General features: G+C 32.1%; 9 protein-coding genes, 1 long non-coding RNA gene and 6 other non-coding genes across 16 annotated transcripts in view; 6 read left to right on the forward strand and 10 right to left on the reverse strand.

Annotated features, from left to right (window-relative positions):
* The first annotated feature begins 5,813 nt into the window (after nucleotides 1-5,813).
* LOC133196981 (sericin-1-like) lies at nucleotides 5,814-7,438 on the forward strand. The gene is made up of 2 exons (XM_061332823.1): nucleotides 5,814-5,961; nucleotides 6,969-7,438. The coding sequence occupies exons 1-2, from the start codon at nucleotides 5,814-5,816 to the stop codon at nucleotides 7,436-7,438; spliced, it is 618 nt and encodes a 205-aa protein (XP_061188807.1).
* Nucleotides 7,439-66,810: 59,372 nt separating this feature from the next.
* LOC133196982 (microtubule-associated protein futsch-like) lies at nucleotides 66,811-85,053 on the forward strand. The gene is made up of 3 exons (XM_061332824.1): nucleotides 66,811-66,972; nucleotides 76,485-81,904; nucleotides 82,278-85,053. Exons 1-3 carry the CDS (start codon nucleotides 66,961-66,963, stop codon nucleotides 84,328-84,330), a joined length of 7,485 nt encoding a protein of 2,494 aa, XP_061188808.1. The 5' UTR covers nucleotides 66,811-66,960; the 3' UTR covers nucleotides 84,331-85,053.
* Nucleotides 85,054-99,001: 13,948 nt separating this feature from the next.
* Trnam-cau (transfer RNA methionine (anticodon CAU)) lies at nucleotides 99,002-99,073 on the reverse strand. The gene has a single exon. It is a non-coding gene; the product is annotated as a tRNA-Met (tRNA).
* A 2,438-nt stretch (nucleotides 99,074-101,511) lies between these two features.
* Trnam-cau (transfer RNA methionine (anticodon CAU)) lies at nucleotides 101,512-101,583 on the reverse strand. The gene has a single exon. It is a non-coding gene; the product is annotated as a tRNA-Met (tRNA).
* A 4,845-nt stretch (nucleotides 101,584-106,428) lies between these two features.
* Trnam-cau (transfer RNA methionine (anticodon CAU)) lies at nucleotides 106,429-106,500 on the reverse strand. The gene has a single exon. It is a non-coding gene; the product is annotated as a tRNA-Met (tRNA).
* Nucleotides 106,501-110,978: 4,478 nt separating this feature from the next.
* Trnam-cau (transfer RNA methionine (anticodon CAU)) lies at nucleotides 110,979-111,050 on the reverse strand. The gene has a single exon. It is a non-coding gene; the product is annotated as a tRNA-Met (tRNA).
* Nucleotides 111,051-128,636: 17,586 nt separating this feature from the next.
* Trnam-cau (transfer RNA methionine (anticodon CAU)) lies at nucleotides 128,637-128,708 on the reverse strand. Its single transcript has one exon. It is a non-coding gene; the product is annotated as a tRNA-Met (tRNA).
* Nucleotides 128,709-131,813: 3,105 nt separating this feature from the next.
* Trnam-cau (transfer RNA methionine (anticodon CAU)) lies at nucleotides 131,814-131,885 on the reverse strand. Its single transcript has one exon. It is a non-coding gene; the product is annotated as a tRNA-Met (tRNA).
* Nucleotides 131,886-134,601: 2,716 nt separating this feature from the next.
* Nucleotides 134,602-138,658, reverse strand: LOC133196628 (mediator of RNA polymerase II transcription subunit 31-like). The gene is made up of 5 exons (XM_061332492.1): nucleotides 138,576-138,658; nucleotides 138,300-138,380; nucleotides 136,246-136,342; nucleotides 135,198-135,913; nucleotides 134,602-134,983 (listed from the first exon to the last, which is right to left on the reverse strand). Exons 1-4 carry the CDS (start codon nucleotides 138,613-138,615, stop codon nucleotides 135,712-135,714), a joined length of 420 nt encoding a protein of 139 aa, XP_061188476.1. The 5' UTR covers nucleotides 138,616-138,658; the 3' UTR covers nucleotides 134,602-134,983; nucleotides 135,198-135,711.
* An 81-nt stretch (nucleotides 138,659-138,739) lies between these two features.
* Nucleotides 138,740-173,206, forward strand: LOC133196983 (integrator complex subunit 2-like). Its single transcript, XM_061332825.1, has 22 exons — nucleotides 138,740-138,765; nucleotides 138,922-139,230; nucleotides 142,454-142,592; nucleotides 143,429-143,645; nucleotides 148,049-148,179; nucleotides 148,398-148,583; nucleotides 149,651-149,820; nucleotides 150,009-150,134; nucleotides 153,459-153,530; nucleotides 154,289-154,403; nucleotides 154,546-154,614; nucleotides 160,899-161,033; nucleotides 161,587-161,887; nucleotides 162,047-162,173; nucleotides 162,317-162,450; nucleotides 162,629-162,830; nucleotides 163,142-163,270; nucleotides 164,093-164,318; nucleotides 164,633-164,743; nucleotides 164,896-165,003; nucleotides 168,831-168,936; nucleotides 172,872-173,206. The coding sequence occupies exons 1-22, from the start codon at nucleotides 138,740-138,742 to the stop codon at nucleotides 173,204-173,206; spliced, it is 3,474 nt and encodes a 1,157-aa protein (XP_061188809.1).
* Nucleotides 173,207-191,371: 18,165 nt separating this feature from the next.
* On the forward strand, nucleotides 191,372-212,215 carry LOC133196984 (apoptosis-inducing factor 3-like). Its single transcript, XM_061332826.1, has 18 exons — nucleotides 191,372-191,404; nucleotides 198,488-198,575; nucleotides 199,157-199,890; nucleotides 200,503-200,651; nucleotides 201,179-201,398; nucleotides 201,753-201,879; nucleotides 202,807-202,919; nucleotides 203,193-203,279; nucleotides 203,880-203,971; nucleotides 204,353-204,483; nucleotides 205,027-205,142; nucleotides 208,752-208,887; nucleotides 208,999-209,075; nucleotides 209,251-209,368; nucleotides 209,509-209,607; nucleotides 210,213-210,288; nucleotides 210,433-210,537; nucleotides 211,766-212,215. Exons 1-18 carry the CDS (start codon nucleotides 191,372-191,374, stop codon nucleotides 211,818-211,820), a joined length of 2,556 nt encoding a protein of 851 aa, XP_061188810.1. The 3' UTR covers nucleotides 211,821-212,215.
* Nucleotides 212,216-213,336: 1,121 nt separating this feature from the next.
* LOC133196629 (probable 18S rRNA (guanine-N(7))-methyltransferase) lies at nucleotides 213,337-225,058 on the reverse strand. Its single transcript, XM_061332493.1, has 11 exons — nucleotides 224,954-225,058; nucleotides 223,339-223,376; nucleotides 222,604-222,696; nucleotides 222,428-222,510; nucleotides 222,174-222,270; nucleotides 220,905-221,001; nucleotides 219,942-219,992; nucleotides 217,197-217,282; nucleotides 216,465-216,566; nucleotides 214,362-214,451; nucleotides 213,337-213,893 (listed from the first exon to the last, which is right to left on the reverse strand). The coding sequence occupies exons 1-11, from the start codon at nucleotides 224,996-224,998 to the stop codon at nucleotides 213,839-213,841; spliced, it is 837 nt and encodes a 278-aa protein (XP_061188477.1). The 5' UTR covers nucleotides 224,999-225,058; the 3' UTR covers nucleotides 213,337-213,838.
* A 120-nt stretch (nucleotides 225,059-225,178) lies between these two features.
* On the forward strand, nucleotides 225,179-226,360 carry LOC133196630 (dnaJ homolog subfamily C member 30, mitochondrial-like). The gene has a single exon (XM_061332494.1). It carries the CDS (start codon nucleotides 225,302-225,304, stop codon nucleotides 225,974-225,976), a length of 675 nt encoding a protein of 224 aa, XP_061188478.1. The 5' UTR covers nucleotides 225,179-225,301; the 3' UTR covers nucleotides 225,977-226,360.
* A 1,359-nt stretch (nucleotides 226,361-227,719) lies between these two features.
* LOC133197610 (sigma intracellular receptor 2-like) lies at nucleotides 227,720-232,066 on the reverse strand. Its single transcript, XM_061333719.1, has 3 exons — nucleotides 231,939-232,066; nucleotides 230,225-230,369; nucleotides 227,720-227,975 (listed from the first exon to the last, which is right to left on the reverse strand). Exons 1-3 carry the CDS (start codon nucleotides 232,047-232,049, stop codon nucleotides 227,725-227,727), a joined length of 507 nt encoding a protein of 168 aa, XP_061189703.1. The 5' UTR covers nucleotides 232,050-232,066; the 3' UTR covers nucleotides 227,720-227,724.
* Nucleotides 232,067-256,308: 24,242 nt separating this feature from the next.
* Nucleotides 256,309-271,013, reverse strand: part of LOC133197611 (uncharacterized) — a 24,460-nt gene continuing 9,755 nt past the window's right edge. Inside the window, exon 2 of the long non-coding RNA XR_009722435.1 lies at nucleotides 256,309-256,467. This is a non-coding gene — a long non-coding RNA (uncharacterized LOC133197611). The remainder of the gene's footprint in view (nucleotides 256,468-271,013) is intronic.
* LOC133196072 (uncharacterized) lies at nucleotides 257,755-269,842 on the forward strand. Its single transcript, XM_061332019.1, has 5 exons — nucleotides 257,755-257,818; nucleotides 260,389-260,517; nucleotides 260,877-260,988; nucleotides 261,195-261,589; nucleotides 269,592-269,842. Exons 1-5 carry the CDS (start codon nucleotides 257,755-257,757, stop codon nucleotides 269,840-269,842), a joined length of 951 nt encoding a protein of 316 aa, XP_061188003.1.

Consider the following 271,013-nt stretch of genomic DNA (forward strand, 5'->3'; position numbering starts at 1 on the left):
GGTAGATTTTTTAGCATAGGACGAAGTGAAAGAATTTGTAATCTGTGCAATTTAGGAGAACTGGGTGATGATTTCCATTATTTGTTCAATTGTGACTACTTTAAACAAGAAAGGTATAAAATTTTACCCCATGATTTATGCAAAAACAGAAATATTATTAGTTTTTCTGATCTCATGAATAGCCATGATAAATATGTTCTTATTGGACTGAGTAAATACTGTAAAATTGTCATGCCAGTTTTTAAACAATGAATACATCCATTATAAAATTATCTTCCAACACTTGTAACTCTTGGACATATGTTTGTTCCTATTTTGTTGACTAGTTTTAGATGTTAAAAAAATTGTATTATGTTTGTACTCTTATGCCTCATGTGAGGTCTTGAGTGAATAAAAAGTTTCAAGTTTCAAATTTCAAGGAATGCTTTAGTGAGCAGTGTTTGGAGCTACCTTAAAAGAATGTGATCTTTTTACTGACCAAAGAGACACGAAATTTGAGACAGGAAAACGTTTTATAAAATCAAAGTAATCTAACTGAAAACAGGTACAATTGTCTAAATATATCTCCTTATGATTCAAAACAAAAATAGCTGTGTTTTCAAATTTCTAAACATTTCAAATTTGATAGATTGGTTGATTGTGTGTTGTTTCACGTCCAATTCGAGAATTTTTCACCTCACCACATACCACTGAAGAGCTTCAAATTTAGACCTTTACTCGTCACTTGGGGCCATTGAGCAGTGAGGTTTCCTTATCGTGCTATCGGCAACCTTGACATAGGGCCTCGGTTTTTAAGGTCTTACCGCAACTCCAAAGTGCCGAGCACTTGGCGAAGGAACAGTTGCTACATATTTTTTATGGACTTAAGCACACCACCTTTTGATTACGGTCAACTTTGATAGAAGGTGATAAAAGAAAATTATGACATAAAAAGATTAGTATACAGATTAATGATGCAATGTCATCGGAGGAAACTGACAACTAGAAATGTTCTGGTTATAAAATATATTTCTATCACTTATCCATCACTGCTTAACTTGAAAGTGCTTTGAAATTCCACTTAAGTTGGATACGACATGTTATGAAAATGAGAGCTCAGTTAATATTGTAGAATTTATATTTTTGAATTAATAATACTTCAAAACTACCAAATATTACGTTAAACAGAAGACTCGTACGAAATGTTGAATGTTTTTGACAGCCTATTCAGAAATCTTCTCCACTTGTTTCTTCGCTAATGACAAACTTTTGTTTACAGTCCTATAAAATTTGTGCGCATTCGTTTCACTCTGGATACAAACAAACGCCATGTGTAAAGCCAGCATTTCGTAAATTCTATGGCTGTTATAATGACCTTGTTAGCAGGTATAACCTATCACTGAGTCGCATATTGATTGACATATTTCATACCAAAATTGTTTGGCCTTTCATTTTACACTATATATTTGACTATGGAATATTCCGTCTACCTGCCTGATCAATACATAGGGGTGTGACCGGGGATGATACCAACATGCAAGTTAATGCTGATAAGAAGCACCTTATGCTAGCAACTTGCAATTTGTTTATTTCAATTTGCTACTTAATTATGTTGTTATGAAACTTAAGGACATAGGATACTCAAAATGTCATAAAAATCTGTAAAGCAGGTTGTTTAATTATTGATGAAACATATAATTATCAAGAATTTTCCTTATTAACCCAGCATTATTTTATCATTCTCCCTAAATCTTTACTTTTAAGTCTGTATACATTATAATGTATAACCCTTCGGAAAAAATCTGACATTTATTTTGCAAAATGCAACTAAATTAGGAAACATGCAAGATAACTTAAATTTAATTAACATGCAAGTATGATGATATGCAAACTAACTTTGTTGGGATGCAGCTGAATATGGCGACATGTAACTTGACTTTTTATGATATGCAAGAAAGTTATCTGACATTGCAAATGCTTTAGAGCTTTAATTTCTTAACGACAGAACAAAGCTCATTTGTAAAATTGTACATATTTTTTGTAAACTTTAATACTATGTTTTCTTGAAATGATTGATTGTTAATTGTTTAACGCCGAGTCGGCAATATTTCAGCCATGTTTGGGCGGAGTTTTCTTGAAATATGCATATTACTAATTAATTGGATTTCCTTATGCTTAACACGGATATGAAATGTAGAAACCAATTTCACTTATATAAATATGTATTCTTTGATTCCTATTTTGATGAATTGTAGAGAGAGCGAACAGTAATCTTGCTCAAAAGTACATTTAAACAACATGAATTGTACACAGTTCCAACAAAGAGGAGTGATATGTTATTTAATGATTTCAAAATAGTACATTAATTCAAAAATCTAGAAAAAATAAAGCATGCATTTTCTTTCATAAGAAGTTTTTAATAAGTTGCATGTTGATATACTTATCTCCATATAAGTCAACATAAATAACTTTAATGTCAACATATATCAGTTACATATCTTTTTGGCACAGAATGCATTTTTTAACGAATTACGTTTTACAATAGTTGCATTTTAACAAATAAATCTTGTTTGCTGGCTTAAACAAGTTACATGGTGACATATTGAAATTGCCTGTCAACATAATCCGTAGAAAATAGATGAACGTGTTTGTTCTGCTCCCAATTTGTATTGTTTCAATGGACTTCTAAGCTTTATTATGGTTCTCTATTTCCATATTTCATGAAAAAGTTGAAGATGATCTTATCCAATACCAGTACGCATCGTTATGAAGGCAAAGGCAGGATGAAGAGCCTGGAAAGGGTTTAAGCATTCTCTTTCGACAGGTCAAGCTCGTCACAAGGCTTTGTATCTATCAGGTTATCAGAGAAGTCCATAGTCAAAATTAGTGTTACGTCAATGGCTTAAAAAAATGGAATAAAATATTCAGTCATAATTCATTCCAACGATAGGCTGTCTTTGCAAACAAGATTATTATTAAGAAGATAAAATTTGACTTTAAACGAGACTGCTGAAAGCCTTGTATCATCAACTTAATTTTTCAGCCTGCATATGTATAAATATTGATCCTACTCAGAACATGATCGATTGGGGACATAAACCCCATATTCAGGTGATAGTGGAATATAAAGGCATAAAAGGGAAAGTTCTTGATGGAAAATGAAGTCTTAATTATGCCATATACATTGTGTTTTTGTTTGTTTGTATGTTGTTTAACGTCCCTCTCGAGAATTTTTCACTCATATGGAGACGCCACCACTTGCCGGTAGAGAGCTGCAAATTTTGTCCTATACTCGGCACTTACGGCCATTGAGCAGTGAGGGATCTTTTTCGTGCCAGCACCTACTGCGACACGGGACCTCGGTTTATACGGTCTCATCCGAAGGACCGGTCTCCATGTCCCACAGTGGGATTCGAACCCGCGACGTAAGGATCAATTCCTTACTTCGCGACTCTAGAGCAGACGCTCTAACCACTGCGCCACGCGGGCGACCTATACATTGTGTAGTTAAGTTGTTAGTTTTCCATGTCTCTATAGTCAGACAAACATCCAGATATAAAACAGATTCTCATTTTAAACTTCAATTTTTATTTGAGTCCATGTCTCTATAGTCAGACAAACATCCAGATATAAAACAGATTCTCATTTTAAACTTCAATTTTTATTTGAGTTCTTGCTAATAGGGTACAGAAACATGGCAACAACATAATAATTAAGGATATTTTCTGTAATTTATAATTTGTCATAGACACTAATTCTCTCTCTCTTTCTTTATCTCACAAAATTCCAATATTACGAACTTAAAGAGGACTGGAGAAAAGAAGCTTTCTAAACCTTTCGGTTACAAAGCATTCATAGAGCGATTTAGAATAAACAAAGTTATACATTTTCAAAAAATTCTTCTTAACTGGCAGCGTAATAAACTATCAATGAATTCTTCATTAAAATTACCAAAGCACCGTTCTTTAAAAATCAGCGATAATTGATTTCAACTCACTTTTAAGTTAGAAAAGGAAAGTTTATTGAAAAGGGCATATTTTTCACAAATTCTGTTCTATGGTATGTACTCTTTTATGAGTCATTTTAGATGCCCCAACCACATACTTATTCCCCCCCCCCCAAAAAAAAAATACTCAAAATGTTATAAATTCCTTAATTGCAAGATTACTCCTACTTTATCAAATGTTATAATGGTTCTACAGACCGTATATAAAATCATTTTAAATATGGTTAAACACGTAGTAGAAAAAATATGATAAAAAAAGAAAAATTATCCGAGGAAATCCTGTTTAATTATAATCCATTTTAAATTTCTTAATGATGTGATGCTCTTTTGATACAACTGATAAACAAATATAATATTAAGTAGTTTGATTTACATATGTATTGTACCGATACACTCCATCATAGTGAAAGTTTGGGGGGAAAATTACAATGTTTTTTTATTATGCCAAAATAATCTGTACTAATTATCTAGACACACAGTGAATTACTCAACAAAGTTTCTCAGAAAGAAAATTTTAAACTTGAACTTATCAGAAAAATCCATTCAAAATTTATCAGTACTCAGATATATCAGGAAGATTAAGAATGATGTGATTTGAATAAGAAATTCTTATGCTTTTTGTGAAATTGTTCCTTTCAGACAAACGAACGGGTATACATACAGACAACCTGTCGGAATATGGATTTAATAAACATTTATAAATATTGTCGATGGTAATTATTACATTATCTATCACCGAGATTATACATATTATTATGCATAGATATTCAGCACCTTTCAATAAAAACAAACTAATGAGGATGAAAAGAAAAACAAAGAAAATCCAATAAACAGAAAATTCATTCATCTTTTTAGTTGTATATGGTATTTATTTCACGTGTTGGACAGGATTTCTCAATAATGCTTCGCGCGCGTAAAAATTTGAAAATTACTCCCATCACACTCGTGATGTGAATTCCACATACAACCAGAGAAGATTGAAAATTCTCTATTTATTCCATGTCTCAACAATCAGATAATATTTTGACAATTTCTGTAAACTATGAAAAAAAAATATTTCTGTACATTTTTGTATTTGTACTATTTTGTCTTGAATGAAAAAAACAATGAAACTCTAACGTTTTTAAGCATTTTGTGAACAAGTCAAAGCTTTTACATCCCTTTTGAAGCTGCAAGGTTCAGAAGTCCAGAAGTCGACAATAGTAGCCAAAATTACCTGCACAACCAGTAGAACAAAAATTCCAATTATTGCACTTCTTTAAAAAAAATCAGTTGTCAATGTATGTACGAATTCCATTTTCAAAACCCCCAATGAAATTAGCTGAAACGTCATCCTATCACGTAGAACGTATTTCCGTAATGAGCAACTAATGACTAATATGTACATGCAACATAGGATGCCATTATCCTTGTTTCTACCTCGATTTTGAATGAAATGCAGGTTCAACCATTTAGTCATTACACGCAATGTCCTATAGTTCTTAATATATCATGTTTATGCTAATACTGAAGTCACTGTGGTTATCTATTGCATAACCTGTTTAATGTTACGATATAAATTCTAATTCAAATTTAACCATTAGAGTCTGTTTCATCTACACCTATTATCATATGTACTGTCTTTGGAAGCAACTAGGAGGTATGTTTGGAAGAGAGAGAGAGAGAGAGAGAGAGAGAGAGAGAGAGAGAGAGAGCTTTATGTCTTGCAATGATTCTGATTTCCCGTTAGTAAATAAAAAAACTTCATTTTATTGCCAACAAATCATTTTTTTCTTTAGGTATATTATCACTTTAATGTGCCTTTTCATTCTCTCAGCTGTGTTACACCATGAAGACCTGGCTGATAGCAACTCTGGTTATCTGTGGATTGCCACCTATCTTGGGGTACTTTGTCAGCAATAGGGATATTAGGAAATATAATTCACTGAAAACGAAATTCGATGGACTTACTGATGAGGCGTTAAATTTACTTAAAGGTAATATAAGATGAACTAAAAGCTACGATAGAAGTAACCTATTCAACTTTGATTTGATTTAGTCTTTTTATCAAAATAATGGTAAATGGAAATGAACTATTTGCTGTTAAAGATTTGCTGAAAAAAATAATTTGAAGGTTAAAGTTTTAAAGGATTAAAAAATGTTTATATCCAATTATTCACCTGCTTAAATCGATTATTGTTTATTTGTTTGTTTAACGTCCCTTCGAGAATTTTTCATTCTTATTGAGACGCCACCACTTGTCGGTGGAGGACTGTACTCAGCACTTACGGCCTTAGAGCAGTGAGGGATCTTTTTCGTGCCAGCACCTATTGCGACACGGGACTTTGGTTCATACAGTCTCATCCGAAGGACCTGTCTCCATGTCCCGCAATGGGATTGGAACTCCTTACTCCGCGACTCTAGTGCGACATATTGTAAATTTAATTTCAAGTCAATTCTAAAATTCGGATTACAAGAATATTCAACGACAATAATTATCCTGATTTCATTCATAATAGAAATGTAATATCAAATAATTCAATTAAGTCTTTTGATAAATATATAATGAATAATTTTCTCTATCCTGATTGTTTGAATTCCCCTTTTTCTGAAGAGTAATGCTCATCTTACCATTATTATAATGTGTTATCGTAAATTCCAATAAAGAATTGATAGGGCCTGTCACCTATATAGGTACTGACATTTAAAAACGATTTGTTTTATTTGTGTGAATGTGAATGCACTTGGAAATAGTTTTCAAATTTACTATGTTTATAGGATGAAACTTTTTTTTTTTTAATTTTTACATGGTCAATATAAATACTTATCTATCTTTAAAGAACAAGATTTATTTTTACTTTGAATTCTTTTTCTTGTTCAGTTATCATAAGAAACTCATAAATGTCAATCGTTGTGTTATAAAGCAAAAAGCTTAATATATATTTAAATTTCTATACAAATTAGGCACATTGCAAGGAATTACATTAAGGTATATTTTATGCAGGTCTAAAGGGTGAACAAGGCGAAGCAGGACAAAAAGGTATAAAGGGAGACCAAGGCTCTGTAGGTGACAACGGGGCCCAGGGCTCTGCTGGGGCTAACGGGGAAAAAGGATTTAAAGGAGACCAGGGTGATACAGGGAGTAAAGGAAATAAAGGGGAAACAGGAACAACAGGAAGCAAAGGGGGAAAGGGGGACCAAGGACAGGCTGGGGAAACCGGTAGTGGAGGTACCCAAGGTAGCAAAGGTCAAAAAGGGGAGCCAGCAGCCAAAGGAGCTAAAGGCGAGGCGGGAAGCAAAGGAGATCAGGGAGCAACAGGAAGTGCAGGGGCTGCTGGAGCTAAGGGGAGCAAGGGGGAACCAGGGACACTGAAGGGCCAAAAGGGCGAGAAGGGTGTAAAAGGCGATCAAAACGTCAAAGGAAGCATGGGTGACATTGGAGAAAAGGGACAGAAGGGGGAACCGAGAAGTTAGAAATTTTGTTTAAAATTAATTTTCAAAATATATATGTATTTCATTACAGATTATCTTTCTGTAGAAAAAGAGGGACAAATAAAACAATTAAAGTTTTATCGTCATTAATGATTTTTTTTCCCTTGAAAATATTTGAATTAAAACGAAATAACTATACTGTGAGACTTGTGACGTTTGAGGCTTTGGCTTTATGTGATCTAAGTAACTTTATGTTTCAAACTTGTTGTTCTGAAATTTGTACACTGTTCCAAATGTTTGTCAAAGCGTTCAAAGCTAAGAATATTCCTCTTTGTTATAGATTTACTTATGCTTTCACTGACTAATGTATGTTTAATAGGGAATTAATTCTGGAACAAACGTAATAATAAAAATTAACAACAAATAGATTCTTTTTTCAATTTTGCCTCACCAGAGATGAGAATTTCCTGAAAAGTGACATTCGCAGAGACCTGGTCAAATCGAAAAAAATGTGGTTGCATTTTTCTTGTTAACCAACAATTGCGCAATACAAATTATAAACCCTTCAGAATTCGTTAGAAACAAAGTTTCTTCTGGTATAAAACTCTGAAGCTGCTTAACATCAATCGATCACATGTCCAAACATCTAACGTCAAATTTCAGTCATCTATCTATATTTCAGGAAATTTACACACGATCATTTCCTTTTCTCTTTGAACCCGGGCTTCCCGATCACAAAGCGAACGTCCTACCAGTAAACTACCGTGACAACTCTTATTTCTTTGATATTTCATCTTTGTTGCTAATTTTATTACACACAGTACATAAAATCCGGATAACATGATATACTGTACCATTTCTCACACAATGTACACAGGACGCACTGGCGAATCATTGATAGAATAAGTCATGACACAATTTATTTTACACGACATCAGTTACTTTGTAATCAGAAGAATGCCTTTTTAAAAGACTAATTTTTTTTGGTCTAAATTTAGTTAATAGAGGGAAAAATCTCTCTGGGTACACTCGAGAATCAGAAATGTTTTACAAAAGTTATATAAGGGGAAAAAATCATAACTGTGTTTAAGTAGTAGTTACCCAGTATGATATTGTTCGTTATGTGCAGATACCCAGTGGGATGGTCATAATTACACGAGGGAGCGTAAATCCTGAGTTGTCATTATCACCACGTCTATCGAGCATCTTCACATAATGAGCAAGATTATATGGGGGAAGTTACCTGTACCATAGTTGATAAAGATAAATTGAATATACGCGTTGGTAGGTCAACTTTATTCCATATTCAACAATAATTTCAAACATTTACTACTGTTAAGGAGTATGCACAATAGATTCAGTACGAAACTTTAAGTTCATGTATGTTTTTCATTCTATGTTCCAGTTTTTTGGTTTGTTATAAATAGAACATTTTAGAATCATTTAGAGAAACCAAAGATGTCATTACCAGACAATACTCTCAATAACAAAATTATGTCTTTATGAATGAGAAAACAATGAAAATAGTCTTAAAAATGAATTTAAAAATAATTTGGCTATTTATGCTCTTGTTTATCAATTGTTAACAAAAGTCAATGTCTAAAATTAAGTTTTCAATGTCCATCTGAAATTGGATATTAATGGGAATTTTATTAAAAAGCTGAATATTGCACATAAATGAACTATTAATTTGCCATGATATTTGGTTGTTGTCATTCTTCTTAACATACGACTTTGCTAACTAATTAATAACGATCGTCCAATATCTTTTTCTTCTTTCTTTAGATTGGTAAGTCTAGTGCGGATTAAAAATATGTGACTTGGTTCTTTGCAATGTTCTATGGATGGAGTTCTAATTAAAGGAAAGTGTGAATACTATTTAGATAACCCACATTTTCAAGAAAAATATATAACTGTGGTACAAGTAAATATTACAAAAATATCAATAAAAAATATTTTATGTACGAGAACATTTACTTTTCTTGTCAAAGACATGTAAATTTCAAATCTTCACTAAAGTAAGTCTATCTATGATACACGGTCAAGACAGGTGAAGACAGGTGAAGACAGGTGAAATGTTTGGTGTATCTTAAGTCAGTCACGTTTTATAACCGTCTTCAACCGACATCCAGACACATGAATCTTTGTAGGCTTTTTTATGTCAGGCATTTACCCTTGAATATCATGACATTTGCTTGCATGAATATGTGTAAAAAGGATAATAGAAAATAGAAACACACGAAAATAAAATTTTAATAAAGTAATTATACACATTTGTAGGTAAAAAATAATATGGGAAAAATTATAATACAATTAATTATTGGAAACCACTGTACAACGACCTTGAAGATACAATTTATACTTCAAGTTTTGAAAGGAGGCACATTTTTCCTCATATAAATAATACACTTGCACGAGGGTTATTTAAGATTGTGAGGATATGATCACTCATTGTGATATCATTTTTTTTTAGAAATTGAAGATCAACACACTATCAAATGTAAAAGCATTTATTTTGCTGGTGTGTTAAGTTTCATTCCATTTAAACAAATAAAACTCATGTTACTGAATGTTTTCTCACTACTGAGCATTGTAAACAACACTTTAACGTCAAAACATGACTTCCTTACAATTTCTTCCCTCTATACAAACACAATCTGTACGGCTTTTAGCATTTTTACACCACTTGATACATAGTCTGCTTACTATTGTTTATGTAACATAAGTTAGTTCGTCGATGTTTTCAAACTTTTAAACTGTAATTTTGTTTTCTCAAGTTCACCAAAAGTGATATTAAGTTTAAGAATTAATTTTTAAACTGATAGGTAAATGGACGTCCTTATATATAGTGTTTATGTCGTTATGAAAAACAGACGTTCTTTAAGAGAGGGTCATGAAATGTGTTATATAGAGAAAAGTATAAACATTTCTTGAATTTTTAAATACAGGAATTTCAAAGCGTCACAATATTTTGTTATTTTCTGTGCACATTCTTATTATCTGTGATATTATGTACCACTCCGTAAAAGGCATGAAAAAATCGTAAATTTTGACATTTTGAAATGTCCCCATTGGAAACAAGACTGTAGAATTTTGTGTTTCTTGCATATACTGTACTCAACAATTTTTCTCATGTAACTGTGCTTTGAGATGGTCCCTAAAACTACCTAAATGATAGATTTTCTTGAAACTTTGGTTTTAAAAAATGGCCTCTCAATTAGCACGAAACATGTCACTCAGAATATGACACGGACTGTGAACAAGGTTATTACAACGGCCATATAATTTACGAAATGATGAACTAAAAGGAAATTGTTAAAAGCTTATAACATCAACTTATTTGTCAGTTGTAGCCTTGATAAAGAACTTAATCTTTCCCAGAGTGTGCTCTTGCAAACCAACATAAACACTGTATGCAGCTGATATTTGATTATTAATGCATAGATATAGGAAGAAGACGATGGAAAAACTGAAGACATCTTTTTTTCTTAAGTCATTAATTTGCCACTAGCCAATAAAACATGTAAAATATGAGGCAAACTCTTTGGAATCTTTATGTTCAGTTCAAGGTCAAAATATCGTGTTGACATAATATTGCTAATGGATAAGAGATCGTCGATATATCTTGATGTCCAATTGAAAGCAACACTAAGTTTTCTTTTTCTCCTTTAGAACTTTTTTTTAGATAATTTCCTTCATAAATTTATAAACACAGTTCAGCTTATATAGGGACCAGTTAGTATACACCAGAATTCCAAAAGATCGTTGTCCAAATACTTCTTTAATTGTGTAGACTCAGACTGATTTTTAACAAAGTAATTTGGTAGATGTGAAAAAAAAAGATACGAACATTTTCGAATTCCATTTCTATTAAAGAAACAGTTGTGTGTGGTGCAGAAAAAATCTAGTTTTTTATATTTATTGTTGAAAAAAAAACGGTTGCATTAAGTGTTGAAAAATCATAGTTTTAATGTAATAGTTTTTTTTAAAAAAGGGATTTCAATTTGTTTTTGAGAATCTACATTTTATTTACACCACTTCTTGAATATTTTGAAGCACAGTACATCTGAAGTTCCTTCATCACAGCAGTTAATATTTTGTTAAAGAGTAAAAATAAGGGGTTGGTAGAACATTTATGTAATTTTTATGAAGTTTGGAAACCAACATAGGTTTGGTGAATTGAATTCACTTCCGCTGACTAGAATGTTTAAAGTATTTAAAACTGAATTGAAGCATTTCATCATTTGAAAGGAAACTGTGAATATATGTTTGGTTACCAAATGTAGAATTAAAGCCAAATTTTTTTTTAAATGCAGCTATGAAATTAAGTTTTAGAAACACAATCTCGAGCTATATTGTGTAAACCATGACATACTGTTTATGAAGTCTTTCTTACCCATTTTATCACTGCCAATAAAAATTATAATCTTTTCCCCATCTTTAATGGCCAATCCAACTATATATCATTCTCCAAGCTAGTAGGAAAAGGCATAACGATAATATTCTGAAATCAATATTATAATGAATATTTTGAAAATAATTTCCCAGAATGGTTGTTAAGCATAAATATTTATTGGTAATTAAACTCTTTGCTTCCCTTTTCAAACCAAAATTATCTGTATACGTGGGAGAAGAGAAATCAATGATAATATTCTACAACAGTGCAAAAGTTTGTACACTTCAAAAGAGGACGATCTCCCACAAAATACACGCAAATAGTTTGAAGAGACCATCTGAAGTTTCTCCTTTACAGCAGATTATATTTTTCTGAGGAGTAAAGATAAGGGCTTGGTAGAGCATTTGCTAGTCCCGGCAATGTATCCAGTATATGTAGGGTAGATCAAACTCACCTTCGTTGTCTGAAATTTTAGCAGAATTATAGACTGAAATGTGATTGTGAAGACTTTCATTCTTAAAGAGTGAACTGTTAGTAAAAGTTGGATTTCTAGATGTACACTGTAGAATTAAAACCAAGTTCTTTAAAAATACAGTCATAGTAATGAGTCTAACAAACAAAGACAGTAATTGTTACAAAGTTTGTATGCTGGAATTATAACATATTGTTCATGTACTCTTTCTAATTTTTTTTTATCCCTCCCGAATTAGTGCAAACCTAAGGATGGATTGTCTTTTAACCTTCTAACAAGATTCTTTAATATATTTCAAAAACACTTAATCCATTCAGACAAAGCATTTAGGCCTTTATATATCAACCAACGTCTGGCATAATCTTACTGGCAGAATTCTTAAAAGAAATGAAGTTCTATTGCCAACTGAAGGATCGGGGTTCCTGTATTTAGGACCTTTTATAAAATGATTGCTTTTAGTTCGTCATTGTAACCTATACTGACATCATATTGTTATTAAATCAACATCTTACAATGAACAAAATGGCTACCTGTCTATCTGATAGTTTTATTGATGAGAAAGAAATAGCAAAATCTATAATTTAAACATATTTTATTGAATAAATCAATAAGGATTGGGAAACAGGCAAAGCCTATACATACCCTCTCCTTGTATAATAGGTCAAGTCAAAGCCTATACATACCCTCTCCTTGTATAATAGGTCAAGTCAAAGCCTATACATACCCTCTCCTTGTATAATAGGTCAAGTCAAAGCCTATACATACCCTCTCCTTGTATAATAGGTCAAGTCAAAGCCTATACATACCCTCTCCTTGTATAATAGGTCAAGTCAAAGCCTATACATACCCTCTCCTTGATAGCAAAATCTATTTCTTTACCTCTGCTATAATGGTCAAGGTTATTTAAACAGGAAATCTTTTTTGCAATTTAATTAAGATGCCTTTATAATTATTGCTTATTTCTTAATTTGACTTTGAAAGAAGCAGGTAAATTCATAAATTCCGACCAAAACCATATATGAGATGTTGATTTCAATCATGAAGTTGAAATATTGGTAAATAAATAGAAATGAGTACACTAAGAATTCCATGAAACGTATTTATTAAAGTTAACTTCATGATTTTTCATGAATGATACGTTATATGTGTATGATATATATAATGCTGGATGGCATAATAAATTACTTATTTTATAGTTAATATAAATAAATGTAGAAAATTACTTAATTTTAATAGTAGATCTTTAAATACAAAAGGCAAACGATTTTTTTCAGTGTCTGTAGTAAATGTTCTTTGAGGTCCCTCTCTTTATTCTGCAAGAAAATATTTAGAACAATAAAGAACACGTTTAACAGCACCGGGCTACAGACATATTAGATAAGTGGTGTTATTCAGATTGGGATACTGAAAAACTCCAACGGACATTTTGCATATTTGAAAACACAAAGTTTATCCGAAAACACCCAAATCAAAACATTCTTCTTCACAGTCTATATAACCATTCCACATGAAAGAATTTTTAAAAAGAGACTATTTGATAGAGTAGAAACTGTTTCTTCACTCAAAATGACACTCGAAAAAGAGATATCTTGTGATTATCTCGTGATCTTGTGACTAGTCAAACAAAAAATTATTTTATTATTCAACAATTCTGCTTTTCGCACAAGTATTCAGAAGATTATGTTAAAAAGATGCTGAATTTTTTTAAATTTAATATCATTGTTGTCTTTGGAGACCTGCAGGCATGCCTATGAACATTTCCTGAGATGTACCTTATGAAATGTTTTAGGATATTTCTTAGGACATATCGTAGGACTTTCTTTAGATACGTCTTAGTTTGTAAAACGAAAGCATCTTATTCCTAAGATGTTGTAAAAAGCATTTTCCCTCTCTTGTTTTACTTTTTGGCGAGACAAATTTACATGTAATGTTACTATTTTCATATTCTTTCATATTCATGCGCGGATGTAGAGGAAGAAGGGGAGGTAGTCATGAGGTCCGCCCCATGGATATTAAGAAAATTATTTAGTAAACATTTCCCCTGTTTTTGTATGCTAAAGAAGCAGAATTTATCAAAAACTTCTACATGAAAAGGAGTTTCTAGCTGTGGTTTTTCAATTTGGTCATTTAAATATATTATTAAGGTGTTTAAATGGACAATATACATTCATTTTCATTTAATAACATATATTGATTCCGTACATTCCTCTGAATTCGAAATAAAAGACACTACAGAGTCTGAAACATCTGTATCATATTTGTTTATTTGACTAGATATAGACTTCCATGGCAATCTTACAACTAAAGAGCTAGAGCCACTTAGGGCCTTTTTTGGCCTTGTGAATTTCTGAAAATTCAAAACTGTATAGTTTCAGGCAACAAGGCAGTATATAATACTTAAGCACTTGGTGAATGAATATCTACTGAAAATGACGTAATTTTCTTTCTAGTTATTGCATTATGACGTCATGAATAGCGTCATTATTCACATATCCTGAATATTTCTTCAAAAATTGCTAAAATGTGATACCAATATTTCGTATACAGCACAACCTCCGATCCAAAATTTGTAAATATATTATAAAAGAACTGCTAATGAAGATTATAAAACATATTTTAATTTTTGGATCGGGGGTGTTCTCATATTTTTATTCTTTGCTGAAGGTTCTCAAAAACACCTGTTTTCTGCAAAATTCAATAACATTGGAGTTTCACACAACCTGTTTTCAATGCCTGGACTCTTCAAAGGAAATTCTGTTGAATAAACTGAAAGCACTAAGTCTCTACTTTATAATAATGTTGAAAATGGTACACGGGGTATTAGTCAATAAATTGGTATATCTACAGGGCCATTTTATGCATAAAGTGAACCTAGCTCTTTATTGATAAATTGGAGGACATTTTTTTCAACCGTCACCTTCCCTTATTTATGAAGTAATATACTATCTGATACAATTACTTTGTAAAAACAACGTACGTACATTGTATGTCGTACGTTGACTGATGTATTATACCCATTGTTTACTGATTTGTTTACTGGTTACTTTTTCTTAACATATAAGGACAAAGGGGGCCTACAGCGGGTTTGACCAGTCAGCGATGGCACATGATTTCACTACTGATCTTACCAGAGATCAGTGTATACCTTGCTTTCATTTTGCATTTTTTAAAATTAAATTCTGAACTTGATGACTGTTTGTTATCTTCTCCTTTCCATATGCTACACCATTCAGCAACTGGTGTTTCCAGAGATATGTATTTACCCTGCTTCCATTTTGTATTCTATTGAATTCTTAACTTTTTTAAAAATATTATTTTTATATATTGCATTACATACAAAAATTAATTTAATTTTAAAGCAAATTTACAACGGATTTTTTTTGGCACTCACAGACTATGTATAATTGCATTTTAAATTAATATGGAGGTTGCTTTTAAGGAACTATTTTCATCAGCTTATCATCAGTTCAATGGCTTGACAACCGTTGCTGTTAAGTTTTAAAAGGGTACTTCTCGAGTTTATTTGTCGAGGGAAAAAAATATATCGTATTGAACATACACCGACAAAATATTACACTAGCAGTCTTTTTGGACAGAGCTGTAGAGGAAATTTGAGAAAAATATGTATAATTTATTGAGTGAGTATCGTTTTTCCATTTGGCTTTTAAGTAACAATAAATTTATCATTTGTTTGGTAAGTCGTTATTAATATGTCAAGATAAGATGTTCTAAGATAAATTACTAATGTAATGATGTCTTTATTACGGCTGTGTGTTTTTAATACAGTAAGTGGAATATTGAAACGAGCTATAACTCTGGAAAAGAACATTGCGAATTGCCAAACATTCATTCGTTGAGTAGGGAGAATAAAGACTTTTTATAAAATATTTCAATCAAATGTAAAAGCAATGCCATTTCATATTAAAAAATGATCAAACAAATCCAGTGTTTAGTGTTTAAAGGTTCATTTGGCTAAGAATATAGGCAGCTGTGATTAGTTTAAATTGTACATTTAAGTTAAATAATGCCTCCAGCAGTGTAGAAATACGCCGCCATTTTAAGAGGATCTTGACCTACTTACGCGATCGCTGGATGTATTAGGTCCCGCGATCAATTCACCAAGCTATGTTATACGTGTGTACACGCAGGTTCTGAAAAGGTCGCAATCCACTCGTGAAATTCTTTTTGTGCGTCATTAAGTAAACCTAGCTTTAAGCAATTTTACGAAAAGGACCAAAATGTAAATAATTAGAGACGTGTTTATGAAGGAAAGAATATATATAACCACCTGATACATGTACATAATTTTCAGTGTCCTTAGATAACTGCTTATTTATTAAATTATTACCAACATAACAATTACGCAGGTAAATAAATTACGAGGAAGGAATTTTTAATGTTTTAATTGTCAGGTTTTTCTTAATTTCCTTTATCGAAATTATGTATTACAATGTTAACATAAACAACCTCATTAAATAACAGTTTATGTTGTTCATATACCTTTGAGTTCGTTAGTAGATTCTGATAGAGAAATCATGTTACAGCAAAGAAAGTCTGCAACCATATTTTATCTAGTTTGATTATTTTCTTCTTAAGATCTAGTTTTTATGGATTTTCAGAATTATTCAAAATATCACAACACACGCTTGGCTTTATTATCAGCAGATGTCTATATTATATTGTAATTTATAAGTACAAAGGGATCTGGCACTTTCCTAAACCTAATTTGCTCTTTAATGGTTTATTTATTTAATTACATTGTAACTTTAATCGAACTTTAAACTATTTTAGGTATCAAAATCATGCAGATTTGTTGAGAAAATTTCCAGGAAAAACGTCTTACAAATTGTTTTCTGAGCTGTACATCATTTTATAAGCAGAACAGGAAGGTTTTACTGTATATATAGAGTATAAACTAGAACAAAAATCCTCTGGTATTCCTTTTTCTTGTCAATTGTCCCAATTTATTCTGCTAGATTAAATATGTATGTTTATTATAAATAAGAAGACTTCCCTTTTCATTGAATCAAAATTGCAGACGAACTGGCAGAATGTCCAAGGAAGAAACGCTACAACAAACAAACCACCACCAGCCCTTGACAGCTTGTGAAATCCTTATTGTCTGGTGCTTTTTAAAGGTTATATTTTACATCACTGCATTCTGGTAAAGATCTCTTTCACTTGATTAAAAAAAATGTCACAGAATGTTAATTTTTCTGGATATGAAAATAATGTGCCTAAAACAATGTGACTTGATTTACCTTTAAATACTAATCTTTCACATAAGTTTGCGTTTCGTACCGCTGTATCTTATCGTCCTAGTTTGGTTTCACCCCTTTATTCTTCAGTACTGCTTATTGAATGAAGTTCTAAAATTCATGTATTATGACATTATATTATTATGATATTATTGAAACTTGAAATAACCCTCTTTTTTACCTCTCCTCGAATAAGTAAGTACATCATAAGTAAAAACTAGAAACTTTCTTATTGGAAGCAACAGCATATATATCAGACCAAACTGAACCCAATAGTGCAGTTTTGCTGCAGACAAAATTATGTGGAAACATAACAATATATCCCCCGACTTCATTTGGGGTAACGTAAAAAACAGCAAATGTTTTGTCAATATTATTAAGCAATTTCGCCGGAACTAGTATGGAATTAAGCAGTGGTATTTTCCCCACTTTTTATATATATATAATTTGAATTCATCCAATCTCTAACTCAAACATAGACACAGTGAAAGTATAACGGTCAAATGGAAACCGGGTTAATTTTTACTTCTCAGCATCATTTCGAGACTTTCTAAGAAAATGATTATTTCTTATCCTCAAATTTTATAAATCATGTCTTATTTTTTTCCTGAATTATACTAATTCTAAAAAAATCATATGTCTCTCGTTTATATAGGCAATTTTAACAGCATAAGTGATGGAATTTTCCTTAATTCTGAAATAAAAAAAACAAATACAAAATATGTATACAAGTTTACCCAAAAAGTAATCAGTAATACGACCGTAATGAAAATTAAACTGTTTTGGTTACGTCAGGACAATCAATTACGCATCATTCAATATTTATAATCCTGAAATGTTTTTAAAAGTGCGGCAAATTAAACTAAACTCGCAGAAACACTGGCACAGAATTTGTAAAACACATTATTGTTTACTGAGCGTTGTAAAAGACCAAAAAAATAAATAAATAAATAAATAAAATAAAATAAAATAAAATAAAATTTAAAATAAATAAATGAATAAAATGAAAATAGTTCTCTTTAATATCTTTAACCAACTAGCCTATGATATTTAGATAGTATGGACTTTTTAAGAATATTATGGACAAATCGATTTGTATTGCATACACATATCGAGGTGAACCATAAAAAATTGGAAAAATGTGCTGTAAAGTTTTGTAATTTGTTTCATGGGTTGTAATTATGAATGTTTTAAGTTCACGCTACAGGCGCCTGCCTTGTGACAGATTCTTTATGGCGTGATCTGATAAACTAAATCACTATGGGTTCAATTTCGCGGAAAAATGAAAAACCGTGAACATAGTGAAATTAAAACAATCGTGTTTATTTCTCGAAGTACAGTTAGTATATTAAAAACTTTATTGTTTAATGCGTTTACTTAGTTTACTTCTTTTTGTGATAACGTTTTCAAAACTTCATCCTCATGAAATCTCTTCTAGCCTGGAAAGGTTTGCGTTTATCTGGAAAGAGAGAGATAAACAGCGTTTTGAAAGCATTGGAAAAAAGTGGTATGTATTTGTGTAGTTTCCACGTTCAGTGGTATTTTACAAATCTAGATGTCCCTTAGGATTAAATACCAACCATCAAACTAAGTTTGAAACTAAATTTTAAAAGTTGTTCTTTATTGGCATATACGCTTTGCATTTTGATAAATGAAATATTAAGAATTCTGATATGTATATATATTGTATTAATCTATCATAAAGTCAAACACACACACACACACACACACACACACACACACACACACACACACAAACCCACCAAGAAGACTTTCCGAACTCTTATCACACACTAGTTAAATCGTGTTGCAAATTGATTCCAAATGCACAGGAATGCTTTTAAAAATTCTTTGAAAAACTCAGACCTTCGTCAAGAGTGAAACTGATAGCCTGATGTGTTTGTTCTAACAATTTTCAGTACATATAATTGAAGAAAATTTACAATTTTGACAAACATTTTCAATTATTTGTTTTCATTCTTAAAGATAATTTAAGTTAGGAGTGTATCCTATTACAATGTTATTCTGCCAAAACAATTGATGTTAATATCCTTAACCTTGAAGAGTACATTTTCAGCTTTAAAACTGTAAATATGTAGTAGGAAACACAGCTGAAGGCAAAGGTAATTTGTATATAGAAAATGAATTTTTTGAAGTGTTTGAGACGAACATGAACTTTAAATTTTTGAAAAAATTATTAAATGAAATATGTAAATTACAAAAACTTAACTACCGAAAAAATTATTGAGAAATAAAGTTGATTAATCTTTTCAAAGAATCAGACTTGTCATTAAGTAGCATTATGTTGTTTCCACAATGTGAATTTATATATTTCTATCTAGTTCATACTAAAATTCGTAAATTAGAAGCTCCATGTGTTTGTGTTTTAATGTAACCTGACCTTGGTATTCACGTGATCTCAGTGTGTGATTGATTTATTGCTTAGAGGAAAATTACAGAAATTCGTGCGATTCAAGGTATGGATATTTGTTGTTTTGAATAAAAGTGAAAGATAAAACATCACATTTTTGTCTTCAGTCTATGTCGTTCGAATGTTATAATCATTTTTTTTTCTTCAGAAAGGTGATATGAACTCCTAACCTAAGTAAACAAGTATTGCTTATCTGAATAGTGTGCCTTTGCTTAAATATCCTGAAGTATTTTTTATCCTGCTGTGATAGTCAGAATATACATTTCAAGTAAGTTTATTGAGAAATGTAGAATCTAGAAAGGAACTGAAAATAAAGACTACCATTTCTAAAACCATTTAAACAAATTCGAAATTAAGCATTTGCGATGAGGATTGATAAAATGTGACGAGAGCAAAGTAAAATTTTACAACATTCCAATGTGTCTACTACGACAGGTGCTATTTAAAGAGCTCAGTGTAAGTGGTCTTTGTATGTAAAGGTCGAGGTTTAAAGCGAAAACAAACTAGAATTAATATAACAGCCCCATTTCAATCAGTGACCACGATGCCTTTACATCCCCCAAAATTACGAAGTCAATAGCAATAAACAATGTACTTTCACTTGGAAAGTATTGTAGAATGCATTTCATGGGCAATTTTCTATCAATATCTAATAGGACAAAGAACTCTTCGCTCTATGCCTGTTGTAGCAATATAATGTTCCTTTTCCCTTTTATAATCTAAGAATCGAAGAAAGTACGTATAGAGAAAATTCTAGCAAGAAAATACATCCATCTTTATTTTTTAAGTGAATGCATTGAATATTAATTTTTTTTTCTTTTCTACGTTTTGACATAAGAACTTTGTTGACATTTAGATTATTTATACTTGATTTTATTTGACATGTGTTTTGACCTAGGAAATATCAGAGTTATTCCAAACATATTTGGGAAAGCAAATCCGACCCAACAGTGCATTAGCAAATTTTAATGTTTTAAATTCCTTTTACAATGATAATAAAAAAAGAAATCACAAAGATTGGTAAAATTAAAACTAAAAGGCAAGCAGAAACACAAACGTCACGAAACAAGCCTAGAACTCAGTCAGACTAATGTGCCGAACGAGATTGTCAAAATAAAAGAAAACGCTTTTTAAAGGTTATTCTTATTAAAGCATTGACAATCTCTTTTTTAAGTTTCAGTTTATTGTCAATTTGTATTTATTTTTCATGTGATTGAAATTTTGGCTTAATTCTATACCTGCTACGTGATCATGGAGTCTAATGAGTGACAAGAGCCAAGCAGTACAGACATACGGTGTTACTTAGTGCATAATGTAAATGGTTATGACTATGCTGGTAATCCTGTATGTATGATGAAATGTGTTTACATGGTTATTGGTCTTTATGATTAAGCTATATAACATTTGTGCAGAATTATTTCTGCGAAAGTTAGAAATATCTGAATGAAGTCCTAAAATAGCACTCTTTGTTTTTCTGGAAAATTTGATAGATATAATTGACAATAATCTTTCAAAAATGATATAATGAAAACAGTCATTAATTAACAGAATTAACAAAGCACTTATCATTAGAAATTCATGATGCTGTTCTGCTCGTGTATATTGGATGCTTTTGTGACATTTCATTACGTAAACGAGAAAGAAAAACTCGATTGGTACTCCGAAAACCATACATATCTTTACTGATATTGACAATATAATCATACATACTGAATTTTGATGAACTACCTCTAGGTTTTATTCATCGATCTTAAGTTTTGTTCTCTATTAAAAAAAAATAATAATTATATGATAATAAACGCCAACCCTATTATTAAGTGCATATAATTACATAAAATTTAGTTTGGAGCTTTAATATTCGCTATTATGTTCCATCAGATCAGCTGAAAACAATACTGTTGTTTCATATTCTATAAGAGAAATTGATTTTCTTATAAAAGTGAACATTGTTTGCTTCAGGGATTGCGTTGCAGTACATATTACCATGGTAACATCGACTTGAACATCGATTCCTTATTATATAACATTTGGAAAGCGCAATTTTTGGTGAATTAGCCTGATGAAATCGTAAATAGACTTTTTCTGCGTAGGGCAATTGCACGCAAACTCAATAAAAGACCGGACGATTAGTTTTACGTGAATATATTTCTAACATATCCTTTTCTATTTCTTTATGACTATCTAGGTGCAGACAATTAGCTCTGCAAAAATGAATTAGATAGGCAGATTAAAAGCTTCTTTTTTCTCTCCCAAGAACGACTTCCTTTTGTGCAATATTTCTAAAGAGAATGGATTATCAAAACCTTCGTTCATTATTCTATGTACTAGTATCAGTTCTTTACTTTTGATATGGATAAATTCTCATATCTTTTTTCTGAGAATAGTCAACTGAGTTTTACTGAAAATATTTCTTCCCCACTTCAATCAATTTAGATGAAAGCTTTATTTTGATTCAATAGAATTTGATAGCTTTATTTAAATATATTTGTAAAATAGCTGATGTCAATGAAATTAAATTCTTGATAGGATAGAAAAAAAATCAAAGAACGTCGCCCTAGCTTGCAGTGCTCATTTTTCTTCCTGTTGTATTTCCATGGTCATTAATTTTCACGAGGCCAGCAAAATCAATTAAACTGAGGTGCTGAAACACTTACAGCATAAAGACTGGATGCAGCAGGATTCAACCACAAATTATGCAATAGATAAAGGCTGAAATTTCTATTGACTCTAAAAACAAAAGAATGGAGTTTCATTTCAGAAATGTTGAATTATCTGTGTCCTTTTAAAAAAAATTGTACTGAATTTCGTCGGACACAAACATAATATGTTACTGTAAATCATTTTTGCTTCCTGAAAATTTATTTTCACGATGTAACAACATTGAATTTATTTGCTGGATTTAATTTAGGCGTATCCCACGCGCAGTTAGTAATTTTCCAGAACGACGGTTTATCAATAAACAATAGTTACGTTCATTTATATATCAAATCGGTGTATCCCAATGAACTCAAAAATAAAAACTCAACAGAGTCTGCCACATATTTTACATATATTAAGTGTTTTTTTTCTGACTTTCTGAGTTTAGACGTTGATGAAAAGCTAATTACTAAATGTAATGACAACCTGGACGACCACAATTTTCCATAGTAGAACTACCGTCCTTCTTTGCTGTTCACCTACAGTTGGTTTTTGTGTCTGCCAAATAATTCAGTATACAAGAGCATGCTCTGAATACGATTAATAATAAACCGAGGCAGGCAACCGAGAAATAAGTTGAGGTTGCAAAGTTTTCTACAATCTTGTTTAAAGACAGCATTTCGGAAATCCTAATGTCGTTATATTGACCTTATTTGCAAATATAACCTTCCCTGGGTGGTAGTTTGACTGACATATTTCATACCAAATGTTATGCTATTGTTTTATATTAATTCTGACTACATTCATTTCACCTGATCAATACAAGGGGCTAACCGCGGGTGAGGGATGCTCAGTCCTCCTAGGCACCTGTTACACCTCTGGTGTCTCCAGAGGTCAGTGTTCTTGTCCTTTTCGCCATTTGTATTGTTTATGAGATTGATCATAATTCGTTATCACTTTTTTTCATTCTTGTCAGTAATACCACAAATCTGTCGCTTAAAGCTGATTGCAATATAACGGGAAAAAATTCTTATAGGTGTATACATTTGAAATGGGCGAAGACAACGAACAGTGAGCGATCTCAAAAAAATCTATAAACAATACAAATCTGTGAAGAGGGCATAAAACAGGACCCCTGGAAATTTCAGTGATGGGATTAGATGCCTAAGAGGAGTAAGCAACCCCTGATGACCGGTCACACTCTCAAAGAGTCCTATGTACCTATGTATTGATTGGGTAGACTTAATATCCCGTGGTCAAATTCAGTATAAAAACAAAGGCCTAACTCCTGGTATGAAACACGTTCGCCAAATCACGATGCAATGATATGTTTTATTTGCTAATAAGGCCATTATAACGAACATAGAATTTACGAAATGCTGACTTTAAACGAGGTTGTTGAAATCTCTGAAACATTAACTTATCTGTGGCCTACTTTGGCTTAAAAATTGATCGTACGCGGAGCATGCTCTTGAGCATCGAAAAAGTTTGAAAAAAAATATGATTAACAATATACAATGCTTTCATTTTATAGGACATGTGTGTTAAAAGTAACTTTTATTTACGCATGTCACCTATATAATGAATTCTCATATTTGTATTTAACTATATCAATATAATATCTCAGTTTAATTGTTCTTTGGAACCATCAATCTTTTTTCTTCTGTTTCTTACATTATTAACATATAAAAAGGTATATGTTTCAGGTCTGGTGATCTTTGAGAGAAGTAAAGATAATTTCATGTTGGAACAATGTCTTATTGTTAACAGTGCTTTATATAGTAATGTATATTTAAATTTTCTGCTTCGTTGGTCATTCACGAGGACTTAAACCATGAAAGTGTCCTTCTCTTTTGTGTTTCTCATAATTTAATAAGCTTAATTTATTTTGAATCTGTAAACAATCCAATGTTACCTGAAGGTGCACAGTCAGTTAGTAAAACTAACTGTCTATTCTTGAAAAGAATACACGGTTTAATGCACAGGTTTTTTTTTTTTTTTTACAAAATGAAAAGCACTAGGCAAAGATGGCAATGCAATGAAAACTAAATTATAAATCATGTAAAAACATATTTGATACTGTTTTACCCAGTAAACATGTTAGAGACTGCTGTCTTTTTCATGTTGCCAGAATGGAAAGAATTATAATCCAAATCAAATAGTATAAGTGAAGAACTGAAATTTTTAAATAATATATTCAAATGAGCTTTGAGTAATGTAATCAATTTTTCATAGAACAATAGACAAAGCCCAACAATGTACTTGTATTTAAATATAAACTTTGATATTTACTCTCATCTTACACTGTACGTTATGTAAACAAAAGAAAATCTGTTGCATGAATGGTTTTTGTGATTTTCTTTTAATTTACAAGTACATGCCACTGTCCTCTTGTTACACTATACTATCCATGAAGCAAATCATGCCCAAATCTTTTTAAAGATTCAGCTATTGTAAGCAGAAATTGTTGTTCAGTATCATTATCGTAGAATGAATTGCGTCCAAGTAACTCCAATATTCAAGACTTTATTCCAAAACCTTGATTTTTCTTTAAATCTGCTTGCAAAATTTGAAACTTGTTTGATTTGATACATGGCGTCTTAAGTAAATGAACTGTTTCTTGCTCACATTTGTTTCGGAAAGATTAATCCTGGAATGAGAACTTGACTTGAGATGAGTGAAAATTATTAATTGTTATTATGTTTCCCTTGTATTTATTTCTTTTCTTTTACCAAAGAATCCACAAAAATATACAAACTACATTGTTATCTTCCACCCCCTTTATCGTTATACTTTCAAAAAATCTCTTCTTTTTTATTTCCAAGATATATATGAAGGTTGACTACAATTTTCTATTTTCATGATTATGGGCTGCTTTTGCACTCTACAATTTCAAAAGCTTGTCGTCGATAACTAATCACTCTTTGCAAACAATCCTGAAAAAAGGTATGACCATCTTGAATCAAAATCAATAAGGTGTATGAACCAAATATTCTCAAAATCAGACTTGTTCACTGGAAGCCACTTTTATTTCAATCTTTATTTTATTTTAAGAGAATATAGAGGTTTACATGATTATGAACCAAATGTTCTCAAAGTGAAACGTGTTAATTTCGTTCTCAATTCTTCTGTAAGAGAATAAAGATGTTTACAGGATTACAATCACAATCAAAGTTTCTGATGTTCAATTAATAAAGAACTTTATATTGTTTATAATACAATAATTTATTTTCTCATTAACTAAGAAGTCATTTGTCAACAAAAATTTAAAACTAAATCTCCAAACTGTCAAAATCTCACAGATTCTGAACTAATATCGCATTAAATGAAAAAAAAATTAAAGATAATGAACAGTGATCGACCTAACAAAATCTACAAACCATACAAATCTGTAAATACAGACCCTCGGAAATTCCAGAGGTGAAAACTTGTGCATAGGAGGAGTGAGCATGCTCTGTCGACCGGTCACAACGGCCGAAAGTCCTATGGATTGATCAATAAGACGGAGTACTCCGTAGTTACATTTTGTATCAAAACAAACACCTAACAATTGGTATGAAACACATCAAAAATCAAAAACATGACACGATAATAGGTTATATTTGATAACAAGATCATTGTATCGACCATAGAATTTACGAAATGCTGACTTTAAACAAGGTTGATGAAATCCCTGTAACGTCAACTATCTGTCAGTAGCCTGCTTTTGTTCAAAATCTTGATCACACTTGGAGCATGTTCTTGAGTATCGAATAAGTTGGGAGACGTAAACATCTTTTGCAGGTGATAGCGGGATATTACTACACAAATAAGGAAAGTTGATGATAGAAAAGCTGAAATCTCGTTTGTCGAGCAATTTAATTGTTACTTGGAACTTATCGTCTATAGTCAGTAAAACATCGAAATATGAAACAGATATGACTTTTTGGTAGCTTTTATTTCGAGTTTATTGATATATATCGAATCGACATATGAATGAAAGTAACTATTGTGAAGTGATAGAAACGTCGTCGATACATCTGAATGTCGAATTGAGCACCACAGTAAGTGTTTTCTTCTTCTCGGGTAGAAGTTTTTGAATAAATTCTGCTTCATAGGAATGTATAGGAATGTATAAACAAATAAATTATTCATCAGAGTTAATCATGGGAATATTTCACAATTCTTATCGAAAAAGTATTCCACATACTTTTTGTGGTATTAGTATATAAACAAGAAATTAAAAAAATATATAATAATGTCCCAGGATCAAAATTTTATTTTTTAACAAAATACCCTACATGTTAATTTTGTATCGGTTGCAATATTATTTGATACCCCACCTCTGATAAATTTGATGGAAGTAAATTGTCCAAACTTATCACATGTGTAATGTTCCGTACCGGGTTTCTTATTTTTTTAATGTCGGTATGAAATTGAGTTACCGGAAGGACTGTAAACAAATATTTTGCACACTACATGTAGTTATATTTAGGCGGAAGGTTCACGCATCTATCGTTTTATGAATTGTAGTTATTTAGAATCATGGATCCTGACATAAAAATGGTATTTTTACGTGTTATCCGCAGTATCAGTGGGTAGTTTCATTTCAAATTCTAACGCGAATTGACAATACTTATTCAAAATCTCGAAGAAATGATATGTGAAGATATTAAACGGTTATCATGCTCATAAGTCCATTTCAACAATTCAGATTTAAACAATAAAATGTGAACAGAGCCAACACAGTCCTCTTAAGACAGAGGATTATCAGGTACCATGGAGGAGTACGCATCCTCAGTCGACCGGTCACACTCGCTGTTAGTCCTTTTCTTGATTGGGTAAGCAAAAAAAAAAAAACTAGACAATTCAGTGTAAAAATAATGGCCTTGCGATTTGTATTTAAAACGTCAGTCAACATTTGTAATAACATATTGTTTTTGAAAAGGAGGACATTGCATCGACCAAAGAATTTTCTAAAAGTTGACTTTAAACGAGATTGTTGATATCCTTGTATCAATAACGTATTTATCAATAGCCTGCCCAATTTTCGAAATTGTACATATGTAGAAATGCTCTTGTGTATCGAATCAACTAGGAGACATAAACTCCATATGCAGCTGATAATGGTTAACTGTTACATAAATGAGGGAAATAGACTAAGACAAGCTGAAGTCATCACGTTTATCACAAAGTTCAGATGTAAATTTCTATTTATTTTTTGTCAGACCTAATGAGCTACACATGATGAAACTCTGCCATTCAGTTAACTGAAAGTGACAGAAAGTCTTCTGAAATGTGACTGAATGGCAGAGATCTGCCATTCAATGGCCTTTCCAGACCTTTCAGTGACCATTCAGTTGACTGAATGGTGTAGGTTCATCCTGTGCTAACGGAAATATTTTGCTATGTATTGTTCAAATATATTATTTCACTTTAAATCATGTTCATTTACGTATTTGCATGTTCGACATATATTCTACTATAACATATTGCTTCTGAGCATGGTGGATAAATTTTATGAATGAAACATTTCTAGAAGACAGAAAAAAAGAAAAAGCGTTGACATGTTTTACTGTGGAATAATCACGAATATAGACCAGCAATAAACACACTAAATACTTTGAAAGCTTATTCTTTAATTGCAAATGTATTTCTTTAATTGCTATTTTTATATTGAACATTCAATATAACGGTAACAGGCTTTCAATATTGCATTGTCGCAGCTTTCGCATGGGCTTCGGGTTGACATAAGACGACCATGATGATAAACTTATGTTTACACGGAGTGCTGTATTACAGTTTAATACACAATTCATAGCAAGGAGTACAAAGTACAGCCAAAGTGATGTGAAATATGTTTGGATGGTAATATAATTATGCTACGTTCAAGTGTTGGTTGACCTATATTCATTCATTTAGACAAGTTATATTTTTTAAACAAAAAAGGAAAACAAATCACAATATTTTTTTTTTTGAATAATAGATGATAAAGTAGATGGGGAAATGAACGATATAACCTTGTTTTCTAGCAGCATGATTCGGGAAGAGCCCCCTACATTTTCTTGTTTACGGTTCTTTCCGCTTGTTTTCGTGTAACTATACAGGTACACAAGATAGTAAGTACTTGAGTAGTTGATGTTTCCGGTAAGAAAGATAATTTTTCAGAATTATGACCTTTATTATTTACAATTTATGTAAAGTTATTGTCAATTAGTACATCGATCTTAGACTAGGCCTCTACTATAAAAATCGACTTCCAATTGCATGGAAAAGACAAATTTTGTACCAACAGATGTGCATTAATAGCTGTGACATAATACATCCCACACATTTTATGCTAGATTTGATCATGTACCAACCCGTATTTACATCCTGATAAATTTTTAAATGTACTATTAGTCCGATGTTTAGTGCGTGACTCATGGGTGTGTTAGACAATCAACTATCACAATTTAGTGTCTAATGATGTGTTCTTTAAAAGACGGCTGAATAGAACTTTATAAGATTAAATATTAAATATAGGGACCTGGAAATAAAGTGTTGGGGATTTTGATGAAAATTTATATCTTTGGCTAGTTTGGACTTAAATCCAAGAAGTCGGGTCTTAAACATTTTCAAGCTAGATTTCCTAGGGAAAATGGAAATTTCACAATTAGTGATATGATTGAAATTGGATCTTAATAAGTATTAACTTTTTTTAAGGCGTTGTTTAGCTATTACAACTGAATAAGAGCAACAATGTCTTTGCTTTTATTTAAATAATGTCTATGATAGGTTTTTGTATATATTTCAAAAAAGCCTTAATTTTCTCCATTTTGAGGATCAGCGGGTGAAAGTTTGGTCAAAAGCCACCACGTTTTGTGAAAATGGAAATATCTACGACTCTGAAAATTCTAAAATCTTAACCAAGGCGAATGACACTTTTGTTATCGATGTCACGCACTGAAGCTTTAGATACAATAAAATATTTACATTTCCAAATATTTTTCCCTAATATTTTTTGCAAATTAGAAAAAGTTCACGTTCTTATGAACTACCGTGGGATGAGTAAGAATCTTTCCATTGTGATGTATTTGAAGTCAGAAAAATAGTGCAAACTTTTTTTTACTTCAAAAATGATCGTTGAATGACAAAATATGTGGCAAGTCATCAGGAAAATATTGTAAATATGATATGAATCTAATTTTTGAGAATTCGTGAGGACATGAACTACAACGCTTCACGCCTGCATATTTATCATGAAGCGCTAACGCTGAAGCGTCGTAGTTCATGTCCTCATGAATTCTCAAAAATTAAATTCATCTCTTAAATAAAGAAGTTTATACAGAAAACTGGCAAACTCCCTGAGTGGGTGGATTTAAATATGTTTTATAAACATAATTGCAATGTATTAAAATAGTTCAATATTAAAATTGTTTTACTTTAATTCTTAATCATGCAATTAACTCAATATCTACAGTGTTTCATACATGGACACCAACAACGTCGTCGTATTTTTGTAGTTGGGGGAAAATATCTGCCTTGTGCAATTTTAGTAGCAGTCAGTAGGTTGATGGCCATGCAGTTTCTAAATGCAGTTTCTAAATTTTCCCTATTTTGAAGATTTTGTAGCAATCATTGCTAAAAAATTCAATATAGTGACTTGCATATCCTTTTTTGCCTTGGGCAAAAATATCAACCATGAAAGCTCAAATATATGTTTTAAACTCTACTCTTCTATGAACTTCTGTATAGGAGTCAAATATAGGTCGAAAGCCACAGTTTGATGAATAAATGAAATAGTAATATTACTTGAGAGAATTTGGGGAATCAATAGGTCCTTGGTTAATGGTGTCTTACTCATGAGTTCGTATACTAAGAAGCAAGGAGAGAGAGAAAAAAAGAGAAGTATTTTTGTAAGTTTTGCAAGTTTCCAGTTACACTTACAATTCTATATACATTACTCATTAGTTTTTTTGTTAAGTCAATCATCTAGAAAAAAAAATGCTTGATGTTGAATTTGTAAAATGAACATATTCTACTTTTACCAAATATTAAAATATAGACTCATCACATTAGGGGCTGATAGGGGCCGAAAGTCTTTAATCGATATGCTCCCTGAACTTTCTCATGTTATTTTAATTCTGGCTCTAAGGAGAGGCCATTTTAAGATGGACAGATGAAATAAGTTTTTTATTATTCAATGTATATTTTATGTATACAACAAAATATATTTGCATTTCTCAAATATTGTTTTAAATAATGTATTTCAATTAAGTTGCTAAGGGTCTTCCAATACATTTTTAACCATTAATATATTAATAATGTAGTTTTCATGCTTTGTAAGTTATGACCTTTGTCATTCATTCCATGTATATGCTCTGGTATCTCGATTGATTCTAAGTGTATTAATTCAGTCCTTGAATTTTTAAATAGTAATATGTTCACATTTTAAGATTTATTCTATTTGTTTGTATATTAGTTTGTTTGTAATGTTTTACGTCCCTTTCGAGAATTTCTCACTCCTATTGAGAGCCCACCAATTGCTGGTAGAGGGCTGCAAATGTAGACCTGTACTAGGCACTTTAGGCCTTTAACCGTGAGGGATCTTCTTCCTGCCAGTACCAACTATGGTACGGGATCTCGATTTAGATGGTATCATCCGAAGGACCGGTTTCCAAGTCCTGCAGTGAGATTCGAATAGGCGACTCTAGAGCAAAAACGCTCTTACCACCTATTTTACACGGGCCAATTCTTTATTTAGAATCATTAAAAAAATTCTACAATACCTTTTTTAGGACATACATTTTTAAATACTATGTTACGAATTTGCAAGAGAAAAAAATGATTTGTCTACAGTTCTGTTATCCGTTTCAAAACAGTATTTTCTTATTTTGTTTTAATTTGGCATTTAATCTGTATTTGGCCGAATTTTTTAAATATTACAGAGCTACATTTAAACATTGCGTTCTTTTTTTTGTATGTCGTCGGTCGTATAACAACACTGGCAAATTGAATATCGTGCGTTAGTGCGGTAGGATCATTTGAGAAAATGAGAAATCAGTGCTTATATTTACATTCTCTTTTTTTCTCTCTTCATAAATGTTAATTTCATTCATCTTTATTATCAATTTAAGGATACCGTATAACAGTATATTTTTGTAAAGATTCGATTTTCCCTTTCTTTGCGAGAATTTATAGATCGCAAATTTTAAAATTGTCTTTAATTGTGTATCTTATATATAACATTAATAACTCCATTAGACCTCTGGGACATTCGCACAGATAAATTTAAAATTAAAAAAAAATTAATAATAAAAAATAATTAATTAAAAATGCCGAAAATAAATGATGCTATTCGTTTCCCCCAAACTTTAATCTATAAAACAGATTCATCCTAAAGGTTAAAAGTCTTGGAGGTTTTTTTTTTTTGGGGGGGGGGAGGGGGGTTAATAAATAAAACGAAATAATTGACTGATAAAAATCATTAAAAAAGTTTATATATATGTTGATTTGTATCAAAATATATAACGAAAAACTTTAGTCATTAGAAGTGATACAGACAAATTAATTTTAAGCACTAACAACAACACTATTTTCTTGTATCAAAAGTCGATTGAGAAACAGATTTCAATTGTGTTTCCAACCAGTATACCACGTCCAATTGAAATGGAGCAAATCTAACAAAAATAGGTTATAGTTAACTATAGTAAATACTTTAATACTTTGATTTATTATGAAACTTAATTCTAGAAAGTTTTTTGCGATTCCGAATCTTGATATCTCTAAAATTTAATATTTATGATGTAAAATTAAGAAATAAAATCTGAATATACATGTAATACTTCCTCTTGATATAAAAAATTTGCATGTAAGAAATGGAAACATGTAAGAAAACCACTAGTTTTTGAAATTCATGGTAGAAAAACTTTTTTGCTTTACACAGAAAAATGTCGACTTACTACAGTAAAAAACTTTGACACTGTATCTAATTTTAGTTATAGATTTTTTTTGTTAGGGAAAATCTTTTGGCGGATTATAACTTTTCCGGTTACAGCGAGATCATTTCATTTATATTTAGAAAAATCAATAGGAAAAATCCTCAATCTGAAAGTAGTGGTCAACTGTTCTGTACGACGTTTAAGTCAAATTTTGCAGAAAATGCAACATTAGTCAAACTCGAAGATATTTATTAGGTATATATGCTTAATTTATTAATGCACAGAGGAATTAAGATGAATGAAAAAGATAAAAATGAAAATAACAGTGATAGATCTAAAATAAATCTGTAACCAATACAAATATTTGAACAAAGCATAAACACGGACCCCTGGAAACAACAGAGGTTGGATCAGTTTCCTAGGAGGAGTAAGCATCCCCTGTCGACCGGCCACAACCCTTATGAGCCCTATGTATTGATCAGGTAGACAGAATATCCCGTAGTCAAATTTAGAATAACAACAATTTGTATGAAATATGTCAGTCAAAGAATGACCCAGTGCTAGGTTATATATGCTAACACGTTCATTATAGCGACCACAGAATTTACGAAATGCTGATTTTTATTGCTGAGAACGTAACATCAACTTGTCTATCAGTAACCTGTCCCGGTTTAAACATTAATCGTACTCAAAGGATGTTCATGAATATCGAATAAGTTGTAAAACATGAAATGTTTAGTAAGGTATAAAATTACAGTTTTTACACCATTTATGTAAAGTTTAATCAAAAAAGTATTCTTTTCGAAAAGATCAAAATAAGAATGACTGGAACGAAATTTCAAGCTGTGCTATCAAATTATGCCACGAAGGACAATTTCATTGACTTAACTAGAAAAAAGCCATGTTTGAAGTCCAAAAATTTTTCGTGATAGGAAAAAGATTTTAAAATGTTGTAAATGTAAACGTGACAAATCTCAGACCTGAGAAGGGAAGCATATGATGATTTCTTTGGATTAACAGTATTTTCATTTGCCAAGTCTTGGTGGCTTGGACATTGCTGTTGTTACTAAAATGGTGCCGCAAAGGATAGACAATTATCCTTAATTACCATACATTGAAAATTAATTAATATACATCCAAAATGTGTTGAAAGTAAATTTATTTATGTTAATAGAGAATAATTCAGATTTGGTGACGATGGTAAATGACATACAATTAATGACAATGCTTATATCACTTTCTGATCAATTTTTATATTACTTGTGTACTTTCTACTTTTTGCATTGAAAAAATTAAAATTTTACTAAAGCAAACCTTATAACCCTTGTATTTTCAAATATTGGTTCTTGATTTTGAAATATATGTACATGTTCTATGTTGTCAAAGTTAAAAATGGAATAAAATAAATCATATATATCAATAAAAATCATATAGTTATAAATTGATATGAATATGATATAAAATTGCGATGAATTAGTAAACATTAAACATTTATTGACTGGGATCGAGGGCATCATGCGATTTGCCAGACCCAAGTACCAAACTGTCCGTCTGAGGCCGAAGGCACACAGTTTGGTTCTGGGTCGAGGGGTTGACAAAACGCATTTTGCCCTAGAAGACAGTCAATAAATGCTTTGTTTTATCTACAGTTAACTAGAGTAAATCTAAGTTTCAAAATTATCACTATAGTAAATCAAAGTTAAAGTTTTATCACAACTGTATATAGTGTTCTGTGATAGAAGTCTCAAATAATTTCACATAAATTGCTGGACATCGATAAAATCGAGTGTTACAAATTTCTTTATTTTACCAAAGCTATTTTTTGATTTCTTGTATTTCAAAGTATTTCAATTAAATAAATTCATTCACCTTGCATGCAGAACAGTTTATTTTAAATTTTATTTTTAGTGATTCTTTTTGAAACCTTATGTTTGCTACTGGCTATACATTTCTAACATAAATTTCATTTTACTTGGCCTTATTTATATTAGTATTTCACATTATATTAATATTATTATGAACATCAAACAAGATGTATAGATTATCATGTTATATACAACGATATAAAGTATATTAGATTGATAACTATAGTAAATCAAAGTTTCCATAGTGATCACTTAAGTATTTTAAAGTTTTCATAGTAATCTTTATAGTGTCATATTGATCACTATAGTAAATCAAAGTTTTCATTGACATCACTAAAATGTTATAGTTATCACTATAGTAAATTCAAAGCTTTCATAGTTTTCACCATTATAAATCAAAGTATCAAAGATATCACTATAGTTACCTATAGTTTTCATAGTGTAAAAATTATCACTATAGTAAACTACTGTTAACTACAGTATTTCTTGTAAGGGATATTCATATTCGAGCTTAAAAGTACAAATAAACAGTAAGGATTGAGAGCAAAGCAAACACAGACCACTGAAATCACCAGAGATGGGATCAGGTACAGTCTAGGAGTAAGAATCCTCTGTCGGCCGGTTAAATCCACCGTGAGCCCTTTGTTAACAAGAAAAAGTGGGATTCCGTTGACAATTCAGTATGAAAATAATGCCCTGACAATTTTAATGAAATACGTCTGTCAATATTAAACCTATCGATAAGTTGTACGTAACCATATTCAGGTGTACTGGAATGAAGAAGTGTACATGTAGAAACCTTTTAATTGAATTTATTTTTTAAAGGTCTTATATTATAATATAAATTTGATATAAGTGAAATAACATAGTATAATACCACTCACCACTAGATTCATTCTATTTTCAACTGTAATGCATTATTCATATGAGAGTATGATTTTCTCTACACTTGTTGGTAGAAAAATCTGCACATCTCCAAAAATAAAATCTTAAACTCACCGGCAAAAGAGGCTGACGGTCTAATATTATACCAAAAATTTACATTTATGTTTCTATCACTAATTACGAGGTCATACTGTTATATCAAATCAGTGTCATTTCTGTCTATTGATGTACGAATTAAAAAAAAATTTCTTTAACGACATGCTGTTGATATCATAAAACAATTATTGACTTTTATTTGGTTAACATGATCGAATCGCTTCCTCCGAAGAACAAAATTCACTCGAGATTTTTTGTGTGAATGATGTACATTTGTATATAGGCGGGGTATTACATGTATCTTACATGTCAATAAACATTGATTTCACATCTCCCTATGATTTTAGCATCAAATTGTAAATTGAATTTTATATCTTTTGATAACAAATGCACAGATGACAATTATTGATGCTGATTATAAAGATATCGATGAACAGAACATTCTGGAGATTACAGATAAATAGCGATTTTTATATACAATTACTATATTACTTACAGGTGTACCTTTTTACATAAACGAATACAACTCAAGTTTATGGGTAATTTCAAGTTAAATGTCGTAAGGAAAAGAACTAGAAGATCAGTCTAGAATGTTTTGGGTGCTTTATCCATTATAGCGGCATAATTAATTTAAGCTTACCTTTTTTCCATACCTTACGGTTCTAATTGAATTTGGTAGAAAATGAGGCATTTTTATAGCATTCAATTGAAAAGTATGTCAAAATAATTATTAATTAGGTTATCTCTTTTCATCCTTTTTTCTTTAATAATTCAGAAGTGAAAAAAAACTTAGATGGATTACACAATTAATATGTACTGGTCCCAGCTGATAAAGCAGGTAGCAACATTGTCTTTGTTTGCACGGCTCTTTGTTGTTATTGTACTTTAGAGGAAATTGGATTTAATTCTGCAAGCGGTAATCCGACGTATTCTCAAAATTCCATTTCTAAGGAGTAAATTCTTCAAATTCAAATATCAGTTTTAAATATTTTTAACATTCCTAACAATGAAATTGAATTCGAATTACCATACCTATACTGAACCCTAAACTGCAGAAAAATCGTTACAAACATAGCGGGTTTAAATATGTGTTCTACCAAGCCTCTTTCTTTATCCCTCACCAAAATATTAAAAGCAATGAAGGAGAAGCTTCAGGAATAATGTGCAACAAAATATTCGAGAAGTTGTGTGAATCATACGTGGATACCTAAAAACTCCTTGTCATTGGTTATCTGCAAAATAATTTTATACAGAAAATTCTAATTGTACACACAAGTGCTCCAAAGTTGATATTAAAAAGATGCTTAAGTTTCGGATCGACAATATCTATGTAGTTTTTGGAGTGCATGTTTTCCAACAATCTGTTGGAAATCCTATGGATACTAATTGCGCCCCGTTTTTAGCAGACCTATCTTTGTGTTCATATGAAGCAGAGTTTATTCAAAATTTCTATATGAAAAGTAGAAGTCTCTTGCTGTGGTTTTCAATTCACTATAAATTAAGATATTGCATCGATTTATCAATTAATAATATTCATTTTCATTTCGTATTTATGTAGCAAAATACCATTATCAATTGCATATGGAGTCTATGTCTCCTACTAGATTCGATTTGCAAGAACATATTCTACGTATGAACAATTTCTTAAATGAGGCAAGCTATTGACAAATATGTTGATGATACAAGAATATCAACAGCCTCGTTTAAAGTCAAATTTTGCATATTCTATGGTCCATATAATGACCTTGTTAGCAAATACAATCAATCGCTAAGTCGAGTGTCGACTGATGTTTTCATACAAATTGTTAGGCAGTTATTTTCACACTGATTTTTTTTCTGTTTGCCGGACAAGGAGAACACTGTGGGATTGACCGGTCGACAGGGGATGCTTATTCCTATATGGCACCTGATAAAACCTCTGATGTTTCTAGAGGTTCGTATTTGCTCTGCTCCCAAATCGTATTGTTTGTATTGTTTAAATGAACTCTTGAGTTTGATTACTGTTCGTTACCTTCATATTTAATTTTAAGAGGATGCCGATAACATGAAATAACCCTTTTCTGGGAGAATATATGAAAATGAAAAAAAAAAAAACCTCTCCTATTAGTAGCCGGTTTTTTTTTCATAGCATTTCGTAAATTCTATGGTCTTTATAATAACCTTGTTAGCAAACAAACCTGCCATTGGGTCGTATCTTAATTCAAATTTTCATACCAATTTTTTGGCCTTAATTCGACTACGGAATGTTCCGTCTAGCTGATTAATAGGTAAGGCTCACGGCAGGTGTGACCGGTCGACAGGAGAAGGTCACTCCTTCTAGGCACCTGACCTTACCTCTGAAATTTCCGGGGGTCCGTGTTTAATGCCCTATTCACAGATGTTTTGTAGTTTTATGCTTTTAGATCTATCATTGTTCGTTATCTTCAGCTTTTTGATTTCATTGAAAAATAACTCTAACTTAAATAACATTTTTTTCATTGTGTTAACATAAAAGTTATACCTTGATACATTTTTGTTCAAGCTAAAGTTATTTTAAAAGCATCATTTAAGGGATTCATTTCTCAAATATGAGAGCGATATTTCCCTTTCATTTATTAGGTCTTGACATGAAGCTTTTTCACTTCAATTATAAATATAATTGCTTTTAAATCGGATATTTAAGTTAGTCTCTTAAAAATTCAAACACAGAATAGTCTCTGTCATATGAAAAGAAAAAAAAATGAATCGATTGCTTTCGTTAATAATGCAACCCGGATATTTAGAAAACTCCAATCAATTGTTGCCCGTGGCAAGTCTGGTTAACGAAATGACTAAACAACAATTTCCTCCTTTTCGGATTTTAATATTTCTTTAAATATTACATCAACAATATAAATAAAACTAGAAATGCAGAGTAAAGGATTTCTTGTCGTGCGTGACATAAGCCTTCAAAAACTTTTATCTGGAATAATTTCTTCAACAAAAATACTGTAAGGTCAAAATAGGTAAATTACTCTATTATTGCTAATAGATGAACTTCCAATGTAATGATAGAGGAAATCATTATTTCATAATGAATTTGCTTGGGGTGAAAGATTCTTTACTGATATTTTTTAATGTAATCATGATTTTTTTTTCTGTTTTACTGATTGTAAATGCTGTATATTTCTTTTCCTCCCATTGTCTTTATATATACATAATAAAATGCCTTTGAGGTATATAAACGGAACATGACATATCAACATTTTTTATGTATGCGCACCTATCTTTTTATACTACTGCTTTTAATTTATTATAGAAAAATGCATCATTGTCAAATGTATTGAAATATTTTCTGTCAGACAATATACAATAGTGTTTTTTTTTAATTATAAGAGAAAATACTTGTATCCTATCTTTACATTACAGAGTGTGAATGATTAAAATGAAATAATAGGAATTGACTTTAAAATGCCTCATGTAGTAGAGATAAGCTGTAACGTTGACGACAATATGTAAGCAGACGAATTAGATATCCAACTTAATACAGAGCAGACGACTGTCTACATCGTTGAAAGCTCTCCTCGTTGTAATAAAACATGATAGGTTAATTTGACCAATATTTACATAGCCTACCATCTTACTTGATTGCGTGCCAAATAAAACCCACAGTATTTCTGAACGTTGGCTTCTTTTTTAATCACTGGTATTTTTCTTAATAAATGTCGAAGGCTTACTTAACAGTGTATTTAATGCAGGCATATTCTAATCTGCAAGTCACTGGATAGAATACTACGGAATCGGAATAAAGGAATAAATTTTTTTTTGGAATTTTGGTAATTGGCGCATGGTTGAAAATCAAATCAAGAATCCAATACAATTTATACAAGAAAAATTAACGGAGAGAAGGGCAAACTCGAACCTCTGGAAACACCAAAAGATGAAATCAGTGCCATAAAGTAAGCATCCCTCTTTGATACCAGCCGTGAGACCTTTGTTTTTATTTTTTTGTTTGTTGTTTAACGTCCCTCTCGAGAATGTTTCACTCATATGGAGATGCCACCACTTGCCGGTGAAGAGCTGCAAATTTTGACCTATGCTCGGCACTCAGGGCCTTTGAGCAGTGAGGGATTTTTTTTTTTTCGTGCCAGCACCTACTGCGACGCGGGACCTCGGTTTATACAGTCTCACAGGACCGGTCTCCACGTCCCACAGTGGGATTCGAACTTGCGACGTAAGAATCAACTCCTTTCTCCGTGATTCTATAGCAAACACTCTAACCACTGCGCCACGAGGGCGACACCGTGAGACCTTTGACCCGATCAGATACAACAAATCAATATGATAATAAAGGCTAACGATTTGTAAGCAAAATAACAGTCAACAATCTACCCGACAACAGGTGTTATCTTTGCAAACATAGACAATGTAACGACTATGAAATTTGCGAAATGTTGACTTTACATGAGATTGATACCCCAGTAATATCAACCAATTTTCAAGAAACCTGCCTCTACTTGGAAATTGATCATGATCAAATTGAAAGACATAGCAAAATAGTTTTTTCTCATGCTGATTGGAAACAAAGTTCGACTTATAAAGGTTCACAATTAAACCCATGTGAATTCCAACAGATTGTTTATCATTTTTATCCATGAGACATCATCAGCTTATATGCTCTACTTATTTAGAGATTAAAAAAAAATATGTAAAGTATGTTGGTAACACATTCCGCAACAAAATTTTATCTAATTCTGCATTATATTTTTAATTTCTTTTTACAGTTGAGATGATGATATAGTCAATGCCCATTCATGTGCATTTGAAAAAGTTTTACAAAGGTTTAATTGCATTTTTTTGAAACATTGATTAGATTACCATAGTACATTGCTCAAACAAAATTTAAAGAAATACTAAAGTGAAGTTTTATGAAGCTTTATTTATAAATGTCACTAATTCCAGTGATCCAGAAACACATAAGTATTTTTTTATTTGAAATATTTTTCAGATAATTTTTTAAGCAGAGTAATTGTAATTTCTTTCACTGAAAGCGCAAACAAGATAAAGGCGGGAATCAGGAGACTAAAACTTATTAAATCTATGAACAAAGCTCTTTTGAAACTATTGATCAAGTGACATGTATAGAATTAGGAAATTTTAAAAATTTAAGCACGGTTTTGTTGTGTGTACATATTAATTTTAAAAAGTATATCATTCTTTATTTTCAAAGAAATCCTCAGAATTACCTTTTTGGATAATCCTGCTTCAAATCAAGTAACTTGCTCTCTTGAAAAAGTTTTGAATTATATGAAATGTTCACTCTTGTAGGATTTTTGTACAGAACAGTGTTTTAAGGAATCGAATCTTGTATTTTACCCAAGTGTCAATGTTTGATAATCATATTTCATTTACAAATCAAAAGCTTTGTCACTTATAAAAATCATTCTGTGTACAAAGAGAACAAAAACAAAAATTTGAATGTAAACTATAATAGAGTTTTCCTCATTTTAATCGAAACTAGGACAATATTTAGAAATATTACAAAAAAGCTATAAAGAAATGGCAATGTTAATGTGCCTACAAATAATGGTTTATTAAGCAGGGTTATATGCTAATTACAATTGTCAACGGGAAAATTTTGTCTACGCATTTAAGAGTACAATGTAAAACGTTTCTGTACGTAAAGTTTTAAATAATGCTTATTTTTACATTTACTCGATTAAATTCATTGTACATTAGACATCTACTGTGATACAGTGTCTTCATGCTGAAAAAGAGCCAAGGAGTAAAAAAAAGGTTATTAACCCTTTTTCCCTGGTTTTGACATGAACCGTGTTAGAAGCTAATAAAACAATTAAAGCTAAAATATGTATTTATATAAAAACAAATCCGTAAAATTCATGATACTGGGATGCAACATTTAAGATTACAAGGTGTATAAACGTATGTTTTCTGTATGAAAAAAGTGGAAGATAGGAAACAGTGATCAATTTAATAAGCTCAAGAAAAAATAAGTATCGTTAAAAACGCAAGAACACCACACCCAGAAAACACAAGAAGTGGGATCAGATACCCAAGAGAGGAGTAAGCACCCACTGTCGACCTGTCATATAGTCAAAAAGTATAAAAACAGGGTTCTCCATCATTTCAAACTTGACCGTGAACTTACACGAAGTGCTTTTACTTAATGTCTTTTTGCGGCTGAATTCAGCCACTGAATAAATTGAAAAACACACAACTTCTCTGAGTCACTAGTTTGGTGCACATTTCGCAAATTGATAATAAATTTTAAAGAATTAAAGGATATCGACTAAACATAGTGGAGAACAAAACAAAATTAAAATGTGTCCAATATATATGTATACTATGACAAAAAACATTCAATTCCCCAAGGCACATTCGTTCTTATGAATAAATAAAGTTTATAGACTCTCAAAATAAGACTACAAGTAACTAGTTTTAAGTGTTCCGCTCTGATGTTTTGAAAAAAAGTTGTAAATCATGCACCTACAGTTTACATTAAATATGGTAGGTCACATGATTAAATTTTAATCAATGCATTTGCAATCATTGTTTTCAGTTGACTAAAGTATCAGAAAACTTGTATATAAAAAAAACACTTACGCAATTAAGTCATAAAATAAAGAAACTATTTTTATGGATCTATCGTTAATTTTCAACATTACGTCAATGAATTTGAGATGTTTGGCTCCCAGTGCCAACGCGATAAAATTCATTTGCAATTAGGGACGTTGGAAGTAAAAAGCTTGTCTAGCTCTTTTCATTTATGCGTACATGTAAAACCAAGCGGGGTCTGAAAAGCTGAAGCCATTCCCTTTGTCATATAGTTGAGTTGATGAATGACCATTAACGTATATAGTCAGTAAAATATCCAAATATGAAGCAGTTGTGGCAGACTCTATGACGTCTTTTATTTCGAGTTAATATGAATGAAAATAACTATTGTTAATTGAGAAAAAAACGTCATATGTATAAGTTCTCAATTGAAAGCCACAGCAAGAATTTTTTTCTTTTCATGTAGAATGTAGCAGTTTTTGAATAGATTCAGCTTCATGGGAATATACTAGTAAATTCTGCTTCATAAGAATATAAAAACACAACGGTTAATAAAGGAGTAGAATTAGTGTCCACTGGATTTGTAATAGATTGTTAGATGACGTGGATATGAGCAATAATACTATGTACTCCTGAAATGGAGGAACATATTTTCTTTTTATAGAGTAACGTAGCATGTAACACATGTTGTAAAAATGAATGCTTACGAAGAATTTAACAATCAATGGTAGATTAATTATGAATGTGAAGTGCAGGACACAAATTATAGATGTTCTCTACTGCGAGTTCCGATATATAAATGTAATAAGTAAAAGTTCTTCATATATCAGAAAATATAATTATTTATAACAAGTTGCTTCAACACCATCGATGTGACCAATAAAAGTATAAATCTTTACTGCAAGAAAGTGAGAACAGCAAGCAGTGATCGATATGATAAATCCTGTAAAGAAAATAAATGGTTCACAATGCAAAAACACAAACCCCTGCAAAGATCAGAGATGGGATCAAGTGCTCTGGAAATAACATTCACAAACCAAAGTAGGTAACGGGGCAATTTTCCAATCAAAATAATTCCTATTAGAGTTGATTTTCTCTACATTTAATTGAAGGAAAACCATCTGAGTTTAAAATAAAATAGATTTTCTATGAAGAATATGAAGCGATAACTATATGTAAAGTACAGTTTTATCTGAAAAAAATTTCTGAAAATATTTGAAATCTAGATGTTTGAGGATCATATCACAAAATTTGAATATCAATGACTGTTTTGATTTTCGCTTAGGGTTAACGTCTTACATCGGTATCACTGGTGAAACCTGATGTTCAAGGTTTTCATTTTCCAAACCCAAGGCTTTTTCTCTCCTCTTTTCTATATAATGTGTTTGTCGACAGAAGTATTTTTTGAACAATTTCTGACCATACGAATAACGAAAACGCATGAAACACTTCTTATATCATAATAAAAGCTTATATATCTTTTCTTATTGAAGCTTTAGGAATTTGCTACAATGCAAGTAGTTTACCATGTTGTAATATCCCTTCAAATTATACTTCATAAACAACAAGTAAGACTTCCTTGGCAAGATCCTTCTGGTACATTTTATTACTGCAGATCACTGTATTTTCGCGACACCTTATTTTCGCGAGACAGTGATCTGATATTTATAAGAGAGATAAAATGTTCGCAAGCTGTTGTGATTTTTGTATATAGTCCATTACACTACACATATATATGCGAGAAAAAAAAATCGAAAGCGGGCAGACTCGCGTGATTTCGCGAAAATTAAGTTCTAGCGAATAAAAAGTGAATTACAGTATACTTGTGGACTATTACTCATCTGGTCCAATTTAGCTTCATCTTTATAATTCTGTCGGCTGCAAAGCCGACATAACTTTTGGGTTATCTTCTACGTTGTCTCTCTTTCTAGAATACCTTTTTTTTTTATATCTCTTTTAATAGTAATAAAATTGGTCTCTAATTTGTATAGGCGTAGAACATGTTCCAAGACATTCTAAAAATAGCAGCTTTACCTATTGCTAGTCTTTGACCTATGAGCTCCTTATGTTTTTTAACGCCCCAAACTTGAATGATACAGCTTAAATATTTGATTTTTTTTATTTTTATCTTCATAATGCATACAAGTGACTCATTTCCTCCCTTCGCCTTGACCTTCGAGCTACTTTATCTTTTTCTTTATTTTTCGAACATACTAAGTTAATATTTTACTTTGAGAGGTAAAAGTTGATGTTTTTGATTTATTTATATATTTTATGCATAAACTTTAACGAAATTTATTTACCTTGCATTAGATATTTTACAAGTACAGTTTATCGTGGCCTTTCCAAAATAATTCAACAGAGTAGTTAAAATTGTTTTTAATATGTTCCTGTTAAAATTGATTTGTTTTCCTTTATATAGGGATTTATACCCCTCCTCCCCAAAAAAGTCGAATCACTTAAGTCACACATGTCTTCTGTCCTCGCACTTTAACTTATTTTAAACTGTAAGTACTGTCCTAACCGTTAATATAATCTATCGCAAAAGGGAGAACATGTATAGTTAGCTTGCTGTTCTTTGTTGTAATATCTTGAATGAAAGGGAGTTTACAGATTATTTTTTGACCTGAAGCTTTATCTAATTAATTCAAAGTATAAACTCCAAATACACAGAATAGGAATTTTATACAATTAAAATCCGAAATCGCGATAGTTTTATTGTTTTTATCGACCTATACCAGTGAATTATTAATTCTAATCACAATTATTAAAATTCGATCAAATAATGTGCAAACGTTTTCACAATGAAATTTGAACATATAAATTTACTATTTTTTTGCATTTTGCACTTTATTGCGAGGCGTATCTATCATTAATTCTAATTTGTAGGTTGATAATACAAACATCACAGACTCTGAAATATCTGTTTCAAATTTGAATGTGTAACTAGACGTTGATGGTAAAGTATAATGTAACAACATTATGATAATTTCGATTCCCCCCCCCCCCCCTCAACTTTCTTTATATTTGTAGCAATGTATCATTATCAACTGCATTGTTAATTATTTCTCCCAGTTGATTCGATGATCAAGCGTATGTTCTGCGATGACTTTGTATGCAAATTAAACCTTTCCTTGGGTCAAATATTGTCGTAGGTTTAAATTGAAATTGTTAGGTCAATTCTTTTTCATTGTTTTTTTTTAGATTACTCTGTGTACCCGATCATGATCAAGCCGAAGGGTTCAAGGCGGGTCGACAGAGGATGCTTACTTCTCCATGGCACCTTATCCCACAGAAATTCCCATGGATCTGTGTTTGCTCTGGTCTTATCATGGATGTTTAAAAGAAATGTTGAGCTTGATTACTCTTCTGTGTCTTAACATTCATTAAAATGACACAGTTTGACAATTCATAGCAATACAACAACCAAAATGAATTCGAATTACCATATTTATATTGGATTCCGAAACTTCATAAAAATCCTTACAAACAAAGATACATAGCGGGTTCCAGTAAATGTTCAACCAAGCCTCTTTCTTTACTCCTCACTAAGATATTAACAGTGGTGAAGGAGAAACTTCAAGAGTACTGTGCAACAATATATTCGAGAAGTGGTGTAAATCAGATGTGGATACTTAAAAATTCCAAGGAACTTTTGGAAAATTTGAAATCACAAGATTTTACCAAAATCAACAGCTTAAAAACTTACCACTTTTCAACTTTATACACAACCATTCCCCACGATAAATTAAAGTCCAGGCTTTTTGATATCATTGACAGCTGCTTTTTCAATAAAAATGGAACTCGTAAATATACTTACCTTGTCATTGGTCATTTGCAAAATTATTTTGTTAAAAAACATTCTGATTGTACACACAGGTACTCTGAAGTTGACATTAAAAAGATGCTTGAGTTTCTGATTGACAATATCTATGTGGTTTTTGGAGACCAGGTCTTCCAACAATCTACTGGAATTCCTATGGGTACCAATTGCGCCCTGTTATTAGCAGACCTTTTTTGTATTCATATGAAGCAGAATTTGTCCAAAATCTTATACGTGAAAAGAAGAAAACACTTGCTGTGGCGTTCAACTCGACATTTAGATATATCGACGACGTATTGTCAATTAACAATGGCTATTTTCATTCTTATGTCGATACGATATATCCTAGTGAACTTAAGATAAAAGATACCACAGAGTCTGACACATCTGTTTCATATTTGGATATTTTACTTGAAAAAGACGTTAATGGTAATCTAACAACCAAGCTTTATGATAAACGTGATGACTTTAACTTTTCAATCGTCAACTTCCCTTACTTATGCAGCAATATACCTTCATCACCTGCATACGGGGTATATATCTCTCAGTTGATTCGATACGCAAGAGCATGCTCTACGTATGTACAATTTCTAAAACGAGGTAAATTATTGACAAATAAGTTGATGAAACAAGAATATCAGCTGTCTCGTTTAAAGTCATCATTTCGTAAGTTCTATGGTCGATACAATGACCTTGTCAGCAAATACAATTTATCATTGAGTCAAATGCTGACTGACGTTTTTCATACTAATTGTTAGGCCATTATTTACACACTGAATTGTCGACGGATTTTTCCGTTATTTCCCGATCATGACAAGGAGCACACGGCGGGTGTGACCGGTCGGCAGGGGATGCTCACTCCTCCATGGCACCTGATCCCACCTCTGATCTTTGGAGGTCCGTGTTTGCTCTGTTCTTATTTTGTATTGTATAATGTACTTTTGAGCTTGAATACTGTTCGTTATCTCCATATATTTCATTCATGCAATACTATACATTTTGTAAAAAATTCGAAATTCCATATCACTGAAAAGTCACTGTATACCACTTATTTCTGAAAGGAAATAATCTAGTTACTTCTGCACAATAACATTCTTTTAATAATTGAATTTATCGAAAATTGCCAGTAACTCCAACCATAACTTATCTTACAGAAATGCAAAAGGATTGATAAAGAGATAATCTGATATAGAAGAAAGAAAGAAAGAAAACAAGCAAATCTCATTAACTAAATACATGTTTACATAAAATGAAGTACTTGATGATCAGCATGTTTCAAACATCGACTGCAAGACAGGCAGATTTAAAAATCATATTCTCCCTTAATTGTAAAAAGTGGCATGTACATTAAAAACGGAGAATAAATTCAATTTAATAGACAAAAATTCATAAGACACTGGCAAAATAAAAATATTACACGTGACTTATTTACTATAATTGTAAATGTTTTATTGTAAGATGAGGGATGTGAGTTTCCTGTCTCACCGATAATCTTTATATAGAAAATACAATCTATATATAGAAAATATACATGGCTGTTTTAATACATAAGTACAATTCAAATGTCTGAAATAATGGTTTTCTTCATGTAATGGACTCGTGCCTGTGTTGACAAAAATGCCACCACATTTAAGTCTTATCTTTCATATTGTTGGCAAATAGCGAATTCTCTCTCTCTCTCTCTCTCTCTAATGTCTTACGATGGCTCTACAAAGAATTTATTTTATTTTTTAAAAAATGCACACACTAGATGTAATTTGTAAGGGTTTAATTCTTCAGATTATTTTCCTTTATAACTTATTTTCAGGTATTTGGATTGGTGCAAACCTTATACCTACAGAGTTTCTAAAACGACATCTAAACTTTTAAACTACTGATTGTTTCCTGATTTCACGACTCCACTCAAAAGCGCGAAATAGAGGAAAATTTACTTTAATACAGGTGGTTAGAGCCTTACTTTATTTACTATTATTACATTTCTGCTCTCTCTATAGATATTTAGGTATAGTAATCACAGATGGCCGTGTTAATTAAATTAAAATGAAAAAGGCAAATGGCAACAATGTAAAAGGTAATGGTACAACAACAAACAGTGATCGATCTAAGAAAATCCATAAATAATACAAATATGTGAAGAGGGCATAAACACGGATTCCTGGAAATTACAGAGGTGGGATCAGGTGCCAAGGAGGAGTGAGCATCCCCTGTTGACCAAATAAATCAATGTTTACCATGGCGTTTCCTAAAATCTTGAATGATAATTACCATTAAAATAAAAAATATAAGACTCTTGTACTGACTTCAATTTACAAATCGCTAAAGAATGAATTCCTTAAAATCAATGAAGAAATGTTTTAATTTATTTTAAAACCCAATGGGCATTTCAATTCAAAAAGTATAATTTACCGATGAGAATAGTCATAATTTTTATTCACGGTAGTTTTAAAACATGCAAAAATAAATGTAAATCCATAGAGCATAAATTCAATCTTTAAGGTTGAAAAAAAGATTCTTTAAGGATGAAATCTGCTTTATTCTGATTTCATGACAAAAGAGTTCTTAATCTTTAAGTATTAAACAAAGCATTTAGTTCTTTGATATAATGGACAGAACAAGTATGGATATACAACTCACATTAGCGATTGTCTTAATTTTATAATCTTTTATTTATTTGCTATTAGTAAAATTTTCTTTTTTCTTTGATTATTTTCAAAACAATGATTCAAACGTCATATTTGCCTAGAAATGAAACTCAGACAGCTTAACAGTTTTGACAATTATTCATTTTATTACAGTAAAAACTCTTGTGACCATGTTCTTTCAGAACGGCTCAAATTGAATATTGTTAGATGATTTTCTTAATAAGCTTAAAATGTCCTGTTTCTCGCTAATGATAGCAATCTTTTAGCTATTCATAAAAATTTAAAATGTCTACTGTTTGGAAATCAATATTGATAGACGAAATAAAAGAAAAGAATCAAGTTCTCTTTCCTATAATCAGGTAAAAAATAGTTTAATTTTTTAGATATTGATTTATTGTCATATGTAGGTACATTGTGGCACAAATAAGAAAATCCTTCAGAAATCAGATCAGTTAAGGACCCCTACTTGCAAATTTCTAATGAGGATACAAACGGAAACATGATATACTTAATATGGTCATAAAGGATTTTGCGTTTTAGTGATACTTAAATGTTTGAACGAATACGTGATAGGAAAAAAAAGCATACACTATCTAAGCGATCTGAAAATCTATAACACAGTTGTAATTGATAGAACAGATTGCTTAGAAGCAATATTACCCCTGATCTCCTCCTACATTGTCTGTTTAATATATTGCCACCTTTGATCAAATTCTCGACTCGTTTTTACTTTTTGTATTGAGCTTTACATGATTTAGATTTAAAGTAATGCTCCATTGCAGTAAATATAATAAAATTGTTTCTTTGCCAAGCAGATAAAAGAACTTTTCCTATATTAGAAGAAACTTTAATCCATAAAAATTTTGTGTTCCATTCATTTTTTCAGTAAACTTCGTATGTATTCAAAACAAATATTTAAATATCTAAATTACAAAAGTAATCTGAAACGTCAATTTAAAATTCATCAGGTTTCAACCGAGAAAAAAACAGGTGTGTATGTATATATACTGATTGCTGTAATGATTAAGGGAAGCATATGTGTGTAAACATTCATGAACAAATATGCATTTACTTTGTCATGTCTAAAACCAAATTCTTAAAACCAGTATAGTATGCAAGATAGCCATGAATCTTCGATTAATAATGATTAATATAGAAAACTAGTATGTTTATTATAAAACATGTAATTACGCAACATTGCACATTTAGTATTTCGTCATAAAAGGTATACCATCCGTACACTTCACTCCAAATTCAAGTAAGGTAACCTCCGACATGACTCTGGTATTACATTAATGTAAGTGCAATAGTTAGTTTGCTTAAGCAGATTTAGTCTGTATACACCGTAATGTGGACTTTAAACCATGAATGGCAAAATATAGGACATCGATCATATCACAGTACACATAAACTTAATTCTTCCATATTTTTACAATATGAAGCCTATTCAAATTGAATTTAAGAATATCTGTATAATTAATTAAATGTAACTTACATAAACCAAACAAATAAACAAGTTGAAAGTTAAAAACATAATTCTTAGAAAAAAGGATTCTACAACAGTGCTTCAGATAAATTATTTAACAAATAAAGTGTCCATTGATCCTTTTTTTCATTATGGCAATGTTCTTTTTATGAAGATTTTGTATTCAACCATCGGTCACGCATGCTGCTACCTTTACAGATAGGACTATATTTAGTTCTAGAAGATTGATCACGCTCAATACAACGTGACGGAGATTTCTTTTGCAATATTAAAGAGATAAAGGGATATATACCGTCATAATGTATTAATTAATCATTCAATTTTAGTTAGTCACGCATAATTAAGAAAGGCAACGATTACAATATTTCGTAACAAATTTATTCTAGCATTGTAATAAAACACTATAAGGATTCTTATAAACAGGTACAAATATTACACCTGATAATTACCTGTAGTCATACAATTATTATTGATTTCGGATCTTTCAAAACGATTGAAATACTCAATTGAGGAATGTTGGAAATCTTCCAGGTATATAACTGACATTATTATAGTCTATTCGAAATTGATCAACAAATAAATGTAAACAGAAACATGTGGCGTCCAAAAACATATCACCATACAATATTGTCGGTTGAAATAGGCAAGAGATACAAGTATCATATACATGGAGTATAGGGTAACAATATGTGTTTTCCTCTACATTTTTAATATAACTGTTGTATTTATTCAAACAGGAAAATGTACAAAAAGTGTTGAATATATGGCCTCGTTCTTTCCAACACAATGCAAAAATTACTTTTTGATCTCTTTTTTTTTTTTTTTTACAATAGTTTTGCTTTCAATTATCCTACATGTACATGGAATATTTAAAAATATAATCCGTTGGAGACATTAATCATATGAAATATCTACATTATTTTATAAGAAAAATGTTCTTTAAGTAAAATAGGTGGGGGAGTTAACTGGAGAGTGGGCACCTGATTACTTCACCTTTTCGTAGAAAATGAGGCAAATCGTACAATGCATGGAGTTTTTGGATTGTCAAAAGACAACAAAATCGTCAGGGCATATATACTAAAACAAATTCATAGTTTATAGATAAAGTACATTACATGTATCTAGATTTTTATCTTCATCATCCTGAACATTGCCAACATTTAAATACACAAGTGACGGAGTATATTCAGAATATGAATGTAATCATCAAATTGCATATGTGGGTGTTACAATGGCTTAAAAACATTGGTTTGTCCACATAAGGGCTGTATATATCGTTAACGATATTCAATCAATGTTCTACCACAAAGAACGTTTTTCAGTCTTAGCTGAATTTTGAGTAGAGTTATAATGGAATTTAAAGAATGTATTTCAATTCTCAGTCATTTGAAAAGGGTATTGAATGATTGGTAATATGTATATTTAAGTCCTAAAAGTGCGGGGGGTTTTATGCTTATGTCATTATGCATTGCGATTTAAAAAAAACAAAAAAAAAAATTTTTTTTATACAGAAGGGATAACCAAGCACGAACACCAACTTCAGACAGGATTTCATTTCACGTTATTAATGTTAGCTATTTTTAGGGTTTCTGACCTTGTGCATCTAATGCACAACATTGATTTTTTTAAGTATCATACCAAGCAATGCCCAGTTTTAACAGTGTTTCATCAAAAATGGAAACAATCCTACCAAAGTCAGCTTTACCCTCACACATAGGATTAGTTACTATTGACTGATGGAGAGGATAACCAGAAAACATTTTGTACATAAGCAGATGTCTTTTCTGCTTTAATCAGTCCGTGGTAAACTTTTTTTTTCTTTTTTGAATAAAGACAAAATCAGATATTTGACCTTAACACTTAGGAAGACGTCCATAAAGTTTATATAAATCAACTAATGACTTCAAAATTATAGAAATAAATTAGAATGATTTGTAAAGGTTTTAGTACAGGTTATCAACAGACACTGTATAACCTTTATTGACCATTATGGTTACTATGTCTGTCGCATCATCTTCTGTTACCTTTTCACATTTTTCACCAAAGTCAAATTTACAGTGTTAACACAAACAAAAGCCATCCTTGGAATAAGGAGATTTCGCTGCAGAAAACGTGCTTTTTATGAAGGAGATTGTTGGTATCTGGTATCTCGATATAATAAATAGTTTATTTTGAGGAGAATACATTGGTTGTGGAAGGAATTATCGACAATTATCGATGCTAAAACAATGGATAATTTGTTTTGTACTATAAAGGAGACAAATTGAGGAAACTAATAAAAAAAAATAATAAAGCGTCCTCATGTTGCTTGTTTTCTTTATGTATGGTTTCAACCAGAATATTTTACATGGTTATATTATTGGTATAGAGGAATGATTTATTGTTTTTGAAAAAGTAAATATTTCTACGAAAAAAATTTAGCCCTTTTTTGCCAAAGCTTTGATGATTTAGTGATGATTCAAGCTTTATGGTCTTAAAAATTTAGGTATAGCATGGCATATCCACAGATATTGACACATGAATGTTAGGATGTGACAGTAGCTACTCCTGATTCCACGGATCTATACGGGACGTTTGTGTATTGTTTTCGAAAATCTGTCGTCTGTTTCTCTCACACAACTCATTATTTCAATATACAAAATAAATATCTTTCGAGGTTATGTGAGTAAACAAGAAACAGCGACAATGAGAATATCAAAGGGTCAATGAAACCCCTAAAAGCTTTTGAAAATAGTTTTAAGTTGATTTTAGTTCATTTAAATCGCATGATGGCCATTGGACAAGAGTAGGGTTGCAAAACGGGCATCATGTTTTTCAAATGCCTACAATTTTGGGAAATCCGTTATTTTTTCAAGAGATAAACGTTCCAATGTATAAAATAACATTCATATATCAGCGTGATTTTGTGGCATTGATCCAGTCTTGCGTACATACTTGAAATATTATAGGATACAGTAATGTGTAAAACTAAAGAAAAAGCGACCATTACTCAAAAAATCCTTTTGATGAAGATAAAAAGTTTGTTCCCGTTATTGACTCGCAATGCTACAGTTTCGTGGACTTATATGCAACATATAATGTTTTAATAAATATTTGGTATAGAACATTCATTGTCTCATAAATCTGAGTTTTGTCCTTTACCAATTAAGAATTTGAACAACACTATGAGATTTTACCATTTTTTTCATTGTTTCTTTTTTTCTGGAATTCCCCAAACTGAATTGCTTTAATCTGATACGCTGTGTCACAATTTCATACATTTATTCTTTCCTTCTTTTTTCCGCTATCCATAAGGTAAAAAGTAAAATTTTTAATGATTTGCACTTACGATAATAAAATAACAGGAAAGTAAAATGCCACCAGGAAATGAGATAAGAATAAAAGCAAGTGGTGTTAACAGTGTACATGTGTGATAAATTCTTCAAGCGCCTTGATGAGTCATATCTTCTACAACCAGAATTTAGAGTGGGGCATTTTATTTATGATATATGAGAACTCCACAGAAGTAAAAAGGAGATGCACTGTAATCATTATTTAAAATAACAGACATTCTGTTCAAAAGATTTTAAATCTTATTTGTTTTCTTGAAAAGAATTATAGTTGTAGTAATGTAAGCTACATGTTATAGAAAATTATAATGAAATTAAAAAATCGTTATGGAATGATGTGCTCTGAAAATATCTTGATTGATACGAGTAGTAGAAGGGAATCTTTTTCTCTATTTGAAAAATGGCATGATCTGAAAATGAGTTGTAGGGCGAACATCATTTAATTTTCATATTCGAATTCTCATTGTTTGCTCTTCTCGAGTAACAATTCGGAAAAAATATTAAATACTTAAGTAACTATTAAAATGACTTAAATGGCTTAGGGGAGAGTTATTCTTAAGGTTTTAATGTACACTGAATTATTTGCATTAAAAAATTCTATGGGTTATTTTAGCCAGAGACCTTCGTTCAAAAAGTACATATAGCAGTAATATGTAATATGTTCTACATATTTAATTTCAATTCTAAATAAAGTGTTGAGGAATAATGAAAATGCATATAAATTTTACATAATCTTTATAAAAATGATTAATATAAAATCGGCATTATGAATTAATCAGAATATTAAAATGCAATATACCGACAGCGGTGGTTCAGTCTACCACTTAGCACAGACTTAAGATAGAAAATAGTTGACTATTAGATGTAAATTTTGCAAACTCTGGAAGAGACTGCAAGATTAGTTAGTATGTTGCTTTTGTCTCCCAACATATTCGATACGCAAGAGCATGCCCTGAGTTCGATAAATTTTTAAAGCCAAGATAGGTTACTCTCAGATAAGTTGATGTAACAGGGATTTCAACAACCTCGTTTAAAGTCAGCATTTCAAAAATTCCATGGTCGTTGTAATGACTTTGTTTGCTAATATATCCTATCACTAAATCGTATTTTCGTTGTTAAATAACTTTTGTTAGTCCATTGTTTTTATACTAAATTTGACCATGGATTACTCCGTATACATGGGTTCACGGGGGTGTGACAGGTTGACAGGTGATGTTTACTCCTGGGCACCTGATCCCACCTCTGGAGTTTCCAGGGGTCCGTGTTTTATGCCCTTTTACTAATATGCATTGTTTTTAAGAATTTATGATATCGATCACTTCGTTATCATCACTTTTTCATTAACCTCACGTTACAGACGGAATACCCCTGTCGATGCATAGATTTAAATCTGGCACTTCATCCGTAGCTGATGACGTTTCGATATGAGGGAATATTTCTCTCTGGGACATTGAACGCCAAATCTATATATAACCGTTGAAAAATGTAATTTATGAGATTCCCAGATCTAAATATGAAAGAAATCCATCTTACATAATTATTGAATGCCGTTATTTTCTCAACAATTCCTGGGCAATTTATTTTTACAAGTATATACATGTCATCAAGTATGGTATTATGTGACTGACATGATACCCTTGATACCTTGTACGTATAATTATCCTTATTTATGTAGTAATATCCCGTTATCAACTGCATATGGTGTTACATCTCCCAGCTTATTCAATACTGAAGAGAATGCTCCGAGTAAGATCAATTTTGAAACCGGAGCAGAAAACTGACAGATAATTTGATGTTACGGGGATTTCAACATCCTCGTTTAAGGCCAGCATTTCGTAAATTCTACGGTCATTATAATGACCTTGTTACCATATGTAACCTTTCATTGGGTCATATATTGGCTGACATGTTCCGTTCCAATTGTTAGGCCTTTGTTTTAATAATAAATTTGACTACGGAATGTTCCGTCTATCTGACCAATACATAAGGCTCACGACAATTATGACCGGTCAACAAGGGATTCCAACTCCTCCTAGGTACCTGATCCCACCTCTGGAATTTTCAATTTCTTGTTCTATACCCTCTTCACAATTTGTATTATTTATAGATTTTGTTTAGATCAATCACTGTTCGTTATTTTCATCTTTTTCAACCTTTTTATTGTTCTAAGATTCAAATATGTCATTTTAAATTAAGGAGCCTGGGCACAGTTGCATTGCCATTTTTATTTACAGTTTTAAATTTCTATTTTTATTCAAAAATTACCTCAGTTAATGATTGGAACTTACATGAAAATTCTGAACATTCCTTATAACATCATGTCAAACACCTGTGCTTGTTATCACGGGTACAAGCTCTGTTATTGTTATTGTTTATTTTTTACCGAGTGTGTTCAATTTGTTTACTCTTCACACATTACTGAGCACGGACTGGCGATACTGGTGATTAGTTTTTATTTCTCACCTTTCTACTTTGAATTTTTTGGATTATAATTTTATTTTTTTTAATTAATGCACAACATATTTTCGCTTTTCTTAAATATTTGGGAAAAATGTACATAAAAACGTTTATAAACGCGAGGGCGTCCTAAAACTCTTAGTTTTAATAATTTCTAGATAAAAGAAGTTTCTGAAGTCGCTTTTATAATATTTTGTAATGAGATGCTCTCGCAACATTATACTGAAAATTTTAGAGAATATTAACTTCAAATCTGTGTCCAGGCATCTTTAAAACTAAAATCAAATTTTATTGATCACACAAAGCAAACTGAATATTTTCTGATAATCGCTAATTAATTTTTGTCCTTTCTCAGGGTACCTCTATTTCTGTTGATTGGTTTAAGGAAGAATATCCTTTTATTCATTTGTTTGAAAAGTGTCATGAATGCTACAACATGTATTTAAAGCAGTAGTAAAATTTAAATATTTAAGTCCGATCGAGCGAAAATATTCAGATCTAGACATTGAGTGCATATTTTGTATCCTTTGCCAAGCTTTAGAACCATTAAAATTAGTTTTTTTTTCTATCATACCAGTTGATGTTTATATCACATAAAATAGACCTTTAAAATTAACAAGAAAAACAACAACCAATTTTTGTTCAATTATTAGTTATGTGTATATATTTCCATTTTTTTTAACCTGTGTCACTACTGATTCAAAGTGTAAACAATAAAAATATTGAAGTATCATATTGAAGAACAAATTTTAAAATTTTACTGTCATGAACTAATTTTTATGGACTTTTTCGAATGAAACTTTCAATTAACATTTTTTTTTAATTTCATCATAATAGTATATGAGGAACACCTAGGGGATAACATGTACCTGTCAAAAATGACCCGAAAATCTACCGTTTTATATCAAAATCAGTTTACGAGAAGATGTCACGATATCATTCATAAAGTGCAATAAAAAAATAATGTTTTAAAAACGTGGAAAGAAGTCACCTAAGCAGAAAATGCTTCTTTTATTCTAAAAGTATAAAATATATGTCTTATACATATTGTGATACCATCTGCTCTAAAACTTTTACTGACAGATTTCATTTTTCAAGAAAAAGAGCCTAGGAAGAAATGAAAAGGTCTAGACAAATAAGATTAATTCAACCCCAGTTGTATGTTAAAAACTGACATTCAAAGTATTTTATTGTTTTTAACAACCTTAACACTTTGAAAGCAAAACTACATCGTCAAAGTGGAACAAGTCGTTATCTAAGTTGTGGATGTAAATGCCTGATGTGTCTGGAAAGCAATATGAGCTGCAACTTTGGTGTCGGAAACTTTTGTTGTAATATTGTAATTAACTATTTCAAAAAAGAACGTTTATAAACTTCTGTTGTTCATATTTGCGATGGAAGAACTATTTATAAGTTTTGATTTAAAAAACAACATTATTGTCGTCCTGTATAATATTGCTTTCTTATATAATACTATATATTCCATTGTACTTTCTTCTGAAACACTTCACTGCTTTCTTTTAGTGTAATTGATCATAAAGGTTTAGGTCACATGCAGATAAATCATACCAGCACATTTTAACAGCAAAATAAAATTCTCAAACACGCAGCTAATATTGCTTTAAATTACAAATAAATAAGATGATATTTCCATGTCGTGTGTAGCCTTTTTGTGATTATTGAAGAAAATATATTGGGCAAACTCCCAGTATTGTGAAAGTTACAGTTATAAAAGTGACAATAATAAAAGACAAAATAGTTACAAAATGCTGTAGATCAGCTGTTGAACTTTTATTGACAAAGTGATTTATCTGTCTGTTTGCGTTGTTTTATTCTTATCATTTTTTTGTGAATTTGCGTCTATTTTTATTCATGACAGACGTAATAAAACAATTGCCTTTGTTTTTTTCAAAGGCATTTTAATGACTTTAGCCTGTGAATTAAATTATCTAAATGTTTTATTAGGTTTGATAAAGTATGTCTCAAAAATGTTTATTTTCGATTTTTTCATAGTTTTTGTATTTTTACACTGCATAGATTTTCTCTATCTTTCTATTTGAATGTCTATAAGCAGTACCACAGTCGATGACCTTAATTAGATAACAAGAGTTCATGATCACTTGTGAAATATACTGTTTTATTGTTTAAGTTTTATCTATTAAATTATCAGATAATCATATTGACAATAATGCGTTAAAATGTTTTCAAATATTTTTAAAAGAGGAAAAACTGCCATACGGTTACATTGTAAAGGGATCTTAACTTGATTTAAAATTAGCGCTCAATGGAGGGAGAAAAACATTTTTTAACTCTCAAGTCTTGCTTTAAAAACAATCATTTGATTTCCATAGAGGATGATATTTTTTAAAGAATCGATCATAAATTAACTTTTTACACATTTTCCTGCTTTTAGTTTTCAATATGAAAGTAATTTATTGATGAATTGTTTCGATATCTGAACGTCAGTATATTGATAATCTATACTGTAATGGGTTTTATTTACTCTAAGAGGTGTAATTGAAACTTTGCTGATATTGTGAGCAAAGGAACGAAAGATATCTGAGCATGTAAATTATCATTTTCAATTGCATTTATTAAAATGCAAGAGAGGGTTTTGAGAAATAAAATATTTCTCAAGTAAGGCGGAAAATAGTTAATCTTCAAAGAAGTACTAGTATGTATTAAATCGGTAAAAGCTCAGTTGTATCTTTGAATTAAGACATACAAAATGATTGCAAGTACCGCATGGATATTAGATATACCCAGTCACTGTAAAAATGATTCTGATATAAAAGCTTAATGTAAGAGTGAAAAGAAAATACATAACTACGTTGAATGTGAATAACTTTACGAAATCCATCCAAATGTGATATTAACATTATGCACGTATTTCATGCGTATCTAAAACATATGATAATGTAGATAATACAGATTTATAATTGTGGTTTTAAAAAATGATGAGTAAGGTACACTTTATCCAGAAAATAAATATCTAGAATATTTTTGGCCAAATGCCAACTTCGTCATAGTGTTTATATTGCATACATGTATCTTACTAAGAGTGTATGAACGTAAGTTATCAAAGGTGCAGTAAAAACTGCATTGCATTCAACAAACATTATTTAAGTTTGAGTCTGTAATCAAGGAATATTATATACATTTCGAGGAATTATATACATTTTATATCACACTGCTGTAAAACAGTGCATTGGTAAAGCATATCCATGAACGTTCGCAACTTTTTTGAAAAGCTAAAAAAAAAAACAAACAATACAGAAACATTTCATTGACATGAATTATGTATTATTCTGTTTTGCTAACCATTTACGCTATCATTTTTCCTTGTTTCAAACATGGAGTGTATTGCATAATGAGGATGTAAATATTAAACACATTCTACGTTGCAAAATCTAACCCTTTTATAAATGACATTTGATATATCACATATGTTATATTTGCTTTATGCTCTCGATGATGTCTGATAAACACAATTCAACAGCTTGCTCTACACTACGGGAACATGCAGTCAGTCTTATTCCAAACGTGTGGGGAAAATTCGCGAATTCCAAAATATGAGAATTCCTTTCGCATTAAAAACAGAATCATCGAATACTAAGATCATTTATTTTAAGTTCAGAAATGAAAATGATTTATGTGTGTAGACAGCCTGACTGAAAGGTTTAAGAACTGGTCGAGCGAAGAGAACGTCGATAAGATACACATCGATAAGAGGCACGTGATCAATACTACAACCATGGCAACTGATAGTAAAGTTGTGTTTAGTCTTGTATGTGTGTGTATATTCTGCGCACATTGCTTTATCATAGCTGTACAAACAAGGAACATGTTAAGCGATGTTTTAATGCTTTAGGGTAAAACATATACAGGGAAAATATGTAGCAGGAAGGGAAGGAAAATTTACCGGGTCAACATTAATAAAGGCAAATGAGAATATACATGTATGTTAATCGATCGTCATTGTCAAAAACACAAGTAAACATGTTTCAAAACCAAAATGATGACAAGTCATGAAACAACAGGTATTTAAACTTGTTTAAACAACTGATTTTACGTGAACAAAAATCCATACTAACAAGTATAATCAAAGAGGAATTCTCTTTGTCTATACATTGTAAAAGTTTAGAAGGTTATTGTTCACCCGAAACAATGTTGGTGACATCTTCTTACTGTCTCGTTTCTATGTTGTTTTTTTTTCTTGGACCAAATTTTGTCTGGAATTAATCTTTGCAGATGGCTTGAATAATCCTAATAAAAATTCACATTAATGATAATTATGACGCCCCTAACGAATTCAGGAGGGGACATATTGTTATTGTCCCACCTAATTGGATTGGACAACATTCGTGAAACTTCAAGGTAATAATTATTATAACCAAATGTAATTGTACCTGCAACATTCACAATGGCCAATGTTTCTATGGAAACGGATGAAGGATTGGGGTGATATATGTTATTTTTTGCAATAGCAAAGTCTCTAGTAACCAATGTACTTATGCGTGTAACATTAAAAATTTTCAAATTGTTATGGAATAGTAAAAAATCTGAAAAAAATTAAGTTCAATCTTCTCAGTTATTGAGTAAAAATCCCCCTTATTTCTAAAGGGCCATTCCATGCTTCAGGCCAAAATATTCGAATTGGCTTGACTTTTTCACTTTTGCCATGGAAACAAAAAGGGGATTTTTGAAAATGTTCTACGGGTGTTTCAAACTGCATATCTAAATCTATAATTGACTACCCAGACTTCTAGTGTTTATCCAAATGGTTTGTCTTTGTTATGGAAACACAAACTGGAAATATTTTTTGAAAAAAAAAATTGCACCCAAATTTTTCAAACTTTGAAAAAGGACGTTTACCTGCGAATGTGGAATTGGGACTAAAAAAAGAATGATTTTTGTTGTTGTTGGGCTTTGAGAAAATTGTATAATTAAGGTGTTTATAAGTTTCCCTTTTTATTTTCAACATCTCCAGGGTAATTGCCATATTTCTACAGGAAGAAATGTTCAAAAACAAAGAAGTATTAGTGAACGAAAATAACTGTTGTTTACTTGACTGTACTGGAAAAATAATACTCTCATTTACTCAATCTTATAGTCTAATGTAATGCTCAGATTATATTAATCTATTTCAAATTTTGCCATTTACTGTAGATTTCATGTTATTCCATTTTATATCAAAGGGCAGATCAATCTAAGAGCAGAAAACTACCATGGAATTAGACCTCTTTAGCGAGCAGTGCTTAGGCTTCCTGGACTCCAATATGGCAACATTGGAATCAGTCTGGGGTGAAATATTCTATTGCTTACAAAAGTACTTCCTTTTGGACCAGATATTGACTACTTTTGTCTGTCTGATACGATTGTAAAACTCAACTGAACTAAGAAAAAGATTATTTACTCTTTAATATACCATCAGTATATAAAGTCACAAAAATATTAACAAAATATAAACAGAGTTACATGTATGAATAAATCATTTTTACAGAAGTATGAGAATGTACTGAATATCAAATAAATATAATACTGTCAACTGTTCTGTTCTCAGTTTCTAAGCTAAAGTAAAAATATGTCATAAATTACAGAGGAATACATTGCTATAAATGGAACGTAGAGTCGTGTAAAGAAAATTAACTGAGAACTGAAAATTGCAAAAGAATACTGGGATATGTTGATGAATTTTCTTATTAAGAGAAAACAAATATAATTCCTTCAAATGATAAAAAAAGATTTCAAAACAAACGATACATGCGAATGAAAAGTACAAACGTTTCAATTCTAGATTGATGAAGAGGAACCCAGATGAAGATATCTCTACACAAAGATCATATCTTGAAGAATTCGAGAGTCACAACTGTACCTTGTCTAACACCAGTGTCATTTACAATACCGTCAAAAATAATGCACCTAATAATGGTAAGGGTATAGGCAAACACTTCAAGATTATTGCTTCTTCACGGGTTTTCTATATGCCTTTTCCCAGATTTTTTTTTGTAATTTCAGAAGAATGTGAAACTACATCAACATTTAAAAAAATACCAGGAGACCCACGAAAGAGCGATTTGTATGAAAATAAGGGTTCAGAACTTAAATTTAAACATGAAATAAAATGGATTTGAAAAAGTTTTTTCTAATGAAATATGGTGATAAAAAACACTAATCAGATAACGAACAGTAATCAAACTCAAAAAAGTCCATTGAAGCAATACAAATCGGGAGCAGAGCAAACACAGACCTCTAAAAGCATCAGAGGTGGGATCAAGTGCCATGGAGGAGTAAGCGTCCCCTGTCGACCGGTCACACCTGTCTGTGCTCATTCTCATGATCGAGAAACGGAAAAATCTAGAAAATTCAGTGTTTAAATAATGGCCTAACAATTAATACGAAAAACGTCACTCAGCATTCGACTTAATGCTAGATTGCATTTGCTGACAAGGTCATTGAATCAGACTAAGAGTGATGTTATTGGATACAGATTTCATATCATGTTTTTATACCTACAAAACTTTGTTTGGAAAAATGAAAGTTTTTATGTTTGTTTTTTTTTTTTAACCTTAATGAATTTGTCGTGTTGTGGTGGAAATTACAATGACTTAAAGTGTTGAACGCTAAGACTCCCCTTGGCATTTTTGAAGAACTTGTGTTCATTTAAAACAATATGAGCTTTATTTTTGAGAATTTTGCTTTGCTGTTAAAATATGATAATTATACGCGTTACTTAAACCTTAATTATTAGTTAAGACTAAAACAAATCATTAAAAGATCTCCGTACCATGGAATATGATTAATTAACATTCCCGTCAAATTAACTATTGTTATTTATAAATTTAGAAAAAATATTAGATAGAATATTATTTTAGTGTTAAAGGAAAGCATTGTTGATAAAACTATTTTGTGCACAAAAATACTCTCACAAAGGAGTTTTACATTTTAATTGCAGCATTCATATGCATTTTCTTAGCTATTTCTCAAGTTTCAAAAAGGTTTCTACGCAAAATACTTTTCATGTTTAAAAAATCTTTAGAAGGTGAGAAAAATACAAACGGGATTGTTATCTAAAGGTTAGAAAGCTTTGTATTGTGAGTGTACATAAATTGCAAAACAATTCAAGAATACCCACATGAATAATAACCCGTTATGAAAAGAGCTTACTTCATGGATTACAATTTTACAATTTCGAGGTGTTCTTAAACTTTCAGAAAACATTAGTGAAACAAAAATACTTTACAAAGTACTTTTTCTCCCCGTTTCTATGCTACATAAGAGACAAAACACTCAGGAAGTTATTTGATTTAATTATGATAACACAGCTATAAAAAGATACATATGACAGAGAAAGAAGAAAAATAAAAGAACATAGATAGAGCAAATGTAAAATGAAGACACTTTAAGGTCTATCTGTTAAGGATGGACTATAATACACTCATTTTTGTCCTCCTTCCTTCATATATGAATTTTCGTACTGGTACTATTTATGGTATATTGTTCTTCCGTTGAATTCATTTTTTATCTACAGTGCAAGATGACACTCTGCAGAGATTTATCTTGCAGATACTAAAGCACACATGTATTTATAGTCATCCGTTCTTTGTTGCTATCATGGTAAAAGAAGAAGAACAATACAAATCATTCACTACATTAATAATTTCCTATATGAGTATGAAGCATAGCCTATCTACAATGGAAATATTCAACATGATTCACGCTATGTGGAGAACTTGAAAAATAATTACCAAAAACATGACCTTCAACTATTTCTTTTTTGCTGAACTTTTGTAACTTTGTTGTTTTGTAGAGATAATTAAAAGATATGTACTTAGCATTCAAAATTCAATATTTAATCAAATCTATCGGGTCTATCCTGTAATATTTACATCCACTAAATATTATTATGAAAACCATATGTTCGTTTATAGAGACTTTAATGCCGCTAAGCAAGCCACCTGTATAGATTTCTTGAGCAGTGGCTCTTCCATCAATGAAACATACAATGACGTACATATCAATAATACAATATTCAGCGTACTTAATCTTACTTTTAAAATATAATTACATGTATTTACACAGACATAAATATAAACAATAAAATGTGTTTGTTTGTTAGTATGGGAATTAACGTTGTAGCTATACGCGGGTTATATATTTTTTCCTGCAACAGCTGCAACATTAAGTCCCATACTAACAACCAAAGAAATCATTAATCTAAACTGACAAGGGGAATGTGAGGCTATGATCAAAAGTTGTTCTTGGTATTGATGTAAGAAAATGCAATTAAGAGTCTAGAAGTTTGTTTTTAAAAATGCATTTAGTATTTGTCAAATCATAACATTCTGTTCTACACATGTACACATGTATATGTTACACGTACAAGACTACATTAGATGATAATTGATTTGGTTTGAACATATTTTATTGTATAATACATACAAAAGAATTCGATACAAGTTCTTTCAACTTAATAGATCCTCTCCTTGTTATACAAACAATGAATACAATATGATTGTTATAACAAATAAATTGAGATAATTTACAAAAATTTATTTTATACAAGTAATATATATGAAAATTATAAAGACATATACTCTGAGTAATAATAGTTAATTTGTAATTGTACAATGTTTAATCAAAATGTACATAAATATTTTTGCGTTTTGTATGTCAATACGACCGGAATAGACACACTAGCATATATCTGATAAATTTGCTTCAATATAGCCTTGAAGTATCTCTCATTTCACTAGAGCGCCGTTTTATTATGTTATTATTCCTCCTATTAGACGTGTTCTTATCTCCATTTCTTAACTAGGACAGGATCTGATTTGTCTTGTGTAAAAATTAAATACTAGGTAATATATCTTGTTTAAAGCCCAGACAGAATTAAGTTCTGTTGAACTCTTTTTAAAGTTTTCTTGCCTTGACGACCACAAAATCAAACCCTTTAAAAGTTCGGCGATTGTTTTATATTCCATAATTATATGCGTTTTGGTTTTTGCAGGTGGTATATCTGGCGTCCATCTTTATTTTTAACAAAAATTCCAAGGAATGTTTCAGGATGCAGAAATGGGTCTTATATACCCCCGTTTATTTATCTTTCCATTATTTGTTACCTTTTTTAGTGATACCAAGCTTGATTTATCTGCAAACTCTTCTGTCATTTTTGATCATTTAGGTTTTTTTTAAGTATAAGTATCAGTTCTGATGTCGTGTGTAAAAAACATATTCTAACTCTCAAGCTTGTCAACCAAAATGAAAACAAAATAACACGAACATTATTCAAATTAAACAACTGAATTCTAGCATTTTCTTATCTTTTAAAGTGTTGCGATGAAATATAAAAAAAGAAGATTAATCTGTCTACATGTTGACGTCACTCAGCTATGATTTTGTGATATGAAAGGTATACGGCGTAAATTAATATAATCCTCTGTGTGTGTTTGGAAGGTTATATTTTTAACAGGACACACGTAGTTATGTCTGATGGGTTAATCCAGAGACAATAGTTGACTAATTTTTTAAAGTAATTTTGGGAGGGGTATATTAGCTTTGTGAGTGGGTGTGAGGGTATGTGTGTGCGCAGAACTTACTTTTTCAAATAAAAAAGCCTATTTTGATATATAAAATTTGATATGCCATATAAATATGTCTTTAAATATATAATTCTGATCGTAATAGCTTTACGTTTAATGTATATTTCTCTTTCATATCTGTTTTGTGTCCTGCCAAAAAAAAAAAAAAAAAAAAAAAAAACATTCCAGGAATATGAACCAGTTTTCAATTACGACTCACTATCTCATACATGTACGTTCTGCCATAATGAAAAATAATACTTTTAATGTCTATTATCACGAAAGAATTTGTAATCTATACGCCTTTTGGCATATCCCTTAGAAAGGAAATATTAAAAGGTGAACATGGGAACGGTGTTTTTCTTATAGTGGTTTTTATATGCACACGTATTACTTTTTCCTATACATGTAATGGATACTTTGGCGACATGATTTGAACGATGACAAGTACAAACAAGTTTTTTTTTTCAATTGCTAGAATGGACATGTCTATAGTTATATTAATTTTTTTAGTATATTTAACTTTAAGTTTTGCAAAATTATAAAACAGATTTATTAAAAAAAACTTTAAATGTTCATTTTGTAAATGTATTTCATATGTTTTAAAAGATTTTGTTAATTATTATTAATAAAAAAAAATAAATTTAAAAAAATTGATGTTCATATTTTAACGATGCATAGAAAGTTGTTGCAAAAATGAAATAAGTTTGAACGATAATTGAAATGATATAAATGAAAGAAAAATAAAATCGTAAAGCTGTAATTGATCTTTGAATGATTATTCATATACATCTACCTTTATTTCAATTTTAAGACTTAGATGTCAATATCATATAATGAATGTTTCTGCATATAAAGTATAATTTGTACAATTGTTATGGTCTCAGTAAAACGCCAGTATAACGATAGATAACATACACATGTTTATTACAATGTGAGCACTACTTTGTTGTCACTTGGTACGCTTCCAGATTACTTCACATACGGACAACAAAGCCATTGGTAACAACTATCGAATTGTTTTCTACAGTACAGTAATTCTGTATATACATATACATGTAGTCCGATACTTATAATTTAAATATCCGACCAAACGAAACCTTTTATAATCATCATTTCATCCTTGGTAAACTTGATAAAAGAGATAGATGTGGTTTAGGTATGATTATTTTTTGATATGGCAAAACTAGAAGCGACAGGTTAGATTATGGTTGAGCGTCGAGTTGAACGTTAGGCCAAATACACTTTATCACTCATGAATGTCGAACACAAGAATTTATTTATATCAGGACATGCGACCAAAATGCTCGCACAGAGTTAAATGTACGCGCTAGACTTGCACGAGGGAACCCAGCTGATAGATGGTGTTTTGTGATTGCATGCATATACATATATTAGGGGATCTGTGTTCAACCTCAGGTAAGACTGATTCTGGAAGGTTACAAACAATGTTGTGTTAAAGCGAGTCCCTGTCTATTGTATTTAGCATTTATATTTTTTCCCCTTAATTTGTTTGTCTCGTTTTGTCTCTTGGTTTTAAAAAGACCACATTCTTTGTTCCATTTCTGATCTAGAAAGCAATGTAAGGTACAAAAGATTAGAGTGACGTCACGCGCACCGACTCGCTTCGCTTGACAGAAGGCGACCGCCATTACATTGATTCCTAGCAAAGTGTGAGCGAGTGTCATGCTTTGAAAAAAAACTCTCATATCCTACATGGAATGTTTGCAGTAAATTATATTGAACGACTCAATAATACAAAAGGAAGCCATGGAAGATAAGGTTTGTTTATGATTTACCCTATATGCAGACTTTTCCCCATTTTTTGTTATTTTTGCGGGTGTGTTGTGATGCTTCGGCTTTGCGTCGGGTTCGACGTACCAGGCGCAATAACTCGTATTTTCTTTAGATAAAAATAAAAACAAAATCAGACAACTAATGAAACTATCAAACTTAAAGTTTGCTAAGTACAGTCTGAAATGTTATTTTGTTTATTAAATGGTCAATACTTACCGATAAGAATTTCATATATCATCCACACAGTTTGTAAAGTTGTAGTAGAATCAAGTTGGCATTGCGCTTGGGCAACAATGTGGGTAGGTTTCTACATCGTTTGAATTTTGGATAGTTTAACTCAATGGAAAAAAAAAATTATGTCTGTCTTAATTTATCATACAAATGAGAAGGGATCGTAAATTAACATATGTATTGTAGGAAAATGCGTGAAAAGACACGAACACAAGTTCACGTGTTCACTTGACAGTCATACCGATAGTACAATAAAGTGTAGTGGTGACTCCAGGTGAATTGGTTTTGTGTTGTTTGCAATTATATTTTATTTTTCATTAGAAATTAATAATATAATTAAGTGGCACTAAAAAACGCATGCGTTAAAATGCAAATGTATTAAATATGATAATTTACTTTTTGTGCAACATACATAAAAATATGATTAAAATTATGATAGCTATTGCAGTTTCTATAGTGTATATCTTTATAACTCATTATTCATAGAAAGTCCAGTTTTGAAATAATTATCTTTAAATGTAATATTAAAAGAGGATATTCAATCTTATATAATTGAAATGGAATTATAATTTCATAAGTGAGACAGGATTTTTTATGGATATTTTCATGAGTGCAAAGCATCGGATAAGTGAAAATATAAGGTAAAAAAGCATGTATTATGGGTGAATTAAATTGAACATCTTGCAACTGAAAAACATTGATTTTTCTGTTTATTATTTAATATCTTTGGTTTTCCTTTTCCCTTCATTAGGTTGTAAACAAAATTACCAAGTGAATAGAGTGATGCTGAAAAAAAATAAGCCTGTACAATGAAACAATTTGTTTCAACATGTTCAAGTTTAAGTATCAGTTTTGATATAACAACTTACTCTACTTCTCAAGCTTGTCAACCAAAATGAAAACAAATGCTAATTTTAACTTGAAAATATTGGAGAATCAAATTTTTTGCCATTATATAATACTTAAAATTTGACATATACACATCCATTTCCTTTTTTTCACTTAAAATAAAACATTTGTGCTATTTTCACAGTGTGAATATATGATATGTCTTGAGTAAACTTTGGAAAATATTAATTTTATTCCCCAGTTAAATTGCAGTATATTTGAAAATGTAATAAATAGAGGATTATCAATGTTTTGTCGTTGGATGTGGAATTTATTTCACAAGTGGAACAGGATTTATTTTTGAAAAATATTTTCATGAATGCAAAGCAATAGTGAAAAAGAAAATCTTGTCTCACGAATGAAATTAATTCCATATCCAGGCAACTATAAAATGTTGAATTTCTGTTTATTACACATGTTCCCTAATTTTCCTTTTGCCTTTTTGTAGCACAGATTTGTAGGTTGTGACATCATTTATGATAGGTTGTGAGAGAGCTAAACAATTCTGTGATTGAAATATTAACAAAATAACAACAATACGTTCTATTTCCATTAGTGAACTCTTCAAAATTAGAGGCACGTTTGGTCGTCTGACTGGGACAGCATGGCGTTGTGGATAATACAAAACATGCCAATCTCAATCCAATTTTTAATGTTAAATGTATTTGTCATTCCAGTTAAAGAATAGAAGAATTTAAAGACATATGTAAGAGAGCGAGAACCCTAAATTTATCATCCATTAATAAAAAAATACGACATTTCCGAGGCATGTGTATTGTATTTAGATGTATCATACGATAAATAGATACATACGATCAACAATAGATATCGTTGTCATTCCTACTCTTGATGTATATAAAGTCCACAACAATAAAATATTTCATTTGCATTTTCTTAGGATTTGTTCATCGACATTCAACATATTGTTTACATGTTTACGTTACGTTTGTCCCTGAAATCCCGCGAGATTTGTACATTTTCCGATTTTTTCACAAAAGAGCGCACTAAGAAGTATAATTCTTCCATAGTGGAAATAGAGCGTATTTGGAGAAACTTGGTCATGCAGTTTAAGTCTGTGTTAGGATGTACTCTTGCTACAGGGGTTTAAAAATACAGTAGTCTGAGGTCCCAGACCGAAAGTTTATGGGGCAAATTAGTTAATTATCACTCAACAATGGTGCATAGGACCAGAAGTATTCAGCAGAAAAAAAAATATTTGAAAAACATTTAATTTTTTTTTTAAATTCAGAAGTGAGTAGTGTTACTTTTCATTTTTTCATAGCTGGTTCACCAAACACAGTTTAAGAACTACTTTACTAAAGTATTTTAAGTCACTAATACTTAAGATATGTCACATACTCCTGAAATTAGTTATATTATGAATTTTTTAAAAAAAAAAGTATATTTTAGATAAGTACTCGTATAGCTCGAATTGATTCAAAATCGCAAAGAAAATGGGGGGTCAGTGTGCATCTTACTGAGCAACAGAACAATTAACTTGACCTTTTTGCTCTTAAATTGTAACTCTTAGGTTAATCACTTTAATCTTTATCATATTATCAGATGTAATCGTGGCAAAAAATATAATCTTATTTTACATAAAATAGTTTGAATAATATGTAACATTGAACAGATCATGCAAATTAATGCACATAAATTATTGTGTGACCTTTTTGCACTAAAAAGTATCATATTTAGGGTATTAAAAATCTTAAATAAGCAATAATTTTATTCTTGTATCAAACTTTCTATCACTTTAGTGCTAATTGGTTTGAAATATTGTATTGTTTAAAATAATGAAAGAAAACGTTGGGGTCAGTGATGTAAATTTTGCAATATTGGTCAAAATATGTGATTTTCAGGCAAAAAACTGTGTAAATTTTATCTATATATCTTCATTTCTTGGCAAAGTCTGTTGAGTGAATGTGTAAAATTTGTTCTAAAAATATACATTGAAATCTATATTTAATATTCCTAACATATAATAACGGAAAATATTCTCTGCATAAAAATATGTGGGGCTAAAGTTCCAAGATAATAAATGTAGCAAATATGTAGATTTGAAGAATTTTCTTCTACATATCCTTCCACCACAAGAAATAGTCCCCATGAATTGTGTTTCTTTATGACTTTGTGAGCAGTTTTTAAATTGAATATTGTATAATTTGCATTGATAAATTCAAATATGTTATAAATATGGAATCATAATGAATAGTTATGAAGTTAGAGATTCTGACCGAACTTTTCTTAAAAGCTGACAAGTGACATAAATATACTTTAAATCACTGTTTTTTTTTTTTTAAGAATTATTTAAAAATGTTTCAGTTTGATTGTTTACTTGTAAATTGACTATTGATATCATGTTATGCACTAGTCAGTTTCTCAAGCTAGTGAAATATGAGGGAAATTTACACCCCTTTGCTATTGTGTTATAGCCAAGGGTGTATTTTTTCAAATAACACTTTCATGAAAGGAAGGAAGATCAAGAGTTCTGCTGCACTTTTGATTTTTGTTTTTCACAGTAAAATATCACTTTCAAAAATATAATTTTTTCCCCAATGAATAAGTTATAGAACTAAATTGTTGAAAATGTAATGATATTTTTAGTTAATAAACATTAAACAGCTTTAATTTTGTTGTATAGAAAATTATTATAATCTCTGTTATAGCTGAAATAATTACAACTGTAGTAGTACTAGTTGCATTTGCATTTAAAATTGTATAGTGTAATTTTAAAAGAAATCCATATACTTTTTTCATCAATAGATATAATTATCCACAAAAGGAAAGTAAGGTAGATTAAATGAGATAGCTTAAGTAAGCTAAAACACATCTTAAACCTATGAACTAAATGAAATCCTTACTCAAATTTTGTATAATCTGTGAATGTTTATATAAAATAAAATAAATTACAGGTCATAGAATTTGCTTCAAATAATGAAGTTTTTATAAAGTGAATGACAATGTGTATATATTCCTTTTACTCAGTATAGTTTCTAAAAAAAAAACTGTACAAATAGAGGAGAATGCAAATGTAATATTTATCAAATTTAAAACTTTCTTTCTGTGTAGAAGAATTGGATATAAAAGTATAACATGCACAGAAAAACTGCTAAATTCCAAAAGAGTTAATTTAAAATACATGTAGAAAATTGTAAAAGGAATTATTAGAGACTTAATGCTGACACATTTAGTAAAATTAATTTGTTGTAGCTACTTATGTAAATATATATACAGGTTCATCTCCTCTAATTTTATGCAACAATAAAATATAGCAATAATTTATGCATATAATTACAAATATATGTTGTATGAATTGGTCCATTCTATGTACTTGTTCAAAAGGGCTCTCAAATTAGTGCTTAATAATACTCAAGTTCATTTTGAATGTTCTTTGTTATATACCATTTGATGAAATAAATATAATCAAGTAAATAAATGGATTAAACTTCAAAGTTATAGTGTTTGACAGAGAGAAATAGTTTCAGTCATTTTGCTTCTCACAAAAAATAGTACGGCCTATCAGTAATGCACTTATTTCTAAATTGTTTTTTATATATTCTTTTATTATAAACAATAGTATACATTTATCAGTACTTGAAGAAGGATGAATTACCCAATTTATTTATAATTGAATGGATGATTAATGGCTAAATTGTTGATTGAAAACTGAATATTTTAAAACAGTGAATTGTACTGACAGCAAGACAAAGGCCTGACTTTTAGGGCAGTGTACTGAAGTAGGAGCAGGATACTTGTAATATGGCCTGTAATGCTCAACAGTAGAAAATGTTTAGTCAGTCATGCCACCTTGTGACAAATATTCCGATACATTGTACTCAAAAACACTGTACACACACACACATACACAATGAAAAGTGAATAACATATTATGCTTGATCTATCAAAAGTTACTTTCACATTTTTGCACTGTAGAAATTTGTGATTACATGCAGTTGATTTGCTGTATTGAATGTAGGGATTTAATTCTTTCTATGAGATTGGCTGAAATGAAAAATACTGGAAAATAAAAAAATCATGAAACTTTGCTATACTGATTCTGTCATATGACCACAAAAACATACATGTATTGTATAATGTTTAACTTAATTGTTATGAATTTTCATATTCTTTTTTCTATAAAGCAAATACATTTTACACATGTATTATTATGTATTGATAGGAAAATGAATAGGAAAATGAGGGTCCCTGGATCTGAATATCATTTTGGCAGTGTTCCAGTATTTGTTCATTTCACCAGCACACTGCCATCTTTGAATTATAGAACTCACTAGACACAATAAAGTCCATACAATACTGTATCACAAGTGCTTATACTTGCCTGCATATTCCTTCAACATCTTTATACAAACGTTTTTGTTCCCATTAAAACTGTTTTTAATCCTTACTCTAATGCTATTGCTCCACATCATTGTACTGAGGAATAATCATCACTTAAGTGCCCAATTTAGCTGTTCTGAAAGAAACTGAACATTTGGTAAGTTTAAATATGCATATAAACCATAAACAATATGCCCAATATGTTCTTGTCTTGTGAAAGAATATATAGGACATTAAACATATTTTGATACAAAGATTTTTGTAGTAATAGGTGAATCAGTAGTTTTAATTTGGTATCTTTTTATGCAGGCCAAACATGTACTTAAACAAATTTTAAGATATTTTATTAAATTCTATTGTACAACACAATGATACTTGTATCACTTGTATACTTGTAACATTTGTATAATTTTTCATCTGGGCATTACTACATCATTTCATTTGGATTTTCTATTAAGAACTTTAAATTTAAATAAGCAAATTCATCAATTAATCACCAACCTTACTTGAATGAACTTAGAGTTAATGAACTTAAAGTTGAATTTCATCACATGTAGTTCAGACACTGTAAATTAAGAATAAGTGTTAATCGCTAAAATGAAATTTGTTTAATAGTATTTCTGTGAGCTGCCTTTTTCTTATCACATGATCTATCTGTTTCCCAGTGAAATATTGTCAGCATGAAAATAATTTATTTTTTAAATTCATTGAATTCGTAGATAAAATTCTGTTTCAGAAACACTCTTTACAGTGATTTTTTTTCCCCACTGTTGCTCTCAAAATATTATCCCGCTCTTTCAAATGACATGCTCTCTCAGATTAAGAAGTATTTCACGAGTATAATTACACAATATACATTATAATTGTTATGTTGAATAAATTAATTGCCCTTTCATTCCTTGACGACAACATGTGTACATGTAGACACATCTGGATACATATGTAATAAAAGGAATAATGACAATAACCCCTTCCCACCCATAACAAAAGGTTAAAGAAAAATATCTGCCAAACTCTGTGTGTGTATTCAATATTTGTTAAAAGAATACAAGGTTTTGGAACATGTAAGAATTCTCTGTCGATATAATTTTTTGTTTTGTTTTAGTTATTATACCCCAGCTTGAAAAGTGGGGGGTATATACTGTAGTTGGGGGTGGGGTTACAGGTGTCCGTCCTTCCGTACGTCTGGCTACCCATCTCCTATCTGCAACTCCTCCTATACCACTGAATAAAATTTAATCAAACTTTCACAGAAACTCTCTTACATAGTTTTATTGTGCACCTCCTTTGTTATTTTTCGATTGGGCATATATGTATTTTTAGCCTTAGCAAAATATTTACATTTCCAACTGTTTTCTCTTTGATAATTCTTTGAAAGTATTTACAACTGAATTTAAAAAAAAAATTAAAGTGAAAGATCATGTTTCTAATATCAAGTCAATCTCCCAGGCTGTCATTTTGACTAGGACGTTATTAGGCGGGGACTATGGAAATTAACATGTTATGCTTCGTGTATTTCATTTTTATTACACAACATTTTTGATCTATATTAATATTTTTATTTCACATATAAATGTAAATATAAGGAAACAACGTCTCATTTGTTGGGTTTGTCAGGGACATCCAACAGTTGGAAAAGTAGGATACAAATTTTGCATAACGGGCTTCAATGATCCCACATTTCCAACTGTCGTTGATGTCCCTGACAAACCCAACAAATTAGACAGTGATTCGTTATATTTACATTTATATGCCAAGGACATCAAAGACAGTTAGAAACACGGGATAGTATTATCCCACGGTTCCAACTGTCGTTGATGCCCTGGCGTACCCAACAAACTAGACAGGGATTACTTAAATATGAAAAATGCCAATCTAATGGTAAAGGGGTACTTTTATCCGCATCTCCTCCTATACCACTGAATGAAAGAGACTCTCACAGAGCTTTATTACGTAGTGTCATTATGCGCATTCGGTATTATTTTCCGATCGGACAGACATATAGGGTCTTCCATAGCAAAACTGATACTGTCATTGTTGCTATAACATGGGGGGGGGGGGGGGGTGTTGTTACCCATCTTAAATCCGCAACTCCTCTTAGACCACGGAATAAAATTTAATGAAACCTCAAAAAATCTATCTTACACAGTACCATTTTGTACCTCCGATTGGACAGATACTTTGTATTAGGGGTCTCCTTAGCAAAACTGGACACAGCCATTCTTTATCAAATTGGGTGTAGCCATCTCTTATCTGCCACTTATCCTATGCCACTGAAAAAAATATTAATCAGATTTCAACAGAACATTTCTTACTTAGTCCCACTGTGCACCTTTTAGTTCTGATCGGACAGATACTTGAACTGTCTCACAGCAAAAATGGAATTTGCTGTTATACTCTTCTAGGAGCGGCGGATATCATTTTGTGAGCTCATGAATGCTCACAGTTCCTCTATTCTTTTTTTTTTTTTTTTTGAAACCTAATATCGCTTGATAAGCTTTCATCAAAAGAGAAACATTTTAAATGTTTAATGATGTAAATAAAATGCCTTATAAATCCATAAAGTAGGTCATGGTTTTCTGAAGTACTCTATAAATTCCCAGGAATTATACATTTATTACGATTTTGTATTTCTGACATTGAATTTTATTAAAGAAAAACTTCAAAGCGGGTGAAATTTAAAAAAAAAAGTGTTTCAAATACAATCTCAGAAAATACGAGATGCTAACGGAAACGGAATAGTTTTTTGTAAGAGTCTGTCATTATTAAAACATGAAATTGCTTTTAAGTCCTTTTTTTCTGTCAAGAACTAGAAAATCAGGAAGTTGGATAAAATTCTTTATCAGCTGATAACATTGGTTACGTTGAATTTAGGTTAAAACACAAATGGAATAAAACTTCCTTATCATTATAGACAATACCATGCGACGTTTGCAAATTTTTTTAGAGCTGAAAATGATCCATTTAAAAAAAAACAATAGACAGGAAATGGAAGCATCAATGGTGTTTCGCTATCAGTGGAATGTCTGCATATAGCATTTAAAATGAAATTGATCATGATTTAAAGATACCTTTTGACTGCTGTCATGATAACTTGCAAAGAGGCAAGTTTAACTTTCGCTTGTATGTTGAATATATTACATTTGTGAACCGCTTTTGGCATGATAGTTGAAAATTTTTTCAAAAAAAATTCTGAAAGAATATGTTTATTTGATTCTTTATGTACAGAAATTAATGTGACACAATTAAAGATCGCTGACAGTTTTTGGAAAACATACAGAAATTATTTCTTATTCACGGAATTATTATGCCATTTGTTCCGTGCATTTACCTAGAAATAAAATAGGAAGCGTTTAAGACTATATTATATAATGGTTGTTTGATCGTATATTATTTTACGTCCCATTCGAGAATTTTTCACTCATAGAGAGACGTCACTATATACCGGTGAAGAGCTTCAAATTTAGACCTTTACACGGCACTCAGGGCCATGGAGCAGTGAGGGTTCTTTATTGTGCCAACGCCTACCGTGACACGGGGCCTTGGTTTTTAAAGTCTAATCCGAAGGACCGCGACTTTCCCTTCACAGTGCCGAGTGCTTGGCAAAAGAACAGTTGCTACCTAGTTTTTATCGACTTAGGTCAGTCGCGACCATGATTCGAACACACGGCCTTCCGATCAAGGAGCGAGCGCTCTACCGACTGAGCTACCGTGACGGTTATAATATATAATGAGGAATATATGCAATGTATACGATATCCATGCTCATTTTCTCTTGATATCATCTATTGAAAGTGTCTATGAAAAACAATTTAAAATTATTTATCTATTACCTATTACTAAATTAATTTTTAAATAATCTTTCTTCATCCGGATATTCGGTCATATGAGTAGAATGTCCATGCGATTTTGTTTAATAGAGTTGCCACTATGACAGGAATTTTTGTGAAAAAAGATTACTCTTTCAAACATATACTATTATTTTCTTGACATATCAGTGTAAAATAAAGATGCCTGACTTCTTTTTCTGTTTTCAGGAGTTGTCAAACACTCAAGATAAGCTGATAACCAGAAGCAAAGCAAAGACCTCCGTAGGCCACAGGAAAATTGTCAACTACCTTGAAAAGATCAGCAAAGACGAATCAGGGGCCCCGGTGAAATGGAAATTCAGTAAGAAAGGAGTTAAGTATGCTCAAGGTATTAGTAAACGTATTACAAAATCCAAGACAGAGAAAAAGTTAAAACGTCTTCAAAGTCACCCACTAAAAATGGAAAATACAGACTCAGTTGATGAAAATACTTCTGAGAATCGCCAGTTTGTAAAAAAGAAACCAGGCAGAAAAAAGAAAAAGCTTGAGAATGTTCAAGAAACAGAATCCAAATTAGAAAAAAATGATGAGGACGAAGATGCTTTACAAACTGATAATTTGATAATCAGCATCAGAAGACTAGACTCGGAATCATCTACACCTGGAGCAACTGAACGTATTGTCACAATAAAACATCCTTCTGAGAATGTTAAAACTGCTGAAAAATCCATTCAGGAGAATCTACTCCCTCAACCTGCTCCTATTAAAAAGCGTGGCCGTCCAAAGAGTATTCATAAAATGATTCAAGAAAAGGTTAAAGCTAGTAAACTAAAACTAACCTCCAACAAAGTAGAAGTGAATTTAAGGAAACCCAGCAACAAGTCTGAAGCACTTCGAAATTTGGAGAAGGTTGTTGCTGTGAAACGAGGACGCCCGCGGAAAAACAAATTGGAGACAATAGAAAACATAGAAATAAAGAAAGAAGGTATGGGAGAAAGTGAATCCAGAGAGCAGTCTGTATCAAGAGTTGATTCAGACATAGAAAGTATCGATTCAAATATTAGTGGTTCATCTTCAAGACAGAAAACCAAGATTCGAAAGACGTATCAGGGAATACGACTGGGACCAAGGAAATTGCTCCGTAGTCAAGATAGTTTAATGACTCGTAGGAAAAAAGTTACACTTTCATCTGTTGCAGCTTCAAAATTTAAAAGAAAGCGAACATTGAGTAGTGATTTTGAACTCCTTGATGAAGTTTCGTTAAAAAGAAAAATACGCAAAGAAGAGTTGGATGATGTCAGTCGTGAATCTTCCATAGATAGGGATGAGAACAGACAGAAAGCTCAGACGAATGATGAGAAATTTAATGTGCCGAAGCCACAAGAAAATGCGGATAACAGAAGAATTGACTCTTCTCAAGTAGTTTCATCAGAAAAATTAATTTCACAAGCAAAGCCAAAGATGACCATCGATGAATCAAATGACAGTAGAGAAAATAAATCATCAGAACCTGAAAAATCAGTAACAAAAGTTAAAAGGCGAGGGAGACCACCGAAGAAACTATCTGAAAAATATCAAAATAAAAATTTTGAACCTGAGGAAATGCCGCAACCGTCGAGAAAACAGATATTTCACGATAGCACAATTCCGAAATTATCAAAAATTAAGCAGGAACATCCTCAGAAAAAAGCAGAAAATGCAGATAAAAATAGCTCTCCTCTCATAGAAATTTCAATGGAAGAGAGCACTGAACAGTATACGAGCAGTCGAAGTGTCTTTACATTTGGCACTCTGAAAATTATTGGACCAGGTGGCGTTAAACTTAAAGGTAATTCTCCTTTGAAACAAGTTTATGACACTGTTTCAGAAAAGCCTCATTGTAAGATGAAATTATATACAGAAACCTGTACTGAGAATGCAGAAATTGGAAACAAGGAGGGACAAAGTAAAAAACACGAAAATATTTCTTCAAAGGCGATAAAATTACAAGAAAAAAGTAGTACTATCACTTCATCATACGAAAAAGAAGGAAATGAAATTGGAAGAGATGGCAAAGCAGAAAAAATACAGAAAATGAAAATTCATCCCGAGAAAATGGAAGAGGAGCTTGGTAATAATGTAGATGCGAATAAAGATTGCTCCCAAGCTCAATCCAATGAAGACGAGATAAGTAGACTCAGCACTTCTACAGATGAAATATTATCTAAAGAAGCTGAGGAAACAGGCGAACATGAAAATGTTGACACAATCAATTTGAAGCCAGAAGAAAATGAAGAAATGATAGACAGACAAGGTGAACGATTATTTGTAGATAAAGTTTCCCAGTACATAGAATCTGAAAAAGAAGAAAGTAAGAATGAACAGAATCGGGCAACTCCCCCAACACTAGATGCAAATCTAATAACAGAAGAAAACAGCTCAAGAGAAGTGCTTGAGCAAAATCTGGGCCCACCAGAACCACAACTGACGAAAGTGGAATGTGAAGCTGCATGTACTGACGAAAATGCAACAACTGGAACTGAAAAGGTTGCAATTGAAATTATCAATGATGAATGTCTGAACAGCCAACAAACAAAAGAAAATGAAGGCATTGCAGGTGCTAGAGAAAATGAAATAAATTCAAACACGAAAGAGGAAGACTTTGAAAGTGATGCTTATGTTGAAAATTTTAAGGATGCTCCGTCTCCAAATGAATCAACAGCGTATAGTTCAAATTCAAAGAAAACTCTTGAAACTGAAAAACAGTCTTTAGAAGAAACGACGACGAGAATATACGAGAAGCAACAGGACTGTACTGAAAGATCAGATATCATTGATGAAAAAGACATTGATATCAGAAGTACTATAAAACCCGATTCTTCAACTATATTTGTTGCAGAAGACGAAAGTAAAAAACAGTCCTTTAATGGCAAGGCTATAGAGGTGGAATCCACAGGAGATAATGTATGCCAAGAAAATATGGAAATGAATGAAATAATTGAGGAGAATATCGAAAAGTCAGATGCTGCTCTGGATAGTACTACTAAATTAAAAGACGAGACGACTTTGATTACAAACTTTGATGAGACAGGCAGTAGTGAGATCGGGAAAACCGACGAGGAAGAAAGTAAAGAAGGTAATTTTCTTTCTGAAAAGAGAATAGATTCTGCAGAAGAAATGTCGATGGATGAATCCGAAGAGTCTACAGCATTTTCAACAGAAAATAACGAGATGCATGAAGAAAAGATAGCATCAGAAGAGAAAACTGAGAACGAAGATGAAATAATTCTCCAAGAACATCAGAATAAAGATAACATAGGCAAAACATTAACTTGTATTGATATTGTGGTTAATGCAAATGCAGCATTGCAAAATGTCATACGAGAAGATACGGACAATTTTTCAATTCCAAACCGAATTGAAGAGGCAAACTCCGCCTCAGTCGGACAAGTTCCGGCAGAGGAAAGTAGTACAGCAACTTTTTCAAAAGATGCAGATCAGAAACCAGATTACATACCGAGCGATTCTGAAATTCCAGGACTTTATTTTAGAAATATACAGAAGAAGACCACCGATGAAGAAATTTCCGTCAATTCTTGTATGCAATCAGAAGTGACTGATGTCTCCGATGATGCTAAATTAGATATTTCTATAAACGATCAGCTGACAGAGAAACTAGAGATAAATGTTGATAAAGATGAAAATTCGAGTTCTTCAGAGCTAAGTCTTAATCACAGTGGAAACTTCACCACTCTCAAGGATGATCACCTAAAGGTGACAGAGGAAGGAAGCCCAGAACATGGAGATCATTCATCAAAGAAGAAAGCTGGGAAAAACATTTCTCCAACACAAAGAGTATTCCAGCTTCGACAGAAAGCGTCACGGTCACCTCTTGAAATTATTGCAATGAGACAGAGTAAAGAGGAGAGAGAATACTTATTAGAACAATCCCAGAAAGCCTTTAAGAGAGAGGAAAAACAAAGAAGGTTGAAAACAAAACAACAGAAATTGGGAAACAATTTTGAACAAGTACATGTGAACACTAATCAGAAGGATGTTTCTGATATTTTTGAAAAAGTTCCGTCCCCAGCTGATGTTGTTGCTGCGTCTGTAGAAGAACAACCACGCTCTCTTGACACAGACAGACAGGAAAAAAGCATGATGCTAGAAGAACTATGTAAACCATGTCATGTTATTCTTATCGACTTCATGAAGTATCTTAATGTTACAGAAAAGTCAGACATGGACTCGGAGGATCCAATATATGAGAAAACACAAGAAGGAAATGAATCAGAACAGCAAAACAAGGAAATGACAATTCAGAAAGAAGAAGGAAAGATAGAGGAAGTGAAAGAAACTTTGCTTTCTGAGATGCAACCTGAAGCAAAGAAAAAACGAAGACCATCAGCTCGTAAACAGGCAACTGGATATCACTTCAATAGAAAACTGACTGCAGAAATAGTTCGATATCCTGAGGACGAACGTGCAAACCAGTCTGATTCTGTTGTTCCACCACTTAGACTGAAAATTAAGCAGAACTTGATTCTTGAACCAAGGAAGAAGCTTAAACCAGGGAGACCAGCAAAAAGAAAAGCGAGAAAAAGCATGAGTCCTAAAAAGAAAATCAATTTCACAGAAAATAGATCCAATCTTATGCAAGAAGGTATAAAGTTGCTAAGTCAGGAAGTGGTAAAGGGTGATTCTCCACATCCTCATGTGCCGAGTCCCCGACACGATGAAGAGAGTGATTCTGATATGTGCGAGTGTGTATATAATCAATGCGGGTTTCAATCAATTCGCAAAAATGTAGAAACACATGTTCATGTTCATTTGAAGAACACCAAAATGACATGCATGAGATGCAGTAAAATATTCAAGAACAGTAGTATGGCATATGCACATTCTGGAAAAGAACATCCGAATGAGGAAGTACTGATAGAGCCATCGGAAAAGTGTGATGTTAAACAGTACTACAAAGTTCTTAAATCTCAATCTTCAGCACCATCAACTTCTCCCCAGCAAATTATTCCACAAGTAGAACAGTCTCCAGAGGCTGTGATAATTAAAGTTGTGCTCCCTGGAAATAGACAGGGAAAGGGATGTTATTGTTGTAGCTATTGCGACTTCTCCTCTTCCTTACAGCAAGATATTCTTGATCACATCAACGATAACCATCGTCCTGATATTCAGTTTACCTGTTCATTATGTGATAAACAATTTTTTGGGAATAAGGATGGCATTGCCGATCATTTTAAGACGGAACATCCAAATGAACCTATTATGTACAAATCTTCGCCTGATTTTTATGATTCTAGCAAGGGTGTTGTGCACAGTCATTCTGTAAGCACTAATGATAAAGGAAACATTTTTGAAAAATTTTCCGATATGTTTCCCCGAGAGAAAGCAAGTGCAGAAAGCTCCCCAAGATCAAGTAAATCACGGTGGCACGAGAAAACTTCAGCGGAAGCAGATAGCACGACGGTGGAACATGACGATATGCACAAGGAACCTGAATCAACTGCTAAGGGAAGTGAAGAAACGCTAATTAGAATAACTGAAACAGAACCTGTGGAGGACGGTATTGAAGCTCTTGCAAAAGAATATGGAAATAAAAACACGGCAGATGAGACTGTAATTGAAAATGTGCAGACAGGAGAAAAGAAATACCGGTAAGTCACCCCTTTTTTTCTTTTCTTCGATTTGACCGTTTTTGACAATCCTGAATGAAAGAAGGGAAAATGATATTGATTTATTGTTATTTATTACCCTATAAGCAAAAATTTTAGCGAGGATTCAGTTTTGGCATTTTTAGTGAGGGTGTTGAGGTCGCTAAATTTAAATATCGCTAACAATTTATTGCACATTAGAGGTAACATTATCTTTCTAATCGCCATAAAATTGCTAAAATTACTTCTTGCAGAAATTAAATACTGATTTTTAAGGACAAATAGCTAAATTTGCGTCTCGCTAAAAATTCCACTTTTACGGTAGTATGAATAAATAGAATAAATATTTCTATTTAAAAACTTTTATCTTTTAAAGTGATGATACCAGCCAAGAAGAATCCAATGATATGGGTTTGAAGATAGTGGATGTAGTAAGTTTAAGAGATCAGGCGGACATAGATTGGTCAGACACACCTTCATCTTTACCTCAGTCACAAAGTGCTTTTGGTAATGTTCCGTATTCACAGGTTCATAATCAAGATCATCAGAGTCTTTCTCAAAGCAATGTGAGTATAGTATCAGCACTTACTTCACCAAGACAGTACCCTAATTTGTATTCATCCACCATTCCTCCTAGGGCAGTTCCTAGTGCAATTGTAGGTGTACCTCAAAGAAAGGTACCACCTTCATCATATCCACTTGCACCAAAGAAAAAGAATGATGGAAAAACGTGCACAACATACAAGTGTGAAAAATGTAACGTGCATGCACCAGTTCTAGCAACAATGGTGGAACATTTGAGGCTTAGTCATAGAGACATAGAGAAATTATTCTTGTGCCCATACTGCAGGCAGTATGAAGGAGCAACAGAACCAGACATACACCGTCATATCAAACAGTATCATCATCAAAATATGCAACAGAAAAGCCCACCAGTAGCTTTATCTAGTGCTGCCAAACAACATCTTCGAACTATCCAAGTTGCATTAGGAGACAGTCATTCCTCAACGGATAAAGTAGTTATGGAAAAAGATATTTATAAGTGCTTGAAATGCAATGGACACATGCCATCTTTGGATTTCATCTATTCACATCTTGAAAAACAACATAATGAATTTTTTGTTAATGCCTGTCCTGAATGCAAGCGTTTTAGACATAAAGATGAACAGGTGGTGTTTCAACATATAAGAGATGTACATGGAAAAAGCACTGAAAATGTAACTCTCTCTGTGGCAATCGAAGAGAATCTTTTCACAAGGGTACAGTGTTTGACAAAAGGAAAAGTAACACCTTCAACAAAGTCTCAGTCAGGTGCCGCCAGTGTTTCTTTACAAGGTCCAAATGTCTCAAGAATAACTACGTCTGTACCCCAGGAACGTGGTAGTTTATCAAATCAGATCTCTCAAAATCCATTATTAAGGCCAGCAATCCCCATCATCTCGCAAGTTCGCCCATCATTCCCTTCACCACAGTCAATGGCTTCTCCTCTTCTTCAACAGCCACCCCAATTTCTGAGCAAGTCTTCTCTGCGTAAGTCCAGACCAGTGCATAGGGATGCAACAAGGTCGTTTACTCCTAGAAGTGATGCTGACTTTCCTGGATCTTCAATGCCAGGTTCTGGGAATGTAAATGATCCTCCCCCATTGATGAGAGCACCACCTCCTCTTATCAGATTTCAACAAACACAGTTTGGTAAATCCATAAACTCTCCTCAAGAACCGCTATCGTCACAGACTGATCCTTCTGTTCGAGGCACATCCTTTGGTATGACAGATAGATTACAAAGATTACATAGTCCTAATTCCAGTAGAATTAGTTCTCCAGTGCCATCGGCAGGGGATTCCGCACCTATTGTCAGTCGTCCTGTGTTAAAAGTTCCAAATGTTCGCCCAACATTATCATCTCCACCAACCACTCAACCACCACCGTACTCAGTTGCTATTGTTTCACGAGGAAATGCAGGAAGTGTACTCGATTTGTCTCGCCAAATGTCTTCACCTCCTGCAAGGCTTGTACACAAACCAAATCTGGAAGCCGAGGATGTTTCTCCGGATGCCTTCCAAATATTTAATATCAGACCAGGCACTCCTCAAAATGATCCGAATTTGAATAATTATAACCAGTTTCAAGTACGACCAAGTAGTGCGCCAAATTCTAGAATGCTTTTAGGAATGCAGTCAAGCCCCAGAGTGCAAGCATTAACTCAGCAGATGCAAACTGCCAAGGGGATTACACAACAGAGACACTATTTACCGAGACAAAGGTTTGCTTCGCCTAATGTTGTGGTTAGTGATAAAAACATGCCAATTGAAGGTAGAATATTTAAGTGTCCATACTGCCCACAAATAATTCCTCTCAGCATCGCCGAAGTTCCTAGACATATTGAGCAGAAACACCCAGGGTGTTCAATTGTTTTTCACAGGATTTGATGTATGTCAATACATTGATGTCAAAAGATAAAAATTAACACTGTAGGAAGATCATTATTTGTTTTGGTTAGTGTGATTTAAATTCGATATTTATGAGCTCAGAGCTTTATGAATGCACCATTTGAAATCAAACTACGAATTGATATCATATAGTTATGAAGAAGTATAGGATTTCCCATTCCTTATTTCATAGACATGTCTGGGAGATGAGAATTTTTTTTAAATGTTTGCATAGATAAAATACATATGTTTGAGAGATTTAAAATGCGGCAATGCTATTGTTTTTGCGAAGTTATTGGGAAGATTTTGTTGTAAATTGTATGCGTGTTTTATGTTTTTTTATTAAAGCATTGACCAAATGATGAACACTAAGTACTTTGTAAATGTGTGCACTCATATTTTAAGAGCGTCAGGAAATAGTTCATATTGATCTCGGTTTTTTTAATGTGTTCACATCTGAAGTAAATTTATTAAAGTCGCATTATAATTATAGTGAGTATGATGAATGTAAACTTTTGTAAATGACAAAAGGCTAAAGAGCGAAAATTTGTCCCACTGTTATGCGTTAGAAGAACTTTCTAGGGCATTATTTATTTTTGATCATCTTTATCATCTTTTTCACATGGACCATAATTTTCAAATACACGTATATTGTACATTCTGTGATGTGATAACTTTTGTACAAAAGAAAAGACGTTTTGCAGAATAAATAATTAATTATCAGTGTTATTTTTACCAAAGAAATTTAGTTTCGATGCTAATTGCCGAATATGATAGAATAATTTGGCATTCACTCTGGGAACAACGGGAAAGTCTTCTTTTATGCAAGAAATACAAAAGACTGGGAAAATGGATTGATGATAATTCGATGAATATTAATGATTGATTATTTACTGAAATATAATCTTTTTGCACTGGACTGTAGTTGATAAGCACCATAGACGAAGGATTTTTTTTGTTTTTGAATGGAAGAAAATTCTTTTTGATAACGTTTTATCAAACCGTGGGGGGGGGGGGGGATATTAAAAATGTATACCAAATAAATTTTCTTATCTCCCATACAGAAGGGTAACATTGCTATTTTTCAATATTTCTTTCAATCGAAATCTAATTAGAAAATCTTTAATTGAGTAAAATGAAAAAAAATACTCTTGAAAATGTTTCTGGAAACTTTACAGTAACAAAACTTCATATACTCGTATTTCCGATTTTTTTTCAAAAATTATTTTTAGCCGTTGCATTTTCCCACTTTTCACAAAATTATGTAGCTTGGTCAAACGTAAAGTTGTTTAACTAAACAGATATCACTTCTTTAGTCAGAGAGGTACCTATTCAAGCAAAGATATTTAATTTTTGGAAGAAAAAGTTTGACCAAGATTAATTAATTGAACACTCAATTGCATGTATTTTCCCCTTTAAAGTAAACTTCTGTCCAATAATTGTCTTTGAACATTTTTTTACTGGGTTAAATGCCAGGTACCATATGTTGAAAATGGAAAAAAAAACAACTTGGTGACATACAATTACACTATATAATTTTTTTAATGTCCAAAAAAGCACTTTTTTCTTAAAAATGACGTAATAACAATGGTTGATTGTTTGTTTTATGTCCCCTGCGAGATTCATAGTAACAGTGAAGAGATTATCAATGAATGAAAAATGGAGAATATTGATTTGTTTTTCTTAATTAGAAATCAAGACTGTATTTTAGTACAAAATCTTGATTGAAAATCGGTTGAATAGCCTTATCTAGGTTTTATTATCTCTAAACTTGTTTCAAGCGGTTTTATTTGATAAAGGGACAGTTGAAAGATATTCTTGTCTAACTCGGAAGTGAAGAATAATTATGAATACATCATGGCAAAGATTTGAAATACTTTTAACGACTTTTCTATTTTGTTTTCGCAATATATATATATACAATTACAGAAAAATAAAAAAGTGAAAATATTTCCTTGAATTACGAGGTTTCATTTCATTGATAATTACCAAGGAAAACACTTCGAAAGGACACCTCAAATAATGTAAACAATGCTGTGACGGTTGGGGAGCTGTGCACTGATCAGCAGTCAAACGTTTCGATTTAAAATTATTTTATTCATTAAACACGAATTAGATCGAACAATGGGCATAAATGCCTATAATCGTTCTTTCCAAAGGTCAAAGTATATATGATAACTACTGATGCATTTAAACACTTGGAACATATGTAAAATAGATAAAATGTTTCGCAAGCCTTAAGGAAAAGAATAGTTATAACTTTATAAAATCATGGCTTATATGTTAGAAAACACGAATCTTGCCGTTTTTAAGCTGGAAAATTTTAGGAATCTGCGACAGAAGTTAATGAGAATTGTGTTAATTTGAATCCTTCGATCTCTTTATTCAATACGGGTTTTACTTTAAAACCAGTGGCGGATTGAAGGGGGGCGCACCCGGCGCGCGCCCCTTTAAATTGTCAAAGTTGGCGTTAATCATAGTTTCATCGAGAAAATGTTAAAACGTCTACTCGGTAGACCTCATTTTTACCCTACAAATTCTCTAGAATCCAGGAGCTTCTGGGGGCTTCGCCCCCGAGCCCCCAGGGGCTTTGCCGTTAAATAAATAAACTACACAATATGGTCGGTGGAAATTTTTACATCGACGATAGTCTTTTGGTTATGGACGGTCAATCTTTTATGTATGAACATTTAGCAGAAAGAAATAACCAAGAAAATATGCCGATAATTGGAGCAATCTCAGAGAGGACACCGACACCGAAGACGAGGCCGTTGACAACTCGGGACTAAGACTAAATAGAACGAATTGCTAAAGTTTGACTTCGTAACTATTTATAAATATGGGAATTTTACATTCTCCATCTTCTGTATTTTAATCAATAATATATAAATAAAATCCTGTATGTCTTCCATCTGTTCCAGCAGTGAATATCATGCACTAGAAATGACAACTCTTCAATGGTGCCCTACGCCATTACGAAGTTCACAACATTCGGTTTTCCTACTATATTCTATGCGAGTTGGTTATTTTATTATTTATTTATTTATTTTAAAGACCATTTTCTTCAAATATTTTATAGTACAGAAAAAAATCGCGATAGGGAATAAATGATTGTTCTGAATGGAGAAGAAAGCCATCGCGTTTGCAGAAAAAGGGCTCCTTTTCAACTTTCGACCAAGTCCAGGAAATATGGAAAAAATCTTCCTAAAACCTTTCTTGTAATGTGCACAAGCCACAAATTATACCTTTCTAGCTGTCAATTATCCAGTGATCATTTTCTTTATTTTCTAACAGGTTTAATAGACGCAACAAATAAGCCGTTTTGTATACACAATAATTAAGTACTTCGCTTGACCAGGATTGACACCTATGACGTCAGAGCAATGGCGCCTAACATCGGCAATCAAAATATGCATATTGAGAAATTCAAACTTTGAATCGCTGAAACATCAAAAATATTAATTTTCTAGCAAATAATTTTAAATATATGATTTAAATAACATGTAAACTTTGTCATATCAAAAAATGTTGAGACGTGATAAAAACCCTTTAAAGATACATAACGCTAACAAAAATTTGATGCATGGATTTATATATATTTTTTGACTGAGTTTGAAAAGAAATGATATAACTAATAAATCCCTAAGATATAAAGAAATCGTAAGTTTTCCTTGAAGCTTATGTACGAGGGGTGATCAAAAAGTTCGCGAACTATCTCTATATTTAAAAAACCACAATTCAGATCAGAATGAAATTTCACACACATATAGTCATACACATGTTCTATAAATAGCAAATGTTAAATAATGTTTTGCTCCGTGTTTGTGACGTCACAATATGAAAATTACGTCAGTATGTAGGTCACTTGTGACAAAAAAATGGTTGACTCAGTCGTACTCGAGCAACGAACGGCTATAAAGTTTAACGTATATCTCGGAAATTCCTTTGCAGTAGAATATGTTAATTTGTACAAGGTTTATGAAGACAAAAGACTTACCAGAAGTTCAACCATTAATTGGATTGAATGTTTTAGTGAAGACAGGGAGATGGTTAAAAATGATGTTTGTTCTGTTGCCCAGCGAAAGCAGGCCGGTGAAAAGATGTGTCCTTAGTTGAGCAATTTGTTTTGAAAGATCGCCAAATTACAGTAAGAAAAATAGTTGAATATCTGAGCAATAATATAATTATTAAATCCCTAAAATATCGTTTACTTTAGACTTTAAACATATGAGATATGAAAAAATGAAGGTGCTCATACGTTTTCCACATTGAATAAAGGACGCTCCCGAGACAGAGGACTCGGGTTGTGATGGTCGCCATGCTAATTCTGGGAAGGGATATCCTTATCCACCCATCCTATTGCCGAGATTTGGCCATTTCTGACAGATGGTCTGTTCTTGTTATAAAAAATTACTTGCATGGAAAGAAATATAAGACTCGGAAAAATCTCTTAGCTTCCGTGAACAGACCGCTACGAAGCATGTCACGTGACCGCCTGGATCACGTGATTCGCGCATGGGCAGAACAATGGCACTTGTGCATTAAAATCGGAGAGGACTACTTTAAAAAATAATAAACGCTAAAACCTCATTTTATTTCTTTTAAGGAAGTAATTCAATTAGTTCGCGACTTTTTTGATCACCCCTCGTATGTTACTTTCTGTCGTTTCCAATGTAATTCTATACAAAATAATCTTACAAAATTCTCCCACTTTACCTGGCAAACAGGTATAACGAACAGTAATCAAGCCCAAAAGTCTATTGAAACAATACAAATATCGGAAGCAGAGCAAACACGGACCTCTAAAAACATCAGAGGTGGGATCAGGTGCCATTGGGGAGTAAGCATCCCCTGTCGACCAGTCACACCCGCTGTGTGCTCATTGTCATGATCGAGCAAACGGAAAATCTATAGATAATTCAGTGTGATGGCCTAACAACGTCAGTCAGCATTCAATTAATGATAAATTGTTTTTGCTGACAAGGTCATTGTATCGACCATAGAGCTTGCGAAATGATGACTTTAAAGGAGACTGATGATATCCTTATTTCATCAACTTGTTTGTCAATATCTTGCTTCGTTTTAGAAATTAAACGTAGAGCATGCCCTTGCGTATCGAATCAACTGGGAGATATAAACCCCTTATGGGGGTGGAAAGGGTATATTGTTACATAAGTAAGGGACGTTGCCGATTAAAAAATTGAAGTCAAGTTTTTTCAAAAAGTTTTGTTAGTAGGTTACCAAAAACGTCTTTTTCTAGTAAAATATCCAAATATGAAACAGATGTGTCATACTCTGTGGTATCTTTTATTTAATTCATTGGGATATATCGAGTTGACATACGAATGGAGGTAATTTTGTTAATTGATAATACGTCATCGATTTAGCTAAATGTCGAGTTGAAGGCCACAGCAAGTGTCTTCTTCTCATGTTTAAGTTTTTGAATAAATTCTGCTTCATGTGAGCACAAAAATAGGAATCTAAGGCAAAGAAGGTAAAAATAGATTGTCTTCCCTAATCTTAAGTCACACGCAATACATAGAAAAGAGCAACATTGCAATTTTATAGATATCTAGAAATCTATGAATTTACAAAAAGGTCAACGTTTTTAGAATTGAAGCTTTTCATCAGTAAAATTTCCACCAGTGGTTTTTATGACATACTATTGCTTTAACATGATTTTAATCCTATAATGTCTTACAGAATGATTTATTCTACATCTTGTATTTTGGAATTTCAAACTTACTTAATGCTATGTAAAAGAATGATTTTTAATAATTTATGAATTTTTTGCTCACAAAGGATTAAAAAAATAATAAAAAATAAAGAAACTGCAAAAAATGAGATAAGAATAGAATAAACACATGTGTTATCGAAAGTCAAATGTTGGAAGAGAACCCTTAGGCATAAGAAAAACATTCAGACGAGTAATGTGTTAAATCATGGAAAGAAAATTTTGAACAATGATGGAGTCAAATATTTTAGAAAAAGGGTGTATTGTGAAATATTGCAAAAATATCCTACAGGTAAGGTGGGGAGGGTAATATGGGGAATAATGGTATATTAGGTCCACATGTGGGAAAAAAAATGTGGTCAAACATTACAATGATTCACGATATCGTTCTTCCAGATATTATATCCATATTGTTTAAATTTGGTGGCTGCATGTAACATCTTCTATAAATTGTTTATCATTGGTTATGCTGATATGTGCTTTAAAATATCACCTAGTATGAGATCTTTTTTAAGTTTTATTTTAACAGTATAATAGAATCATAAATATTTACAAATTAATCTGTAATATTTTGTTTTTCCAATTCATTCAACGAGACGCACTCCAAATGTACTCAAATGCATGTTTGAAAACATATAATAGCGTTGTATGACAATATACATGTTGGTACTTCTTTAAATCTGTTTTTTCTATATAGACATTATTTTAAACCAATTCATTAAAAAATACTAGTAATATAAATTTAGTAGGGATGGCAATTTGTAACCAGTTAACCGATTAATCGGTTAGAAATTCTGTAATCGGTCAGTCGAAAAAAAATTTAAAAAGTAAAAGTAAATTTGAACGCAATTTCTTGAAATTCATTTTTAAAAAAAGAAAAACGTGAAATTGTTAATTAAGCTTATTCACATATTTATTCAAGCTGCATGATTTGTAGGTAATTATGGCTCTCGGGATTGGGAGTGTGGGGTAATTGGTCAGTTTGTAAAGTTTTAATTACTATTAAAAATCCAGTCTTATCCCCGACTGTCCTATATTTCTTTATTGATATTGATTAAATCAACGTTGAACTATATGAATCGGTATTTTCATTTTTTGCAGTTATCTATCAAATAAAATTATTAAATAAACATTGTAAATAGTGATATAGTTCAGATAGTTTTGAACTTGTGTGACATCTGCTCTGGAAATTATCATTAATTCATGATTATCTTCTTTTTTTTTCTTGTCTATTGAAATTGAAATAAAACATATAATGTAAACCAACTTTATTTCGCATGCGAAAAAAATCCACAAGTTTTGCGACCTACTTTAACTCGCGAATATTCATCGCCGCGAACCATTTATTTTGCTTTATATTAGTAGAGAATGTTTCTTCAGTCGCAAAAATTAATCGTGGCGGATTGATTTCAAACTGACGAATCGCGAATAATAGTTGGTTTACAGTATATATGTAGATTTCTGATCAGGGATCAAGAAAAATAAAACGTTCTTAACTTCTGACGTCTTTTTAGTCTTCTGTATATAAATAGAGCTACTTGAATAAAAATGTTTCAAGAAAATGTTATTTTTATACGATTAACCGGTTAATCTGTCAGAACGTCCTGCGGATAACCGATTAGCAATTCTGTATTCGATTGCCAACCCTAAATTACAGATATACTTTCGGAAAAAACAATTGTTGCCATCTGGTCATGACTAATTTTAATCAATGTATAAGTTGCCTTCGATTGACATGCATTATACATGATTGATTCTGTCCTATTTCATGTAATCTATGAATTGGACATGTTTTTTCTGATGCGGAGCATATTGTACTGAATAAATTGAGAAAACAAGTGAATGAAATCTTACTCACGAGAATTATTTTTGAAGAAGAAATTTGAATTTTACAATATTATTTTATGAAGAACTGGCTTCTTTTGATGTGAAGAACCAGAAAATTGCAAATACCAACATTAATTACAATCGAAAATCTTTGATAAGATTCTTGCATGTCATCTGTGACAAGTACAAAATCTGCTTCAGGACAACGTTGAAAGTGCTAACCTTTATACCAATATAATAGAATAAACTTACCCAGATTCCATATGTGCCGCAATTAGGAAAAAATTAAACATTACGTTGTATTAAGTATGCATGTCTGTTGCAGGTGGGCATGTCGATATTCCAGTGGGTTTCCCTTTTCGATATCCTACTTAACAAGTTCTTGAGAATTTTGCTATACTCTTGCTTTGCTTTATTATCAGATAATTTTGTTAAAAATATTATAAAAAATTGATTTGCCCACTCTTAATAATTATTTGAAAATAATTTGATAAGATTTAGAATATCTAATGTAAACATATTAGAAGGTTTAAAAATATTAATCTCAAAGAAAACGAAGAGGCTGACTGAGAATTGTCTCTCAGGGTATAACAAAATTTCAATATTGGACACAATTTTCTGATTTTGTTAAACTTTTATTCAAAAACCCTGTTGTAACATAAACTAATGGCTAGCCACACTAACATCATAGTTATGAAATGACATAGAAATTGACAGTCTATTTTAAAAATACTTTTTTGAGGAAGATATCCTATCAAAATAGGAAGTTATTTTTAGAAGAAAATCCTCATTGTAATGCACTTTGGATGAATATGTTTTGTTTTAACAAAACCGACCGTTGTATGTGAACATCTTTTGGGTACATTTCTATTTAATACGTGCTGTCAGCAGTGCACTAGTTCATGATCACACAAATACATAAAAAAGTACAGTGTGAATTTAATACATACATTAAGGTCAGACGATACGTTCCTAAAATATCTGTTATGTATATCTTCGTAAAATATGAAAAATATTCAAAATTTTGAGGTTTTTATTATTTCTTAACCAGTTTCTAATCGTCTTTAAAAAAAATCCATACACTATAAAATTTGATATTGGCAAATTAAATTTTTTCCAAAAGGATTTTACAAGAAAAACTATCCTCTGGTATTATGCACAAATCTCTGGTAAGGTACCTCAATTTTTTGGGAGTAAACATGTTAAAGTACCAATACTTCAATGACAAAATCTTGGAAAAAATTATATATTTTTGAGGAATGTATCATCTGTCCTTAAAAAAAAATCTCTAATGTCATTTTTAGTCCATTGATTACAAAAACTGATTACATACAGTGTACTAAAGGCACTTGATTTAAAAATAATTTGCTAAGGTTTTGGAATGTCATATATATACGAATGTAAAAACAAACAAACAAATGATTGTTGATTTTGTCAATCGAATATATAAATTTCAAATATTCTTTTTCAATTCCATTTAATTAAATTTAATAAAAATTCAGATAATTTTAACATATTTTCAATGGGAAAAGTTGGAGAACACGAACAGTAATCAATGTCTTAAGTTCTATAAACTTTAATCGTTACCAGAATAAAAACACCGAACTCAAAAAGAGTTTGTTTTTTTTTTTTAAAAAAAAAGATCGCATCTAAATAATTAGATGCGATGGAGGAACTATACCCTTTCGACCGGTAAAAGCAACCTCGCGCCCTTTGTAATGATCAGGTAAGCCCAATACTCCATAGTCAAAATCAGTCTTCAAACAATGGCCCAACACATTAATGTTAAAATTTGTCTCAACGATAGGTTGTATTTGCAATCAAGCTCTGTATAAAGACCATAGAATTCGCGAGATGCTCTCTTAAAACGAGAGTGCTGAAAGGCCTGCAACAATGATTTTTTTTGTCAGTAACTTGCCTCGGTTAAAAAGTTATCTTACTTGGAACATGCAATTGTGCACTGATTCAGTTAAGAGACATGAGCAACATACGTGTATGCCAGCGATAGTGGAATATTACTATATCAAAAGGATAAGTTTACAATGGAAAAGCTGAAGTCGCCCTGTTTGTCAAAAAAGTTTAGTTGTTAGTTTCTTATGAATGTCCATTATAAGTAAACATATTCATGACATAACATTACAAAAAATTTATATTTGAAGATTGATTGATTGATTCTTGTTTTACGTTTCTTGCAAGAAGCAAAAAACTTTGACCCAGAGAAGTTCAATTTCAAATAGGAAAATATGCACCCCAAACAAAACTTATGGTATATTATATTCCATAGCTGCTAAATACGTATATTGATAGATAAAGTCAAACAATTAAAGTTGCACTTTCATTGGGAAATTCAAAAATGCTGTTTAAAGTCAACATTTTGCAAATTCTATGGTCGGTAAATATATGTAGGCCTTGTTTGAGGATGCATTTTCGTGTTGGGTCAAATATTGCCTGACATCTTTCGTACATATTGTTGGGCCATTATTTTCACACTGAATTGTCTACAGAATTTTATGTTTACCCAGTCATGACAAGGAGCACACGGTGGATGTGACCGGTCCGCAGGGGATGCTTACTCTTCCATAATACCTGATCCCTTATCTGTTTTCCGAAGTCCGTTATGGCTCTGCTCGTCATTTGTATAATTGTGTAATGGTTAAGGGGCATTTAGATAAACGCACTGAAGACCTCAAATAATGGAATGACCTGACTTCCCTTGGCATAGACTAGCCCAAGGGTATATAAAGCGAAGCTTTGGGAAGTCAGGCATTCAGAAGTTAGCTGAAGAAGCCGACAGCTGAATCAGAAGCCGGAAAAAGAATAGTCGAATAAAGAAGTAGTAAGGGTAAGAATAGAAGCCATAGAATAGAAGCACCAGTGGTAAGTAATCCCAGGGAATTGATGTTAAGTTCTGGGTGTTGTAAATCTGAAGAAGATTGAGACACCCAGTTCTTTCCTATCAATAGGAACCTAGGAGGAGAAACACGGTGAAAGAACCATACCCAGTCCCCATCTCTAGATAAGAGGAAAAAATTTTAATACTGTGTGATTTACCCTCAGACAGAGCGGTCTTATCAATCATTGCAATTATAAACTCAGACAGAGTAAGAGGAAAACTTAGTATCTTTCTCTTGTAAGAACCCAATCATACACGTTACAATTGTTTAAATTTTGAGAATGATCACTGTTATCTTCACATCTCATTTGGAATGGTAATGTTTTGATTCCAATAGAAAGTACTCGAAGTCTGTAATGAACTTATAACATGCAAATTATGCGAACAAATGTGATACATGGAGAATCAAAACGGAAATATGCATCTATGGATAATAATTGGTAGTGATAAGCAAACGTGATGATATTGTATACAAACGCATCAAAATACACAAATAGTAAATTGAATTAATTTAATCCAGGTCTTCCCCTACGTATACAGTTAATAGATCACAACAAACATATATCCAAGAGTCAACAGATAGAATTTCTGCATTTCTGCTTTTGGCTGCATATACATGTAATTGCATTTTTTAATACCATGAAGGTTTAACTACCGGACATTGATCAATTCCAGTCAATGTTTATTATCTTTAACAAGTTAAATTGTCCAAAAGTCGTCTATAAAGAGTTAGATTTAGAAAAGGTGAAAATGAATACTGTATTACTAACTGAATAGTACCTGTTTAAGGGACATGGAAATACCATTGACTTGACGCTTACAATTATTATTATTTCTATAAAACTTATCTAGCGTTCTCTACAGAAATACTCTGAAGCGCTTGTCAATCTAAAATAGCATTTATTACTCTGATGAGATCAGTATGCGATATCTTCCAATCTCAAAGTAGACATATAACAGAATCAAACCTTTATGTATTTATTATGAGAGTACGATTTTGATAAACATAATAATATATAAAATATAGTGTGGTTTGTATGCACAACAATAAGTAAAACATTTTAAGAATAAAGATTACAGACGTAAAGTAATTTGCGATTTGAAAACAAATTAAAATTGATACTGAAATTTTAACATTAAATATATGTCTTAAAAGATGTAATTTCAAGTCCCGTTCCACAAGACTTTTGAAATCTAAGTAAAATTGGAAGTTCGTGCCACACGGTGTTGCTTCAACCACGTCAAACCTTCTCGTATTATATGATTCTTTGCGCACACCCGGTTTTACAAACATCAGCTATACGGAATGTAGTGTCCCTAATTCCTTTAGGTATTGTTGTGCAGTATTGTACAACGTCTTAAAGGTATGCAGTAGGATCCTGTAAAGGGTACATTAATTTAAAGGTAACCAGTGGAAGGATACAGGACCGTCAGTGATGTTATCATGATCCTTTGTTCGAGTAACAATTCTGTCTGCAGTGTAGCCTCTGCATCACTGATCCCAGTATATAAAAAGCATTCTCATAGTCTAATCTCAAAACATAAAAACACACTAAATAGGGTCTAGCATGCGTCTTTGGAAATGAAGGAGCGAATGCTCAAGTCTTCAAAGAAAGTGTTATCCAGCGCTGACACAACATCATGATTAACATGAAGCAACAGTCTCTGTAAAGGCCCTATACGCAGACTGTAGGTGATTCATTTCCATATGGGTCTTTAGTCTGCCTAAGATCACTTCCTCCAATATCTTGTAAATGAATGGAAGTTAGATACTGGCCTGAAGTTCTTAAATTTGCCGTTATGCAAGCTTGGCTTATTGATAAGAGGAAGGGCAATATAATGGTAAACAGGAATCTGTCATAGAACAATTTCTTTTAGACTTAATCGTGCACATTTATGCATGTAGGAACTGACAATCGCCAGACATCAGTGAATCCAAGACAGCTTTTCTATGCTTCACAATTGACAAAAACAAGAAAACTTCAAATCTGAAAAAGAACTGAGAACATGATAATAACTTTTATTATTGATGAAGAACGCTTTACCTGAAATATCGTATTGTAATTATATAGCCCCACTGTTGGAAACGTTTATTTATATTAAGACGGGAATTTTTAACATATTTTGAAAAAACACTTAAAATTATGCATAGATAGAAATATAGGTTATATTCAAACTATGTTTAAATGATAAAATAATATAAATTCTTAAAAAACATTTTGGTCGTCTCCGTATTTAATGTTTTTACAGAAATTGCAACAAAGAATTGAGTTCAAGAAAGCATAGCCAGTACCGATGCTTCTTTACATTCAGTGCAGTAAACAATATATACGTATTCTTTTAAAAAGCAAAACTAAACAAATGAAAGCCAAAAAATTAAATCAATCTAAATACATTTTTTTCTACTACATTAACTGAAGTTTTTTTTTTTCATATTTTACTCTAAGCAAACTAACGGGTCTGCAATTTTTAATAATTGATAGGGTATATACGGTATTGTAGAGTAATAAGTTCCCTCCTTTATTTATAAAATATTTACTGATTAACACTAATTTATTTCCTGTTGATAATTACAATTGATCTCTAATTTTGGGGAAAAAAATTCACAGCACACTTTTGAAACAGACAATCAAGAATAAATTATGATGTATAAAATACTATTTTTTTTAAAAATAAATCAATAAATATTCTGAAACATCATCTTTATTTTAATTCCATACTCGTGTCATATGTCCCTAACAAACTCCTTAAGAAAGTTTGTAGAAAATGGATTTAATTTCTTTTATTGCTTAGTGAAAATATAACAATATAAAATAACGATCATTTCACAGTTGCCCAAATCACACAGTGTTGCAAATAAATGATAAAAACGCACTTGATTAAAATTGAATTTATATTCCTCTTATTTATGACACTAGAAAATTTAACACTTAACATTCAATACTGAAATAAAAGCATGAAATATGTTTGAGAAAAGATATGTTTGTACAAACATTTTGAGGAATAAGTGTTAAATAAAAAAACATTTAAGGTATGTTATATCATGTTGCTTAACCAAACTTTGTAGCACTTGGAGGAAAAAGAAAATTATGATTGTAATATCTGTGATCACTCTGTATTATTTTAAAGAATTTTTAATTATGTTTTAAATACCTTTCTTCGTTTCTACTTTTAAAAAGATAAATGATTACATTCTTTCCAGATGCTTCTTATCGACAAAAAAAATGAAATAGTATTTTTCAGGATTTAAAACGATGTCTTTATTTGTATCGAATGCAATAATATTCTTTGACCACATGCAGGACAGATATGCTGAAAATGTTAATTGCATGGTTCATTTTAGTGTCTACCACTTCTGTATATCAAAATGTGTTGATAGAATACGAGGGTCATCCAATAAATAATGCAAGAGGTTATCTAGAAAGATGAAAAATATGTTATACATTTTCTTAATATTTTCAATCCCTCAAAGTATCCCCTATAACAGACTCAGTATGTTTATGTCACAACTTAAAAAAAAAGAGAGAAGGAAAGTCGGTGTCATTTGGATATTTTTAAATAAGTGAAGATAACGAACAGCCATCGATCTAAAAAAAAAAAAAAAACCCTACAAACAACACAAATTTGTAAACAGGGCATAAACAAGGACTCCATGAAATTGTAGAAGTGGGATCAGGTGTTTAGGAAGCATCCCTGTCGATCCGTCACACCCGCCATGAGCCCTGTGTATTGATCAGGTAGACAGGGTAATCCGTAATCAATTTAAAAGTATTTAGTATAAAAACAAAGGCCTATCAATTGGTATCAAATATGTCCAAAAAAGTTAGACGTTGAAGATATAGAGAAATGATTTGCATATTACATATTTTTTATTGTCTTGACCTAAAAAAGATGTTTCAAGAAAAAAATGATGTAGTTACTCCGAAATTGGGGAGGAAAAACCTTAAAAAGAAAAAGAAAATTGGCGCTTTCTATGACCACATACTAGTACCTTCAAATTTCAACAAGATACTAGTATTTTGGATATGGTATTGTCGTGTTTAGCATGTTGTTTATGTAGAATATTATGATTCAGCTGAAAGGTGCTTCTGGAAAGTTTTCTTGATAGACAAGAAAGAGACAGACATCTTTTTATCTATACATATATCTGTTTATTTTATTTCCAGACTTCACATAAGATAAATATGTCGAATAAATGTGAAAGAGAAAAAAAAAATTAGCAGAGCGTGGTTTCGATCCACGGACCTCTGGGTTATGGGCCCAGCACGCTTCCACTGCGCCACTCTGCTGCTTCAAATTTCTTTAAAATGAATTATCTTATATTTCCTATTATTTCAAGTGATTGCATCAGACATTCTGTCAGGCCCAAATAATCGATCAACGCGAAGAAGTATTTAAGAAATTTAAATGCACACTGCTGGTAAAGTACGAATCGTAAATTATTGATTTCGGACACTCACTACTATCGGCACCTGTGAATTGTCTTGTTCAATATTATATATATATATATATATATATATATATATATATATATATATATATATATATATATATATATATATATATATATATATATATATATATATATATATATATATATATATATAAATTATATAGCAAATTTACCAAATAGTTAATCGATAGAATTGTTTTCACACCCGAAAAGTGCTCAACATCAAAATATACATGTAAATAGCTTTTTGCATCGTGTTTTTCACGTACTCGCATTCGACACATAGAGGGTCGAATGACTAATTAGACAGGTTACTGAATAAATCTAGCTTTAATTAAACGTTATTGAATACTGTTAAAATATTAGATACAAAAATCAGATTTCAGGAAAATAATGTACTGTAATTTGTGTATAACATGTAAACTGCAAATATGAATATGTCTAATAATATACATTGAACAGGTGTAATTAAAGGAGATACTGATTTTCTCCTTATATTTATTCAACTAACAAGCAACTTTACTGCACAAAAATAAATCGAACATCAATGATCACGTCTTTATCCAATATACTGCTATGTCTTAACGTATAATTGAACTATTCTGCCTCACTGATGTAAGCCTATAGTGACGTGTGTCCGAAATCAATATTTTCTCGATTCGCATTTTACCAGCAGTGATTGTAGACCATGGAATAAAAAAAAAAATCAGACAAAAAACTTGTATTTTTAAATGTAATTCGGTTACTCTTACGAAACCTTAAAACACCAAATATTCCTGTGTCGGTTTGTATTTTCTTTTTTACAAATCTTATTTTAAACAAGCTTTGTGCAAATATTTTAACAAATCTTTTCAAAACATTTAATATTAATGTACAAATGATATTCACCTAATATGGATGACTTACAAGTCTCTTTTTAAATTTTAAGAAATAAAAGCTGATCAACATTTAGTTTTTCTTAACTTTGAAAATATTGTTAAAAAATTCTTTTTCGTACGTGTTGAACGTATTCTATCCAAATATTTTGATAGGCTGAAGTGGAAGACACTCAAAAAATCGAGATAATTACTTTCAGCATATCTTTTATGTGGTATATGAATATTGCGTTCGATTCAAATTAACACATCTCTATTATCCTAAAACTACAACTACAAAATTAGCTAATTGTGCTCTTTTATTAGCTGTAGATTTTCTTCTTAACTAACTATAAAATTGATTTGAATGCCATTTTCTTGTATCAAGCGTAGAAATATGCATGAAAAACTCGCGCTAAAGTGATGTCACAATGATACTACAGAGACGCAGCGAGAAATGCAAACATTGAGTATGTTTTTGGTGCTTTAAAATATGTAAAATGTAAATATAAGGAATATTTTTAAGCTTAGTGTGAATTATTGGTGTGTAAATCACACACACTTGCACGTTTGCATTTTTTTTCAATGACTGGTACAAAACTTAAAAACATTCCTTAATGATGTGCGTCTTCAACATTTATTTGCACCATTGTGTAATTTTTAGAACTGTGAAATTATCGCTTATATTTCGAAAATGATAAAAGAAATTAAACCTATTTCTACAAACTTTTATTGTGAGGTCCGATTTGCTTTCACTGATTCATATTAGAATATATTTCGTTCTTTATGAGATTCTTTTGGTCACGTGTAAGGAATTGAAAAAAAATGAAAAAAAATATTTTTAAGCATATCCATACACTAATAAAAATATTTTCTGAACCTGAAAGAACTATATTGGATAAAAGTGTAAATATTCATGCTCAGTGGTGGGGTACCAGCGATTTACCTCTCGGAAAAAAACGTTGGGGTAAATTTTAAAAGACAACGGAGTGCTGATGAAATCACAATTGCCTAAAAATGGGAAAACACACGAAATTAAGTATTTAATAACCTCATCTTGGTATAATGTAAACAAATTTTACAAAGTGTCACGGTTAAAGATAAATATATTACATGCATGTGTAATGATTATAGAAAACAGAAAAAAAAAGTCGTTATAATTTGGTAGTGAAGATAACGAACTGAAAAATCATATCTGACCATTACCTTCAGATAATTTTGATTTGGAAATCTCGTGCCTAGTATGTTATATATTTAGGATATCAAAGGTTTAGTTGAAAGGTGCTTCTGGTCATTTTTAGGAAGTATTATTAGTGAGAAGCAAGAACGAGAGAGGTATCTGCTTACATATTTCTGTTTATTTTAATACCAGACTTCCTATAAGATAATGTGCTCGTAAATGTGATAGAGGAAAAAAAATTAGCAGAGCGTGGTTTCGATCCACGGACCTCTGGGTTATGGGCCCAGCACGCTTCCACTGCGCCACTCTGCTGTTACAAGTTTTTCTGAATTGAATTGACTTATATTTACTATTATTTCCAGTGATTGCATTAGACATTTCGTCAGGCCTATTTAATCGATCAATGCAACGAAGACTTATTTAAGAAATCTAAGATTTAAATGTAGATCATTCAATAAAGAAATTAAACAAAAAGGCTGCTGTAATTTTTGAATTTAATGCGTTTATTTTTACGAAATCTTAAAACACCAGAGATCAATATGTGAATATATACAGATTTTTTTTTCTTTTTTCCACAAATTATTTTTAAACAAGTTCAATGTCAATATATTGACAAATCTTTTCAAAAACATTTTTGTTTAATTTTAATGTACAAACGATGTTTACCTAATTTGGATGACTTACATGTCTCTTTTTTTTAATTTCTAAGAAATGAACACTGATCAACATTTACTTTTAAAACTTTGTTTAACTCTTTCTGAATTATCTCGCTTGAATTGGTTAATTTACAAATATGAAAACTAATAACAGTATCTCAATTCTCTTTCTATTACTTACCTATTAAACATATTCTATCAAAATAATTTGATATACAGAAGTGGTAGACACTAAAAAGAACCATGCAGATAATCCCTTTCAGGATATCCTTCATGCATATGGTCTAAGACTATAATTGCATTCAATTCAAATTAACACATCTCTATTATTCTATAAATACTATTTCATATTTTTAATAAGTGTCGATAAGAATCTGTCTTAAGCATGACAACACAAAAATGTAATCAATTATGTGTTTAAAAAAAAGATACGAAGAAACGGAAAAGTATTTGAAATATCATTAAAAGTTCTTTGAAATTATGCAGTTGTGGTCAGAGATATTACATTCATTATTTTCCTTTTTCTAAAAGTGGTACAAACTAAGATTAAACAACATGATATAAATAACTTAAATATATTTAGCGTTTTTAAATATCCCCCAAAAATGTCTGTACAACCTCAAACATATTTGGTGCTTTTATTTCAGTATTTAATGTTTAATTTTGTAGTGTCATAAATAACAGGAATATAGATACAATTTCAATAATGTTTGTCTTCAATATTTATTTGCACCTCTATGTGTCATTTGTGGAACTTTGAAATTATCGCTTTTTCTTATATTATTACAATTTCACTAAATGGTTAAAAAAATTAAGGAAGCTCTTAACACTAACAAAAGTGTTTTTTGGAGAAAAATACATCATATAAAGGTGTGCATGTTGAGACTATTTAATTCATTTTCAACATAGGGTACCTGCCTTATTTCTGCAAGAAAAATGTTCAAAGACAATGGACTATGCGTGAAGGGAAATCACTGTTGTTTACCAACATTGGGGGAAATTAATGGAAATAATGAATTCAATTACTTATTCTTGGTCTAATATAATGCCACGAATATTTTAATCCATTACAAATTATGTAATTAACTATAAATTACCATTTTTTCTATCTTACTTCTAAGGGCAGATCACTCTAACTTTATAAAACCACCCTACAATTAGAACTCTTTAGTGTGCAGTGTTTAGAGCTTCCTTAAATCTATTTTCTACAAACTTTTATTGTGAGGTTTGATTTGCGTTTTACAGATTCAAATTAAAATGCATTTCGTTATTTAGGAGTTGTTTTTGTCACACGTGAGGAATTAAAATAAAGATGATATTTTGGACCCTCCATACACTTATAAAAATAAGTTGTGGACTTTGAAAAAAAAATATAATTTGCAAATAATTATGTTCAATAGGGTTCCAGCCATTTACCTCTTGGAAAACAAAAAAAAACAAAAACAAAGGAGTACTGATGAATGAAAATCACTATTGCTTGAAAATGGGAAACACAAAAAATTAAGTATCAAAATATGTCATTTTGGTCTGATATAATGTTGGCAAATTTTACAAAGTATCACGGTTATAGGTAAATATACATGTGTATTATATATTATGATTAAAAAAACGGAAAAGAAAAGTCGTGGCCATTTAGATATTTATGTAAAAAGGTGAAGATAACGAACAGAAAAAAACCACACATACTACTACCTTTAGATTTCAACAAAATAATTTTGATTTGGAATTCTCGTGCCTAGTATGTTATTTATGTAGAACATCAATGATTTAGTTGAAAGATGCTTCTAGAAGCAAAAAAGAGGGAGGTACCTATTTATATATCTGTTTATTTTAATTCTGAACTTCACATAGGATTATGTGAATAAATGTGAAAGCGAAAAGAATTAGCAGAGCGTGGTTTCGATCCACGGACCTCTGGGTTATGGGCCCAGCACGCTTCCACTTCGCCACTCTGCTGTTATATTTTTTTAAATTGAATAAATTTATATTTTCTAATTATTTCCAGTGATCGCATGTTGCATTAGACATTTTATCAAGCCTATTTAATTGAATTATGCAACGAAGAGGTGTTTACGAAATCTAGGATTTAAATGTAGATCATACAATAAAGAAATTAAACAAAAAGGCTGCTGTAATTTTTGAATTTAATACATTTATTTTTACGAATCTTAAACCACCGAAGGTTAAAATGTATATATATATACATTTTCCCCCTTTTTTACAAAACTTATTTTATGCAAGTTCGATGTTAATATTTTGACAAATCTTTACTACACTTTTTCTTTAATTTTAATGTACAAATGATGTTTACCTAATATGGATGACTTAGTCTCTTTTTTTTTTATTTCTAAGAAATAAACACTGATCAACATTTACTTTTATTTACTTTTAAAACTTTGTTCAACTCTTTCTGAATTAATCTTGCTTGTAAAATTGGTTAATTTACAAATATGAATACAAATCAGTGTTCTTATTTTTCCAATTATCTCAATTCTCTTTGAATTTTTTACTTAATAAACACATTTTATCAAAACATTTGATATACTATACAGAAGTGGTACATACTAAAAAAAACAACCATGGATATAATCACTTTCAGTATGTGTTTCATGTGGTCTAAGACTGTTATTGCAGTCGATACAAATTAATAAATGTCTATTATTCTAAAAATACTATTTCATTTTTTTTTTTTTTTGAATGAGGGTCAATAAGAAACTGTCTGAAGCATCCGGAAAGAATGCAATCTTTTATCTTTTTTAAAACTAGGAACAAAGAAAATCCCTCAAAATGCTTGTACAAACACATCTTTCCTCCACATATTTTTGCCTTTCGATTCAAATTAACACATCACTATTATCCTAAGAAAAATATTTCATATTTTTAATGAGTGTCGATAAGAAACTATCTTAAGTATCTGGAAAGAGTGTCATAATGTATTTGTTTTAAAAATAAAAATTAAGAATATCCCTCAAAATGCACGTACAAATACATCTTTCCTCAAACGTATTTCATGCTTTTATTTCAGTATTGAATGTGTTATGTTAAATTCTGTAGTGTCATATAAATAACAAGAATATACATACAATTTCAATAAAGTGTGTCTTCAACATTTCTTTGCACCATTGTGTGATTTGCGAGAGTGTGACAATTTCACTAAATAGTATAAGAAATTAAATCAATTTTCTTCTAACTTTTATTGTTAGGTCAGATTTGTTTTCACAGATTCATATTAAAATGCATTTCGTTCGTTAGAAATTTGTTTTGGTCACATGTGAGGAATTAAAATAAAGATGATATTTTAGGACCCTCAATAAACTCATAAAAATGTTTTTGGACTTTGGAAAAAAACTATATTGGATGAAGGTGTAAATATTGATTTTCTACCTAGGGTACCAGCCATTTACGTCTTGCAAAAAAAATATTGGGAAAATGTTCAAAAACAACGGAGTATCGATGAATAAAAATCACTGTTGCTTGAATATTGGAAAAACACAACAAAATGAGTATTTATCTACCTCATCTTGGTCTAATATAATATCATAAAATTGTACAAAGTATCATGGTTAAAAATTAATATACTGCGCTTCATGATTAAAGAAACAGAAAAGGAAAGTCATTGTAATTTAGATATTTATGAAGAAAGGTGGAGATAACAAACAGACCCCAAAAAAAAAAAAAAAAAAAAAAAAAAAAAAAAAAATCACATACTACTTCCTTCAGATTTCAACAAAAATAATTTTGATTGACCAAATAAAATTGATTTGGAATTCTCGCGCATAGTTTATTATTTATGTAGACTATCAATAACTTAGTTGAAAGGCGCTTCTGGACAATTTCGCGAAATATTATCAGGGAGATGCAAGAAAGAGGGAGGTATCTGCTTATTTTGATTCTAGACTTCACATAAGATTATGTGAATACCAGGGTCGTCCATAAAAAGTAAAAATATAAAAATCAAAACAACACACACTCTTTTACGAACTATATAGGTGTAAATACTTTGTATATGCAAAACGTATTTCCCAGTCTGATGTTTGTTTGTTTGTTTGTATGTTGTTTAACGTCCCTCTAGAGAATTTTTCACTCATATGGAGACGCCACCACTTGCCGGTGGAGAGCTGCAAATTTTGTCCTATACTCGGCACTTACGGCCATTGAGCAGTGAGGGATCCCTTTCGTGCCAACACCTACGGGACCTCGGTTTATACGGTCTCATCCGAAGGACCGGTCTCCACATCCCACAGTGGGATTCGAACCCGCGACGTAAGGATCAACTCCTTACTCCGCGACTCTAGAGCAGACGCTCTAACCATTGCGCAACGCAGGCGGCCCCGTCTGACGTAAGCTAATCTCATGATAACGTCAAAAATATGGAATTTGAATTTTTTATCACATGTTCATGGACACACGCTACATACATCTAACACCATTCATTTTGACAAAAACGTCATTATCCACGAACGTTATGGACAACCCTCGTAAATGTGACAGAGAAAAAAAATAGCAGAGCGTGGTTTCGATCCACGGACCTCTGGGTTATGGGCCCAGCACGCTTCCACTGCGCCACTCTGCTGTTATAATTTCTTTTAATTGAATTGACTTATGTTGACTATTATTTCCAGTGATTGCATCAGACATTTTTTCAAGTCTATTTCATCGACCAATGCAACGAAGAGGTATTTAAGAAATCTACGATTTAAATGTACATAATACAATATTAAAAAAAAAGTCAAACAAAATGGCTGCTGTAATTTTTTTATTTAATTCAGTTATTTTTACGAAATCTTAAAACACCAGAGATTAATATGTAAATATATATCCATTTTTACAAAACATATTTTTAAAAAGTTCTAAGTTAATATATTGACAAATCTTTTCAAAAATATTTTTGATGAATTTTAATGTACAAATGATTTTACCTTATATAGATGACTTACAAGTCTCTTTTTAATTTCTGAAAAATAAACACTGATCAACATTTACTTTTAAAACTTTGTGCAACTCTTTCTGAATTATCTCGCTTGAAGAATTGGTTAATTTACAAATATGAAAACTAATAACAGTATCTCAATTCTATTTGTATTTCTTACCTATTAAACATATTCTAACAAAACAAATTGATATGCAGAAGTGGTAGACACTAAAATGAACAATACAGATAATCCCTTTCAGGGTATCTTTCATGCATATAATCTAAGTCTATTATTGCATTTGATTCAAATTAAAACATGTCTATTATTCTAAAAATACTATTTCATATTTTTAATAAGTGTCGATAAGAATCTGTCTTAAGCATGACAACACAAAAATGTAATCAATTATGTGTTTTTAAAAAAAAGGATACGAAGAAACGGAAAAGTATTTGAAATATCATTAAAAATTCTTTGAAATTATGCAGTAGTGGTCAGAGATATTACATTAATTATTTTCCTTTTTTTAAAAGTGCTACAAACTAAGATTAAGCAACATGATATAACATACCTTAAATATATTTAGCGTTTTTAAATATCCCTAAAAATGTCTGTACAACCTCAAACATATTTGATGCTTTTATTTCAGTATTTAATGTTTAATTTTGTAGTGTCATAAATAACAAGAATATACATACAATTTCAATAATGTGTGTCTTCAATATTTATTTGCACCATTGTGTGATTTGCAGAACTTTGAAATTATCGATTTTTCTTATATTATTTCAATTTCATAAAATGGTTAAAGAAATTAAATCTTTTTTTTACAAACTTTTATTGTGAGGTCAGATTTGCATTTCACAGATTCAAATTAAGATGTATTTCGTTATTTAGGAGTTGCTTTTTTTCTTTTTGGTCACACGTGAGGAATTAAAATAAAAATGATACTTTTGGACCCTTCATACACTTATAAAAATAAGTAGTGGACTTTGAAATAAAACCATTTTATATAATTTGCAAATAATTATGTTCAGTAGGGTACCAGCCATTTACCTCTTGGAAAACAAAAAAGTTGGGAAAATATTAAAAGACAACGGAGTACTGATGAACGAAAATCACTTTAGCTTGAAAATGGGAAAACATAATAAATTATCAAATAACCTCATATCTTGGTCTAATATAATGTTAACAAATTTTCAAAGTATCACGATTTAAGGTAAATACATATGTGCGTTATATGTTATGATTTTAAAAAAAACGGAAAAGAAAAGTTGATGTCATTAAATATTTATGAAAAGGGGTGAAGATAACAACAGAAAAAAAACCTACTACCTTTAGATTTCAACAAAATAATTTTGATTTGGAATTCTCGTGCCTAGTATGTTATTTATGTAGAATATCAATGATTTAGTTGAAAGGTGCTTCTAGAAGCAAAGAAGAGGGAGGTGCCTATTTATAAATCTGTTTATTTTAATTCTAAGCTATACATAGGATTATGTGAATAAATGTGAAAGCGAAAAGAATTAGCAGAGCGTGGTTTCGATCCACGGACCTCTGGGTTATGGGCCCAGCATGCCTCCACTTCGCCACTCTGCTATTATAATTTTTTGGATTGAATAGATTTATATTTACTAATTATTTCCAGTGATTGCATATTGCATCAGACATTTTATCAAGCCTATTTAATCGATCAACGCACCGAAGAGATGTTCAAGAAATCTAGGATTAAGGAAGCTCTAAACACTGCACACTAAAGAGTTCTAACTGTAGGGTAGTTTTATACAGTTAGAGTGATCTGCCCTTAGAAGTAAGATAGAAAAAATGGTTATTTATAGTTAATTACACAACTTGTAATAGATTAAAATATTCGTAGCATTATATTAGACCAAGAATAAATTGAATTCATTATTTCCATTAATTTCCCCCAATGTTGGTAAACAACAGTGATTTCTGTTCACGCATAGTCCATTGTCTTTGAACATTTTTCTTGCAAAAATAAGGCGGGCACCCTATGTTGAAAATGAATTAAATAGTCTCAATATGCACATCTTTATATGATATATTTTTCTCCAAGTCCAAAAAGCACTTTTTGTTAGTGTTTAGAGCTTCCTTAAATGTAGATCATACAATAAAAAAAATTAAACACAAAGGCTACTGTAATTTTTGGAATTTAATACATTTATTTTTAACGAAATCTTAAACCACCGAAGGTTAAAATGTATATATACACCACCCCCCCCCCCCCTTTTTACAAAACTTATTTTTTATGCAAGTTCGATGTTAATATTTTGACAAATCTTTACAATACCTTTTGTTTAATTTTAATGTACAAATGATTCTACCTAATATGTGTGACTTAGTCTCTTTTTTTATTTCTAAGAAATGAACACTGATCAACATTTACTTTTATTTACTTTTAAAACTTTGTTCAACTCTTTCTGAATTAATCTTGCTTGTAAAATTGAATAATTTACCAATATGAATACTAATCAGTGTTCTTATTTTTCCAATGATCTCAATTCTCTTTGAAATTCTTACTTAATAAACACATTTTATCAAAACATTTGATATACTATACAGAAGTGGTACATACTAAATAAAACAACCATGGATATAATCACTTTCAGTATTTGTTTCATGTGGTCTAAGACTGTTATTGCATTTGATACATATTAAAATATCTCTTAATCTAAAAATAGTATTTCATTTTTTTTTTTTTTTGAATGAGGGTCAATAGGAAACTGTCTGAAGCATCCGGAAAAAATGCAATCTTTTATCTTTTTTAAAACTAGGAACAAAGAAAATCCCTCAAAATGCTTGTACAAACATATCTTTCCTCCACATATTTTTGCCTTTCGATTCAAATTAACACATCACTATTATCCTAAACAAATATTTCATATTTTTAATAAGTGTCGATAAGAAACTGTCTTAAGTATCTGGAAAGAGTGTCATAATGTATTTGTTTTAAAAATAAAAATTAAGAATATCCCTCAAAATGCACGTACAAATACATCTTTCCTCAAACGTATTTCATGCTTTTAATTCAGTATTGAATGTGTTATGTTAAATTCTGTAGTGTCATATAAATAACAAGAATATACATACAATTTCAATAAAGTGTGTCTTCAACATTTCTTTGCACCATTGTGTGATTTGCGGGTGTGTGACAATTTCACTAAATGGTATAAGAAATTATATCTATTTTCTTCTAACTTTTATTGTTAGGTCAGACTTGTTTTCACAGAATCATATTAAAATGCATTTCGTTCGTTAGAAATTTGTTTTGGTCACATGTGAGAAATTAAAATAAAGATGATATTTTAGGACCCTCAATACACTTATAAAAATGTTTTTGGACTTTGGAAAAAAAACAACTATATTGGATGAAGGTGTCAATATTAAATTTCTACCTAGGGTACCAGCCATTTACGTCTTGGAAAAAATGTTGAGAAATGTTAAAAAACAACGGAGTGTCGATGAATAAAAATCACTGTTGCTTGATAATAAGAAAAACACAATAAAATGAGTATTTATCTACCTCACCTTGGTTTAAAATGATGTTACAAAATTGTACAAAGTATTAAAAATTAATATATTACGCTTCATGATTAAAGAAAACAGAAAAGGAAAGCCATTGTAACAAGATAACAAACAGACAAAAAAATCACATACTGCTTCCTTCAGATTTCAACAAAATAATTTTGATTTGGAATTCTCGTGCATTGTTTATTCATTATGTAGAATATCAATGATTCAGTTGAAAGGTGCTTCTGGACAAATTTGCGAAATATTATCAGGTAGAAGCAAGAAAGAGGGAGGTATCTGCTTATTTTGATTCTAAACTTCACATCAGATAATGTGGATACGAGGGTTGTCCATAAAAAGTAAAAATATAAAAATTAAAACAACGCACACTCTTTTACGAACTATATAGGTGTAAATACTTTGTATATGCAAGTCGCATTTCCCCGTCTGACGTAAGCTAATCTCATGATAACGTCAAAAATATGGATTTTGAATTTTTATCACATGTTCATGGACACACGCTACATATATCTAGCACCATTCATTTTGACAAAAACGTCATTATCCACGAAATTATAGACAACCCTTGTAAATGTGACAGAGAAAAAAAATTTAGCAGAGCGTGGTTTCGATCCACGGACCTCTGGGTTATGGGCCCAGCACGCTTCCACTGCGCCACTCTGCTGTTATAATTTCGTTAAATTGACTTGACTTATGTTGACTATTATTTTAAGTGATTGCATCAGACATTTTTTCAAGTCTATTTCATCGACCAATGCAACGAAGAGGTATTTAAGAAATCTACGATTTAAATGTACATAATACAATATAAAAAAATCAAACAAAAAGGCTGCTGTAATTTTTGATTTAATTCAATTATTTTTACGAAATCTTAAAACACCAGAGATTAATATGTAAATATATATCCATTTTTTACAAAACTTATTTTTAAAAAGTTCTAAGTTAATATATTGACAAATCTTTTCAAAAATATTTTTGATGAATTTTAATGTACAAATGATTTTACCTTATATAGATGACTTACAAGTCTCTTTTTAATTTCTGAAAAACACTGATCAACATTTACTTTTAAAACTTTGTTTAACTCTTTCTGAATTATTTCGCTTGAAGAATTTGTTAATTTACAAATATGAAAACTAATAACAGTATCTCAATTCTATTTGTATTTCTTACCTATTAAACATATTCTATCAAAACAATTTGATATACAGAAATGGAAGACACTAAAATGAACCATGCAGCTAATCCCTTTTAGGATATCTTTCACGCACATGATCTAAGACTATAATTGCATTTGATTCAAATTAACACATGTCTATTATTCTAAAAATCCTTTTTTTTTATTTTTAATAAGTGTCGATAAGAATCTGTCTTGAGCATCCAGAAAGAATGTAATCATTTATGTGTATTTTAAAAAAGAAAAGAAGAAACGGGATAGTATTTGAAATATTATTAAAAATTCTTTGAAATTATACGGTAGTGATCAGAGATATTACATTCATTATTTTCTTTTACAAACTAAGCTTAAGCAACATGATATAACATACTTTAAATACATTTAGTGTTTTCTTTAAATATCCAAAAAAAAAAAAAAAAAAAAAAAATGCCTGTACAACCTCAAACATATCTGATGCTTTTGTGTCAGGATTGAATGTGCTAAATTCTGTAGTGTCTTGAATAACAAGAATAAAGATACAATTTCAATAAAGTGTGTCTTCAACATTTATTTGCATCAATGTTTGATTTGCGGAACTGTGAAATTATCGCCTTTTCTTTTATTATTACAATATCTCTAAATGGTAAAAGAAATTAAATCTATTAATTTTCTACGAACTTTTAACTTGTAAGGTCAGATTTGCATTTCACAGATTCATATTAAAATGCATTTCGTTCCTAAGGAATTTATTAGGGACACGAGTAAGTAATTAAAATAAAGATGATATGTTTGGACCCTTCATACACTTATAATTTTTTTTTGACATTTGAAAAACTATATTGGATAAAGGGGTAAATATTGATATCCTACATAGGGTATCAGCCATTTACCTCTTGGAAAAAAGTTGGGAAAATTGTTCCAAAGTAACAGAGTATCGATGAATAAAAATCATTATCTCCTATGTAGCTTGTAACTCGAGCTTTGATTGGTTGCAAAGTCGGTTGTAAATTGAACCAGTCGGTCGGGAGAGGGTAACCAAACTTTTTTTTAAAGATGGCCTTACACAACTCGACATTTAGATATATCAACAACTAATTGTCAATTAACAATAGTTATTTCCATTGTCAACTTGATATATCCCAGTGGGCTTAAAATGAAAATGGTAATCTAACAAAAAAGCTTTATGATAAACATTACTTACTTTTCAATCGTCAACTTCTCTTACCTATGCAGTAAAATGCCTTCATCACCTGCATACGGGGTTTATATCTCTCAGTTGATTCGATACGCAAGAGCATGCTCTACGTATTGTAAGACCTAATGTAATGTAATATATATAATTTTGACGACATTTAGCTCTGCCATTGTACTGTATTCTATTGTGTATTTTATGATTGCATCTTTGCAGAAACATTATTTCAATTGTTTGTAAGACAGTTTCTGTTTTTAAAAACATGTTATGTATTTATTCTATTTATAGCACATGCTGATATGTGAATAATCTATTTTCTAATCTAATTCTGTATCTCATGAATTCGGTCACATACCTTTTAAAACTACATGTTTTCTTGTCATTATTCATGAACTGGGGGTGAGATGTTATAATCTTAAAGAACTGTAATAGCACGAATTATTTGTTCTGGATACTCTTGTATGCAACCCGCTGCCATCTTTGTTGATGTGACGTACATACTAGCCAGAGTTTCGCATTTTGTATCTCTGTGATTTTATTGATTGTTTATTATTTGAAATAACTCAAATTATTGCTAGAATAATTGTTACAAACTGTTTATTATAATCAGGCAGTCATTTGTACATTTAATAGCTTTTCATTGTACTCGTATTTGAAAGTACTTATTTGACATCGTCTGCTATACGATTCAATGTTTTTATGACAATTATACATATTTCTAGGAACTGAATATTTACTTACAGATAAGGACAACATCCAGCATAGTCATATTAATTTAATCCATGTGTATTTGTTAAATCACAGCTTGTTTTTAATTATTTATTCTTTGTGTACGGCAAACTTGTTTGGCACTGTACGGCAAATCTCATGTTGTGCGGTGCCGTACATTGCCACGACTGGTCGAGTGTCACCGTACAGTTATTTCATTGGTTAAGCCCTATCACATGGTATCTCAGAAAGTCTATATATATGAGTCGATCAGCCAATAATGGCAGATAATCTTGTCTAAGTTCTCTTAGCGCTAAATTCAAATTCCAGCTTTCCATCAACCAATATTAGGTGAGAATTAAGACAATTATCTCCCAACACACTGGACACCTATTAATTATTTGAAAACATTATTATTAATTACTATTTAATACTTGAGTTGACGGTCACCTTGGTGCCCCGCCCCCTTTTTACCATAGACCTGTACGGTAGACGCCACCGACCAAACTCATGTTTTATACCTGATGTTGTTATTGCTGAAATGTGCTTATAAATAAATTATTATTGTTACCTTTGAGAAACTCTCGTTCTGTTTACAATACTGAAGTTAACCAAGACTGAAGTACCACCGTACTTGTGTGTGTACAGTATAATGTTATATTTTGTAACCCATTTATGAAAGGCCATCCGTGGGGAGCTTACAGTATGGACAATTTCTAAAACAAAGTTAGTTATTGACAAACAAATTGATGAAACAAGAATATCAACAGTCTCGTTGAAAGTCATCGTTTCGTAAGTTCTGTGGTCGATACAATGACTTTGTCAGCAAATACAATCTATCATTAAGTCATATGCTGACTGACTTTTTTCATACTAATTGTTAGGCCATTATTTACACACTACATTTTCGACGAATTTTCCCTTTTTTCCCATCATAAGGAGCACATGGTGGGTGTGACCGGTTGGCAGGGGATGCTTACTCCTCCGTGGCACCTGATCCCATCTCTGATGTTATTGGAGGTCCATATGATCCATATGTATATTTGTTTCAGACTAGATTCTATGAAATTAATGATTTACCAGTTCCGTAATGCTTATTTTCTGCACTAAAGATCATATTGTTTAGAGCAACAATCATGTTGAACCTGGATTACACACATATGTTGTGGAAAATATGTATGAATCTGAGATATGAAATAAAATATTGCTTTTCAGTCTATGTGGTCTAAAACAGTCGTAATGCAATCATGAGTCTATGTTGTAATTGTTTGATCCAAAACCATTGCTTACATATGATGATTAGAAAAATGTAAAGCAATGGACATAAAACACACACACGACCAGTTATTATACAAATTCCATATTCCTCTAAGATACTGGATTTGTAGAATGCTCTTATTTAACCCAGTAATGAATAATATCCAAAGGAATATTTCACAGTGTGTAACACAAATGATTATATTTACGGCTACCTTTTCCTTCTGGAAAGAAAAAATGTTGGGACAAAAGTAGCATTCTACAGCAAAACGTCAAAACCTTTTGATTTGAGAAAAAAAAACTGGTGAATTTGAAAGGACTGGCAGAGAGACTGAATATTAAAGAATAGTCTATTTATCGTAAAGTTGAAAAACTGAAAATTGGACACTTTACTTTTGATTTTTTTTTTATGTATTTGTAACCGATTTATTTAAATATATGCTTCATAAAAATGAAATATATTCTAAATTGAATGCTTCATTGTAGTTTCATGTTTCAGGTTGTAATTATTCTGTTAATTTACTTCAAACTTCCGTTGTCGAATTTAGATTTTAGATTTTTTATATCAACCAACAACACAAATAAAACAAAACCAAACGCCGATATCTATATTTCGAACAATATTACAAAGAATACAATTCTGTTAACAGGCATAAAACACGGACCCTCGGAAATTCCAGAGTTGGGATCAGGTTCCTAGGAGGAGTAAGCATGTTGACCTCTCACACCCGCCATGAGCCCTATGTATTGATCAAATGGACGGAAGATTCTGTAGTCAAATTTAGTATAAAATAAAGTTCTAACAATTGGTATGAAACACTTCAGCCAAAATAAGAAAGAATGATAGGTTATGCATGTATTTGCTAACAAGGTCATTATAATCTGAATTTTTGATTTGAAAGATGATACTTATTAAAATAAAGAATGTTCCTCCTGAAATTACTGCATATTTCTTATAGCATCTATGAAAAATATAGATATCATTTCATGACTGGTTTTATAATATAATCTTTATTCACAATCATTATTGCAACAAAATATTAAAGTAATAAATTTTTTTTCTTGCTAATAGATCTTGCAAAAGAAAGCTGTCACAAAAAATTTTGTCATTTACAGTACACATAAAAGATTTTTTTTCTCTCTTTTTCGCTTTTTTTTTAAATTAAGCAATTAATTGAAAAAAGAAATTTCAATATATTCCACGTATTTTGTGAAGAATAATAGAGATCTACGGTAAGTGACTGAAAACAAAATACAATTCTGATTTCCCTAAAATTAAAAACAAATATTAATGTATAATGTTATTTTCATGCATGTATTTTTACGTTTACTCTATATGTATGAATTTTTTTCTTAATAACTTGTACTCATTACTCTGATGAGCCACTTGGCTTAAGGAAATTTAAAAAAAAAACTTGAAACTTTTTTAAAACCGAATGTCCTTGTCTTTTTTTTCATATTTAAAGCTTTATAAAATGTACTTATTATATATAAATATCTCAGTCTAAAAAAAACAAAAAATTACTTCCGCTAAATTATCAACGCAGTTTTATTTTTGCTTTTTTGTGACAGAAAGGAAATCGTTAAAACACTGTTTGGAAATTTATTTAATAAAAAATAATTGACAATGACTACAATTCAAAATCGAAGCTGAGTTGATTTGTATTCTGTTTAAATATAAAGAGCCAAATCAAGACATGATGCAAGACGTATAAACAGGCTTGGTAGAATATTTATTGGAACCAGCTTAGTATCATTGAAAGGATTTTTATGAAGTTTAGGAATCCAGTATATGGTAATTCACATTCAATTTGGTTATTAAAACTGACATGATTTTAAATAATTTCCTCCTTAGAAAGAGAACAGCTATGAATATAAGCTGGATTACGACTTGCTAATTAAATCCAAGCAACTCTAAATTGCAATTGTCATTAAACGCGTCTTGCAAGTAATGAATGTGTTGTTATCTGTTTAAGTCAGCTGGGACCAGTAAGTATTGATCGCGTAATCGATCTATATCTTTTTTTTCTTCTGAATTATTGAAGACAGAAAGATATACGGGTTTCATATTGCTCCTCAACTGTTTGATACGAGATTTCAAAATCCACTTTATACCTTATACTGACAAAGTTTTAATGACTTCTTTTTTATAATTGGTCCATCTTCTGGCATAATCTTCGACAGAAACCATAATATTTATGAAATTTCGTCGCCAGTCAGAAAATCGTGGTTCCCTAAATTTTGTTCTTTCAAAATAAGTGATTTAAGGTCTTTATTGCTAACTATATTCACGTCACTAGTAATGGCATGCCCTGTAGGACTATAGTTGTAGGGAAACGCGTAAGGGGGTTAATGATCGATATCTAGGCACTGCATGCATGCTCAGGTTTTTTGTTTGGAAGCAATAACGAATGGATTTTTGTAAGAAATACAAGATGTGGACTTCAACTTGAAATATGGTGGAACACAAGACTGGACGTTTTAGTGATCAAGAATATTATTTATGTTTACAGCGTCAATTCCTTTGTCGGAAGATTTAAGTTTACGGAACAGACTGATTTGTTGAGAATTAAAATTAAATAAAAATAATGAAATATGGAGATAACGAACAGTCAAGCTCAAAAATCATTTGAAACAATTAGGGAGCAAACACGGGCATTTATAAGAATAAATATGAAGAAAAATAAAAAATATTAAAAAAATAATTAAATAATGATAATAATGATTACTGATTATAAAAAGAAATAAATTGGTTCCAAGAAAAGTGAAGGTCAATGATAAGAGTGACTGGGAAGATAGAATAACCCAGATTTTCTCGAGCCGAAACCCGCCCCTTTTACCTTCAGATTTAATACATTTTTGATTTTATATATAGTTTGACTGGAGCACTCAAACTAACACATGGATTTAGAACTTATGAAAATTATGGAATGATTTGATAAGATAAACAAAGAATAGAATTCTTTCTTATTTCAATTTATTAAAATTTATGAATAAAATGTTACCTAATTTATTCTTGTAAAACGTTTATGTTGATTAAATATACTTTAAATCATTCTAAGATATTTTTAACCTTTTCTACTAGTAATATCTCACTCGACAAAACGAAAGTAGATATTGTTATAAATAGAAAACATGTGTCCCTGTCTGTTTTGATTCTACGATTTATAACCACTTGCTTGAAAGAATAAAATACAAGGAATTAAATAGACAAATATTATTTGGATTTATACATAACAGGTACATTTGATAAAGCTTTAAATATAAAAAAAAAAAATAAAAAAAAAAAAAAAAAAAAACATGGACATTCTGTTTTAAAGAAAAGGTTCAAGTTTCTTTATTTCCTTAAGCCAACAATTACTGACTCATCAGAGTAATGAGTACATGTTATTCAGAAAAGAATCAGACAGAGGGAGTAAACGTAAAAATACATGCCTGAAAATAGTGTTATACATCAATATTTTTAATTAACGCTTAGGGAAATCAGAGTTGTATTTTGTTTTCAGATAAAGATTTATCTTTAACTAAAATATATTTCAAAATGTCATTGTTTGCCTTGTGAAAAAGTTTTGTCATTAATCTAAGCAAATTTCAAAAAGTCATATAAAAGCATTTATTAATATTTTTATAACACTTTATTTAGGAATAAGTGTCTTGGTGTATATGAGGTGATAACCTGGGAGCACACGCAAAGCTGCTGAAGGAGAGATTATTCAAACAAAAAGTGCATGACTGGATTGATGTATTTTTTAAAACTTATTTTAGTTGTAAATGATGCAATATCAAATTTCTAATAAAATTATTTAGAAATTGTAAACATTTTATGTTCTTTAAGATTCTGCTTGTTTGCTGTCATCCTTACAATTTTTTATTACTTTATAGGAAATTATTGTGAAATTTTGAATGAATTTAAATCTACGCGGCTAAACATATTTAGTTTACTTATGGAAATATGGCTTGTGTTGTTATTTTCATAATTTTGCTGAAAATGTGTATCTGTTCTTAAGCAAAGAATTAAACATTTATATTTAATAAAATTTCCATTGTACCTCACAGTTAGCATTGCTCTTCCTGGCTTAAACTTGCCAAAGGTGAGCATATTTTAAAGAAATTGTAATTTAACATTGTAATTGTTTTTCACCTTCACTGTCTTAGGCCTATATCCCACTTCCTTATCGAAACTTAATTTTAGAATATAAATAACGAAATCTGACTTGATTATAACAAAATGAGGACACAAAGAAATACTAGTAGTTTAAAAGTCAAACCAGAAAAGATACAGCTACGACATTGTTTGGTTGACTAAGAAATACAGTATTACTGGGTTTTTTTTTCTGCGGGTGCATTTTTTGCGATTTCTATCAAAGTAGTTACATGTTTGTTTTGCGAATTCACATTATGACTATAAATTTCAATTGACCCTATTTTCAAGGTTTTTATACCTGTTTAGGATGAATTCAAAAATAATGACCATCAAATTGAAATTTTTTGATAAAATTCAACTACCCATAACATATTTTTCACTTATATCATTATATTGTATATTTCCATATATTTCATATTTCATTCATATATCTCCATATATTTCATTGTACATACATTCTAGTTAAATTTCCTGAAGTTGCAATAGAATAGACAATTGCATAAAAAAGTTTCAGGATTTTTATTAGTAAAACTTTATTTGAAAAAAGGAAACATCACTACACCCTAAAAGACTTCATAAAATACGCGGGTGGGTTAAGGCTACACCCAGAGATATCCTACTTGCCTCTACAATATGACGTCATAGTAAGCTGTATGACATGAAGTATAGAAATAATGATTTTTTAATATCTATATTTAAAGTTTTATTTCAGGTCCAAGAAATGAAAGAAATCATTCAAAAACATAATATAAACAAAATCTTGTCGTTTTTGGGTGGTATAAATAGCTAAGTATTTATCACGGAGGTTAAATACCAAACCCATGACGTCATAACTATTGATCAAATATTTGCCGAGTGAAAATTAAACGTGACGAGAATTCATGTAAACAAATATATAAAATAGGTGTTTTAAAGCATATACCGTGAATGTCATGTGTGATTCATAAGGAATTATTTTCTTATCATGTTTTCTTATAATGAACACAGGCAGTGCTTTGAAATCCCGATCAGCCTTTCCTCTGTCGTTCTATAACAACAAAGTTGCAAAAGTTCAACACTACGCCGCACACTTTGAGACATAGTTTTTGTTTGTATCGAAAGCTTGTATTCTATAGTACTTGGAAAGTGCTGCTAGAATCGTGTGATTAACATGAATTAATGACAATTCCTTGATCGTTTGTACAAAATGTAAAAATTTTGGCAAGGTTTCATGTGAAACTTTGGAATAATTTTTTCTGTGTAGGGAGAATAGGATTCTAGCAGCACTTTTTATGACCCAGTGATGTTTTTACATAATTATTTTCACAAAAAGAAATGAATTATCCCCGGGGTAGTGTTGAACTTTTCAGTTCTTCATTAAGGCAATTTTTCTATTTATAGACGTCACGTGATGACGTCGTAGTGGAGTGCTTCTTTTAGCCTAAGACTCAAAGACGTCTATACATTGGATAATAATAGTAAATGTTTTATCTATGGCTTTTCCGATTTATCAATGTTACATTTTACGAAAAAAGTCTAAATTCGCCGAAATATGATCTGGGTACTGCCTTAACATACCTGCGTACATAGTCAAAATAAATTACGGTTTTTATGCTTCAAAATGGTATCAGGGATATAAAGGATTAGATCTAAACCTTGACTGAGTTTCTTCTCTTTTATATGTGGAAAAACATTTGATTTTTTATTGTTATTTAACATTATTTTTCAAGTCTGGTTTGAAAAGTTTTTGTATGAAAGAAATATGTAACATTAAAATTACCCCCAAAATCACTTTTTGATCCATTTAAGTCAATTCTTTAAATCTAAGCTAAAAAGGAATTTTGATATACAAGTTTTCTTAGAAAAAATATAAGATTTTGAAGTGACCCTGTGTTACGTTATTGTGTTGCACTCCTGACGTCTGATAGGTATTTTATTTAACATTGTTTTAAAAATTATAACACACAATAACCCATTGTTAGTTTGTAAATCAGTTTGTCATTTTGATATTTTTTATCATTTACGGTAAGTTTTTCCAAGACTTCAAAACAAGATTATTTGCAATGTGTAATATATTTACATTGCATTTAAAAATATGTGTTAAGTGATGAAAACTATTCTCTGAATTGACTGTAAAAAGTCTGTAATCAGTTGATAGACATAATGTTTTGAACATCAAATAGTATCAAACATTTTTTCAATGTATTTTTAGTAAAGATAGCTGAAGATCATCAATAATTATAAAACAGTTTTGTTGCACTCCTGACTGCAGTAAAATTAAAAATCAAAACCATAGAACAAAAAAATTCATAAAGTGTTGGCAACATCAGGCGGTAACAATATTGTGCAATATTTATTGTCCAATACTTCATGATTAAGACACAGGAAAGTATTTAAACTTGGCTTTATATCTTGAATTATTCCCTATTTATGTCAAAAAAACTAGCTAAAATATATATTTAAAAGATAGACCATATTTTATAGTATATATTTTTTTTATCACAGAACAAACACTGTAAGCAATTGAAGTCAACCAGAAACATTCTACTCATTAACTTTTTCTTCATATTTATTCATATTTGGTCAGCATTAATTCTAACATATTTGTTCCACTCCTGACCAAGAGCATGGGAATCTTTAAAGTAGAATTGTAAAGCGAATATTACATCATTACATGTTCTGTTGTTTCACTGAAGTTGAGGTTGAATTACTTGAATTTTATAACAATTTTTCAGTGTGTTTATATTTTACATTCATAAAAAAAATCAAAGAAAAGATAAAAACACACCTGAATTTATAAAACTGAAAAAGAGAAGGATTTTAATGACAAAAATTTCAACAATTTAGTACTAAATTATTCAAATAGATCATTATAAATTAAAGAATATATCTTAGCATGAATAGAAGTATTCTCATCATGTAACTTGAATCTTTGAAAAAATCTGTTGCACTCCTGACCATAGAAATGTAGATCTGAAACACAGACAGACCCTTTAATTGATAAATATTTTTAACAAAAAATGTTCTTTGTATCTTTATTTTCAAATACTGATAAAAGTGTCTTCATGCTGGGGTTCAAAACATCAAATGTTGCTCCTGACATTATTGGAAATGCACAGATACTTGACTCTCATTAATGATGCGTGTGATTTATATAACATCTGTATATCAGATATTGTTTTATACTTTGAAAATTCTTTTTGGACTTAATTGTCTTTCAGATTTTTAAAATCGCAGATTTCTTGGCAATACTACATTTTTTCTGTTGCACTCCTGACATGGTATTACATTTTTTTCAACATCAGCCATGACCACAACTTGTCAAACTAAAGTTGCTACAGTCTACAAGTAAAGCCCAATACTTTGAATATTATCACAAAAGTCTTTATTTCCAACATAAACCATTATTATTTATTTCACAGATCTTCAATAAATAGTGAATTTTCAAAATGTCACAAAAAGGCGTTGCACTCCTGACTTTTTAGCTTCATTTTTGGGTGTAACGTTTTTGTGAATTGAGATATCAATGAGATATATGGTAGGTGTTTAGACACTATCCAAAGACATATACTGATAACTAGAAATTTATTCCCATTGCCTGCATTTTTAGTGCAGGTTGATAAATATGAATTTGGTCATTTTTTTAAATTTACCATTTAAAAGCAAAGCAAAATCTACATCTTAATATTTCCTAATCATTAAAAATTATTACACCCCCTCCCCTCAAATAGGATCGGTAGGTCGGTAAAAGTAAAATTAAAAGAAAAAAAGCTTTAGTAAGAAATACATTTATTCTGACATCCTCAATACTAGGGATGGCAACGAATATTCGAACATTCGAATATTCATTCGATGAGTTGATATTCGAATATGAATTTAAGATTCGAATATTCGGGGTTTTTCAGATTTCATAAAAAGAAGTACTGTGATTATTAAATTTGATTGATTAGAGCAGCGCTGGAATTATCCCTCTTTAATTTACTAGCGATCAATTTCGATCGCCTGATTTCTTTCACTTCTTTCTTATCTTATAGAATTACTAAATTACATGGATTTTGTTTTGAGTAAGGTGTTAAAGAATTGTACAATAATGTTTTTTGTGTAATACAAAACGCACTTTCGTAGTTTTTATTTCTTCAATACGATCGGGTCTAGAATCGAAGACAACAAAATGAAAACCCTCTTAGAATGTCTAAAAGACGTGAAGAGTATACTTATCAAAACAAATTTAATTGATCATTCAAATGAATGTCCACTGTAATTAATTTTGTAAAGGGCTCAATTTCAGATTAAATGATTATATCTTGGGTTGTATATAATCCTGAATTTTATATTCATTATCGGGAAATTAATTAATTACCTAGGAAAATTGTCTATGGAAATATTTGTTTATATTTTAAAAACATTGTATCAAAGATTATTGTCATATCTCTTATTAGGCAAATAATTGTAATTTATTACACGTACATGTATTGAAATCTGAACAGTATACCGTTACTATTATATCTTGCCTTTGGCAAGACGACTGATTCCTCAGTTGGAGCTACTATAAATACCATGTCAAGAAAAGGTACGCATTCTAGTTTTAGAGCGAACTCAATAAAAGCGGAATTAACGTTAATCTGTGATTTTTCCCCAGGGAGATGTGTGCCAGGCAATTTAAGGTATCAATTGTAGTTCCATACATATAAAATTATTATTTTTTCCTTTTGATTTTTTTTTTTAATTTCCTTCCAGTCTATTTTTACAATTTTGGTACCTGTGTCTAGTGCATTTTACATATTTTGTAAATAAATAAAGGTTTTTGACAGGAACTATTTTTTTCAGGGCATAGGAGGCTACTTCCTGGGGTAGAAGTTCATTTTCCTTTGACTAAGAAAACGGAAAACTTAGGATCCACCCCCTCAAATCTGCTGCCGTTAATTGTCTCGCCAGCGTTAGGAATATGGGTGATTTGTTTATTGACTCCATCGCTGTGGAAAAATGGACGGGATTTCTTGGCATGATATGTTTCATTTGATAAAAATATGAAATTATATATCAAATGAAATTTCTTATTGTGCAACTACAAAAGTCTTCATACAATTTACTTCCAATATAAGTATATCTACGCTAAACCTTTCGTGAGAGTAGGATGATGCATATTTAAAATAAAACAGATTTTATTTATTTTATCGAATATTCGAATATATTCGAATACTTTCATTGAATATTCGAATATGAATTATTGACAAAATTGACATCCCTACTCAATACATTTATTAGATATCATCGACCAGCACATCATTTGGTTAGATTTAATGATCTGACTCCGCAGCCCTGTTTATATCCTAAATTAAGTCGGTAGTTATGTTAAGTAGAAATAAAAAGAGTATGGTTTGATGAAACTAATTTTAAAAGATTAGTCCTTTACTTCAAATGTTAAAAAATCCAAGTTTCATCACCTGTTAATCGTTCAGCAAACTTTCTCCTGTCACAGTTTTTATCAGTTTTTAAAAGTATTCTAAGAAATTTTAACCGTGTTGACTTCTGTTCTGGTTTAAGGGAATGTGTATCCATCGCGTACATTCTAGTATTGTAGGGAATTTAAGGTGGTGTGCCTAATCAACATTTCATGTACTAGTACCTTTGCTTCTGAGATTCCAACACTAGAAATATATAATAAAATATAATTACCGCACCCACTACCAGTTTCTTTACTGCAGCCACGGTTCCTAGCAGCTATTCTTGGTAGCCTTAGCCCAAAGCAATCTTTTGCATATTCAACTCTTTTCTTGAATTTTTCAACCAGCAACAAACTATGCTAAATGGAATGGTAGAATCTCCATTGATATGACAGACCATATAAAAAAATGACTTTTGGGGGTAAATTAAAAATGTCTCTCATTTATTTTTTGGTCCCTATTTCAGTCTACACTGTGGCCGATGAATAGGGTGTGCGTACTCCACCATGACACCTGATCCCGACTATGATGCTTCCAGGGGTTTGTGTTTACTCTGTTGTCAATTTGAAATGTGTCCTTTGACTTTTGAGCATGATTACTACGCGTTAATTATCTTCCTATTTCATTTCATACCACCTGAGAAAATTTCTCATTATTGTTTTAACTTTTGAAATAATTAATAAGACAATTACATGTAAATACTTTAGACAGACACAATTAATGAAAGTCTCTATCAAAATTAATGCGTGACATTGATTTCAGTCATTAATAAAACAAAACCATGAAATATCCTTGATTACATTATTTTATTATCCTCCCTCGTATCACATTAAATTGCTTTATAATGTGTTATACACATATATTACAATATTGAGGATCAAAGTTTACTCTTGATAAAAGATACAGGAATAATTTTTTTTTTTTAATTTTAGGGCTTTGGGTTGGGTGAGGTTGGGTACTTGGGGTTAAACATAATATTGGATAATAATACATGTATATGTAAATATTTTTATAATAATAATGTTGGAAAATAACATAAGTTTATGAACATTTATGAAGGAACAATATATAAATGAGAAGAGTGATCATTCTATTGCAGATGAAGTAAATCAGTGGAAAGGGAATATTGCTTTGAAACTTTTATTAGTTCATAATCATTTAAGCAGTCTAAGGGATTTCATTCGTTTAATGTAACCAGTCTTTTTGGGTCAGTTTTTTAAATCAGTTTTCTTTGAGCAAAATTTATTTTGACTTCATTTGATGACATTCTACTTATATGGTCTTAGAATAATTTCTCATCATATGTCTTTTTAGCTCACCTGAGCCGAAGGCTCAAGTGAACTTTTCTGATCGAAATTTGTCCGTTGTCTGTCGTTGTCGTCGTCGCCGTTGTCGTAAACTTTTCACATTTTCATCTTCTTCTCAAGAACCACTGGGCCAATTTCAACAAAACTTGCCACAAAGTATCCTTGAGTAAAGGGGATTCAAATTTCTTCAAATGAAGGGCCACACCCTCTTTCAAGGGGAGATAATTATGAATTCGTGAAAAATTAAAGGCATCATTTAAAAATCTTCTTCTCAAGAGCCACTGTGCTTGAAAATATGAAACTTATATGGAAGCATTCTTAGGTAGTGTAGATTCAAGTTTCTTCAAATCATGACCCCCGGGGGTAGGGTGGGGCCACAATGGGCGATCAAATTTCTACCTAGGAATTCATAGGAAAAATCTTTAAAAATCTTCTTCTCAAGAACAGCAAAGCCATGATTGGTTATATTTATATGGAAGCATCCTCAGGTAGTGTACATTCAAGTTTGTTCAAATCATGAACCCGGGGGGAGTGGGGGCCACAACGGACGATCAAAGTTTTACATAAGAATGCATTGGAAAAATCTTCTCAAGAACAGCAAAGCCATGATTAGTCATATTTAAATGGAAGCATCCTCAGGTAATGTAGATTCAAATTTCTTCGAATCATGGAGAGTAGAGGGGCCATAACAGGGGATCATAGTTATACAAAGGAATAGAAAGGATATATCAATAAAAAATTTTCTTCTTAAGAACAGCAAAGCCATTATTTGTCATATTAATTTCAAAAGCATCCCTATGAAAGTTATTTCAAATGTTCTTCTTAAGAACAGAAAAGCCATTATTTGTCTATTAATTCAAACCGTTCACGGTAGCTCAGTCGGTAGAGCGCTCGCTCCGTGATCGGGAGGTCGTGAGTTCGAATCTCGGCCGCGACAGACCCAAGTCGATAAAATGGGTAGCAACTGTTCCTTCGCCATGCGCTCGGCACTTTGAAGTGAAAGTTGCGGGTCTTTCGGATGAGACCTTAAAAACCGAGGCCCCGTGTCACGGCAGGCGTTGGCACGATAAAGATCCCTCACTGCTCAATGGCCCTGAGTGCCGAGTAAAGGTCAAAATTTGAAGCCCTTCACCGGTATATGGTGACGTCTCTATATGAGTGAAAAATTCTCGAATGGGACGTAAAACAACATACAATCAATCAATCAATCAATCTATTAATTCAAAAGCATCGCTATGAAGTAGTAATTCAAGTTAGTTCAAATTAACACCATCCACCCACCCCCCACTCCCACCGGATCAGTTTTATATTTAAACTTTACAAGACTGAAGTGATTTCTGCTTTTTCCTAGCCAGAGTGCTCAGGTGAGCGATATGGCCCCTGGGCCTCTTGTTGTCATTGTTTTCTACAGTTTCTACAGTTGTTTTCTACAAAAAACTATCATTGAAACAGATTATTTTTATTCCAATTTTATAGATAACTAGGTCGTGTTTTAACTTTATATCTTTGTCTTTTTATTCATGGACATTATTCTCTTTCACCTTTAACTGATTCAATCTGCATAATAGCTCATATTATCTATTCCCGTATATTTCAATAGTTTGAGGCTATAGCTTCCCGGTCAGAGGTGAGAGGAGTGAATGCGTGTATCTCATACCCTCAATTCACATATCTGCAGCATTGAATAAACAATAATGTTTGTTTGAATGCTTAGGATAAAAAAGAGCAAGCTTTAAGAGCATACAATCCTGAAAAAAAAAGATTTTTTTCAGCTAACTTCCAATTCTTTATCATCAGTTACGAAAAAAAAAATTACCCAACTTTAACTTTGGCCATAACTTTTGAACGGTTGGTGATAGGGCTTTCCTTCTTCACACCTGTAATTCTTGTGACAAGACCTTCCTTTGGATACCAGCATCTTTGATCCTTTCATCTTGACCTTGGAATTTTACCTATTTTTGAAAAAAATTAATCTTGGCTATAACTTTTGAATAGTTAGGGCTAGAGCTTTCATATTTCACATATTTATTTCTTGTGATAAGACCTTCCTTTGAATACCAGCAACTTTGACCCTTTCACCTTGGACTTTGACTTAATTTTGGAAAATTTTAAACTTGGCCATAACTTTTGAACCGTGTCTGCTAGGACTTTCATACTTCATATGTGTATTCCTTGTGACAAGACCTTCCTTTGGATACCAACAGTTATAGCCCATTGACCTTGACCTTGGAGTTTGACCTACTTTAATAAACTTCAACCTTGGTCATTATCTTTGAAAAGTTGGTGCTAAGGCTTTCATACTTCACATATGTAATCCTTGTGACAAGACCTTACTTTGGATACAAACAACTTTTACCCTTTGACCTTGGAGTTTAACCTACTTTTGAAGAAACTTTAACCTTGGCCATACCTTTTAAACAGTTGGTGCTAGGGCTTCCATATTTCACATGTGTATTTCATGTGAGACATTTCCTTAGGCACCATTAATTTTGACTTACTTTAGGAAGACTTTAACCTTTTCCATATCTATTCAATGGTTGCTGCTAGGATTTTATATTTCACATGTATATTTCTCGAGACAAGACCTTACTTTGGGTACCAACATATTTGATTTCTATTTGAGAAAGTTTAATCTTCGCTATAATTTGCCATACGGGGCATCGGTGTTGTTTCACAAACACATTTTTTTTCTAATTGTTTTGTTGCCGTGTGATTTTTCCTTTGTTCTGTTTTTGTTTGTTTGTTTGTTTTTTTTTTTGTTTTTTTTGAAGGGATGTATTTTCTGTCCTTTTTAATTGTATTTTTTAGGGAGTGATGTTTCCTTGGTTTAGTTTTTTTTTTTTTTTTTTTTTTTTTTTTTTTTTTTTTTTTTTTTTTGTTGTTGTTGTTGTTGTTTTGTTTGTTTTGTTTTTTGTTTTGTTTTGTTTTGTTTGTTTTTTTTGTTTGTTTTTTTGTTTGTTTTTTGTTTTTTTGCTTTTTTGTTTTGTTTTGTTTTGTTTTTGTTTTTTTTTACTCCACAAATATAAAAGAACAATATGTCGAATTTATGTGAAAAAAAAGTATTAGCAGAGCGTGGTTTCGATCCACGGACCTCTGGGTTATGGGCCCAGCACGCTTCCACTGCGCCACTCTGCTGTTGTTCATGCACAGAGCTGTTTTAACCCATATGTCTGTATTTCAAGTGATTGCATCAGACATTTATTCAAGGCATTTAAGATCAACGAAACACAAAGAGGTATTTAAATGTACGTTAACCGTTAGAATAATTGAAGAGGTTTTAAACTTTTACAAAATCTTCATTATATTCCTTCTGTTCTTGAATTAATGATTTTTTTTTCAATAGTTCTATATTAAGGACTCTATACACTAAAGTACAATAATTTTGGACATTGAGAAAATTATATTGTATAAAAGTGTAAATATTTAGTTTATCCATGTAATTTTTAACATAGGGTACGTGGCATATTTACCACCGGGTAAAATTTTCAAAGGCGATGGAGTATTAGTGAATAGAAATTACTGTTCTTAATTTGAGTGGGGAAAATACATGCACATAAAGTGTTTAATAAATTTATCTTGGCCTTTCAACATGCTAAGAATGCTTGACTTGGTTAGAAATTGAGTAATTCACTGTCGATTTCAATTAATTCTATTGTAGATCAAAGAGCAGATTACTCATTCCATTAAAATACCACAAAATCAGAATTCTTTAGTGTGCAGTCTATAGAGGGTTCTTAATGCTTTTTCCAAGCTTTTTGAAATACTTTTATGTTTTATTTTAAGATAAATGGCTGTTAAACTGACATTCAACATTTTCAAAGTTCTTTAATTTTTAACTTGATTTAAATAATTTTACTTAAATTTGGTTACTTAAATGTATAATATGGTGTTTCTTCCTGCTGAATTCATGCCGCAAATATAGCACTCATTAACTGCATTCTTACTGTTATCATGAACACCAATGTTCATGTCATTGTATTTCTTAAACTTAAAACATATTCTATCAAAACATTTTGATAGAAAATTATATGAACACCTTGCATGTATTCATTATGCAGCAATGTAAAATGCAAAAAAATAAGTAATTTACACTTATTTTTTGAGACTACAAAGTCCAACGATGTCAAATTTCTCTGTTTATTTTTGTGAAGTCGCCTTTACTTTTCACAGACACATAAAATGCAAGTACATGTATATTTATGTATTTTGTAAGGTGTTTTTGAGATGGATTCAATGAATAATGAATTATAGAAAGTGACATTTCTGAACAAATGGTCATTACGTTTACGACGAAAATATTCCAGTCATTCAAATAATACATGAATTACTCACATGCTCGTATTCACACCTGTGTTTAAGCCAGGTTTACCACTAAGAACAGCTTACATTTTTTAAATCAGTTTCATACCTGTTTCTCAGAAGTGAGCTAAGCTCACAAATTAGACTTTAGTGGCAAGTGATTTTTATTAGATTCTCTATAACGGATTTATGACGAATGCAGTTCTGTATTAAAAATTTAAACATTGCTTTGATGTCATTCTTTTGTTCTAACAGTCTAAAAAATTACCTTGGCAGTCCGATAATGTCGAACAGTCTGATACATGTATTAAGTTTAATGGAGCTCAGTGATGGAGAGACTTCAGGAGTACTGTGCAACAATATATTCGAGAAGTGGTGTAAATCAGATGTGGATATACCTAAAGATTCCAAGGAACTTTTGAAAAATTTGAGATCACAAAATGTTTACCAAAATCAATAAGATCAAAACGTACGACTTTTCAACACTTTATACAACCATTCCCAATGATAAATTAAAGTCCAGGCTTTTTGACATCATTGAAAGCTTTTTTTTCAATTAAAATAGAACTCGTAAATTTACTTACCTTGTCATTGATCATTTGCAAAATTATTTTAATTTGTTAAAAACATTCTGAATGTACACTCTGAAGTTGATATTAAAAGGATGCGTGAGTTTCTAATTGACAATATCTGTGTGTTTCTTGGAGACCAGGTCTTCGAACAAACCAATTGCGCCTCGTTATTAGCAGACCTATTTTTGTATTCATATGACGCAGAATTTATTCAAAATCCTATACATGTGAAAAAGATATTTCCTGCTGTAGCTTTCAACTTGACATTTAGATATATCGACGACATAAATGTCAATTAACAAGTTATTTCCATTCATATGTCGACTCGATATATATATATCCCAGTGAGATTGAAATGAAAGACACCATAGAGTCTGACACATCTGTTTCATATTTGTATATTTTACAAGAAAAAGACGTTAATGGCAATCCAACAACAAAGCTTTATGATAAACGTGATGACTTTAACTTTTGAATCGTCAGCTTCCCTTACTTATGCAACAATATATCCCTTATCACCTGCACATGGGGTGTGTATCTCTCAGTTGCTTATATACGCAAGAGCACTACGTACGAACAATTTCCAAAACGAGGCAAGCCATTGACAAACAAGCTGATAAACAAGAATATCAACATTCTTGTTTAAAATCATCATTTCGCAAGTACTATTGTCGATACAATGACCTTGTCAGCAAAACCAATCTATCATTAAGTCAAATATGCTGACTGACGTTTTTCATACTAATTGTTAGCCCGCCATTATTTACACACGGAATTGATTTTTTTCGTTTTTCCCGATCATGACAAGGAGCACAAGGCGGGTGTGACAGGTGGGTAGGGGATGCTCACTCCTCCATGGCACCTGATCCCACCTCTGAAACAGGAGCAGAGCAACCTCGGACCTCTAAACCTTGAATGGACTTTGAGTATTGAATATTAATATTGTATCTCCCTCATGACCCAACCGCTCCAGCCCATAATAACGGAGAAGTGGATTTCCAGTGAATGCCTACATTTCATAACCTGAATTCATGTCTGCATGCAGTGCATAAACCATATAGTGCATAGTATAAACGAAACAAAGAGCTAGTTTATAAAGATCATACAATTCTGGCATGCCAGTATCTAAACAGAAATTTTTATTACTTTTATTTTTTTTATTCACATTTGCGGAAAATCGCCATTAGCGGATTTGATGAATGAATCTCGAGTACCGCACCATGTATTTTAGTTATAAAGGAGAGGGGTGTACTTACAAGTGCCCATCCCACCCTATCCCCTTTTGGTTTTTGCTTTATTTTTAATTTTTTGGAATCCACATATAAGAACAACATGTTGAAATAATTTAAACATTTAAAAGAAGAAATATTAGCAGAGCGTGGTTTCGATCCACGGACCTCTGGGTTATGGGCCCAGCACGCTTCCACTGCGCCACTCTGCTGTTGCAGGTTATTGAAATTGAATTGTCTTATATTTACCACTATTTCCAGTGATTGCATCAGGCATTTTGTTAGAACTTTTAAAGCACCATTAGTCGATCAATGCAACACTGGTATTTAAATGTTACAGGGTACGTAGAAATAATGGTAGGCTTCCATTTTGTTCTATTTTAAATTAATAAAATTAAGATACTTTCTGTTCTTGTATGCTTGATTTTTTCCCCTGTTTTTAAACTCATGTTTTAAACAAGTTCTATGCGTATGTTTTGTCATTTTTTTTAAAGACAAGAACAGTACTAGTTTTATGTCTGGACTGGCCGACTCCCAAAATTACGCTAGTGTACCCAAATATTTTTAAGCATTCTCTTCAAACATTTTATTCGGCAACGAGGAAAGTGTTATATTTGACACTAGGTAAAATCATTGTTTATACCATCCAACCATTGGCGAATTTCCTGAAAGAAGAAATTCTGGGTTAATTATAGCAAAACTAAATACGGCCGTTAGGAACCGTTGAAAGGTAAATAAAGTATCAGGAATAGGAGTAAAATAAATGGTTAATTATCGGATACCATTTTTAAGGCGGGAGAGAGCATAAAATACAAGAAATAATACCCAAAGCATGCAAACGTGAGCGACAAAAAAAAAAAAAAAAAAGCGGCGGTGTAAATCGAAGGTTTTTAAAACGCTTGGATCTTTAGCTTCTTCAGTTCCTGCTTTACATTTTCTCAAGCAGTGAGCTACAGCTCTGCAGCTATTATGGATATTGCCAATTAAACGCTCTTAAAACCACTGTGTTACAGAGGAGAATAATCTTGTAGTAACCCGCTGGTTCCTTAAACTAAATTTTGACAAAAAAAGGAATTATTGACATTAATAACATAAATAATGTTCTTAATCACAAATAGGTCTATTCTCGATTTCAAGTTGAATCCACATGTATTTCTTCAAAATATTCTTCAACTATTGTTTCCAAACTTTTTAATCACAAAAAAGTTTACAGTGTCTTGTGGCAACGCACTTACAAACAAGAGGCCCATGCGCCACATCGCTCACCAGAGTAACTTTGGCCATGCTGTTCTTTACCAGATTTCCCCCTTGTAATACTTATTGTGGCCCCGCTCTACCCCCGGGGATCATGATTTTTACAATTTAGCATCAACACTACCCTGGATGCTTCCACATAAGTTTCAGTTTTTCTGGCCCAGTTGTTCTTGAGAAGAAGATTTTTAAAGATTTTTCTTACATATTTCAATGTAAAACTTGGATTCCCTATTGTGGCCCCACCCTACCCCCGGGGGTCATTTAGCATCTACACTATCCCAGGATGCTTCCACATAAGTTTCAGCTTTTTTGGCTCAGTGGTTCTTGAGAAGATTTTTTAATGACCCCACCCTATTTTTGTCTTTTCTTGATTATCTCCCCTTGTAAGGGGACTTGGCCTTTATTTAAACAATTTAAACTCCCCTTAACCCAAGGATACATTGTACCAAGTTTGGTTAAAATTGGCCCAGTGGTTCTTGAGAAGAAGTTGAAAATGTGAAAAGTTTACAGACGGACGGACCGACAGACAGACGGACAACGGGTGATCAGAAAAGCTCACTTGAGCTTTCAGCTCAGTGAGCTAAAAATTATGCACTTTGAAAAAAAATTCAAAGTGCGTTAAAATTGGGAAAAAATCAACGCACTTTGAAAAAAAGAATTTCAAAGTGCGTTTAAAGTGTACATCAACATTTTTTACCATAGAGACACTCAACGCACTTTGAAAAAAATAAATATAAAACAAAATTCTAGACTTAGATCTTAGTAACAGACAGGATTACTTTGTTACATTTCTTTCGAAAAACTAATAACTTGATCTACCCTCCTCGAGAGCAAGGAAAAGACATGTAGAAGGTCAACACTTTATCTTTCTTACCCAAATATATGTATTATATATGGCCCGTTGTTTATCTGTTTAATATTCCGCGGAGCTGCATCACCTTTATTCAAAATGTATCTACATTGATACCTCCAAAAAAGAAATGGCATTTACAGGGTAATTAAAACATGCTATTTGACATGTCTAGCCTTTATATGATATCAGATTTAGAAGTAATCTGACTGAATAACTTCATTTAAAAGATTCTTTGAGAAAAAATTGTGAAAAAATGGGTAAAAATTTCAGTCGAGTAAGAAATGTGGCTAAGGGTTTTTTTTCTTACTATCAAATAAATGAGTCAACTATTCCTTCATATATGTTCCCACAGATAAATGAATATAATAGATTAGCGAGAGAGAGAGATTTTCATGGTATGGAAAAATCATATATAATTGCTCCCTTATCCCCAAGAAAAATGTTATGCTTTAAGTCACTTACGGACCCCTACATGTACATCTACAGAACTTATTACAGACTGAATAAAATTTAAAAAAAAAAAAAAAAAAAAAAAGAAACAAAATTGTGCTATTAAACAATCATTCCTCCATTATTTCTCAAAGACCCATTTCCCCTTTTATAACATTTACGAGAACCTTTGGGAACAAAACAGCCCCTAAAAATCTTTAAAACGTCTATATGTCTGATCCTGAAGTGAGGTCATCGCTGAAATGTTACCAAATCAGATTCAAATAATTATTTATCATACCTAAAATTTGCAAGAATATTGACTAAGCCATTCACATTTGTTTTTCAAAGTGTGTTAACTTGGTTCCAAATTTAACGCACTTTGAAAAAAATTTTCAAAGTGCATAATTTCTCAATGTGCATTGTAACAGAACCTAAATATATACAAAATTCTCCTACCATTGATATTCTTCTCCCTTCAGCAGCCAAAATATGAAATACTGCTGAATCCTCGTAAAAAAGGAAACAAAAGAAAGTACACTGTATTTTATATATATTTGAGCAAGGCCGGGGATTATTGAACAAAAAAAACAAAACAATTTTAATTGTATGCACATGTAATTAAATTATTAAAATAAAAAATTTATGACATAATAGAAAACTCAGAGGCATTGTTCTCTTCTTAACCAGAAATAAATCATACAACAATCTTAAAACAGCATTATAAATCTTTACACCCCATCTAAAAAATAATTACATATGATTGCTGGGTTTCTCCAACATACTGTATGTGTACTTAAAAAAGCAGGCTTCATATTTTAGCAGCTTTGGCGCAGTCAACGATGTGCTAATTCATGAATACCGCTAAGAAATTATTTAGAAATACAATATATGGCGCATTAGCGTGCATGTAGTGCTAATTCATGAATACGCCAACATCTCAATACCCAGTGATTACGCCTAATTTTGAATACGCCAACTTATGTACACGTACAGTATATCAATTATGAAAAGTCTGTATGTTACCAATGTAACTAGAATTTCAAAAATATTTCTATATTCTGTGTCTTTTGTAAAAAAAACAATGGTCCTGTGTCAGAGAACCATCAACATCTATCATCTTGCAAATGTCCTTGATTACATTCTCCTAATAAATATTATATACTTGTTTATGATGAACAGACTTTTTTATTTCTATAAACACCATATCCAAATAATGAAACATTAAAATCTTCGTGAAAGAGAAACTAATTTCATATTATCCATATACATGTAGCATGCATGTATGAATAAAAAAAATGTCTCTGTTGAAAATTCTTCAAAATCTGTAAGCCAGTATTGATAGATTCCAGCATTTTAACAGGTTTGCTCTTCACACACTTAGTCAGTAAAGTGTGAGCATTATCTGTACATGTAGCAAAAATACATTCATTGATTACTACATTCAACATTTAGTAGTAAGCAGAGATCTCTAGGAGTTATAATATGTTGATATGGTTTAGCTATCCTGGTTTCTCTTTGGGCTGCTGATGTGCCCGTTGTGCTGTCATTTCTTCATGTAACAGGGCCATTCTCTTTCTCTGATAATGCTGCCAGTGAAGTAATTGTTGATCATCTATAAACTTAGCACACTGAGAGTTCACCAGTTCCTTACGGAAATGTTCATACTGCAACAACTCCAGGAAAAACAAACACTGAGGGTACCTTAATAAGATTGGAAAAGCTGGTCATTATCATGGTTTACTTAATATTCAAGATGGATTTAATGTATTTTTTAAACATCAGCATGCCTATTTCTTCATTTTCAGGCACAATTATTTAAATACATGTATCTTCAAATAGAATATAGAATTGAGAGCCTAAATTTAAAAGAAAACTTAAACATAAAAACATGAAGTTAACAAAATATAATTTCTTGGAGTCTCCGTTCCTTGTTGAAGGATAAACATATCTTTATCTTTTTGAATATTTATAGCTGTAAAGCAGGAAATGATAATCAAATAGAAATTATAAATAATCAATAAATCAAGCCTCACTTTAGATATTTAGCATATTTTGGATCTTTCCAATACTGCAGATACTTTAGGTAGTTTATAAAGGTAGGATCCTTGAAGTATCCTCTTTGAGCCAAAACTGAAAAAGAGAAAAAATAAATAAAATTCCTTACTACAAGAAGTTTTCTTACATTTTCAGAAGACAATCAAGCTGGTACATATTGTACTTTTACTACAGAAATCATTTAAATTCTTGTTTTACTTTTAGGAACAGAGTTTTCCAGCTGAACAGGTTGGGCACACTTTTTATTTAGGGAGAATTTCTCAACATATTGAAACCCTTATTAGCAGGCAGGTGAGACCCTTGAGATTATGTAAAATTAAAGGGTCCAACTAAACAGAAAACCCTAGAGAAATATAGAGTACCCTAATAATTTTTAATTTTTTTAATTTCAATTTATAATTTTATTGTATGTAAATGACCCTATTTATGTTTTCTTGATATACACTTCAAACAAAATCTAAAAAATAAAATTTGTAAAAAATATCTTGCACTTGTTTTATGCTTATAATCAACAAAATACTAATCTCTCAAGACTTTATCATGCTTTTTGTGATAAAGTAATCAATTTCATTTATATGCTTTGTATTTTTTAAGATATATAGAACTCTTAGCTTAACTTAGTGAATTTTATGAGGAAAAGCAAAATGGTAAAAATCACACAGGCTGATTTTTACTCTTTTGCTTTTCCTCATAAAATTCATCTGGCTTGGTATATTTTTTAAAAGTTTATTTCACTTTCAGCACCAAGTTAACATATTCTGAAATTTATTTTCATCTGTAAACCTTTACCGAGTGTGATTTGTCCTTATTTGTAATTTTATTGAAGTATCAACTATTTTTTTTCCAAGTGTCATTTCTTCTATGTAAGAAAATACAACAGGATATTGAGTAAATGTAATATCAGTTCCCTCTGTGCTCCTTTAGAAACATTTTTGAAGAAAAAAGATGGTAAATGAATGAGGATTAAACAATTTTACCATTACTCTAGTTGTGTACTTTTTTGGGGAAATATGGAAGGTATTTCATTCTCCAAGTCTAAGGAGAAAAACATCAAAGAATTATCCACTTTTCTAAAACCGTAACATGATATTAAGTCTCCTCCAAAGAAAAAAATTGTTTGCATCGTCTGTCCTTAAGGAAGGGCCATACCCCAGTTAATTCCTGAGAGAAATTTTTCAACTTAAAACATTATTTTACCAACTTACATAAAACATATATAGCAATTTGGGTTTCCTACATGACGTCATAAGAGTCACCTTAACACCATAGGGTCAACTTGTTTATTTAGCTGTGCATCGATTGCAATGGAATGCTTTCTTTGGATTAAAAATATCCTTTAATCATTTATAAATTTGTTTGTAACATATATTCATTATTTAATTCAAATAGCAAATTCAGCTGTCCATTTTATAGCTTTAATGAAGTAAAATCATGGAGTTTAAATGTTGTCAGCTAGGAGGTCTGTGGAAGGGTCCCTTGAGCTATAAATATAGACAATTCATCAGCTTTTTTATGCAAAACATACAACATTTAGTCTGTAGAAGATGACATATCAATATGGTCTAAATAAGTATTACACTGTTATATATTCATTTCACCTGTAAAGTTTTCCAATCTGATAAACCTTTGATGATGTTCATGATTTATTTGAGAAAAAAAGTTCATGTTTTCGTGAATGTTGCAGGATAACCTCTGGGGTTGAGAAATGTTGTTTTGAAATACACTTATACAGTCAAACCTCATTATCTCGAACTCAAACTCATTAAAAGCCTTTGAGATATCCGATGATTTGAGATATCAAAGGTAAAATACTTAAACAATAAGTGGCTAGGTCTTCCAAATCACTTCGACATATCCATGGTATTTGAGATATCAGTGTTCGAGATACCGAAGTTCAACTGTATAAAAGCAACTGCTTCCAGTAAATTGATTAAATGCAATGTCAATTAAATAGTTGGGGTTCATTTTAGGATTGTTTTAAGTGTGGAGTAATGCAGATTAAAGCCAGAAAAAAGGTTTTAAAACCACTTACAATTGAGATAATTTGGATTTGCCAAACATTGCACAAATTCTAACTCTGTCTGAAATCGAAGTTTCTGCTGCTCCTCTGTCTCTGAAAATAATTCAAAACACATGAAAATAAACATGATAAATGAAAGAACTTTACAAAGTATAACTTATTTACAGAGCCACCTCTCAATGACTTTCAGAACGGTGATAGTATATGCAAGAAAAAAGTATCTTACAAAAAAAAGTAGTAAATTAATCTTAGAAGTAAAAACAATCTATGCATTTAAAAAGAGAAAACCTTGTGGACTCGGCACTGAGCTTTGCCGGATGCTTGCCATTTTTGTTCCGGAAGAGTGTACAATTTACTATTCGGATATTTTTAATTAATAAATGGGCTATACACTTACCTGAATCACTTTGACCCTGTTGTTTTTAAGATTTTTTTTCTCTACATGCATTTGCATGGAAATTCCGAACGAAATTAAGTTGTGGGTCCGGCCATCCACGAGGATTTTTTTACTTCACTGGGTCTGCCGTGTCAACTTGCGATATAATCCGTTAATATCCGTGTATAAGATATTTGTACTTTCTCACACTATGATAAAAATGGCGGCGCCCATCAGCCAAAACTTGAAATAAATCAGACGAGTAATCGAAAAAATACAATTACAAAGGATGAGGGAGTTTGTTGGGAGTAAGGTTTTTCAGGCCATGCAAAATGTCGATGTTTCTACTTTGAATAAACTGCGGGAGAAGGACTTGCGCCCAGTTCTCCCATGTTTAGTTCGCATGGCTCTTTGCAAACCATTGGATGAAAGTGAATCGTGGTCAGCAGCCAAAAAAGATGTTCTAAAAATTCTCTCTGGCATCGAGGTTGTCAACAGCATTGTTGCCTTACTCTCAATAGATTTTCATGCGTTGGAACAAGATGTGAACAAAGAACAGCAACTGAGGTGGGATGATGATAATATTTTCATTGCTTACTATTTAATATGTTGACGGTGCGACCGTTAGGGCGAGCGCAGATATTTATTCAGGTTTAATTTAGATCGGGCTCGTTCGTCAAACTGCACGTGACATTTGGTGCGTCTAAACGCTGACGTCACATGACGTCGTATTTAAGGAGGTTGGATCCTGCCATCAAAAGTAATGAGAATTTTTTTATCAAGTATAAGTTTAGAATTTACACACATAGCTTAATTAAAAATCAAAACAAAAAATGGGGGTCAATGCGCTTCTTTCGGCGCTACAGAGCATTTAGTTTGACCTTTTTGCACTGTAAATACGTCTTACACATAAATCAATTTTTAAAGTTTTTCCTCCAATATTTTTATTCAAGTAAATTATGGGAACAAACACAGCCTTATTTCATCTTGAATAGACACATTAAAATTTGTGACAACGAAAAAATTTTCAAATTACTCCACACGTTCAATTATTTGACCTTTTTGCACACAAAAAAATTAATTTTTCTGGCATTAAAAATTTAACAAGCAAAAAAATAATTTGAAAGTAATGACATTTTACTACATTTAAGAAGAATGGTTGAAAGTATCTTATATATTCAGAAAATAAAATAAAAAGTGGGGGTCTGTGATCTTAATTTTTAGATATTACTAAAATAGTGCTAATTTTAAGCTTAAAATAGGGATATTTTTTCTTGATTTTCACAATATATTTGCTATATTTATGAAATATGATGATAGAATTCATGACAGTTTATTTGATATGTAATTTAGGATCAGTATAAAACAGTTCACTGTACAAAATAACTCTGTGTGCTGGCTGCATGGAAAAATAGGAATCCAAAATTAACATACTTTAAATACTTTGAAAGAGAAAAAATGAACATTTTCTTGTAAAAAACCTTCCGCCACAAAATATAGTTCCTCACTTAATGCTTTTGGTATGGAATTTAATCATGGAATTTTAACTGAATATAGTTTAATTGGCATTGTAGAATCCAAATTTATTGAAAGAATTAATACTTTATGCAGAATTTTTGAAATATAGGATAAGATATAAATCTGCTCAAAAGCTCAGGAGCGAACCTCGTTAAGTTGCATTACTAACCAAACCGAAGCCTGAACATTGTTGACTTTAACGAAAAACGTTTTATTTACTATTTATCTGTAATATATCCATTAAATCAAGGCGAGTTTATTTTTTGTTAGTTAAACTGTTGTTGTTATTCTTGCGAGAACGTAGCTTAAACAAGCGATGCATTGTGGGTCCAGAAGTACTGCAGAAAAAAATTCTATTGAATGAATATGCAGTAATCCGAATTTTCTCTTCGCCCAGGCGTTGTCGTTAGAGCTCGCAGTGACGAGCGGCGCTTTGCGCCGCTGCGCTCGCTATTAAAGAAGAAACTTCACATCTACAGTCCCTGACATCAGGGACCTATATACTAATATGTCCGACGGTGAAACCATTAGGGGGAGCACAGTTTTGTTTGGAACACTTCTAGTATACCGGTCCCTATAAATATGGCGCTAAAATAGGTGCCGCCGAAGGTGGTGTACAATATAATATGATCGCGTGAGCGATCCACAAAATCGATAAAAAAGGCCACAAATCGCAGCCAAAAATCGTGTTCCTTGTGAAAAATTGGGTTTAAAAAACTGGTTTTTAAACAGTTTTTTAAATGAGAATTAAAAGGTCTCGTAAAATAACGTACTTGTTTAGTAGATAAAACTCCATTTCGCGTTGTTTAGAAATGTAGTCACGTGATCAGTTTTTGACGTAATCTCATAAATATTCATGACGTGCGTCACTTGTGTTTTGACGTAATGAAGACTTATGAAGAAGTAGCTGATAGGACTCAAAGTGAAATGCTACTAAAATTGCGAGATTTTTGTGAGAAATGCAGGGATTTAACAAGTGATAACTAATTACTAGTAATTGGTTGATTGAATTGTGCATCACCATTGATTTGAAAGAAAAAATATTCTGAATATGGACATTAGGAGGTTAGGATATCGAGATTAAGTAAACGGTAAGTCGCTTTTACCAATTACTTGCCAAAACTTAGCGCACAATATCGCATATGTTTCAACATTAGACCAAGGCTAATTCATCCAAGTTTCGCAAAACTTTCCTGTTCTTCCGGTTCTTTGTAAGCAAAAATTGCATGAATAAGCCCAAAGTCGGATATAAGATGCGAACATGGGTGAATATAAAACAGTTACAATATCTGAGCTATATATACTCTAACCCTAATCCGTAGATCGCATACAATGCCATATTTAATTAACGGTTTGTTTAAGTTTTGCATGTTTCATGCTTTACTCCTATAAGATGGTAAATCGGCACAGTGCAGTTCAACATAAGGCTGATTCATGCAAGTTTTTGGTCACAAAAGGCACTTGGCAGTGCCTTTTGTAAGCAAAAATTACATGAATTAGCCCTAAGTCAGGAAGATTTAAGAGTGGATTTATAAAACAGTTCCAATCTTAAGACAAAATACCCTAACCCTAATCACTTAATCACTAATCACTGTCGGATTTTTCCGACACCTGAATTTCCTCTGTTCGTACACGTTTTCTATAGAGCTTGCTGCGCTCGCTTTTGGTATATAGGTCCCTGCTGAAATTACAGGTTAAACATCAACAAATAAATGTACTTCTTTTTTTGGTAGGAGCATATCATGCCATATCTTGTCTATATTTATTTACTGTAGACAGGTAGAGAGTTGAAAACAATGAAATGATAAACCTCCTTCAGGATACGATACATATCGTATAATTTTGTCTCGGTACGATTTTTTTTTGAGACGATACATTTTGATAGAAGGAAACAAATTCAACGTTGTTTTATGTTTTGTTTCTCTAAATCCTGTCACTAAATCTATGTGCAAATTGACTAGGAGAAATTAATTATAATGATTTGACTGTTAAAGATTATTTTATAAACTACCAGTCCTAAAAAATTTACCTTTTAAAAATTAAATAATGCCGAGTAGCATGTTTATACCAAACCTGACTGAATAACGATCCCGACCAAAAAATGAACCAAACTGAAAATGGAGATTTTGTACCGTGTATCAAACCGAGAAAAAATACCGCGGTGAATCGTTTTACTCCTATTGAAAACAATCAATTTCATAGTTGGTTAATTAGAAAAACACAGCAAATGTAAATATATGTTGTTGTTTTCATTATATCATTATATTTGCAGAACAAAACTTGGAGGAAATCAAACAGAAAGTATCCTGATATCCCAGCTACAGAATGGAGTGGCTCTGGAATTTGAAAGGAGTGATCCACCTCGAAGACTAAGATTGTTACTGAGTGAACTATTGTTTGTAGCATCTCAGGTAGTACAACTATATTATGGTGACTGGATGCTGCTAGTGGTTATGAATCATAAGTAGACTTAACTGCTGAGTGCTCTTACTTATGATTGGTACAAAAAATGAATTTACAAGTTATACTAAAATGATATCACTAACAACACATATGCAACTGATCTGTTTATCTTCTATATGGATTTGTTAGAAACCAGCTGCAGGGATATGTCAATGTAGTTGACTGTCCCAGCTCTGGTTTGAGTTTGGGTTTTAATTTTGTTATCTCAAACATTTAGAGACCTTGAAGTGTTTTTACCTGCTGAGTTTGAGATACTGAGATTTTACTGTTGCAGTATATGATTGCTTAAAAGAGTCCTTGACCTACCGCTATATACCTTTTTATACACAACAGGGGTTGAAATTTTCCTGGAAAACCCACTAGCCCAGGGACTACTGATCGGTAAAAAATTACTATCCGAAACCTCAAACTAACTAGCCCAACAACTTTTTCATGCAAAATGAAAACATAACAAGTAAAAGTTTTAAAGGCTGTGGTGACAGAAACAAATTAAACTACAATGTAATTCTCAGTCTAATGAAACCACTCTACACAGAAAAGTGAGAGTAAACTGTTGAAATTTTTTTCCCATTCTGCTAGTCGGATGGACTATGATTACATTTAAATTAGCTAGCCTGAGTCTTAAAATGACTAGCCCCGGGCTTCGGGCTACCATATGTTTCAATCCCTGCACAATCAACAATCCAATCTTTAAAATTATAATTTGACAATATAGTTATACTGTAAAGTTCATGTGTCTGTAAAATCATACCAGATGCTTTATGATGCTTATATAAATTTGCAGATCAGAGAGTCAAAAACTGAGTTCTACCAGAAGAGTAGTGAATTGTTTGAGAGCCTTGTGTATCTGGAGGAAGTGTCTGATGTACTCTGTATAGCCCAGGCTGAGTTACCTGCCCTGTTGCCAATCAATGAGGTATCAGAAACCCTTCTCCATATTCCTAATGGTGACTGGATGCTGTGTCGACTGGTGGCAAATTCTCCTGACTGCTACAAAGAAGGTAAATTCTGACATTAAAACAATTTCAGAAAGCATTGTAACCAACAGAGTTGAACTAAAATTTAGACAAATATTTTGAGAGAATTTTTTTTATGCCCCGCCATGAATAAGGCCGGGGCATATAGAGATAGTCATGTTCATCTTCCATCCTTCTGTCTTTCCATCATGCTTTGCGTTTAGCTCAGTTCATAGCTCAGTTTCAAAGAAACTATTCAAGATATTTTTATCAAACTTCATATGCTGATAACTGATGGGAGCTATTCAACTGCATCAACATTTTTTTACCTTTGACCTTGACATCACTTTTTTAAAATTAGTATTTAGCTCAGTTTTAAAGAAACCATTAAAGATAGTGTTAACAAACTTCATATGCTGATACATACTGAAGTAAACTATTCAACTGCATCAACATTTTTTTTACCTTGACCTTTCCTTTGACCTTGACCTCACTTTTCTTAAATTAGTGTTTAACTCAGTTTTAGATAAACCATTCAAGAAATAAACCATTCAAGATATTTTTATCAAACTTAATATGCTAAATAATATGTATTAGTGAGAGCTATATAACTGGATCAAAAACTGTTGACCTTGACCTCACTTTTCTTAAATTAGTGTTTAGCTCAGTTTTAAATAAACCATTCAAGATATTTTTATCAAACTTAATATGCTGATACATGTATGTATCAGTGAGAGCTATATATCTGGATCAAAACTGTTGACCTTGACCTCACTTTTCTTAAATTTGCATTTTGCTTAGTTTTAAAGAAACCGTCTAAGATATTTTTATGTTAGCTTATGCACTTATACATAATTTGGTGAGAATTTGTTATCTATTTCCAATTTTTTAGATTTCAATTTTAAAGAAACTATTCAAGATATTCTCATCAAACTTCATACACTAATACAAATTTTCATGTTGCATCTCTAATATATCCTTGACGGGGCATTCACGTCCTATGGACATATTTCTAGATGTTTTTGTTTTGTTTTGTTTTTTTGGTGAAAACATGTATTTTTAGATTTGCCATCAAATTCAATTTATTACAATGATTTTTCATTTTTAGGTCACCTGAGTGACTCAGGTGATCTATTGCTATCCGCTCTCGTCCGTCGGCGTGCGGTGTGCGTCGTGTGTTAACATTTGAACAATTTTAGCTTCTTCTCTAAAACCACTTAACCAATTTCAACCAAATTTGGCATATAGCATCTATGGGTGAAGGGGAACAAAAATTGTGAATTTCATGGTCCCTGCCCCCCCCCCCCCCTCCGGGGCCTGAGGGGTGGGGCTAAAACCACCAAAAAAATGCAATCTATAAAAATCTTCTTCTTTACTCCTGGACATCAAGCAGTCAACATTGTAATAAGCATTGAGTCCTCTACCAAAATTTTGAAATTCATGGCCCCAGGGTCAGGGGTTCTGGTGCTAGGGCGGGGCTATATAGATCATATAGTGAAAGTGCATTATTTGTTTGAAAATCTTATTCTCTGCTCCTGGGTATTAAATAAACTAACTAAGTACATAGTTATGAAGAACAAGAGTGCCTCTTTCAAAATTGTGAAATTCATGGCCCCAGGGTCAGGGGTTCTGGTGATAGGGCGGGGCTCTATTGATTATATAGAGAAAATGCATTAATTCTTTGAAAATCTTCTTCTCTGCTCCTGGGTATTAAATAAACTAACTAAGTACATAGTTATGATGAGCAAGAGTGCCTCTTCCAAAATTGTGGATTTCATGGTCAGGGGTTCTGGTGTTGGGGCGAGGCTCTATTGATTATATAGTGAAAATGCATTAATTCTTTGAAAATCTTCTTCTCTGCTCCTGGGTATTAAATAAAGTAACTTAGTACATAGTTATGATGAGCAAGAGTGCCTCTTCCAAAATTGTGAATTTCATGGTCCCAGGGTCAGGGGTTCTGCTGTTATGGCAGGGCTCTATTGATTATACTGTTAAAATGCATTAATTCTTTGAAAATCTTCTCTGCTCCTGGGCATTAAATAAAGTAACTTAGTACATAGTTATGATGAGCAAGAGTGCCTCTTCCAAAATTGTGAATTTCATGGCCCCTGGGTCAGGGATGGGATAATTGTAATCCAGTAATCGTAATCGATTGTAATGATTACTTTTTTTCAAGTAATCGACTGTAATCTGTAATCGAAGAGATTTTCGATTACTTGTAATCGTAATTTAATCGATTACAGCTAAAATTTTCAATGTAATTATAATTACTTTTTCGATTACTTTCAATTACTTTATACATAAATGAATGTTATTTTGGAGAATTATTTCCAGTCAGTCACACATAAATATCAAATATAAACCACCTAGTGTAATGTGTCATTCTCATGTTTTCATTCAAAATTGTAAGGTTGCTTTTATATCAATGAGAGGTTATAAGTGTCTGTAATAGAGGGAGTGTGTCACTGTGTTTGCTTATCTTAAATGGCTAATTAATTGACCGAGACATCCCTGATTTGCAGATAATGAGGTGTAAACTGTGAACTACCTAGTGTTTAACTTTCATTCCATTGAAGACAAACAGTATAATTAAAACAATTAATAGCTCTCAAAACACTTATTTCAATACAGAATGAAATTGTGCTATTAGTTGAATTACTTCAAGACACATTTAATTTACATGTTTATTACTAAGAGTTCTAATTTACTTTTTTTTTTTTTTAAAGACACATACAGGAATGTTTAATGTGTACTATCAACATACGGGCAGCCCAAATACTTCTAATGAAGTAATTCACAATAAAGACTAGTATTAAATAATTTTTGCAACAAGTCAATAAATAAAGAGGTTCAGATCCAAGGTTGAAAGGAATAATTAATTCCTTGGCATATTTTATTGTAGGAAACATGTCTCCACTTTCCATGGTAGAGAATCCCTCATTTGGGCATTTAGTGAGAATGTTAGCAGCAAAGCCAGAATAAAACCTTAAAAGAATCTGCACTGAAACTGCAGGAACACATTCAAACTTCAGTGGATAACATCAACATTTACCATTTAAATATTGCTTTGATATTTGAAGGGATAAAAACTAGGAAGTAATCGATTATTAATCGATTACATCTTCCAAAGTAATCGATTACAATCGATTACAAGACAAAAATGAGTGTAATTGTTTAATAATCGATTACACAAAATTCCTCTAAGTAATCGATTATTTATCGATTACATTTTTCAGTAATCATGGCCATCCCTGCCCTGGGTCAGGGGTCCTGGTGTTAGGGCAGGGCTCTATTGATTATATAGTAGAATTGCATTTATTCTTTGAAAATCTTCTTCTCTGCTCCTGGATATTAAATAAACTAAGTACATTGTTATGATGAGCATGGCTGCCTCAGAAATTATGAATTTCATGGCTCCTGGGTCAGGGGTTCTGGTGTTAGGGCGGGGCTCTATTGATTATATAGGGAAAAGGCATGAATTCTTTCAAAATCTTCTTCTGTGCGCCTGGGTATTTTTCAAACAAAGGAAGTGCATGGTTATGATAAGGAAGAATGCCTCATGGCCCTTGGGTCAGGGGTTCTGGTGAGGAGGGAAGAGCTCTATTGATTATATATAGTGAAAATGCATAATTTCTTTCAAAATATTTTTTCTACTACTGGTTAAAGAGTAAAGAAACAAGTGTATAGTTATAATGAGAAAGGGTGCTTCTTCCAGAATTGTGAGTTCATGGCCAATGGGTCAGATGTTCTGGGGTAAGGATGGGGCTTTATTTATTTAATAATATGGTGAAAATGCATTTCTTTGAAAATCTTCTATGCTTCTGGGGATGGTCAAGGCAAACAGAGTAAAAGTTTTAATATGCAAGGGTATTTTTACCAGAATTTTGAAACCTGGACCATTAAGTCAAAGTGTTCTAGTCCTGGCCAGGGCTCTATTAAGTTGTATTCTGCTGAGCAAAGTTATTCCCCTTTGCCATTCACCTTTGATAATTAATCAATGTAAATAATGTATTTGAAAGCTTAATAGAATAAGAGAATTATGCAAGATAATTTATTGTATAATAAAAAAGTACTTTCATAGTTTTAATGACTTGGAAATAATAGAAAAATAAAAATGAGACAAAAATAACTTATCTTTTTTAAATGTTCTTCAAAGGCCAAGAGAGGCCATTGTGAGAAGTAATAATATAGGGTTAAATGATAGACATTTTGTAAATATTCTGCATGGGAATAGTGATAAATGGGGGGGGGGGGGCAGATAGATACTAGACCAATTAATCATACTATTTTTTTTGCTTTTGGGCAACAAAGCTTCATTTTTCAGTTTATGGATCCTCTAAATTATTGTATTGTACTCAGGTGACCGTTAAGGCCCTTGGGCCTCTTGTCTTTTATTCCATTCACTTACCTGGTAGTTTGAGTGTACTTGAAATCATCTGATATTGCAGTGTGTACTAGTCTGGTGACTAATGGTGACAGACAAGATGAGGAGACAGTCGGGGGGCAGCGGAGAATGACAGTGCTCCTCGCTCTGGCCAGGATGAATCCAAAAGAAATGTATAATATCAGGGCCCTCTGTGTAAGTTCTTATCAATGAGTGGCCATAAGATAATTAGAATGCTTAAGGAGAGGATGTTTTAGGTAATAGGACACATATCCAATCCCAGTTGTTCGTGGATAGCAGTAAAGTTGTACACTTGTTTGACAGTTCGAATCAAATTAAAATGTTCCAGTACACTTATCATTGTGATGGTTTAAAATTGAATTAAGTTTTAGTACTTGATTCACTTATTTCAGGTAGAGAATTGCAAGATGCCAGGATTAGCTGTGGCCTTGACCTTAGAAATGAATAAAGAATACCCCCAGTCAGAAATATCAGGAGACTCCAACACAGATGTTGTAGGATTTGTCAGTGGAATGTTGCTAGGCAACAATACAAGCGTAAAGGAGTGGTTCTCACAGTATGTCAAAATAGGCCAAAAGGTGATTATAAATGTCACAATATTGATGGAATATTTCTGTCTTTGAATGAAATGGTCCATTTTCAGAATGAATACAATTCTGCCATAACATGTATAAGCTGTAAAACAAAGAGCCAAGGTGCATATGATAGGCAATTTTGCCTACTCTAGTAGTGATTTCTTAAATACAATTTTTTACCAGTATTTTATTGATTTAAGTTTATAAATGTGTAAACTCAAGTTACTCAATAATGCTATTTAAATGTAAATTGTTCCCTTGTATGATATATGAAAATCACTGAGTTTGTATGGCATATATAGTAAATTATGAGGTATCTACATAAGCAATGACAAACTGTTGCTAAAGACCACTCTTATCTAGTAAAACAATAGTTGAATTATTTTATTTGGGTTTGAATGCACTTCATTACATTTAAATAATTTTGTTTAAAGGTGGTCTTCATAATGAAAATGATGAAAATACATTATATTTTCAATTTTCCTTATGTAATACATGTATTACATTGAGATTTAGGAACCTGACTTCAATTTATCCTGTGAATACTTATGATTTCGTACAAATTTATTCTGTGAATACTTATGATTTCATGGAAATTTATCCTGTGAATACTTATGATTTCATGGAAATTTATCCTGTGAATACTTATGATTTCATGGCACATTGGTTTTACTGTTGGACTTTCAATCTTGTGATTCCAATGTGCCCAGCATTTTCCAGTGATGTCTTTTAAAAAAAAATTCTCTATGGACATACATCTTTTCTTCATTTTACTTTTTATGTTTTATAATGAACATAATTTCAAAAAGTCCAAATATACAGGTTATTTGCCTATAAGTCAGATTTTTGGGAGTTAAACTTTGGTCCAAACCTCTGTCTGACTTATAAGCAAGTAATAAAACATCTAAATATTTTTCTGGACAACAAAATGCATTATTAAAAACTTTGATGATTATCATTGACAAATGTCATAATATGTTCTTAATTTTTTTTTATGCAGGAAAGAAACACGTAAGATCATCATATACATGTACATAAGTGTGAGCTCTTACAAATTTTAATGATTTCAGTTGAAAAGAGATTCCACATTGACACAGTTACACAGTTTGAGACTGTGCCTACTGGAACAAATGATTTCAATATTGCCTGATGGTGGAGCCACGATATCTGAGTCCCAGGCCATCAAGGCTAGTGCATTCATACGACTCTACTGTGCACTCAAGAGCATGGCTGCATTTAAGTAAGTAACTTTGTCTATGGATTATAATACTTTTGTTTCATAAGTGATGAATAAAAGAATGTATTAACATTACGTATAAAACAAGAAAACATTTAATAAAAGTACATTGGATGAAAAATCTAAGTTAGAACCTAAAGAATGCATAAACCACTTAAGTGTACATCTGTGATCAACTCTGCAATTTGTAGATTTACAGATGAAGAAATGAAGATTCTGCTGAGGTTAATCACATCTAGACCTCCCTTAAGCAAAGCTGGTGCTAGATTTGTCTCCCTTGGATTGTGCATGTTGATAGCTTGTCCATATCTGTTAGGGTAAGAATTTATTTTATGGTTTTTAGCTCACCTCAACGAAGTTGGGGGAGCTTATGTAATACCCTCGGCGTCGGCGTCCCAGGTTAAGGTTTTTGGAGCAGTTTTCATTTCAAGTACTTCTATGGCCTATATCAGTCAGAGATGCATGGAGGATGCATCTAGTGTGTTTTATTGTACCAGTCAAGGTTTCAGATGCTGCAATTTCAGCTAAAGAATGACCAGGTTGATGTTTTTGGAGCAGGTTAAAGTTTTTGGAGCAGGTTAAAGTTTTTGGAGCAGGTCTCATTTCCAAGTACCTAACTATAAGCCCTATATTGACCAAACTTGCATCTAAGGATGCACACTACTGAACTTGCTTCGGATGCTGGATCTGACCTATATTTTCCAGATGAGTGACCAGGTTAAGGTTTTTGGAGCATATCTCATTTCCAAGTAACTATAAGCCCTATACTGACCAAACTTGCATGGATGATACATCTAAGGATGCACACTACTGGACTTGCTTCGGATGCTGAATCTGACCTATATTTTATGGATGAGTGACTAGGTTAAAGTTTTTGGAGTAGATCTCATTTCCAAGTAACTGTAAGCCCTATATTGACCAAACTTGCATGGATGATACATCTAAGGATGCACACTACTGGACTTGCTTCAGATGCTGGATCTGACCTATATTTTCCAGATGAGTGACCAGGTTAAGGTTTTTGGAGCATATCTCATTTCCAAGTAACTATAAGCCCTATACTGACCAAACTTGCATGGATGATACATCTAAGGATGCACACTACTGGACTTGCTTCGGATGCTGAATCTGACCTATATTTTATGGATGAGTGACCAGGTTAAAGTTTTTGGAGCAGATGTCATTTCCAAGTAACTATAAACCCTATATTGACCAAACTTACATGGATGATACATCTAAGGATGTACACTACAGGACTTGCTTCGGATACTGGATGTGACCTACATTTTCCGGATGAGTGACTAGGTTAAAGTTTTTGGAGCAGATGTCATTTCCAAGTATCTATAAACCCTATATTGACCAAACTTGCATGGATGATACATCTAAGGATGTACACTACTGGACTTTCTTCGGATGCTGGATCTGAGCTATATTTTCTGGATGAGTAACCATGTTAAAGTTTTTGGAGCAGATCTCATTTCCCAGTAACTATAAGCCCAATATTGACTAAACTTGCATGGATGATACATCTAAGGATGCACACTACTGGACTTGCTTCAGATGCTGGATTTGACTTACATTTTCCGGATGAGTGACCAGGTTAAAGTATTTTGAGCAGATGTCATTTCCAAGTAAATATAAACCCTATATTGACCAAACTTGCATGGATGATACATCTAAGGATTCACACTACTGGACTTGCTTCGGATGCTGGATCTGACCTACATTTTCCGGATGAGTAACCAGGTTAAAGTTTTTGGAGCAGATCTCATTTCCAAGTAACTGTAAGGCCTATCTGAACCAAACTTGCATGGATGCATGAAGGGACGAACAATCTCAAAACTTGCTTCGGATGCTGGATTTGACTTACATTTTCTGGATGAGTGACTAGTTTTAAGTTTTCAGATAAGTCTATTCCCAAGTAACTGCAAGCCCTATCAGACCAAAATTGCATAAATGTTGCATCTAGGGATGCACACTCCTAGATTATTAGTTTAGTGTAGGACTTTGCCTTACTTAAAGACAACATTCGTTGAGGTGAGCTCTGTAATCTCTGATTACCTATGTTTTTTTATTTTTATGCCCCGCCATGAATATGGCTGGGGCATATAGTGTTTGTCATGTCCGTCTTCCGTCCTTCCATCCTTCTGTCCTTCCGTCCTTCTGTCTGTCCTTCCGTCACACTTTGCGTTTAGCTCTGTTCAAAGCTCAGTTTCAAAGAAACTATCCAAGATATTTTTATCAAACTTCATATGCTGATAGATATTGATGAGAGCTATGCAACTGCATCAACATTTTTTGACCTTGACCTTGACCTCACTTTTCTTAAATTAGTGTTTAGCTCAGTTTTAAAGATACCATTCAAGATAGTGTTATCAAACTTCATATGCTGATACATACTGATGAGAGCTATTCAACTGCATCAACATTTTTTGACCTTGGCCTTTCTTTTGACCTTGACCTCACTGTTCTTAAATTAGTGTTTAGCTCAGTTTTAAAGATACCATTCAAGATAGTGTAATCAAACTTCATATGTTGATACATACTGATGAGAGCTATTCAACATTTTTTTACCTTGACCTTTCCTTTGACCTTGACCTCACTTTTCTTAAATTAGTGTCAAACTTTATATGCTGATACATACTGATGAGAGCTATTCAACTGCATCAATATTTTTTGACTTTGACCTTTCCTTTGACCTTGACCTCACTTTTCTTTAATTAGTGTTTAGCTTAGTTTTAAAACCATTCATAATATTTTTATCAAACTTCATATGCTAATACATACCAATGTAACCTTTGAACTGCATAAACAATTTTTTTTTACCTTGACCTTTCATTTGACCTTGACCTCACTTTTCTTAAATTTGTGTCAAACTTCATATGCTGATACATACTAATGTAAGCTATTCAACTGCATCAATATTTTTTCACCTTGACCTTTCCTTTGACCTTGACCTCACTTTTCTCAATTTGTGTTAAAATGTTGCATTACTAATATACCTTCGGCAGGGCATTCATGTCCTATGGACATATTTCTAGTTTATCCAATGCTACATGGTTTACAAGCTGCTAAAAGTGACAAATTATGACCAATCAAAACCCCTGAGACATCTCATCACTTCCAAATAGAGGTTCAGTGTTGTCCGATGAATTTAGGTGTGGTAAGATCAGATGTCCCATAGGATCTTGTGTATATACACTATAACTGGTTTTATCTGTCAGTCAATAGTTCCCAAGAATTTGGCTGGATTAGACAGAGTCCAGAGTGCAGTTTTTTCTTTATATAATTATATAGTAGTTATCCCTGTTTGATTGATGGTGTACATTTTACTATGATTAGTACATATATGTACAAAATGATGCAAATTGTAAAAATTCAAAGGATTGTTTTATTTAAAATATTATTTAGATTAAAGAAAAGCATCTACTCATTTGTTTACACCATCCAATGTACAAGAATTTATTTATATTAGATTTTTTAAAGAAATGCTAGGGACTAAATTTTGTGGCTGGTATTCACAAAGTTTCAATTCTCTCAGAGGCTGTTTTGGATAAATGATACTATATATGTTTATGTACCATGCAGTAAACACTGTAAAATTGTGGGTCAGTACTTATCTGTGATATTCTTTGTCACAGGAACAATGATCAAGAGAAGGTGGCTATAGACTGGATTAAGTGGTCCCTGGTGATGGAGAAGGAATTCAAGCTGTAAGTACAGATATCATACTGCTATCAGGAACTTCTGACCTTTTACTTGTACATGTATTTCAGATTCTTAATACATGTACATGTAATAAAAGTTACTCCCCAGTAAGAACTTTATATTTATATTGATTTGATTGACACACAAAGATAAGTTTAAGCAAAATTCTTACAAATAAAGAATGGCTTACAATATTTTGAACAAGTGAGACTAAAAGGGAATGTAATTAGTTGCACGCTAATTTACTGATAAATATTTATTATTATAACAGTAACTTGATCCGAAGAGCCATATCACGTCAAGTTGACAGGCACGAATCATCAGATCAAATGAGATGCGAAGCGTGGAGTTTGATCTGATGATCCGCACCTGTCAAAGAGACGTGATACTGCTCTTCGGATCAAGTTACTGTTATAATGATAAATTTATTATATACCCCTTTACAACTAGCAAAATATAACAAAAGCAAACTTTCTGGATCAATTACATAACTTTTATACATTAAACAAGCCATTTTGTCAAGGAACTTTGATGCGCGAGAATAAAAACGTCATTTATCTGTGTACTATGTCATCAGTTTCAGAGATGGGTGACATGGATTCAGAAAATCACAGTGTGGTGATTCTGAACATCGGATCACACCGTCACGTGATTGCATAAATTCAACAGTAAAACTTAGTGACAAATAGTTGGGTATATAATAAAAATGAATTGGCAGATTATGTATAACTCTTTTAAGTTGTATTTTACTGTAAACTTCTAGTGAGGTGTCCAGTGCTTGTTCCTTTGGTGAAATGTTGTTCCTGATCGCCATTCATTTCCATAGCAACAACATGACAGCAATTTCTGACCTTGTGTATCTCACATTGGGTTTAAAGGTAATTAAATTTTATAAAACAATAGTCACAGACTTTAATTTCTTTTGGTTCTTTTTAATTTTAGCCATTGTTGAGTCATAATGCATTCCAGTGAATGAAATATGATTCCATTTACTTTGTATATTTATTTGGACAATTTCAGAATCTGGTGAAGGCTAATGCACTGGCTAGAATAAGACAGATATTTATTTATGAGATCTTTACAGAGCAGGTAAGAGTCCATGGTTCACCACAGACGGGTGAATTAAAAAAAAAAAATGACCAAATGCATATTTATCAACCCACACTAAAAATACATGCAATGAAAATAGATTTCTATGTCTCAGCATATGTCTTTAGATACTGTCTAAATACCTGCCAAATATCTCGTTGATATCTCAATTAGCAAAAAAGTTATGACCAAAAATGATGCTAAAATTGTCAGGAGTGCAACACCTTTTTGTGACATTTTGAAATTTCAGTATTTTTTGGAGATCTGTGAAATAAACAATAATGCTTTATGTTGAAAATAAAGACTTTCCTGATAATATTCAAAGTATTGAGCTTTAAATGTGGACTGTAGTAACTTTTGTTTAATCAAGTTGTGGTCATGGCTGATGTTTAAAAAAATGTTATACCATGTCAGGAGTGCAACAGAAAAAATGTAGTGTTGCCAAAAAAACATCAATTGTAAAATTCTGAAAGAAAATTAAGACAAAAAAGAATTTTGGAAGTGTAAAACAATAACTGATATACATTTTAAAACTTAAAAATGTTATATAAATCACAAGCAGCATTAATGAGAGTCAAGTATATGTGCATACCCAGTAATGTCAGGAGTGCAATATTTGATGTTTTGCTCCCAAGCATGAAAAATCTATTATCATTACATGACTTTCTCATTTTTATTTTGGAAAATAAAGACACAAAGAACATTTTTACCAAATAGATTTATCAATTACAGGATCTGTCTGTGCTTCCGATCTATATTTCTATGGTCAGGAGTGCAACACATTTTTTTAAGATTCAAATTATGTGACGAAAACATTTCTATTCATGCTTAGCAGTATTCATAAATTAATAATGATTTTTTTGTATAATTTAATATTAAATTATTGACAGTTTTATTATTAAAATCCTTCCTTTTTCAATTTTATTAATTCAGATATGTTTTTATCTTTTTGTGATTTTTTTTATGAATGTTAAAAACAAACACACTAAAAAATTGTCATAAAGTTCAAGTAATTCCTCCTCAACTTCACTGAAACAACAGAACAAGTTCTTATGTAATTTTCACCTCACAATTTTACTTTAAAGGCCTTAATGCTTTTGGTCAGGAGTGCAACAAATGTGTAAGAATTATAAATCATCCAATAAGAATAAAAACTAGTATTAATTGTAACGGGGACCGTTACAGATGTTCCCCAAACGCTCCCCAACTTCCTTTTGGTGTCTTATTCCCTGTAAGCTTCATTAAATAAGGCAATCAAGTATATTTTTTTTACGCATTACACACGCGCGCACGGGCATGCATGTACAAAATATATGTCAACTTGTCTACACTTTTAATATATCTTTATATTCAAATTTCATTAAAAGATAAAAAAAAATTCGGCTATATTAAGTATATCGGTCATTTTACGCATTGCACGCGCGCGCACGTGCATGCAAGTCCATGATGACCGTGTCATCTTGTCAACACTATTAATATATCTACATATTTCGGGTATCAAATCATTTCATCAAAAAGTATAAAAGTTACAGCTATATCACGTATATTGGTCATTTAAGAATTGTATGCGCGCGCACGTGCATACATACGCATGTTGACAATGTCGTCTTGTCTACATTTATAATATGTCTATATATTCTGAGTATCAAAGCATAGCATCAAAAAATGTAAAAGTTATGGCTATATCAAGTATATTGGTGATTTTACTCATTGCACGCGCACACACGTGCATGCAAATGCATGCATGTGCGCGCTGATCATGTCATCTTGTCTACACTTCTAATATATATTTATATTCTGAGTTTCAAAGCAATTCATCTAAAAATATACAAGTTAAGTCTATATCATTCGTATAGGTTATTTCAATCATTGCGCATGCGCACACGTGCATGAATGTGCATTTTGACCATGTCGTCTTGTCTACACTATTAACATATCCTGATAATCAAAGCATAGCATCAAAAGATACGAAAGCTATGGCTATATCAAGTATATTGGTCATTTTACTCATTGCACGCGCACGCACGTGCATGCATGTGTGCGCTGATCAAGTCTTCTTGTCTACACTTCTAATATATATTTATATTCTGAGTATCAAAGCAATTCATCAAAAAATGTACAAGTTAAGTCTATATCAATTGTATTGGTTATTTTAATCAATGCGCATGCGCGCACGTGCATGCATGTGCATTCTGACCATGTCATCTTGTCTACACTATTAATATATCCTTATATTCTGAGTATCAAGGTATTTCATCAAAAGATATGAAAGTTATGGCTATATCAAGTATATTGGTCATTTTACTCATTGCACGCGCACGCACGTGCATGCACGTGCGCGCAAAATGACCTTCGTTCCGCAAATCTACATAACATTCCTATTAACCCTAAAAAGGTTTCAACTCAATCGGATGTATAGTTTCGGAGATCACTCCCGGACAAAAAAGTACCCAGGAAGAAAAATAATAATAATAATAATAATAAGAAACAGAGTAAAAACAGTATGTTCCCAAACTTCGTTTGGGGAACATAATAAAGAAAAAATGATGAGTACAATTTTTCTGGTGGGTTACTGTGTTTGTCCTATAAAGGAAAATATGCTATAAAATATATTTTATCTTCTAAATATACATTTAAGCTAGTTTTTTGGCATAAATAGGGAATAATTCCAGATAAAATGTGAATTTTAAATACTTTCATCTGTCTTAATTATGAAGTATTGGACTATAAGTACTGCACAATTTCGTTACCACTTGATGTCGCCAACACTTTATGAATTTTTGTGTTCTATGGTTTTAATTTTAAATTTTATGCAGTCAGGAGTGCAACAAAACTGCTGTATAATAACCAATGCTTTTTAAGGTATTCAATGTATAGCGACCGTATTTTGTATCTAATAAATGAACGGTCCTATATTTGTAATTATAGTATCATTTTGATGGTGTTGTGAAATAAAAATACTCCACCAAGAAATTTTAAAAATTTTGATTATGGTCAAATTAATTGCACCTTGAATTTTACATTGAAGTCTATGGGCGATGCATATGTTATTAGGGCCCCGCAAGGATTTGCTGGTGCCCTATAGTAATCACTCTGTCTGTCTGTCTGTCTGTCTGTCTGTCATTCTTCCATCCACAAATTTTCTGTTTTTTTCTAATAACTTTTTTTGTAGTTGACCAATTAAGTTCAAATTTGGTATGTTGGTTGAAGAGGCAGTAAGACATATTTTGATGCTAAGTTTGGTTCTCTATGTCATCCACTTTGGAGCTGGGGTGGTGGGGTAGATTCCTTAACTTTACATTAGAATGAATGCCAGGGCAAAGAGAGATAACTGCTGAGAATGTTCCTATTGTAAACTATGAAAGCTGCAATTAGTCCCATGGGATTAATTAACTTTCCTCTTGAAGAAAATCCAAAGCATTATCTGTGTCTGTCAAATTGAGATTAATTAACACCTGTGTCTGCAAATGAAGTTTGTTTTGAAGTTAAGGTCAATTCTGAATGATGTTTACATTCTCTGAACTGTGGATTTAAATAATGTTCATACTTTATTTTGGTAAAATATAAAATGAGTTATGATTTTATTGAATTCTAAAAACAAGATAAACATAAAGATATGTTTTTTTTTATTCTTTTGTTTTTATTTATTTATTTTATTTATTTATTCATTTTCTTTTGGCTGTCATATGTAAATTCAAGAAATCTGTTAATTATAATGGGTAGTCCAATAATAATCTCATTCTATCATTACTGAAAGAGTTCTGATTGTAAACTTGGAAGAAAAGGATAAGAGAGCAGTACAATTAATCCCTTGGGATTAATTATCTTGTCTGGGGCAGAAGATTTTCCAGGCTTATCTTTATTTGTCACTTTAAGATAAATTAACCTTTGTCTGCAACTGATGTTTGTTTTGAAGTTAAGGTCAAGCCTGGGTGATATTTGAAAACACATGCTGTATTCTTGTTTAATTATACATTTAATTGAGTAATTGTAGATGTGATGTTTTTTACTGCCTTATGTAAATACAGGGATACTCTTTACAGGTTGTTGGATATGTAGGAATTATCTTGAAATTTTATAAATACAGTTGTTATTGCATATTCTTCTTCATATATTTTTAAATTTCTGTAATCAATTAAAATTCTCATTCTGTTAGCTGCACCCTTATATTTCTACCCCTCGCGGGACCCTTGCTGACTGGTCAGTTTTCTAGTTAAAATATTGTAAAAAGTATTTTGAATTTCATTAAAAGCTTTTGGTGAAAATATGCGTACACTGTCTCATTATTAAAATATGAAATAAAATTTATCATTTACCACATAAATTTTGACGAAATTAAAATTTTCTTCTTTGCATCAAGGGCAGATAACTCTTCAAAAACTTTAAAAATGCAAAATGACCAGCTTCTTATATGTTATCAGTCATGTGAATTTGGTTCATTTCACTTTCAACGTTATCTAGCAATGCAATTTTAACTAGTTTAAAATGATTCAAAATTGTTTAAATCCCTTCATTATACATTGAATACCTTAACTATCTTTACTAAAAAATAAGTTGAAAAAAAATGTTTAATGTTTAAAACACTATTTCTATGAACAAATTACAGAAATTTTACAGTCAATTCAGGGAATAGTTTTCATCATTTCACATATATTTTTAAATAAAATTTATATATATTACACTTTGCAAATAATAATGTTTTATGGTCTTCAAAATATGAAAAACCTGCCGTAAACGATGAAAAATATCAAAATGATAAATCAATTTACAAAGTAAGAATGGGTTATTGTGTGTTATAATTTTTAAAACAATGTTAAATAAAATACATGTCAGATGTCAGGAGTGCAACACAATAATGTAACATAGGGTCACGTCAAAATCTAGTATTTTTTAGCTCACCTGAGCTGAAAGCTCAAGTGAGCCTTTCTGATCACCCGTTGTCCGTCCGTCTGTCTGTAAACTTTTCACATTTTCGACTTCTTCTCAAGAACCACTGGGACAATTTTAACCAAACTTGGTACAAAGCAACCTTGGGTGAAGGGGAGTTTAAATTGTTAAAATGAAGGGCCAAGTCCCCTTCAAAGGGGAGATAATCAAGAAAATACAAAAATTGGGTGGGGTCATTAAAAAATCTTCTTCTCAAGAACCACTGGGCCAGCAAAGCTGAAACTTATCTGGAAGCATCTTAAGGTAGTGTAGATACTAAATTGTTCAAATCATGACCCCTGGGGGTAGGGCGGGGCCACAATAGGGAATCCAAGTTTTACATTGAAATATATAGGAAAAATCTTTAAAAATCTTCTTCTCAAGAACCACTGAGCCTGAAAAGCTGAAACTTATTTGGAAGCATCTTAAGGTAGTGTAGATTCTAAATTGTTCAAATCATGACCCCCGGGGGTAGGGTGGGGCCACAATAGGAAATCCAAGTTTTACATTGAAATATATAGGAAAAATCTTTAAAAATCTTCTTCTCAAGAACCACTGGGCCAGATAAGCTGAAACTTACTTGGAAGCATCCTGGGGTAGTGTAGATTCCAATTGTTCAAATCATGACCCCTGGGGATAGGGCGGGGCCACAATAAGTACTACGGGGGGGGGGGGGAGAAATCAGGTGAAAAACAGCAAGGCCAATGTTACTCAGGTGAGCGCTGTGGCCCATGGGCCTCTTGTTGTAAGAGAACTCGTATATAAAAATTCTTTTTTGGCTTAGATTTAAAGAATTGACTTGAACGGACAAAAAAGTGAATTTTGGGGAATTTTATTGCTTCATATTTTGTTCATATTAAAACTTTTCAAACCAGAATTGAAAAAATAATGTAAAATTACAATCAAAAAGCCAATTTTTTGTCACATATACAAGAGAAGATACTCAATCAAGGTCTAGATTTAATCATTTATATCCCTTCTACCATTTTGAAGCAAAAAAACTATAATTTCATGTGATTATGTATTTTACAAAGTCTTTTAAGGTGTAATGATATTTATTTTTTTCCAAAAGAAATTTTACTAATAAAAATTCTAAAACTTTTTAATCCAATTGTCTATTCTATTGCCACTTCAGGATTTTAAACTAGAATGCATGTGCAATATGATGATTTAAGTGAAAAATATGTTATAAGTAGTTGAATTTTTTCCAAAAAATTCAATTTGGTGGTCATTTTTTTTTTAATTCACCCAGAATTAGTATGGGTCAGTGATAATCAGTCATCTTTTTCCTGATGTGATGCAGAGATTCCTGTGATAGTGTGAAATAATATAATGCTGTTATACCTGTGCATTTTTAGGTGATTACGTCCCATGCAGTGAAGGTTCCTGTGACACCTGGACTGAATGCAAACATGACAGGTTATCTTCCTATCAACAGTATTTATCAACTTCTAAAGAGTCGCTCCTTTTCCAAACACAAAGTACCAATAAAGGTACAGTAATGAAAAATTCAAGTCAAAATTTCTTATATTAACTAGACACTTTGTCTCTTTATGAAAATAAAAGAAAAACATGAAAATATGTATATGTATTGAAATACACTGCAGTGTAAATGAATGGTGTAAGGTGTAGGTCTGTTAGACTGGTATCAGAACTGAAATTTGCACATCATTGGATATCTGCATTTCATCTAGCTTTTGATTCACTACATTCTATTTTAGAAATACATGTATGCATATGTACAGTGTATTTATTATTAGCTAATCTCAGTAATGTTGATATGAGCTCACTTAAATACAAGTATCTTTGTGAGGGTACCAGGTTAGAGTGTCTATTTTAAATTTTATTTTAGTTTCTTCTAACCTTACTCTTAGATATACAGTATATCCATCAGTGGGGTCCTTACTGACTGGTCTCATAGTTTGATGTGATTTTGCCTCATTTTCACATACATGTAGATAATAATTGTTTGGGTTAGCAAGTATTAAACATTTGATTACCATATTTTATCATATTTCTTCATTTGACAATTTCTTTCCTTTATAGGACTGGATTTATCAGCAAATTTGTAACTGTTCTACACCACTCCATCCACTAGTTACCTCCCTTATTGATGTTTATGTCACCTCCACAGTCATCAAAAGCACCAAGACTGATCATCTAAATGAACCAATCACAGAGGAGGAAATACTCAATGTGTACAAATCTTCAGTGTTTCATTGGTCAAAATCAGAAGGAGAGGAGTCATCAAGTTCAACTTCTAAATCAGAACTTGCTCCACAGCTACTCATGCTTTATTATTTACTCCATTATGAAGACATAGTATTGACACATATGAAAACTCTTGGTAAGATATTGACTCTTCATTCAGGAAAACCATGTCACCTGTATTTCTCAACAATTCTGACCAATGGAATTACATGTTTTTACGTTAAATAATATGCATAAACGATATAGGAGAACCTTTCCTGACTTTATATGTATGACATTTTACTCCTGTTTTCAGTAATGTCCAACAGGAAGGTGAAATCCTACCATGACACACTACTGGCCCAGATTCCTATTAACTTCCTGTTACAGACGGCTCAGAGAGAGCAGGAGCAGTACGCTGGATTATTCTCACCACTCCTAAAGTAAGGCACGGATACTTGTCATCTGTATCCTTAATATTATTTAATCATTTAATTTAAGTCTTTCCAATTATTTTGGATCACAGTTGTCTCCTTTGCAATGTTTGAAAGAAGGAAACTCCATTTAAGTTATAAATATTATGCAGGTTACTGGTGACCCATTATCCACACCTGTGTGTTGTGGAGGATTGGTTGGAGGAGAAACTGATTAGGGAATCTCTGGTGGCAGAGACATCAGTCATGTACAATATCCCCTGTACCATTGATAACTTCAATGATGGTTAGTTCTAGCCAATACTTCTGTGAATTACAGGCTGGCATTGTCTGTTTACTGAAAAAAAAAGAATAAGTAATTTACTCTAGCATCAGAATATGGTTTTCATTGGGAAGACGATTCAAAATTTTAATGCAGTTTGAAGGGAGAGCAAAATGTTCTCCTTAATTTCTTCATTTTACAGCACTGAGGAATCTAACCACACATCCAATGAAGATGATCTCACAGCTGCAGGCAATGCTGAAGATGTCTGCCCCAGACTTGTTACGTTTTGCTGAGCCAGTGGTATCCTCTCTGCCCATCATGCTGGATGAGGTGGTGCCCAGAAAAATAGTGGACCTAATCAAGAAAGTCTGGTTTCTTCTTCACGGTGTCTCTCCACGAAGGTAAAACAGTCATACCTAAAGTGGATATGGGAGTGATTGTTAGTAGTGGTTGTGGCTCCTCCCATTATTTGTACAAGATACAAGCAAAGAATCTATGATTTTAAGCAAGCTAATTTTAACTGTATGTACAAAGTATGTAAAAATACTAAACAAACTCATGTTATTGAGATTTCTTCCATTATTTTGTCATGTAATGTGATTAATATACATGCTTATATACAAATCAATTGACTGATTTTTAAATGGCAAATTGATAAAAATAACTTGACATAGACAAATGTGTCCACTTTTTTGTTGTTTTCTGTCATCAGTTTAAGACTGTCCACTGTGAATTCCCTCCGACTGTCAGAGAGAACAACATTCCAGGTGACTCCGTACACAGAGAACGACATTACTGTAGATCCACTGATTATACTCAGGTGTGATGAACGTGTCTTCAGGTAAAAACATACTGACAGTAGTACACATGCTTATTCATCATTAATTTTGTATGTCTTTTTATAAATTATATAAGAAAAATACTAATTTTGTATAAGATCAGCCAATAATAGTATATTGATAGGGTCTTCAGATGAGAGTAATAAATGCTAAAGAACTAGGTTCACTGGTCCTGTTCATATACCAATTAATTTACTATCACCCTACGTCCCTTTTCAAGATCAATATAAAGTAGAGACTGAGTCCAGATATTGGAAAAAAAGGCTTTTAGAGACGACCATGTTTTTGAATTTTGCAGAAAACGAGTGTGTTTGAGTTCCTTCAGCAAAGAATTAAAATATTAAAATGCTTCTCCATCCAAAAAATGAAACATGTTTTATAATCATTAAAAACAGTTCTATCATTATGTACAGATGTATTGCATGTTTTTGATCAAAAGTTGTGCTCTATACGAAATACAGAAAAAAAGTTCAAACTTTTGACCATTTTCAAGAAATTTTCAGCATATGGGGATAATGACATAATTCATGATGTCATAATGCATGGACAATCGAGAATTTTTTTTTGAATTTAATAGATAGGCATTCACCAAGGGTCCAGTTGATATTTATTGCCTTGCCCTCACAATTCAGAGGGCCAGAAGATTCCCTAAGTGAACCTTGTTCTTTGTTGACAGTATTCAAATTCATTATTGTTGATTTTGTACCATTTGTGTTATTTAAAGTATGTGTATATTCAGTTGTGTTCCAATATTGGACATCTTGTTATGTGTTTTGTTGTAGTCTTTATTTTCTTGACACTGAGCCTATTTGCTACATTTACAGGTGCCCTCCGATATTGGATATCCTGTTACGTGTTTTGTCAGCTTACCTCCAGGCCAGTCGAGTCTATTTACACAATCACATGCTGTCTAATCCAATCCTGGAGAATGCAGCTCAGGCTGATCGGGAGAGGCTGGACCTAAAGCATGCCCTGATAGCGGCCCAGGAGAGTGCTATTATACAGATCCTACTGGAGTGTTGTCTTCCCACAGAGGAGGAGCAAAGGGAGGTAAATCCTGCTCTAATCAGTCACACTGACAGTTGTCACAAAAAATCCTAAATAAAATATATAAAGTAAGACTTACATTAATAAATCCACCTGTTCATTTTACTTTACAACTTTCAAAAAGTATCAATTAACATTTATTTCCTAACAATTCTATAAAGTACTAGTACTTTGAATTCATGTGTACTTTCTATTATAATACATGTATATATTGAAGTTGAGGGCAATTCAGAATGATGATTAAGAAACTTTTTTCATTTTATGTACAACAGTAGAAAAACTGTTAAGAAATACATTTTTTTCTTTATTTTCTGCAGGGACAAGAGGGTCTGTTGACCAACTGTCGGGAGATTCAGTGTATCATCTGTTCATTTATACATCAGCTGTTCATTACAGAACCCCACCTTGCCAAGCTTGTTCACTTCCAGGTATGACTCCTGTGCTTAGATATTTAAAAAATAAAATAGAAGCAAAAAGGACTGATTTTGACTTCATTAGACAATTTTCCATTCTAAAATGCTTTCCAAGGGGAACAACTCTGACAGTTGTTTAATGAGATGTTTTAACCTTCGTTATTTAGGGTTATCCAGATACTCTGTTACCCGTGACAACCACAGGGATCCCCTCCATACACATCTGTCTGGATTATATTCCAGAGATCTTAAGTCAGCCACAGCCAGAGAAGCAGGTCAGGCTAAAATAATTCATGTTAATCACTGTTTATGCTTAAACTTTTTTTTTACTGTTTTACCCATGTGATCTAATAGAAATAACTTTTATGTTTCCTTATATTAAAAAAATAATAATTTGGTAAACGAAATCATGTTTTCAAAAAAAAAAAGCATTGCTCCTTGCAAGTTTGTATTGCAGGACCAAGTCCTAAATGAGATAATGACATTAATTGGATCATACATGTATATGGGTTCACTGTATGGTGTACTTGGTGTACCGTAAGTTTTGGGGTATATGTCGATGGGGTGTATAGGTCGAAAGGCTCATTTTCAGCCGTAATTTTAAAAAAATCCTTAGATAGGACGAATTTGGACGATAGGACGAGGCTTTGTTCATCGATTTCTAGAGATTCTTACTTAGATACTACGTATCAGAACATGTAAACCTCTTTAACTTAACCCGTGATATTAACGTATTGAGAAAATAAACTAGTATTTTTATGAGTACAATATTTTAATAGTGTTTTATACAAACGTAGTTAAAACTTCCTTGAATTGTGATATAATGTATTTTCTCCAACTTGCCTGTTCAATGCCGTCGTAGTTTGACTCTTTCGTTAAACACATAAATACGGTAGTATAAGACAGCTATAATTAGGGAAATACCCGAAATCAAACATAATCAATTTCATTTTAGAACATCGTGGACACATTCTTTTATTCTGACATTATTTACCGGGGTAAAAAATTAACTTCGATGACCGCCATTTTTATATTTTCTTTTCCAGGGATTTGCTAAAACACGCAAATGACTATTACATGTAACAGTGCGCAAATGAAATTAATCATATTTTAAAACATGCTATAATTTTGCATGAAATATTGTTGTAAAAAATAAATTTAATTGAGAGTACATTCGCAATTTAACAGTCATCAAGAATTTCACAGTTTTGTTTGTTCAATGATGTATAGCACTCATACCCTTGTAACGGCACGTGAATCTGTTAATCATGCCCCGCAGGTGTTTTAACCAACACAGGTATTAACACCTTCGTGTACACAGTGTATATCCCTTTATCTGTCAGACAATTAAAATTCTATTAGAAGCCAATCTTTGTATAATTCAGTGTACCCCTTGGGTACGAGGAAGCTTTCAATTCTATCATTTAAAAAAACATTTATTTTGTAAAACAAAAACAAAACAAAAAAAAAACTGTGAATAAAAAATAACGTATCGTAAATAAATGAATTTATAACTTCCAAAAATGTATAATAGTATATTCAATATAAGTTCGTTTTATTATAATTAATTAATATATAAAACAAAATTGTTATTACTAGCAGCATATGTGGAAAATAAAATAATTTAGAAACTTACTGGCAACAATTTACTTCATGCATTTTACATCTAAATAAATATCACAAGACAAGGAACAAATATTTAGGCATACTATTTCAATTAATCGTTATAAATAAATGGTTAAAAAAAATTACAATTGCAATTGTGAAAACTCTTCCGTATTTTAAATTTTGATACGGCTGCGGTTTTCTTTTTAGTAAACGATTGCGACTTCCAACTTCACAAGATGGACACAGCATGTTGTAAATATACTTTGAAACATTAATTACTAGATGATATACCGGTAATAAGTTTTTTTGTACATCGACAGATATTTAATGGAACTTATTTTGTAAGAAATCAATGGAATAAATATTTAATTCTTTATTGTTTATTATTTTTTTCTCGGTAAAATAATTTTTAAAAATACAAAAATGACACAGATTTGCTTTAAAATTGACGTAAATTTTTCTGATTTGGAGGCATTTTTCATAAACTTGAGTCTTAGATTGGTCGATTCGTTAAATAGGACGACCCCAGCGGTTCTGAGAAAAAAAGTATCGTCTTATCTTCCAAAACTTACGGTAATTAAGATATTCCACACAAAACTTTTATTTAATGGATATTTAAAGTATCTCTTTTGACATAATTATGAGTTTATCATTGAAAGAAAAATATAAGTTATTAATTATTTTATATGATTTTTAGCTCACCTGAGCAGAAAGGTCAAGTGAGCTTTTCTGATCACATTTTGTCCCTAGTCCGTCTGTCCGTTCGTCTGTCCAGCTGTCCGTCTGTCTGTAAACAATTTTTCAAAAGGCTACTCCTCCTCAGTTTTGGTTTGATTTCAATATAAGTTGACACACAGGTAGACTACACTAATATTCACAAGTAAGTGCATCAGTATTTGATTTTGTGGAACGGTGTTGCCATGGTCACTAAAAATAGAAATTTCTGTGAAATTCCTTTAAAATGCTACTCCTCCTACAGTTTTGGTCTGAATTCAATTTTACTTGGCACACAAGTAGACTACACTAAGATACATAATTTAGTGCATCAGTTTTTTGATTTTGGTGAATGGTGTTGCCATGGTTACTAAAAATAGAAATTTCTGTGAAATTCCTTTAAAATGCTACTCTTCCTACAGTTTTGGTCTGATTTCAATTTTACTTGGCACACAAGTAGACTACACTAAGATACATAATTTAGTGCATCAGTTTTTTTAATTTTGATGAATGGTGTTGCCATGCTTACTAAAAATAGAAATTTCTGTGAAATTCCTTTAAAATGCTACTCCTCCCACAGTTTTGGTCTAATTTCAATATGATTTGGCATACAAGTAGACTACATTAAGATACATAATTTAGTGAATCAGTTTTTGATTTCGATGAACGGTGTTGCCATGGTTACTAAAAATAGAAATTTCTGTGAAATTCCTTTAAAATGCTACTCCTCCCATTTTGGTCTGATTTCAATATAACTTGGCACACAACTAGACTACACTAAGATACATAATTCAGTGCATTGGTTTTTGATTTCGATGAACCGTGTTGCCATGGTTACTAAAAATAGAAATTTCTATGAAATTCCTTTAAAACGCTACTCCTCCTAGTTTTTGTTTGATTTCAATATAACTTGGCACACAAGTAGACTACATTAAAATACGTAATTCTATTTATTGCTGCATGTTACAAAGTTTCAAATCCAAGTGCTACTTTTTCTTTGCAAATCCAAGTGCTACTTTTTCTTTGTTACATGCATATGTACAGACCAGTAGAGCAACAGTCTCATCAGAGACTTCTGGTTCATATGTGCATTACTTGTGACAAGACCTTTCAGATTGTATTATAATATTTGACCTCATGACCTTGATCTTGAAGTTTGATATAGTTTTGAGAAGCTATAATCTTTGCCATAACTGTTTTTAATTCAATAATTTGTTTTTTTTTTTTTGTATAATGCACAGACAAGACATGACACACAAACAAAAATTAAGACAGTTACACTATATTCCATAAATAATGGCATCCCATCCACTGTGACACAAAGAGCTGGGGACTACAATTCTTACAATTTGCTTGTATATATGTAAAATGTTTCTGAAGATTTTATTCATAGAATTAAAAAATATTAGTAATTAATGATGATTTTCAAATTCATAAATATTTTTTTATCAAAATAAATAAAATGTCTAACTGACTCTTCATGACATGTTTTATTAGATATTTATTTTATGCATTATTTAACAGCATTTGCAACAAAATAATTTTTTTTCAATTTTTCTCTGAAAAACACAAAAAAATTATATAAAATAATTCATAGCTAATGTGGTCTTTTGATGATGAAATCATTTTTCAAAAGAGATTCTCTAAACATCCAGTAAATAAGAGTTTGGTGTGGCATACCTCCTTAAACTACCTCAAATTTCAGTCTTGATTAATTTTTATTGTCTTGATTAATTTTTATTGTCTTCATTAATTTATCTTGATTATTTTTTATTATTAGATCTTCGCTATCAAACTGATGTCCCACCTGTGTTGTCAGTACGCCTTACCGAGATCCCTCAGTGTGGCCAAGCTCTGTATTAATGTCATGTTTACTATGATCGGAGGTGAGCATATCTCTCTTTGTGGCTGGTGTACTTGCATGCATATTCTTCTAAAACTCTGATTAAAATGTCTTTACAGTATAGTAATTAGAATTAAAAATTAAGACTTCATGAGTATTATTTTTAGGTAAATTTATTTTTGTGCTTTTTAGCTCTACTAGTCAGAGACCAGAAGAGCTTATGCGATAGTAAGGTGTCCATCGTCCATCCATCTGTCTGTCTGTCTGTCTGTCCGTCTGTCTGTAAACAATTTTTCAAAAGGCTACTCCTCCTACAGTTTTGGTCCGATTTCAATATAACTTGGCACACAAGTAGACTACACTAAGATACATAATTTAGTGCATCGGTTTTTGATTTCGATGAACGGTGTTGCCATGGTTACTAAAAATAGAAATTTCTGTGAAATTCCTTTAAAACGCTACTCCTCCTACAGTTTTGGTCCGATTTCAATATAACTTGGCACACAAGTAGACTACACTAAGATACATAATTCAGTGCATCGGTTTTTGATTTTGATGGACGGTGTTGCCATGGTTACTAAAAATAGAAATTTCTGTGAAATTCCTTTAAAACGCTACTTCTCCTACAGTTTAACTCTTTACCTACCACTGACGGATATATCAGCTTATTTTATCTCGCTTATATTCGCAGTGACGGATAAACCCGTCAGATTTTACTACACGCTAATCCGCATTGGCGGATATAACCGCTGTAAACAAATACCTGCGCATTCGTACTGACTGAAATATCCGCATTTTTATATTTGTTACGGTAAGTCTGATTGGTTAGTTTGAGGGAGGACCCCAACTCAGAACCAATGAAAATCAGTTTAAGGAAAGGCTAATCTGTAAATTGATACGTAATGTTTCCATATTAGGCAGTGTTATCAATATATAGAAAGGAGATTCCCAGCGCGTTGTTTATAGTTCTAGAAGCAGTTCAAAATGGCGGAAAACATACTCGACATATTTTTATCGGACAGTGATTCTGATGAATTTGAGGGATTTACAGAAGCAGATATTGAAGCAGTAGAGAGAAGAAGTATCGGTAGTGATATTTCTCTATCTGATTTTGAGGATTCATCTTCGGAAGAAGAGTCAGAGGAGGAAATAGACGACACGACCTGGTCACGACAGTTACACAAACCAAACGTGACTGAATTTACGGAGGAAGTTGGCCCGTCTTTTGTGCTGGACGAGGACAAGAAAGAATTGGATTTTTTCTTGAAATTCTTTCCTACAACCTTGATTGAAAAAATTGTGGAAGAAACCAACGGTTATGCTGCGAGATCAATCGTCACACGACCCGACAAAATTTGGGTGCCTACCACGATTCCCGAGATGATGGCGTTCTTAGGAATTCACATCATTTTTTCAGTCCTTGGAGTGCCGTCATATACACTGGCGTGGAAATCAACGTGGCCATTTGAAATACCCAGTATTCCAACCATCATGACCAGGACTCGTTTTGAAAGAATCTCAAAATATTTCCATATGAATGACACCACACAAAACCCAGCCCGAGGACAACCAGGACATGACAAATTGTGTCACATCAGGCCAGTTATTGACAAACTCTCTGAAACTTGTCATGAAAACTATCATCCCCACAAAGAACAATCAGTTGATGAAGGTATGATAGCTTTTAAAGGAAGACTGTCCTTTAAACAGTACTTGCCAGCCAAGCCAACTAAATTTGGGATTAAAGTGTGGGAACGAGCCTCACCAAAAAATGGATATGTGCACGAGTTTCAAGTGTATACGGGACGTGTAGCTGGCGGTCGTACAGAAGAAGGATTAGGATCTCGTGTTGTGAAAGACTTGACTCGGAAACTTGTTCACAAGTCTCATGTTATTTACATGGACAATTTCTTCTCAAGTCCCGAACTATACGAACAGCTGTTACGTGAAGGTATTTACTGTTGTGGAACCGTTCGAGTGAACCGTCGTGGCATGCCAGAGGCCATAAAGAGTGCGAAATTAAAGAACAGGGGTGACAGTCTAACAATGCAGAAAGGAAATCTTGTAGCCACTGCTTGGAAGGACAAAAAAGTTGTTACTTATCTAAGTACAAACTGTGACCCTACTCATGAAAGGATCGTGCAAAGGCGTCAGAAAGATGGAACTAGAAAAGATGTGTCAGCTCCTAGTGTCTCAGAACTGTACAACAAGTACATGTTTGGAGTTGACCTAGCAGATCAGAAGAGGATGCAGTACTCTACCTGCAGAAAGGCCAAAAAATGGTACAAATACTTGTTTTGGTTTTGGTTTGACTTGGCCCTGGTAAATGCACTCATCTGTATGCAGGAATCGCCCAACCACAAACTGAGGACCAAAACAAACAAAGAAAAAAAAAGGACCCAACTGGACTTCAGAAAGGCTTTGGCCCAGCAAATGATTGGAGACTTCAGGGGTAGCAGAAAACGAAAGGCCCCAGCAGTAACCGGAAATTGTGGCCTTGCCCACTGGCCCATTCAGTTTGAAAAGCCAGGACGCTGCAAGGGCTGTGCAAAACAGCAGAAAAGGCATGAAGTGTCAACTGGATGCAGGCAGTGCAACATCAGACTTTGTATTAAAAATGACTGTTTCTTCAAGTGGCATCAGGAACTTTTAAGATGAAATATATGCAGAAATTGTACATTTTTCTTGGAAAATGAGTGTTTATGTTGTAAATAATTGAGAACTGTGAAGTAACTAATTGGTCATATTGGACAATATTCAGAAAATGTGAAATTTAAACTTTTAAGATTATAAAACACTTTTGATTTTTAAAATATTCCAAATAATAAATGAGATAATGAGCTTTACACATGTGTACTATTTATTCCAGCTGCAAATTCTTGTAGCTGCAAAATCTGTCTGGTAATTAAGCCTCACACTGCTCCTGCGGTGAAAGATAAGAGCTGTGTGTGGTAGTGAACTACAGCAGCAGCACTGGTAGATAAGAAGTTAAGTCCGATTTCAATATATCTTGGCTTACAAGTAGACTACACTAAGATACATAATTTAGTGCATCGGTTTTTGATTTCGATGGACGGTGTTGCCATGGTTACTAAAAATAGAAATTTCTGTGAAATTCCTTTAAAACGCTACTCCTCCTACAGTTTTGGTCCGATTTCAATATAACTTGGCACACAAGTAGACTACACTAAGATACATAATTTATTGCATCAGTTTTTGAATTCAATGGACGGTGTTGCCATGGTTACTAAAAATAGAAATTTCTGTGAAATTCCTTTAAAACGCTACTCCTGCTACAGTTTTAGTCTGCTTTTAATATAATTAGGCATACAAGAAGACTATACTAAGATACATAATTTTTTGCATTGGTTTTTGAATTCGATGAACAGTGTTGCCATGGTTACTTAAAATAGAAATTTTTGTGAAATCCCCATTAAACGTTACTCCTCCTACAGTTTTGGTCTGATTTCAATCTAATTTGGCACACAGTTAGAATACACTATGATACATAATATGTATTTCTGTTTTTTTTTTTATTTGGGTGAATGGTGTTGTCATGGTTACTAAAAATAGAAATTTCCCTGAAATACTTTCAAAACGCTACTCCTCCTACAGTTTCATTTGATTTCAATATAACTTGGCACAGAAGTAGACTACATTAAGATACATAATTCTATTTATTGTTGCATGTTGCAATGTTTCAAATCCAAGTGCTACTTTTCTTTTGTTATACAAACAGACCAGTAGAGCTACAGTCTCATCAGAGACTTCTGGTTTATACAAGACACTGCACTGTGTTGCTAGCAAAGAAAGGGTTGTTCAACAACTTTACAATGAAAATAATCATGAAATACCTATAAGTACTTTGTAATTAAAAGTAATTATATATGTACTTCGTGAAGTAATTACTAAGCTTATACCGGGGTACATGTTATAGGTGATCTTTTAGATGTTTTATAGGTCTGAAATTATTTTCAGTGTTGGAGAACACAGAGAGAGTGAATTTTTTCCTAGAGACTGTTCCATGCCTCACCAAGGTGTGTCAAGCTTTCCCTCCACTTTGTGAAGATGTAACATCTTTCCTTCATCAGATTGGTCGAGTTTGTATGTCACACTTGACAGCGGCCAGTAACTTAATGGAAACCGAACTCTCAGACCTAGACAGGTCATATGTGCCGCTCAAAAAGAAGCTAAAAATAGACACTCCCAAACAGGAGCTAGCTATTAAATATCGGACTCTCTATCGAGTTGTGCAACAAACATTTGCTCGTGTCATTGTCAAATCACTTGTTACAAAAAATATTTATGCATAATAAAAAAAATTATATATATTTTTTTTTGTTGAACAAATAAAATACATGAAATAGTGCTCTCTTTAATGTAATGAAAAGCATGAATAAAACTGATATGTTTTAATAAGTGCAAAGTTTTGATAAATACCTGATTTTTTTCATTGTAATATTGAAAAAGGATTAGTTCTTTACCTATTTATTGATATTCAATTTCAGTTCTTTATTTTCCTTATGCCCTATGGCACATCAGATAACAAGACACATGTACAAAATGAACAATACTCCATTCTTTATTACCTTAAAAAATATTTCTGGCCACTGATATAAATTATAGTGAATTGTAATCAGGTTAAATTTGGAGGGGGGACAGATTGCAATGTATGTATCTTCATTTAAGAAGTGGGGGAGGAAATGTGTCGTGGGGATGTTATCTGAAGTGTTGAGGAAGTGAAGTAATTAAGTGTAATGGAATAAAGTGAATTCAAGTACTGAGAAGTGGAGACCCTTAACAAAGGCTGCAATCATTAGGAAGTGATCACCTATGCAATACTGAAGTTTGACGAGTGACCTGCCATAAGTAGCAGATTGGATCACAGGAAGAAGGGCGGGTGAGTGGAAAAATAATGAATGATAGATTTATGTCAAGTAATCAGGACATTTATTTACTTCTAATTTTGGTGTTGCTTGTTTCTGTCAATTCATAGATTGCATGTTACAAATTTTGTCTAAATAATGTATTGATGTAGTAATTTTCATTTTGTCAAGCTATGATATACAGGTTAATTTTTTTTTTTGTATTTTTTTTTATTGGTGGGGGTGCCATTACTATTTTAGAGATTTGGGTTATGGGAAGGGAGGGGTTTCCAGTTCCCTATTTGCCTTAGGCTTATTTTACCAATTACTCAGGAATTAATACTTGCATTAAAAATTACATGTTTTTCATTTATCCATTTAAGTAAATACATACCAGGTACACTCTGTCATTATGCATATAATTTTAAATGATTTTTTTCTATTTATCCACTATTTTAGTATGGTAGTATAATTATATACACTGTCAGTAGATTTTATATACATTTTACTATTATACTGACGTCTTGCCAGCTCTACGTACATGTATCTTAGATGGAGCAGGTGCTTATTATACATTTTGTAGTATATTGTGACATCACTATTTTTTTGGGGGGGAGGGGGGTGTTTTTGTGATATGAGGAGACCCACAAATCCTTGTCCTCCAAATGAAACATTTCAAATATATAAGGACTCAACATTTCTTCAACCATGAAATCAAATCTTCATGAACCAATATTTTACCCTCAAACCATGAAAATTGGACCCCATGAAAATAAGTGATTTTTGTATATTGTTTCACAGTTTAGATTGATTACAAAGAAGTCAAGGAAAATGGGTCACAGGTTTTAACTCCTTGTACAGCTGTTATATAGATTAAGTTTGTGTCATGTAAATTACCAAAATAGTTTATTATGAACTTATTGATTTTAAATTAATTTTCCTTGTAAACATGAAACTAAGCTTCCAAACACAAGAAAGTCAATTATCCTTTAAAAGCCTAATCTTGTCCACATAAAAATCTAAATTAGGAGACAAATTGATGAGTAGTTAATTACAATATGCCCCAATAGATAACAGTGTTGGTGTTTTATCACCATTCCCGAGTCTCTCTGCAGTTAAGACTTGGTGTGATGCACACATAGTGGGAAATAAGGTCTGATGGGGTGTAAGTACTTTTGTTTAATGGTGATAAGCAGCAGAATCTACATGATACCCAAATCAACAGCAGTATATATATAACCTCTGTATATATATGTGGTAATTCTATGCTTTTGTCTTTATATTGGAAATTTACTGGGCTCAGCTAATAGGTCAGAATTTTTTGTCATGGATCTGTGATCATTTTCAACCACAGGCCCTTAGATCGCTTTAAAAAATTAAGGTGTTAAAAAAAATATCTTTTTTATACACCCAATTTTTTAAAGTCGGATTTCAGCGATCCAAAGGCCTGTGTTTTCAACACACAACTGTCATCTTTTGAAGGTTTAAAAGTTATCTGATTGTTACAGTAAATCATTAATACTGAAGCATGGCAATGTGGTTCAAATTTTTAATTTCATTTATAAACACACATTTTCCTATAGGTAAAAAAGCATGTTACTTTTCATATTTATAGTTACACATTTTAACTTTACACAGATTTAATTAAGTGATTAAATGGAACAAATTGCCAGTAAATTATGTGGGATAGTCATTTCAATAAACTGATAAACCAAGAAAAGTAAAGATAGGATTGAACTGGAGTTGTGTCTTTATGCATCTATGAATGGTTTAAATAAATACCAAATGGTTTCATTTTAATTCAAATAATAATAATTATGAACAGTTAGCTAGAGTAAGGATTGTTTAAACTGATACTCTGCAAATTGTATTAGGCTTGCATGCAGTATATGCCATAAGTGCACAATTGTAATTGAATTCTGTATATTTACTTGTGTGTCTCCATGTAGCTCTTCATTTGTTTGATAAACTGTAGGGTTCAATCACAGTGAAGGTTTTGAAATTAAAATTGATTTTTTTCTTTTAGTAATTTTATTCAGTACTATTTTTGAAATGAAATTATGATTTATATTTTTAAGTTTCTAATAGTAAAATCATATTTTAAGTTTTTAATAGTAACTGTTCATCATATCAATCTTGCATTAATTCACTATTGTAATACTGGGAGTGTTATACCTTCATAAAACTAATGCCCCGGAGAAATGTGCAGCTAATTAAATATTCCAAATTGACAGCAGCTATATGTGAAAGTGTGCTGTAAATTTTGTGACAAGTTATGTCACAAGCATGTTGCTGACGGTCAGCATGTGAATTGTTTACGATCTATTGATATACATACTGTAGATCTTGGCTTACATCAGGTGCATTAAGACTTAGGTAAGCTTATTTTTGTTGCTCATTTTTGTGTTTTTTGACAGGAAGCATATTGTCTTTAACTGTCTCTGTCGTTATTGTTACCAGCTTTAACCTTTGATGTTATGAATAGGATATTCCTGCTAACAGGAATGGAAATAAAAATCTTTGCCATATTGAAGGACAAGGTTAATTTTTTGCGTGAAATTGAGGTCATAATCAGAGGTCAGAGGGTGCACTGGTCAAAGGTAAAAAAAGAAGCAAAGCTGTTACCACGGTATTGTTTTACAAATGTACAACTTTAGTATTAAAGCCTCTTAAATGATAGATCAATCTTAACAAGGAATTACATGATTAAGAGGTACGTGTACAGTGGAGCCCAGGCGTGGATCCAGGAATTGAAGTTGGGGGGGGGCGCAGAAAGTAGGCAGGAGGTCTGGGGGCCGGCTTGAGGCCCCCAGTGGGTCCAGGGCGAAGCCCTGGTGGGGGCTCAGGGGGCAAAGCCCCCGGAAGCTCCTGGATTCTAGAGATTTTGTAGGGTAAAAATGAGGTCTACCAAGCAGTCATTTTTACATTTTCGTGGCGAAACTATGATTTACGCTAACTTTGACAGTTTTAGGGGGGGGGGGCGCGCGCCGGTTGCACCCCTCCTTAAATCTGCCACTGGAGCCTCATTTATCTGGTCACTTGTGTTCCTGATCGAGTAATTGTCTTGATCAGTGAAGTGTCCGGATTACTAAACAAACCTTTTATAATTGGTAGATATATATAGTAATTCTGTTCCCCAGAATGTTTGTCTGGAAGATGAAATGTCTGTATTATTGGCATCTGAATTAACAAGGCTCCTCTATTGTTTTTAAAAATTAAAAGGATTTAAAGGAAAAGGGAGGGGGGGGGGTCATACAGAATTGTCAGACCTCTCCCAAACCCAATTTTGGCCCTTCTAATGTATGCTCAGTTTCCCTGCAACCTTTACTAGATAGCCTTTATACAGGAATGCACATAGTGATCCCTCTGGACATTTCTCTGGTCAGAAAACTACTCCCACAAATGAAGTTTGGGATATTATATTGGAATCTGACCATGACAATCTGTCTGTAAACATTTTTGTCTGGTCATTAGGTGATCTCTGAAACTACTTATTTTTTTCCCAAACTTTGTACATTTAATATATACCATGTGAACTTTTGCACCTGGTATATTTTTCAGACTGATTTTGATGCTTGCATGGACTGTGGATGATTTTTTCATCTCAACACATTACCATTACTGACCAAAGGTGTTGAACCTCCATCCAGTTATTACATTCACACAAGATTCAAACCATGGGAATTTGTGTAGTTCTTTTTAAGCTATTTTAAAGTGTCCTTTTTCTAGTTGCTCCATGGAGTAATTACAGCACTAGTTTTCTTTTCCTGTCTAACCTTTCTGTGCAGTTTATGATTAATGTCCAGTCAGTCTTTTAGTCTATTTACCACAAAATTGATTCTAATCCATGCTGGAATTTTTTCGTCAGAAATTTAATGGAAAACCATATGCAACATTTTTTTTTCGAAACATTTGCTGTATCTTATGCACAGACTAACATTAGAATCTAGACACAGTGAAACAAACAAGACAAATTAACACACTCAGATGAGAGTAAAACCTAAGCAGTAAAATATCTATTTAATAACTTTCAAATTATCTGCACTTTACAATATGATATTACACATATTAATCATGTTACTGTATTGGAATCTTTTCATTGGCCAGCTCTGACCTGTTGACACCAAGTAAATGTTTTCAGACATATCTGTAAAACAATTATTTCCCTGTCATTAGTGATTGTTCATTTTGCATTACCTCACTGACCTGTTGTGTGGGAGGGAAATACAGGTAATATTTACATTTGTGACTTGGGATATGCATAACTGAAACAATGATGAGAATGTGCCTCCTACTTCTTTTAATACATAAATTCTGTTAAAAATGGAGAAATGGGGGATATTAGTCATTAAATTAGATGTCAGAAGTCTTCCATTTATTATCACTTAATAAATCTTGTGAGATTTCATGCCTTAAATTTTGTGACTTAGGAGAATAGCTATGAGCAAATTGAAATCTGAATTCATTAAACTTTGCTTCATCTTTGCTAGATAGTTATAAAAGGTTATGTTGAAAAGACGATCATCATCATCATCATCATCATCATCACTTAGTTGTCACTACTTTTTTCTCCTTTTAAGGTTCAGCCTGTCTTGGTTTGTCATGATCAGGTAAAAACATCACTGTGACTTATTTTATACTATTTACATGATTTAGCATTGAATGGTTTTCTAACATAAATCATATTATGGGTTCATTGTAAGTACCACTGATTGATTCTATAAAATTCACTAATGGCATGATGTTGCATGACTGGATGATTGTGACGTTGAATCCATTGATCATGTTGTTTCGATCATTTTTGGCTCACTTGAGCCAACAGCTTTAGTAAGCTTTTCTGATCTAAGTTTGTCTTTTGTCAGTCTGTCTGTATTACTAAGTTCATCCATCTGTCCATCTGTTATCTTTTAACATTTTGAGGTCTACAATTGAGTAACTCCAACCAAACTGAATACAGAGTATCCTTATGTAAAGTTGATTAGATTTTTATGCCTCTGCCATGAAATGGCTGGGGCATATAGTGTTTCCTCTTCCTGTCTGTCATTCCGCCATTCTTTTATAATTAGTTGTCTGGACATTTTTATGCTATGCTCATATATAATGAGTTAATCTTTAACATGTTACTTGATATTCATGATTTAGTGAGGTGAAGTTTGAGTTTCATGGTACTAAGAAAATTTCTAATGATTCACTGGGCGCTTTTGCTATGCTTGTAGACAATGACCTGATTATTGGAATGTTACTTGATATTGATGACTTATAGAGCAAGTTTGAGCTTTGTGATATCTGACCTATTTTTACAAAAATTATGGAGGAATTAAGTTTTTTTTTTTTCAAATGAAGGGTCACACCCTCTTTCAAGGGGAGATAATTAAGAATTATTGAAAAATTTATGGCATCTTTTAAAAATCTTCTTCTTAATGACCACTAGGTCAGAGAAGATGAAACTTATGTTAAAGCTTCATTACAAAGTGAAAATTTAAGTTTATGTTCAAATGATGACCCCTAGGGCTAGGGTGGGGCCAACATGGGTGGTCAAAGTTTTATATACATATAGGAATACATACAAAAATCTTTAAAAATCTTCTTCTCAAGAACAGCAAAACCATGATAAGTCATATTTATGTGAAAGTATCCTCAGGTAGTGTAGATTCATTTCATTCAGATCATGACCCCCCAGGGTAGGATGGGGCCACAGTGGGTGATCAAATGAAGTTTGACATAGGAATATGTAGGAAAATTCTTTAAAAATCTTCTTCTCAAGAACAGCAAAGACATGATTAGTCATATTTATATGGAAGCATCCTCAGGTAGTGTAGATCTCAGTTTGTTCAGATCATGACCCCCTCCCCTGCCCCTCCTGGGGTAGGGGGGTGGGACCACTTGTATATTACAAACTTTCCAATACTTAATTATTTCTCAGCTTTTCTCTAACCAAAGTGCTGAGGTGAGCGAAATGGCCCATGGACCCCTTGATTGTAGTTTATCGACACTATAATGACATCATATTCCGCAATTCTTTGGCACACATTAAATATAGTGCAAGTAATTTACAAAGAGTTTAAATGTAGAAAAATGGCAAAGGAATGTGTTACTTAAATGTCAAAAAATAATTGAATTAATTTGTACCCAGTAATTGAGAATTTTACATGTTTATCTCATTCCAAAACTTACAAGATATAAATTTTGAATTTTTTAGAAAGATTTTAGGGTCTTGCAGCCGATGGACAAAGGAATAACTCATCTGAGTTTTTATTAATTTGATGGTTTATGGTGAATTTTTATGTTTACTCCATCTTCTTATAATTATGTTATGCTAAAAAAAATTTTTAGATACTATAAATAAATGTACAAATTAACTGTCACTTGCTCCAAGGACATTTTATATGCCATGTATAGTATGTATGCTGTAAAAAATACAGGAAAACATAATCTTGTGAGAAAATAAGCAACTAAGGCAATTCGGTGTATAAATGTGCTAGTACATATTCAATAAACAGATTTGTTTATTACAAGTTGGTATAAGTCATTATGGAGCATTGGAACACTGGATTGTTGTGGTCATTGTTTGGAGACTGTCTCGATGGGGAACGCCTTTGTGACCGTGGACTGTGAATTCTCACCACGTAATCATTGGGAAATGGTAGCCGTGACATGTTTATGTTATTTTCAGTAATGTTAAGTGTGCAAGGACAAATTCATAATCATTACGTGTAGTAGACCAGTGCATTACTCTGGGAATTATGTTCATGGTGATCGTTAGGTTTGTGAGAAATTCATATTTGTACAATATTTCTTATTTTGTTAATTAATTTTATTGGAAGAAAGAGAATTAGCTATTTTATCTAAACTATTTATACATATATTTCCTTAAAGTCACTTCTAATTTTATTGTATTACATGTACTTCAGTATATTTAAGGATGAAAACTTTTAAATCTTCTCCCATTTGATATAGATTATCTGCATGCAAAATGTTATGTTAAAATTTTGGATTCGTTCGGAGTTATAATTTTGCTTAATAATTAGTATTAATGACTTTGTGCGACTAAGACAAATGAACTGTCATAATTCTGTGCTTGTTGGTTGAGACTTATATACAGACACATTATAAAACATGTGTGAGAATTCGTAGGATTTATTCACCTTCATTTGTACCATCATACCTTGCTAAGGTGTCTGTAAATACATACTCGTATATTGCCCTTGAATAGCAATAGTCCCATAGCTAAGGCTCTCGGGAGACAATTTGTAAGTAATTGATGTTTTTTTTTTATTAAAGGTTTACTTTTTGTACCTAATGGGTTTAAGAAAAATAGAAACATTTTATATTTTTGTTTAATAGCTTTAAGTACTTTGACAAAAAAAATTCAGCCTGGAGAAAATAACATGTAAATTGCACTTGAATAAGTGACAATGTGTATTGATGATCCAGGTAATGGCTGGGGGCAGTCTGAGATGTGATCAGTGATCAGTCCTATGTCTGCCACACAAACAGCTCCTTCCCTCAAACAAACCAGCCGACACATTGACAGAGTGAAGCGATGGTCAGTGGTCTAACCTCTAGACTGTCCAGTTATTTTTTTTAATGCTTGTTATCCGATGGTGACCCTGTGATCTGTTTTATTACCTGTTGATTTTTAAGCCTTTTTGCTTCACTGATGATTCATTAGTCTATAGCTTTTTCCTCTGATTCTATTGACAATCCAACAGGTCTTACTTGTTATTGATATATTAGCAAAAGAGCTTTCAAAAGATGGGTCATTTAATAATCTTATTATCATTAGCTTTTCTTCTTTTTTAAAGGTGCAAACAATATGTATTATATATTGTGGACTTTTGTAACGTGTATCAACTAGCAGGAAAAAGGTGTTCATAACGGAAGTTTATTAAGATATATAGTGTCTTTCAGTGGCATTTCCTTATAAAGATACCAGGTTCTCAGACAGGTCTTTTTTTCCCAGATTGTCTGCGCCAGTACACTGTTATTATGAAAAATTTACCTTTAGATGTTTTGTAGTGTGACATTACTGTTATGTTTTTTCAGATGACTTTTTGTGAAAACTGCACAGAAATGAGGGATTAGTACAGAATGTTGTGAGTTGCTGAGGAATTTAAACTTCTGTCTACATCACCATGGGCAAGGGACAGTCTAAATCGTACGACTTCAGTAAGTTATATTCCACAATGCATTTATTCTGTAACTTACAAAGTTGCATGTTTTTTTATTATGATTTTCTGACATTCATATGAATTGTATTGGACAGGTTTACAAAGATCTGCAAAAAGTCTGATTGCACAATTAGTTACTTAAAATCTAAAAGCAATATCATCATCAAAGCTGCAATTTTCATGTTGGAAATTTTTCACCTAAAAAATGAGGTTTTTAATCTTTTGTCATTAGTACAGTAAAAACATGCTTATAGTGGACATGCTTATTAATGAATTGACATTAACACCAAAGTGATTTTCATTTCGTAGCTCGAGTAAAATATGTTTTGAACATAACATATATAACAAATTATGTTTATAAGAAAGCAAAATTTTCTGTCCCTGGCACTTTGTTATAAGCGTGTTTTACTGTATTTGCATTGGAGAAACTATTAAGAAGCTCTGATTAAAGCTGCTACACTATTGTCATCCTGTAAAACAAGTGATTTCTTATGTAATACTACATAATGTGATAGTACAGATATCTTCCTTCTATTAAGATTTAATGCATCTTTTGGGATAATGTAAACACTTCTAATTACGAATATCTGATTTGTGTCACCTGTATGGAATGGGAAAAATATCCTTCAAAATAATCAGTATCTGCAAACATTGGGTGATTGTGATGGTTTCCCTCTCAGTTTAGGATGAATTCACAGGGGATTAGATTTACGGATAAAAAATGAAGTGAAGTGGAAACACTTCCATGCATTTTCAGAAAGCTGGGCTGATGTAAATAATTGGAAGGAAGAAAATAAACAATTCCTGCAATCAGTGTTTATTTCATATGAATATGGCATTCCATCAGTGGGTGTTAATGGGTATAACATCCCTCAATTATTTCACTAAAATACCTACATGTATAGTATATGTCACTTGTTTTAAGGAATGGCCATATTTTGTGAAATCACCTCTAAATCACTAATTTTCAAGGGGGGGGGTGTTAATTTTTGTTGTTTTTGAGGTATGAAGAGACCCACAAATTCATGTCCACCATGAAATGTAAAAGTCATAGACATAACTACAATTCTTCATCCCACAAACCCAGTATCCTCAAACCACGTAAATTTGACCCCACAAATAAGAGATGTTACATCAAGGTCTATTCCTTATCCATTTGTGTAACTAAGTCCTTTATGGAATGGGAGGCAATCTGTCCAATATCTTTATGTGTAATCTAATAGGAGTCAATACAACAACACTGCTTAGCACTTTCTTTTCACATATTTTGTAGAATATTCACTTGTTTTGGTGGGGTTAAATTTTCATGGTTTGAGGAAAAAATATTAGTTTTGATTTCATGGTTGAAGTATTTCATGGTTGAAGTAGATTTTTAATACTTTATTTTGAACTTTAAACATTTTGTGGAGGACATAAATGAAAACAATGAAAATTAAACCCCTGGCCAATGAAATTGGTGATTTCACGGTATCGGTATATCACATCTTCATGAAACTTCATGGGAAACTTTAGTTCATGACAGTGAGCTGCTAAACCAGATTGAGTTCAAGGTCAAATTCAGAGTTAAAGGTTACAGATTGTAGATTGTCCTCGTTGTGAGGGTTTTATTTTACAACTATTAACTTATGCCCGTTTCATGATATATAAAAATATATCTCATCGGTTTATCCAACTGGGCTAATTAGTGAAGTTGTCAGTCAGTTTTCTTCATTTTACTCTGTTCTTTTGATCATTCATCATGCATATATCCCCATTGTAGACCATGATGACTGTCATGTATTTCACTTTATGTGCCAGCTGTTCATCAGATGGACTTTTCATTTGTTTGTTTGTTTGTTGTTTTTTTTTTGTTTTTTTTTTTTGGATAATTTCTAAGGTTATGGATTCTTCAGCAATCTTTCATATGAACATCCCATTTAATATCAAGCTTAATATCATGTAAATATTTCTTTTTTTTAATATGATAAAGTAGCTTAATATTATGTAAATTTTTTTTATAGTTAAGTAACAATGCATTGCCATGTATAATTACATCAGTAATTTATAGATCATAATTATGTTGATGGAAACTATAGCTATGAAACCTTTACAAGATTACTGGGTTTTAAGACAAATTGTTATTGCCAAACCTTAAATACAGTTCTGATCTATGAACTTAAATACATGCTTGAAAGATACCTCGATAGGAAAATGCAGAATTGTTTTTTGGTCAATCAATTGCAAGTTGTCTTGTGAGAAGGACTTAATAAATACAAACCAGTATCACTTGGTGTGATGTTTTATGTGTAAATTACATAGATTCCATTGATTTTTATTGTCCAAGATATTTTTTCTGAAGGCAGATGTAATCTCTGGATGTATAAATAATGCAGTAAAGTGCAGAATGTTCAATGTTTCAAGCATTAGATTAAATTAGAAAATGCAGACATTGGAGTATACACTCTGTAGTGTCTGGTTTACTAATGATAAAGAATTGCATAATTTTTGCATGCATAATTAAATTAAATACAGAATATATTTAAAAAAAATGCCTCATGAGGATGAAGATTTTATAAGCTTTCAAATAATGCAGATTTAACTAAAATTTTGTTACGTATTGTAACATTTGCAGATGTTGTGCTGTAAAAAGTAAACTTATTTTTCTGATGGTTCAAATTATTGATTGACATGTGATATTTTTCAATCACTGTTACTCTGATAAAACTTTTGCTGAGATCATTATTATATTTTGTTCATAAATTAAACACCAGATGGCAATGCAAGTGTAAATTAATGAAGTGGTGAAGGTTAAAGTGACAGATATATATCTAACAGTCTAGAGGGTTTCTGATGCTAATCTCAGACAACTCATCCAGTCTAAATCTTAATTATTCCAGTCTCCAGGGCTTAAAACACAGATCAGGAAGGGATTAGGTGACCTGTAAGGAAATGATGACCTTTCCTATATATACCTTATATAATTAGATTTAACCCAACAAAGAAATTTAGAGTATTCATGAAGTGTATGGTTTGCAGCCATAAGGGAAATAACTCTTTATGTTCTAAATAAAATTAGCTTATTACTGATATATAAAACTGTTCATCAATGCATGCAGACTTTATTTGATGGTTGTACCTGATTTCTTTTTTTATTGTTATATATAGTACCCTTTTGAGCTTTCATTATCTTGATACAAAATAGCTGTTAAGCAATTAATATCGTAAATGTCGATCAGCAATATTTTATCAGCAAAAAGTTGCATGTGTAATGGTTGGGCCGTGGATATCGGCCTGGGTAGCTCAGTCAGTAGAGCACCTGACTAGTGTTGCAGGGGTCCCGGGTTCGATTCCCGGTCCTGTCATACATTTTCTCCTTTCCTCTTACAGATTTGGTACTGTTGACCACCCTTGGACTTGCAGGTGAAAGTCCTGCCAGGGGCTAATAAGAACTTGGGTTGTATCTTCGAGGGCGAAGACAATTTAAGAAAGGAGGAATGTAATGGTTTAGGCCGTGGATATTGGCCTGGGTAGCTCAGTCGGTAGAGCACCTGACTAGTGATGCAGGGGTCCCAGGTTCAATTCCCAGTCCAGTCATACATTTTCTCCTTTCCTGTTACACATGAGCTAATTAAAATACTTTGATTTTATTTTCACTATATTAAATCTTATAAGAAATGTACTTGAATGAGATGAATCTTTTGTTACCTTCCCCTTTAAAGTGTTATCTGCTTGGGTAATGGTTTTATAGGAATCCTTGACTTTATGAGGATACATTTGTCTAGGGAGATAAACTGTAGTAGAGTCAGTTCCTCACCCCTAATTGATGTCACCTACAGACTGAATGAGGCTCACAAATTTCTTGGGTTTACAAATTTGTTCATTTATTAAATAAGTTGAAAATCTTGTGCTCATTGAAGTCTAGGACACAGAATTGTTATGGGAGTCTGTGCATCAAGTGAACCATCCAGAATTGGTGAGGATAATCATTCATTAATTTGTGATATTACAATTAATTTACATTGATGATTTGACATTTTTTGGTGTAAGAGTTGTTCTCTAATTATCATTGTTGTTAGATAACTAGCAGATTTCCTTTGATCTCAGAATGCTCCATTTGTCAAAGCACTTCATTCCTCTTTGACATCTTAGTATATTACTACAAACAGTCAGACTGTAATAGGCATATACTTGTATATGAGTCTTTCTTTCAGAAAACAATTTTTTGCATGTACTTTACCAACTCTATTTTAAAATTACAGTGCAACCTAGTAAGATATATATACTTGACTGTGGTTTCTGATTGAAAGTAGAATTGTATTTATGGATTCAAAAAAACAACAACTATAATCTAAATATTTTTTACACAGTTACCCATTAAACTTGCAGTTAAACTTATTAAGGTCTTCCATTTCAGACGGAAGACCTTATAGTGATTCTACTGTTTCTTCTTTTTAAGGTCTTTCGTTTCAGACGGAAGACCTTATAGTGATTCTACTGTTTCTTTTTATTATTATTTTTTTTTTCCCCTTTTCTTGTCGGAGCGTTTTCTCAGAGATGGCTGGACGGATTTTCTTGAAATTTTCAGGGATGATAGAGAATGAAAATACCCCTAGGCGTTTTTTTCATTTTTTCAAAATTCACTTCCGGTCGTCAGATATGTCCGATTTCCGTTTTTTTCAAAAATATTTTGTCCCAGTCATATCTCAGAAAAGGTAAGAGATTAAGACACCAAACCTATACGGTTAATAGATCTTGAGGAGTAGGCAAAACCATTTGGGTTAAGAGCGTCAGCCGTCACTTCCGGTCGTCACAGGAAGTGATCAAAGAAATCGAAATTTTCAACTTTTCTTTTTTGATTTTTTTCTTTCATTACATTGTTGCATCTTATTTGTAGATTCGAAATATGTTAGTCTTACCGGAACCAAAAACGTCAACTTCCGGCTATAAGTGAAAAACTGCATAATTTGAGTATTTTACTTTCCCATAAATATTTTTTATACATAATGTATTTGAACTGATTTTTGAATATGTTATCAAGACTGCAAATGTCTAGAGTAACGTCAAATATCTTTGTAAAATTCACTTCCGGTCGCGCGTTTAAATGTCCGCAAAATGAGAACTTGTCCGAGTGAGATCTCAGAAACGGTAAGAGATTTAGACACCAAACTGATAAGAGTATTAAACCTTGAGAAGTAGACAAAACAATTTGGCTTAAGAGCGTCAGTCGTCACTTCCGGTCGTCACAGGAAGTGATCAAAGAAATCGAAAATTTCAAATTTTCTCTTTTGAAATAAGACTTGCATCATATAATTGTATCTTTTTCACAGTTACGAGATGTCTTGGTTCCACCGGAAACAAAAAACGACAACTTTCGGTTTTAAGAGAAAAACTACATAATAGGGGTTTTGAATTTCCCCCAACATATCGCTTATAGATAGAGTTCTTTAAATGATTTTTATATATGTTATTGAGACTGCAGTTGTCTAGATTGACATGAAATATCTTAATAAAATTCACTTCCGGTCGCATGTTTTCTTGTCCACAAAATGAAAAGTTATTTCAGCGAGATCTCGGAAACGGCATGAAAGTAAAACACCAAACTTGTAGGAGTAATAAAACTTGGTGAGAAGGCAAAACACATAGGGTTAAAAGCGTCAGCCGTCATTTCCGGTCATCACAGGAAGTGATCGAAGAAATCGAAAATTTCAACTTTTCTTTTTAAAATTAAAATTTTCATCACTTTATTGCTTCCCTTTCGCTGTTTTAAAATATGTTAAATTCCACCGGAAAAAAACTTTAAACTTCCGGTTTTAAAAGATAAACTACGTTATTTCGTGGTTTAGCTTTCTCATAAATATCACTTATAGATAAGTAATTGAAATGTTTTTTTTTTTTTTTTTTTTTTTTTTTTTTTTTTACATATGCTGTAGATACTGCAAAAGTCAAGAGAAAATTCAGAGATTTTTATTCAGTTCACTTCCGGTCGTGTGTTTTCTTGTCCTCAAAATTAGAATTTGTTCTCACAATTGTTCGGCAACAGTAAAAGACTGAACTCTAAAACTTTCAGGACTTATAGTCAGTCATCAGTTCATTTGCTTGGTGTAAAAATCGTGTGTCGTCATTACTTCCGGTCGTGAGAGGAAACGAAGCAAAAAAGTATATTTTAAGTTATTTGGTTTCTACATAAGTTTTAGGCTAATACCGACGTTGGAAAAGACATGTTCATGCAAACAGGAAGTCGTATAACGGAAGACCTTCTCATTACTAGTAATGAGTTTCTAGTTATTATTATTTTTTTTCCCCTTTTCTTTTCCGGGCGATTTCTCAGAGATGGCTGGACGGATTTTCTTGAAATTTTTGGGGATGATAGAGAATGAAAATACCCCTAGGCTTTTTTTTTCATTTTTTCAAAATTCACTTCCTGTCGTCAGATATGTCCGATTTCCGTTTTTTTCAAAAATATTTTGTCCCAGTCATATCTCAGAAACGGTAAGAGATTAAGACACCAAACTAATATGGTTAATAGATCTTGAGGAGTAGGCAAATCCATTTGGGTTAAGAGCGTCAGCCGTCACTTCCGGTCGTTACAGGAAGTGATAATAGAAATCGAAAATTTCAACTTTTCTTTTTTGAATCTTTTTCTGCATCACATTATTGCATTTCATTTGTAGTTTCGAAATATGTTGGTCTCACCGGAAACAAAAACGTCAACTTCCGGCTATAAGCGAAAAACTGCATAATTTGAGTATTTTACTTTCCCATAAATATTTTTTATAGATAAAGTATTTGAATTGATTTTTGAATATGTTATCAAGACTGCAAATGTCTAGAGTAACGTCAAATATCTTTGTAAAATTCACTTCCGGTCGCGCGTTTGAATGTCCGCAAAATGAGAACTTGTCCGAGTGATATCTCAAAAACGGTAAGAGATTTAGACACCACACTTATAGGAGTATTAGACCTTGAGGAGTAGACAAAACCATTTGGGTTAAGAGCATCAGTCGTCACTTCCGGTCGTCACAGGAAGTGATCAAAGAAATCAAAAATTTCAACTTTTCTCTTTTTGAATAAGACTTGCATCATATAATTGTATCTTTTTCACAGTTTCGATATGTGTTAGTCCCACCGGAAACAAAAACGACAACTTCCGGTTATAAGAGAAAAACAACATAGTAGGGGTTTTGAATTTTTCCCCAACATATCGCTTATAGAGAGAGTTCTTTAAATGATTTTTATGTATGTTATTGAGACTGCAGATGTCTAGATTGACGTCAAACATCTTAGTAAAATTCACTTCCGGTTGCGTATTTTCCTGCCCTCAAATTGAGATTTTATTCACCTAATTGCTCAGCACCAGTAAACGACTGAAATCCAAAACTTTCAGGACTGATAGTCAGTCACCAGTTTTTCTACATCATGTGAAAATCGTACATTGCCGTCAGTTTCCGGCGTGACCGGAAGCGATGCAAACGAGGTGAATTTTCCAATTTTTTTTTCTTTTTACAGAAATGTTTGGCTAATGCAGATGTTAGATAGACTAAAACCATGCAAATTATTTTCACTGGAAGTGCCGGCCGAAAAATCGGAACATGAGTAATTTTTCATGAAAACTTTTAGTGATGATCAGTTGTGAATAATTTAGGTGTAGAATGAACATTTTATTTGTTTTGAGTAATTTCAGTCTTGATGAAGTAAAAAAAAAAACGTAGAAAGTGTATTTTTTTGCGGGATTTTCTCAATGACCTTGACCTTTGACCTTGACCTTTGATGACCTTGACCTTTGACCAAAAGGTCAGAATCAATAATTAATTTACTCCTCTTTCCCCCATCCCCTTCCCAAAAAATCAACAACAAAAAAATCAAAAAAAAAAAAAAAAAAAAATCAGATTAATATCAGCCTAGAATATTTTTCTAGAACTCATACAACACCTCGGATCGACATAACATTTCGAGGTATTGCAGAAGATATCTGAAAGAAAGTTTCCTGAAAATTTGACGGTGAATCTCTGAAGTGTATAGAAATTATGAATGTTTACGGCAAACACTATATCTTTTTTCGTATCTGAAATTTATGAACATAAAAATTAATTAAAGCTTTTCTCGGTTATTTCTTCAGTTGTTATGAATAGTAGTCGATTCTCTTGATATGATATGGTATTTTAACACCAAGCATTCTTGCTTTCTCTAGTATGTGGAATTTATTTCAATTTTATTTAAAATTAATATTAATCGAATGAATGTCGAAAACAGCGATTTTTTCCTAGCAAATAAATTTTCACGCTCTCATTGACACATTTTTCTTTCTAAAATCCCTATCTGAAATTTTAATTTATGCTACTTACATTTAATTCAATCCACACAGAGATGCTTATTTTAATCTTACCTATTATTTTAGGATATTCAGTCACATCCGAACCCGATCCGAAATTTTCCTATATTTGTAAACAAAGTCTCGACACTGCAGTTCTAATGCATCATAGGCTCTGAATGATTAACTCAATGCATTCCAAATATAGACCATCTCAAATGATTTTTTAAACCGAATATCTGCAATTGTATTATACACCAATCGTGTTTCTCAATCTATTCAATACTGATCACTACATCCCATAACAAACAAGAGAACACGTGCTTTTATTCCTATTTATTCTTAAACAATTAATTTACTACCTCCATCTTCATCAGAATACGTGGTCTAGTGGTTAGCGCGCCTGCCTTACAAACCAAAGGTTTTGAGTTCGATCCCTGCTGGAAGGACATTTTTTTTTTCATTTTCAGCTTTTTTTTCAAAACAGTTGAGAAAAGAGTCAAGAAAACGGAAGACCTGTTATTGCCTAGGCAATAAGTATCTAGTTATTATTATTTTTTTTTTTCCCCCTTTTCTTTTCCGGGCGATTTCTCAGAGATGGCTGGACGGATTTTCTTGAAATTTTCAGGGATAATAGAGAGTGGAAATACCCCCAGGCGTTTTTTTCATTTTTTCAAAATTCACTTCCTGTCGTCAGATATGTCCGATTTCCGTTTTTTTCAAAAATATTTTGTCCCAGTCATATCTCAGAAACGGTAAGAGATTAAGACACCAAACTTATATGGTTAATAGATCTTGAGGAGTAGGCAAAACCATTTGGGTTAAGAGCGTCAGCCGTCACTTCCGGTCGTCACAGGAAGTGATAATAGAAATCGAAAATTTCAACTTTTCTTTTTTGAATTGTTTTTAGCATCACATTATTGCATTTCATTTGTAGTTTCGAAATATGTTGGTCTCACTGGAAACAAAAACGACAACTTCCGGCTATAAGCGAAAAACTGAATAATTTGAGTATTTTACTTTCCCATAAATATTTTTTATAGATAAAGTATTTGAACTGATTTTTGAATATGTTATCAAGACTGCAAATATCTAGAGTAACATCAAATATCTTTGTAAAATTCACTTCCGGTCGCGCGTTTAAATGTTCGCAAAATGAGAACTTGTCCCGGTGATATCACAGAAACGGTAAGAGATTTAGACACCAAACTTATAGGAGTATTAGACCTTGAGGAGTAGACAAAACCGTTTGGGTTAAGAGCGTCAGCCGTCACTTCCGGTCGTCACAGGAAGTGATCAAAGAAATAAAAAATTTTAACTTTTCTCTTTTGGAATAAGACTTGCATCATATAATTGTATCTTTTTCACAGTTACGATATGTGTTGGTCTCACTAGAAACAAAAAACGACAACTTCCGGTTATAAGAGAAAAACTACATAATAGGGTTTTTAATTTTCCCATACATATTGCTTATAGATAGGGTTCTTTAAATGATTTTTATATATGTTATTGAGACTGCAGATGTCTAGAGTGACGTGAAATATCTAAGTAGAATTCACTTCCGGTCGCGTGTTTTCTTGTCCTCAAAATGAAAACTTATTTCAGAGAGATCTCGGAAACGGCATGAGATTAGGACACTTAACTTATAGAAGTAATAAACTTTGGTGAGTAGGCAAAATATATAGGGTTTAACGCGTAAGCCGTCACTTCCGGTCGTCACAGGAAGTGATCAAAGAAATAAAAAATTTCAACTTTTCTTTTTAAAATTAGAACTTGCATCACTTTATCGGTCTCTTTCGCTGTTTTGAAATATGTTAGATTCTACCGGAAACAAAAACTTTAAACTTCCGGTCTTAAGAGATAAACTACGTTATTTCGTGGTTTAACTTTCTCATAAAAATCACTTATATATAAGTATTTGAAATGTTTTTTACATATGTTGCAGATACTGCTAAGTTCAGAAAAAAATTCAGTGATTTTTATTCAGTTCACTTCCGGTCGTGTGTTTTCCTGTCCTCAAAATTAGAATTTGTTCTCACAATTGTTCGGCAACAATAATAGACTGAAGTCTAAAAATTTCAGGACTTATAGTCAGTCATCAGTTCATTTGCATCGTGTAAAAATAGTGTGTCGTCATTACATGCGGTCGTGACAGGATACGAAGCAAAAAAGTATTTTTTTTAAAGTTATTTTGTTTCTACATAAGTTTTAGGCTAATACCAACGTTGGAAAAGACATGTTGATGCAAACAGGAAGTAGTATAACGGAAGACCTTCTCATTACTAGTAATGAGTTTCTAGTTCATTTTACTTTTGTAAACATAGATTTAGTTGTTATTTTCTTGCATGGCTTTGGGGGAAAAAAGTTTGTATCATCTGTCCTTTATAAAAATGCTAAATTATAAGTCGTAATATAGAAAACTTGTCATGTACACTGTACTTCATATTTTTTACACAGTTACCCATTAAACTTGCAGTTAAACTTATTCATTTTACTTTTGTTAACATAGATTTAGTTGTTATTTTCTTGCATGGCTTTGGGGAAAAAAAGTTTGTATCATCTGTCCTTTATAAAAATGCTAAATTATAAGTCGTAATATAGAAAACTTGTCATGTACACTGTACTTCTATGAGTGTAAGTCGATGAGCTTGAAAATCTAGGGAGATCGGAAAGCTAATTGTCCCAAACAACAAAAATTGGTCCTCTCAGCTAGAAACAGGATAAATGTAGCAGAAATTGGTCCTGTCAGCTAGATACAGGATAAAATGTGGCAGCTCTGCTTCATAATTCCATATAATATAGGACTTATACCCACCAGTGTATAGATAATGGTTCTAGAGTATCTTATACAGAGAGAATTTAAAACATCTATATTAGTACAAACATATTATGTTGTCAGGGTTGTACATTAACAATATTCTTTGATAAGAAACCTGTTTGGTGCATGGTATGATGATCATCAAAGTTTGAAGTAAATGCTTCTGTGTTTTGTATCCAAAGCTAATTTCACACTGATTTAGGTCTCTAGATTTTTTAAATTTAAATTTGTAAATTTTATTCAGAGTGATCAATAGCATGACTTATATTTAAAATTTATGGAAGGAAATTATGAGGTCTTTCCCATTTCCTGGTGTAAATACTTAAGCCCTATATAGGGATGTCAACAAGTACCGGGTACTCGATCAAACGTTCGAGTATCAAATACTAAAACTGTACTTAATTGCTTGGCTGTCTTTTTTTCATATTTCAAAGTCCATATATTTATTAAAAACTTATCAAAAAAATGTAACTTAAATATGCATTTATATCCATGTCTGTACAGTAATTAGCATCACCTGCACCCTTTAAGAATCACCCATGGCTGTGTATATACAGTATAATTACCGTGACCAATCATTGGAGACCATACAAAGCCGTTCTCCCCTTTTGTGACCCTAATTTTTGGATGGCTTTTATTTTTTAGCTCACCTGAGCTGAAAGCTCAAGTGAGCTTTTCTGATCACATTTTGTCTGTAGTCCGTCTGTCCGTCTGTCCGTCTGTCTGTAAACTTTTCACATTTTCGACTTCTTCTCCAGAACCACTGGGCCAATTTCAACCAAACTTGCCACAAAGCATCCTTGGGTAAAGGGGATTCAAGTTTGTTCAAATGAAGGGCCACGCCCTCTTTCAAGGGGAGATAATTAAGAATTAGTGAAAAATGAATAGCATCTTTAAAAAATCTTCTTCTCCAGAACCACAGGGCCAGGAAAGATGAAACTCATATGGAAGCATCCCCAGGTAGTGTAGATTCAAGTTTGTTCAAATCATGACCCCCGGGGGTAGGGCGGGGCCACAATGGAGGATCAAAGTTTTACATAGAAATATATAGGAAAAATCTTTAAAAATCTTCTTCTCAAGAACAGTAAAGCCATGAAGAGTCATATTTATATGGAAGCATCCCCAGGTAGTGTAGATTCAAGTTTGTTCAAATCATGACCCCCGGGGGTAGGGCGGGGCCACAATGGAGGATCAAAGTTTTACATAGAAATATATAGGAAAAATCTTTAAAAATCTTCTTCTCAAGAACAGTAAAGCCATGAAGAGCCATATTTATTTGGAAGCATCCTCAGGAAGTGTAGATTCAAGTTTGTTCAAATGATGACCCCCAGGGGTAGGGCGGGGCCACAATGGAGGATCAAAGTTTTACATAGAAATATATAGGAAAAATCTTTAAAAATCTTCTTCTCAAGAACAGTAAAGCCATGAAGAGTCATATTTATATGGAAGCATCCCCAGGTAGTGTAGATTCAAGTTTGTTCAAATCATGACCCCCAGGGGTAGGGCGGGGCCACATGGAGGATCAAAGTTTTACATAGAAATATATAGGAAAAATCTTTAAAAATCTTCTTCTCAAGAACAGTAAAGCCATGAAGAGTCATATTTATATGGAAGCATCCCCAGGTAGTGTAGATTCAAGTTTGTTCAAATCATGACCCCCGGGGGTAAGGCGGGCCACTATGGAAGATCAAAATTTTACATAGAAATATATAGGGAAAATCTTTAAAAATCTTCTTCTCAAGAACAGTAAAGCCATGAAGAGCCATATTTATATGAAAGCATCCTCAGGAAGTGTAGATTCAATTTTGTTCAAATCATGACCCCTGGGGGTAGGGCGGGGCCACAATGGAGGATCAAAGTTTTTACATAGAAATATATAGGAATAATCTTTAAAAATCTTCTTCTCAAGAACAGTAAAGCCATGAAGAGTCATATTTATGTGGAAGCATCCTCAGGAAGTGTAGATTCAAGTTTGTTCAAATCATGACCCCTGGGGGTAGGGCGGGGCCACAATGGAGGATCAAAGTTTTACATAGAAATATATAGGAAAAATCTTCTTCTCAAGAACAGCAAAGCCATGATGAGTCAAATTTATATGGAAGCATCCTCAGGTAGTGTAGATTCAATTTTGTTCAAATGATGACCCCCGGGGGTAGGGTGGGGCCCAATGGGGGATCGAAAGTTTTACATAAGAACATATAGAAAAAAAAATTTCTTCTCAAGAACAGAAAAGCTATGTTAGTCTTATTGATATGGAAGCATCCTCGGGTAATGTAGATTCAAGTTTGTTCAAATGATGACCCCTGAGATGGGGAGGAGCTACAATGGGGAATCAAATTTTTACAAAGGAATAAATGGGAAAATTCTTTTAAAATCTTCTCAAGTACAACAAATTCATTTGTTTTATTGACGTGAAAGCATCATCAGGTAGTTTTAAAATTCAAGCCCCCCCCCGTTCATTACTGAACTGATTTGTGCCTTAGTCTAGCCAGTGTGCTCAGGTGAGCGATGTGGCCCATGGGCCTCTTGTTTTTATTTTCAATGAACATCATTTTATTATGATCTATTAATTATCCTTGGAAAATTTAGTTAGCATATGTAGCAAAATAGGACATAGAAATGCAATTCTAAAGTAGAGAAATATTTAAAAGTAACTGCAAAGATAAAAAAAATTTTAAAGTCAGGTGTGCATTGTAAATTTAGCGTACAAACGAGGGAAAACAACCATATATTTAAGGAATCAATGTCTAGTTTGTGATAAGGAATTTGATTTACAAATATATATATTTACCAAGGCTCGGGGATAAAAAACACACAACTAGTTGGATAAAAATCATATCCAACTACAAATCATGGGAGATTCTTTTTATCCCATGTTTAATACTTCACAACCAGTGTTTAATACACTGTTTTATGTAGGACTCCACTTTATTTTACTTCATCACTCTAACGCAAAAACCATTGTGACGTCACAACTGCACTTAACTGTGGTTTATGGAAAAAAATATCCAATGAGTCATATCCACTGGATAAAGGGGTAAACATGGGATATATATATATATATATATATATATATATATATATATATATATATATATATATATATATATATATATATATATATATACAGTTGAACTTCGATATCTCAAACATCGATATCTCGAATACCATGGATATGTCGAAGTGATTTGGAAATCCCCACCACTCATTCTTTAAGTATTTTATCCTTGATATATTGAGTCATCAGATACTGTTTCTTGAAGTTTTTTTCAGTCCCGTGGAGTTTGAGAAAATGGTTTGACTGTAGAATAATTATACTTCACTAAATATTAATAACTGCCCCATCATTATGTAAAGAGTTAGAAATATTTTCACACCATATCTGCCATATGGTAACACATTACTGCTACATTGCAAGAAATGTTAAAAAAGAAATACTAAAGCAGCTTCAAAACAGCAGTGGAACTAGGTCTTATATGTATAGAAGTTACATATAATTGGCATGGTAATGTTTTGTTTTATGATGCGGTAATGCTCAGTATGTGGCAATAATGACAATTTTGAAAATGTAGCGGTAATTTAATGCATCCCTGCAATGTACAAATGAAAGTGTAATAAGTAATAAACTTAGGTATATAAAGACACTCCCATCATGCCATTGTTAGTCAGGCATTAAACGACAAGAATATACTGACAACTTTACACTACAAAACATGTTATGTTACCATATATAGCTCAGCTGGGTCTAGGAAGAGGGGCCTGACATGTCTTTGATAACTTGATAGGTATATATTTTATTGTTGTCTACATATAAGAAACGGTAAAGAAAGGTTACTCAGTCTGTTGAGAGCCTAGCTTGTCTACTGCAATAGAGAGCAGTGTATCACCACTCTTAAAGAAATATATCATCCCTCGAAAGGACAATATATAACATACCCAAACAGGGTACAATATATCATCTCTCAAAAGGACAATATATAATGTACCCAAACAGGGTACAATATATCATCCCTGTCCCTGTATATGCAGACCATGAAGAGTTTGACCGGGACTCCAATATAAGAATAATGCATTAATGTGTGCAATGCACAGGCACCTGATGTTACTTATTTTTCTTTTAATAAAAAATATACCCCCTACCTGAATTATTAGGTAGGGGGTATATTTTTTTATTAAAAGAAAAATAAGTAATGTCAGGTGCCTGTGGTGCAATGTTATCAAGATACATGTATCAATTATTTTTCTGCAACACTAGAATTTGCTTTGGGTATTGTTATTCACTTTTTACTTAATATTAATTTCCAGTGCAGATTGGCCATGTTGACCTAGAAAGGCAGACTTAGTTTTTTTCAGTTTTCATTTAGTTTTGAATAAGGATCTATAGGAATATCAAAGAGACTATAAAAATGATGACTCAAAGACCATCAAAAACAGATATTGTCCTTACTGGAAACTACTTGAAAAATAATCTAATCATTGATATTTAACATGTTGCCAAAGAGCACCTGATAAACAATTATGTACTACATAGTTTTTTAAGATATTAAGCTAAAATCCAGTCTGGTTGTATACCCTCCTGAGTGGACATGACTACGTATTATTTAAGTATAATATATATATCTCCAACAAAATTGTATAATGTTAATTGATATTAACTCTGATTCCTTTTCCTAATATTATTTTTTTTAAATCTTATATCTGTGTGGTAAAAAGCTTTTTTGATACCTAGCTTATTCCTTCATGTTCATTCAAGGTTTGGATACAAGTACTGTATAGTGATTTACGAATCTGTTGTATGATTTACAAGTTTCTGTTATCATGTTCTAATTTATGATCCCTCTCTATAAGTACTGATATATCTTCTCAGACCCATGCTGCTTGTCAGGTGTTGTGATATTACAGGTATTTAAAGATTACAAACAAGGTCTCTCTTACTCTAAACGTGCGCCAAGTTTTTACTCTAGGAAGTCAGAATTTGTTATGGTAGGTAGGCTTTGATTTTTAAATTTGTATATGGTAGAAATAACATACAGCTACATGTATTATATTTATCTGTATTTTGTTTCATAGTGTGAAAAGAAGTATGCATAACTTTATTTCTATATAATAATTATTAAGTTTAACTCTTTTAATCTTATAAGATTAATGAAAACAACGCCTGTTAGTCTCTTTTAAGTAATTCTTTATTGATTCATATTTTTAATGACTCTAAAAACTTGATATTTAGATAATAAACAATTATTTTAGTATTTGTAAATGTCAACCCCCATCATGAAATTCATTCCACCATAGTTAGTATTCTGGACTATATAATGAGCTGATTTTGGTACAGGGTATATATCTTGATATTGGTGACTTACAAATTAAGTTCAATTTTCATGTTGATTGACCCAATTTTATGAAAGTTATTGCCCTTAAATTTTGAAAATTTTTAATAATTCACTGTTTTCCAGACATTTTTGGCTGTGCTTGTAGATAATGAGCTGATTTTTGGTGTGTCCCTTGATATTGATGACTTACAGATTAAGTTTGAGTTTTGTGGTGATTTTATTTTTATGAAAGCTATGGCCCTTAGACTTTCAAATATTTAAATTATTCACTGTCTTTTATATCTTTTTCATGATTGCTTTGCTTGTAAGAGATCACTGTTTCATGCGGCTTAAGTATGTTGTGGTATAGGGAATTTAAGTGATTCTAGAAAACAAAAATAGCAAGTATAATACTTTATTTCTGTGCTATTTCCATCATTTGTCATTTTCACATTCTTGGACTTTCACATATAAAACTTGCATGTCAACGGGGGCATTCTTGTCACCCTGACACATCTAGTTAAATGTTTGTATGGAAAAGAGTGTAAATAAAATATCCAAGTTCAGATTATGAAAGATTTATCTGAAACTGTCTAATGCAAGTACAAAATACCTTGTGGATAATTGAATTTGCACTCAGTATTTGAATACGGGTATGTCACAAGTTTTATTTAAGATTACGTACATGTACTAATATATATGCATGCAACACATGTATTTATAGGAAAGTTTGATTTAATCCAGATATATTATGACATAAACATGCATTATAATTTTCATAAAACTTATTAATTCTGACCTTTGATTTTTTAGCTGGAGAATCCGTGAAGAAGAGGTCTGGCAGCAAAAAAACCAATGGTGTAGAAGCCAGGACGTCTAAAAATATAGACCCTGATTCTGTAAATTCTCCATCTGGTAAATCAGAAAACGCGGACAATACACCTATAAACAGAACCAGTCTCCCAGTTACCAAAGAGGAGCCGACAAAGGATAATAGTGCTAATGCTCAAGATAATTCTAGTGTAGTGAATGGTGAACAAAACACTACAACAACTAAAAAATCGGAGGAATCTAGTGAAACACATATTATTGATGATTCTGAAGATTCTGTAAAAGCTAATGACACTAGTGTAGAAAATTCTGATACTAGTAAAACAGTGAACTCTGAGGAAACTACACTGAAAGTAGAGGAGCAGGAAGAAGAGAAATCTGAATTGGAAACTTTGGAAAAAGGTCCTTTAGAAGAAGAGGATCTCGACAAAGAAGTTCAAATCCAAGCTGAGGAACCTCAAAAAGAGGCTGAAGATTTGAAGGAGAATCAGAAAGAGACTGAGGAGTCTGAGGTAAAGGATACTGAAGAGGAGGAGACAGGAGAAGGTTCTGAGGACACAAATGAGGAGCTGCCCCCAGAGGAGCCTACCACATCACTAGACAGTAAAGAAGAGGAGCCACCAGATACCACACAGGAGGCACCACAAGACACAACAGAGGAGTTAGCCAAAACAGAAGAGAACAAAGACGACTCACAACCAGACAACACAGAGGAGGTAACACAAGACAAATCTAAGACACATCCATAGCAGATTACTATAGAGATATCATTAGGTGAACCAACTGCATGAAAAATTGTCATGATTGGTGATATGACTATGATGTGTGGAGTTTTCAAGTAAGAATTAACACTGTATCTTTGCACAAATCATTTTCATGGAGACACAACCTAGACAAAAGTTAGGAGACATTATGAGATCTAATGTTCAGTGTTCACCAGGTATATGTAAGAAGTGCCCTACAAATGGCAGATGGTCCTCAAAGTGACCACAGTGTTGCTGTATTTCTCATTATAGCTAGTCTTTGTGCATACAGCAGGACTTATCTGCAGTTAAGGACTGGTAGTTGTCATTTATAACAGATGTATTACATCTTTAATGATCAGATAGACACTTCACCATTAATGTGTTAACATTGTCATCTCCAGGAAAAGGTCATAAAACAGTGATCAAAACATATGTTCCAAATTCTGGGAACTAGGATTTCTTTAACTTGTACAAACTTAAGTAAAATACCTGGAATCTTGTGCACACTTTGAAATAATTTCCAGTATATTTTACTGCGTATTGACAAAGAATTCTTTAATACTGCTTATTGTGTTTTTATAGACAGAGGATCAGGAGGAACCAGACAAAGGAGAACCAGTTCAGATTGTCACCATTAGTGTTGGCCTGGAGCAGGAGGAGGATACAGTAGAAGATATGGCAGACACAGTGTCCGCAGTTGTCTGTAACGAATCTGATCTCAAGGATGGGGAGTGAGTAATCATAGTACCTACAATATGATAAGTTATTTCTTGTGGAATGTGAATACTCACAGTGGAATCATTTTCATTTGTGGGGGGTCAGTGTTACTGGGCATTCAAAAATTTAATGGTGTGTGGAGATGTAATTTCATGGGTAACATATTTATACAGAAGATTCAATGAAATGACACATTGACAAAGTAATGGTTTGTGGAGATGTTAATTCATGGTAGAGGGTGAACCACAAAATTTAAGAACATTGGTCCCCCATTGAACAGTGATGATTCCAAAATATTACTCAGGTTTATATTGAAATTTATGTATTTTTGATTCTATACACCTATTGATACTTTTTGGTAAGTAGTTTCTCATTCCATATTCAATCTAGCAAATGACACATTCATTTGTATGAGTTAAAAGGATATTTTATTTTATCTATCATATAAAAAAGATGTTTAAAGGGAATGAAAAACAACTACGAATTCAAATTTGGACTTGAAAGGTACATGTGTAAAATATTTTGATGTTTATGTTCATAGGATGAAGGAATTTGACCTTGGTGATGGGAAGGTCCTTGTTGTTCGAGAAGGATCAGAATTCCATGCTCTTGGATCTAAGTGCACACACTATGGGGCCCAACTTGTCAATGGAAGTTACTGTAATGGTAGAGTTCGCTGCCCTTGGCATGGAGCTTGCTTCAGTGTGAAAACAGGGGATATTGAAGATTTCCCAGGCTTAGATAGCATTCCAAAGTTCAAGGTGAATAATAAACATTGAAAATGGTTTGCATAGTCATGATATGCTGAAAAACCAAATACATTTGTACATGCAGGAGGAGTGTAGCCTGAGTGCAGAAGTTTTCAGTGCATGTAATTCTACAAAATTTAAAATGGCTTATGCTTTTCTATCTACTTTATATTAATTAAGATTTTTGAGAAAAAAATGTTGATCTATTATAGATGTATGCATGTGTGTGTGCTTGCATTTGTTGTAGCTAGATGTGTCGCCCTTGAAATTCATTCATTGTATTTTATTTAGATATTTGTGTATTAATTGTTCTAGAACTTCAAATTTTTTGAAAACATTCTGAATGACTTTCTCACAACTTTCCAGGTTGAAGTTGTAGATGGTAGTGTTAAAGTCACTGCAGCCAAATCAGCACTAGCTAATCCAAAAGTCCAGCGTAGCATGTGTAAAGCAGCAAAACCCAGTGACAAAAAAGTCCTAATCATAGGTGGAGGTAAGAATTAGGACATATTTCTTTTTAGCTCTCAGTTAATTTGAAATGTCTTTTAGTACATACATGTATGTATTTAAGGAATGTTTTAAGTTTAGTGTGAGTTATTGGTGTGTAAATCACACAGACTTGTCACGTAGGCATATTTCATGAAAAATATGCCTACGTGCAAGTCTGTGTGATTTACACACCAATAATTCACACTAAACTTAAAAACATTCCTTATATTTACATTTTACATGTTCAAAAGCACCAAAAATATACTCAATGTTTGAATTATGCGCTGCCCTATATTGTTACATTTTTATTAATGTCTCTGTAGCTCATTGTGACGACATTTTAGCGCGAGTTTCTCTGTGCCTGAGTATACACAAAAATGGCATGCAAATCAATTCCACAGTTGGCTTAGTAGAAAAACATAGCAAATGTAAATATTAATGATTATATACTGTATATTAGGTAATTTTGGCATTGGGAATATTCAGTACATTTGATACTGCAAGTCGTTTTAATTCCATGGTGTTAAAATTTCATGATTTCTCAAAAAGTACCAATCGCGATGGTTTTATTTTCATGCTGTAAGAAATTAATTTAAATTTCCTGTAAGCATTTAAACGTTTTTAAAAACTAATGATAGCATTCACTATGGGTTTAATTTCGCAGAAAAATGATGAATCACGAACATAGTGAAATTAAAACCATCGTGATTATTTGCCAATTGACAGTATCAATAAAGGAGTTGAAGTTTTGGCAGTTTTATATTTTCATTGATGGATTTTTTTTTCATTTTTATACTCTGTATAGTAACTGTTTAAACTTTATGGAGATGTTGGCACTTGATTTTTTGGCATTTTTATCTGATTAGCCAAATAAACCAACTTTTGCATCATGCTAAAATTATCAAATATTTGGTACTGTGTACAATTTCAGGACCTTCATCTGTGACATGTGCTGAAACACTGAGGCAAGAGGGGTTTACAGGGGAAATCACCATAGCAACACAAGAAAACAATATTCCTTATGACAGACCCAAACTTAGCAAGGTTAACTGGAGTTTGTTGACTCTCTGATACAAACATTTTTATATCTAAATGAGGTTTCAAAATTTCTTGGGTTTTCTTCTTTTCTCCTTTTTTTTCGATTTTGGTTTTCGTCAGTTGTATCACAGGATGACAATAATACATTTTCAAAGTAATTCACAGTCATGTATTTAGCACGCATTTATTAAACTGTTGTAATTTTGTCATAAATTTAACTCCAAGAGAAGATTTTAAAGGTTGGACATATTAAAAATAACAAATATGACTTATTTTCAGGCAATGGACCTAACAGCTGATAAGATAGCTCTCAGGAGTGCAGACTTCTATTCCAAAGCTTACATCAACATTCTCAAACAGAAACAGGTACCACTTGATTTATTTATATTTCTGACATGTGTCAACTTGAGGTCACCTGGACCATGGGATTTGATTGTTCTCCATTAACCTCACTTGATGATCGAGTCTTACTCAGTGAATTAATAATGTAGCATGAGGATATGGAAATTTGAATCTGTAAAATTTTTAAGCATTGTTCTGAACCATTTCAATTTGTAAGTACATGTAGGTAGCAGTTAAAGAAATTCAGTCAGTGTGCCGATTGTTTTATTACTTAAGCATTCTAAAGAGGCAGATTTTGTCTTGATCAGTGTGAAACAAAATGTTGAACATTTGATTGCTTTGAAAAGTTACTTTTTTCAGAACAACTTTGTAGTCCATAGAGATTTTTAGCCAAACATCAATCATTTTTAATACTTTTTTTAAAAATTGATTTACAATCTACAGAATGACAATACTAAATGCATAATAAAAAAATCTATCCAGATGACAGCAGGCTTCTACACCTTGAATTGGTAGACAGTCACTGTGGAAAGAGGAGGGGACAATTTACTAATATTGCCCTCATTGCCATTGAATAGATGTATGATATTTCATTAATTATTCCTTGTGTTTTATGATATTCAGGCGACTGCTGTAGACACATCAAGCAAGACAGTCAGCTTCAAAGATGGCAGTACAGAGTCATATACATCACTTGTCATCGCAACAGGAGGGCGGTAAGACAATTTGTCAAGTTAGATAAAATTGGCCTTGATTAAGCTAAGACTATTTAGACAACTATATGTTATTCTTGATGAATCAGTGTATCAAACATTTATTTTATTTTATGTAATAATAAGACTTTATATTAATTAAAACAGTATTGTTTACTTAAAAAAAGTAAACTATGAATTAAATCAGTTAAATAGAATAAAGCAAAATATTATATGCTAAAAATTCACTGTAAAATATTTTACAGACTCAATTGTAATCAAATTTCCCTCATTTCGGGGAAACAATATGAAAAATTGAGGTACTTATCAAAGGTAAATTTTTAAGAACTTAAAAAGAACACCATTTCACATTCACAAGTATCTGAGGTTTGACCTTTATTTTAGTCCACGGGTCTTACCAATCCCTGGGACGGATCTAGAGAATGTGTATCAGCTGAGGACTCCAGAGGATGCCAATCAAATCGTGGAAAAGGCTGCTGGCAAAAATGTGGTCATTATTGGATCTTCATTCATTGGTTTGTATGATGAAGTTGTGTAATGTTAATGCCAGTTTTTGTCAGTATACAGGAATCCAATAATTTAAAGATTCTGATATATTCTGTAACATTGCTCATCAAGTGTTTACTTTTAGTCAAAATTTAAAAAAAAATTTAAAACTTGTATCTGGTATATTACAAATGTAAAACTGATTTTCAAAGCATTTCATTAAATGAATGCAAGGAATATTTTCATGGTTTCCACATTTTGAGTGAACATACTATGTATACCATAGGGTTATCATAATTAATGCTAAGATATGGTCCATTTCCAATATTAATTGTACTGTTTTTAGTTCAACTGAAAATTTTAAAGATTAATATTTCTATAAGCAGAATTATTTGTGAGGTACTGCTGCAGTACATTAGATAGAACATCACTTCCAACATTGATCTTTATGACTTTTTTCCACAACAAATAATAAGAATTACTGAGGTAGACGCTTGTAGATGCTGGCTAAATTTGTTGCATAAGTAAAGCAGGCCAATGGTGTGGTAACTTAGGTTGAATTTCTTGAACAGGAATGGAGGTGGCATCTACACTAGCTGGCACTGCTGCCACTGTTTCAGTGGTGGACATAATCAAAGTCCCCTTCCAGCTGGTTCTCGGAGAGAAAGTGGGATCTTTTTTACAGAAGGTACCACCTAATGCTTAGTTTCTTGTTTATGTGCTTCTTTAGTGGTGCAAACATATTAAAACCTTGAAGACACAGATATTCTATAAATTCAGTGGTTTGCTTTTAATATTCTTATCCTTTTTGCCTGATTTTAAAATTTAGAGCATCTTGAAGAGCGGGGCCTTATAAAGGGCTTCATTTGCATTACTTTTGTACGTGTAGTATGAAAAGTGAGGTGAAGCAATAGTTTTGCGATAAAGACAATAAAAAAATTCATTTATACTCTGTATTTTAAAATTGGTAAGATATTTAAGATATAAATAATGAAATCAGAAAACAAAAAATATATAGAACACAAGAAAATCTGTCTTCTAGGTTTAGATCTGATTCTTTGGTGATGGGATTCATTTGTTTGTGTCTTGCAGCATAATGGTGCTTTACTGTCATATATCTATATTGTTCACTGAGAATGTTAGCACTGATTTTCCTCATGATTATTCACAATAAACACTGCACTTCTTAATCTTTATCACTTGCACATTTGCTCAGACAGTTTATCATGCTTTTAAAATCCATGCACTATTACATGTAATTATGTTCTTTTCATACATACTTATTTATTGCCAAAGTGCAGAGCATACTATTATTTACCAAAGTGTAGGTTGATGTTTTAAAGTTGAGAACTAAATACTGGATAGCATGAATTAGTCATGTACCAATTAAGATACTGATAAACAAGGTGGACAGTGTCTTGTGCAAATGTCTTGTTGGTGCATTTAGTATGCTTCAGCTCAATAGTCAAGTATTTAAAAAATTAAATACTCAGTGTATTAGACATACACGTATGGATATGAGTCTGTCTGCCTTGTGTAAATAACAGGAACAATGCCATGTGGAATTCTTCTTATTGACAGTTTAATTTGCATTGAAAGAATGAAAATATGAAAATCATTCATCTGTCAAAATATGCATTATCTAGCTGTTAGATAATCTTTGCAGACCCAAGTTATGAGGCATTTGAAATATTCAAAACACAGTCTTCTATATTTCTAGTACATGTTCATCTCAACATTTTACTGCACACAACCCTTTCCAAAAAAAAATTATTTCAAAATATTCCTTGCATTCATTTCTGGAATCAGTGTGTATTAAATTTAACTGAGAACTGTTCTGCTTAGGGATGGAGGTAGCGGCTTGTTTAGTAGACAAAGCTAGTTCAGTGTCAGTGTTAGTTAGAGGAAAAGCCCCATTTCAAAATATTCTAGGATTAAAAATTGGCGCCCTGCTTAAAAAGGTAAAATCTCAGTTACATTTATAGCAAATACATTGTACTTGTATGTTTTTATCAAATGATTGTCTTGCTGTCCACTTTGTTTGCTATATTTATAGATCACATTCCTTATAAGATTCCAAGATAAGCTATTAAGATATTTAAATTAGATTTTGTTAGATTCCCTTTCTCTGCCTTACACTCAGAAAAATGACCCTGACTCAAACTTTTTGTGCAGTTTCTCAAAGTGAATATTTTTTTTTCAAATTGAAGGACAAAACTAATAATTAATTAAAATAATTTCCTAACTTATCTGTCAACTGTAAATAACTTAAAGTAAATAATTACCAAGAAAAATCAAGCAAACCTCTGAGTCACTCCTTAACAATGTAAATTATTGTCAGAAGTAAAATATACAAGTTTACGTTTTATACTTAAAAATTTAATTACACTCTTTTTTTCTCACTTTAGCCAAAGCTTTTCTGATCAAAGTTTATTGGTCGTTTATCAACATTGTGGGCATGAACCAATGGGCCAATTTTAAACAAACTTAGCACAGAGAATCCTTGGGTGTAGGGGATTCATATTTGTCTAAATATAGGGCCATGTCCCATTCCAAGGGGAGATAAATTAGAAAATTCAATTATAGTCTGGGATTTTATAAAAAGCTTTTCAAGAACCTTTGATCCAGTAGAAATGAATCTTACATGATAGTGTTCATGGTCCCAGGGGGTAGGGTAGGGTTGGGTCACAATAGGGGAATCAAAGTTTAACAAACAAAATATATATAGTAAACAATCTTTAACAACTTTTTCCTCATGAGCAGCAGGGCCTTGACTAGTCTTATTAATGTGCAAGTATCGTCAGATTCAAATTTGTTCAGATCATAGCCACCAAGGGATGTGGTGGGGCCAAAGTAGAAGATCAAGTTTTACAAAGCAATATATAGGGAAAAATCTGTAAAAATCTTCTCAAGAATAGCAGAACCATGATTACTCATGTATTAAGGAGGTTCATTCCTGAGCTTTTGGGCAGATTTTTGTGTAAACCCCTATCTAAAAAATTCTGCATAATGTTTTAGTTCTTACAATAAATTTGGATTCTGCAATGCCAATTTAACTATATACAATTAAAACCCCTTGATTAAATACCATACTGAAAGCATTAAGTTGGGAACTATATTTTGTGGCGGAAGGTTTTATAGAAGAAAATGATCAATTTTTCCTCATTCGAATTATTTACAGTATTGTTAAGTTTGGATTCCTATTTTTACATGCAGCCTGCACACAAAGTTATTTTGAGCAGTGAAATGTTTTGTGCTGGTCCTAAATAATATATTAAATTAACCGTTATGAATTCTGTCATCAAATAGGTCAAATATATTGTGAAAGTTCTGGGGGCAAAATAGCCCATTTTAGGCTCAAAATTAGCACTATTTTAGTTATTTCTAAAAATTAACATCACAGACCCCCACTTTTAATCTTATTTTCTGAATAAACAAGATAATTTTAACCATTCTGCTTAAACTCAGAAAAATGTCATTACTTTCAAATGATTTTATTGCTTGTTAAATTTTTAATGCCAGAAAAATGACATTTTTTGAGTGCAAAAAGGTCAAATAATTGACTATGCGAAGTAATTTGAAACTTTTTTTGTTGTCACAAATTTTATAGAGACTATTCAAGACAAAAAAAGACTGCATTTGTTCCCATCATTTATTTGGTTAAAAATATTAGAGGAAAAACTTTGAAAAATTGATTTATAAGTTAGACGTAATTACAGTGCAAAGAGGTCATATTAAATGCTCCGTAGCGCCGAAAGAAGCGCATTGACCCTCATTTTTGGTTTAGTGCAGATTGAAGTTTGTTCAATTTATGGCCCCTGGGAGTAGAGTGGGGCTACAGTAGGTTATCAAAATTTTATGGGAGAATATATAGAAAAAAATCTTTTAAAAAAGCTTTTTGTAAAGAACAGCAGGGCCATGATTATTGATACATGTATTAATATGGAAGCCTTTTCAGGTAGTATAGACTGAAATTTATTAAAATCATGATCCCCCTGGGGTACAAGATTGGGCTACAAGAGGATCAACGTTTTACATGGGAGTATATTTATAGAGAAAAATCTTTCAAGAACTACAAGTCCATGATAAGTGATATTAATATGCAAGAATCCTCAAGTAGTGTTTCAGTCATAGTCCCTGGGGGAAGGGTTGGGCCTCTGCTCAAAAGAACAGCAGCTCCAAGGTGTCTCAGGTTAACATTGTGACCCATGGGCCTCTTGTTAAATTTTGATTTTTGTAACAGCATTTTTGTTCAACAATTCTTTTAAAACTTATTTCTGGATAATATTCTTTATAGATGCATGAAGACAATGGAGTGAAGTTTTATTTTGAGAGGGGGATCAAGGAATTTGTGGGGAGTGATGGTAAAGTGACTGAAGCTGTTTTATCTGATGACACAAAGCTACCAGCAGATGTGTGCATTATGGGAGTAGGTAAGGGTAACAGGAATCTCCCATAAAATCTAAAGACATATTTATGTGGAAGCTGGATTACTATTAATTTACTCAATTGTATTATACTTGAGACTAAAATCTCTTTTGCAGGTGTGGTTCCTGCTACTGATTTCATTAAAGATTCTGGTATAGAAATGACTGACAGAGGATTCATTCCAGTAAATAAAGTAGGTAACAGTAACTAAGACTATAATATTATTAATTTAGATTTGCAAATAGGAGAGAAGCAAAGAAAAATGATGTATTTGTGAAAAAAAGGAGTTTTTATTGATGGAAAGAAATGGAATGTAAACATATCCCATCAAGAACAGATGTACATGTACTCTTGATTTTGTTTTTCAGATGATGCAGACAAATCAACCAGATGTCTATGCAACTGGTGACATTGTGGAATTCCCACTCTTCAGTGTTGGAGATCAAAAAGTAAATGTCCAGCACTGGCAGATGGCCCATGCACATGGTATGGTCAATCAGTCTTCTTTTACATTTATTTGTTACATTATTATAGTCACAAAACAACACAAGTCAAATTACATACAGAAAATACTTGTGCCACTGTTAACAAATGATATCTAAGTAATATAAGTATTTTATTTCTAGGAAAAACAGCAGCCCTTGGAATTTTGGGAAGAGATGAACAAATTAGAAGTGTGCCATTTTTTTGGACAGTACAGTATAAGAAAAGTATTCGCTACACAGGTGACTATTTTTAATATGTAGTGACTATGAAAAAAGCTCATAGAATTGGTGTTGTAACATGTTTATGTCCTTCTAACATGATTAAAAGAGGAGATAAATGAGAATAAGTTACCAGTCCTTAAAGTGATGTGGTCTTTATCTTTTGTAAACATCTGATAACAAAACCGCTTGGCTCAAAAACAGGTTTCATGTGAAACAGATATATTTAATCCAGCAAGTTTCACCTAATAGTCAGAACATATCATAGTCTTTCAATGATAAATTTAATATCTTGAATAAAATTTTCTCAAGCAGAGGGTCTTGCATAATTACCCCCCCCCCCCAAAAAAAGTTCGCATGAATAAAATGTGATTTACAGTACTTGTCCTCTCTGTGCCCCAAAGAACATAGAGACTATTCTTCCATCAGTAATACATACAGGTATATATTAAGTATGATACTCATGTACAAGAGAATTTTCTTGAGAAAGTAATTTCATAATCTATTGACTCCATTTTAGATGTATATCAGATCATGCTTAATGTGCTAAATTATGGACTATATTACTCTAGGAGACATTTATGTAGTGCTAGCTGTGACTTTTGTTTTTGACTTTTGTTATCAAGGTTATGGTCCAGGATATGATGACATCATTGTACATGGAGACCTCGATGCTCCAAAGTTCATCGCCTACTACACAAAGTAAGCTGATCACATGGCCATCACATAATACATGTCCTTAAAATTACCAATTGAAAGGAATTCATTGAATAACAGAAAACATTATTGTAATATATTGCCTATTTATTCCTGATTTTCATTTGTTTGGCAATTTGTTTTTTAAAGAGGAGATGAGGTTGTGGCAGCTGCAAGTTTGAACTTTGACCCTTTTGTGTCCCGCATTGCTGATATGATGCTGATTGGAGAAAAGATCCTAAAAAGTGAAGTCCAGTAAGTGTAGATTATATATTTACATCTTCAGAAGTGAACTTCTTTAAAGGTGCTTGGACACAGATTTGAAGTTAATATTTTCTCAAATTTTCTGTATAATTTCATGACTTATATGTTGCTATAGCATTTCATACTAAAATATAATAAAAATCTTATTTCATCTCGAAGTTATTAAAACTTTGAATTTCTGGACGAGTTGGATTGACACATCTTTGCTCTTTCACATATTTTAATTTTTTTCTAAATACTTAAGAAAAGTGGCAATTTTGTTGTGTATTAATGAAAAATATTAGAACTACAACACAGAAAATTCAGAGTAGAAATGTTCGAAAGCAAAACCCACTCACAGTATTGTAAGTTCGTGCTCAGTGGTGTGTGCAGAGTTTAACAATTGAACACACCCGGTGAATCGTAAACATTAACAATAACAGAGCTCATGCCCTGTTTACAAAAACAGTTTACGTTTCACAGGTGTGTTCAATTTGTTAAAGTCCGTACACATCACAGAGCACAGACCGACAATACTGGTGAGTTGGTTTTGCTTTCGAACATTTCTACTCTGAATTTTCTGGATTATAGATGTAATATTTCGCATTTATACATAACAAAATCGCTTCTTTTCTTAAAAATTAAGGATGAAGTTCAAATTTGTGTAAGTGCAAAGATGTGTTAATCAAACACGTCCCAGAATTCGTAGTTCCAATAATTTCCAGATAAAATAAGTTTTTAATTATATTTTCGTGTGAAATGCTATTGCAATATATAAGTCTTGATATTATACAGAAAATTTTAGAAAATATTAAGTTCAAATCTGTGTCTAAGCACTTTTAAGGGCAAATAATGTACATTGTCTTTAAAGACGAACTCCATAAAGTTTATTAGAATTGAAACATAATGTTCAACACTGAGGTCCAGTATGAATAAATTATGTAATTTTTTAACAACCCGTCCTTGCAATTGTTAGATTTATTTAAGATATACTGAGTACTAAGACCGTATGATGTTTAAACTGCTTTTCTCCAAAAGTCTTTTTTCTGTATATATATTGCCATTATATATCAGTAGAATCAATTATCATTTAAACTTCCATGTAGGTGTATTGCTATCAAAGTGATTCCTGCAATTTACTTAAAACACAGATTTCTTATTTAATACAACATACACGTACAATATACTACTTGTTGAAATGGTTGACTATAAAGGATTATTTCCCTTTGATTATTGATAGATCCAGTGCTGATGGATGGCTGTCAAGGTTTGAGAAACTCTTGGTGAAAGCCTAGGACCAATAGATCATGCTTAAATCATCCAGACCTATCATCACTTCCTGTACTGATGCAATAATCAACTACACGCTTATTATTAGTGCATTTATCAAATGAGTGATTTACATGTATTCAGTAAACTTTCATGTGTTGTCTTCACTTTTGCTTCTGACAGAGCATTTGTTTGTAGAGTGTGATTCAATGTATCTGATATAATCTAGGAAATGTTGAAAAAAAAGTGCTTTACATGTATTTAAATTTTAAAGCAAGATATGGTTAGTGGGTGTAAATGCATTTACTACAGTGTAGTATTGTTAAATTAGCAAAAATGTGTACATGGACTTATTTCAAATCAATGAAATTTCATTACAGCTGTACATCTTAGGAAATATTACTTTACAATAAATCTGTATAACATATTTAAAAAAGTGCCTTATTATCATCCCCTCCAAAATACATGAAGGATATCACTTCATCTGTGCAAATCATGCCTTTGTCGTAATTACCATCTACGCAATAATATACAGCGAGTGTCTTTGTAATGGAGATTGACACTGAAAACTCATAAACATAAATATGTCTTGAGGTCATTTGGACAAAGTTCAAGGTCACTGGTAGAAAAAGAAAATTTGTGTTTGATCTTTATTTTCATGAGAAACATTGATATTTATATTCAACTGCAATGCTTCTTATGGCCTGAAATTGTGCATTGACCATTACCAAAGGCCAGTTAGACAAGTTCAAGGTCATTGTCAGAAAAATATACAATTCCTGTCCTGACCCATTTTTTTTTTAATAATGGGAAATTATTGAAAATTTACATTGGTAAAAATATTGCACATTACCTAAAGGACATTGGGAAACGAGGCTTTAGCAACAAAACTGGCTCCCATTGAGGCCATACATGTAAATTTGTAATAAAAAATATGGGAAGTTGATACTTTACAAAAAGTGAAATAGCATACACACACTAGAGAGGACAAACAAGATCATTTTTTTCATACTTTCACACAATTTTTCGATATGAGTGGGTCTTTGCTCCATTTTTTTGAAAGTTTATCCTCGAAATTTGCATAAAAATATACATTTTTTGGTTAACAAAAACATGGAGGAAAGATCCACTATACCTTAAAAATACAGAACATTCTGAGAAATAAAGTCCTTTTAGTCATGGGTTATATCACAAACATTATTTAAATGCCTCTTTTCATTAAGAGTTGTGTACCATAGTGGTTAATGTGTTGGTCTCAAAAGAAAATGATACTCAGGATTTTTATTGCTAGGGTTCAAACCCTGTGAGTACCACATCATTTTTTAATAACAGAAAAAGTTTTGCCAAGAAAATTTTTCTCAGAAAAGTGTTGTTTATCATAATTTCATAAATTTCAATATAAATGAGAACTTTACTCTAAATTGAATATGATTTTTATATAATGTATCTGAGTCTATAGGCATTCTGTACGCCTTGTTCACCCATCTCCTTTATAATCCACCTTAATCCCTGCATATTTTTCACAGAAAAACACCATCAATATTCATCATAATTACACGTATTAGTATATTAGTTTTCAATGTATGTAATACATAGTTTTCTTATCGTTCAAAGCTGGCATATAAAGTGTAAAACAACACATCATAATATGAGTGACAATTTGCAAAAACAATTTCTTTGCATTTTTGCAAAGACTGCTTTTCAAAGTAATTTGTTTGCATCTCATCATCACCTGATAAAAGTATATTTTTATAACAAACATACCCGGTACATTAACAGTATTGATTTTATTCTGAAAACTTAACAAAAAAGCACATACACGCACATGTACTTCACAGATGTTCTTTACATTGATGTCTTCATGTGAATATTCACAATCTGTTTCACCGAAAATCAAATCCTTAAATACCAAAAACTAAAAAAGAAGTTGCTCTTCATCATTTGCAAATGTTTTGTTTTCTTTATCTGGTAGTTGGTGTAAGTTGAAATCATTTGAAACAGTTGAAGGATCTTTCTTTCGTCATTCAAATATAAACCCATACTGCTAAAACCGATCTTTTCTCTTTCTTCCTGTGTACTTTGAATGTCCACGAACTTCTCTGAAAAATATTTTTTAAAAATATCCTACATGTACTATGAATTGAATTGAGTTGAAAATTCACAAAGTCTACGGAGATAGCATTCAGATGAGTACTATTTTAGAGAGAAAAAAAACTGTGATATCTTTATACATCAGGCTTGTAAATCAATGAGTGGTTTCAATTTGGAATTTTATGTCCTTCCCTATCCTTTGATATTTTTATAACATACATGGATTGTATATTTCTAGTAATCATGTTTTCTACTGTTAAGGGGCTAAAGTCAGCTTGAAAATGACTACACAGAGTTTTTGTGACATGTTATCTACCGGTAAATGAGTATGATTCCAAACTGACACCCATACACTTGTGTATTGCTGGTAAATTACAAGTCTGTCTTTTTTTTTTCTCATCCCCAGCCTCTTTAAAACTAAAATACAATATCATAGTAGAAGATAAAAATGCCAGCAGTAAATGAAATACACCTACTTTCCCTGTCGCCGTCTTCTTTCTTTCTTTGCCAGAATCCAGTCTCGGTTGCTCTTGGGGTTTTTCCCTCTCATATTCTTCATTCTCTCTCTGTAAAATAAAGAATTCACTAAATAAGGATGCATTCACAATTATTGTAAAGACTTTTATGCTTTACTCTGATAGCTGTTTAAACTATTAGGGGGGAAACACCTCTGATATTTCAGATATAAGTCTGAAGCACAGAATAAAAGAGCCAGCATTAATATAAAAAAAAAAACTAGATATGAAATACAATATACTTAAGTTTAAAATGTTGTATCTAAATTAAAGAAATAATGAGCAGGTTCACATACCCTATGCTCCCACATTGCTTGACAATGCTACACATAAAAATGGTAATGCTACAGGGCATGCCTTACATACAACAAATACCCCCCCCCCCCATTTCCCTTTGTCACATCAGGATCACATCTGTTTATAATTATTCCAATTATAGGTACACTGAATAAAACATTTTCAAACAAGCAAAACAGCTTCTAAAACTTTATCATTTACAATCATGATGCATGTGTTTCACACAAGTGACACAAAATTAGTATATTTTGGCCAAACTTCTACCTTCACTTCAAAAGAGGGCATAATTCTATGAAAAAAAATTAAATCAGAATTTCCTGTGAATATGCACATCTACATAGTATGTCCATATTAACTACACAGTTTCATGAAATTTTGTTGATTGATTTAAGAGGAATTGTGCAACAAGAACAGGACTGAGGGAAGACAAACTTTGAAGTTCAAGAGGGGCATAACTCCCAGAAAAAAAAAATCAAAATGGAATTTCAAGTGAATATTATGTCCTTATTAATAACAAAGGTTTGTGAAATTCTGTTGAGCTATTTCAGAGGAGTTATGATGACAAGTGCAGGACTTATGAACTGACGAGACAAAAATGTTATACCCTCCACAACTTAATAAACCAGCTCTCCAATTAATGAATCCATAAGTCTACTGGCTTGTATACTTGTACATCTTTGTGATATGAGGAAAAATTACTTGTCTGAGGGGATCTGATTTCATGGTTGAAGGAGAAACATTATATACTATAGTTTGAATTTTTAACATTTTGTTGGTGACCTGAATTTATTTAGTGTTTCTCTTCATATCACGAAAACAAAAATTAACTTCCCACAAAAGTTAGTAATTTCATAGTATTGGAGAAAAATTGCACCTGGATTTTAAACTCTTATTTTGTTTATTTTCATACAATTACTATAAACATTCTTAATAATCATATTTTAGGGCCCTTTGTTGTGCTTCATGCCTGCTCATTCATGTCCATGCTAATACATAATATAAACCATTAATACTCCTCTTTTTTGACACTCAAGCGCACAAATTTATGATTACACTAATCAGTTGAAGAGTGAGATTGTGCTAAATTTTGAGTGCTCTAATTTTTGTACATTTACAACTTCTCAGTGATTTTTAAAGTTTTACTGATACCAACCTAAACCTGCAGGACAGGAAGCATTGTAAAAAAAATATTTATTTTTGTAGCCATGGCAATACCACTCAAGATCTTAAACTGATGTAATTATATAATTTTTAGTCTTGGTGTACTTGTGTAAAGAATTTTAAAGAAATTTCTATTTTAGTTGAGTAAATATTTATTGAAACTGCACCAAAAACTATTGGAGGAGCCTCAGGAGTGGTGTTTTGGAAGAATTTTACTCAATCTATTTTCAACTGCAACACTATTCATCAAAATTAAAAACTAACAGACATGTATTACAGATATGATACTGTTGATTCCTTATTTTACATGAATACCTAATATTGCAAAATGGACCTAGGACGTCAAATCGTGAAAACAATAATTCGCAAGTGCTCGTTTGATCTAGAGATTTTACATACATTTAATCACCATAAATATACATGTAAAAGGGAGTAATTTAATTTTGTGAGTTGAGCTTCTCGCGAAATTATAAGATAATATTTTCCTCGCATATATTTAGGAATCTACAGTACCATCCCATAAGCTCTACTCATCATCTACTAGTTCAGCTTAAAATATACATGCAAGATTGAATTTCGTAGCCTTTCTACTCCAACTAACTGTACCTTTTGTCTGTGAATGAGGCATGACTAGACACTGAGTCCCCCTCCCCTAGTCCTTTGGGTAGCTGTTGAGGCTGACCTCCAGCAAAGAGGCACAGAAACATCCTAAAACAAAGTCAACACGGCAGTCCTAATAGTTTGAAATCTTCATGATTAAAAATAATGGAAATCTTCATCTTTCATTTATCAATAACATGCTGTAACCAATAATTATTTGCGACAGTTTTTATTCGCATTATCAAGTTTTAAATCATCCAAGACAACTAATTTTTGCAAATGAGGAAATATACTACCTAAATACACAATAAAATACTGTGGAATCATTTTAATTCATTGGGGTCGATTTTTTGTATTCAAGCTTAATTTTACTTGTTCACTGGCCAGGGGTGTAATTTCGTGGGTTACTCGATTACATGGTAGAATTAATCAATATGTTTACAAAATAAACACTCATGGAGATGTAAATTCATGGGTAAGGGTGACCGACAAAATTCACGAACATTGGTCCCCCAGGAACAATGACGATTCCACAGTGAACAGTTTGCGACAAGTAACATTTGAGAGTAAAACAAGGTCACAAAACTCAAGATATTTCTCGCACATGGAAAAAAGTTGGTTTACAATAACATTCCTCATAGGTGAGCCAGTTTGTAAAAGATACGTGGAAGTCCCTCTGAACATGTGTGATTCAAATACTTCCAGATAATTTTAAAAGTATATTAATTGTATACTGACTTTTTTGCCTTTGTGCTGTTGGGATAATCTACCACTAAACCTCCAGTCCATCCAGCCTTCATTGCCTGCTGTGTGATCAGCTCCAGCTGTAAAACAGAGACTGTTTACTGTTAACAGTAATACAGCTGTAAAACAGAGACATTGTTTACTGATAACAGAGCAAAAGCTGTAAAACAGAGACATTGTTTACTGATGACAGAGCAAAAGCTGTAAAACAGAGACATTGTTTACTGATGACAGAGAAAAAGCTGTAAAATAGAGACATTGTTTATTGATGACAGAGCAATAGTTGTAAAACAGAGACTGTTTACTGATGACAGAGCAATAGTTGTAAAACAGAGACATTGTTTATTGATGACAGAGCAATAGCTGTAAAACAGAGACATTGTTTACTGATGACAGAGCAATAGTTGTAAAACAGTCACTGTTTACTGATGACAGAGCAATAGTTGTAAAACAGAGACATTGTTTATTGATGACAGAGCAATAGTTGTAAAACAGTCACTGTTTACTGATGACAGAGCAACAACTGTAAAACAGAAACATTGTTTACTTATGACAGAGCAACAGCTGTAAAACAGAGACATTGTTTACTGATGAGCAACAGCTGTAAAACAGAGACATTGTTTACTGATGACAGAGGAACAGCTGTAAAACAGGGATATTGTTTACTGATGACAGAGCATCACAGCTGTAAAACAGAGACATTGTTTACTGATGACAGAGCAAAAGCTGTAAAACAGAGACATTGTTAACTGATGACAGAGCAAAAGCTGTAAAACAGAGACATTGTTAACTGATGATAGAGCAATAGCTGTAAAACAGAGACATTGTTTACTGATCACAGAGCAACAGCTGTAAAACAGAGACATTGTTAACTGGTGATAGAGCAACAGCTGTAAAGCAGAAACATTGTTTACTGATGACAGAGCAACAGCTGTAAAACAGAGACATTGTTTACTGATGACAGAGCAACAGTTGTAAAACAGAGACATTGCTTACTGATGACAGTAATACAGCTGTAAAACAGAGGTATTGTTTACTGATGACAGGAACAGCTGTAATCAGAGACATTGTTTACTGATGACAGAACAACAGCTGTAAAACAGAGACATTGTTTACTAATGACAGTAATACAGCCTTTAAAACAGAGACATTGTTTACTGATGACAGAGCAACAGCTGTAAAACAGAGACATTGTTTTCTGATGACAGAGCAACAGCTGCAAAATAGAGACATTGTTTACTGATGACAGAGCAACAGCTGTAAAACAGAGACTATTAACTGATGACAGAGCAACAGCTGTAAAACAGAGACATTGTTTACTGATGACAGAGCAACAGCTGTGAAACAGAGACATTGTTTATTGATGACAGAGCAACAGCTGTAAAACAGAGACTATTAACTGATGACAGAGCAACAGCTGTAAAACAGAGACATTGTTTACTGATGACAGAGCAACAGCTATAAAACAGGGACATTGTTTACTGATAACAGTAATACAGCTGTAAAACAGAGACATTGTTTACTGATAACAGTAATACAGCTGTAAAACAGAGACATTGTTTACTGATAACAGCAATACAGCTGAAAAACAGAGACATTGTTTACTGATGACAGAGCAATAGTTGTAAAACAGAGACATTGTTTACTGATGACAGAGCAACAGCTGTAAAACTAAGACTTTTTACTGATGACAGAACAAGAGCTGTAAAACAGAGACATTGTTTACTGATGACAGAGCAACAGCTGTAAAACAGGGACATTGTTTACTGATGACAGAGCAACAGCTATAAAACAGAGACATTGTTTACTGATGACAGAGCAACAGCTGTAAAACAGAGACATTGTTTACTGATGACAAAGCAACAGTGTAAAACAGAGAATTGTTTACTGATGACAGAGCAACAGCTGTAAAACAGACTGTTTACAGATAACAGTAATACAGCTGTAAAACAGAGACATTGTTTACTGATAACAGAGCAAAAGCTGTAAAACAGAGACATTGTTTATTGATGACAGAGCAATAGTTGTAAAACAGAGACATTGTTTATTGATGACAGAACAACAGCTGTGAAACAGAGACATTGTTTATTGATGACAGAACAAGAGCTGTAAAACAGAGACATTGTTTACTGATGACAGAGCAACAGCTGTAAAACAGAGACATTGTTTACTGATGACAGAGCAACAGCTGTAAAACAGAGACATTGTTTACTGATGACAGAGCAACAGCTGTAAAACAGGGACATTGTTTACTGATGACAGAGCAACAGTGTAAAACAGAGAATTGTTTACTGATGACAGAGCAACAGCTGTAAAACAGACTGTTTACAGATAACAGTAATACAGCTGTAAAACAGAGACATTGTTTACTGATAACAGAGCAACAGCTGTAAAACAGAGACATTGTTTACTGATGAAAGAACAACAGCTGTAAAACAGAGACATTGTTAACTGATGACAGAGCAACAGCTGTGAAACAGAGACATTGTTTATTGATGACAGAACAACAGCTGTAAAACAGAGACATTGTTTACTGATGACAGAACAACAGCTGTAAAACAGAGACTGTTTACTGATGATACAGCTATGCCAATGCAGCAGTAGACCATACTCTGATGAAATTCTGAAGCAGTATCTTATTTAAAATATTTACCCAAAAGCAAATTTTTCCATTACACATATACTAGGAAATGTATTAAAATACATATAGTTTTTTTTAAGTTTTAAGATTTTTCCTACCTGTGAACTGTTTTCTGGATAAAGTTGAAACACTGCTTTACCACCTCTGGTCTAAATAATAATCAATGCTTTAATATTACTTCATACCAGGATATTTAATTTTCTATAATAATGGCATACATACACTAATGGAATGAAAGATAAATTAGGACAAGGAAAAGTTGCACTTGAAACACTTGGACTTGAAACACTCTTTGTAGAATTTTGTATATTGATATTTTTTAAACTTATGCATGTACCCTTTTTGTGAGGGGGATGATAAACAGAATTATATATTTTTGTGTACCAAGATTTACTGAAATCTTACCAAAACTATAAGAGAAGAAAATTTTGAAAAAATTTCACTGAAAATTACATGTAATCTATAAGAAACATACTTTGGTTTATTAATAAGTGCAAAAAATTACAATTATCTGTAGAGTAAATATAGTATTATGTTGCATCAAGTGTGCCCAAATGATTTTTTGCCTCTGGTTGAATCAACTGTGACTGGCCACACTGATGTCAGATTTTACTTAAGAATATTGGGTTGTAATGATCTACACAGTAACAAAGTGCAAATATCAGTAATAAGTAGTTTTATACAAAAAAAATAGTTGTGCAAAGGGAGAAAAAGGTTCTGTAATTAATGATTATTTGTAATAATGGTTATTTGCAAACTCTTAATCCTAAATTTTCAATTGGCAAAAGACATTTAGAGTCTCATATCTTCCAATAATTAAGAACATTGAGGCATTTAAGTTGGATATAAACCAGTAATTAATTTACAAAATAAATGGAACCTACAAATATAATCCTTTATTTTCTAGCAAACAAAAACAAAAAACAAAAACAAAAAACACACATGCTTTCAAAAATACAAAATATTGGATATTTATTAAGATAATTCTTATATGTATCTAATTTCTCAGTTGAATATCAAAAGTCATTTGCAAACAATTCAAACAATGCCACTATACTTACAACTGCAGCATACAGTGTAGTGAAAAATTTGAGTAATCTCTTTGGTGGATGATGGTATTTTTTGTCAGCATTACATAACCACTGTAAAGCTGATATACTGAAAGTAAAGAGCATGAAATCATTATACAACCACTGTAAAGCTGATATACTGAAAGTAAAGGACATGAAATCATTACACAACCACTGTAAAGCTGATATACTGGTGTAAAGCTGATATACTGAAAGTAAAGAACATGAAATCATTATACAACCACTGTAAAGCTCATATACTGAAAGAAAAGATCATGAGATCATTACACAACCACTGTAAAGATGATATACTGAAAGTAAAGGACATAAAAATCATTACACAACCACTGTAAAGCTGATATACTGAAAGTAAAGAACATGAAATCATTACACAACCACTGTAAAGCTGATATACTGAAAGTAAAGGAATTGGAGTAAATATGAAATTAAATCTGAAAAAAAAATCAGGGATATTTCATGTAAATTGAACAAGCTTTCATTGTTAATATTTTGTTGCAAACATAAATCAAGATCTGAATGGTGGAAGTCAGAGTACAATATAATTTACATTATTATACTTTCATGTTAAATACTTATATCTGATTGGTTTAGACACATTTAACAATCTGTCATGTTACCCTCAGCATTAGCAACACACTTGACAATGGGTAACACAAAAATAATGTCACATGCATGTAAATTATGTCGTATGGTTCGCTGTAGAATTCTCAAAGCATCAGTTGTGCATTTGAAAGAAGCCAAATAAACTTCACGTCACTCAAAGCTTGCGTCCGATGAAGCTTGATTGAAAACAACAAACGACAGACAAAAAATGCCTTTGAGTGCAGAAAAACAAAGCTTTAGATGATAAAAGACTCTCTGAGTATCAAATAAACAAGACAGAGGTCGGTAAATCTTTTTCGAAGCTTTCTTATTGAGAAAAACAGAAGCGGGGAGTTTGAAAGCTTTCTGAACATGAACTTGAGGACAATCTCTGAATTTTATTTGGCTGACATCCTAAATCAATAAGACATTCAGTATAATAAAATAAATAGTGCATATGTTTGAGGGTAACAGTTGAAATTGACACCCCTCCGAAAACCACCGTCAACCTCCACTGATGTGTAGGTTGACAATGGTTTTCCTTGGGGTGTCAATCTCAACTGTTACCTTCAAAAACATGCACTAATTTATATAATGTTCCTCAGACAAACAGAATGCTATGTTTTTGTTCAGTTAACTCATTATGTTTTTTCTTACCTGATGACACCATCAAAAGTTCCAGGTCTAAAGGGGATTCCATACCCCATGTCTCCCTCTATCAGATCCCCTTCTACCTCACGGTCGACAGCAACACCTGAGAAAATGCAGAAGTAAGACATCAGTAAGAACTTATTTACTTGTATCTTTTGTCTTTGTGTCACATGTAATACTACTTTCAATTTCAATGATTCTTCTTTCAAAATAATATTTGTATCAATGTTGTTGACTGCACATAAATTACACAATCATACCCAGCATGTGTGAACTGATGTCTATGCCGACCCAGTAATGACCCTGTTCTGTTACTGTTTCACCACTCAAACCTGAGCCACAACTAAAAAATGCAATGTAAGTGTTTAAAACCATCTGGATAGATCAGATTGAAAGAAATGAAATGTTCAAAATATGTCTACCATACAAAGCCTACCCGACATCTAGAATAAAACAGGGCTCATCAGGGAGTCGGAGCAGCTCCAACGCTCTCTCTGATAACTGGCTTTGTATTTCTATCATACGTGTACTGAAAAAAACAAGATGTGTTTGTGAAACACTATGCACCCGGCAGCAACAAAGTTCGAAAAAGCTATTTTTAGCATATAGGTCACAGTCAAGGTCACAAGGTCATTGACCTTAGTGTCATTTGAAAGAGCTTAATTAGTGGAGTATGCATACCAAATATGAAGTCTCTATCTCTCATGGTTCAAAAGTTATGGCGAAGGTTAAAGTTGACAACAGAAAGACAAATAGACAGACAGGACAAAAACAATATGCGCCCCCGATCTATCGATCTGGGCGCATAAAAAAATCAGTGATTCAAATATTTTTTTTCTTTATAGTAATTTATACAAGTGTTTTTAGGACATTAAATGTTCTGACTAATTTAATTTGAAAGATATTGAAAAAATATTGATTTTATTGAAGAAAATTTTGTTTGTATACAATGTAGTTTGTAACAGTTTGGAAATATGCATAAACTGACATGCATAATATACTGAATACAATGTTAACAGTTTTACATTCATATATGTATATGTACAGCTTCACATTCATATATGTACAATGTACAGCTCTATGGTAGAGAGTTTCTTGAAATCAAATCCTTGGTTTTATTTTATGACTGTTAACAAATTTGTAAGACCTAAACTTTTACTGAAAGTCTTACTTTGAAGAATATTTCTTTGCTTCATCCTCATTGTAGAACTGAAAAAGATAAATAGATATTAGAGCACTGCTTATTGATCAGATGTTTTATCTCAATCTGAAAAAGATAAACAGATATTAGAGCACTGCTTATTGATCAGATGTTTTATCTCATTCAGAAAAAGATAAACAGATATTAGAGCACTGCTTATTGATCAGATGTTTTATCTCATTCAGAAAAAGATAAACAGATATTAGAGCACTACTTATTGATCAGATGTTTTATCTCAATCTGAAAAAGATAAACAGATATTAGAGCACTACTTATTGTTCAGATGTTTTATCTCAAACTCTATGTCATCAATGGCTAAATTAGCATATCCCATCTTTTAAATTGGAAAAAGAAATCTCCAATTTGACATCAAAGAACTTGATCTGATATTCTGAGGGGTCTGGATTTTTTTCCTTGAAAGCATTTTACTAATTTAATGAAAGCTTCAGGAAAAGTTATCTAAGAAAACCCACTATACTACTGAAACTTCATTTTTATGTTTTCAACAGGGACCTTGAAACAATTATTTTGTATTTAGCACCATTAATATTACACAGAAATATTACTATGTTATTATTAATAGAGCTCAGTAAGGTTGTATGGAAGTGTGGGTCGGCACGGCGATGGTCAAACCAATTACTTTGTTATCCAGTCGCCGGTCATGCTAATTAAAGTTCTTATCTGCACATCACAAGAGAGATCATAACTTTAACACTATATATTGTGCATTTGTACAGCCAACTCGTGCCAATATTCACCAATATAAGTTAAATAACCCTATAATCAGTCAGGGGTGAGACTGAAATTTATCTTTTTTTAAAATTGATGATTTCTAGTCATAAAATTGACTTTTAATAATAACTAAAATTCAGCATTTTTTAGAATAATGATGAAAAACAGTGATAACTATTTGGAGTTTAATTTATCAATATAGAGTTACATCTGAAAATAAATATGACTGTATTTCATCATTATTTATAAAATTGGTAGGTCTTGGCACACTTAATTATCTCGTTAGTTTTATAGGGCGCACTACTATTCTGGTTTCAATTGTCTGTCAAGTTTTTTCTCCACACATGGGTCCACGCCCCATGGCAGGATAGAGTACTATATCTTGTCACTGTAGTAAATGGATCAGAAGAATTAACTTGGGAATGGACACATGATGAAAACAAGTCATATTTACAAAAATAATAAAAACACTTATTATGTAGTCAGTAGAAATGACAATTATCAATCATATTTCAATATGATGGATTTCAGTCTCAACCTTGACTGATAATATCCTAATTTTTGGAATATACAGCGATACAATGGAACCCGCGATATAATGAGAATTGACGATACACAGACGGATTTGACGATAATATCAATGAGTCAGTTATTTACTTCGCTAAAGAACAATGCCCATATTATGTATATAGGGTATAATACTATAAAAGTATTCATACTACTCAGGCACTTGTGCTCCTTCTGATATATAATAAACAACTAATTTGGTATGTAACAATAAAAGTTTGAAATGCTTGTGATGACTCGGCCATTTCACAATGTCTGACAAATTAGACGTGAGAAAATAACTTACTATCTCAGGAGGAGCTTGTCTTTCTGGTCTTCCACCTGATGCCATGCTTGTTTGTTACTGCAACGGGATATTTTAATTGCTGAGTAATTCTAAATCTTCATTGTAAACTTTGGAATTCCGAAAAAGTTTCCCTATGTCTTAGTCCTTCGGACGTTTCTAATAATGAATTCGCATATATTTTCGATAGTGACGTGAAGTGATATTGATTGTCTAGAGGACGACCGACGGTTGTAGGGGGTTGGAGTAAATTATGTAATACAAGCAAGAAACATTCATTCTCTGGAGAAAAAGTGAATACCTAAACAACTTTTATTTTTGTTGTAGTTAGTGACTTTAAAGGCATACCGAATGAGGACGTTGGGGTTGCATTACTACATTCCGAGGTTTTACAGAGGCACTGATTGGGGATTAAAAGGCATACACTTACGACAGTATGTCACAAAACATCGCCATACACGAAACACTTTTTATTATGAAGTGCTAGGTGTCCAGTCTAGCGCCAGTCAAACCCAAATCAAGAAAGCTTACATTGACCTGACCAAAATACATCACCCTGATGTAAGCGACAGTGAAGAGTCTAGAAAGCAGTTTCAGTTGGTATCTGATGCATACACCATTTTAGGAAATGTCCATTCACGGAGAATGTATGACCGGGGTTTGATTTCAGGAACTCATCATTCCTATGGTCAAAAGCAATCCCAGGCAGAAGAAGAAGAGGAATTCGACCCATTTAAAGTACCCCCTAAACCTGTTAAAACTGATTTAGACAAAGTAACAATGAAAGGTTACAAAGAAATAACAGATCAGAGGATGACAGAAGCACGTTTAAAAGCTTTCTACAAGGAAAAATTTGAAAAACAGCAAAAGAACATTTATCAACAGTCAAATAAGAGTGCTGAACATTACCGAGAGACCACTGGTGTGTTTCTATTATTGGCTGTGTCAGCAGGCTTACTATACAATTTTCAAAAATACATGCAATCTTCTGGTCAACAAGGAAATAAAAAGAAGACAATAGACTGATATACATGCATAGTAAATTATCTTCAGCATTGTGTGTTTCAGCTCTGGAATTTTATTTTCGCACAAAATCAGTTCATATTTGCTTCACAGACTAAAGAAGCGACATGTGATATCCTATTGAACATATTCCAGACAGAACAGGTCGAATGAAGACAGCTAAAAGTAACACTTAATAGTTGTAGTGTCAATATTAATTCATGAATCAGTAAATTATGCTAATGGTCATGGTGATGGTTATTGGTATGGAAAGATTTTAATGGTGAGAAAGGTATCAGGAAATGATGAATGAGTTTAGCTTATTTACAAGTTGAATTTATGTAAATGTTTGCTGATTTTTTAAATTATATTTGTTAAATACAAATAAAAATAATTGAGTATAGAATATTCCAAATATTTGGATTTCATGTCCTGATGATGTTACCAAGTAATAGAATTTAGTTTGATATATAGAAGTGGATCATTATATCAGTGTTATACATTGTCTTGTTAGGTATTTGAAATTTGACATAATTAAAGAAAATTCAACATATTTAGAGTACAATTGAAGTTTGTGTTCTCAGTTGCATAAAAATGCTGAGAGTTTCTTTCAAAAGGCTACTCCTTCTACAGTATTAGTCAAATTGCAGTAATTAAAACTTGCCACACAAAGAGACTACACCAAGGATCATTATTCTGTTTATTGCTGTTGTCATAGTTTCAAGCCAAGGTGCTACCTTATAGTATGAACCAGTAGAGCGACAGTCTCGTCATAGACTTCTGGTTTAGCACTATTTTCAATTACTCCAGTTAATCTATACATGTACACTACCATAAGTATGCAACCATTACTAGGGTGCTTACTTTATCAGAAAGAAAGCATCGGGAGATGTTTTTTTGTGTACTTGTTCACCTGTATGGCATAATAGAAAAATTCTCTATAAGACATTGTAAGTTCTTTTTACTGAAAGGACCTTCACTAAATGAATGCACAGTCTGGGTACTTTTTTTCCACACGCATTCTGAGGACTAGAGATGTCAGATTCAAGATTAATTAAATCATTTAATTTTGTAACATTATATATTTAAGGTTTCCATTTAAAAAATCTTGAAATGATAAGCATGTTGACTAAATTTTGAATTCAAGAGATTAAGTACTCTGTTCACATTCAAAACTGCACTTGAACCAACTTCATCAAGAATAATTCTGCAAACATTTACTAAATATGACACTCCAGTACAACATCCAGGCCAACAATGGAAAATAATTTGTTTGTTGTACTCTGACCGACCCATCAAAAATGCCCCTACCCAATCATTTTTTTCAGTACTTTGAATTTAAATTATTTTTTGTTTTTCAGGGATATAGAGATTGTCTCATTTTAAAATTGAGGTTTTAAAATTTTTTTGGATTCAAAGTTTTTATAATGAAAATTAAATCTGTTTAGGGTGACCCTGTCTAGCTGTTCAGAAAACATCAATAAATTTCTTATCCTGCGTTTTTATGATAATAATTAATTTGTTAGCAAACTGCCAAAAAAAAAAAATTACCTACCTACCTACTCTCCTTGAAAAATGTGGGTCAGAGTACATCAAACAAAAATATTTTTAATGGTGGCCCCATATAATTCAGATTTGATTTCTTCAACATCAACAAAATCCAAATTTCTAGTATATACTTATATATTTAGATAATATATTGTATGAAAATGAGTATTGATTACAAAAATACAAGATGATAAAATGACATTAAAATATTTAAGTAACAAAGTCTAAGAATGTTTAATTTTCTTAGTATACTCTTTGCTAAAAAGAGAATCAAGTAAAAGTAATATTGGAATTATAAGATATGGAAAATATATTGCCAGGAGGAAAAGTCTCTCTCTGAGTGTTTCTGGTCCTGGGTATTTAGGGTGTTTGAAGGACTCCATAAGAATATGGTAGCATATGGCAACAGTTGTTGTGGCAACGTGTGTGGAGTAAACAATAAAGGGCACTCGCACCCATTGACACTTCTGGACACCTACAAATAGAAAATTTTATATGCATTTATTTGTTGGCTTTTTTTTCCTTATACGTGTTATAGTAAGATCAAGTGAGATTTTCCGATCACCTGTTGTCTGTCTGTCTGTAAACTTTTCACATTTTCAACTTCTTCTCAAAAACCAATTTTAACCAAAGTTGATACAAAGCATCCTTGGATGAAGGGGAGTTTAAAAACTGAAACTTATGTGAAAGCCTCCTGAAGTAGATCATGACCCCCCGAGAAAAAGGTTGGGCCACTATAGAGAATCAAAGTTTTAATACAATGAAATATATGGGGAAAATCTTTACAAATCTTCTAAAAATCCACTGGGCCAGAAAAGCTGAAACTTACATGTGAAAGCTTCCTGAGAAAGCATAGATTCTAAATTGTTCAAGTCATGGGTCCCCTGTGGTAGGGTAGGTCACAGTAGGGAATCAAAGTTTTACATTGCAGGGATTGAAATTTTCCTTGAAATCCACTAGCCCAGGGGCTACGGATCAGTAAAAAATTACAAGCCCAAACCTCAAACTAACTAGCCCAACATTTTTTTTTTATTTTATTTTATGCAAAATGAAAACATAACAAGTTAAAGTTTCAAATGTGTTGGTGACAGAAACAAATTAATCTAATCTAAAAGACACCAGTCTACATAGAAATGAGAAAGTAAACTGAAGATAATTTTTTTTTTCATTCTGTTAGTCCGCCATACTATTATTACATTTAAATTAACTAGCCTGAGTCTTAAAATGACTAGCCCCAGGTGTGGGGCTACCATATATTTCAACCCCTGCATTGAGATATACATGTATAGGAAAAATCTTTAAAATTTACTTCTCAAGAACCACTTTGCCAGAAAAGCTGAAACTTATATGGAAGCTTCCCATGCTTCCTGAGGTAGTGTAAATTATAAATTGTTCAAATCATGACCTCCAGGAGTAGGGTAGGGCCACAATAAGTATTTCAAGGGGGGAAATCTGATGAAGAACAGCAGGGCCAAAGTTACTCAGGTGAACGTTTTGGCTCATGGGTCTCTTGTAAAAATACAAAATACATAACATTAGATTTTGTCTGTTGTTGAATGTTACTAACATAGCAATGGCATTATTTTTCGGTACTCATTTTCAGTTCATCCACATATCCTTTTAACCTCTGCTTCTTTTTTATAATCTTTACCCTGTCTGCCATTTTGCTATAAACCATCTTGTTTGAGTCATAGTATTAAAATCATTTGAACCTTGTGTAAATGTTATTTCAAAATTCATTTCTTTGTGCAAAAATCTTAAGCATATTCAGATTCAAAATGATGCCCTCTTCACACAGAGAGTTTAATTCGCAGTAAATTAATGCGAAGTAAAATAATGCGAATTAAATTGCATTCACATGACAGATAATGCGAAGTAAACTAATGCGAATTAAAATTTTATTTCTACAGTAAGGCTTTTCAGTAAGGCTATTATGACGTCATTTTCAAATCATGTCACCTTATGCAGAGCAAATCCATTTGACATAATTTCATAGTGTTTATACATATTTCAGTGATTGACGTAATTTTCCGTTGTTTTGCACTAAAAATAGCATAAGTACCTATAACTGACTACCGTCATGTGGCATGTGACTTAATTTTGCCATTACGCATGTGTCAAAATTTAATTCAAATTAGCTTCACTTAGCGTTCACACGGAGCTAATGCGAAGTAATTTAATGCGCAGCAAATTAATTCGAATTAAACTAATTCGCATTAAATTACCTGTGTGAACGCGGTTCAATTTTAATTCGCAGTAACTTACGTTTAATTGGAATTAAACTCTCCGTGTGAACAGGGTATGAGTGTCGAAGAGAAATATCATGATAATATTGGTATATTCATGCAATGCAGTGATAGTCAAGACACACCTTCATGTTTATTTTTATAAAGTATTGCATATATCTGAATGAAATTTTAGGGCAAAAGTCAAAATAGATATATAGGTATTAATATAAATAAATTTTTTGAAAACTTTCCATTATTTCAGATTTTATAGCAGTTGTGACATTCCTTTTGGATTTACCCATGTAAATCAAATATTATATAACCTGGAAGGTTGGATGCAGGTAAATGTAACATTTTATGATTTCGATGACAAGAATATCGGAATTCAGCCACTCAATCAAAGAGGTAGCAGTTATTCTATCATATAATAATTCATTTTATTTTTCTTTTAGGTACATAGGTCTTACAAAAAAAAAGATTAAGTAGATGTACACACCTTTCCACAGAGCATATGTTGCTATGAAGAAGAAAGGAAATTGCAAAAGAATTTCACAATAGCAAAAGGATTTGAACCATGGAGGGGGGTCAGCCATAAGAACATCTTTAAAATCTTCACAGTACTTCATCTTCACATCCAAAAGCTGAAATGGACATTGTCATATTTCAATCATTTTTATGGAAATACAGTTGAACTTTTGTATCTCATGGATATCAAGTCAATTGGAAGCCCCATGCAACCACTTTTTTTCTTTGTGTATTTTAACCTCAGTACCTTGAATGCCTAGAATTATTTCCAATTTTTTTCTTGGTCCCATTGAGTTTGAGATAATGAGGTTTGACTGTTTATATATGAATATATATATTTATTTATTTATTTCTCAGTCTACACTAAAAATAATGTAACTGATTTTAAGGGGATGAAGGACACATGGTCACATGACTTTGTTTAACTACGTCATAGTCTCCGTTTATATAAGTGCAAAACATGTAAAGCATCGATATCAGTTCTTGTATAAATTTTTGACAAAATTGTTTTACTTTAAGTACCATCTTATTTAAAAAATTTAAAGTTTTAACATTTTTGTAAACATTAACAAATTATGAAAAAGGTTGATACACTCCTCTGTTTCCCTAAACTGAGCATCCAACAAGTCGGTGACGTCATACATGATCTGTTAGTGCAGCAAGATCATACTCGGTGAATACAGAAGGGGTGGTATTATTATGTAAAACAGGTCATAATCAGTATATGATGAAATATTTTGAGAAACAGGAAACACAAAAATTATTTTTGCATGGCTGATGACAGAAATCTTATGTAGGTATACCTTATTCGCTTATTTAGCTTACATGTAACGTCATAGTTGGTTTTTCCTGTACTCGAGAAATGTAAACATGACACAGTTTTGTCATGCCTATGTCTTCTTTAACAATATGTCCTGTGCAATATTGAGGTCAGCTTCACCATTCGAAATTTTTACAGTTAATCAATAATATGAAGGACTTGCATTTCAACGTAAATTTAAAAATGTATTGAATGATAGAATTTTTTGCAAATTAAGTTTTTTGTTGTTTGAGTTGTCTTAAAAAGTGCGTAATTTTCCCTATCCAGATGCAGTGTGATAGAAGAAACTTGCCTTTTCGAATTTTAAACCCTATTCATACTCTGAAATATTTTAAAAGATACATGTAAACTTACATATTTTTTATCTATGCTTAAAAAATCCCATTATGGACGGAGTAATGGGTCCGGAAACTTGGAGAATAAAAACTCAACTTAGATACTGTAGGGCTTAATATTTTTCAATCAATATCTCTAAAATAAGGTAAGAAACCTAATGATGTAACTGCTTTAAGATATGTGGGACACACTTAATTAGAAAAATACAAAATATGAAAAAAATTGAATGACAAGTATTTTTTCAGCTCAAGGTCCTTCTTCCCCTTATGTAAAACAAACTTTAACCATTGCATTTCTTTGCCACCACGGGCCACGACTGATATAGGCCGGTCTATACACGGGATTTTGGCATTAACAGATTAAAGGCATACACCTTTCAGTGTATGATTTGACGTTTGTTCTGAGAAATCGACCATCTAAATTTGCACTCATGGGGAAAGGGGGGAGGGAGTAAGTAACTACACCATCTTTAGTCATAAGACCCTTTTCTTTGTTTTTGATAAAGAAAATAAAACATTAAAATGCATACCACTTTCGGATACAGCCATGCTGGGAATATCACCTGAGAATCAAATAAAACCGTTATCGGTATATGAGAAACAAAATACAAAAGGAATATGATATCCAGAAGTCGGGGCATTATTTCTACTTTCCCTCTTAATGTTGACAAAAGCGTGTAGCATTTAAAATCAGATGGATCGATCAATTGAATTCCGTCCAGAAAAGATATGTAACACACGTACAAAATTTTACATCAGATTGTATTTCAAATGGCGCATAAGCAATATATAGCATGTCAAACGTTGCAATTCGATCTTTTCCATATGTATTGTATAATTTTCCATTTGTATCACATGTATAATTTTCCATTTGTTTTGTAAAATTTTCCATTTGCATTCTATGATTTTTCATTTGCATTGAAAGGTTTTTATTTGTATTCTATATTTTTTCATTTGTATTGTACATTTTTCATTTGTATTGTATAATTTTATATTTATATCGTATAATTTTATATTTGTATTGTATAATTCTTATTTGTATTGTATAAGTTTTATTTGTATTGTATAAGTTTTATTTGTATTGTATAATTTTCCATTTGTATTGTATAATTTTCCATTTGTGTTGTATAATTTTCAATTTGTATTGTATAATTTCAATTTGTATTGTATAATTTTCAATTTGTATTGTATAATTTTCCATTTGTATTATATAATTTCTCATTTGTATTGTATGCTTTTCCATAAAATTTGTATTGTAAAAGTATACAATAACAATGGAAATTTATAGAATAAAATGGAAAATTATAGAATAGAAATAAAAATTATACAATACAAATAAAAATTTTACAATGCAAATGGAAAATTGTAGAATATAAATGGAAAAGATCGAATATTGCAACGTTTGACATGCCATAGCAATAGGCCTAGTCATGTCATGAGTATTTTTACTCTCTGTTGTATTTATCATAGGTGCTCCCCAGCTTAATTGTTAAAAAATATATATCTACTATTCTTATAGTATAGTAGATATATATTTTTAGCTCACCTGAGCTGAAAGCTCAAGTGAGCTTTTCTGATCACATTTTGTCCGTAGTCCGTCTGTCCGTCCGTCCATCCATCTGTAAACTTTTCACATTTTCGACTTCTTCTCCAGAACCACTGGGCCATTTTCAACCAAACTTGCCACAAAGCATCCTTGAGTGAAGGGGGTTCAAGTTTGTTCAAATGAAGGGCCATGCCCTCTTCCAAGGGGAGATAATTAAGAATAAGTGAAAATTTGGTGTCTTCTTTTAAAAATCTTCTTCTTAAGAACCATTGGGCCAGAAAAGTTGAAACTTATGGGAAACCTTCATTACATAGTGTAGATTCAAGTTTGTTCAAATCATGACCCCCAGGGGTAGGGTGGGGCCACTATGGGGGATCAAAGTTTTACATAGGAATACATAGGAAAATTCTTTAAAAATCTTCTTCTCAAGAACAACAAAGCCACAATTAGTCATATTGATATGAAATCATCCTCAGGTAGTGTAAATTTAAGTTTGTTCAAATCATGACCCCCCGGGGTTGGGTGGGGCCACAATGGGGGATCAAAGTTTTACATAGGAATATATAGGAAAATTCTTTTAAAATCTTCTTCTCAAGAACAACAAAGCCACAATTAGTCATATTGATATGAAATCATCCTCAGGTAGTGTAGATTTAAGTTTATTTAAATCATGACCCCCGGGGGTAGGGTGGGTCCACAATGGGGGATCAAAGTTTAACATAGGAATATATAGGAAAATTCTTTAAAAATCTTCTTCTCAAGAACAACAAAGCCACAATTAGTCATATTGATATGAAATCATCCTCAGGTAGTGTAGATTTAAATTTGTTCAAATCATGACCCCCGGGGGTAGGGTGGGTCCACAATGGGGGATCAAAGTTTTACATAGGAATATATAGGAAAATTCTTTAAAAATCTTCTTCTCAAGAACAACAAAGCCACAATTAGTCATTTTGATATGGAATCATCCTCAGGTAATGTAGATTCAAGTTTATTCAGATCATGACCCCCGGGGGTAGGGTGGGGCCACAATGGGGGATCAAAGTTTTACATAGGAATATAAAGGAAAATTCTTTAAAAATCTTCTTCTTAAGAACAGCAAAGCCATGATTTGTCATATTGATATGAAATCATCCTCAGGTAGTGTAGATTCAAGTTTGTTCAAATCATGACCCCCGGGGGTAGGGTGGGCCACAATGGGGGATCAAAGTTTTACATAGGAATATATAGGAAAATTCTTTAAAATCTTCTTCTCAAGAACAACAAAGCCACAATTAGTCAATTTGATATGAAATCATCCTCAGGTAGTGTAGATTTAAATTTGTTCAAATCATGACCCCCGGGGGTAGGGTGGGTCCACAATGGGGGATCAAAGTTTTACATAGGAATATATAGGAAAATTCTTTAAAAATTTTCTTCTCAAGAACAACAAAGCCACAATTAGTCATATTGATATGGAATCATCCTTCAGTTAGGTAGTGTAGATTCAATTTTGTCGAAATCAAGACCCTGGGGGTTGGGTGGGTCCACAATGGGGGATCAAAGTTTTACGTAGGAATAAATAGGAAAAATCTTTTAAAATCTTTTCAAGAACAGGAAAGCCGTGATTAGTCATTTTGATATTGAAGCATCCCCAAGTATTGTAGATTCAAGTTTGTTCAAGGCATCCTCCAGTAGTAGGGTGGGGCCATAATCGGGGATCAAAGTTTAAATAAAGAATATATATAAGAAATATCTTAAAAAATCTTCTTCTCAAGAACAACAAAGCCATAATTAGTCATATTGATATGGAAGCATCCTTAGGTAGTGTAGATTCAAGTTTGTTCAAATCTTGAACCCTCCCTCCCTTCCTACCCCCCAGGGTAGGATGGCAGACATCTTTAAAATTCCGTTTCAAGAACAGCAAAACCATGATTAGTTATATGAATATAGAAGCATCCTCAGAAAGTTTAGATTCAATTTCATTCAAAACATGGCAACTGGGGATAGGTTATGCCTAGAACAGTTGATCAAAGCTTTACGTATGAATATATAGAAGAAGAAATCTGCTGACAAAGAACAGCAGGGCCATATTGACTCAGGTGAGCGTTGTGGCCCATGGGCCTCTTGTTTAACAATTAAGCTGGGGAGCGCCTACGGTATTTATAATAGACTAAGTGCAACCATATATACAATATCTGACGTTCTGCTGACTTTTTTACGATTTTGATATTTTACGTTTTCCTGGCATATAAGATATCAAAATCGTGAAAAAAACCCTGGAAAACTTCACTGAGATATTTCGGACTACAACCACAGATGCACAGGCATTTGTTTCGTATACGGGGTACCCCCTACTTATTGGTAAAAATAAGTAGGGGTGCCCCGTATACGAAACAAGTGCCTGTGCATAGATGTGGTTACTTGATCATGAATAAGCCTAAAGAATGAGGGTGCATTTGATTGGCATTCGGCAGTCCTGAATCTGGACGCACATTAAAGTGAAAATTTCATTTTATCTGTCACATGAAATTTTCAGTGAGTGGCATTCTTTTGATGTATCGGGTTCTTGTGAAATAGGATAGGGAAATATTGTGTTTTGATTTGTTTAAAAAAAAAAAAAAAAAAAAAAAAAAAAAAAAACTTGAAAATTGGCTAGATTAGTCATTTCAGGCCCGAAGTACGCGGGGGAGGGGCCCAACCCCTACTTTTTAGAGTATATAGTATTTTGTTATTGTAAATTTTTCTTTAGAAGCTAACCCCCCCACCCCCCCACCCCCACTTTTTGCTGCTGTAAGGTCGAGCAGTGGCAGCAGTGGGGAATTCCAGGATTTGGACAGTTAATTAATTAATTTTTGTTTGTTTGTTTGTTTTTTTTTTTTTTTTTTTTTTTTTGTCAGATTATTTTTGGAAGTTGCCCCCCCCCCCCCCCTCTTTTGAAACTGTTGATTCGGACCTAGTCATTTGGTAAAAATGTTACATTTTTAAACACGTTTTTCTGAAAACTTGCTTTCTCTGGGCCATCTCTTCATTTTTTAAAAACGTTATTTGCGAGTATTTTAATTTAAGAAACCAGCAAACATTTGGGGAAAAAAATTAAACCCTGAGAAGACCCAGAGACTATATATTATGAACTTTTTCAAAAAAAAAAAAAAAAAAAAATATCCCAGCTCTGAAAATAAATCATGAGATAGAATGTTCAGACAATTTTAAAAGTTTTCTTTTAATTAAGGCAGTCGGTTTTCTTGACGCGAAGATCGATAATAATATTCATTTTTCTAAGTCTGCAGAGCTCGTCTTATGTATCGGTGATGCATGTAGAATCAGTTTCTTTCTACCATTTTCTTCTACTCTCCAGCAAAAACTCTGAAATCAATTTGCAAGACCAGAAAGCACTTGAATATAATGATAATGTACCGCAATTATATCGACTTCCTTAGTTAGCTGGTATCCCAATCAATATCCAAATAATCAGAGCTCTGGGAAGCCCTGGTACGGAAACATATAAAGGGTTCAATATTCCAATTCGGTAATTCTTTGAAATTAAGCATGTTAACTTTAATTTGCGGAGTGTTAATTGCATTTAATTACAATTAGCTTATTACAGCAATTTAATCATATAGGGATCAATATTTCAACTTTTTAATTCATTTATACATTTCATTTCATAGTTGTCATTATAAAATTCTTGACTTTTCCGATTTTGAATGCTACTCTTCTATCCAGGTAGTCAGTCAATTGTAAGGGGATTTTATTTGGCATCGATTTATGGATATGTTTTTCTGTTCCCTTTTTCTTAAACGTTTAAAAGTTTAAATTGTTGATTTTTTTCTCCCTACAAGAGCACACCATTTGCAACCTTACTATTTGTTGTATGTTAATTAATACATGTATTTTGTTTCTCGAATCATTCTTAAACGAATAATTTTGAAAAATCGCAAGATTATTTACAAGTTGACTTTTTTTTTGTTTTGTTAGTTTATTTCTTTTTTTCTTTCTTTCTTTTTTTTTTTTTTTTTTTTTTTTTTTTTTTTTGATGTTGGTAGCTAGACTACACAGTGCAACATTATGCATTAGGCCCAACCACATTCGGTTGGATTTTGTGTACAAGCCATAATCAAGAATTTACTGTCTTTTTGTATATACGTGTAAGATGCACAGAAAGTATAATCCAGGAAGAATCATCATCTATACAAGAGAATATCATTAGATATAGCCGATAATTTTTCACGAAGAAATTACTTACTCTCTGAAGTAATTCTAATTTATAATGACCAGACAAAACAATCGTAAAACTTAACTTTTTTTTTTCAGAATCAATTATTATCTTCTTAGTATTATTCTGGGGCATCGTTGAGTTTTAAATGGGGAAGGGGTAAGGTCTCTTCCGAGCCAGATTTTTTTTTAAATATATAAATGGATACCATTTTGGTGTTTTGGGGTACATTCTTGAAGTCGTAGGAGAAGTAAAGCAGCATTACTTTGAACAGAGAAATTTAAAACTTATAAATGAAAGTTTTATTTTTTATTCATTTATTTTTATTTATTTATTTGTTTTGGTGGGGGTTCCGATCGCACGTTTCCTTTTCTGAAGACCTTGGTATTTGTCCCAGACTATTCGGTTAGAAATTCTTTAGTTTCCTTTAACTCCCAGGATAAAAAAAGAGCTGTATCCTCTAGCCGAACTTATTCTTCGTCACATGTATCTTGTCATTCGAACCTAAACACAAAAATATTCTTTTATTGTTTCCTCTGTCAGGAACTGTTCCGCTTTTCAAGATATGGACAAATAAAATCACTCATTTCGACAAACTCTGGATATTTCCCTGTCATGGCAGAAATCGATAATGTTAGCTCAAGCTGTTTTACAGCTAGAAAAAGATTGACTCTCAACAAAGAGAGATAACTCAATTTGTTTCTGATACAATTTCAAAATGATTTTGTCCGAAATTTTTCCCTGTATGGTAAGGTGAATTCGGTGGAATTCATTTTTCTCTCCACTCTCTGCTGTGTAGAAAAATCCATTTATTTTCAAGAGCACATCGGCGTTCTCCCCCATAATACCATCTACGACATTTTAAAAGTTTAGTGACGTTAACAATGATATTTAAGGATATCCGCTCCTCGGCCACTGGAAGGATAACTTTTAAATTTATTATTTTATCTAAAAAGTTTCGAAATGAAGCTTGAAATTGAGATCTTTTCGTGCAACAATTTTCATTTTATGCATCTCAATATGATTCAAGTTTCTTTGAAATTGTAGAAACGGTCTTGCAAGAAGTTGACCCCATAAAAGAAACATAATAATTTCATTTTTACAAAAATCGAATTTCTTTTAATTGAGCATTAGATACCAATGATAGCATAAGCTTTTTACACTATGTATTATATAAGGATATAAGTAAATAGAAGGACTAAAATACGGTATAAGCACAAAAAAGATATAATTTTCTCCAAATGCCTAGATACCTATATTTTTTCAATAAGAAAATGCATAGCTGGTGTTTTTATTTGCATTTCCTGAAAATGTATTTGAGATTTGATAATTTCCCCTATATAATACGATTAACTATAATGATGAACTTTTCAAGAAATACCATGGGTATTGTAACGTTGTTTTTTTTTTTTTCTAAATACAAGTGATTATTAATTGGTTCGCTTATAGGTTTCCTTCCTAAGAATCACGCTTAAAATGTAACAACTTTAATATTATCAATGACACTAAAAGAACAACTGACTGAAATCCACTATATATACTTTTCCTAGGTCCTATCTGGATAATGATTATCAAACTAAATAAAAACGAACTATAACAAAAGAATCACCAATAATCATATCTATAATCTTATCTCTGTAGCTGCAGACTGAGTGGTTTAATTAACAGTTCTGTTGTTTCCCAACACAGTCTGCAACTACCTAAAACACACCCTTAAAGTTAAAAGTCACTGAAAAACCATAAGTTTATTATTTTAAAGTCACCAAGACACAATCTAAGGTCACCAAGACACTTAGGAACTAGATCCCTGAACTGAGTGGTCCAACTAACAATTCTGTTGCTTCCCGACACAGCCCAAGAACCTACATGTATCCCAAGAATTGTTACTCAAAGCAATGGGCAATAATAAATAAACGCAAACTTGATGGGTGTCTGTATTTATACCTTTTATCCTATGCCTAATTACTACTGATTGGTTAATAACTGGTAAGCTCTGATTGACAGTAATGTAAACGTTGATTGGCTAAAATATAAAATGATTCGATTGGATGATTTCAGGACCGTCACGGTAGCTCAGTCGGTAGAGCGCTCGCTCCGTGATCGGAAGGTCGTGTGTTCCAATCATGGCCGAGACTGATCTAATTCGATAAAAAATAGGTAGCAACTGTTCCTTTACCAAGCGCTCGGCACTTTGAAGTGAAGGTTGCGGGTATTTCGGATGAGACCTTAAAAACCGAGGCCCCGATAAAGAATATAAAGAACCCTCACTGCTCAATGGCCCTGAGTGCCGAGTAAAGATCTAAATTTGAAGCCCTTCACCGGTATATGGTGACGTCTCTGTATGAGTGAAAAATTCTCGAACGGGACGTAAAACAACATACAATCAATATTATTAATCAATCATGGATGATTCCAGGAGCCTTTCAATCCACTTTGATTATATTCTATTTTATTACAGTAAATTCACGTTACTAGAAACACTTTTGCGAGCACTTTCAATTATTTTAAAGCTGATTTTCAGAACTTGAGGATCAGACTGTGTCAAGTCCCCACATTTCAGCGCCTTTTTTTTAAAATTTGAAATAGACATTGCATATTTGAAAACTCAACTGAAAAAATATAATCTATCTCATTAATTAAGATGTGCAAAATACCCACTGTGATTTTCAAATAGCTGAATCACTTTAAGATCTTAACCGTTACCGAATTTAACAAAACTGTGAGAGGACTATTTTTCGTTGATCTTTTCATTCAATATCATATATAATCACCGTAAACATGTAGCAGTGCTTGAAGTCGACCAGAAAAATAATTAAAGAGATCGAATGCTTAATCAATGTTTAAAAAAATCAAGAAATCAGACAATTTGTACTGTATAATTTATTTTATCAGTATGTTAAACTACGTTATGTACACTGTATACTAGTATACATAGATATGCAATTGTTAGTTTGTCATAAACCTTATGAATTCAGTGGGATCATACACCTGTCTCTGTATACGTTATTGATTGTTAACACAGAAAAGAACAAATAAGCAGTGGAAATCCTGATATTATTAATAGCTAAGATTGCATTAAAAATAATCGACCCCTAGCTCTTTTTCTAAATTCGAAGTTGTATTTTAGAATCGCACGTTTTTATACTTTAGGAGTATAGCATTAAATCTACTAATTTTCACTATCCCCCGCCCATGCATCCCTTTTACATATAGGAGATGTATATACCCCTGCAGGAAAAAAAAATGTATTTTCGTGCCTAATTTGGAGCAATTGAAATGTCAGGGCAAGCAGAGTAACAGTATTTTGAACATTTGTGAAACACCGAAAAAAAATCATGAAAATGAAAACTTTCTATTCATATTTATTCTTAAATGATAATATCGGGCCAACTTAAGTTAAGAATTTACCTATGTGGTAGTGGCACAGAAGTCAGCGTATTACTCAGAAACATATCTTAATTTTCAAAGGGGAGAGGGGGGGGGGGCAAACTGAAAAGACCAAAAAGGGGGAAAAAAGAAACAATGACTCCGATCATGGTATACATTTCCAATACCTTTACAAAATTTATTTTTTAACCATGAACATACACGTGTATATCATTAAATTATGTTCATGATATATAACGAAAACGGGGGGGGGGGGGGGGGTTGCTGGTCACCTCTTGACATGCATGTCGTTACATTCCCTATCGCAAAACATTTCTCCATCAATAAATAAATATATATATATATATATATATATATATATATATATATATATATATATATATATATATATATATATATATATATATATATATATATATATATATATTATCTTCCATTACGCATACTAGTAATTTGAAAAACTTTTTGACGGCTTTTCTTCCATTTTATTGCTAAAAAAAGGCTTAAAGAAGGAGGGAAATGGCTGAGTACAACCCTGCATGCTAAATTGTATTTCACGACAATGTTCGATTGTTTCAACTGTGGTACAATTGAAATGATGAAATTTCAATGATACTACAATCGTGATGAAACACAGTGTCAGGATCGGAGATATTTCGCCCATGTCTCTTCCTAAGTACTAGTCTTCATCAACTTTCATTTAATATCATCCGCATGTATCTTCTAAAATATGGAAAATTTCCTTAGCTTGAGAATACACAGGAAAAATAATAAAATAGATATTACTAGTAAAACACAGGAAAAATAATAAAATAGATATTACTGGTAAATTGTCGTTAAATTCCCTGAATAGAAAATAAGGAAATCAAGCTTAATTTCATGTTTTTTTCCTTTTTCTTTACAACAGAGAACACTGATGTTTTATTTACTCCTTATTTGAATGAAGTTAGATGTGGACCTTATTTAGTGGTACATTTGTCTGAACATTTGCGATATTTATATGACATAAATTATAAATTAAATATAAAATGTTTTTTAATACCTTATTTTTGAAAAAAAAGTTTTCATATACATAAGATCAAAAAACACAGACATATATCTACAAACACACCCACTCACATACACACCCACACACTCACCGTGCACCTTTCCCAAAATACCAACTGTTCAATATTACAGCTATAGTAATACTAATTAGAATTTCTTATATTAACAAATCAAATCAAACATTGCCCATCATTTACTATACATTTTAGTTTTACAGAGAAAGTTACTTTCACTGTATTTTTCAATTTTTCTATAAAACTTAAAAATGTTAATTGCTTCTGTGAATTTAGGTATTGTACATTGAGATCTTGAGTGATACAAGTACTTTTTACCTAACAAGATAAGAAAATTTTCTAAACAACTTCCGTCAATATTACCAAGCATCACCTTTTGTTTAGAAATCATATACTTGTAATCATTTTCAATAGTACTATACCAATTTTCAAAATCTCTCCAAAACCTGGTTACATGTATACAATCATAAAAAAGATGAATCAATGCTTCTGGATCTGTTTTACAGAAAGAACAAATATTATTTTCAGCAATTTTTATCTTGTGAAGAAAAGAATTTGTGGCTATGAAGCCCATTAAGAATTTTATATTGAAAGTAAATTATTTTGGTGTCCTTTGTGCATATGGATGCATTCCGAAGGGAAAAATTCCAGTGTTTTTCGGTGATAGGTTCATTTAAATAAATCTCCCATTTTAACTTTTTGGGCTCTGGTGCCACAAATTTCTTATCTTTTATAACTTTTTATACAGAAATTTAGTACTTGTCACAGGCATCACTTTTTGTACATGTCTAACACATTTCTCTGGTTCTGCAAATTGATTACCTCTAAAACTTTTTTTCCACCCAAGAAGTGTAAAAACTCTTTTTAACATCAACAAAATTTCTGATATCAGAATATAAATAATCTAAAATACTCACAGGTTTTTTTTTTTTAACAATTATAAGAGCTTTTATAACATCTTTCCAAAAATCAATACCAATGTAATTCAACAATTCTGAAAGTTTTTCTTTGGTTAAATAAAATACTAAGTTGATATCTTTTTGATTTAAAATACAGCATAATAATTGCTGCCATGCTCCACTGTTGTCTGTAAGGACTCTCTTTACCCATTTAACCTTTATACATGTATATGATATGAAGGAGGATAAATGGATCATATTTAGTCCACCTTCTTCAATTTTACCTATTAAGGTATTCCTTTTTACTTTTTCCACCTTGTATGCCCAAATAAATTGAAATAAAATTTTATTGATCTCATTAAGTAGTTCTTTTGGTGGATTCTGTAAAGCTGAGAATAAGTGTATAAATTTTGGAATAACTAGCGTTTTAATGACAGTAAAATGTTAACAACATTATGCTATTTTGAAATTTCCAAAATGATGTTAACAAGAAAAAAATCCCTTCAGATAAGAGAAAAAAAAACCCATTGAAGTCAAAGGAAAAAGTTCCTTCGCCTTGAATACTAGTACAACCACATGTCAGAAAAAGAAGTACTTGTAAGTGTAAAAAGACATCACGGTATGATACGCATTTCTCTTCATCTTTGGCGGACAACTTATACTCACTGTTCATTTCTAAGGAATTCTTCAAAATCATATCTCAGTTTTAAAAATTAAAATATTTCCAAAAAAAACCCATATTAATTTGACTTACCATATTTATACTGGATTCCAAAACAACAAAAAATCCTTTAAAAGATATTATAGCGGGATCAAGAAATATTCTACCAGCCTCTTTCTTTACTCCTTACGAAAATATCAAGAATAGAGAAGGAGAAACTTCAGCGGTGGTGTCTAACAACATATTCGAGAAGATGTGTAATCGAAAGTTGAAAGAAAATCTCCAGAGAACTTTTAGAAAATTAAAAAATCACAAAATTTTGCAAATTCATAGCATCAAAACGTATGTCTTTTTCAACACTTTATCAATCATTTCTAACGATAAATTAAAGACCAGGCTTTATTATACCCATAAACAACAGCTTCATCAATAAAAATGGAACTCTCAAATATTCATATCTTGTCATTGATGTCTATTATTTTCAATAATTGTTAGGTTCTTTATTGTGATCGGACGATCATCCACTCAACACTTCAACCTTTCTCTAAGGAAGTCTTTGATCCATCATCAGAAAGATATTCTCATTAACTCAGCTTACTACACCTAAAAATAAACGCATAATAGATTTTAAAAGATTGACAAATGATCGTAAAAAAGGTTTGATCTCTATACTAGTATTTATAAATAAAAACTAGTTTATGACTTACTTAGAGTAAATTCAGTTAAGGGAACATTTTTGCATAAATAATGTTATGAAGGAAATGAAAACAATGACCACTCTTTCACTTTAGAACACGTATCTGCTTTCAGAGTTATGTGTTGTTTCAAATCAAATGATGTAAAATTTAACCGTTTTTAGGTCATCTTCATAACATAATTCAGCCTTCCATCATTTTTCCACAGCTTCCTAGATTTTTCCACAGCTTAACAGTTCGAAAATATACACATTTACTTAAGAAGTATTTTGCTAAGCAAAAATTTAAAGACTATCCATTTGAGATGTAAAGTTATCACACGTAAAATCGTCTCGAAGAATGAGAAATGTGCTTGACTCCCAAACTTTTGTTTAAAATTCAAATTTTATTTAGTTTTTTTTTTTTTTTTTTTTTTTTAAATAGTTTTTTTAAAAACCATTTTTAATTTTAAAAGCTGTATCCGGCTCATACATACGCACGCATGATTTTTATTCTAGTGATTGAGAGGATGACAGACTCTTTAATTTTGCCTTTAATTTATTGACCCCCTCCTATTTTCATGGCATTCCAAAATCCAACTTGATTTCACAGTTCCCTTCAAAGAATGAAATTCTTCAAAATTACACATATAGATTTAAATACATGTAGAATCACAGTCAAGAGGGTGGTATTTGAGTTACCTTAAGTATACTGGATTCCCTAACTTTATTAAAATACTTTCATTTAGCAATCTTCAATTTCATTCAATGTCGACTCTATCGACGTTTCTCAATGAATTCAAAATAAATAAAACACCACCGCGACTTATTTTGCTACATCTGCCTCACATTTGAATATTTTACTAGATATAGACATGACTCTCCCTTTCCCATGTTTATGTGACATATTCCATCATCTGCATTTGGACGTAATGTATAAAAAACATGTTCTGTTCTGAAAAATCAATTCTAAAAATAAATATGATGATTCACATTGAGAAATATTTGCGAGTGAAATAAAATTGCTAAACTTGCAGATATTTCTCTCACACGAAGTTGGTTTATAACACATGTTTACCAGATATATATCATACAATTTTCATGTTTATCATCCTTTAGGATTCGGAGTGCTGTATTAAAACCCTTCTTTTTGAACATTTTGATTCCATTTCTATGCTATCGATATATTTTTCCTATTCAGTTTAAGATCGCCATTTTTTTTAGAAGTCAGTAACATCAAAACTTAAGACGTTAATGGTAACCTAACAACAAAGATTTATAATAAACGTGATGACTTCAACTCTACAATTTCTCTTATTCATGTAGCAATAAACCCTTATCACCTGTATATGGGGTTTATGTCTTTCAGTTGATTCGATACGCAAGAGCATGCTATACGTATGAACAATTTCTAAAATGAGACAAGCTATTGGCAAACAAGTTGATGAAACAAGAATATCTCGTTTGAAGTTGTCATCAAATACAATCATTAAATCAAATGCCATTATTTACAATCTGAATTGTCTACGAATTTTTCTGGGTTTTTTTCCAGATCATGACAAGTAGCACATGGCGGGTGTGAACGGTTGGCAGGGAATGCCTACTTCTCCACGGCACCTGATCCCACCTCTAATGTTTTAGAGTCCGTGTTTGCTCCGCTCCTGATTTGTATTGTTTGAATGGGCTTAAGAGCTGGAATACTGTTCAATATCTCCATATTTCATTCTACACTTTGTACAACCATTCCTCACGATAAATTAAAAAACTATAACTTTTTGATATCATAGATAACTGCTTCGAAAATTTTCCTATCTTGTGATTGGTCATCAACCAAAATGCTTTGTTAAAAATCACTCTGATTCTACACATAAGTACCCTGAAGTTGATATTAAAAGGATGTTGGAGTCCCTCATTGACAACATTTATGTAGTCTTCGGAAACCAAGTCTTCCAACAAACTGTTGGGCACTTAGTGTGCTCCTTTATTAGCCGACCTGTTTTTATATTCCTGTGAAGCATAATTTATTCAAAAACTTCTACATGAGAAGAAGAAAACGCTTGCCTTGGCCTTCAACTCAACAAGTATATATATCGACGATGTATTACCAATATTAACAACAGTTACTTTCATTCGTCGTTTCAGTATCTGCCACATCTGTTTCAAATTTGATGTTTTACTGACTATAACGATAAGGGCCAACTAACAACTAAACAGTATGACAATCGAGATGACTGCAGCTTTTCCATTATCAACTTTCCTTAATCATATAGTAATATCCCGCCATCACCTGCATGCATATGATGTTTACTTCTCCCAACTTATTCGATACTAAAGAGCTGGCTCCAAGTACGATCAATTTTTAAACTGAGGCAGGCTACTGACAGATAGGTTGATGAAAAAATGATTTCAACAATCTAGTTAAAAGGAAGCATTTCGCAGTAAATTTTATGGTATTTGGAATGACCTTGTTAGTAAATATAACCTATCACTGGGTCGTATTTTGGTTGACTTGTTACATAACAATTATTAGGCCTTACCTGATGAATACATAGGGCTCACGGCGGGTGTGATTGAAAAACAGGGGATGCTTACTCCTCCCAGGCACCTGATCCCCCCTCTGGAATTTCAGTGGTCCGTGTTTTATACCCTCTTCATAGAGTTGTATCGATTACAGATTTTTTTTACAAATCGATCAGTGTTTGCTATCTTCACATTTTTGAATTAATGTTTAAGCAATAATTTTTTTTTTATCAAAACATTATGTGAGCAAAACAGGTAAAGTCACTTTGTTAAAGTGTCAAAAAGAATATTTTTTTAAGTAACAACTATTCATCATTTACTCTTTTGATTACAAGAATATCGAATTTTATTTGCAGAGAGCAATACATTGGAAATAATGGTACAATGGTGACGAGAATATAGTTGTCATGGGGAAATAACGTCCTTGTTTTTTCCGAAGTGTTCATTAAAATTTTAATTTATAGCGTCCTGTTTGAATTCAAAAATCATATTATCAACGCGTTATATTCATAGTACTTGAGAATAGAGGGGAATGGCAATATTATAACAATTCTCTTTAAAAATCCAAATAAGGAAATCAGTCTTAATCTCATTTATTTTACGTGGTGGAAGAAAATGATGTTTGTATAATATTTCATGTAAACAACATTTATAATGGGTGGTGCGTATTCGGTGGGGCCGTACATTTGTTTGTTCACGGTACCAGTTGCGACGCAAAAAACAGGACACCAATGGACAGATAATGAGCTGGGAGAATTCAACATCTGTCCGTGAGTATAGAACACTTGAAATGAATTATCGGTTTTAATTAGAAAGAAATCACTAAAAAATGTTGTTGCAGTTTCAAAAAATGAAATTCATAATATCATCATCTCTTTGCTCAATACACTGCTCTGCGGTCTATTGAGTATTGATTTCTTTTCAATAAATACACGCGTGAGTATCAAACTCTTGTTAATTAACATTACTACTTACTAGTAATATATTCATTCACTTTCCTTTAAGTTCAGATACTACTAGATCTCTACGCTGTTGTTATGGATTCTCCCGAGATCACCACGGATCCTGCACAGGTTTAATCTTTGAAAGAATATTCATGTCAGCAATTCCTAAGAATGTTATAACTTAGGTCATTTCAAACAAACAACAACGGAATATTAAATTCAGTTTGTGTTTTTTGTTTGTATATTTGATACGTGCATTGTATAGCTCAATTTTTTTAACCTAACCTGCTTTTGTGAACAAATTAAATTCACATTTTGGAGAGAAAGGTTTAGTAACTATAGAACAAGAAACAATAAAAATGAAAGTTGCAATTTTTAAAAAATATATATTTTTCATATTTTCCTTTCCGTAATTACTTGCTCCCCTTTTGCATAACAGTCTTAATTCTACTAGGTTTGCAAGGAACTAAGTTTGCTTTTTTATGGAGTATCATTCCCGCTGGGGTGCTTTCCATATGTTGGCATGTTTTGTCCAAGGGTCTTCTGAAATTGACCCTAAATGTTTTCAAATTGAGTTACAATCGGAACTGTTTCCCGGTCACGGAAGTGTAGAAACTGCACTGCATTTGAGATAATTTTAATTGCTCATCAGGAGACACTGATAGATATAAGTGTCATATGTGCTTATAAAGTACTTCCCACAAATGCATTTCCGAAACGCAATCCAGTTTCATCACATCTGTTTCCCTAGAACAGTCTGATTTATAGCTAAGTAAAACATTTAATGTTGAATATAGAAGACCAGCCCTTACTCAAAGTATGCCAACGACTCAAAATATATGAGGAAGGCCTTAGTGAGAAGAGTGTTCAACTAAAAAAATTCCTTGAAAACTTGCTTCATGCATGCCTATTCACATAAAGGCTGTTATTCGTGCAAAAAATTAATAATGATAAAACAATTATTAAATTGCAAAATCCATCATGTATATTGCCGCCCGTTTTAAGTGACAAAATCACTTTGAGGTAAATACCATGATTCAGCAACCTGAAGAATACAGTATTCACCGAGGTTGAAGGTAGCTAAATCATCCTATTGTTTGGGGAAAAACAGCAATAATGAAAAAGGTGAAGACAACGAAAAGTGATCGATCTAAAAAAAAAAATCTATAAACAATACAAATCTGTGAAGAGGGAATAAAAGCAAAGACCCCTGGTAATTCCAGAGATAAGATTAGGTGCGTAGGGGGAGTAAGCATCACCTGTTGATCAGTCTCACCCCCGTGAGCGCTATGTATTAATCAAGTAGACGGAACATTCCGTAGTCAAATTCAGTATAAGAGCAAATGCCTAATTATTGGTATGAAACACATCGGGCAAAATACTACCCACTGATAGATCTATATCATATTTGCTAACAAGGTCAATATAACGACAATAGAATTTACCAAATACTCACTTTAAACAATGTTGTTGAAATCTCTGTAACATCAATTTATCTGGCAGTGTCAGTTGCCTGCTTCGGATTAAGAATTGCTCATACTCGGAGCATGTTCTTGAGTATTGCATAAGTTGGAATATGATTGATTGATTGTAAATTGATTTACGTCCCATTCGAGAATTTTTCACTCATATAGAGACTATGTCGGTGAAGGGATTCAAATTAAGACATATGCTTGGCACTCAGGGCCATTGAGCAGTGAGGAAATCTTTATCCTGTCAACGCCAATGAAACGGGGGATTTTTAAGGTCTCATCTGAAAGACCAGTGGCTCTCAATTTTAGTGTCGAACGCTTGGCAAGGAAGAGTCACTACCTATATTTACGTCTTAAGTTTGACGCGGCGGGGTGAAATGGAATCGAACCCGAGCCTCCCGATCACGAAGCGAACGCCCTACCACTAAGCTACCATGACCGTAGGTTGGGAGATGTAAATACCATATGCAGGTGATTACTTTATAAATAAGGAAAGTTGGCAATGAAAAAAGCTAAAGTCATCTCGTTTGTCATACAATTTAGTCATTCGTTGGCCTTTATAGTCCATAGTCTGTAAAACATTCAAATATGAAAAAGATGTGGCGGATTCTGTGGTGTCTTTAATTTCAAGTTCACTCGGATATATCGAGTCGATATATGAATGGAAATAACTATTGTTGATTGATTAAAGGTGCTTGGACACAGATTTGAAGTTAATATTTTCTCAAATTTTCTGTATAATTTCATAACTTATATGTTGCTATAGCATTTCATATTAAAATATAATAAAAATCTTATTTCATCTCGAAGTTATTAAAACTTCGCGAATTTCTGGACACGTTAGATTGACACATCCTTGTGCTTTCACATATTTTAATTTTATTCTTAATACTTAAGAAATCCAGAAAATTCAGAGTAGAAATGTTCGAAAGCAAAACTCATTCACAGTATTGTAAGTCCGTGCTCAGTGGTGTGTGCAGAGTTTAACAATTGAACAAACCCGGTGAATCGTAAACATTAACAATAACAGAGCTCGTGCCCTGTTTACAAAAACAGTTTATGTTTCACGGGTGTGTTCAATTTGTTAAACTCTGTACACATCACAGAGCACGAACTGACAATACTTGTGAGTTTGGTTTGCTTTCGAACATTTCTACTCTGAATTTTCTGGATTATAGATGTAATATTTTTCATTAATACATAACAAAATCGCTTCTTTTCTTTAATATTAAGGATAAAGTTAAAATCTTTGTAAGTGCAAAGATGTGTTAATCAAACGCGTCCCGGGATTCGTAGTTCCAATAATTTCCAGATAAAATAAGTTTTTAATTATATTTTCGTGTGAAATGCTATTGCAATATATAAGTCGTGATTTTATACAGAAAATTTGAGAAAATATTAAGTTCAAATCTGTGTCTAAGCACCTTTAAACGTCGTCAATATATCTAAATGTTGAGATGAATGTCAAAGCAAGTGGGTTTTTTTTTCTCATGCAGGAATTCTTTAAAAGATAAATTCTGCTCTTTAGGAATATAAAAACAGTGGGCTACATGTAATAAAGGAACACAATTAGTACACATCGAAATTCCCAAAGTTTGTTGGAAGACCTGGTCTGCGAAGACTACATACTAGTAAATGTTGTCAATGAGGAACTCCAGCATCCTTTTAATATAAATTTCAGAGTACTTGTTTGTAGAATCAGAGTCGTTCTTAACAAAGTAATTTTATAGATGACCAATCACAAGATAGGCACATACCCGACTTCCATTTTAATTGAAGCTGCTGTGTATGATATCAAAAAGCCTAGTCTTTTATTTTATCGAGAAGAATGGTTGCATGAAGTGTAGAAAAATCGTACGTTTTTGCCAAAAATTGGTGATTTTAAATTTCCTAAAAGTTCTTTGATGTTTTTGAGAATCCACGTCTGATTTACACCAATTCTAGAATATGCTGTAGCACAGTACGTCTGAAGTTTCTCCTTGACAGCAGTTAATATTTTTTGTAAGAAGTAAAGATAGGGCTTGTTGGAGCATTTGCTGGACCCGGTTATGTATCTCTTTTTGTAAGAATGTTTATGAAGTTCATGAATCCAGTATAGGAAGGGTTGATATGATTCAATGATTAAATGATACAAACTCATTAAACAATCCATGTCATTTTACTTGAAGTCCTAGCCAAACGCAATGAAAGAAGCGGGGTTAAAATAAGCGTAACCAGTTGTATTCATTTGGAATTTATTAATCTATTTTAGGTGTGATGTAGGAAAAACTAAATATAAGGCACTCATGATCGATTTTGAAAGTAGGGGGATAAAGTTCATAAAGATAAAAAGACAAATTAACCGAAAAAATCTTTGACTAATTGCCAAAAAGTAGAAATCTCCAAAGTTTAAATTTTATTCCGGGTGTGTTGGATGGGATAGGGGGATAAGATACATAAAAGTATGAGGGATTCAACTATACTGTATCAGAAAGTAGGGAAGGGAGGCAACCAGCCTTTTAAATGAACAATTTCATACTAATTTAATAGTAAGTATCTAATTTTAGGGAAAAAAGTGTGGGGAGGTGGGAGAGCCCCATTCCCCATCCCTGATTCTATGTGTCTGAATGTTATATTTACCTGAGTGGAAGTAATCGTTAGAGTTAGAGTCAGAGTTATTTGTATCAATTTGGAAGTTCTCAACCTATGTTTAGTCCAATGTAGAAAAAAATCCTTATGTTCACCCTGAAGGTCACGTGCAGCTAAACACAGAATAGCATTTTTCTACAATGTTTGACTTCAGCCTATCAGAGAGCTAGGAATTATTCAATCATTTAATAAATATAATCATTTCCAAAAAGCGCATCTAATTTGTTCCCAAAAGCAAGTTAGATTAAAACGTTTTTCGAGTTCTATATAAGCTTTTCTTTTTCAGTTTGTCCCCCGGGAACATTTGGGGAAGATTGTAAAAGCCTTTGTCCTCGTGGTACATATGGAACTCAATGCAAACTTAAGTGTGGTGACAAGTGTTCTGAGTGTCATTCAATCTATGGATGTCAAGGTACATGTATGTCGGGTGGGGATTACTATGATTTGTTGTTATGTACGAATGGAATGTAAAAAAAGACTAATTCATTTTCAGTATGAAATGAAATAGCAAGATAACGAGCAACAATCAAGCTCAAACACTGGAACAATTAAAATTTTGAAGAGAATAGACCTCTCAAAGCATCAGAGGTGGGATGGTGCCATGGAGGAGTATGTATCCCCTATGTCGACCGGACACATCCGTCGTGTGCTCATTGTCATGATCGGGGAAAGGAAAATCCGTAGACATAATGGCCTAACGATTTGTATGAAAAACGTCAGTCAACATTCTACTTAATGATAGATTGAATTTGATAACAGGGCATTGTATCTACTATAGAATTTGAAAAATGTTGATGAGACTGTAGATATCTTTGTATCATCAACCTATTTGTTAGTTGCCTCGTTTTAGAAATTGTTCGTACGTAGAGCATGCTCTTGCTTATCGAATCAACTTGGAGAACATAAACTCCATATGCAGGTGACAATGGTATTTTGCTACATAAATAAGGGAAGCTGAAGATAGAAAAATTTAAGTTAGTATGTTTATAATAAAGTTTTGTTGTCAGTTTGCCATTAACGTATTTTTCTAGTAAAATGTCAGAATATGAAACGGATGTGTCAGACTGTTTCTCTTTTTTCGAGTTCAAAGGGATATATCTGAAACAATCCAAAATCCATCGTTCTTTTTCTCAATGACGTATTAGCTAAAAATCATCAATTTTTATGAAGTTGTAGAAAACCGTACCTATTCACCTGAGGAAAGGTACATATTGTCCTTTCACAAACACGAGTACCCTACATCTTGGCCAGTCAGTGCAATGATAGCGGTTACTGCTCTCTCCACATGCCTATTGATGTGTTTGATCATACAAGCTTCTGTTTGCTGTCGGAAAGGAATGTACGTAAGAATGACGTCATATTTCTGTTCTTATATTTAAATTATTCTCAATCCTTTTCTTAAAATGTTGTACAATTGATTGTCTTTGAGAGTACTTATTTATCCCAGATCCTTAAAAAATATGCTATATAAGATATATTATTATTTCTTTTTATTTTATCCAAATCTTATGTTATATAAGATGCTTGATACTGATATCTAATGTTTATCATATAGTAAAAAGATACGATCTTCTCGTTCAAATGATTCAACGAATATGACAAAGAACAAACAATATTACGGACTTAAGCCAAACACAGGGCAATCACACATGTATGCCGAACAGTACAACGATATAGAGGATTCTAACAATCCAACAACCAAAATAACCACCGGAACAGGTGAACCGAAAATAGCAAACCGGAAGTACGACTACGTTGATGATCATCCTGTAAGAAAACCAGAAAGTTCAACAGAAAGAAAAAAATCTGAAAACGGGAGAAAGTATTATGACATTGATGAAAATATCAGAAGTAAAAATAAATCACCAATCAAGGACCCACAATACAGTCTAGTAAAACCAGCAACTTCTTTGCAATCATTCAGGAATTCCTGCAATCAATACATAGGAGGAAATGGCACAGAAGACTATTTAGATCCTGTTGTGACAGAATCGACTCTTCACCATTTCTGATTTAATTACTACTAAAACAGGAAACAGATGATGTTTTTATGATGAAAGAAACAAAAGTCTAAGTTAGCACATTAATAAGAAACTTACTTTGGTATTGATAATTTTAAATTTTTAATGCAGTACATAATATCAGTGTATCTAAAAAGTAGTTCATAATGATCAGAAGTGTTTGTTCAACAAATTAAACACCCTTCAAGCTCATGTATGTAATACGGGTAAATGTGCTAATCAGGGATGGGGTCAATTACTTTAAAAAGTAATTAATTAAATTACAATTACTTTGAGTTTTTCTTCAATTAAATTACAATTAAATTACAGGCTTGCTAAGACATGTAATTAATTAAATTACAATTACTTTGCAAAAGTAATTAATTAAATTACAAATTACATTAATTTTTCTGAAAATTTTTATAATCCTTTTCAATGAATATACAGAACATCATTTATTTGTATATAAGCCAGCCTCTGCACAAACAGTACAAGAAATAAAATGCTATAGGCATTATATTTCATTGTGGTTAAATTTATAAGATTTATTTACAAAACATTAAAGAATCTCTTAAAGTACTATCCAAGATCAGTTTAATGCAGTTTCCACCAAACAAAACCTACATGTACACAAATTGCATGGCTTTTGATATTTGATTAAAAGTGGGCATTTCAATAGAGTAAAATGAGTGGCAACTGTAACGCCTCAAACTGAATATTTCCTTTGAAGGTAACCTGAACATCCTAAATTGCTATTTATGTTGAACAATTTTACTTCATAAATAATGCTTGTACAGATAGAAAATTCATTCATAAAAATCTGTTTACTAGATGTTAAAATAATTATCAAATTGAAAGTTTTTTCCTCTTCTAAAGCTAGCGAAGCATTTTAAATTGATTAGAAATAATTATCTCTATGGCTTTGTCTTCTAAATCATGGAATGAATATCTCTTTAGAGGAGTTGATTTGTTTTGATTGCAATTTACAGCTGTGATCTGGAGGGCAATTATCTCTTCCCAACAAGTTTAAGAGAGAACTTAATTAATGACACACACCTTCTTTTTCTTTATTATTGATCAAACAACAAAAATTGAAATTTAATGTGTGTTTCATAGCTGAATAAACCTAAGAAGGGTGGTTCAAAATTCAGACTTATAAACATAAATCAAAAAATTCCAAATTTACATAATGATTAGAAAGAAACTAGATTATTATTTATCAAGCCAATCATTTAATTATTTGTTTGTAAACATTAACAGTATAACTTAAGATTTTGCTTAATTGATGGATTGAGGATATGTTTTACAATTAAAAAAAAAACAGTACATGTAAAATGGGGAGGTAGAGGTAACATTATATCATGAATGTGTATTATATAAAGTAATTGAATGTAATTGAAAAAGTAATTGAAATTACATGGTATTTTTTCAGTGTAATTAATTAAATTACAATTACAAGTAATTGAAAAAATGTTCAATTACAAATTACTTCCAATTACTTCAAAAAATGTAATTAATTACAGTCAATTACAATTACTTTTTTCAATTACCCCATCCCTGGTGCTAATTATTTTATCTACGTAAAAGGGTATAAAATTGCTGAAGCATCTGCAAAATTTCATCAGTAAGCCTTGTTGTGAGAGTCAATTAATATGAAATGATAAACAGGCACTTAATTGATCTTTTGTTCAATGGTTCTTCAATAAATTCTACAATGTTATATATATATATATATATATATATATATATATATATATATATATATATATATATATATATATATATATATATATATATATATATATATATATATATATAAAAAGCACTAAAAACCAACAACACTGTATATCCGAAGTGTCGGATCTACTAAGTAGATACAAGGTCACGGATGGAAATTTATATAAAGCACTAAAAATGACCAACGACACGAACAATAATAATTGTCAAATTTTCGGGACAACCTGTCCCTTCCTCAGGACAAAGAAAAAAGTTAAGAAGTCATAAAAACAAAGGAAATAGAGAAGCAAAAACAACTAGCACTACTACTAAACTACCAAACACTAAATATTTACAAGGTTACATGTTTAATTTGGAGTTTATAAACAGTTGTGAACAAAGAAATCCGGAGCGCTATGAATTGCGTCCGGTCTATCGGGTGTACTCGGGTTCACCGAGTACACCCGATAGACCGGACGCAATTCATAGCGCTCCGGATTTCTTTGTTCACAACTGTTTATAAACTCCAAATTAAACATGTAACCTTGTAAATATTTAGTGTTTGGTAGTTTAGTAGTAGTGCTAGTTGTTTTTGCTTCTCTATTTCCTTTGTTTTTATGACTTCTTAACTTTTTTCTTTGTCCTGAGGAAGGGACAGGTTGTCCCGAAAATTTGACAATTATTATTGTTCGTGTCGTTGGTCATTTTTAGTGCTTTATATATATATATATATATATATATATATATATATATATATATATACAAAGAGAGAGAGGATCGGAGTTCCGCTTTGGCTCCATTGGCATATTTTTGTCACTTGTTTCCTTTTTAAAAATATTTGCACGAATATACATGTATATTATTTTACTAGGAAACAAAAATACTAATCTCAACAACATAAAGTAGAAAATAATTAATCTCATTGGCATAAGCATTTCGTCTTAGGATTACATGTACTTCACGGTACCACAATACGATGAAATTTATTTCAACGAGGTAGGTCAATTCTGTACTTTTTAAATGCAGACTTTGATATTTACTATCATAAGTTTTTCACGTTAAATACCATATTAAGAAATGTTTTTATGTACATAACCTATTCTAAACACATATTTGAAAAATAAAACGATCGATGACCGTGAACTAATTGTACATGATTTGGCTAAACTCCAGTTCTGATTTCAATTTTTTTCTATACCATACACAGTAACAAAGAGAATAGCGATGCCAGTCTGTGATGGACAAACGATTGATAAGTTCCTGGTTACGTTGTGTTCGTTATTGAGTGTTTGCATCATCCTCTTACTCTGTATCCTCCTGGCCATTCTCTTTAAACACAGGTATGGTTGTCAATCAGCTTTAATGATAGTAATAGTGAAATATATTTACATGTATAATTGTAACAATTAAGACAATAATCGTTAACTACTAAGTTGTGATTTTTGACAATAGCAAGATATTTAACATCAAACTTTACGGAAAAAGAGATAATTAAGCTGTTCAATATGCAGAATGTCAGATCCACATCTCGCTCATTGCCTGCACTTGAGCAGAGTTAATAAATAGTTCATTGAGAACAGTGAAATGCATAAAGGTTTTATACAACACGAAAGGAAATCCATTCAGCAGCTTTAACACTTTCTGGATGATGTTAAGTTTCTGACACACAGTCTCTGGATGATAGATGTTTGTGCAATATGTCACCAATCCCATATATTGTGCATCATATCATGATGTACATATCTCAAATTATTTCTTATGAAGATTTGTTTTACTTTGAATCCATGTATTTTACTTGTTTGGCATTGTTATAAGAATGGCGAAGTATCGGACTTCTCATGAAACATTAGGCTTAATATTCTGAAACACATATACTGTGACTTAAACCTTAACATTTTATGAATAGAAGAAAACACATCCCTTTAGAAAAAGACAATTGGTATGGAAAATTGTATTTTGTTAAGCCTACGTATTTATATGCCTTTCTTATTTTTCACATTTGAAATCTTTGTAGAAGACACTTGAAAGCGAAGTTGACGATTTCAAAGAAGAAGACCATACCTGTTGTCAACCCAACATACGAAGAACAAGAACTTAACACGATTGTAGGATCCTATGATCAGCTTTCTTTACAAATCTAACAAGACATTCTATCATGCACAATCCTTCGATCTTTTTTCACACTTTCCTTGATTTAAAATTTGTTTTTGGACAATAATAAGTACCTAAAGTGTCTATATCCGATTTCCTTATTCTCATAATGAGTATTGAAATAATAATACTCATGCACCTGTCCCAGAGAGAGATATGAACGTTTGATCCAATCAGAAAGACATCAATCTGACTGTCTCATCATTTAAAATGTAAACTTCATAAAATATCCTGCAGATTTAATGGCCATTTTTAATTGAGCAAGTCTAATACATTCTTGAATGAAGAAGATTAATTTGCTTTTAAAATGATGAACACGCCTGCATCAAGGGAGATAAGTAATAGATTACAATGTGGAGGAAGGGAACTTATAAATCATTTGGTCACTATTGCAGTGTCCTCTCAGGCATATCAGAGAAGCAAAACTTTTGATTTTGACACCTGATGTTGAAAATTTAAAATTCACAAGTTTCTGACTTTGATCAGATGCACGATGGCTATCATCCAACAACAAAGTGAATATGATTTTGAACTCTACAAACCACTTTACCCCAAAAGTTAAAAAAAACAACCACAATAAAATATGGGACGTAAGGGAAATATATCTTGCTGAGATCTAGACGTTTACAAATTTATTTACTCTGTCATTTTCCTCTAATAAGTTTGCAATATTCAACAGTAAAAAGATGAGACGTATAATAATCATTATTTACTGTTTAAAATCTAATTTTCCATGTATAGATTTGTAATAGCAAGTATATCAAATTTGGGCATATTGTTCAAATAGGATTTTTAAACAACAAAAAATTATTGACACTTGTCTTGTTGATTTGACAGAATTATATTGGAGGAGATGCAAACAAAATAAAATATTATCCCCTTTTGATGAGTTAACAAGCAATTCGTTGTTAAATATTAACATTTTTTTCTAATACACGTTTTTATGCTTTTTAATGGGATATATGGCGATAAAGAATAGTATTCAAGCTCAAAAGTCGATTTAAACAATACAAATCAGGAACAGAGCAAACACGGACCTCTAAAGCATCCGAGGTTGGATCAGGTGCCATGGAGGAGTGAGCATACCCTGCTGACCGGTCACACCCACCGTGTGCTCTTTGTCATGATCGGAAAAAAAAAGAAAAAAAAAGAAAGAAAAAAAAAAAGAAAGGGAAAATCCGTAGACAATTCAGTGCTAACAATTAGTATGAAAAACGTCACTCAGCAATTGACTTAAGGAGGGATTCTTGTCTGGTTTCTTACTAGATGAAATATTCAAAGTATATTTGTTTATATGTTTTATATATTTAGATGTAAGAGATTTAAAAGATCATATTTTTCTTTCCTCATCACAATTGTACAACTTTAAATAGAAATGGTAAACTGAGTTTGAAATCTAGCAGGGACTATATTTTTGGCGGAATGGCGGCGTATGAAAATATTTTCTTTTCTGCCTCTCAAAATAATTATGGAAAAATGAATTTAGTTATAATTTTTACACAATCAAGACTTGGAGAAAATTTTAAAATGTAAGTTAAATTAATAATAAGGGACTAAAGTTTTAAAATATATCAAATAAATACGATTTTCCAAACAAACTACAATTATGTTAGCTTTTAAAAGCTTCCATCAAAGTTCAGATTTGATCCAAAAATCCGTAAAAAGTGTTTTTTCTCTCTTAGTAAACGGTCAAAACTTTTTATTTTTATATCATTTTGTATCTTTATATGACAACTTTACCATATGTGAAAATAGGAAAAATTTAAATATAGGAAGCATATAAAAATAGCTAAAATATATTAAAATTTTAAGAAAAATAGAGAAAATTGGGATTAGCCAATATCCATTTTAGTTAAATTATTTATGTCAATTTGATAATATCATCTTATAGACCCTATATGGTTATATCTCTTTATGCAAAAAGAAAAACATTTAATTTATTGAAATAGAAGTAGGCATCGCATGATTGGCAACAGTATTTTTTTATTCTTAATGTCCAGGGAAAAGGTACTGACCTTGACCTGACCTTGCCTTTAATATAAAACGGTCAAATTTAATCTAACTGATACCATCACTTAGTGATATTGTCTTCTTGATTCTGTGAAAATTTCATTGATTTTTAAATATAAGAAATAAGTATTCTTAAGAGAAGAATCCCTCCTTAATGATATAGGTTGTATTTGCTGACTATGTCATTGTATCGACCATAGAACTAAGAAATGATGACTTTAAATGAGACTGTTGATATTCTTGTTTCATACTCTGTCCCAAGAAGTATTTTAATTCAATTTGAAAGAAAACATGTGTGAATGTCGATGGGCTAATTTTTTTTTTTTTAAATTAGGAATTAAAAGAAGATAAAACTGTTATATTTAAATTGAATAATTAATATCGATACTAGTAATTGATACTCCAATTTGAGAATTATCAAATGTGGTATATAAGTTGACAGGTGGTAGATGTTATTCCTTGTGTGTTTGTAATAAGCCCTAATTATTAATAGACAAATATACTCTGTCCCAAGAAATAACTCAAGTTAATTTATAAATAAACATTTGTACAAAACGTGTGATATCGTACAACTGAACCCAGGGCCAAAAATTGCCTGAGTTAAACTGAGTTAAATTTAGCATTAAAAAGCTGAAAATAATTATGCAAGTTCTATAAGTTTTGATGAGACGAGGAAAACTATTGAAACGATCGAAACACGGAAGCATATTTCTAAGTATTAGCTTTTAAAAACAACTTATTATCTTGATAAAGCATTTGACCCTGTTGTAATGGTCATATTCGCAGTCAAACTATGAGGATCGAATTTGGGTTAATCATTCTGGAGAACGTTCTTTTTATAACTTGTACAGGTCTTGAAGACTGCAAAAATAAGTATATATCACAATTGTTTACATTGGATAACCGTTTTTTAATTAAAGTTGAGATTACAATAATAAGTATTTTATTGGCACAGATCACCATCTGAATGTTGTGACGATTATTATCCCGAGGGCACACGATGCAAACGTAAATGTTTTTTGATTGATGCCTTTTTACAGTCAACAGAATTTGTTTCTTTAAATTGTCATCTCAAGATTCTTCTGAATTGAGGACCTATTTTTTTTGTTTTGGAAAGCGTGCATAGGCTCATTTGGTAGAAATTGTTCGGGTGGACTGTGTACACCAGGGTATTACGGTCATGGATGTAAGGAACTATGTGAGTGTGGAACCATTTTATGTGACAGAACAAGAGGTTGTCCTCATGGTAGGGAAGTTTTTTTAGTGTTTAAAATTAATGAACATAAAATCAATTTTGTTTTATAAAAAGTATATCTATAGAAAAAGTATATAACATGTGTATTAAACTTTCGTCCTTTTTATGCTTTGAAGGACATAACTTATTAATGGAGAAAAATCAACCTTATAGGGCCAATAATTCTGTTGTGAATAAGAGAACACTTAGTGACATTTTGAAATTATATATAATGTTTTTCTTTCTAAGAAAACGACTGTCAAGAAATGGCAGTATTAACAACCATTAGACAACAAATGTATATCTAAAACATTGATCTAGGGAAAGCGATTCTCTAAAACAGTTTAGTTTGTACAGTTTTTATATTGCAGATGATAAGAGCGGAACATATCACTACTGGATTTACATTGTTCTAGGCACATTAATCATCAATAGTATACCCATAACCATTGCAATAAATGTTTTCATTTCGACTAGAAAAAGGTTTGAAGATATTTTACAGCATTATTGTAAACGTGTCTCAAATAATAAAAAATAAACCCTGTTTGATATAAATGCATGAAAGAAGATTGACGGTCATTTAAATGTGTATCGTGTTTGCTTACAGTCAAAGGCAACATACAGATATACTTTATTAGACAAGAACAAAAACATTATAAATGCTTTTTGTTTTTTTTTTATTCCCACAGGAACACTGGAGGCAAACAGAAAAATAGTCTAGAAACAGCTGAAAGAAAAGGAAAATTAAACATATGCGCAGATGTCTTACTTAAACGTTTTCGGAGAGCACCCTCAACCGATGACGAGGATGAAGACACAGAGAAACCGCACGAAAGCAGTCTGGAAACACCTAAAAGAAGAGGAAAATTGAATGTTTATGTTGACTCCTTACTAAAACGTGTGCGGAGAGCACCTGCTCATAGTGAAGAGGAGGAAGATTCAAATAAACCAAAGGAGGATTATTTTGCTATGCGGATGTCCATGGCTCCACCAAAAGACAACGTTCATCATTTTACGGGTTGCGATGAAGAAGATGAGGATGACGATGACATAGAGGACTATGTAGAAATGAACGTGCAATCCAGTAATGATAATAAATGATTTTTTCACATTCCTAGGCACCAGACCTGCGGTAATGGCAATGTGTAATGGTAATGCATTGTAATCATTACATTTTTTTTCTTCAAAGAAATGGGATGTAACGTGTAATGGAGCCATCTTTCAATTACAAGTAATTGTAATGTTATTCATTGCTTTCTTTAAAATGTCAGTAATGGCCATTACTTTTCATTTACTTTTCAATTACATTATGTATCCTATTCTCTTTATTATTGAATCTGAAAGAAATCAAAGTCACTGATAGGTTAGTATTTATTAATAATGTTACTTTCTTAAAATTTAAATCTTATCTTACCCCCTTTTTTTGGGAGGGGGGTATTCAATGGTGATTGATAGACATGTTAAATAATTGTTTTAATAGTTATAAAATACACTGAAGAGAGCCAGAAAAAAAAATATTAAAAGAAATAATAGTCTCAAAATAAGTGACATAAGTACATACATACTATGACTACCAATTAAGATTTTCTTTTCAAAAGTTCATTCTGGTAAAATGGATATGGTAAGCCAGATACAAGATCAGTATGATCTTCTTAAAGACAAAACTGGAAACTAAGGCCATATGTAAATACTGACATCTTCATTTTGACACCTTAATTGAAAGTCACTGTTATCTAGGTACTGGTAATTATCACCATTGATTGTGTTTACATTTTCATTGATTATGCCTGTCCAGCTAATCACAAGTACTAATTTATTAAATTATCAATGCAGACTTATTTTACAATTATAGCATTACCATTTAATTAAATATGTCGCATATTACAGAAAACGTTGTGTGAAATGTTTATCAAATGTTCCGATGCACTTTCTTTGTCAACTGTAGAAGATACCAACTACCACTCTGACTTATGGACCTTAGAGAAAGCATATTAACCAAGCGAGAAATTTGAGAAAGTAAATTTAGAAATAAATTGCATGATCATAAAATTTGTAGTTTTTTTTGGTATAAAATGTAATGTGAAATGTATTTAATTACTTTAACAAAGTAATTGTAATTCAATTAATTACTTTTCTGAATGAGAGTACTGATAATGGTAATTGTAATGGTCAAAATCCAAAGTAATTGTAATTTAATGGATAACATTTCAAAGTAATTGACCCTAGGTCAGCTAGGCACTAATCTATAGGTCTTTGTAATTAGTGAAATTGTATTCAGAAAACGCTCGTTTTGTCTTTGCACGGCAATTAATCAATAAGTAGATGTCAATGATTTGAGTATTTAATTATTATTTGAGATAGGAGGATACCTACTTTTAGCTAGTTTGTGAGAATGATACGGAAACCTTGTTTGTAATTGACATTTATGTATTTCCAAAGCATTTCCTTGCAACTCTTTCATTAAAATATCAAATGCAATGTGAAGATAACGAACAGTGATAATTTTAAAAAGTTCATTTAAAAATAAAAATTATTGGCGAAGGCAACAAAGACCGAGGTGTGATCGCCTGTCGACAGGTCCCACCAGTCGTGTACACATTTTCATGATCGGGTAAATGGGAAAAAAATCCGTAGACAATTTAGTGTGATTCTGCTTAACAAATTGTATGAAATACGTAAGTCATCATTCGACTTAACGGCGAATTACATTTTGCAAACAAAGTCATTGTATCGCCAATAAAAATTGCAAGCATTGACTTTAAAGGAGATTGTTGAAATGATGAAGTAAGCATAAAGATTAGTTGTCAGATTGCCATCGATGTCTTTTTCTTGCAAACCATCAGAACCAGGTATGTCAGACTCTGTGTTGTCTTTTATTTTGAGTTAAATTAAATATATGGAATGAAACTTAATATCATTAATTGAGGAAAATATTGTCGATATATATTTGATAAATCGATAAATAAATAGCAAGAGAGTTCTTTATAAGATACACTGTTAATATATATTTAACGTATTAGCAGTTTTTAATTTATATAGAGAGAGAGATTATGGCGAAAAAGTATACCTAAAGTTAGTTAAATCCCCCGTCTTTCAACGCTCAGATAGCGTAATGAGATGAGTACCTGACTACGAAGGTGAGGGTACCGGGTTCGATTCTCAACAGTAGTACATGTATTTTCTTTAAGTGAAAATAAACTTATTAAAATGTTCTTTCCTCTGTAGAGGCACGGAAAGGAGAATATGAACATAGAGTCCGTTTTCAATGAAATTTGCGACTCTCCATTCATGAAATATGATGGAGCGCTCAAACAAAAGAGTGACGTCACAGGTGGATTTTTATATAGCAAGGTTAGTTAGTTTCCCTCCCAATAAGACAGTCAAGAATGTTACCCTGCAATAGATTACCCTAAGACAGCCATTTACAATGCAGCTATTTCTGCCTTTGGAAAGAAAATAATGTGGTCAAGTAAACAACTGAAACGCAGAAAAATCCTAGAGGCTTGACGGTGTACACTTTAGTTCGATGTTCTTATTTAACGCCTAATGTATTGAGCTGCAGAGGCTTGTCAAGTATCGGTCACGCATTCTCTCAATGTAGCTTCAAGTCTTGCTGATTGCAGTGATTGCAGTGCCAGTGTTGCTTGGTAAGAATGAGCTTTGTAGGCCCGTTTGGCCTCAGTGAGAAGATCACCAACTACAAGAAAGCTGCAGAGAGCAGAACAAACCACTTTACCTTGTGTTCATCGATTTGACAAATGCGTTCGACCTGGTAAACAAAGAAGGCCTTTTAAAGATGATAAATCTTATTGGTTACCCACCTAAACCACTGAACTTTGTAAAGTCATTTTACGACGGTATGATGAGCACAGTACAGTTTGACGGTGACATCTCAAACAGTTGATTGATTGTATAGTGTTTTACGTCTCATTCGAATTTTTCACTTATATAGAGACGTCACCATATATTGGTGAAGAGCTTCAAATTTAGACCTTTACACGGCACTAAGGGTAATTGAGCAGTGAGGGATCTTTATCGTGTAAACGCCTGTCGTGACGTCTGGTCTCAGTTTTTAAGGTCTCATTTAAAATACCCGCAACTTATACTTCAAAGTGCTGGGTGCTTGGCTAAGAAAAGGTTGCTACATCTCAGACAAATATGAAGTTAATAATGGAGTCAAACAAGGCCGTTCACCAGCCCCTACGCTTTTCGGCATCTTCTTCGTCTTCTGCTGAAACATGCTTTCGGGACATAAATTAATGGTGTCTACCTTTACACAAAATCAGATGGCCGCCTCTTTCACATCGCTCAGTTGCGCTGCAAGCCCAAGATGAGAAAAGTCACTATCAGAGACATGCTGTTTGCAGATGACGTGATTATTGCCTTTTATGCTCAGGAGGGACCACAGCTTCTCCAAACATGACATACGGTTTGTAATATGGATACAAACAACTGGGAAGTATTTGCCGCCGACAAAACAGCCTGAAAACTCATTACAAAAGAACTTACGGAGGATGAAAACAGATATAAAGATCCAGCATCAGAAGAAAAATTTCAAGAAAAGCCAGACAACACCTTCAAGAAGAACCTGCAAGTGCACCAGTCTTTACTTGCTAATCTGTTGTAGTTGATAGTGCAGATCTAGGATCGGCTACTACAGCGACAGAATATGGTGCTCCTCAACAACCTCTACAGAGGCAAGTCCTTAGTCTCTAGACTGAAAGATACCATAAGTTGCTTACCAGTATGATTGCTCGTTAATATTAAAACACTTGATATTTCAATGTTCTCTCTACATATTGTTCTTCTGGGTATAAAAGAAATTTTCTTTTGCTTTTTATTCAATTGTTGGTTCAAAAATTTTGTAAAAAGAACACCATATATACGTGGCGCATGATGATTCACGCTTTCAATATTAAGGAGATAATTTATCATATCGTTGAAGAGGAAAAAGTTGTCATGAAGGAAATGGTTAAAGTATATTCTGAAAATCATCAAGCATTGGATACACTCTTATCAACATATATATATATATATATATATATATATATATATATATATATATATATATATATATATATATATATATATATATATATATATATATATATATATATATATATATATATATATAAAATTAAAATATAGAACAAGCTCTGCTTAAAACAAAAACTTCGATGAAGTTGCAATGAGACCAGCATGAATGACACAGGGCTGTGCACTACCAAGTAAGTAATCAACAAAATAATTTAACTCATACTTGCTCATCGTATTTGCTTGAAATTAATGAAATATGAGCGCAAAAATTTATCATGGGAAAGATATGAAACTTTAATATCCAGTTATGTATCGTCCATCTGTAGTATTTTAAAATGCATGTATTGTCCGTAGGATTTTTTTAAAAACAAAAATATTCATTCATGTAGCTAATACATACACTTAGATTTTTTTCATTCAACCGAATCTGACAAACAGTAATTTTATTACTTGTTATCTTATACATGTACGTTCGAATACTTTAGGTCCCAATCTATGAATGTAAAGAAAAAAGATTCTATGGTCTTTAAGATTATTTCCTTAATAGAATAAGGTGTAGTTGCATACAAAGCACAATGTATTAAAAGCCACATAAAACATATATCTGTTGTTTAGAAATACTAGTGAATGCTGTGCAAATTACAAAGCAGTCAACGGCAAGTGTATCCGTGAGTAGATGTTGATCATTTTATTCTTTTACTGATCTAAAGGTAAATTATCATTTTGCATGGGATAACAAGCTAGTACATGGACACATACAAAACGATTGCAACGATAGCACAAAAAATCAAAACAAAATGTATCGTTTATGTTTGTTGTGATTCGTTTTGCTAAGAAGTGATTACTTTATACTTGGATTTAGCACATGTTTTGGCAAAATACATTTATATATTTACCATATTGTTTTTAGATTCATATTTGAGAATGTGACCTTCTGTAAATTTATTTCCTCCAGATTGCATCGGTTCCTTTGGAAAAAACTGCACTCATCCGTGTCCATATGAATATTATGGCTTCGGCTGTTCGAAAAAATGCAGATGTACGTGGAACGAGTTCTGTGATCCAAGGCAAGGATGTCAAACTGCATATTATTCACTGAGTAAGTGCCTGATATACATTTTACCATTCAGCCAATCTGAGTTCTGAGCTCAACAGAGCTTTATTTTATTTCCGTCGTCCGTCCATCTGTCCGTCTGCCGATTCTCTGTAAACTTTTGACATTTTTGACTTCTTCCGAACCACTGGTTTTTTTTTCTCCATCAAACTTGCAAGTCGCCCGCGTGGCGCAGTGGTTAGAGCGTCTGCTCTAGAGTCGCGAAGTAAGGAGTTGATCCTTACGTCGCGGGTTCGAATCCCACTGTGGGACGTGGAGACCGGTCCTTCGGATGAGACCGTATAAACCGAGGTCCCGTGTCGCAGTAGGTGCTGGCACGAAAAAGATCCCTCACTGCTCAATGGCCGTAAGTGCCGAGTATAGGACAAAATTTGCAGCTCTCCACCGGAAAGTGGTGGCGTCTCCATATGAGTGAAAAATTCTCGAGAGGGACGTTAAACAACATACAATCAATCAATCAATCAAACTTGCAACAGAGCATTCGTTGGTAAATCAAATCAAACATTAACAGCCATGCCCCTTTCAAAGGGAAATAATTAAGAAAATACAAAAATAAGATGAGGTTGTTAAAAATTATTCTTAAACACCACTGGGTCAGAAACTATTAAGCAAATTATAGTCTTTGGTAGAAGGGTCAGCTTAAATAGGGGATCAAAGTTTTCTATGACAGGGCCATATCATTAGTTATAAGATTTCAAGTACCTTCAGGTAGTGCAGTGTCAATTTTGTTCCATTCATGAGCGCAGAAGAAAAGGTAGAACCCGAACTGAGGATAGCAGACTTAGATATGTATATATAGGGAAAACATTTTTTGGCAATAACATCAAGGCATGATATGTCATATTAATTTGTAGGCATTTTCAGGTGGTACAAATTCTTTAATCGGCAAATATAGAAAGTTTCTTTTAAAATCCTCTCAAAACATAGGGCCATAATAAGTTGACAAGTTGCAAGCATTTTTAGATTCAGCTTTGTTCAATGCATGGTTCCGAGGGTCGGCTGGGGCCACTTCAGGAGTTTAAAGTTTTACACAGGAAAATATTGGGGGGGGGGGGGGTCTTATAGAATTTTCTCAGGAACAATGGAATCGATATAAGTTACATTAACAGATCAAAAACGGAAAATGATATCAAATAACGAAGTATTGGTATGATAGGCTAGGAATTCGTGTATATGTGTTAAGTTATCGTGTCTAAAAATATTCTCAGAAGGAGGGGTGGGGATGAATACACCAACCATTCATCAGGTGCCTGTGGTTAAATAATGGGTCAAATTCTACCTTATGCATCCTTAAAAGAAAAATAAAAACTTTAGAACAGCAAGACTATGTTGGTCAAATTGATCTTAAAGCATCCTTATATTAGTTCACTAAATGTTAATTTCATGTAAATAAAGATGAAAAAAAAACTTTCAATAAAGCATGTTTTTTTTAAAACTTAAATTATATTCTGAAGATCAACAGAGCAAAGGTAACTCAGGTAAGTATTGTAACCAATTTGCCTTTTGCTTACAAATAAAGTCCATATCCTTCTTCTTTTTTCAGTCATAAATGTGTATTTAACCAATGTTCAACTATGCAATAATACTCATGTCTTAAATATAAGGATCAATGCTGATATTTTTAGACAGTAACTATTATTGAATTGACAAGACATATAAAGATATTTGTACCTATTTTTGTAAAATACTTGTAATTTTGGCAAACTAAATGAATGAATTATTATTCCTTTTAATTTTCATTAAATCGTTTAGTTCCAGTAACCGTGGGTATTGTTTTAACTGTGGTGCTGCTCATTACCATTTACAGGTATATTTGTATGCGATATGAATTATATAATTTTTTTCATTTTAGTATGGCATTAAATGGATGTCGAATCAGTATGTTCATAAATTATTTTAGATGCTATAAAAAGCGATGTCGTATTACAAGGCAGAGCAAAGGTAAAGATTAAATTGTAATCACTTATATATTAATAGTTATTTAGTTGACAATCTGTACTGACACACTGAAAAAACGCAACAGCCTATTTCAGATATTTAAAAACAGATGTAGGGTATAATTTTGTGCTGATAAGGTATAAGGATATCTTCAACTTTGCGCAGACGGTAAGTCATTGTCATCATTTTCATCATTTTCATCCTGTTACCGGACCAAAGTCTGAGCCAAACTTAAGGGAAATCATAAATTGTTTTAAAAACCATTGACTTTAATTTAGGTTTGCAAGATTTGTTGTTCCTCATAAGTATTGCATTAATATAACGAAAAAAAAATCTTTCTTTTCCTCAAGTGATGCCAAGGCTATTTGAAATTAATGTAAGAAAGCATTTTGTTAGCTTCAATAGCTGGAAATTAAATTCTCAAAATGAAAACGAAATAGAGTTGCAGATACAAAGACAGTACTATATTACGCCTCATCATGTTCATACGTCCCATTAGCTTGAATGACAGCCCGCGTGGACTTGAAATCCACTCGTTATTACGCTGCCTCAGGTTCAAGGAAATTCAACTTCAGCATCTGCGAAACAGGCACTTTAGAAATTCGCAGAATCCGAGCTTAAATTGTTTTGCAAGACGGGATTGCACACTATGATTGAAAAGGGGTTGTTGTTTGATTATCCGTTTCTTTCTAAGTTAGAGGATATTATTCAACCTTTTAAAAAAATCACCGTTAGATATTTTAATTGAATTCTTGTTGCATTTCTTTTTTGTGTCAGACGATATAGACTTATGATAGCTTATTTAATTTGAAACTTAGTTAATTTCTTAGTCAATGTCTTCATCTTACCCTATATGTATCTCTCATGTTAAAGCCAAACCCTCAACCTAACCCAAAGCATATACAATTATAATTACAGTAATTGAAACGGTCACTTTGAGATATTTGAAAATTGGAAATATGTGACTTTGCTTAAAACATATGTTTCCATTTTGCAGACTTTACATCCAAAACACAATCGAAGGAACTTTATCATTCCTTAAAGATCTTTGAGAGGAAATATGAGAAACCAAACAACAACTCGAAGAACGAGTACTCTCGTGCTAATTTCTCACAATCAGGAGAGGCATATGATACGACACATGGCAATAAAGATGGAGGAATACTAGGTGGCAATGTGTACTCTGTGTCAAACACTTACATAGGCGTATCTGAAAATCTTTATGACAGCACATCTAAAGAGATGTAAATCACCATCATATAGATACATCATAAAATCATGCTTGACGCGTATATCTGAAAATCTTTATGAATATACATCTAAACAGATATAAGTTCGCCATAGATAGACATTAAGATATACTGACAAGCTAGATAAATAATCACCATATGTATATAAATAATAATTAATAATAATATAAATAATAATCATATATAATATTAAGATATCACTTTTTTCTCTTTTTCTCCTTTTGAATTGTTATGTATATAAAAATTAGTTCTGCAAATTACTCTGCTCAAACAATAGTATTGTATTTTAAAATTATTAAATTACTTTTCCCACAATTCGTAATTCATGATTTTTTTTATATCTGGCATTTTCTTTCTCTGTTTTCTTTCTTTCTGGATGGTGGATGGAGTTTCTTCTTTTTTTTATCTACATGTTTACAGCAATTTATTTATAACCTTATCTGACTTTATGTACCTCTGTAAACAAATCCTATGTCCCTGTTTGAAATAAACAGATATTTTCGTGCATTGAGGAAGTTAGATCTTCAATGTATGCAATCAGGAAGCACTATCCAAAAATGACCCATTCTGGGAAATATTTACAGACGCGCTCTTAAAATAAACATGGGAAAAAATTGATTAAGTATTTGAAAAAATTACTAATCATTATCATTATAATCATATACAATGATAATAAATTCTTCGAAAAGAAATCTTAGATTTGTGTGCATTATTTCTTTAAGCTATCGAATTAGCTATTTTGTATTATTGAATTCCTGGAAATGGATATATAGTATTTGTTGAGCAAATTCGTACTTTGAAATGCAAAAAGAAATATAAGAAATGGAACAAATGGAATCGCCGAAATACTTTATATCAATCTTTGAAAGTTTTATAAATTAGACAAATTTTAAATATTTCTTTACTTAGTGTTTACATTATCATTACTTTAAGATATAAAAATGGAATCTTATTGTAAAAAAAATCATAAAATAAATTGTGCAGTCCCAGGAGATATAGAAGAAAAAATGGTGCTGGAGCTGAACTTTGTCAGAGGGAAGACTGAGTGTATCTATGTTGTACTTTTTTCGGATGGAAAAATGAGCGTATCTAGGCTGTTTTTTTGTCGGAGGGAAGACTCGATGTGTCTATGCTGTACTTTGTCGGAGAGAAGACTGAGCTTTTCTATG

Source organism: Saccostrea echinata, unplaced genomic scaffold (assembly GCF_033153115.1).
Source record: "Saccostrea echinata isolate AGI-Se365-2 ecotype Australia unplaced genomic scaffold, CSIRO_AGI_Sech_v1 ptg000030l, whole genome shotgun sequence".
Taxonomy (NCBI): Eukaryota; Metazoa; Mollusca; class Bivalvia; order Ostreida; family Ostreidae; genus Saccostrea; species Saccostrea echinata.

Coding starts and splice junctions, on each gene's coding strand:
- LOC133196072 (XM_061332019.1), top strand. CDS start 257,755: ATGGCTATCATCCAACAACAAAGTGAATATGATTTTGAACTCTACAAA. Junction 257,819..260,388: donor CAAACCACTTTACCCCAAAA/GTTAAAAAAAAC, acceptor TGTTTTGGAAAG/CGTGCATAGGCTCATTTGGT. Junction 260,989..261,194: donor TTCATTTCGACTAGAAAAAG/GTTTGAAGATAT, acceptor TTATTCCCACAG/GAACACTGGAGGCAAACAGA.
- LOC133197610 (XM_061333719.1), bottom strand. CDS start 232,049: ATGCCCCGACTTCTGGATATCATATTCCTTTTGTATTTTGTTTCTCAT. Junction 230,370..231,938: donor CATGGCTGTATCCGAAAGTG/GTATGCATTTTA, acceptor TGTCCATTTCAG/CTTTTGGATGTGAAGATGAA. Junction 227,976..230,224: donor AACATATGCTCTGTGGAAAG/GTGTGTACATCT, acceptor TTCTATTTGTAG/GTGTCCAGAAGTGTCAATGG.
- LOC133196982 (XM_061332824.1), top strand. Junction 81,905..82,277: donor ACAGGAGAAAAGAAATACCG/GTAAGTCACCCC, acceptor TATCTTTTAAAG/TGATGATACCAGCCAAGAAG.
- LOC133196984 (XM_061332826.1), top strand. CDS start 191,372: ATGAGAACTTGTCCCGGTGATATCACAGAAACG. Junction 200,652..201,178: donor TCTGATCTCAAGGATGGGGA/GTGAGTAATCAT, acceptor TTATGTTCATAG/GATGAAGGAATTTGACCTTG. Junction 202,920..203,192: donor ACAGACCCAAACTTAGCAAG/GTTAACTGGAGT, acceptor ACTTATTTTCAG/GCAATGGACCTAACAGCTGA.
- LOC133196983 (XM_061332825.1), top strand. CDS start 138,740: ATGGAAATTCCGAACGAAATTAAGTT. Junction 153,531..154,288: donor ATGGAGAAGGAATTCAAGCT/GTAAGTACAGAT, acceptor GTAAACTTCTAG/TGAGGTGTCCAGTGCTTGTT. Junction 164,744..164,895: donor CCAAGCTTGTTCACTTCCAG/GTATGACTCCTG, acceptor TTCGTTATTTAG/GGTTATCCAGATACTCTGTT.
- LOC133196629 (XM_061332493.1), bottom strand. CDS start 224,998: ATGGCATCAGGTGGAAGACCAGAAAGACAAGCTCCTCCTGAGATA. Junction 222,697..223,338: donor GCAAAGAAATATTCTTCAAA/GTAAGACTTTCA, acceptor TGTTTTTTTCAG/TACACGTATGATAGAAATAC. Junction 216,567..217,196: donor AACAGCACAAAGGCAAAAAA/GTCAGTATACAA, acceptor ACTTTGTTTTAG/GATGTTTCTGTGCCTCTTTG.
- LOC133196981 (XM_061332823.1), top strand. CDS start 5,814: ATGAAGACCTGGCTGATAGCAACTCTGGTTATCTGTGGATTGCCACCT. Junction 5,962..6,968: donor GGCGTTAAATTTACTTAAAG/GTAATATAAGAT, acceptor TATTTTATGCAG/GTCTAAAGGGTGAACAAGGC.
- LOC133196630 (XM_061332494.1), top strand. CDS start 225,302: ATGAGGACGTTGGGGTTGCATTACTACATTCCGAGGTTTTACAGAGGC.
- LOC133196628 (XM_061332492.1), bottom strand. CDS start 138,615: ATGGCAAGCATCCGGCAAAGCTCAGTGCCGAGTCCACAAG. Junction 138,381..138,575: donor CTCAGTGCCGAGTCCACAAG/GTTTTCTCTTTT, acceptor AATTATTTTCAG/AGACAGAGGAGCAGCAGAAA. Junction 135,914..136,245: donor AAATATGCTAAATATCTAAA/GTGAGGCTTGAT, acceptor AATCTTATTAAG/GTACCCTCAGTGTTTGTTTT.